This window comes from Trifolium pratense, linkage group LG2 (assembly GCF_020283565.1).
Source record: "Trifolium pratense cultivar HEN17-A07 linkage group LG2, ARS_RC_1.1, whole genome shotgun sequence".
NCBI lineage: Eukaryota > Viridiplantae > Streptophyta > Magnoliopsida > Fabales > Fabaceae > Trifolium > Trifolium pratense.
Genome location: NC_060060.1, coordinates 33,364,649 through 33,625,978, shown reverse-complemented (window position 1 = coordinate 33,625,978; position 261,330 = coordinate 33,364,649). Strand labels below are relative to the sequence as shown.

Sequence of the window (261,330 nt, the reverse complement as noted above, 5' to 3'; positions counted from 1 at the left end):
GTCCGACCTGCCGGATGCCATCGAAAAAGATGGAGGCCAAAGTGGCTGCACTTGAAGAGAAAATCACTACTTTGGAGGTTTCTTTACATGAAATGCAGAATCAAAATAAGGAGAACCAGGAGAAGATCATCTCTTTATTGAATTCGAATAAGGAGAAGAATGGGGAAGAATCATCGCACAATTATGAGTCAGTTGGTACCAAAAAGAAAAATCCTGAATTACACGATGAAGCCTGGGATGAATTTCGCCTATCTGTTAAAAAGGTTGAATTACCGATGTTTAATGGTGATGATCCCGCTGGTTGGATTGCAAGGGCGGAAGTTTATTTCAATGTGCAGAATACTAGACCAGAAATCAAAGTGAATTTAGCACAATTATGTATGGACGGACCTACAATTCATTTTTTTAAAGGACTGTTGGAGGAGAATGAAACATTGACATGGGAAAATTTGAAAGATGCACTTCTTGAAAGATATGGTGGTGTTAGTGATGGGAATGTATTCGAACAACTTTCTGCGCTTCAACAGGAAGGAACGATCGAAGAATACATTGAAGATTTTGAGAGGTTAGTAGCACAACTGCCCAAACTACCCAATGATCAATATTTGGGTTATTTTGTTCATGGTTTGAAGGACAAAATCCGAGGAAAGGTTCGCAGCATGATCGCTATGGGGCCCATGTCAAGAGCGAAGTTAATGAACGTGGCAAGAGCAGTAGAACGTGAATTGGAGGAGGGACGAAGAGATTGGACATCGCGAAGGTCACATGGTTCACTGTCCAGACACGTTTTTGGTAACAAGGTTGTCACACAGAATGAAGGTAGACATGGTGATTGGGGTATGGCTCGTAATAACAAAGATAATCGCGATCTTCCTGGAGGAAACGTTGGAGGAAAATCCATAGGTGGTCCGCGTGGAATGTTTAGTGTTGGACGAAATAAAACACACACTACCAACACTGGAAATTGGCGTGACAGAAATGTGAGGAATATGTCTTCACAGGAAATTGCCGATCGTCGTCAAAAAGGACTCTGTTTCAAATGCGGAGGTCCGTATCATCCTCGCCATCAATGTCCGGATAAAAATCTGCGTGTTATGGTACTTGAGAATGATTCCGAAGATGAAAATGAAGTAAGAGTGTTGAATGATGAGGATGTGGAAACAGGGGCAGAAGAATTGCAATTGAATGTGCTGACTTTTGAACATGTGTTGACTTTTGATAAACAAACTGAATATTATCAAGATATGCTTCAGTTCATCAGGTTGCAAGGGACAGTGGGGACAATACCGGTGCTGATGTTGGTTGACAGTGGAGCAAACAAAAATTTCATGTCAAGGCATCTAGCTTTGGCTTTGGGTTTGCGAATTACCGAAACTCCTGCGAGGGATATCAGATTGGGTGACGGACATGTGGCTCCGACTTTAGGAGAGTGCCACGGTGTTATTATTTTTGTTCAAGGGGTTAAGTGGGAGATAGATGTTGTGCTTTTTGATTTGGGCGGTTATGATCTAGTACTGGGGATGGCATGGCTGACACAAATTGGATGCACGTACATCGATTGGACCGAGAAAAAAATGCGTTTCGACTACCAGGGTGAATGGATTGAGATCATAGGGATTCGTACTAGGGGGTGCACTCCATTACAGAACTATGTTGATGAAAATCACTTTGATCAGTTGCATTGTGATGTTCAACAGGGTATGGTGACACCAAATCAACAGTCTGAAACGAAGTCAGTACTGGACAATTTTGATAATATTTTCAAAGAACCACAGGGATTGCCTCCTGGTCGACAGCAAGAGCATGCTATACACCTGCTGAACGGTCAGGGACCAGTTAATGTTCGACCATATCGTTACCCTCATCACCACAAAACAGAAATCGAAAAACAAGTGAAAGAAATGTTGCTGTCCGGTGTGATCAGACCTAGCCAGAGTGCGTTTTTAAGTCCGGTTATTCTTGTCAAGAAGAAGGATGACTCTTGGCGGATGTGTGTAGATTACCGTGCTTTGAATAAGGTAACTATTCCAGATAAATTCCCTATTCCAGTCATTGATGAGTTATTGGATGAGTTACATGGTGCGCAATATTTTTCCAAAATTGATCTAAAGTCTGGTTACCATCAAGTACGAATGCGAGAAGAAGATATTCATAAAACAGCTTTTCGTACTCACGAGGGACATTATGAATTTTTGGTGATGCCTTTTGGTTTAACGAATGCTCCATCCACCTTTCAAGCATTAATGAATAAAGTCTTCAAACCAATGTTGCGGAGGTATGTTTTAGTATTTTTTGGCGACATTTTGGTGTATAGTATGACTTGGCAAGACCATATTCTACATTTGAATTCAGTTTTAAGTGTGTTGGCTGAGCAACAGTTGGTGGCTAATAAAAAGAAATGTTCATTTGGCAAATTGTCGGTTGAGTATTTGGGTCACGTGATCTCTCATGAAGGGGTCTCAATGGATCCATCTAAAATCAGCAGTGTGTTAGAATGGCCTGTGCCAAAGAATGTCAAGGGTGTCCGCGGATTTTTGGGTTTGACTGGGTATTACAGAAAGTTCATTCGTGACTATGGTAAGATTGCAAGACCGTTGACCGATTTGACTAAGAAAGAAGGTTTTAAGTGGGGAGTCAAGGAACAAGCAGCTTTCGAGGACCTTAAGCACAAGGTCACTTCAGCCCCTGTATTAGCATTGCCTGACTTCACCAAAGAATTTTTCATTGAGAGTGATGCATCTGGTAATGGGCTGGGTGCGATCTTAATACAAGATAAGAAGCCTATTGCGTTTTTCAGCAAGGGACTCAGTGATCGTAATTTGAACAAATCAGCATATGAAAAAGAATTGATGGCTGTGGTTCTTGCAATCCAACATTGGCGTCCATATCTAATAGGAAACAAATTCACGGTGTGCACCGATCAAAAGAGTTTGAAGCAATTAATGCAGCAACGTGTAACCACAATTGATCAACAAAATTGGGTGGCTAAGCTTTTGGGATATCAATTTGATGTAGTCTATAAACCTGGTCTTGAGAACAAGGGTGCAGATGCACTGTCGCGTCAGTTTGATGTTTCCCCGAACAATTCCATGGTTGTCCTTACGGATTCAGATGACAAGTTAGCACTTAATTCTATGATTTTCCGCCCCGAATGGCTAGATTTTAAGACTGTACATGCAGAAGTGCAGCAGGATCCAACATTACAGGGAATCATTTCAGCCTTAAAAAAGGGGGAAATAACAAAATCTGGGTTTATACTTCAAAATGAGGTTCTTTTGTATCAAGACAGATTAGTTATGTCCGCTTCATCTATTTTCATTCCTACCATTCTCAAGGAATTTCACAGTACTCCTCAAGGTGGGCATTCCGGGTTTTATCGCACTTATCGTCGTTTGGCTGCTAATTTGTATTGGAAGGGTATGAAAAAGGATATCCAAACCTTTGTGCAAAATTGTACTGTCTGTCAATGCAACAAGTATGCAACTTCAACACCCGGTGGTCTGCTCCAGCCACTTCCAATCCCAAATCAGGTATGGGCAGATATTTCCATGGATTTCATTACTGGCCTTCCAAAATCCAAAGGGTTCGAAGCTATTTTCGTAGTGGTAGACAGACTGTCAAAATATGCCCATTTTATCCTTCTTAAGCGTCCCTATTCTGCAAGATCTTTGGCTGAAACTTTCACCAAAGAAGTTGTTCGACTTCATGGAATTCCGGAATCTATTGTGAGTGACAGAGATCCCATCTTTGTTAGTAATTTCTGGCAGGAACTCTTTAAACAGCAAGGTACATTCTTGAAGTTCAGCACTGCATACCATCCTCAGACTGATGGTCAGACAGAAGTAGTTAACCGTTGCTTAGAGACTTTTCTTCGTTGTTTTATTGTTGATCAGCCTAAGACTTGGGCCATGTGGCTTCCTTGGGCGGAATATTGGTACAATACTACTTTTCATGCTTCTACAGGTACAACTCCGTTTGAAGTTGTGTATGGTCGTTCCCCTCCGGTTATCACTAATTATTTACCGGGCGAAGTTAAAGTGGAAGCTGTTCAACGTGACTTGGCTGATCGTGATGAATGCTTGCGACAACTGAAGCATCATCTATCCCGTGCTAGTGACCGAATGAAGACACAGGCAGATAGACATCGTAAAGAACGTTCTTTTGAAGTGGGTGATTTGGTTTTCTTGAAGTTGAGACCTCATGTACAACAATCTGTTGCGGCTAGAATTTGTCCCAAGCTGTCTCCGAGGTATTTTGGTCCGTTTAAGGTGATTGAACGTGTTGGGGCTGTTGCTTACAGGTTGGAGTTACCTCCTACATCTCGAATCCATCTTGTTTTCCATGTGTCCTTGCTTAAGAAAGCTGTTGGTGATGCTGTAGTTCATTCAACTCTTCCTGCTAGTTTGGAGGCTAGTGAAGATTCTATATGGGAACCAGAGACAGCTTTAGAACAACGGACAGTGATCCGACATGGCATATCTATTTCTCAAGTTCTTATCCATTGGAAGAACAAGCCTATTGAGGAAGCTACCTGGGAAGATAAAGACTTCATCATTGGTCAATTTCCTTCCTTCAGCCTTGAGGACAAGGCTGTTTCTCTTGGCGGCGGCAATGATAGCGCACAGACTAAAGAGAAGGGTAAACCCGTCATTTGGAGGGTTTATCAAAGGAGAAACAAAAAATTAAAATAAATAAATAAATAACATAATATTAGTGTGTTAGTTTGAATTTTAAAAAGTTAGTTATTGGTTATGGATTGTATTTAAGTTTGATGTTTGTTATTTTTTATTTTATGTTGGAAGTTATTAGGAAGTTATTTGGCCAGAAGAAGTTATCTTCTGAGAGAGCAAACTGCTCTGATACATTTGCAGATTGTATTTTCCTTTGTAAATTAATGAAAATCGCAAGTTTACTTGCAAAAGCCTTTTCTCTATAATTCTGGTTGTTATCAATAGGGAACCCCAAGTCCCCAATTTGCAAGAGATAAAAAGCAGTCCCAAAATATTGTTAGAGAATTTGTTAAAATACTCCAACACTTCTGAGCACACTCAAATATGTTATATTTAGGTAAATCATATTTTATTGTGAAAATGAGTCCTACTAATATGTTGCAAACATTTTTCTTGTATAAAATTTAAGAATTCACACAATCTTTTCCAGAGATCAAAACTGAATTCTACAACAATTATAAAACTATAAAGTCCTAAGGAACGCATGATATTAAATAAATAAAATTACAAGTCCTGACAAAAAAAAAATGAAAGTTGAGAATAGTTCCTTAAACTGGCATTCCCCTTAACTACCAACACCTTAGAGGCTTAGACATTCACAAGAGTGCCCATACCAAATTGTTGAAGAGTGTTGTAATGAACTAATAGAGGCAGAAAAATATCTGGAAAAAATCATCTTCACGAGATGCCTCAATTCTTGATCTATCCAAAAATGATAGTTCCTGTCATGGCAAAACTGTATAAGCGTGTCAACTAATGCAACAATTTAAGATATTGAAAAAACAAAAGCAAAGTTCAAGAGCACAACCGTACATCATGTCTATTTTATAAGTGTGTGCACATCCCAATCATTCATCAACCTCAACACCAGACATAGGAACCTCGGTGTTAACTTGTTCATCATCACCATCACCATCGTTTTCTTCTTCACTCTTGCTTCCGTCATCCATTGTATCTTTTTTAAAGTAATCAACTTTGAAGTCATAATCACCATCCATGGGATCAGATGTGTCGGCTTTATTAGCCTTCTTCTTTTTCTTCTTCTCTGCTCGCCTGATCTTTGGATTAAGTATACCATCCGCTGTATATAACTTCTCATTTTGTTTACTAGATGCACTTTTACCCTTCTCCTTGCTAACTTCATCTTTATCACATTCCATAGATTCATCCTCATCGTTGTCCTCCATGTTCCCAGGTTCTTCATCTCGTTCTAACAACTTAACAGGTTGATCATCCTAGAAAAACATATTGAAGAAGGTAAGATGTTTTAATTAATAAATTTTACACATTACAAGTTTTAGGATAAGATGTTTCGATTAATAAAATTTACGCACGACAAGTTTTTTATGACTAAAGGGTGTCGTTTGGTTCAAAGGAGTAGAGATGAATAATGTCAAGAGTATACCTCTAACATTGTCTCATCAAAGTTGAGCGGGCAACTTGAAGGAACTTCAACAGGATCTAAGTCAACAGTAGATTTAAGGTTCCCAATAAATGAAGTTTCACTATTGTAGACCTCATCAATGTTAAACTCTTTAGAAAACTCTGAAACTATCTTGGCCTCTGAAGGTTCTGTCTGATCCCTAACTGGGGGCATAGTATAATATGGAATTTTACCTGAAACAGTACATTTATAAATTATTCTTACTTTTGGTAAGGCATCAAATTCTTTGTAATTTTCAACTTCAACAGAAACATGTTTGAGTTTATCTAGCATACTCCATTATGAATATTCATACCTTCATTCCAGTCATGAAGAACGATTCTTGCAGCAGCATCAATGTCAACTATTCCACCCTTCTTGAGCTTGCCCCTAACAGTAGCCACAATCTGTAGGAAGTCATCAACTGAATCAAAACTTGGAATCTTGTAAAGAGATACCAGCACCCTGGCGGGACAGAGCTTTAGAATTTCTTTCACTGCATCGTACACAAAAAAGGAAAAAATGATTAGACTTCCCAATGGAACCTGAAAGTCGGGATTTCAGAATTAAGATTATAAGGAGACTTCAAAGCATTTGCCAAATGATTTCATTTCAATAAACCAAACTTTGATTTACATCATCTAGATGAGCAGATTAATGGAGGGATATACAGAGGACATAAAGCTTTGCCCGTGGCATTACTCCAATATAAAGACCTAAATAAGCAGATTAATCAACGGGGGGAGGAAATGACTTCAAGTACCTGGGCTAATGGGATCATCTAACTTCTCAATTCTCTTGCAATTTTTTAACGCAACGGTGGCATTATTTTCTTGAGACTTCAGCATAACAACACCCGGGCAATCAAGCAACTTAACATTTTTGTCCAAATGAACCTCTTGCATTGACCTTGTTAACCCAGGAGTAGCACCGACATTGACAACATGGCATCTCTTTAAACTGTTAATAAGACTGCTCTTACCAACATTGGGCAGTCCAACCAGACCGACAGTGATTGACTTCTTGATCTGTGAAGACAGCCAAAATAATTAAGGAAGAATTGATAAGAACCATAAATTATAAGACTACATAGAAGCAAAGCTACAATAATTGGGGGGCAAATAAAATTATCAGGCAAATGTAGAATTACAATCTCCATTGAATAGATAACATCACATGAATGAAGAGGCACGTATAGCATAATCTTCTAACTTGCGATCTTTCAACATTATTAAGCTACATGATCAAGCCCAGTGTACCATTAAAAGTATCATGGAATATGTTACTTACATCCACAAAGCATCAAATTCATGCATACATAGATAAAGAAACAAGCAGAAGACATTGTAAATCAAAGACATGACTTCAAACAGATTGAATGGCATCGAAACTATAATTCAAGACAAATTTAATGAATATGCTGTGAGATTGATACTTCTCTTACACCGCAGAAATTGTAAAACTCACTTTAATTATACAAGCAGCTATATCACTTAATCACAATATGAAAATGTGAACTATAATTCAACCATATTATAAAAGCACTTGCAACATAATGGCTTCTTGAAAATTAAACATAAAAAGTGAAGACAAAGGGCAAGGGCATGAAAAGCTTTGAGCATTGAACATAAAAATGATTTTTTGTTACCTCATAGCTTCTTGAATAATTCTTCAATAGTTTGAGCAGTGTCTCAGCTCCAAGACAATCACTCAATTGCAAAGTATTACTTGGTTTGACTTTTTTAGAAGATTTCCACCCTAGGTTTGATCTTTGCTGTTGTGTACTGCACTTGAAAGCAACGGTAGGTAATTCTTCTCGAAGGTATTTCAGCCACTTCTCAACAGACTCTCGAGGAACAAGATCTGAATTAGAAGGACAAATGATTAGTCAATGAAAAAAAAGTATTCCTAAACAGAAAGATGCAAAAATAGTGACCATGGTAGTTACCAATTTTATTCAAAAGCAACACAAGACGTTTATCAGGTCCTGCTTTCATCACCATTTTTTCTATGTCAACACAACGAGTACCCAAAGGATCTCGGGCATCAAGGACCTCCAAGATAACATCAGAAGCTTCAATAACCTTTACCAAATCCTTGTAAAAGGCCCTGTCTGAACTATCTGTGGAAAAAGAAGACATGAAAACACAATGAACATCACACAAGCAATTAAGTAAGGCTATTCGACCTAAACAAAGTTTGCAGCAAATGGAAAATAAAAAATACCTCTAGTCGTCGGAACAGTGGGGGCACTATTAGTATTTTCTAGAGAAGCTGTTTCAACTGATTGGGAATTATCATCATCCACAGGCAAGCCCAACTTCCTTTTACGAGCCTGAAACAAGAGTTAAGCATGGTAAAGTTTCTAAATTCTAAGAAAAATGGAAATCATCCAATGCATACAAAAGAATAGTGTTATCATCCATACACTGGAAATTATAATAATGGATTTCTAAATTCTGAAAAGCCACTAGTGTCATGCATAACACATAATATAAATATTCCTACATCTCTGACTACACTGAAGCATCACAAAAGAATAGTTGTTTGTTTCTTGTGTGTACCTAATTATTTCAATTCTAATTATCGACGTTACTGTCTTCGAGGTAATTTGAACTTCGTCCCTGAAGATTACAAATGATTGGGACAACAGGTTTTGGAAAGAAAAACAAACGGAGCACGACACAAGCATACAGTCACACTAAGGCCTTGTTTGGATTGACCTATCTAAGCTTATCTACTGGTATGAGCTTTCGTAAGACTGTTTGGAGAGTTTATCATAACAACTTATAGACATGATAACTCATAAGTTGTTTTAAGCTTGGCTTCATGAGATATTTATGACAACTTATACGAAAGTAGTTTGACTTAATTTTATCTTTTGTTGTATGAATAGTTTATATACATAAGCACTTATATGCCTAAACAAACAGAGCAAGACACAAGCACTCTCACACTAAGGCTTTGTTTGGATTGACCTATCTAAGCTTATCTACTAGTATGAGCTTTTGTAAGACTGTTTGGGAGAGTTTATCATAACAACTTATAGACATGATAACTTATAAGTTGTTTTCAGCTTGGCTTCATAAGATATCCATGACAACTTATATGAAAGTAGTTTGACTTAATTTTATCTGTTGTACATACAAATACTTTATATGCATAAGCACTTATATGGTAAACATTTATGCTATAAGACAATTATTAAGCTATTTATCCAAACAGATCCTAATGCATAATGAAGTAATAAAATATAAAGTTGAATAAAAATACCCTTTCTTTTCGATCGGCTTTTTTTTGTTCCAATTCCTGAATAGCCTTTTCTCTACGAGCTTCAAGTAATTTCAATTCTTGTTCCTTAAAAGGCCAATCATTTGGAATACCAGGATCTTTCTCAACCTTCTTTTTACCACTTAGAAGAAGCTTTTTAGCTTCTTTTGTTTTCTTTTTGTTATGCTCTTTCACTTTCCTTATGATTTTGTATTTCTTCTTCAATGGAACTCTCTTACTCTTACTCTCTGCAAATTGAATTAAAACAAGCAACGATTCAGTTTAATCAAATAATAATAAGAACAATAACGATAATTGAAGTGATAAAAAGTGAATTACTTACTCTTGCTTTTCTTCACCATTTTTGGTTTGTTGTGTTGAGAAGAGAGAGATGAGAAAGAAGGGTTATGGTTGCAACTGAGCAACGAGATATTAGGGTTTAACAATGGCTTATAAATACGGCGTTTTTTCTTTCGATAAAAAAATGTCAACCAAACAATAGTACGGAGTTTTTTTTTTTTTTTGACAGAACCAAACAGTAGTATTATTATTTGATTAATTATAAATCACAAAAAGTATTCACCTCACCAAAAAAAAAACAACTTTTTTTTATGTATTTAATTGATATGCAGTATAAAATAATTTTATACTGTGAATCAATATCAATCATAGTTTTCGTCACGTCATCCCACTTCACCCCACTTTCTTGAGATGAAATTGCAATATGATGGTTATTTATTGGACGATCGTGTAAAACTATTTTTTTTATAAACAAATAATATTATAAGGAGTACAAGAGGTACTCAATTTCTTACAACACAAAGCCAAAAATCAAAAGCTTTGAAAACATCTCAGAGGGTTAAGACACCACTCTGAAAGAGAAAATGATAAATTTCGGCTAAACCGACTACTAAACCACAACCAAGAGCTTACTCTAATATCATCCATAATGGAAGATGAATTTGGAATCGTTCCTACAAAAATCACTTTGTTTTTAAGTTTCCAAATATTCCACGTAGTGGTCAACCAAATCAAATGTTTAACACACTCGTTTTTCTTTGCTTTTACCATGTCACCGAACAACTTAAAGTGATACCATCCATCTAATCATGCTGGAGTACTCTTTCCTACCCAATTAAACACCGCTTCCCATACACCTTTACTAAACGAGCAAAGAAAGAAGAGATGGATGCAATCCTCGTTATTATTAAAGCAAAACATGCAAGATAAATTTCGCGGGTTATGCAAAATACCTCTATGGTTGAACACTAATCTTGTTGGTAGCCTTTCTAATAACAACCGCCATCCGAACACATTTCCCTTGAACGGTACAACATTCCTCCAAAGTTTATTAATCGCAGCCAACATGATTTTTTTACTGTAAAAAAATTAAATAAATTGTTAAAATACATATAAATCAATTTTTATTTTTTAAACCTTTTAAAAAATCAAACTTTGTTCCCTTAAAAAAAATTGGTTTCAATTTTAGTCTCTATTTTTTTATAAAAATTTGCATCGCATGTTCTAACTAACTTTTTAATGATATGTTATAGGATCTTAAATATTTAATTTTTAATCATTATTAATTTACATATAACTTCAAATTTCAGATTAAATAATTAAATTTATATACTAATATTATTTTATTTTTTTTGACAAACTAATATTATTTTAATATTTTAATAAAAACATTTGATAAAAAAATCATTTGAAACATGTTACCTTGAACTTTTATAAAAAAATAAAAATTAAAATTGAAATTTTAGAAGACCAAAATTTAAAGAAAACTTTTACACATGGACTAATAATATGTTTAATTTTTTTAATTACAAACAAACTCGATTAATTACTTTCTCTATCGACTTTTTATGCGTTGTAATTCTCTTTGTATCTATTTTCGTCCATCTATGAAATCATTTTATTTCTCATTAAGTTTAACTTTGGTGGAGTGAGATAGGTAGATCAACTGGTTGAATTAATTTCCATAGTATATAACGGAGGTTCACCGAATTGTAAAGGTTGAGTACACTTTATGCTCTTTATAATTCAATTTTTGCTTATAAAAAAAAAAACTAGTTGAATTAATTGAATTAAATGTTAAGGAATTGAAGATACATTGATAGGGTTATATTCATTCCATTGAGTTCCATTTTCATTTTCATATTTAAACTTCATTCACAGTAAAATGTTTCATTCATTCTTGAACACTAGTCGGCCCTAGTATTAACACATAAAAATATTAGGCTAAATTGCACTTTTGGCTCCCTAAGTTTCAGAAACTTGTAATTTTGGCCCCTTATGTTTCAAAATAGCACTTTTGGCCCCTTAAATTTCAAAAAGTTGCGATTTTGACCCCTTATGTTTTAAAATAGCATTTTTGGCCCCCTAAGTTTCAGAAAGTTGCAATTTTGACCCCCTATCTTTACCCTTTTTGCAAAAAGTTAATTTTGACCAAGTCAAAATTGATGTGGCATAATAATATATAAACCTGTTAAGCATAAACTGCAGAGGCAAAATAACATAATTAAAATGACATAACAAGTCAAACTTATTACATATAAGAAATTACATTCAAAATAAAAGTTCAAGACACTTTTCTAAATCAAAATGACATAACAAATCAAGTCATTACATATAAGAAGTCATTACATAATCAAAATAACATAATCAAAATGACATAATAAAAAGCACGAAGGGTTTCCAATTTCCATTGTTTCCTATTTTTGGATTTGGGATTAGGTTATTTTTTTTACGTATAGTGAGAAATCCTTTTGAATAAACGTCACGAAGGATTAGGTTAATTCTTTAGGATTTGAGATTATATGCGTGTTAGTGAAAAAATAAATTTAAAGCACGTGACTTCTTCCTTTTATTTTTTTATTCTTTTAGTTTTTTTAATTATAAGATGACAAAAAAATGCTGACGTGGCAGCTGAGTCACTTAAGTGACTTGCCACATCAACTTTGACTCGATCAAAATTGACCTTTTGCAAAATGGGTAAAGATAAGGGGTCAAAAGTGCTATTTTGAAATATAGGGGGCCAAAATCGCAACTACTGAAACTTAGGGGGCCAAAATTGCTATTTTGAAACATAGGGGGACAAAATCGCAACTTTCTGAAACTTAAGGGGCTAGAAGTGCTATTTTGAAACATAAGGGGCCAAAATTGCAAGTTTCTGAAACTTAGGGGGCCAAAAGTACAATTTAACCAAAATATTATTACTTATGCAAACAAATTTTTGGATAGCAAAATCTAAAATAAATGATAAGTTTTTTTTGTTTTACAAAATAAGTTTTTCTTATTATTTAATCATTTCTTATTATTCATATACCAGAGCTTATTAATTATAGAACTAATCAAACTTTTTTTTATAATGAAACTGAGGATCGTACCTACGACCTCTAACGTACTATTCAAACATCTCGCTATTAAATCAAACTTGGTGACATTAGAACTAATCAAACTTTAAAGATTGAGTTGAAATAATATCAATGAATTGATTATGCTGATGAAGTCACTCATATGCACGCATAACATATAAAAGAACAAACATTAGATATAAAGCGGCTAGCTGGTCATCGAAGCCATCATCATGCACATCACATTTTTATCATGAAACAAACAGTTATGATCATAATGTCATATTTGATTATATTGATCATATCATAATGTCATATGTATGTATGCGCAAAAGTATACTATACTATACTATATATATCAATATATGTATATGTATATAATATGGTCACACAATTCACACCACACATTGTAATCCTATAGCTTGATCATCACTTTTCTCTTGCTTCTCTTCCACACCTAATTTTTGTACTTGAATTTGTTGATTAATAACATCTTCAATAATATCTTCATTTTCATCCAATGAAATTGGAAACACTTCACAAGTCCCTAATGGGTTCACAACAACAATATTCACCACTCCAGCTTCAATTTTCTCATCCTTAACACCACCATATTTTGAGTAATATCCATATAACAACATTTGTATTATCCCTAAGACAAATCCAACCACATTTGGAAGCTGCAAAAAAAATACATATAATTATTTAATTGATGAAAAGTTTCTTTCATAATGTTAATTTAATTTATTTAACCAAATTAATATATATACTTACATAAATACAAATGTCGTTTTTAAAGAAACCGTATGCAAACCATACCACACCACTCAATGTAAGGAAAAGTGACAAATTAAAGGGCATAAATTGTACACTCCTTGTCTTAACAACTCGAACCTGCACATAATAAATAAATAAATAAATAATAATTTAGTATATAAAAAATAATAATTGATAGAGATTAATTACCAATTACTAATTGAAATTATAATAATAATTAATTTCCTTACCACAATGCTTAAAGGCGCAGCAAAGACAGCAATTGAGATAAAGGTACAAACCCATCCAAGGAAACTGACACGATGATTTTCATTAATAGCAAATTGTATGATCAAGTAGATCATCACAAATGAAACCACATTCATTAAGACAAACAGTTTAATGGTTAATTTCTGCAATTAAAAAAAATTAAACAACTTAATAATATGTGACAATAATGTTTCACCAAAAATTATAAAATATGTGACAATAATTTGTAAGAAATTTACCCTTGCATCTCTTGGTGCATAGAGTATGTACATGATACAATAGATCACTTCTACGACACATCCAAATGAATTAATCGAAACAAGGAAAATAGCATTTGTCTTTATCAATGCGTAATATAGCCATAACATAGAACTGAATAGTGCCACCAGATATGGCAATGATTGGAAACTTTCTGTACTTTTATTTTTGAATATTCGGATAAAAGTTGGCCTGCAGTAATAATTTAGATTATTAAGTCAAAAAAAAAAAATTGAAATAAAATTGGCATGATTTATTTTATACTATATCCTGGTTAAAGAGAAATATTAGCTAAGTATTCATGATTAAAGAAAATTGAGAGTATATGTACTTACACTGGAGCCAAATAGACCATTAAGGAAATGACATTACCTACACATCAAAAGAAAAATATGTTAGTAGTAATTCGTTATTTTGTTACTACTTTTTTATTAAGAAATATAGGTGGTTATAATTAGCACTATAGATTATATTTTTATTTTTTTTTAATAAACTATAGATTATATTATGAGACACGGTCGCTTGTGTTTTTTAATTAAAACAGTATATTAAAATATTTTGTAAGAGTTATAATATTTTATTTCATAAAAAAAAAAAGAGAGAAAGAGAAAAAAAAAATTCAACAAACTATATGTAGTGGGAATTTATGATCTACCAATACGTCAACCATAATCTATAGTAGTACGTAGGATTATCACTTCATAACTGCACCCAAGATACAAAAAAAAATATTAAGAACTAGTTGGAAGAAATTATAATCAAAATTTGTTTATGAATATTTAGAATCATCTATGAAGGATTCCGAATTAAAGTTAGAGAAAATAATAAAACAAACCAAAATAAATAAATACTAGAGTAAAAAGAGAAGAGAAAGTGGTAGAAACCATGCACATTCGTTATAGCATTTTACTTATACGTTTGATAGAAAAATAATAAAGAAAAGAATCAAGAAAAGAATGAAAGAAAGAAAGAAAATGATGAGAAAGTTGTAAAAGATTATGATGAAGATGATAATGGTATTATGTGTTTACCTAGAATGCCAAAAACAATGGCTAAAGTATGGACTGTATGGTGATTCATTGGAATCATAGCCATGATTCTCTTCTTCTTCGTTTTCCTAGATCTTGAGATTTTGATGATGAAACAAAAGAAAAATGCTAGCACAAGGTTTTGGGGTAAGGATTTGGGAAGAAAAGAAAAACCTTAAGATTGGTTTTTCTTCCAAATCAACCCCTCAATCTCATGCAAGCTAGCACTGAATAATGAAGAAGTTTTGTTGAGCAACTCATGCTATATATACACAAATGGACACGGAGTGAGAAGGAAAAAAAAGAATAAAAAAGAATTAAAATGAGGAAAAAATTAAAGAAAAAGGAATAAAAAAGAAAAAGAAAAAATGGCGCAAAGTATGTATTAATTGTTATTATTAACGAAAGTGTTGTGTTTCATTCATGCGTAATTAAGTCATTCAGGGTTCATGAGGGTTTATTCTTTTTAGTAGGTAGCGTGCCACAAAATCATTTACCTCCCTAACTATCTAATTACGTGGCATATCAATCATGTTTACGTGACAAAAATATTTTGACTTATAAAAAAAATTAATATACTTTTCTTAGTATACCATAAAGTTTTAATGGATACAAGTTAAAATTAATTTAAAATTCATATTTATTTAAAAATAATTAAATACAAAAAATGATTTGGATGTGCTTAAAATTTGAGTTAGACGTAACTTAATTAAACTCTACAAAATTGATTTCTAAATTATTACCATTGCTATTTATAGACATTGTTCTTGTCATATATATCTCATATAATACGAGACTCTAATATCAATTTTGAATTAAAAATCATATATATCACATTGTGCTTGTCATATTTATAAAGTGATGCTTACTACTCCTTGATGGATAATTTTCGCAAGTGAACGAATTACCACGTAGTAATAAAAATATCGATCCACAGGGATTGTGTGATTAAACTAGTCTAATAGTGTTCATAAACATTATGCAAGAAATACACATAAATTGGGGGTATGTTGAGTGACGAATTGGTAGAAAACGTGCGTTGATATAATGGAAAAGCGAGGTAGAATCATCGGAATCACCTAGTCTATAGCTAAACCACATGCAATCTACTATATCATAGGAATCTACACAAGTGTTCACAACTGGATCAACAAATTAGTGAATCGCAATCTCTTGTCAAAATTCACTCTATTCGTTGTCGATACTCCCCCGATCTCTCGGGCGGAAGCTACCTACAACGAATGATATGAAAGCGCGTCGATCGTTCGCTACACTCTATGTCTCAATCTCTCGACCGGAAACACTCGAGTGCTCAATGCAATTCAGTTCAGAAATTAAATCAATACTCTCGCACGTGACTTAACTCGAAATCATTACAACACTAATGAAGGATTATAAAGCATTAAGAATAGGATTGCATTGAGTAAACACATGAACAGAGTACATTCTTACATATAGCAGATCACAATAGATTCATCTACATCCTAGACTATCCTAGATCCTACCTCCAAAAGGAGTTTAGCTCCTCATGTTGCTTCGTTCGCGTCCTCGCTTCAACTTCATGGCTTGAGAATCCATGCTATTGAGGTGCTCGGAGCTATCCTATGAAGTCCTTGATCTGGATCTTGATGCTTCCAAAATCAGAGAATAGATGAATATTGCAGAATTTTCCAACCCTTTAACAGAAAATGCAGAATCCTTATATAATAATCGCAACCACGCCGCGCGTCAGATCTATCACGCCACACGTGGTTGCAAATCCTTCAACTACGCCGCGCGTGTAACGGTATCACGCGGCGCGTGATCAAATCTGAGGTCTCTGATCTTCAGCTCTGCCATCTTCACGCCGCGCGTGATAGCTCCACGCCCCCGGCGTAGTTGTTCCTCTTCTCTTCACGCCGCGCGTGGTCAAGTGCTACGCCGCGCGTGATGGGCTACGCCCCCAGCGTAGTGAAAATCAGCAATTTCCTGCAATTTTTCCTGTTTTCTTGCAAAACAAGTAATCAAGCTTATGATTAGATTTCTCTTACATTTATTGCTTAAAACCTACTAAAATGAATTTAATATTGCTAAAATAGGCATGGATTAGAGAGTGTGACGATCCGTCATCACTCCTATTTACAACCTATTTTAGGTTAAATATTTAGGATTACATTGATTAGTTATAGCATTCTAAAATTTGAAAAGAATTTAAATTATTTGTTAGAAAATATTAAAATTATTAGATCGAATGTCGTGATCAAAATTTAAACTCTAATTTCTTTATGTGTATGTCGTGATCAACCAAAAAAAGTATGTGAACTATCATGACAGCGCAACACGTATACATTCAAAGATCAAAATGACTTTTACTCCTAAATCAGTCCCAAATTTCAATTGAACATGCCATGATGCATCTCATGTCATCACCTATACACACTTTCTTTGCCGTTGCATTTCTCATTTGTCTCATAGTGTGATCTAGCTGTTTCTAAATGCAAATTGAAGGTTTTTCGTGTACAATACATTCATTTTCTTGCAGTTATGCAAAAGGTAAGAATATGACAAACTACAATCATGATTTTTTTTCTTGTTGTACAAGTACTTCCATATCAAGATAAAATTTGTTTTCCAATCATGTAACTACCTTTATATAGGTCCAAAATCAGACATTAATTTTGCTACCATATTCAGTTGCTCTATCTCTATTCATTCAATTTGTTTGGATTGATCTCATTACTTGAGCTTGTGTATAATTTCTCAATTATTTAAGTGGTGAATCATGATGTCTGTCTAACAAAGTTTCTATTAATCTAGGCTTAATATTAAGGAAATATATAATTTTGGTTCGATAGTTTCAATTGCTTAAATCTAGTTTGGGTTTTCATACATTTTCAATCAAACAAGTTTATTCCTCGTAGTAATATTATAAAGGGTAAATGATCATTTACCCCCCTGCAAAATAAGCAAATTTTCGTTTACCCCCTGCACAGATTTTTTTTCTGTTTACCCCCTTGCAAAAAATAGATTCCCTCATTTCGCCCCCTGGGTGTACAGCAGGACAAGTGACTATGCAAACCTGTTGACGTGGCTTGTACATGTGGGAAAAATCATTTATATTTATTTTTTAAATTCCACGTCAGATAATATTTTTTAAAAAAATAAAAAATATTTTTTTCCTACAAAATAAAAAAAAAATTCTGTTTTGTTTCCCCAAAATTTTTTTAAAAAATTCTTACAAAAAAAATTAAATTTTTTTTCATACAAATGATTTTAAAAAAATTTCCAACAAAAAAAAAATTTCCTCCCAAAATAAAAAAAAAAAAAGAATTTTCTTATTTTGCTGCCAAAATAAAGATTTACTCCGAAATAAAGTTTATTTCCGAAATAAAAATTTTAAAGATTTATTTTCAAACTTTTTGAATTAAAAAAAAAACATAATCTTTATTTTTTAAAAACAAAACTTTATTTTTTGTTATTCTCTTTGAATTAAAAAAAATAGAAAAAGATTTTCAAAAAAAATATAAAATAGAAAAACAAGTTTTATTGGTGTTTTCTTCTTCTATCAAAACCATTTGCCCTAAAACTAGAAAAATATAAAGAAGCAGAAGACAATAATGAAGTAGAAGATGATTTCGGCGACTGAAGAAGACGATGACGAATACAATCATGACGGTGGAAGCAAACGATTACGGCGAAGATTCTGTTTTTTTTAATTCAAAAAGATTTGAAAATAAATCTTTATTTTTGGAGTAAAATAAGAAAATTCGTTTTTTATTTTATTTTAGGAAAAAAATACTCAATAATTTTGTATGAAAAAAAAAAGTTATTTCTAGGAAATGTTTTTTAAAATTTTGAAAAAAAAAAATTCGTTTTCTAAATTTTGTAGGAAAAATAATTTTAATTTTAATTTTTTTAAAAAAATATTATTTGACGTGGAATTTAAAAATAAATATAAATGATTTTTTTCCTTGTGTACAAGCCACGTCAGCAAATTTGCACAGTCACTTGTCCTGCTGTACACCCAGGGGGCGAAATGAGAGAATCTATTTTTTGCAGGGGGTAAACAGAAAAAAAATCTGTGCAGGGGGTAAACGAAAATTTCCTTATTTTGCAGGGGGCTAAATGATCATTTACCCTATTATAAATTATTAAAAAATTATCATATCAGCAATAGGTGGCAGAGTTAGAGTTATTTCTATGGGGTCCTCGTTTTTAATATACATATATATAAAGTTTTCTACGATAATATATCATGTTTTACCGGTAGTATAATACTTCATCCGTCCTAAAATATAAGAGTTAATTTGACAAAATGACAATATTCATTTATCTTACTTTGACCATATCTTTTTAATAATATATAAATATAAATAGGTTTAAATGCAGTTTTGCCCCTCCTGTTTTGATTAAATCGGAATTTTACCCCTCTGTTTTAAAACGCAGACTTTTACCCAATGTTTTATAATTTTTTGGATTTTGCCTCCCCTAAAATTCTGCTTTCGAGACACAACTTTAAAGCTTCGCACACAGCTCAATTTGGATCAATAATTCACCAAACGGATATTGAAATGACCGTAATCGAGTTATCTTTCCAAAGAATCAAACCCCACTAAATTTGGAGTTACAAAAAGAGATTAATTACCATTTTAGTGAAGGTATGTCCCCCAAAATTCTGCACAAAATCTGCTTTCGAGTCACAACTTCAAAGCTTCGCACAAACTCAATTTGGATCAATAATTCACCAAACGGATACCGAAATGACCATAATCGAGTTAGATTTTCACAGAATCAAACCCACTAAATTTGGAGTTACAAAGAGAGATTAATTACCGTTTTAGTGAAGGTCTGTCCAATTACTAATTTTGCAGAAATCTACTTATGACCTTCAAATTTAATATCGTCTACCAAACACATCGTAACTCCAAATTTGGCGAAATTTAAATGACAACAAGGGTAATTTCGTTAGCTTTCCGGACATGTAAATACTATTGAAAAATGAGCTACAGGGTGAGAGACATGACAAAAACATCAGTAGTAGTTCCATACAATAATTGATTTGGACAGACCTTCACTAAAATGATAATTAATCTCTCTATGTAACTCCAAATTTAGTGGAGTTTGATTCTGTGGAAAAGTAACTCAATTGCGGTCATTTCGATACTAGTTTGGTGAATTATGGATCCAAATGGAATTTTGTGCGAAGTTTTGAAGTTGTGACTCGAAAGCAGATTTTGTGCAGAATTTTGGGGGACATATCTTCGCTAAAACGGTAATTAATCTCTCTTTGTAACTCTAAATTTAGTGAGGTTTGATTATGTGGAAAGATAACTTGATTAAGGTCATTTCGGTATACGTTTGGTGAATTATTGATCCAAATTGAGTTGTGTGTGATGCTTTGAAGTTGTGACTTGAAACCAGAATTTTAGGGGGGCAAAATCCAAAAAATTATAAAACAGCGGGGTAAAAGTCTGCGTTTTAAAACAGGGGGTAAAATTCCAATTTAATCAAAACAGAAGGGTAAAACTACATTTAATCCATATAAATATTAACATATAAGATCTTGTTTGATTTGTTTTGATGAGTATTTTCAAAATATTAAGTTTTTATAATTTTTACTAACGAAGAATTAAAAATATTAGTGATCAAAATTGTGCGTTGACATACGTGTATTAGTCAAACTAGCTCTTATATTTTGGGACGGATGAAGTATCTATTTAAAAGTGAGTTACAAAGATACCAATTTAATGATTACTCGAGATTCCCTAAAAAGTATTCTTGCAACTTTTGAATTTCTTCTCAACTTGACCAGCGGAAAAACCAAATTCATTTTCTCAACTTTTGAATTTAATGATAGCATAAAAGAAATTACCTTAAAGATGGCTCAGGAAAAACCAAATTCATTTTCTCCTTATCGCGCTGTAGTTCTTTTTGGGTTAATTAAAAAAGTTTAGAGATAACAAGAATAAATTGATCTAAATGGTAAGGGTATTATATCGGCCCCTTAAGCAAATGATTTGATTTATGATTCTTGTGCATGAAAATAATTCAGCTGCGAAGGATCCGCCTAAAAAAGTTTGGGGCAACAATTTTTTTTTGGGTAAGTAGGCTAGTGGCTAAAAATTTCATCTTTAAAATGAATAAGTGGGATGACCGAAGTTCGTGGTATTAAGGAGTGTCTTTTTTTGTGTTTGTTGGTGAGAAAAAAAAAATCATTCTTTTCTTTACTGCTTAAGCCTAGATTATAACATCGCCAATTTGAGTTTGTTTTTTTTAACGCAATTTGAATACTTTTGTATAAATAACAATTTGAGCCCTATAATATTGTTTGTGGTCCTTCTCTAAGATATATATCACTTTTGACTTTGATTATTATACTCAAAAGAGTCATGTCAAAATTGAAATTTCTTTTTCATAGGTGACTAATAATTGTGTGACTATTCAGTATTCACACAAAAAAGACTAATAATTGTTTGACTTTATACTAGAATAATTGCCTTGTCATTCCTTTTTTTTTTCCTTAACAAAATTGACATTCCTAGTTGAATCACACGTTCCTAGAGGCAACCAAATGCAGGGGTTGATCAAAGAAAACAATTCCATTATCCATGTCATAGCCTAAATTCCTTTCATGCCATTAGTTCCTTAGAAGAACTGAGGACTAAAAGCACATTAATTTTCTTTCTATGGCTTAAAAATATACTAAAACTTTGTTAGAAATCAAAAGCAAATTTAGTAGCTGTTTTTTTGTTGTTATAAAGACCAAAAACATATTTAACATAATACTAGTAGATTGTTTCTCCTTTTGACAACCTGATAGTTTGTTGGTAAAAGGATAACATAGTATCGATACGCATGAATCTACCGAGAAAGAAACACAGCAACAATTTAAGTTAAAAATGCTTTAAACCCTATTACACCGGTTACAATTTAGTCATATAATATCTGAGCAATAACAATGGCCTAATCCCATAAACACTAGTAGTAAGAATAGGACAAAGAGATAAAAACAAAGAGAATTTTACCATCACAAAAGTTTGATTAGTTCACTTTAAAGACTAATATCTGCTTCATGATTAAACCTATTCACAAGCCAACTTGGTGTCGAAGCTGCTCAAGCATATCGCAAAAGCTTGGAATGCAGATAAAGGGTACCGATAATCCATGGTGAACATATCTTTCCCAACTTTGCCAAATTGCAGAATTATCTTATCATGTTCCGGTGGAGCTGGTTGAGATGGTGTCGGCGCGCCAGCAGGTGGTTGGGTGGACGCAATCAACTGAAAGTTCTTAACAGATGCAACAGTTACTCGTCCCCGGAAGTTGAGGCACCAGCACTGTAATTGTTCATGCCATCTTGGAGGCTTGTTTTTCAGAACCAAAGGTCTCATCTTGCCGTCATCTTCCTCATTATAGGATCCCCCGATATCAGAAAACCGCGAGCTGCTGAACTCAATGGAATGATCTAGAGACTTTGAAAACGAGATGCTCCTGAATGAGTCCTCCAGGGAACGGGGAATAAGTTCTGGCTGTCCGGGAACGGAGCCGCCCGCATCAAGTGCTGAATTTGGTATTGAATGCATAATGCAGTGCATCTTCCTTGGGCCTCGAGTACCGAGCACATTTAGTTCATATGTTACCTGAGCTATGTTGTAACTCCCGGATGGGACCTTAGGTGATACCTTTTTAGAAAATCTGCGGCTCGTCTTCCCAGTCCCCGGAGGGCATATATGAGCAGTAGTGTAGGGAGGCTGTGTATCATATATAATGAATTTTGTTCCAAGAAAGTTTGATCTGGTGTATCAAAATAATAATATAAATAAAACAAAAAAAACGGTAAATTGTCTTGAAAATATGAATAGCAAACAAAGATATATCTGCATCACATAAGTGGAAAATTAGTTATGAAATAAAAACCCTAGACTATTTATTACCTTTGATAATAACAATTACAGCATATTCTTAAATAATTATATATATGTGAATCTAAATATTATGAAGGTAAAAAAATTTACTTTACACCTTCGCACGATCATTGATTCACTTTTATACTTCTAGGAGTTAGAACTTAGAATGCATTTTGATAGTCCAAGTCTTAAACCATAGTAGTTTTGACAGTATTTTTATCGACAAAAAGACATTTTTAACGTAGTCAATGACAGAATAAACCGGGTGACAAACATTTGCAAGCAGTAAGTTACCTCAGCTTTCCGATGTAAGTATTACTTGATCTTGAGATGTTGTCAGCATCCATGGAAATAACATACTCAGTGTATGTTGTTCTCCGTGTCCTCTTAGCAGAAAGAAGGAATTTTCCATTTTCAACCAACAAAGCTGCAAAGTCAAATCAAATAAAACAGAAATGTGAACAAAAACTTAAGTTCAGCATGTACTAGAATATAATAGTGCAAAGACGATTCATTACATCAACATAAAAAACATAACACACATCACACGGTAGGAAAAAAAATTAGTATAAAATAACAAAACTTGTTAATTTTATCGGTCTGAAGAAAATCAAATCTTAGCTGACTACATAATAAGATACCTCCATAATATAAAACGACAAAATAAATCGTTAAGCCTCACCCTAACTTAATGGATATCAAACAAAGGATATCAGGGACTTGTAGTATCAATCATCACAAAGTGAGAAAAAAAAACAGGGTGATAACTGTTATGGAAATTGTGAACACAAACTAATAATGACCATTTCCAAAAGTACCGTCCAATACTATTAATTGCATCAGCGCAAATCAAATATCCATGCAAACATACACACACATGCAGCCGCAAAACATTCATATATCCGGTAACTTCAACAAAACAAAAAAGAACTAAGCTGTCTGAATTTCGATACATCACATCAGAACAAATCTACACAATTACATCAGAAGCATCGGAACGTAAAACCATATAAACTCAAGGATAATTACGTGTAAGAGAAGAGCGTTTACCAGGGCTCAAACAAAGGAATAGGTGATATGTTAAGTTAGATTTATCTCGTTTGATAAAGCATTGAATGATTCCATCTCGTGGCCCAGGCTGAAAAGTGAAACGAACGAAATGTTAGCATGTTAATACCATATCAACTATCATTGTTATCTCAACATAAATGTAATAAGTTGTTAATAAAAAAGTGAGATGAACTACAAAATAATGCAACCAACCTGCTTCAGGGACACAGGAAACGTAAGTTTGCCGCAGAACTCAGGGCTCTTAACAATGTCCTTGCACATATTCCTCCAAGATTGGCAAACAGAAGCACATGCAACTACATGCTTTCGTGAAGGCCATGTATTCTCACTCTCCTCTAGCCGTCGAATGACATCAAATAGTAACTCTGGGGGTAAGTTCGCCCAGCAACTATTTTGAATTACTAGAGGTTGGTCATGCAAATCCTGCACCGATCCATGTGATTTTCCTCTATGATGCTGGCCAGTAAGTTTGACATCAAAACTACGCCTAGATAAGCTCCCAAAACTATCACGAACGTCACGAACTATGCTGCGGAATGACATTCTGCAGGAGGATCCCAAGAATAACTATATTAATATCTCTTCTCTAAACAATATCCATCTAACCACTGCGAGCATAAGCCTGCCATCAAAGGAAAATTTCAGCTCAACAGTCAAATAACCTTTTATTTATCATTGATGGAATTCAACTATTATTGGGCATTATCAGACGGAAAAAACTCTCTGAAGCAACGAACCAAATCAGAAAGCATCCAATATTTCTATGTTTACATACAATACAATCCACTTGAAGCATCCACATAGCCATAGAGACATGAATCAAATGCAAGGGATGTTTAAACATTATAAGTTAGTGGAGATTACTAAAGTAAAAATGGCATTGTTTTGATTCTACCGAGATAAACCATAACTTCATTGCTCTATAAATCTTGATTAGACTTTATATGGTTATGGAACACCTTGTTAGGCAAACAAATCACAAATTATTACAACAAATATAGCAAAGTCATCAGAGATATTTAGCAGCTAAATTTCAGGAAAACGAAAGGGGAAAAATCACTTATAATTTTCATTTAACTTTAATTGTTAACACATGGAATTAAGGATCATAATGTAAAGGATGCAGAAAGAGAAATTACCTCTTATAACTTGAGAGTTAATCTCGGATGATCAAAACCCCTAAACTAGATCAAAATCCACCCTTTATCTGCAAATGTTAGAGAAAAAATCATCAAATAATCTACAAATTTCAAATCTTACAATCTATGCTTACCCTTTTCATTCTACAAACCTAAAAGAGAGATTTTTATAAGCTGGAAATAAAAATGAACTTTTTTCTAAGTAATTTCAACAGAAACCCAGTTGACCAAATACTTCAAAGATTTGAAGAAAAAGTTCATCAGATAATTTAAATGAAAAATAAAAATTAATAAATAAAGTTTGGATTTTGATGACAAACCTAAGCAAAATGGATAGATCTAGCTAAAGTAGAATCTATTGAGCTGAGCTGAGATACGAAATCTTTGCAACAAAACAGAAAGATTAAAGCTTTAGGTCAGACAATGTAACATCTCAGTTTCTTACACTTCCCTCATCTCTCTCTCTCTTTCTCTCTCTCTCTCTCTTACTCACACTCTTGTATCCGGACTCCAAAATTTCATTGAATCTAGTTCATGAAACTAGATGAAAAAGTATGAATAATGAATCAAGTTCAATTATTTTATTGTTATTTTACTACATGTTTAAAATAACTAATTAATCATTAATTTCTAAGACTTTTTGTATGAATTTCGTATATTTCAATATATTATAAAATAATATATGTATGTTTTGGTATATGGGAATTAGCTTATTTGGTAGGGATATCATATTATATACTATTTCTGATTACTATTATAAATAAAAATTTACTTTTTAAATTTATTAAAAAATTAATGTATATGACCATTAGACAAAACAAAAATTAATGTATCTGATCTATAATATAGACTAAATACATTAAATTTTCAATAATTTTTTTTATTAAATTTTTCAACAAATTTAAAAATTATTTTTTTTGTTTATAATAATGATCGGATAGAACATGTTGAAATTGAAGTTTGAATTATGGATGCCTATTTATTCATAAGAATTTTTAGTCACCAAACTATTTAATGGAAAAACATGTATATATCCAAAATAGTATCACCATTGGACGATCTTATACTACAATTAGGGTTGGGAATAGGCCAAGTCAGACTCAGGCCTACGATTTTTCTTCATGCCTAAGCATGGCCTACGGCCTATTAAATACAATTTTTTTTTGCCTGGTCTGAGCATTTTTAAAGTCTGATCTGACCTTGTAGTCTGTTTAAAAGCATGTGTTACATAAATATCTCTATATAGTCTTTTTTTTAATCACTCTATATAGTCTTTTTAAATAGGCTAAACAGGCCTTAAAGCCTATTTCACATTTACATTTTTATAATTTCTGCAACATTAAAAAAAACTAATAAAATGATTAGCACAAGAATTAAAAGCTAATAAAATAACAAATACGATTACGACAAAGTTAAGTATGTCATAATAAAATTATTATATAAAGAATAATATTACATAAATAATAATTATTAAATATAAACAGGCCGGCCTATCAGGCTTTGTAGGTTTTTTTTTTAAAAGTTTGAGTCTGGCCTATTGATGTAAATAAGTTTTTTTTCAAAGTCTGAGCCTAGTATTTTTAATAAACAAGTCACGTCAGACCAGACTTAAATAGGTCAGGCCAAAGATACTTGTAGGTCGTCTGACCTATTCTCGACCCTAACTACAATAATAACTATATTCTGACATATAGAATTTATGATTAAGAAAATAATGATGATCTTGACCAAAATAAATAAATAATGATGATGATAAATAAAAAGAGTTTTTTTTTTTTTTTTATGTACAATCATAATAAAGTATTTATGTAACGTATCCACCTGTTGTCCACCACCAAACCAAAATGGTGTCGAAAATGTTGCGGCGATCCAAAAGGAATGTAATGTCATGCACTTTCCTAGTATTATCTTATCTGCATCGTTAAATTATTATCTTAGGCCAAATATATTCCGGTATTTTTTAAGCTTAATATTTGTAATAAATTAATTATTTAAACTTTTTCAAGTATTAAATTTATATTTTTTTCAAATAATTTAATGGCTAATTTTTTTTTTTTTTTTAAGTGAGTGAGTGGAATTACTATGGATATGAGTATAATCAATGGAAGCCAAATTAGGTTAATTGATCCAAAAATATAGAAGCAGTACAGAGACAAGAAAGAGCAATAATCATGTGTGAGATCTCACGTAAAAAAATAAATTATTTAAATTTAATGTAAAATAAAATTTTACATACTGATTCTAACCCACATGTAAAAACATTTTTTTTAACAATAGCTTAACATACAATCTCATGTAACTTAACAAGGGGTATGTGAGTACTAGTCATTAAAAGATAACCATACAATACTGACCCATTTAAAACTTAAAAAAAAAAAAAACGACCTATCCATTACAAATATTAAAGTTAAAAGATATTTAAATAGAGTTGACTTTTGTTTTTCTATTTTCGACATAATTCCGAAACGTAGTTAATTGTTCTATCTTTCTACTTTTCAGAGTAAAAAAACTAGTACTACCAAATGAGTTTCCTTTTGTATATTTTCCTTTCAAAGTTTCCTATGATACTTTGCTACTTCAATGATCAATCTATGAAATCTAACGCCATTCAAAAAAAAAAAAAAAAACTATGAAATCTACTGTAACATTGAGGTCAGCTATATTTGTTGATGCTCGCTTATCATTATGGAAGCTTCACACCATTGCAAAAAAGTTCTGCATGATCACCTTCACCATTATTTAGAGATATTATTGGTTCATTAATATCAAGGTAGTTCGTCTATGACGTGACTATTTCGAGACTTTGTTTGAATATTAAAACAAGTCCATAATAAAAATGAGAAAAAATAACCTCTATTTAAAATTAAAATAAAATAAATGAAGCAAAAACATAAAAATATCATTGTAAATAAGATTAAAAAGATTAAATTGACTGTAAAAAATGATTTAATGATTTTAATTTGAAATAACTAAGAATAAAATTAAGCAAAAATATGGCAATATTGAGAATCGAACTCAATGCCTTGCATTCACAAAAATCATATTTTACCGATAATCCATTGATGCAAATTTGAAATTAAATTAGTGTTAACCATATATAATTATTATTTTATGATCTTAAAATTCAGAGGCCACAAAATTCCACCAAAATTTCCGGGTCTAATAATCACAAGCATTGGGCCGGGCCTGATTAATATATTTTTATTTTCAATGAGTGTGTTTAAATATTAGATGTTCCCCCCCCCCCCCAAAAAAAAAAAATTAGATGTTTATTTTTGCCACCCTATTACATTTTTCGTGCGCCCTACGAAATTATCAAAATATTTCCGTCCGCTACTTAGGTAGCGGACACCCAAAAAACACCTTAACTTTATAATGTTCATTACTTAAGTTGCGGAAGAGTAAAAAGGAAAAAACGTAGGGGTGTGTAAAGTAAAAGCCAAATAATTATGACAATTAAAACATTTTCTACTAACACATGCTGCTACTTAGTGGAAAAACATTGAATTATAAGAAATAAAATATTTCATTAGTCTATATAATTTATTTAAGAAATAAAATTGATTTTACTCTATAATTATTTTAAATTTTAGGTTTAATTAATAAAATGGTCCCTTAAAGACATTTTTGGTTTCAGATTGGTCCCTTAAAGAAAAAAATGTCCAAATAGGTCCCTTAAAGAAAAAAAAGTCTGAATAGGTCCCTTAAAGACATCTCCGTTAATCAGTTTGGTCCCTAAAAAGAGGTCTAAATAGGACCAAACTGATTAACAGATATGTCTTTAAGGGACCTATTTAGACCTTTTTTTCTTTAAGTGACCTATTTAGACCTTTTTTTCTTTAAGGGACCAATATGAAACCAAAAATGTCTTTAAGGGATCATTTTATTAATTAAGCCTAAATTTTATTATTAGTCTCTATACAACACTTATACACACCGCACACAAAGAGATTACAAAGAGATTTATAAAACAAGAGTGTTAACAACATACACATTCTATTTTATTAGGATAAAATTTATATATGTTGGTTTTGTATAACTTTGGTACAATTAATATGAATTTTAATTCATAAAAAAAAAGTGTATTATTAGCATTATTTAATCTTAACTTTTCTAATAAGAAAATAAACGGAACCTAAAAAATAGAAAGCATAGGTAGCAATTTTACAAGTGTGTTGCGATAGCAAAATTGCCTTAAACAATTTTTTTTAAAGTAAATTTTATAATCACTAGACTATATAACAAAAAAAAATTATGGATATCAATATTCATTCACATTACAAACTTTTTTTATGGACAGTCATCACAAAACATGTTTATCCTCATGGTACATGAACAAATTTGATCTTAAAAAACTTTGCACTAATAGTACAAGTTTATTTTAAAGATGCTACTACAACAACGAACAAATTTGAAAATTATTGATAAGGTAGTTAAGAATATTTATTTCAATGATAACTATAGTTGATAAGGTGTTGGTGAAGTGAGTTAATGCTTCTTTGATTAATATTCAATCCATGCCTTTCTCCACCATAGAATCTGCAAAATTAAATACAAAGAAAAAATACATAAAAATGTTTAGAAGTGTCTGAGCCCAGGTTCGAACTGGGGACCTCTAGTGTGTGAGACTAGCGTGATAACCGACTACACCACCCAGACCTTATTAATACTAAACCTTCCATAAACTGTATTAAACCATAATCTATCTTCAGCACTAGTTGACGAGAGTTGACCAATATATGAAAAAAAAATATATATATATATATATATATATATATATATATATATATATATATATATATATATATAGGGGAGAGATCAAATTACACTAGTGTAACATTTGAGTAATGTTACACCGCTCAATAACGCTTTAACGAATACAAATTTTACAAAATTCACCGTTGGATTGAAAACTTATATCGTATAGATCATCCATGTTAAATTTTACAAAAATCTAAAATTGTTTGATATGTTATTGAGACCGATGAAGATTAATGGGTAATGTTTGTTAGTTACCTGGACCGCATCTAATCTGGCACTTGCGCTCACACCTTGCTTGAAGCCTTGCTGCACATGTAACACATATATATCAAAACTATTATCCAAATACATGTTGGGTTATATTGAAGCTTTTATGCAAACAAACAATATGATTAATTTAAAATTTGAAGCAAAATAATCAACTAAGACTCAATAATAATTAGATGAATGATTAATTGAGATATATTAGTTTTGTAAAAGAAAAATTAAGCAAAAAAATAAAATAAAGGGATGAGAGTGAGTGGCATACAGTCTCTTTGAACACAGCCAGTTTGGCAACCATCTAAGCAATCAGAAGCATCAGGCACAACTGTATCCATTTGTGAAAATATAAGAAATAAAAGCATCACCACAACCACTGTTTTCTTCATCTTCTTCTTCACACCCTTTACTAATTTCTCTAGTTTTTCTATGGTTAGTTTTGGTAGGTAGAATAGAAAATATATATAGAGAGATTTATTGATTAGTATAGTTTCAAGAAATGACCATAATCATACGGAGAAACTACGATAATGCCAAGTCATAATAAATGCATAGCTATCCAAAAAAGAAGAACTCAACTCAAAACACTCAAGCTAGCACATGTACTATGCTGCCTAATTACATACACCTGTCTGCCATAATCAACATCCATCCTAAGCCGCCTATATTGAATACTCAATATGAAGTATGAACTCTTAATCTTACGGTGTATTTTTTTTTTTAAAATAGTTTGGTGATTAAAATTTCATATTTTAAAAATGAATATTTGGGAAAATTAGGTTCGAAGTATAAAGATAATTGATTATTATCCGAAATCATAGATCCATTATCATGATAATGATTTTTTTTTTGTCAAATAGTTTTGTGGCTAAAAATTTCATCTTTAAAGTGAATAAGTGGGATGATCAGGGTTCAAAGTTCGAATTCCGACACCCTAAATTATAATAATAATGTCTCTGCCAACTGAGCTAAGCTCATGAGACTTATGATAATGAATTCTATATGGTCAAATTTGATCAAACAGTTTATAAGAATATTTTCTATATGGATGTACAAAATCGTTTTAACCAATTTTTGGGTCTCAACTTGGTTTAGTATGACGAGAGCTTTTTACTTGCCACAACCTTTGCTATAGGCTCATGCCACATAAAAGTGGACAATGATACTTCATAGATAAATATTAGTAGTTAATTAATTATCATATAGTGGGAAGGATTTGTTAGAAAAAGAACTTAATACTCATTCAACGTCTCAGTCTATACCACTCAAGTAATCGTTTAAGAATAAAAATGATGCACATTATTATAACCTAATAGCACTAATGGGCCAAGCCCAATATGAAGTTAGCTATATTGGACTTTTGAAATAGGAAAAATATCGGTGCATGAAAATGGGGTCTATTTAGAAAAGAAGACACACTCACATTTTTAGATTCGTAGTGATTTGAGTGTTAGAGGCACATTTGCAATCATAGACAAACATTTTGTTTTTGAAAAATGGCATCAATTTTACTTTCAATCATTTATATCTTGTTTTCGCAATTGTTAGATGGCTATTGTTTATCTCACATATCTTTTTTACTTTAACTATATATCTATGATTTCTGTGGTGTGGAATGAATGATTTGTTGTTTGTTATGTGATGTGAGTCACTTCAAATGCTATCAGAATATATTGACCATTTTAATTTGACTCTAAGTAAGTTCATATAGATATTGTATAACTTCAAATGCTATTAGGCTTTGCCATTTTGGGAAAAAGTAAACTGAAGTTACCCGAATTTAGTTCAGATGATAAGAACATCACATTTTATATGTAGGAGTCGGAATTCAAACCACGAATACTCTACTTACTCATATTTAAAAAGAGAAATTCTAACCATTATACTATCTGAGAAAAAATAAAAACTGAAATCCGTAGTTCATTAATTGGTTAACTATAGACAAAAGTATTAGTGGACAAATTAATTTAAACTATAAAGGGACATGCTCTCTGCAACTTCATTATGTCCGGAGCATTACAATGGAAATATTTTTAGACACATTAATTAGTTGAACATTTCTGTATCTCTTGATCATCACTAATACTACTACTAATTTCTCTATTTTTTGATAAATAATCAACATGATCTTTATCAACTTCTGTGTGATTATTGTTGACATGTAATTTATCATGATCTACTACTTCTAGTGTGGGCATAACAACAACTTCTATATCTTCAGTTTCTTGGGCAATTTTTGATGTAGCCAATTGAGCAATCTTTTTCATTTCTTTACTCTTACCCCAAAGAACCATGTACAAACCACACACAATCAACACTGCTCCAATCAAGCTACACATTACCAAACCATAATCAATATATATATATATATATAATCAATTTTTCTTTTATAAACCAATGTAAATTGTTAGTATGTATTAGCTAGGTGAGTATATATACATACCTTCCTAAATATAAATTTTCATCCAACGTCATAGAAGCGACGATAGTCACAAACAAAAGCATCAGAGGGTTGAATACAGACGCAAATAGTGGCCCCCTCATCTTTATGCACCACGAAGTCACGATTACCACTAATCCAGATGCAACGATTCCCTGCAATATTAAAATTAAACATTACATAAAAAAATACTTAAATTCCTTTTATCAATTTGTACATGAAATTTTATACAATTAAAGGAGTGTAACTAATTGGAGATTTAAATTAAAAAGAGTATATATACCGAGTAAGCCACAGCTAATAATCTAATATTCCAACCCAACTTCCATTGGCTCCAATCTCTTTCAACACAAAGACCAAAAGCAGTGGCTTGTATTGCTCCCATTGTAGACATTAAAGCTGTACTTGAGTAATGACTTGGATATTCTTTGCTCATTTTAGCCTGTGTGCCGCAAGAGTCAAAACATGTCAATAATTAAACAACTCCTTCATATATATTTTTGATACACTAAAATGCAAGATAATTTCTAAAATTCCACCCTCCCCACATTTCTTTTTTCACATGAAAAACTTCGGGAAACGTTTACCGAATTTTTTTGTAGTGTAAATTCAACTAAAGTTTGAAAAAAATTTTAAAAAACGTTTTTCGAAATTTTCTGAGTGAGAAAAGAAATTTTGGAGGGGGAGAAGAATTTTTCAAAATGAAAATAAGCTAAATTAAGCATTTGGGTCGGCCCAAATTTGAGGCCTATTAAGTCTTAACTCTAAGTCCATCAAGAAGCATTTACAAAAGAGCTATATAAGCTTAGAAAAAGTCCCAAATTATAGTATTTTCTTTCGAGTAAACTGTCAAATACCCCTCTTAAATTTTAAAATTCGTCAAATATCCCCCATTTGGAAATAGACAAATACCCCCTGAAATTATAAAAAGTCAATCAAATTATCCCCTGACGCAGACTCTGACTGATAGTGTCAGGGGGCAATTTGACTGACTTTTTACAATTTCAGGGGGTATTTGCTTATTTCCGAATTTCAGGGAATATTTGACGAATTTTAAAATTCAAGGGGGTATTTGACAGTTTACTTCATTTACTTTCATTTAATGTAAAAAATATATATATTTTCAAAAGTAAGAAAATAAAATAAATAAAGCTGACCTGAATGATTAGCCACAAAGAAAAAGAGAAGCAGCTTGCTACTGCACACAGAACACCCAACCATTTACTACCAGAATTAACATTTAGTGATGCCACGTGGCTATTTTGGTGTTCCAAAAGGTTGATGTGGAAAGGCCAGATATTAATTTCTACACCTTTGAGAAAAATCAACATCATTGCCCCACCAATTCCAATTATAGTTCCTAAAACCTTTGCTTTTCCACTTGCTGCCCTCAAATTTAATTTTTCAAATCTGTATGTATGTACAAAATTTGAAATAAATTAATATTACACTAATGAAATACTAATAAAATAATTAATATACTACTAGTAAGTAATTAGTTAGTGTAATTGCATGAAAATGATGATTAATTACCCGCATGAAACGGCCATGATAAAAGTGATGGCTGGAATAAGGTTGTAGATAGCTGATGCAAAAGTTGCTGATGTTAAAGCCAAGGCCTCATAGAAAAGATTTTGAAATAAACTTCCCCTGCAACATAATTACATAATCAGTTTGATTAATTAATTATTTATTAACTAACCTTATAGTTTTCCTATTACATAGTTAATAATTAGGGTACCCTATATGCATATACATATTGTTTAGTTAACATACCCAAACAAGCCACAAAGAAATGCCATGAAAAGTACCCTCCAAGTCAACTTTGGCCTCTTCTTCCTTCATAGAACAAAACAAAACAAATCAAAGTTAATTAACTATTACCATATGTAATTAGGTATACTACTAAAAAATTGCTATTTAGTGACCAAATTATTTCAGTCTCTATAGCGAGCGTATTTTGTAATTGTTGATAAGTCAGTAAATGAGTCTGTGACCAAAATAGAGACTGATTTGCGAATTGTGGTTAAACCACTGATCGCTAATCTTAGCAATTGCTTAACATTTTTGGTCTCTAAATTTGTCGCAAATTGATAAAATGAATTAGATAAGAGAAGGAGGTGCAAGCAAACCTTTCAGAAATGAGAGCAAGAGGAACAGTGAAAGCAGAACCAAAAGCAAGACGATAAGCAGTAGCAACTTTAACAGTCATTCCATCATTGATGGCAAGCTTATAGAGAACATTAACTGCAGCATATGCAATTTGCACCAACACCATAAGCATCACTGGTTTCAAACCATGCATTCTATTCCACACCCCTTTCATAATTGATATATCTATATATCTATCTATGAATTATGAAATATATTGGAGACAAATCAAGAACTATGAAATTGGAAGTAATAGAGATGTGTGAAGATGTAGAATATATATCCACCACCAAATCAAAGGGGGTATTTATACTTCCTTGTGCACGAATATATTTTCATATTTGAAGATTCAGATTCTAAAAAGAATGATTGGATAATAGTTTTTTACATAAAGTAAAGGATTTGGATTGCCTGCCGTAAAAAAAGCACGTGGTTTTAGATTATTTTGAATTTCAACGGTTGATATATGATCGGATGTCTTAAATTAAATAAATAAAAAACAATCGTTAACTTTTGATCAGACGGTCCAAATAGATTTCGGCATCAGGCAGTAGCCACACCAAATCCGATTCCTTAAAGTATATATTACACCTTTTAAACTTATTGAAGAGCACTAAGATTATTAGTAGTACTTATATAATAGTCCAAAATATAAGTTAATCTTTACGTAATATAGGGAAAAAAAGAAGCATGCACAAGTTTTTAGACACGTGCAAATCACGTTGGTCAATTGGGACGTCTTGCCAATTAGGCCTTAATCTTTTGCCTTTAATTTGCTTTATTTATGCTGACAAAAACTGGACAGTGGAAGACAATAGTTGACAAATTAGACCTGTGGCAAGATTACATGAATATGGATTATGTACATAATTTGCTATTGAACATTATTGGCTGGCTTGCTTTGTGTGTGTGTGTGTGTAGGACCATGAATTGCTTCATGTATAATTAGCTTTAGAATGTTGTTGGTTTAATTTATTGTCTTTTTTCAATTTCCATCAACAACACTAGTCATAGAAATGTTTGTCGTTGTTAATTTTGTCACACCCTTAATTCTTTTAAAATTTTGCAAGCTAGATATTAATTGGTATATTTACTAACATCATGTGTGTGTAGATTAGAGAATATATACATATATATGGAAGAATTTTTGACTTGCAGAAATGCTATTCATTTTCATAATATATTGAATTCATTGGATAACAATTCAATCATCTCCTTGAGAAGAGTATACTCTAAAAGATTAATTAACGTATTCTTTTATGGAAGAATATATTCTTTAATTTATTACCTACTTATTATTTTAAGGTGGTAGGTCGTCCTCGATCTTTTCCCAGTATCCTCCTCTAGGCCAATGAGTAAGGTGTGATTCTGATAGTTTAGCCAAGACTCCCTGGACACAACGGATCATGGTGGAATATTTGTTTGAGATAATCATGCTATGGATTGTTTTGCATCTTTCCATATAACTGTTTTTCCATGTTGAATTTCACGGTGTCGTGTTAGTAATAGAGATTTCCTTCTCCAAAGGCCGGTTCAATCTTGGCTTGATAGTGATTTACTTATAGTGGCATAAGTGTTTGTGTGCCAAGGGACTTGGTCTCTTGAGAAGCTCCAAAATAGGCGGAGCAAATATCTCACTCTCACTCAACAAATGAATTTTCATGTCTCTTAACATTATTTTTAACAAAAGAAACACTTGTATCGATGAGTTTACTAATTTTAGCAGTAGTATTAATGTATTATAGATATTTAGTGGTGGGATTTAGCACATGATTTTATTTAGGAAGATTTTATTTAATCGGTTAATTCTTCTTTCATACAAATTCAAATAATGCTCCTTATTTTGAGAGTTTTGGTTTTGTTTGTCCCTCGTTTTTTTCGTTTGTTTGCTCTTAATACATCATTTTATTAAAAGAGATTTCTTTTATCATCGTTTAAGTCTTCTTTTATGCATATTCAAATAATACTCCTTAATCAATTGTTAGTTGATTCAATGGTTCAGAAAGAAGTTGAAACCACTTGTTGCTACCGAACCAGATTAAACAGTTCGATTACCGGAGACTGGTGGTAGAAAAAATAAAATAAAAATAATGCTCATTATTCTGAGAGTTATTAGTTTTACCTCCTTTTTGGTTTTTTAGATAAAGTTTGACTTACTACATTAATTGGTAACTAAAGGGCCCAACTAATTGAAATCGCAGATGTTATAGTGATGTCTGCATACCATCATTCATATTATTTTCAGAAAATACATTTCTTTTTGTTTTTCTTATATAATAAAATTTAGGTGTCTGTGCATTTTTTCAATATAAAAAAATAATTTAGGTGAATTATGTTGTGAATTCGTCGTAAAATCACACCAATGAATAACTTGATGTGTGGAGCAATAGAACGGCAACCAATAACAAGCGGAATAAGCAATAATAATAATAACCGATAAACAAGATAAAGGAGAAGAAAGAACACGATAATTTGTTTACCCAGTTCGGTCCAATAATGACCTAGTCTGGGGGAGAGAGCAGCCCCTCCGTTCCACTATATCAAACGAGTAACTTTACAAAGAGTTCCAATTGAGTTACAAGAATTAATCCTAATTCTACCCAAATCCCGAATCTCTTCCCGTGGCCAAGAGACTCAATTTGATAAGTGTTTTCCAAGGTGTACCGCAAAGATAGTTCACTCACCCTAGAGTTGTACCAAGAGAAAAAAACCTTTTTCCTCTCTAAAACCCTAGCCCTTGTGTGGTGGTAAACCCTAATCCTTGCCTCTACATCTCTACTTTCTTTCTCTCTCTCTCTCAATTTTTCTATGAATAAAGCACTCCCTATTTATAGAAAAATATATGCCAAAAATTAGTAACAAATCTGTTTTAAAATAAAACAAATCCAAGTCAGAATGTCTTCCAAAAAAATATATTTTTTTCCCAAAAAATCTTCAAAACATCAAAGATGCAAAAAGATTCAACAAAGATTTTTCTGACTTCTTGTAACTGAGATTTCAAGGCATATCCAACAATTCTCCACCTTGCCTTTAAATCGATGGTGATCCCATCAACCACCGTGCTGCTCTCTCCATCTTGAATCTTCTATTCAAGATCACCGGACTGTACCTCCCTCTTCATCCTCGGAATGCCTTCCGCTCTCATGAAGATCTTGCATCCCACTACCATAGGATTTTAGGTAGCCCCACAAGATTCACCGCACCCTCTTCAGACTCCGAACTGGTCAAGTCCGTACCTCCCTGAAGAAACGCTTGCTCCCAACTATCATCGGAATTTTAGATAGCTCAACAAGCTCTACCATCCCTCTTCAGCCCCCAGATTGTGCCTTTTCCGTCCTCCTGAAGAATCGCTTGCCTCCGACTATCCATGGGATTTTGCGATAGCCCTACAAGCCTTCACCACTCTTCGACCCCGGAATGCCTTCCGTACTCTCGAAGTTTTGCTTGGCTCCAAACCAACCTTGGAATTTTAGGTGGTTCCACAAGCTGCAACATCAAACTCTCCTTGTATCCAACTACCTCCAGCAGTCTCACAAGTTACCAAGTCTGATCACCTGTTGCTTTCAATTGCCTCCCTGAAGATCCTCTCAAGGTCTTGCACTTCTTCAGCCACAATTGAAACATAATCCACAAGGTCTCCATGGTAATCCCCTTTGGTTCAACAATACCACTCTCCTTCATATCTCCGATTAGATAGCCAAGAGATAATGTTGACTGTCTACCACTATTGGAAGACTCCACCTCAAACCGAGTTTCCACCAAAGTATACCCACCATGATCTCCACCTTGTAACACGCAAGACCTCTTCAACTCCTCTGAAACATACTTCAAGCTATTGTTAGTCTCCAACAATTCCAGTTCAGTTCAACACCTATTAAACCTTGTTCACTACTCCAACTAAACTCATGTCACTAACAGGTCCACCCGAAGTCCCACAACTCAACCACATTATGAGAATCACCACTAGTTATTGATGCATACCATATATCTTTGCATCTAAGTTCAGAAACATACCTCACATCGTGTAAAGAAACTCACGATTGTCAAACTTCGTAAGACAAGCTAAACTCATACCTTGAAACTTCAAGCTTTCCGTCTTCAAGATGAACGGCTCCACCTTCAACTAGCTCTAGAGTCTCAAAGTATTCATTCTTTGACCACATGTGATAGAAGCATCCAACGTCCATGACTCAACACTCCACCGAATCTCAACTTCCACTAGCACCTCCACATCCTCATAATAAAGTTGTTGTTTCAGAAGTAACCCGAGTATTCTTAGCACCGCCTCTCCAGGCTGACCTTCTTCGCTATCTCCATTAACCTTTTATCTTCGAGGCACCAGATAACAACACTCCATGTTTTATCCATCATCCCGAACATTAAAATTGCTTCCATCTTCACTTTCAACAATTCCAAATTGTTTTCGGAAAGTCCCTCGATATCCGACTTAAAACCCATGGTGCTCACTTCAAATTGTTCCAATTGCCCCACGGTGGGCGCCAATTGTTGTGAATTCGTCGTAAAATCACACCAATGAATAACTTGATGTGTGGAGCAATAGAACGGCAACCAATAACAAGCGGAATAAGCAATAATAATAATAACCGATAAACAAGATAAAGGAGAAGAAAGAACACGATAATTTGTTTACCCAGTTCGGTCCAATAATGACCTAGTCTGGGGGAGAGAGCAGCCCCTCCGTTCCACTATATCAAACGAGTAACTTTACAAAGAGTTCCAATTGAGTTACAAGAATTAATCCTAATTCTACCCAAATCCCGAATCTCTTCCCGTGGCCAAGAGACTCAATTTGATAAGTGTTTTCCAAGGTGTACCGCAAAGATAGTTCACTCACCCTAGAGTTGTACCAAGAGAAAAAAACCTTTTTCCTCTCTAAAACCCTAGCCCTTGTGTGGTGGTAAACCCTAATCCTTGCCTCTACATCTCTACTTTCTTTCTCTCTCTCTCTCAATTTTTCTATGAATAAAGCACTCCCTATTTATAGAAAAATATATGCCAAAAATTAGTAACAAATCTGTTTTAAAATAAAACAAATCCAAGTCAGAATGTCTTCCAAAAAAATATATTTTTTTCCCAAAAAATCTTCAAAACATCAAAGATGCAAAAAGATTCAACAAAGATTTTTCTGACTTCTTGTAACTGAGATTTCAAGGCATATCCAACAAATTAGATTTGGTAGTCATGTCAAAGGAGACAGACAATTAGTTTATATATTGTTGACTAGTTGTTAGCCGTAATTTATATTCCATAACTTTGTTAAATATTTTTTTGACAAAATATCTATGTTAAATATTTATTGTAACACTAATTGTACTTTTTTTTTTTGACAAAAACACTAATTGTACTTGAAGTTATTAATTTGGAAAAGTTAATATGTATACTTAGAAAAATATCAAGTCCCATTATCCCATAATTGAGTTATTAGAACACTTTTAGCTACATGATGAATTCATACGATTCCACGAATCAAACACCTTTACTAAAGTGTTAATGCCCAATCCTTTTTATTGAGTGCTAGCATGTGAACTTTATTTGGTTATGGTACACAATAACTAATTTTTTATAAATTTTCTCAACTCAATTATATATAATTGAACGTGTTAAACACTAAATATAAATATACATTTTAGTTCAAATTCAAATTTAATTTGTCATATTATATAAGTCTTGTTTTTTCTGCAGGGCAACAACCCATGCAAGAGCTTTAGACCCCAAGATTTGAGGAAAAAAAAAACCTCAAATTAATTCAATTTAGTTATAAATATATGTTAAGACAATTTTATTTTTTTTCGTATTTTTTAGTTGTGTTGGTAAAGTTGAAAGTCTCAAATTCAGGTCCAATCACTATCTTAGCAATATTTAGATTTTCTATTTATTTTTCATACTACTTTGCGTAATTTTCTTTTTACAAGGTCTCACAACAAAATCTGATTTAGGCCTCTAATTATATTAGGTCACCCTGTCTTTTCGGTAGAATCAACTCCTCTTGGCTAATGAATTCACTTTTAATGAAGAATAAAATATATGTTTTATCGTTAATCAAAAAAATATATATGTTTTATCGTTACCATGATGTCGTACAAAATTTTACCTACCGGAAAACTTGTGATTTGTGAGATAGACAAAATGAATTCTTCCCTCCCAATTAAATTTTTTCCACATGTAGAAATAAAAAATTGAAACATTAACTATCTATTTAAGCTGTTAAAAATCTTTATCACATGAACCATTCATTGTTGATAAATATAAAGTATAGTTTTTAATCTTATATTATATGATATGATACACCCAAATAGGGAACATACACTACATTTAAATCGGACACTACATGTGATGTGATACATTTAACTCCGCTCATTCAAAACGCATAGCCATCGCAGTGGAGCCACTTCAAAAAGATCCCCAATGCATCAAGTTGGCAAAATAAAAGGAAGAGAGCTGGAAAAAGGTAAAGAGCAAATCCCTTATCCTATGAACCAAATATCCAAGATTCTAGTATAAAACATCAATTCAATTACATGATTGATTTTGCATTAAAATTGTCTAGCATGATGATTTGGACATAAACTTGTTTGATACTATTGTATCAATCAAATTATGATTTGGTGTTTGGTGAGCATGATTATGATCAATGATTAATGAATTTGATTTTGTAAATTACTACTAGCTAGTGTGCATATTCATGGCATGCACAAAAAATATTAATAATTTAATCACTTTGAGGAAGGAGGTCAAGCCAATGTTGGTTAAAAAAAAACCTCCTGTCTTATATAATATATTGACAAAGATTTTTTTTAGATTCATTGGAAATTGATGTATATAGTCAATAATATAAATAAGATACATCAATTATTCAATAAATTTGAAAAAAAAATTCTTACTTATATATGAGACAAGAGAGGATAATAGAGTACTTGAATGTTTGACAATATTGAGTTTTCGAAACGTGATTTATGTTAATAGGAGTCACATAAAGTTTCACGTGTTATAAATATATAGATAGATTAATCATTACTCCCTCCGTCCTAAAATATATAAGTAAATATGAGTAAAATAAACTTGATGTATTAAAGATTTGGACTAAATACATTCACTTTTGCTGACCAACTTTTGCTTATATTTTAGTATGACGGAAGGAGTATTTTACAAGCCGATTTTATAAAGGCCGAGTCAGGTTCAATCTAAGTTTAATTAAGATGATATTATAATCTATTCAAGATTCATTCAACTATAACTACTATCTGATCACCATTGCCCGAATACTTGAGTCACACTCTATAAAGTTCCATTTAAGAGTTTGGAGGAGAGGACATTGGGGGGAGAAAAAAAGAGAAAAGATATAAATCTTTCATTATTTTCGAGGAAATGATTTTGTAAAGAACGATAAAAGAATGTTTATAATTAATAGTATATTTTAATATTGAGAATATTATATACTTCCTCCGGCCTTATATATAAGCAAAAGACAACAAAAAAATTTGGCTTTAAATACAAGGAAAAGTTACCAAAAGTAACTTCATTAAATGCTATCATTCCAAAAGTATCCCTAATTAATTGTTCAACTTTTTACTTGATTGTAGAGTCTCAATGTCAATTTAATACTATTAGAAGGTCATTTTAGGAATTGTAATAAAAATTTCACATAAAATAAAGACAAAAAAGTAACTCCTTAATAAGTGTGCAAAATGAAATTTTGGCTTACAAAAGAGGACGGAGGGAGTATCATGTAAAAGATTTGAAGAATTTATCTAAAATCCTCCCTCAATATATATTCCCCGATTTTTTTTAAAAAAATGAAGAAAAATGAACCACCAAATCCCTCTCACTAGGGTTGGGAATAGGCCAGGCGGCCTACAGGCGCCTTCGGCCTGGCCTGTTTAAGCCTGACCTGACCTGACCTGTTTATTAAAAATGCTAGGCTCAGACTTTGAAAAAAGCCTATTTACATAAATAGGTCAGGCTCAGACTTTTAAAAAAGCCTACAAAGCCTGATAGGTTGGCCTGTTTATATTTAATAATTATTATTTATGTAATATTATTATTTATATAATAATTTTATTATGGCATACTTAACTTTGTCGTAATCGTATTTGTTATTTTATTAGCTTTTAATTCTTGTGCTAATCATTTTATTAGTCTTTTCTTAATGTTGTAGAAATTATAAAAAAAATTAAATGTGAAATAGGCATTAAAGTCTGTTTAACCTATTTAAAAAGACTATATAGAGTGATTCAAAAAAAAAAGCACTATATAGAGACATTTATGTAGCACTTGCTTTTAAACAGGCTACAAGGCCATATCAGACTTTAAAAAGGCTCAGGCCAAGCAAAAAAAAATTGTATTTGATAGGCCGTAGACCATGCTTAGGCCTGAAGAAAAATCTTAGGCCAGACTCAGGCCTGTCAAAGCCTGCCTGACCTGGCCTATTCCCGACCCTACCTCTCACCCCCTCATAAACTTCCAAACAAACTCTAAGGGGGTTAGGGGACATTTGGGTAAAATGGAAGGATAAAGGGAAAATGGAAAGAAAAAGGTCGTCTCCAACATGAATGAGATATTTTATTTTTTTCTTCACAATATAAAATATATTTAAATTGAGAAACTCAAAAAAAAAATATTGGAGAAAGATTCTTGAGGGCACAAATAAAATTTTCAAATTCAATCTATATTGTTATAACTTATAATACTCTCAAAATTAAAAAATATATTAATCATAATTATTTATTTATCATTCTACAAAAATACTTTATAAATAAAACGTAATATTTTTCTGCATTTCTCTCTCGTACTCTAAGACTCTTTCTAGTTTCCTCCCCTCAACTCCAAACTTTTATACAGAGCATAATTGTTCAATCTTAAACATGAGTTGGGCCAACTCATTAATTTTTAATAGTGAAACCTAAAATAATTTTTACTATACCGAACCTTTTTTGGATGCATATTGTGTTTTTTTTTTTTTTTTTTTGTTGAAGGCTTGAAATTAGGATTTTAAACTAACTCAAAAGAAAAATAAAAAATTAGGGCTTTAATTGCCTTGTTCTTAGGCCAATTCTAAACAAGAGGCGTGATTGTGTTTAAAAATAGTGGATAATTTTTACATTATAAGTCGGTTTTATAAGAGTTGAACTATGATGAATACAAAATTTTAAGAATTTATGTCTAAATATTGTCATTATTTATTGTGTGAAATTAATTTGTGGGTTGCTTAAATTCATTCAAAGAACTTGAAAGATTTAGATTAAGTGTGTCAAATTCATTGTATAGAAGAAATGCTAAAAAATATCTACTTGAAGAGTTGATCGTAGCTGTTAGAAGCAGATCCTCATTCTTCAAATTCATATCCTCCAATTCAATGATATTTTTTTTTTGGTCAAATTGGAGACCTACTTTAAGACTCAATGGAGCATAAGCATTATTGTATCCAATATATACTTGAGTTTTCTTTTAATTTCTACACAATATATTGTTTCTTTTCATTTATGTTGGAACTTTAAATTCAATTCTCTATATATCTTTTTGTTAATAATGAAACATGAATTTTTAAATAAAATCCAATTGTTATTATCTTAATGATTTAAAGAGATATTGCGCACAATAATGAATCTTGCATGTGGTTTATATGATTGTGTGGAAACTCTGTATTTGTCTGGGTTAAGGCAAATCAAATGGTGGAATACTTATCTTCAATTTGGGGCCAAATATTCTAAGTTCATCAAATTCAAAATGGTATAGACTGTTGTAGCATGTGGCATCTTTGTTATAAAGCACCACAATGTATGTTCTATATTATGCCAAGTCATGTTACCATTTTATTTTAATACACTAAATAAATAGAGTGAAACACAAAAACAGACGTACCTCAAAAGTTAGGGATGTCATGACTCAGGACTTTTAGGAATTGCTCAAATAAGCATCGGTTTGTTTTATTAAAAATATATTATGGTTCGAACTCGGAACTTTGCATGTGTGTGAGTTTCAGTGACGTTTGTTATTATTATTTCCTATTAATAGTAAGATATTTTTAAAAAACTTTACTTAATATAAATATTTGATGATAAACCTCGAAATATTAAATTTAGTAGATTTGTTTGAGTTATCCGTTGACAAAAATATTTTGGTGGCAAAGTTGTATAAGAGGGAATGGGGGCTGCGGGAAGCGGGTTGGACATGACAGCAATGTCTCTTTGTGTGGGAGGTGGAGATACATATGACATGTTGTGTTGTTTTGGATCTTATTTTCTCGCAGGAAGCTACACCAGATCAGTGGAGGTGGTTGCCTGATCCTAATATAGGCTACTCGGTCAACAAAGCTTACCATTTGTTAGCTCACATCGTTCCATTAGCGGTGGCTGCCCATAGTGATGTTATATGGAACAAAATTGCTCTCTTGACAATGTCTCTTTTCGCTTGGTCGAGGAATGTCTCATTTGGACTCAATATTATGTGCAGGTGGTTGTAGAGTCGTTGAAATTGCCAACCATTTGTTTTTTGGTTGCAATTTTTCTCTTAAATAAAATTCTTCATTGGTTAGGTGTGTACGGTCCGTTATCAAATGTTGTTGTTGACCACGCTTCACAATTTTGTAATGCTTATGTTTTTCGTAAAGAAGTTTGGTCTGATTTACAAGCGGTTTGGTTGTCTTATCGTTGGATTCTCTGGAAGGAAAGAAACAATAGGATTTTTGCTCGTAAAGATTCTTATGTGGAGATGTTGTTTGACAAGATGAAAAAATTATATCATGGTGGTGGTTGAAGACTAGAAAGAAAAGTTTTCATTGTGTTTTGAATATGTGGCGGTTAAATCCATTGTCTTGTCTAGGATGCTGATTGGTTTTTTGGATGTTGATGTTTTTTCATTTTTTGTAGCCCTTGTCAACTCTTTCGTTAAGCACATCTTGTGCTCAATTTTATTTTAATATATAGAACATGAGACTCTCTATTAACCCTCTATTGAAGATACTCTAATAACATTTTAAACTTCTTCTATTAATCCTTTGAAAATTTAAACACTAGAACCCAAAACTTTAGAATTGTTCACGTATGTAAACAAAAGATTAATATAAAGGGTGAGTTGTCATAGAGAGTTTTAGAGCACTCAAGAAAATGACTATTACGATACACTGTTTATAATAGAATAATGTTCAATCTCCTTTCTCTTAAGTGTCTCCTTTTATAGTCCACTATTCTTTGACCTAATGGGTTTTTTTTTTCATAGTTGAGGATCAAGCCCAATAATATGGCTCAGATTTCATATGCAACTCATCCGTATAGGAGACATGTAGCTGAAACATGCGTAGCTCACATCATTGTTTCGTACAATATGTGTGGCATGCCAAGACAAAGTCCAAATGTCTTGCATAGTTGAACCAAAGATTGAGCTCAATAATGGCCATGATGAGCTTGTTGTGTTGAAGATGAAGCTCGTGGTTGAGTTGAGCTAAAGATGAAGCTCATAGTGAGTCAAGTTGGGCTGACAGTGGAGCTCGTGGACGAGTTGAACTGGGCTGAAGATGGAACTCACAGTGACTTGTATAGTTAAAGTGTAATAGTTAGGGTACATACGATATAATCATCCATACAAATCATAATCGTCGGTCCACACCAAGCGTCAAGCCTATTAAGACATAGACGTTTGTTTCTTCATTATGTCATTGTCAACCAATACTGAGTCCAAGAGTTAAAGGTCTATCTTTTTAGTTCATAAAAGTTGTCTTATATATATATATCAATTAAAAGCCGCAAACACATGAATTTTTTCCTCCTATATTCCACGATTGACCACTGTACACTACACAGGTTCATCGCATTTTACCCTATAGGTGACTTGGTATTTTTCTTTATTCTCTACCATGCATGTCAAATTAGAAAAATGTGCTGGTGCATGTTCAATTAATCACGCCAAAAACTCTATACTATATGTTATGCATTACGTACCCTTGTTAAAAAAAATTCTCTTTGTTAAGATATCATAGAATATAGATGAATAAATACCGAGATTTTCTTTTTATTAATTTTAGGTATTATCAAATCGAAAATAAGTGTCTATAACATAGTAAAAAAAAGAAGTTAAAATAACCTTGTTTATGGTACGGTGATTCAGGATTATGTACTTTTTTTATTTAAAACTAGAACTTTGACCCATGTGGTGCATGAGTATAATTAGGTATAATATGTAAAATAAAAAATAAAATACAAAAATTCTAAGAGCATTTTCAATAAGAGTAGTATAGGGAATTTCATGGACTAATTATTCTATATTTGTTTATGTGCTTATTTCATATTTTATATATTTTTTAAATAGTTTTGGAACCCCGTCGTTTTGTTTACTTATTAAAAAAAATTGGTGATAACTAAAGGTTAAAAAATTGATGATAATTAAAGGTTAAAAAAAAATTAAAGACATAATCAAGAACATAAACTTAAGTAGACATCCATAAATAAATAAAAAATTGTGATTAATTCCGCCGTTCAAATTTATTGAAACCAGGGTTAACATATTAGTATTCCTAAATTCTTTCATAATTGAAGCACATGTTTTAGCGGTTGAAAGATTTTATTGTAAGTAAGGGATGCAGGTTCGATGACAAATCTGTATTTTTTTTAATATAAAGCTGCAATAAAAAGAAAGAGAAAATGAGAGGGGAAAAAATTTGGTTTAGGGTTAGCTTATGTTAGCAAGCTTATAATATAAGAGATTATCGGTTTTTAATTGTTTAAATTGTGCAATGAAATTTGATGGTGCTTAATTGTCGTATGAAATCTTTCCTATGAAAGTTGATGGAGCTTAACACTTTGTGGACATAATTTAAATCACAATTGGTCTGCTAGTGCATATTGTATCAATTGATCATCAGTTAATATTAAATCTGCAATGTTAAAATCAAAATAATGAATGCGATTAGTGACATAACTATGGTTGTGTTTGGTTGTATTGCAAAAAAAATTGATTTAGCAGAATTGAGTTTGATAATAACTTTCTAAATTACACGTGATAATAACTTTCCAAATCTCATATGATAATTATTCTCTATATTTATGATCCGGTAGAAAAAAAATCATTGATCAGGAAAGACATAAAAATATTTCGTGATGAATAATATAGTCAACAATAATTTTGATATGATATACTTTTAAAATTGATGGTGCTTATCAATTATTGCACATAATTTTAATCACAATTGATATACTTGCCATAATGGTTGGAAATATTGCCTTGCACTGAAGGGTTGCGGGTTCGAATCATAGTCAAGACAAAATTGTATTATTTTTTAATAAAAATTGCAAGATAAAATGGAGGGAAAACAGGGAAAACAAATTAGGGTTTAGAGTTTGCTTGTGTATACAAGCTTATAATATAAAAGATTTCTTCATTAATAGTTAACAATACCTCTATGTAAATTACGGATTGGTATTTATGTAATTGTGACGAGGTCCTTTCGATGATGTTAAGAAGTAAATACTGATTCAAGTTCAATGATGATTGGCGACACTATCTTGTTTTGGTTGCAACCATAGGCGAATTGGTTAAAAATTAACTCTAATGGGGCAGTTTCAGATAATTGAGCAAAACATGCTTGCGATGGTTGCAATTCTAGATAAGACATCTTTCGATGAAATTGAAGGAGAATCTAAAGAACACCGAAGAAGAATAGTGGTTACCATGTATAAGTTGTAATTAGATTCTTACACAATGTGAGCCCAATATATTTAGAAGCCTAGAGCAGTTAGTTTGGGCCAAATCAAGCCCAAGTTTGAAAACGGTGCTAATTGATATGAGGTATGTGATGTGGAGGAATGAAGAAATGTCTTTTGATAAAAAGAAAATATTAATATTTTTTTATAGGAATTTATTTGAATTAATAAATTAATGAGTTCATATAATTTAAAATAAACTAAAAAGCGTTCAGACATGTCTCTATCTAGGATATTTTGAGGCTTAATGCACAATCTATATAAAAGATGTAATATTATTTGAGCCACAAAATCGTCTATTAACATTTTATAATAAAACAAGTATAACATTTCACTCAATAATATATGTCTAATTCATTCTATGTTATAAAAAAATTGAAAAAAATATAATGGCGAGCTCTTGTTGGCCTTGCACTAGACAAGATCTATGTTTGGATAAGAAGATACACATTTTTTTAATTTAACTAGAAATTCTATGTTTGAATGAATATAATAAAGTAATGATTAAAGTGTTGAATATTTCAACTGGTTTGAGCTATGAGTTAGTTGAGGACGGTGAATGAAGAAAAATACTAAGGGCCCGTTTGATGCACAGGATAAGAGACAAGATAGGATAACTGTATCATATCCTGTCGCAATCCAGTGTTTGGTGATACAACATGATATGATAAGTTAATCCTGAAGCTTATCCTATCCTGTCTCTCTAGTTATAATTCTTATCCTGAATTTGAGCTGGGTTAGCAGCAGGATAGGATAAGAAGAAAAAAAAATTACTGATTTATTTTATAAAATATATTTTAAAATACATAAAATAAAATTAATAAAATATAAATAATAAAATAATTAATTTTTAAATATATATGTGATTTTCTCACATGGGTAATTTTGTAATTTAAATATTCTAAAAAAACAAAATTTTACTAAAATTACAATATTTTAAAGTAAAATGATTATTAAAAAATTGACAAATAGGGATATTAATTTAAATTTTATAAAAAATTAAATATAATTTTTTTGCAATATTAGTTTTATTATTTACGTATGAGATATATCATATATTTATTTGGCTTATCTAACATGTATATATTATTGAGTTATTTATTTGATCATGATTCATATAAAAAATTAAACTTGATTATTTTCTCGTGATTTTTATTTTAAATTATATAAAGTTATTTGATTACTTATTTATATTTTTTATTTATAAAATTCAAAGTATTACAAAATAATTTTTAAAAAATAACAATTGTTTTACAAGAGTAATTTTGTCAATTAAATATGTTATATATCTTATCACATTATTATGAGCAAGTATGTATTAAAAACAAAATATAATAGTTATCATGTTTGTTATCCTGTGTGCACCAAACATAGGATATGATAAGTGAGTATAAATGTTATCCTGTTGTTATCATATCCTATCCTTATCCTGTTTTATATCCTATCCTGTCACTATGCTATCATGCGCACCAAACGGGCCATAATATTACTAATTTTAAGTGTTTCAAAAGAAAAAGATAAAAAGAGTCACCACACACCACATTAATTATTGTAACAAAAATGGATGAAATTAAATGTGTAAAAAGATTGAATGATTAAACAAAAGTTATAAAATTGACTTAAAAATTATTTAACACAAGGAAATTTTGATTTAGAATATTCTTATTTACACATTTTACGCCATCATCACTCAAGACTTCACATAAAGGCTTGAAACCAATTCTTGTTTACCATTACTTTCAATGTCTTGTCCTTCATGTTCACATTTTAATGAATCATTATCATGTTCATCATCCTTGCCAACATTGTTGCTCTTACTATTGGTATGATTGTTGTTGCTACAGTTGATGTTTTCCGGATCTACGGTGATAGGCGTGACAACAACCTTAATTTCGTCGATTTCTTCGGTATCTAAATGAGTCAATCTTATCATTTCTTTACTCTTACCCCATAACACCATGTATAATCCAGCCATTATCAGCACTGCTCCAATTACACTATAAACATGTTTCACAAATTAGATCATGATCAATATATATAAGTAACTTTGCATAAATCCCCGTGAACATACAGTTGGTAAGAATATTGCATGTAAAATGCAGGGATCGGGGTTCGAACGTCGGTACTCCCACTATTTCACTTTAAAAGTGAAATTCTAGCCACTATATAACCAAAAAAATAACTTGGCATAAATAAGAGCATGCTCAAATACAATTAATGTATATATACCTTCCTAAGTATAAGTTCTCATCCAACATCAAGGAACCAGCAATGGCCACAAGCACAAGCATAAGGGGATTGAAAACAGAGGCATACAGTGGACCTCTCATCCCTACACACCATGCAATGACAATAACCATTATACCTGAGGCCACAATTCCCTACGACAACACCAATTCAAACCACCATGTTATTAGTTATTAAAAAAATTATGCTAGTTATTAATTATGTAATAGGAGTAACTAATTAACATTTGACATACTGAATATGCTGAAGTTAGAAGCCTAATACTCCAACCCAACCTCCATTGGCTCCAATCTTTCTCAACACAAAGGGCAAAAATAGTGGCTTGAATTGCCCCCATCAAGGACATTAATGCTGTACTTGAATAATGTCCTTGATATTCTTTGCTCATCTTAGCCTGCAAAGACAAAGACCTCATTTATTAGATTAAAATGATAATTTGAGCTGTAACATCAATGTTTTTGATGTTTATGTGATTTATTATTACGGCTTAATTGCACTTTTGATCCCCTATTTTTTAAGATCTACGATTTAGCCCTCCTATTTTAAAATCAAACACTTTTGTCCTTTTTTTTTTGTTGGTGATAAACACTTTTGTCCTTCTATTTTTTATTTTTTTTTTACTTTTGGTCCCCCATCCCATTTTTTAACCAACTTGAAGGAAAAACGATGATGTGACAGTATCCACATGATAAAATGTAGATGTTGTTCTTTGTCACATGGAACCATGTTGGGGACCAAAACTGCAAAAAAACATCAAAATAAGGGAGCAAAAATGTTTGATTTTAAAATAGAGTGACCAAAAATGCGATTAAATCTATTATTATTATTAAACTTCGTTTTTGTTCAATATCTAAATATAACAAATTGTAAATCATAATATATTCTTTCAACCGACCTGAATGATGAGCCATAATGCAAAACAAAAGCAGCTTCCAAGACCAAAAAAAATACCCAACAATTTACTACCAGAATCATCATTAAGTGTTCCATTTTTTCCCTTATGCAAGAGGTTAATGTGGAAGGTCCAAATGTTAATTTCAACGCCTTTGAGAAATGTTAGCAGCATTGCCCCTCCAATTCCGGTTATTGTTCCTAACACCTTAGCTTTGCCGGCCGCCGTTTGGATATTCAACCTTTCGAAACTGAACAAATTGAAGCAAAATATATAGTGATTGTACGTTGTCTAAATATTTTTAACAAATCTGAAATTATCTTTAGTTGAGTTTTAGTACTTACCCAAAAGAAACGGCCAAGATAAAAGTGACGGCAGGAATGAGATTATAAACAGCGGAAGCAAATGTTGCTGATATCAATGCCAAGGATTCAAAATAAAGGTTTTGAAATAAGCTTCCTCTGTGATTTTATTGTATGATCATGAAAAGAAAAAAAAAATGTTAAATTAGAATATTAGCAAAAAAGGAAGTGGAAAATTTAAAGTGTGATGGTGTTTACGTAATCCTACCCAAATAGACCACAAAAGAATGACATAAAAACAACCCTCCAAGTCAACTTTGGTCTGTTTTTCCTGTAAATAAATAGTAAATGAAAAAAAAAGTTAACTAACAAAGTTAGAAATTAATTAACAAATATTGTACATAAGTTTTTTTTTTTTGTAATTGTACCACACAGCGTTTAATAATCTAGTATATGAATGCATGGAGAAATTAAATACCTTTCAAAAATTAGGGCAAGTGGAATAGTGGTAGCTGCTGCGAAAATAAGACGATAAGCTGTAAGCACTCTGACGCTCATTCCATTATTTATGGCAAGTTTGTAGAGAACATTTACAGAAGCAAATGCAATCTGAACCATCAACATCATTAGGGCTGGTTTCAATCCATGCACTACTTTCCTCACGTCTCTCATTTTTCTCTTCAAGTGTTATTGTAAACTAAACTCGTACTAGAATTTTTTCCCAACAAAATTAATTAGTTGTTGCAAAAGATTATGATTGAAGAAATTAAATGGTAAATAAAACGATGAGTTATAGAAGTTGAGGGCAAGTAGTTTATATATGTAATGCAAAATTGCAAATGCTAGTGGAGAACACAGATTTCTAAGTTCAATTTTTCATAAAGGCATGCTTTTTTTATTCAATTTGCTATAGTTATGCGTAAGTGGTTGTGCCTTCTGGTTGGACCCTTGATTAACAAGTAACAATTGAACACTGGGAGGAAGCAAAATCTAAATTTTGTTATAACTACTAAGACATGTTTTTTTTCAATTGCTATAGTTTTTTTTTTTTTTTTTTTGACAAAATTCAATTGCTATAGTTATGCGTCAGTGGTTGCGCCTTCTGGTTGGACCCTTAATTAACAAATAACAATTGAACACTGGGAGGAAGCAAAATCTAAATTTTGTTAACCTTTGTATTAGTGCATCATATCACACATGGATAGAATCAAGTGTACCAACTACGTACTAAAGACTTTTTTTTTACTAAAAAGTATACTTAGACAAGTTGAGTTCAAGAAGAAAAAAAAGTGCATTTAGACAGGGGCAGTCTAGAGCATATATAATTAGACGGCTCAAATTTTAAGATAATTTTTTATTTTTGTTTAATATAAAATTATGAGGTAAGATCTGAACTGTCCGATCAAAATCAAACGACCTAAAATTTACTAATAGCATATGACTATACTGTTTTGCGACATACATAATCCATATCCTTAAAAAAAAAAAAAAAGGTTTTGTATTAGTATAGTAGTAGTTATGTTCAGGGATGATTTGCTACTTGATAAATTTTTACTCCCTCAATATTGTTCCACTTGATTTTGGTTTCTAATGTTTTCATTTTTTGGAGTACAACCTAGGCCTTGTAATTATTTATTTTCTCTTTTTAATATAATATAGGATATAGATAGAGGATAGGGACAAATGGAGATGTCAAGATAGTTGAGATGTGCATATCTACCTTGATAAGTAGTAGTTTAAATATTAAAATCGACTTTGGAAATAAAAATTGCATTACATGCATCTTCAATATAAGAAAAAGAAATTGCAATATAGTTAGTTTTATAAAATTCAAAAGAAATTGGACCTTAAGAATATCTTCATGCTTATATTATTTAAAAAATTTCCTGTGGCATGAACTACACCAATAAACTTGAAAAAAATTCTCAATATATGTTACAAAAATTTCTATATATCGCTTTGATTGTTAATTTATAGTAGTAACAAGTTTGTAGAGCACATTAACTGAAGCAAATGCAATTTCACCATAATACTGGCTTCACAGTGAAAAATGCAAAGAAAAATGAATGGCAATAATATAAGTTTTTTTTATGCTTGGGGTGTCACAGTGAATTGTTGGAATCTATTACCATTTGCGCAAACGATGCAGGCACATAGAATTTTCGGCATTAGAAATTTTGCTTTTCCTTTTGCAGGCAAGTCTTGTTAGCACTTAGCACTTAGCACTCATACTTTATAAATTAAATATTTGTGAACAATGTTGTACCACATAATTTAGTTGGGTGTGTACTATCATCAATCATTTAATATAAATCTCTCACAAGATCAAATTTAGTAATTTTTATTGAAATTTAAAATGATCACACAGCAGAAAAATGGGAGTAGACCACTGGCTAGAATTAAATGTAAATAATGTCTTCCCCTAATTAACTCAAAGTGGAAATGACTTTTAAGGGCTCATATTTTTTTTTTTTTTTTTAAGACTTCAATTAAATTTGGTTTTGTTTTTTTTGTCATGTAGCTTAGTTTCTAGAAATTCTACTCTTAAGGTGAATAAATGAGATAACCGGAGTTTAAACCTCAACTTCTACATATATAATGCATTGTCCTCGTCAACTGAGCTAAGCTCACGAGATATTAAATTTGGTTTCTAGTTATCTCTAGAGTTGTCAAATGATATGTTCTACTCCAGACCAACGGATTGAACTATATAAATGGGCCAAATTAATTAAATTAATCCCCTCATTATTGAGCTAATGAGCTGCATATGATTAAGTAAATTTTAGGTTTGGCGTGATTTAAAAACAAACTTTGTCAAAAAAAATAAAATCCAAACATACCATATTTCAAAACAAACTTTGCAGTGATTGAAAAACACTCCAAATTTTGTAAAAAAAAATCCAAATAAATGAGACAAGAGAAAAAGAGTAAAAGGTAAAAAGAAGACTAATTTCGAAGGAATAAAGTTCCAATTGCATAGTTTTTATGCAGTTTGCGAACGCCTTACGGAGGGAGTCATGTGTTGAGAAATCAGCATTCGAGGATGCTCCAAGCTTTGCGAAAAAATTCAGGCATTGATTACCTTCTTTAAGAATGTGACGAAGGAAAACATTGTTTTGGAAAATAAACTTTTTTCTATTCTGGATCAAAACTGTTTGAACCAACTCAACAATAGTTCAAGATTCGATTCGGTAATTAACTCATTAAACATGGTTCATGAACCAAATGAGTCGAACCGAGTAGCAGACAAACTCGTACTACTTTGATAAACTGATGTCTCACAAACACAATTATTTATCTAGTTCTAGTGTAATTTTTTTTATTTTAATATAGAATATCGATCACATTCAAATTTTATTTCCTTCAACTACACAAATTAATAATATATAAAAAATTATTAATAATTTTAAAAGTTTTTATAATTTTTTTTTCTTTCAAAAATCACTTGAAGATTTTCATAGTGGGCTAACAACACAAAGCCCATTGAACTAGCTTAACCTGACCCAATTTTTACAGGGCTAATTGATATCGGTTACAAATAGGAAATTTCTTTTGACACCCCCTATATGTACTCGCGCTACCTGCAAATTTCTCAAAATATTTGCTCACCACTTAAGTTGTGAATTGAGTTCGCACCTTTGGTAGCAAACATACTTATTTTTATCTCAACTCCAATGTTTACACACGTCATACCTCCTATGGAAAATTGAAACCTCTTTCTTTTTTTTCTTTTTTCTTTTTTAATTTTTCAATCACTCACTCATGCAATGTTTCACTTAAAAATTAAAATATTTTCACGAGGGTGAAAGAACAGCTCTATTTTAACTTGTGAACGATGTTTCATTCAAAATATTTTTCATAGGGTTGAAGGAAGGATGAGGGGCAAAAAAAAAAAAGAATTTTTATAAAGTTCGCTAGTTAAAGTGTGAACTGAGTTCACACATTAAATAGCGAACCGTGTTTTTTCAAATTTTGTAATTTTATACACTCTCGACTTAACATGTGAAGGAGGTAAAATTGAAAAGACAAGGGCGAAAAAAAATTCTCTTAAGAATTTAATGTTCTTTTTGAGGCATAGCCCATGTTAATAGACAAGTTAATGGATCGCCCTGTTAAGAGTCGTTTGTTTTATCTTTAAAATTTTTTTTTTTTTTTTTGTATTTTTTAAAATAATTTTTATTATAATTTAAAAAAAAAAAAGACGTAAGTACTCTGGTAACAGTACTTCTGTGTTAGAAAAAAGTATTGTTCATTATTGTAACTTGATAATTTGTTTGAGTCTATATAATAATACTACTAATATTCAATGAACATTGTTACTGTTAAACCCACTATCAAAATATAAATTAATGGAGATTGGAGGCTAAGCTACCGGCGGCCTTTTCACCAACCATAACATGGTGGTATTATATTCCTTTACAACATAATGGCCAAAACAAAAATATTCGTTAACAACGTAGTACCAATTAATTTTTTAAATACTGAGTATCTTTTTCAAAGGGCTTTGTTTTTATATTATTTTTTTCCCAAAATAGAAGAAACTACTACTTTTTTTTTTTAAACCAAAAGGAGAGAAGACAATAGAAGGTTGGAAAGTTGAGAGACAATTAAAACTTTTTTTTTTCTTCAAGTAATCTATTAATCAGACTCACGCATTAAGTGTAAAAAAGTTTGGAACTCTGACTCGAAATTTGGTCTCTCTGTGACCATATATAATCAATTGAGCTGTATTTATGGAACAACAAAAACTGTATTTTATACAAGGAAAATGATTAGTGGCACGACAATATTTGTCGTAAAAAATGCACGACGCGTCCATGTTTTTCAATATAATTTTTCTCTCTTATTTTATGAGCCAGAATCATTGATTTAATTTGTATTGCATTTTTAATGTGAAATTAATATCACAAACATATTCCCTCGGTGCCAAAATACAAGCAAAAATGAGTCAAAGAAACTAGATGTATTTGATTAAAAATTTGGACCAAATATATTTATTTTTGTTGATCTACTTTTGCTTATATTTTGGTTCGGAGGAGTATATAACATTGAAAAAAAAAAACTCAAACATATATCTTCATATAGTAGTAATCCAGATCAATCATACCAATTGTTAGAAAATTGACATTTGGCTTTGAACATATATATACGTGTAACTTTTTAAGTTAAAGTGTATTATGGGTTATACTGTGTGCTTACTTCTTTGTTTAATTAGTTTGATTTATTCTTGAAACGAATAACTATAGATATGAAGTTGATTTATGAGAAAATTAATTGTCGTGTAAATTCGACGAGAAGAGCGTCGTGCCATATAGCACAGCTCTTTATACAATGATATAATAATCCCAAATAAAGATGAAATGTAATAAAAAAAAAATATATAAAATAATTGCTAAAAAAGAAAAGCTATTCTGGACGTAAAATAGAAAATAAGTAATTATTAAAAAAGTTCAAAAAAAAAAAAAGAATTATCAAACAATCATAAGAGCACTTATGTAACTACAGTAGCACACACAACCTAGTGGAGGTCTTGATTTCCATTATTAGTTATGAATAATAAATTAATTAAAGATGTATGCCTTGCAGCCTCGAGCTAATTCGTGCTTCCAACTGGAGTGATCAATATATATGTTTGATGTTGATTATAATATATATATATAAGCTTGCATATGCATGTTAATGTTAATTGGCAACCAAACACATTATTTTATGAATTAATAATTGGTTTTAAGTACAATGTTTAAGCTTTTTACAAATGCATTTGTATATAAAGGGCTGATATTGGAAAACACGTGGTTGGAAGGAACACATGAACTTTGTACCTTCATTTTTTATTTATAAAAAAATTATAAGCAACTTTATACCTTTCATTTGATAGTATGATGAATACATTGTCCTATTATTCATTGCTATTTATACCATTAAATTTGACTTTCTATATATGGATCAAGCTCAAACCAGAAGAAAGAAAATAGCATTAAAATTGGCCAATACGATATCCACTATGTATAAGCTAGCTAGCACTAATAAATAATAACTCGTGCTGAATTCAGGCTCATACCTTACCTATATAGTGGAGTGGAATTTATCAATTAAGCCACTATGCTTTATGCATTTATAGAATCACATACAGGGTCAGACTAAAATCAGTGAAAGTAACTTTGTTTTGTTTGTCTCTTTAAGTCCATAGACATAGTCCCTTTGTTAGGCTTTTACCCGCACCACTCTTCTTGCCCACTTTTTAATGTCTAGCTGAAGAACTATAGAAGTCAACCTTATTCAAAAAGCTGATATTTTCAGAGTCACTCAAGATTTAAAGATTTGAAGAAGATGTCGAAGGTTATAAGTTTGGATCATTTGAATTAAGGTGTGTGTTGAAGTATAATTCAAATGTCATACCAGATGGTTCAACATCTGTATATAATTCAAATGTCTTAAAAGATGGTTTAACATCTGTGTAGTTCAGATGTCCTACATTTGAATTAGGGAAGTTAGTTACGGTTATCGTGGTTGTGTATTGTTAGTTAGTTGTTGCTTAGTGTGCAAGTAACGGAATACAACTAACAATGTAACTTTCTCTTATCCTCTCTTAGTCTCTCAACCTTTCTCTTACCTTCCACTCTCAAACTCTAACAAACCTGTCGTGTTCTGGTGATTCAAAGTTCATAACTCAATTGTGAGAGTGTCTATCATATTCAATTAAAATTAGCTCTAGTGAAAGAAAGTTATGAAGAAAAAAATATTGATTTTTTTTTTTTATAAACAAAAGTAATTCATTATTATGGCTTTGTAAAGAGTGGTTCAAATGATGCATTGTGCATAAGTCATTATTATGGCTTTGTAAAGAGTGGTTGAAAATTTATATCATATTGATCATCCATAATTTTTTTAAAGAAAGTGAAGATCATTTGATATGTTATTAAAATCCATCAAAATTAACGCTTTATGAGTTTTTATTAAATACCGTTAATTTTACATATAACAACGACAACTAAAATGACGATATTAAAATCATTTTCTCGATTTATTAACCAAAATCATAAAACAATCAGTATTCTTTATTGAATCGAATATAAATCTATGTTCCTTCCAGTGTTTAACAAAATTATAACATCATTTTTTTTTTGGACAAATATAACATTCTGGTACAAACAACAAAGTTAACATTTTAGTACACATCTTATTTAGATATATATTGGTACATTGCTGAAGTGAATAATTTTGATAGGTCCAAAATTTAATAAATACTAATTGTAAATCTATTAGACTTATCTACCTAAACGGTATATCAATGCATATACAAATAAAATGTATAGTGAAGAATTAAAAAAAGAAGAAGAAGAAGAAGAAGATTATAACATCGTTAACAAGCAAGAGATATATAAATCTAAGCAGTTCAATTAAAATAATTCCAATTATATGTGTAAAACTCCACCCAATTAAACACTCTTATGCTCTCTTTCCAGTGTTTCACTAGTAGCAGAAGCATTTTGTGCCTATATATGTAGGAGTTTGGTACATAAAGTAATTTGATATAAATCTTAGTCATTACGAACAATTTTTTCTCATTTTCCTCGATCTTGTACATACATACATGTTCATCTTGCCCTTGATGTTCTTCTTCTTATTGTGAATCTTCATTAATCCTTAACCACTTGTAACTTATTTACTTTGAGATTGACCATTGCTAATATTATGGTTGTTTTTATCTTCTACAACTATATCAACTGTGCCAAATTTATTAGAGCTTTGTGATGGCACTAATTGGTTTTTTTTCTTCATCTCTTCACTTTTACCCCACAAAACCACATACAACCCACATACAATTAACATTGCTCCAATAATGCTGAAATTATTAACAAAAAGAAAAAAAGGATTTCAAGTTAGTATATTTCACCCAAAAAATTAAAACACATTGAGAACAATTAAACTTAAGCAACATGGAATTATTACATAAAATATTATTAGAATGATTAATAAATTCAAAATAGGATAAGAAAACTTACGTTCCAAGGTATAGCTTCTCATTCAACATGGTACAACTAGCCAAGGCCACAATAACAAGCATTAGAGGGTTAAAAATAGAGGCAAACAATGGACCTCTCATATGCACACACCATGAAGTTACAGCTATCATTACTCCTGAAACCACTATACCCTGTGCCACACAATTAACATGAAGTAACAATTAATAAAAGGTGTGAAAATTATAATAAGCTATTAAGCTTAGGGGGTATTAATTAGTCATATCATATCATATACTTGTAAATAATAAGCTTACATACATTTGTTGTTTCCCAATTTTGATCAAAATTAACTTTCAGTCCACTTATTTTTAAAATTGAGTTTTTGGTCGCATTTTTTAAAACATTTTGGTGGTTTTTTATCTCTCATTTCTTAGAATGTGTCTTCATCATTAATAACGGTACAATTGAGTTAGACATAACTAAGTTCAATTATGTCACATAATTAATGATGACGACGAATGCATGGTAAAAAAAAAAGGAGACCAAAGAAACTCAAAGATCTAAATTTTTTTTTTTGGGTTAGATAGCCTAGTGACTTGAAATTCCTTAATTCCACCTTTAATAATAGATAAGTGGAGTGTTCAGGATTCGAATCTCGACTGCTTCATATAAAATGTTGATGTCCCAACCAAATAAGATAAGCATAAGAAGTGATAGTTAAAATTGAAGCATGAGAAATGTATTACCGCATAAGCAACAGTTATTAGCCTAATATTCCAACCCAACTTCCATTCACTTAAATCCCTTTCAAAGCATAGAGCAAACACAATGGAAATTAGTGACGCCCAAAATGACATCAATGCTGTGCTTGAGTAATGAGTTGGGTACTTTTCACTAAATTTTGCCTGTTCACAAGTTTAATTAATTTAATTAACCACCCAAAAATTGTATAGTTGACAATTAAAATATTAATTGACAAAGTTAAAACTTACATGAATAATAAGCCATAATGCATAAGAGATGGTACTGGCCAAGGCACATATAGAGCCCAAAATGGCATTACCAGTGGATATAGTAGCTTGTGTGTTCGATCCAACGACGCCGTTTTTGTGATGCAAAAGGTTTAAGTGAAACGAACCTATCTTGATTTCAATGCCTTTAACAAATGTCAATATCATTGCCCCACCAATTCCAGTTATTGTACCTATTATCTTTGCCTTCCCTGCTTTCGTTCTCAAATTTAATTTTTCCATACTGAAAATATATTTTTCATTTGGATTAGCCAAAATAATTTTTTCATTGGATTATCCAAAATGATTTGTGTACTATAATTTGATATATATAATTTAGAAAAATGTTAAACAGTGTTCCGGAATAATGATTACAATAATAAAAATAATAATATAATCTTAAAAGTAGTATATTCAATTTTAAAAATTAATAATACTTACCCAAAGGAAAGGGCCATGATAAAGGTTACAGCAGGCACAAGGTTAGCCATTGCGGATGTAAATGTTACCGAAGTTAAAGCCATGGCTTCTAAGTGGAAGTTTTGAGCTAATGCTCCTCTACATATATAAAAACCAAATTAAAGCCTTAGTCCATTTATAAATAAACTAACAGTTTTCATTCAATGAATTATAGTAAAAGAAACAGTTTTAGAGAGAATAATATAAATAGATGGCTGAAACGATGACAATACGAACAATAGAAGAAGATAAGTAGTAGAGGATCCAAATCCTTCTAAGAACATCTCTACCGTATTACATGATCATTTGTCTCCACTATGAAAGTGCTTGAATATAACAACCCTATTATGAGTCACTTTCAAATTAAAGTATTATCATTTGTATGATAAGGATCTCAATTGACCAAACAAAGACAAATTAGTAATTAAATATATATTATTAATTAATTAAATTAGTAATCTAACCATTCTTATTACTTATCGTATCATCAAAATGTAACTAAAAACAACGCAACTGTGATGGAAAATTAGCTGAGATCATTTAATGTCAGAACTGACCATCATTCAGTGTATTAGATACTCACGGTGAAAAAACAATATAACCTATAAAAAATATAGACCATAAAAATAAAAATAAAATTATAATAAAGAGAAACACATGTGTCGTACCCTCGTACATTAGTTTTAAATAGTTTCTCCTCTTAATTTTTTTAACCAAATATTTATTTATTTATTTAAAATATCTTTTCCCTCCTTTCCACTAAAATTTATCTCCCGTCATTTCCTTTCAACTAAACAGACCCTTAAACAAATTCCGCATTTTAACCACTACTAAACACTTGTTCTGTTTCTCTTCAAAACAGAACCTAAAGAAAAGTTTCATTCAAACGAGAATTAAGGAGCAAACTAGCATATATATATATATATATATATATATATATATATATATATATATATATATATATAAAATAAAATAATACATGTAATTACTACATACCCAAACAAACCGCAAAGAAAAGACTGAAACAGTATCGTCCAAGTCATCTTTGTCCTCTTCTTCCTGCACCCAACAAAAATCATTATTTTGTTCTGTTTTCAATTAGTGAGGTAATTAGCTTAATTTTACTAGCTTCTCCACTTTCCTAAACAAGCATGTATGAAAAGACATGCTCTCGAATCTTCAAAAGAACGTTCTCAAACTCTTTTAGCCAAGAAAGTGCATATATTCTCTATTACCAGTTAACAATAATCTCTACCATCAATTATAATTAAAGAAGGAAGATAGATAGGTGTCAACCCACTCGGGTTGGTTTAGTAGTGTTAGCTTGGAAACTTGAGCGTGTTTATCTCAAAATCTCAAGTTCGATTCCCTCTGGTGCCACTTTTGATGGGCTAGTCTATACAGAACAAACAATTCTCCGCAAGTGAGCGGTGAGATTGATTCCTAGGATTACTCGTACTTAGACCGAATACCGAGTTTTTTAAATAAATAAAAAAAAAGAAGAGAGATAGATGAATTTAAGTGTGTGTGTGTGTGAATGAATGAATATTAAAGATGAATTATTGACCTTTCAAGAAAGAAAGCAAGAGGAGCAATGAAAGCAGTTGCAAATATAAAACGGTAAGCAACAACAATCCTTAAGTTCATGCCATCATTAACAGCAAGCTTGTAAAGAAGATTAACACCAGCAAATGCTATTTGCACCATTATCATTAACAAAGTTGGCTTTAAACCTTGCATTACATTGCACAAATTCTCCATCATCATCATCATCACCACACCAAACTACTAGTATATATGTGTTGAAAATTTCACTTAAATAATTAGAGCAGTGTAAATTAGTAACATATATATATATGCTTAATGAAATGAAGGGAAGAGAAGAGGGGGTGTATTTATAAATGGTAGTGACCTGTGAGTGCATGTCCCATCATTCCGATTACAAAGGTGGAAGGAATTGATTAATTAAAGCATCGTTGGTTTGCCACGTCATCATCTATACTCTAGAAAAAACTTGCACGATTTTGCTTCCTATTTGACGTGTGAATTTGGTTTAGGGTCTACTTTAATTTGTGCCCAAATGTGTATATTTGTTAGTTAAATAATTAGTGTGATTTTCATATATATATATATATATATATATATATATATACTCCCTCGGTTCCAAAATATAAGCAAAAATCAGTCAAAGAAACTTGATGTATTTGGTTCAAAATATGGACTAAATACATTCAATTTTTTTGTATATATATATATATATATATATATATATTCGGTCCTTTTTACAAGAAATAAAAGTAACAAAAAAAAAATTGGTTCTTTTTATAAGAAATTTTAACCAATTTTCAAATATTTTCAATGTTTAATTTCACTTATGTCTTTATTTTATTATGAGAGAGAATATTAAAAATAAGTAAGTTAGTTGAATTAAGAGTAATTAAATAAGAGTTTACATAGAATACACTTAAATATATAAGAGTATTAAATGAAAATAACCTTAGTCTGTGTAATTTTTTCAGAAAGTTCCTTATAATTTTTATGTTACCCCGTCTTTTTGAGGTATATATTAATTTGTTTTAAGATGAAAAATTATTTTTTATCTAGAGCATATCCAATTAATAATTTTGTTGTCATCAATGTTACTGGTCTAATGGCATAAATATTTTTGGCACTTAAATACAAACGTATTTGTAGACTTTAACGTGAATGTTGTGAATTTGTTTATTAATTTACCTTTTTTATTTTTAGCAATTTTAACTTTGTGTTGCATCAATGTGCTTTATGGATTTTTAGCAATGTTATATAAAGCCAAACAAACAGTTTCAAGTTACAGTAGCAGTTTCAGAGTATGGTTGCATGGAATTATATGGTACGTACGTGTAAGAAATTCTTGGACTTGGATTACCTGCAGCCATATGACTATGTTATTCATAATTTAGTAATATTTACTGTCAATCATATTTTTCAACTGTTATTTCTGACAACCATTGCTGTCATGGACGGATTATCTGTTCTTACATTAATAGTTTTGGCTCCGTGCTGGGGACTACACATACTCTTTTTATGCAGAAGAGTGAGGTAATATCGTTTCTTATTTTAAAACCTTCACTTCACACAAATTCTAACTTAAACGTATGAGTATCTGCAAGTACAACCTCATTCTCTTCACAAACTCATTCCTAATTCCTAAATGACATAGATTGAATGAAGTCTTTCTCTTTATAGTTGTTTTACATGAACCCCCCAATAACCAAACCGACAATCCAACAAAATTGCATTCCTTTTTTCGGATAAATCACCATTTTAACCCTCGTAAGTGTAACTCGCTGAAATTGCAAATAAAATCGCAAATGTCTTTTTTATTAGTCATTTTGGTTCTCGAATTTATTTTAAGATAGTCAATTTGCTTTTCAAATGTATTTTTTATTAGTCAATATAATCAATAAAATTACTAACAAATGAGATATATTAGGAATGTATTTACAATTACGATACATTTAAAGACTATACAAGTTACACTTCCAAGGATCAAAATGTTGATTTTTGAAACATACCAAAATGATGATTTGCCAAAAAATAAATTATATCTCGGTGAATGTTTCAAATTAAGGTGATACCGTTATTTTGTCAAAGGCTACAATGATTTTGTCAAACTCACTTTAATATTAAACAAACACTTAACACTAGTACAAATATGACATATTACTTAAGCATTTTACATCTGACGAGCATATGTCAGATGTAAAACGCTATATGGAGTAGTCTTTTCATCTGGTCTCAATATCCACAGATGTAAAAAATATATAGACAAGACGTTTTACATCTGCCTTCAATATACCAGAAGCATAACTAAACGCGGTGGCAATCTTGTAATTATGGTGACAATTATCTAAAATATATATATATCTGGCCATATTTAGCCACAGATGTAACAAGTCAAGTTGAATAAAAAAAATAAAAAATATTTTTTGGAACCAATCAGCTGATGGAGTTAATTATCTCTCTCACAAGACTAAAAAAAGAACAAAAAAGCGCTAAGACTAAAAAAACACAATCAGATCAATACCAAAAGAACCAAAACGCTAAGAACCCATCTCTCTCGCGATGCAACCCTAAGCGCCGTCGACCTCTACCTCTACCTCTACCGGCGACAAGATTGAACCACTGCCTTATCTCATTCGTCTTCTCTCTCTCTCACTCGCTCGCAGTCATCCTAAGCGCCGTCGTCCTCTCTCTCACTCGTCAAATCGAACCCTAACCCCAAATCGAACTCCAAATCGAAGCTTTCTCCGGCCTCTACTCTCACGAACGGAACCTTGTCTTTCCCTCTCACATCGATTCAGGTACTCTTCTTTCTTTTTTAATCGTTTTTAAATTTTTTCCTTTTCGTGATTCCTTTCCCTGATTTCTTTGTGTTCTACTTGATTTTAGCTCTTTGTGTTTCGTGATTTCCTTTTCTGCTTGTATTATTTTTTGTTACTGTTATTTTCACATTTTTTAAATTTCATTTAAAGTTTCAATGTTTTTTTGTCTGGTATATATGGTGGAAATCTGTTGTTGTTTATAATTTATCTGGTATTTTCTGCTTTTTTTCTACTAGTGTCTATTTTGATTAAACTAAAATTTCTGTTTAGTTGAAGTTTAGGTTAATTGGAAGAATTTTCACATATCAATTAACAGATATAACTATGAAGAATTTCTGTTTAGTTTAAGAATTTCTGTTTATATTTGTTAGGGTATGGTTTTGGTTTTAAAGTTTTTGTTTAGTTTAAGTTTAAGTTAATCTGTGAAAAATTTCTGTGCTATTTCACATTGGTTAATTGGAAAAAATTTCAACACAATTATGGTATGGATTCTTCATATTTATATTTTTTTTAAGGTGTTAAACTTGTCTGTAGTTGTTGGCTTATTGATAAAACAATTCTTCAATTATATTAGTGCACTAACGATTTTACTCTCTTTGTATCAATAACGTGAAAGTTCCACTTGCTTTAACTATATGTGCTTTAACTATAACGTGAAAGTTGTTTGGCCTATGGTACTGGTTTTTATGTGCTTTATTGCTCAGTTCTTGAGTGATTGGATTCTTAGTTTATGTTATTCTTGAAGGCCTGCTTTGGTTTGGGTTTCCTGGCATCTGTCTTTTGGGGTTTGGCCCTTAAGTTGTTTGGCCTATTGTACTGGTTAACTTCTTTTGTCTCTTTCTATGTGAGTGTTGTTGATTGGATAATTTGGATTGATTTTCTAGTTTAAGCATTGGTTGCTATTAGCTAACAGAACATGGACTTCATGTTTCAAGGTTGGTGATCCTATTCATTAGGTCACCGGAAGCTAATGAATGGCTTTGGTGATCCTGTTACCACTCTTTTTCATTAACTATTTCTTTGATTCTGTTGGATTCAGGCATATACAGAGACAGAGGAAGTGTATGCACAAATGACCATGTTTTCTTGAGTACCAATGGAGGCATATGATAAATAGCCTTTTACGGTTATGTGGCTGGTTATATTGTTTCAATTTCAATACCTAACATAACATGTGATTTGTGCTTCATTTGGCCATTCAAAAAAGTATTGTAGAAATTACTATTGTGACTTGTTTGTGTTTATGCTTATGTTTTTGTTCATATATTGAGCCAAGTTCCTTCAATGTGTGGCTATTGAAATGTTGTCTTCTAATTTATTGTGATGACCATATGATTCAGGTTTGAGAGAGTGGTTACATTTTATTTCTCAGAGTTAGTAATATCCATTACGATGCCAATGTGGATGGATGGAGGGATCTTGATTGGAGTAGCAAGGCCATACATATTGTTGCTAGAAACCAAACAGAGTGGTAAGTATATGACTTATCAAATGAATCTTCTAGTCACAAATGGTTTGAGTAATATTACACTACCTGACCCTGGCTCTGTTAGTAGACTTTTGAATGCATTTGTTTATATGATAGCATATGATATGACTGCCTTGTCTTGATTCAAGTTGAAGTTCTGTACATTTTTGCTATATGATATTTATGTTTCATGTAAAAGACTAAATTGTAACCTTTTCAGTTTTCAATCACTACCATGATTTCTTTGCAACTGATATTATCCTTATATTAATTTAGGTCACATTAGGTTGCTAAGTAGTCTTTGTTTACCCTTCAGAAATGGTAGAAAAGTAAGTATTGTACTTGTTATATTTATATTTATATTCTTTATCTTGTTTTTATATTCCCCTCAAAGAACAAATTAATTAATTAATTAATTAATTAGGCATCTGTTTTGCAGATAGGTTGAGATTGTAAGGGAAGAAGGATTGGAGATATCTCAACCAGCTCTTGATCCAAATTCGAGAGAGATACATCATAGAATTACAGTTAGAGCTAGGACCAAGAAAGTGCATAGGTAACCTTTGTTTTAGAGCACACAATTGTACTCACTAATCTTTGCTTGTCACTTGTCATGCCTTATCTTGATTTTCTTACATGCAGAGGAGTGTCTGACTTAGTAATTTGTTGTTCTTGAGCATCTACTATAAACTATACTAAATGGCTATGCTAGTTGTTGCTTGTGTGATTCACTAGCTAGAAAGGGGTCAAACAGTGTGCTATTCACAATTGCTTTTGCATTTAGCTGTTGTTTGGATAAATGATTCATTTACCATACATTAATTAACATATTGTAGTTATTTACATATGAATTAAGTTATTTACATATTGTAGGTGTTCAATGATCCCACGACATTAACAGAGGAGGAGCTGTATAATTTGCGAGAAAGATTATGATGATGCCGACGAGAAAGATTAGGAGCTAGCTAGGTTTGTGTGAAGTTACAATGGACTAGTTATGATTATGTTTTAATTTATATTTTGGATGGATTAGTATTAATTATTATGATGTTTTGTATTTGGATTTCAATGGTTGTACTTTAATGACATTATTACTATATATATGTTGAATTTGGCTACGGATGTTGAATTTTAGTATTATGTTCTTGATGCAAGTTATGTTATATTGTTGGCATTGTGGGTTAGATTTTTTTTAATAAAAAAAAAGGATTTAAAGTATTAAAAAAAAACGCAGGTTTTTGAAGAAAAAAAAAGTTACGATTTCACATCTGGTGGACTTGGTCAGATGTAAAAGGTCCAATTTAATTTTAAAAAAAATAATATTTGATTTTCGCCTTGGTCAGAGGTAAAAAGCGTTTTTTTACATCTGACTACGCCAGATGTAAAACGTGTATACTTACTAAGTCTCGTGCGCCTACATCTGACATGTTTCAGATGTAAAAAGTGTTTTTCGCCAGATGTAAAAATGCTTTTTTCTACTAGTGTAATCTTCTTGTTCCTGTGGATAAAAGTGTAGGTGATTTGAAGTTCAGCGGAAGATACATAAGTCTAGTATAAGCTTGTTTCAAATTCAAATATGTAATTCAAATTTAGTTTCTCTCAGATATATTTATAATTTGATACTGACAATTTCCGGTCCAAGTAATTTGGAGTTCAACGAAAGATAACTGTGTTGATTGTGTGGTGATAAAGATTAATTTTCAATAAATTATTTTTTGTTAAAAATATATTGAATGTATAATTATTTATTATTCTGGACTGGGCCAAGAGCTGGCCCAATTATCCTCTTGCCCGACATTTGGGGCACAGCCCAACAAGGGGAGGTCTTCCCGACACGTCAGCCAGTGACGTGTCCTCCATAACGTAACGGCTAAGCAGCATGTTTAGCACGTGCTCATCCATCCAGCCACACTTGAGTCACGGAGCTTATCCATTACCCGCTTAAAGTGGAACGGCTCCAACCAAGATAGGGCGAATAACCGCCTCCCCTACGATACAGGGACTATCTTGGCAGTTGAGTCTATTGGGCCAGTTATTCCAGCCCAATAGACCAACCTTTGGCCCAGCGCCGGGGGCAACTATATAAGCTCTCCTAGACAGGAGAGCCAGGTATTCTAATTCATTCTACTCTCTACTTTCTCTCTCTTCTATTATCTCTTGTACTATTTGCTGACTTAAGCATCGGAGCACCTGCAGGTACAAATCCCCCTCCGGTGGACGAACTGCTCAACGGACCAACCATCAACCTCTTTTGATCATCAGGTTAGATCATTTATCTTAGAGACATTCACATAGAAGTATATATATGGTGAACAATTTGATTTTGGTGCAAGTTATTCATTCTAAAGACAAAAGATTTTACTCAAGAATATCCAAAATATCTCTTAATTGTTAGAATTCATTCAAAAGTTTTTTTTTTTTTTTTTAAATATAAGGCATACATTTTTTTTCTAAGCAAAGATCATCTAGACATCACGGGGGACAAAATCAAGGTTGTCAGAATCTAGTTTTTACGTCAACTTATTTTGTCCAATATCATTATGACACGTGTTAAAATTTCCCAAGTCGGCAAATTTTTGGTCAAAATAGTCAAGAGGGACCAAAAAATGTAAAAGGGGGCAAACTTGGGGGACTAAAATTGCTAATTTGAAACTAAGGGACCAAAATCGCACAATTAAGAAACATGGAAGACTAAAACTGCAATTTAGCATACTATATAATCAAAGTACATCCTTAACAACCATGAAATATACTTTCCTCCGTAACATTGCAAATTTCACTATATATTCTAAGTACATCCAACATAATCAAGTACATCTTAGAGACTCCACCCAATTAAACACTATATTCTGAGTTCTATTCCTTTTTTGGTTTACTAAGTTATATTCTTTGAACTTTGAAGTGTTGCTCTGGTGTCTTTCAAAGTTGGAGAAATAAAATAGTCCCCACTGGTAGCATTTTGGGCCGGTCTGGATGGATAACAAAATTTCATTTTTGGGCCCATGTGTTGGAGTTTGATACATAATAATTTGACATATCTTAGTCATGATGGTCAATTTCGTCTCCTTTTTCTTGATCTTGTACATGTTCATGATTTTGCTCTTCATGTTTATGTTCATGTTCATGTACTTGTAAAGTATTATTACCTTGAGTTTCATCATTGCTATTATTATGGTTGCTTTTATCCTCTACTACATGCCTCACAACTACTTCAACTGTGTTAAATTCATTGGAGCTTTGTGATGGCACTAATTGATTATTTTTCTTCTTCTCTTTACTCTTACCCCATACAACCGTATACAAGCCACATACAATCAAAACTGCTCCAATAATGCTGAAATTATTAACAAAACAATAAATTTCAAGTTAGCCCAAATAAATAGGGCCCAATTAAACTAGGTATCACATAAATATTATGATTCCTTCTTTTCGCGCCCCCTGAGTCTCACACATGTCCCTCGACCTTCCAATCATACCACCTCGCAACGTAGGTTGTGAGTGTGTAAATTGCAAAACTGGGGAAAACTCGAACTGTTTTTTTTTCTAGATTTTGTACCCCCTGAGTTCGTTACTTAAATAGCAAGAGATGTATTTTTGAAATTCTAGGAGGCGGACGTGGACTTCCAGGGGTGCGAAAAGAATAACTCAAATATTATTATAATGATTAAAAAATATTAAAAATAGGAATAAAGAAAACATACGTTCCAAGATATAGCTTCTCATTCAACATGGTACAACTAGCAAAGGCCACAATGACAAGCATGAGAGGGTTAAAAACAGAGGCAAACAATGGACCTCTCAAGTGTACAACCCATGAAGTTACAACTATCATTGCTCCTGAAACCACTATACCCTGCATCACTCAATTCACATGTAGTAATAATCAATAACATTATTTATACTACACCATCTTTATCTATTTATATATATATATATATATATATATATATATACACGTAGGATAATTACACTTGAATGGAAGGCAAACGGGCAACAAGCTGCGCCGCTAACCCTTTTTGAATGGCAAAACCAATCCTTTTAAATACTACATCTAGAGACCTCGGAGACACCACATTGCTATGCATGACTCTTTGGGTTAGAAAGAGTATCGGCTAGAATTTCATTTTTTTTAACGCAAATAAATGGATGTACTAGAGTTTGAATCCGAGTCTCTACATATTACATGTAACATTTCTATCAACTGAGTTATGCTTACGGAGATAATATAAGAAAAAATTTATTGTTTAAATACATTGAATAACTAACCTATATAATATATATTATAAGTAAGATACATTAATTACTTAATATATCTAAAAAATAAATTATCTCTTATACTAAACACCAGATGGATGGAGTAATATTGAATAATCATAGTTAATAGTTGATGCAAGAGAAATGTATTACCGCATAAGCAACAGTTAGTAGCCTAATATTCCAACCTAACCTCCATGCACTAAAATCCCTTTCAAAGCATAGAGCAAACACAATGGAAATTAGTGATGACCAAAATGTCATCAATGCTGTGCTTGAGTAATGAGTTGGATACTTTTCACTCATCTTTGCCTGTTCACAAATTTAATTAATTAATTAATTAACCAAAATGTATAGTTGAAATTAAAATATTACTCATTAATTAATAAACTAATTAATTAAAACTTACATTAATAATAAGCCAGGATGAATAAGAGATGGAACTAGCCAAGGCACACAGAGAGCCCAAAAGTGTATTACCTTTGGATATAGTAGTAGCATGTGGGTGCAATCCGACACCGTTTTGGTGATGCAAAAGGTTTAAGTGAAATGAACCTATCTTGATTTCAATACCTTTAACAAATGTCAATACCATTGCCCCACAAATTCCACTCATTGTACCTATTATCTTTGCCTTCCCTGCTTTTGTTCTCAAATTTAATTTCTCCATCCTGAAAATTAAATTTTCATTGGATTAGCCAAAATATATACCATTGCCCCACTATAGTGATTCAAACTTTTGTTGAATTTAATTGTATTGTAAAAGATGTCTATAATTAAGAATTGGATCTATTGAGAAATTTTAGAAATGGATGTCCTTTTCTTAAAGTAGTTGATACTTGGATATGAATTATATGAGGTCAGAGGAGCACACAATTATGTAGTCAATAATTAGTGACCGTTTGATTGAGAAATGGATGGTCTAAATGTTAATCTCAAAATTTTATATTAAATAAATAAAAAATTGCATAAAGATCTAAATCACGCAATCTAAATAGTTGGCTGCACACTGACCACACATATCTTTAGACAACTGGCACACACAATTGTGATATCCTGAATTTGAATCTCAACAATATCGACCTTGTCATTTAAATTAAATCTTAAACAACATGTATGATATTATAACTTGATAAAAAATTTGACTTAATACTTACCTCAAGGAAACGGCCATGATAAAGGTTAATGCTGGTATAAGGTTGGCCATTGCGGTTGCAAATGTTGCTGAGGTTAAAGACAGGGCTTCTAAGTAGAAGTTTTGACATAATGATCCTCTGCATATATAAAAACCAAAGCCTTAGTCCCTTCGAATAAATTAACAATTTTATTAGCAAGAATATCTATCTTTCTTTTTATACTCTATATAGTAATATGCTTCTTGATGTAACTTTAGAAAAAAGCACGTAGATATAGCAACTATAAACACAATCCATGGTTGAGAAATAGTCACACATACTTTTTACGTGGACATCACAATTAAGCATTTTCACCACTTACCACACGATTATTAAGGAGCAAAGCTAGCATATATAAATTAAAATAGAACAAAAAAAATGTAATAATTGTTACATACCCAAACAAACCACAGAGAAAAGACTGGAACATTACCATCCAAGTCATCTTTGTCCTCTTCTTCCTGCACCCAAATAATCATGAACAAACAAAAATCATTTTTCTGTTCTGTTTTCAAGTGGTTTTACTTTCATTAATTATTGACATATTAATTACTAGCTTCTCCACTTTCATAAACTATACTATTATGATGTCATGATTATGAACCACACACACCACTAAGATATGTTTTGAGGTTGATGTTGACACTGATACGATACCGATATATATATAATTCTATTGAATTATTTTTTTTTAACGGCAATCATATCCTCTTATATATTAAAGGAAAATGCTAAATAATGCCCCCGGGGCACTGTTTAAGGAACCAAATATAGTAATATCATATTGAAGTTTGTGCGGTCAACGCCTCGAAAGTCTAAAAAGTGTTATTTTCAATTTTAAAATTTCCTTTTTTGGTTTCCTTAACCAATGCCCCGGGGGCACCGGTTAGCATAACCCTATATTAAATTATTATCGGTAATGATTTGTAAGTATCTCTATCATCCATCTCCATGTTTGCTTATCATAGCCGGACCGGTATGTATGAAAAGACATGCTCTCAAGTCTCATCAAATCTTCAAAAGAAGATTTCAAAATATTTTTAGAAAATGCATATATTCACACAAATCAATTAACAATCATTGATCATAATTAAGTACTCTTAAACATCTTTATGTGTTCAAATTAAGAAGAAATTAAGATATGAATGAAATTAAGTATAGATAAAAACCTTTCAAGAAAGAAAGCAAGTGGAGCAATGAAAGCAGTTGCAAATATAAAACGGTAAGCAACAACAATCCTTAAATTCATGCCATCATTAACAGCAAGTTTGTAGAGAATATTAACACCAGCAAATGCTATTTGCACCATAACCATTAACAACGTTGGCTTCAAACCTTGTACTACATTGCATAAATTCTCCTTCATCATGACACAAAAGTGTGAATAATTAATTATAAAGTTGAAACTACTAACTAGTATATTTGTGTAGATATTTTGATATTATATATTTCTCTTAATTAATTAAGTGAACTATTATGCTTAAAATGATATGAAAGGAAGAAGGGTAAGGGTATTTATGGTGATGAATGAAGATACCATTTCCAATATTCCAAAGGTGGAATTTATTAAAGCGGCGGTGTTTGTTTTTTTGGTTTACTACGTCATCAGTACTGCACAATAACTTGCACGATTTAGCTTCCAAACTGACACGTGCGAATTTGGTCTTCATGGTCTTAATAAAGTTTCAAAAGTCTTTGAATTGAGTCAAACTTAATTCTACAATATCTACTTGTAAGAGGGATTGACGCCATTGGGTTTGGGGTGCAGGTATAAATGGTGGATGGCTCGATCAGAAACTTGATAGCAAGCGGCTCAGTTGATCATGGGAGAGACTCTGATACTATCTTAGAATTGAGTTTGGCTAATTCAACCCTACAAAACCGGCTTGTAAGGTGAGAATTGTCTCTACTTTATAGGGCTTGGGATGTAGATATAAATAGTGGATAGCCTGATCAAAAACCTGATATATAACAGGCGGCTCAGCGAATCGTGGAGAGACTTTGATATCATCTTAGAATTGAGTTGAACATAATTCAACCCTACAAAATCAACTTATAAGGTGAGAATTATCTCTCCTTTATAAATACATATTCAAATTATCTAGCTACTACATATGGACTTCTTAATTAACAAAAAGTTTTAACCAAAACTGCCTCTATAAATACATATTCAAATTGTCTAGCTACTACATATGGACTTCTAGCTACACCATATGGTACACCAGTGCATGTTAGCCAAAGCCGATATGTTATCACTAAGTTTCATGCATAGCAGCATGCAGTAGCTAGAGGCAGATTTGGTTAAAACTTTTTGTTAATTAAGAAGGGCTTTGGCTAACATGCACTGGTGTACCATATGGTGTACGGTGCACAAATTATCGATTTTATTATAATGAATACGAATTTTACAAAATTTACTGTTAGATTGAAAGTTTATATCATATAGATCATCCATAATTTTTTTTGGAAAAATTGAAAATCATTTGATATGTTATTGAAACCGGTCAAAATTAACGGTTTATAAATTTCTATTAAATACCGTTAATCTTTATGAGTCTCAATAACATATAAAATGATTTTTAATTTTTTTTAAATTTTTTTATGGATGATCTATATGACATAAACTTTTAATCCAACGATGAATTTTGTAAAATTCGTATTCGTTATAATGAAATCGCTAACTTGTGCACCGTGCACCATATGGTGCACTTGTGCATGTTATAAGTTGCCTAACATATCAACTTAATTTGAATGGTCACCTCTTCAACCACTTTGCCAACTTTGAAGCTCTATGTGGAGTACTCAGTTCTCTGTTTTAGATCAAGATTTGCTATAGTAATTTAGCACACAGTTTTTACACAGTTATCAATTTGAACCATTAATTATTAATTGGACGGTACACATTGATTCTGTGATAAATCTTTTAAAATGATCATGATCGTACGTTACAGATCGGACAATTGTGATACATTACAGTGTGAAAACTGTGTTAAAATACACAGCAGGAAATCTGTTTCCCTCTATTTCATACTTCATTCATACCAAAATATAATCATTTTGACCGTATTATATAAATTAATAAATGGAATTAGTATTGTATGGAAAAATAAATTATGAGTTAGTTTATAAAATTGTTATTAATTAATGATATAGGAAAGATAAGTTGAAAAATTTTAAAAAAATTAATAAATAATTAAGGGTATAATTAGAAAAATAGCACTAAAAATTTCATTCGTATTATAAACCAACTTATAATTTAGTACAATATTTTCTCAAAGTAACTTATATTTTGATACGGAAGGAATGTCAATCGAGCAATACCGCCTTCTTTTTCTTTTTGACAATAATCAAGCAATACTGCCTAATACCTTCAACATTGTTCATAAAATACATAGCAATTTTTTCAAAAAAAAAAAAAAAAAAAGCCTATAGTAATTGTAAGAGATGTATTGGGGGTTTACCCTTGAGCCTATAGTAAAAAAAATCAGGTTAGGTTGTATGGTCCAGTCTCAAAATGGTCCAATTGACTTTATAGCCATTGATTTAATGTTTTTTTAACAGTTAATGTTTGGTGGCGGCAGGGGCGGACCCAGACACAAATAATTGGTGGGGCTAAAAATTTTAGGCACTACTAAAAAAAAAAAACATTGATAATTCAGTTGAATAACAAACGATATATGAGATTTACTAATACAACATGTATAGCCAAAAAAAGAACAACAAATCAACGAACTATAAAATTTCTTTTAAAAAAAAACAAACATAAAAAAAATCACAAAATTTCTATTCGAATAAGAAAAAGACTATAATTGTTAAATCATGCATATCACTATTGTTAGAGTCTTCACAAGATCCTACCTTGAACCAAAATATATAGAACACAAAATTATACTAGCATATAGTTTATTTTGATAAACTAATAAATTAATTCAATTAGTTTATAACTTATTAATTTTTATTTCAATTTTACTCGTATTATCTTACTTCAAAAAATTAAATATTAATTATGTCATTTCATATTTATATTCCAGTTGAATTGTTAATTTTACTCAATACTACAAACTCAATTAGTTATTCACATTTTTTTTGCCAAACAAAGTTAAAGTTAATTGTTATAAAATTAAACTATATATAGCTTAAAATAATACTTTACATATAATGAAAGACTTGAAATCTTCAATAATAGACTAGAAACTAATATTTGTACTAATACTTAAACTAATATATATACGAGGGACTTACGGTTATCAATAATATACTCTAAACTAATATTTACATTAATATTTGTACAAATATATATATACAAAATGACTCAAAATTATTTACAAAATATTTATTTATTTTTTTTAGAAAAATATTGGGATGAGCTGGTGTGGCTATAGCCACACCAAGCCTTGAAGAGATCCGCCCCGGGTGGCGGTATATCCTTTTGACTAAATCATTAATTGTTATGGTGGATAAATAATATAGTGCCACTTAATATATAGTTTGTGAAAATTAAAATTATTTCACATCTGTATTTGTGCGACAACAACTACAATAACAATAACTATAAATATAATTGCAACGATCACAACGGTATCTACGACCTTAACCGCAATATTGAGCATGGATTAATTGATGATGAGAAAAATTAAAAGAAAAGAAAAACAGCCACTAAGCAAGACAAAATAAAACGACGGGAAGGCACAACAATTGCCATGAATACGAAAATCATAACAAAAGTAGGAGAAAAAGCAGACATATTAAAGATGGAAAAAAAAATTAGGAATTAAAGATGGAAAACTAATGACCTATCAAATGATCTGAGATTGTTGTGGAATTCAGAAAAGTGCAAAGAGTAACAAAAGATAACAAGAAAGAATGATGTTACACTTCTATCCAAAAAAACTTAAAACACTAAGTATATGAGTCATTTCGATATAGACTTTTATATATGATTTAAAACTATATGTAATTATCGATCGTTAGTTAATCCGGTGGTGATTGATGCTAGGCTTAGTATGGTTTGATTTCCTGCAATTGTAATCGAGAGGGATTGAAATTACTTGACGGCAGAACTGACCCCGAACCAGATTAAACGGTTTAGTGGACCGGTGGTAGTGAAAACAAAAAAAATAAATTACATGTAATTTGATCTCTGCTTTTATATATACATATATAGGAAGCTTCGTCCAATATAAATGAAAACATTGTTTTCATATATATGTAGGAGCCGAGTTTAAATCTCGAACATTATACTTATTTATTTTTAAGGTGGAATTTCCAGTAGACTACTTGATGAAAACAATTTTTCTTTTGAAATTGACGTCCCTTTACATCTATGTTCAATAGCTGATAAAGTACGATATGAAAAAGCAATTCTTGTAGTTCCTAATTAACATCATGCCAATTTTTTCTATTTAATACTTTATTTGTAACATTGTATTCAGTCTTTGGAAATTGTTAGAGTTTGTCTCCAAAGTTCAACATATATCGACCGTATATTTTAAGAAGCAAATGTCATTTTGTATGTTAATACTACTAGCATAGAATTTATTATATGATTATCCAAAAAAGCATACAACACACCGAATGATCAACAAGGGAAAGTTGCAGAGAAGCACATGTAATAGGAGCTTAGTGGTTCTCATCAAAATCAATTAGTTATTTATTAAAAGTCAAAAGAACATCATGATGTTGGTGCCATCCTTTCCCGCAGCTTCCAACATGCTTCCAATTGGAATTTTGTTGAATATTGATGCTCATATATGCATTTGCATGCTTTAAAATGTCCACTAAAAAAAGAAACTACAATTAACATCACCATAAAATATAAGTAAAAATTAGATATATTCATTTTTATTGACCTATTTTTACTTATATTTTAGGACGAATAGAAAATATTAGATAATTCATGCGGGTTGATTGTTAGTGAGAATTTTATGTTTGAATCATCTCCGTGTAATTTTTGTGTATGTTAATTTTTAGAGTAGAATTTTGTCTGTATATGAAACCATACTAATGGTATCTTTGGATTAGTCGATTCTTAAGTCGAATTGGACGAAATTTCATAGTAGTGAACTATTCTTAAAAAAAGTATGTATAAAAAAGCTACTTAATTAATTCTTGATAGTATACTGTATACATATGATATAGGCTATAGTCTCATATTAGTGCGCATCAGTCTCCAATTTTGCATTTCCAACTAAGCTCTTAACATATTGATTCATCTCCTTTTGGGTTCCGTATAAAGTATAATTTGCATCCACCAAAAATTGGTCGAACTTGGACTAAGTTATTAGCAGCCTTTGATGTAATGTTATTTTATTTAGATGGATGATATGTGTATCACTGTATTGTGTACATGTTGTTCAAGTTGTTTGATTCCACACATTTATGTAACCTAAGTTTTTTTGGCACCCCGCTACCAATTTCTTGCACGCCTTTTTTAAGTAGCGAATATTATAAAAATGAAAAAATTGAGAAAAAAATACCTCTACATGAAATTCAAGATTTTAAACATCAGTTATTTTAGTAGCGAATTTGATTCGCTATTTAAGTAATGGACGTTATAAAATATTAAATTTGAGAGAAACAAAACACCAAACGTCAGCTACTTAAATATATAATTTTATAAATTCGTAGAATGCGAGAGAAAACAGAAGAGTGTCAAAAGAAATTTTCTTACGTAAAATATGGGAAGAATAAGTTAGTTGGGCTGGGTCAGTTGATGGACAAACAAGAGTATGGGCAAAATATGGGTCCATTTTTGTAATAGCTCCCATAATATTGCTTTCTTGCGGTTTAAAGAGTAATTTCAGGAGCATGTCACATATTGAGCAGTCTAAAGAACAATTTTTATTTTTTTTTTTCAAAAAAAGAAGAACATTTTTTTCTAATCTTAACTATAAATAAATATTTCCTTTTCAGATTAATTTATTTATCTATTTGGCATAAATCAGATATCGAACTCAAGATATTGGTTAAGTGATAAAAGATCCGCATCATCTCATCTAACCCATATAAGTGCTTGAGTCCTAAAAAAGAACATTTTTTTTCTAATCTTAACTATAATTTAAATAAATATTTTCTTTTCAGATTAAAAGTCATTAGGTTTGGTCTAGTGGTGAGCAATTTGAATAGTATGCATGATGTCCTAGGTTCGATCTTCATTGTCAACATTGTAAATCAAAAAAAGTGTTCGAGTTCTTTTTTAGATTATTTTTTTTTGGTATTAAATGAATTGATTTTTTTTTTTTTTTTTTTTTTTGATAAGCAAATGAATTGATGATTTAAGTGTAAATTTGGTTTACATTAAATTGCATTTAATAAAAATGAATTCCAGGAACAAAATTTAAATAAAAATCACTCAATTTCCATAATTATTAAATGTATTGTCTTGAAGCACAAAATGGAAAAAAATTACATGATTTAGGTTTAAACTAACGACGGTTGCACGTTCTTAGTTCTAAGCCTTAGCTTCGGTGACTTCATCCTTTGCCTCTTCCTTAGCTTTGGGTTTCTCTTCCTCTGCCTTCACCTCCTCATTGGCTTCTTCTTTCTTTTCTTCTACATTCTGTCAAACACACATATATATCATACATTATAATTAATCATAGTACATTATGTTACATGAATATAGATATAAATATAGATATCATCCTTCAAAATAAATAAGATTATTCAAATAAAATAAATAATGTCGCGCTTGAATTATTGATAAAATTATAGACAAATTTATCTGATTTGAATTTCACATTGTAAATTGTAATTAATTAATTTTTTTTTAAATAGTAGCGAAATATGAAACAATAAGCAAGCAATACATACCTCATTGAGCAAGGTGTTTAGAGACTTTTCATTGGAGACCTCGACGGTCTCCTCTGATTTGGTCTCCTCAGCTTGTTGTTCAACCTTAACCTCCTCAGTGACGGGCTCAGGGACGGGCACGTCACTTTTGTTGGTCTTGGAGCGGCCAGCACAGTTACCCATCTTAAATGATTTTATTAATTAAAGTGCTAAGTACAAATGAGGGAGAACAAACCTTGGTTTGTTCTTGATTGTTCTCCCTTTGAATATGAGCAAGAAGGCAAGGATGAAGTGATTGTTAATTTCTCATTGTGGGTTTTATATAGGGGTGCTTTGGTTGTTTTGGGTGGTGAAATTCATGTGGTGTGGAATGTTTTAAGGAAGGCTAACGGTTGTTATTAGTTTAATTTTAATGTCTTGTTTATATTAAGTAAATTTATATTAAGTAAATGCTAATGATTGTTCAATTTTTAATCAAAGTTGAGAGACTTTGGGATGTAATAGCTGTGTGATTCACAATTACAGCCTGGGCTCTAGTCAATCAAACTTCAAATCAAACCATATTCTGTTGGTTTCATTTCATAATGAGCTGTGCTATATGGCACGACGCTCTTCTCGTCGAATTTACATGACAATTAATTTTCTCATAAATCAACTTCATATCTATAGTTATTCGTTTCAAGAATAAATCAAACTAATTAAACAAAGAAGTAAGCACACAGTATAACCCATAATACACTTTAACTTAAAAAGTTACACGTATATATATGTTCAAAGCCAAATGTCAATTTTCTAACAATTGGTATGATTGATCTGGATTACTACTATATGAAGATATATGTTTGAGTTTTTTTTTTTTTCAATGTTATACTCCTCCGAACCAAAATATAAGCAAAAGTAGATCAACAAAAATAAATATATTTGGTCCAAATTTTTAATCAAATACATCTAGTTTCTTTGACTCATTTTTGCTTGTATTTTGGCACCGAGGGAATATGTTTGTGATATTAATTTCACATTAAAAATGCAATACAAATTAAATCAATGATTCTGGCTCATAAAATAAGAGAGAAAAATTATATTGAAAAACATGGACGCGTCGTGCATTTTTTACGACAAATATTGTCGTGCCACTAATCATTTTCCTGCTATAAATGAAAATATTTAACAGCTCAACAAATTTGACATCTTTCAATAGATGCTTTCTAATACGTGCGGTTAGGGATCAAATTACTCATAATTAAATGCTTAAAAAACTCAAATATATATATCACTTGTATAGCATGTTGTTGGTTGTCAGCAATTTTATAAATAGAAAAATTGTTTATATGGTTTGTGTCCATACTCTGCAAGCTATTATATGGGTCATATTAAGATTTTTTTTTTTACAATATGTTGAGATTATTTAATACAAAAATTCTGTATTTAATTATGCAAGATTTTTTTTTCAAGTAGTTTTTAAGGTGAATTCTTCGGTACACGTATTATGTGGACGTGTACCGGTACACCGCTGAGTTGGCAAGCATTTAATGCATATTTTATTCCTTTATTAAGTTTTTTATTTTTAACACTATTTTTCAATATTTGCAAATGTATCCTTCACATTAATATAATCATCAATCATGTTCCACAATAAATCAAAGCATATCAAATCTTTCAACTTAGTTTTTTTTTTTTTTTTTAACAAGATTTAAATATTTTAATTCATGAGTTATTAAAATGGCTTTCAATATTTTCACGGTATGATTAAATTCATGGTCATATAAAATTTGTATCCTATATCCTTTATGCATGGTATCCTTCAATTTTTTTCCGAATAATTGTTTTAATATTATTAGTTTAATATTTATTTATCTTTTTTTTGTTTACATATTTATTTACCGTTTAACCATACATTTACTTTTTTTACAAAAAAAAATATAATTTTTAATGTGTATATATTTTATTGTAATACTATTAATTTTTAGTGGTTCGTAATATTTTATAGGATTAAATAAGTTTTTAGCCTCTGCAAAATTATTAAATTTAATTTTTCATATTCATAAAAAAATATTATATTTTCATCCATACTAAATTTTTATGCATGCAATTATATTGATGTTGTTAAGTTGATGTGTATTTATGATTATTTTGCAAATATGTATAGAACATTATAAGAAGTTTGTCCAAAAATAAGGAGCTCAAAATTTGATTTTTAGGTCAAAATATTTGTTACCTTTATCTTGATATTTTGATATAGAAAATTCATATTTAATTCATACTCGTTTTGAAAAATATTAAAGTTTTGAAATGAACTTTTTATATTGTTCTATTCTAGACATGCTTGATTGTTAAAATTTAAATTCATAAGTTATTGTTAGTCCAATTAGGTGATATTGAACGACTTGATTGAAAAAATTTGAATTCTTTATTGAATGTAAGTATAATTAGCTAGTTTACATATGAAATATGTTTCAAGTTGAATGGTTTGACGAATAAATTTTGATTTCTTTAGTCAGAATCGACATTATTAGTTGAGGCTTAGAAGTCATTTCTTATCAATTGAATTTCTTAAGTCATAGTTAATCTAATTAGTTGAGGTTTAACTGTTTGATTGTCGATATTTGAATTTTTAAGTGTTTCCCGTTCTAATTTGGTCAAATTGCACAGTTAACTTGACAATATTTGATCTCTCTAGTTCCTTTCAGTCTAGTTGGCTGTGACTTAATTACTATTTCATAATAACTAGATTTTTTGAGTAATAGTTACTCCAACAATATGAGATTAAATCGTCAGATTGTTGAAATTCAACTTCTTAAGTGTTTATTATCCCAATTAGGTCAAGTTGAACATATTGACTAAGATGAAGTGATTCCCTTAGTCATATGCAAGAAAACAAACTTGACTAGTATGCCTAAACAAATGAATACTATTTTCATTGGTCGGAAGCGACCTCAAGAGGGTTAGGTCAAACTCACTGAGCTTTAGTGTGTGCCATCAAGTTCAGTCAACCTTTCAGGGTGTGGAGGTCTTCTCCGAGATAGTAGCAGGGTTTGTCTAGTTAGTTATGTCTGCAAGCTTGGAACTTGTAATACGCTCAATGCGGAAATGTGGGGAATGTATATCGGTATGGATTTGGCTATGAGACAAAGAATTACGCACCTTCAAGTTGATAGTGACGCAAAGGTGCTAGTCCACATGGTAACAGGAAATTGCACCATTAAAGGAAACATTTCTACCTTGGTTCGGCATATTCGTGATCTAAAAAATTATGAACTGGCAGGTTCATATAAACCGTACTTGGCGTGAATGAAACAGATTGGCGGATTGACTAACTAACTTTAGTCTATCTCTAAACTTTTTTAATTTGCATGTTTTGGAGACTCCCTTAGAAATCTTTAGAGACTTCTTTTTGATGACATATATAGCTCTTGCAAGCCTTAGAATGTTCATTTAACTTTCTAATTTTCCGTTTTTCTTTTAGCCCCCTTTGTACACAAAAAAAATTATTTAAAAAATAGCAAAAAAAAAAAAAATTGACACAAAAGAGAGATTTGAACCCTTGACCACTAGTTAAAAAAGCATACAACATACCAACAAGACAAACAATCACTTTAGTACTTCATACCATTTGTTATTATTTTATATTAATTAATATTTTGTTATATATTGTTTTTTTTTTAAAAAAAAAAAAAAAAAAAAAAAACCTTACAACTAAACCGCCTATTCTGCCGTCAAGCGCAGGATGAAGAAAACAGAACACACTAAACCGCATCTCTAACCCTATTCTGCCGTCAAGCAGGATGAAGAAAACACAACACAATCTTTCAACTTTGATTTTCTTCAAAAATACTACCTCTAAACAAAAATTGACAAAATCTTTCAACTTTGATTTTCTTCAAAAATACTACCCTAACCCTTCTATATATAATCATGGTATCACCCCTACAAATTCACGCAACAAACACAGTGTATTTTCTTTCATTGAAATCGCTGTCACTGAATGGAGGACGGAGAAGCTTCCTTTACGTCACCATTATCTCACAAAAAGATGGTTTCTGACGTAAAAAAAGAGGAGCGTTATAAGGGAATATCGTTCGTAGATTTACTAGACAGGTATATGTTTGTTCTTTTTAAATGTGATTTTTTTTCGGTATATTATTATATGTATACTAGTTTCAGCTTTTGTTGCCTGCGTTTTTGTGTTTTGCTGTCTTGCTGCTTGGTGCTGTTGTTTTGGTTCTTTTTGTGGCCAGTTTGTGTCTTGCATCTGTTTTGTACTGACTTTTTCTCATTAATTGATATTTTAGCCTTTTTCTAAATAAATAAATCGACATGTATATTGTTGTTGAATTTGTTTGTAAAATCTGTATGTAAGCATCTACTTAAAATAAATTATTAAAACAAATTATTGAATGAACTTGTAGCCCACCAAAGAAGTTTTTGAAAACAGAGAAGGTTCTTGAAGAAGAAAATTTTGATCATTGGGATCCTTGTGCTAAAACAAGCCCGCCGATAACAAAGGAGGTTTTTAAAGAAGAAGAAAATTTTGATCATTGGGAGGTAATTAATTTATAACTTAAGTAATATTTACATATTTCACAAAGTGTTTGTCCATAGTTTTAAAAATTTTGCCAATTTGAATAGGACCAAACACAAGTGTCTATGGTGATAAAGTCAATTGATGACTTTAAGGAAACTATACTGACCATGTTAAGACAACCTGTGGAAAAGCTGGTAACACCTTTGACAAAGGAAAGTATTCGACCTTTGAAGAAGGAAAAACTTAGTAAAATCTTTTCACCATATGCCAAAGATGGCAACAAATATGTGCAAGTAACCACCACTCCGACAGGGTGCTACATCAAATCCAGCAAAACATTAGTTGGTCCGTCTATCCCCGATGTAAGTAATTTACCTCTGTGTTACTCGTTTGATATAACCATCATTCTTGGCATCCATTATTAACTCATTTTATTTGTCATGACATTTGTGAATGCAGTGGTTGTCTTCACTCTTTAAACCAAAGGAGATAATGAATCTAACCTCCGACCAATGTGCTATGGCATCTTACATATTTGGTCGTTCAACAGACGAGTTAGTCATACATTTCACATTGTATTAAAAAAAAATTTACTTAAAAAAATTCAACACTATGAGTGACATTAATTGTACATTTATCTATTAATTTTGCAGCAAAGAGGTTTTGATACAACCACGTGTACCATTTATCTATTAATTGATACTCACACGTGTATAACGAGGGAAATCATGTGTTCTGCTTTGTCGAAGAAAATTGTTGTCTACTGGTGGAAACTGGGGGAAAATTGGTGAACTTTGATTTGGATGAAATTGGGGGAAAATTGGTGAACTTTGATTTGGATGAAATTGGGGGAAAATTGGTGCACTTTGATTTGGAACAAATTGGGGAAAAATTGATGCACTTTGATTTCGAACCCCATTACATGTGGTGAAATAATCGGCACCATACCCTACACCATAGTTCCACGTTGCTTTCTGACGTTCCATTTTACTAGTGGGATTACCAAATACAAAACCATGTCTCATAACATTCTGAAACAAATAAGGACATAAGATAAACATAATATTATATCTAAATGAACTTTTATTCTCCTAAATTCTCTATAACAGATTACTTACGCTGTCAATATTGAATGAGTGATTTGGATTGACAAAAGCACTAGCCCCTGGAATGTCTTGTTCATTTGTATCTGACATGTTCTCCTTAGGTTTGTTGGACTTCTCTTTTTCAGCCTAACATCATGTCGTAAAAGTGTCAACAACCAGTAAGGCACATAATTTATATGAGATTCAATTGAAAGATAAACAAATAAAAATGTCACTTCACTTGTTTTGAATTAGCAACAGTGGCGCGTTTTCTCTTTTGTTTACTACCACGGTTGTTATGAGCAGCCTGCACTAATAGAATATATTAAAATTGAATACATATAACATGAACATATATAAAGCTAGATAACAATGATGATTGTATGCATGCCTCATTTATGTCATCATTGAGATTCTGGCTTAAGGACACCTGAGCATAAACCAAATATAGTAAAATTTATATTAATTACAAGGAATAGAACATAGCTAACTTTTTTAAAGTAAAAAAATTAACTAAGATAAATCACAATAACAAACTTACATTGAAATCCATCGACTCGTCATTAGGTTGGCCAGCTGAACCCTCACCCTCGACTTGATGTAGATCACCAGGTGCATCTCGTAACGGACATGTTTGTTTGTTGTGATTAGGTCGTTTACAACGAGTACAATATCTATTGCCGCGTGATTTTTTGTTCCTACGAGGGGCACCCTTGCTCTTGACGTTTTCGGGATCACCAATAACCGACGGATTGGCATTATTTTTATTATTTCCATCTTGATGCCTCCTTATTTTCTCAAGCAAATTGTGAAGTCCTTCTATAGCCTCTTTATAAGAACCATCATGTTTACAAGAAACTTCGCACAAAGTATTGAAAGCAGCAGACATAGCCCCACGACGAAACATGAACAACTTTTCAGAATCACATTCTTCGAAAGACGTAGTTGATGATATGTAGTCATTCTTTGCTGATTTAGTCCACCTCTTACAAATTAAACTTTTTGGAAACACATTAATATGCTCGTGCCTCATGGCACAAATAATGTGAGAACATGGAATTCCTTCGCGTTCAAACAAACTACAGTCACATGAAAATATATTTTCCACCTTATCAAGACGAACTGAAATATTCAAATTTGGATTGCAAAATCGATTCATCTTCAACGTGACATTATTACCAAGCTCAGTCCGTTCAATGACATTCAATGCACCTGCCCCTTCTATCTGTTTTTTAACTTCCCTAAACTTATTTCTTGTAAAGACCTTGGAAGCATCGATCTCAATCCCTTCTAAAGCATTTGTCAACACAGGCTCATAATATAACGAGTTGAAATCAGACAATAATTCATTATGTCTGTATTCTTTCACTGCTCTTTCAAAATTATGAATGAATTCAACAAGACTGTTTTTCTTTTCCACATACCCCTTGATAAATGAATTGATACCTTCACAACGAGATGTAGTCCTTATACCACAAACAAATTTGTCTCGCATGTACGCACTTGCCCACATTGTCTTCGTCTCGTAAACTTTTTTAACCCACTTGTGGTTTGATACATCACAATCATCGGTGATCCTCTTCCACTCAGTTTCAAATTTCTCAGGGAAATAATCAGCATACATCAATGAGTTAAACTCTTCCACAAACTTTGGACTCTTGACATTTTGAATAGCGTTTTGATGTAAATGCCAAGAACAAAGGCGATGAAATGCATTTGGAAATTCAACTCTAATAGCTTCCCTCATTGCACCATCGCCATCAGTAACAACTACTCTGGGATGTTTTTTAAACATTGCATCTGACAAGGTATTTAAAAGCCATTTATATGTCTCAGTCGTTTCATCAGAAATTAAAGCACACCCAAAAATTGTAGTTTCACCATGATGATTCAACCCACTGAAAATAACAAACGGCTTGTTGTACCTGTTCCTTTTGTAGGTTGTGTCAAATGCAAGCACGTCACCAAAACATTCAAAGTCAAATCGGCTAGTTCCATCTGACCAAAATAAATTTTGTAGACGACCATTGTCTATTGTAAACTTCGAATAAAACATCGGTTCATTATCAGCTTTAGACTGGAAATAACACAAAGCAGCAATAGCATCCCCATTTTCCCTTCTAGCCTTAGCTCCATTACTAAAGTAGTTATAGAGGTCTTTCTTGATGAATCCCAAACCTTCGTGACCACCTTTCTGAGCCATCATAAAACCCAAAATATGACATGTTCTAACTCCACATGTATGCAAGCCATCAGCGAGCGCTTTATCAGCTTCACTCAATCGACGATACTTAGGAATACAATGAACGAAACGTCGTGGAATTAACTCATGATTATGAACGGACTCAAATGTAACAACTCTCCAACGCTTAGTCTCAACATTATACGCCACATGAATCCGAGCACGACAATCTGTTCGAGTTATTGGCCTTGGCTCCCTGCGCCGGTTCACCCGCAACAAATGGCTTTTATGTCTCTGACCTCGTCTATTACAAACTAATTGGCGCTTAACAATATTCCCTTCCATATCAGATTCCTTAAAATCTTTTCTTACAGCAAACCCATGATATTCAGCATACATTTCATAAAAATCAACAACGTTTTGCTCTGATTCAAATTCCATCTCTCTTATATCATCATCTGTGAATTTATCTATAGGTGTGTAACCATCCAAATCATCTTCTCCTTCCTCGTCATGCATATCATTACCACTGTTCATTTCAACATCATCAGCATCTCTACCATTATCCATGTTTGCTTCACAATTTGGTAATCCTGATGAGTTTGTTGTCTGCACTACAAAAAATTATTTATCACTAAATCAAAAATGTTTTTTTTTAGCAGCATAAATAATGATATTATTAAGCCCAAAGCTCTTCACAATTTTTATTACAAGATTGGAAAAGAAAAAATTGAAATTATGTGTTTTTTATATATCAGTGAGATAAATCCAGCTTTTTATACATAATTGTTTGAAGAGAACATGGCGCTGGATGAAAACTAAGCATTTGGCACCATTAAAGAACACTATACCCTAACTATGTCATAACATGCAATCTTCAATAAGACAGTTGAAACTTGAAATTAATTGGAGAGCAAGATATAAAGTGCACAAGAGTGGTCTTCGTGGTCTTTGCAAATGCTTTCTCTTATCTGTATATCTATGTAGACTATGTTATTGCATGAATGAGACAAAAACCAGAGGTTGCTGGTCTGAGTAAGAAGGTTTAATTACCTGCTTTATATATTAATATGTACTAATATAGAACTAACAGGTGGATGGAATGAAGGGCCAGGATCCAGCAGCAGGCACCGCAGCAGAGGTTGCCGCTGCTGAGGATCCAAATCGCCGCTATGTCTGCTGCATAAACCTTTACCGTTGGATTAATCCAGTTGCCTAGATTAAAGATGATAATGTGTACTAAACCGCTCCTAAAAGCAAAAGAGATGATCCGTCAATCGGTGCACACGAAGACGCCAATCAGTGCATGACGGCAAAGACGAAGACGCCAATCGGTGCACAGCGGCGAACACACGAAGACGCCAATCGGTGCACGACGGCGAACATAGTCAAGTCGTACTCTATAGAGAATCCACTTTGCAAGTGGCTGTGCTGAAGTTTTCAAAGGACTATTGATTGACAACAGTCAAGATGGAAACTGTGTTACAAACCTATGCAGATACTGTAATAGCAGATCACTCTGGTTATATGGAATTTAAATAGGATATTTTGTATGGAATTCAGTGTTATATTAACAAAAATGCTTTAGAAGGAGGATTTCTACTGTATTGAAACTACCAACTACTAGTTTATTCCTGTCACATGGATATTGTGAATCATGGATTTTGTGTTTAACTGTTTATGTACCATGTTAAGTTTACTCTGCTAGGAAGCATCTGGTGTTATGTAACCAGTTATCTATCTCTGTGTTTGTTTCCCCGTTAAAAAAAGCCAAACCAAACTTCGGCTATTAGTTATGAAAGAAATTTTAATCTAAAAAAAAAAAAAAATGCATAAAAACAAACCGCTGGGAACATAACAGCAAGCACAAAAATCCAGCCAAACAAAAAGCTTATAACAAAGGAGGAGAACGCAGGAAAAACACTAAGGGGGTAACGGCAAAGGAGGACTACAAGTCACACAACAGCAAGTAGAAATTAGCGCTGCATACACTCCAACGGACACCAATTCCATTCATACAGTACTAAATCAACAATGTGAATTAATAAGAGAGTATGCAAATAACAAGGATCAACTATCATAACTTTCGGCAAGTTTCAAAATTTACAGTTTCATTGATTCAACCATTATAAATTTGATAAGCTATCATAACCCACTTAAGATAAAACATAATTTTGATGATGTAACTACATATACTTCAATTTACTAAACTAGGCGCATATATTGTGATACTAGAAAGAGGTAAGGTGTCGAATACTCACTCAAAGGTCGGTGGCGGCGGGGAACTCAGGTTACAGCGGCGACACGATAGTGATTCGGCGTGAAAACTCGTGTGATTTCGGTGAGAGCATGTGATGCGGCGGATCTCCCCTTTACAAAGCAAGTGAAACTAAGAAGAGAGAAGAAGACCAATTTCCCAAACTTTCAACAATCCTAAAAATAGAAGATTCAATAACAGAGAATTAAGACAACAAAACCCTAAAAAGCGGCGGTGAAAGAAGAACTACGCAGTGGAGAGAGGCAGCGCCGCCGCCGGGATGAGGCCAAAATTGGACAGAGTTTGTGTTTCAGAGAAATGTTTCCACCGTAAAAAAACCTTTGACAGAGAAAGAAATGTTTCAGCCTGTAACATTTATTTTTTTTGATGACTACTGTAACATGTTTTAACATTTTAAAATTACAATAATTTCCATGGTGTCATTTTGAAATTTTTGTAAATTAAAAGAGTAATTTGGAAAACTTATATCTAAATAAGTATTAAAATGACATGTTAAATTATGATTATATGTGGACGAATTAAATTTATACACATCAGCAGTGTACCGGTACACGTCCACATAATACGTGTACCGGAGTGTTCACCAGTTTTTAAAGGCTACGAAATTCACTTTAAAGATGAATAAATTGAGTGTTCAAAGTTCGAACTTCGGTTCGTGCACTTTTTTTTTTTGTCGACTGAATTAAGCTCACGAAAACAATTATATAAGAAATTTAATGTTTGAAAAGTTAAAATTCACAAGTTTCAAAAAAATATTTTTATATTTACTTTTTTAACATGTTAACATTCTCCTTATTTGTTTGTATGCTCTATAGGGTTCTAGTAGTTAGGTGTTTCTCGTATTTACGCATTTATTCGTTGGTAGTCGTTTGATCAAGATCAAACAGTTTATATTTAAATTAGATATTTGGAATTATAAATTAAAAAACAATTTTTTTTTTTTAATATTGGATCAAAATCAGACAGTCGTCGATATCTCAATGCGTGGACACATGACATCATAGAATCCAATTTCGTAAACCATGATGTGCATATTCTATGTAATTTCTCGCTCTTGTTACATTTCTGTTCTTTCTGTAAAAAAAATTCAACCATATGATAGATAGATAGATAGATAGATAGATAGATAGATAGATAGATAGATAGATAGATAGACTTTGCTTCATTTACTTGCTCCATAAAATTCAACCATATGATAGATAGATAGATAGTAGATACACAACTGATTCGAGGTCATTTTACAGTCTCTCATGACAAGCTGTTTTTACTTGCTCATTCTTTAGCCTTAATTCATTTCAAGTCAAAGTTTTAATTCACATCTTCATTTCAAACAAAACATTAAACCCTTTGAAATAACTTTTTTTTTTCTTTTCGATTATGCAATCGTGAATCCTCGTCTATGAATCACAAACATATCTAAAATTAGACATTTCCTTGTGTTCAACTCATGTCGGTGTTCGACAACTTTAAGATTACACTTGTCCCCATTTTAGACACGCGTTGGTGTTTGATGCCCTTATGACACTCGAACGACACATTATCAAAAACTCAAGTAAGTGTGTCTCCAAAGTAACATTGCATTGCGCAATGCGGAGAAGTTAACACGATATCAACTTGGTTTTTGCAAAAAGTGCATAATATTGTGACTAAATTTTTTTTCTGATGTAGTAAGTAGCCCAAGCTTGTGCTTTAAAACAATAGAAATGATTAATAGTACAAATAAGATTTATACAAAAAGGCCAAGAAATGAACCTCAAACAATTAAAAGATACACAAACTGAGTTTATATTCATGCACCATTTGCTTTAGATTCAGCATAAAGCTCTTTCATTTTCTCAATTTCATCATAGCTTCCAAGGAATATCGGTGATCGATCATGTATTTTCTCTGGAACCAAGTCAAGTGCCTGCAAACCAAAATAACATGAGATCTAACATATGTAAATATTGATCAACCGGCCTATAAGCTCAAATATCAAATACTATGATTCTTGATAATATACAAAAGAATATATGATTCATGTTCATTTAAACTTTGAATTGTTGTAACTACATGGTTTATGTAAAAAGGTAATCTAATAGAGCAAAGGAAAATAGTAATACCCTTTGTTTTCCGGTGAAAGCTTGACCTCCGGCTTGCTCCATCAAATATGACATTGGAAAGACTTCATACAGAACCCTGATTTCATAGTCGAATTTCATAACCATAATTATTACATGTGTTATTGCTTTAAAAAGATATAAGAATTTGTCGAGTTCTCATATTTATTTATGTAAAATTGCATATGGGATTACGCCATACGACATCCCAACAATTTAGGTCATATGAAACTCCTATGAGACTAGTTCCTGAGTCGACAATGTAATGTCTTATTTTTCGCATAGGGTTATGATGTATTGTCAACAAGTACATTACGACTTAAGGAATAGAACTTTTCTACGGGAGAATCATGTTGCTAACTCTCCTGACACCAAATTCGAAATAAACATACCAAAGCTATGTTAGAGTCTTACCTTAGCTTTCCATTTGGGCTTTTCTTATCAGCAGGATACATGAAAATACCGCCATATAGCAATGTCCGATGTATATCAGCTACCATACTACATTGTGCATTCTTTGTTAGCAGATAAAATTAAGACATTTGAAGGAAACTTGCAAAGTTCAGAATCATAAACCTGCCAATGTATCTAAGAGATTTTGGTGATGAACCATCTTGTGGAAACTTGCAACTTTCAACATATCTAGGAAACAAAATTCCAAGGATTGAAATTTATCAGAGGACTCATTTGAAAATTAATTCAATTATTTCATAGTACTATGTAATGTAACATAATCTTCAAAACTTACTTGGTGGTTGGTTCATCCCAGTTTTTGGCATTTCCCTCATTCACTGAATAAATCTTTCCTTTCTTTGGTATCTATTCAAATAACACATTACAACAAATAAAATTCAGAATTGTCTAAGCCAAAATCTAATAAACTTATTTACCAATTTGAGATCAACATAATGCATGTACCTTAATGTTTGGATGAGTCAATATGAACTCTCCAAGTGAAGGATCAAGTGTAAAACCATTCACTCCATTTCCTGTGCTAAGCACAAACTACAATTTCACAGTTTATTCAATCAGGATCAAATATTTGTGACATGAAAAATGGATCAATTTCATAATAAAATGTTAGCAAATTTCGGTTTACCCCCTATAATATTCTTTTTCGATTATACTCATGTAATGTTAAGAATCTTGACATTAAAGTTAATCGGAAAAAGAATAAAAAATATTATAGGGAGGTAAATCGAAATTTGCAAACGTCGCAGGTAAACATATTTTACCCTAAAAACTAAAACAAAAAGATAGTAGCCTTTACACTGGCCTCCAATGCGCATCAAACATTTTGCAATTACTTTTAAATTACGGTTATGAAATGGGCTTATTTAAAAAATCATATATTCTTATTGAATGTCGGTGTAAAATAAATAACAAGTAGTTTCAAAAAAAACTTTTTGGTATAATTCAAAACTTTTTAGTATAATTCAATTTGCATGATTGGTGCTTGTTTTTACCGTGCAAGAGCTTCCATACATGCAGTAACCAGCTGCTACTAAACTGCTTCCAGGTTGCAATGCATCTTCAACAGAAACATTATTTGTATCCTTCACCATGTAAATACCAAATATCTATATGCAATAGGTAAATGCTAGTTATTAATATGATAATTTCTAATTTGATGATTTAAAATAGGTCAAATGTATCATATGGTTTTTTAAGTTTCACGTTTATAACAGTTAAGTCTTTAAGTTTTTTTAGATAATAAATAGGTCTATTAAGTTTGCACTGTTATCCTTCTGGTTATCCTTCGCTACAAAAACTTATGACACTGTTATTCTTCCAAATAATCTACTCCAACATATGTTTTTCTCATCAAAATACTCATCATGATGCAAGTTAACGTTAATCGTCACGATGCAACAAGGTAATGGAAGTTAACCAGAAAGGTAACCGTGCAACAATTTAAACTTAAAAGACCTATTTATTACTTAAAAAATTTAAACAGCTTAACCTTTACCTAAAAATTTAAAGGAGGTAACCGTTACAAATATGAAATTTAAAGGACTCCTTAGATGTATTTGACCTATAAAATACACAATTAAGTTTCGGATAAAATAAAATAAAAAAATCCTTACAGTTCCTATTGAAACACCGCAGTCAATGTTTGAGGAGCCATCCAAAGGATCAAACACAACAAGGTATCTTCAAAATAAAAAGGAATTTGTTAATTTTATAAGCACATATTCATATGATCAATATATATGTATGTAATTTGATTTGACAATGAAATTAAAATATGGAACTGACTTGCCACGCTGTGCTGGTGGCACAATGATAGCATCTTCATTCTCTTCAGAAACAAGAAGGCACTGCCAAATAAAATGCATGTGAATTAATCAAAACTCAAATTTATACCAAGAAAATGATAACAAAGTTTTTTATAAAAAAAATAAATTAATAATAAAATCTATGGAAATAGACCTTAAAAAAATGTTACTATTAAAGTATATTTGAGTTTGTAGATTTACCGTGCGTCCACTGCTGATTAAGGCCTTCACAAACACTTCATTAGAAATCACATCCAATTTCTTTTGCTCCTCACCCTTAAAAAGATAAAATTTTATGACCATAGTTAATAACAAATTAGAAATGTTAATTGATGACATAGTACTCTATATGTCATCAAACTATGTGGACCTCCATGAATTTGTGAGATGGATTTCTAAAATGTGAATTTGGAAGGTTGCCAAAAAAAATACATTTCATGATGTTGTGTATATACAATGGCTCTGTTTGATATTCAAAATATAAGTACATGAGTCATGACACAAGACAAAACAACACATGATAAAGTTTAAGGCGTTGAACAAATTTTGTTTTTGTATGATGTTTCGTGACAAAAGGTTATTTTGGTATTTTAGACAACTTATACAGAGGACAAAAAATTGTCTCATGATTTAGTGGGGGACAAGAATTTAGGTTTTTGTCCAATCCCTTAACCCCCAGTTTGTCTGTCCCAAGAACAGTTTTATTTTCAAACACAATACAACTAAAATTATCATGTCCAGTCCTTATTTTTTAGGGAATCAAACGCACCAATGTGTTACTTTCGTGAGCCAAAATTTTGCCGAAATTCTTGTATCTGGTGTACGGGAATAATTGAGCAAATTTTATTCTCTATATTTGAAGGGGATTCATAGTTATCTCTGTTGTATTTAGTCTTTATAAATCGGTGGGACTAATCGAATTTAAAATTTAGTACATCCACATGCACCTTACAATTATTTGTGCAATCATCATCACAACTTTTTTCAAGTTATTGCAACATTTCCAATTATCCAACATAAGTTGACTCCTAAATTTTAACGGATAAAAGAATGTGAGTTCAGAATACAATATTAAATAGATTTAAGAATTTAAGAATATGCATCTTCACTATTGTCAACGAAAAAAAAATGCATCTTCAATGTAAAATAAACATTCCATGAAGATGCATTATTTTGTCACAACACTCCACTTTTATATCATCAGTTAATAAGCTTTTTTTTTAATGTAAAAAAAAACACATTATTCTCCATTTATAAAATTAGATTAAAAAATTAGATTGTGTGACATACTGACATGTCACATATTAACATGAGAACATGAGCACGTAAAGAAGGAAAATAATAATTATTTTTCACTCAATATATATAGACGGAAAATATATTTGTTTTTGACACATATAGAAGGAAAATATATTTTTTTACTAAAGAAGGAAAATATTAAAAAACAAACAGAGAACTGACTTGAACATTGGTGTCTCCAGCAAGTCCTAGGATTTTTGCCAATCCTGCCTGTCATTAAAAATAAATTATAAAAATATTAAACCAATGCAAAAAAAAAAAATTAGAAATAAAAAGAAATTATAAATTTTCTCTTTCAAAAAAATATGAATGATTTCGATCCCCGTAACTACGATCGGAGGAGGCTAGAAGAACCACTAGACGTCATAACTTGACATTCAAACCAGATTAAACTGGTGGCAACAATCGAGAAAAAAATATATATGAATGATCGAATGAATCACACACACACGTACCTTGTTAACGGAAGAGCAAACAAATTTGCAGCCAAGAACAATGTGACTGATGAGGATGGTGAAATCACCACGTGATTCAGCATACTTTGATTGCTCATTAAGAACAAACCTTGTTATTGTCATCAAATCAGTTCTATTTGCATCCCCTTCATGATCCATTATGAATGAATTCACAATTTCTTGTTGTGAAAAGTGGTGAATTGGGTTGAGAATATGAACGAGGAGGATACAGAATATTTATTTATATGCTTGTGCGTATTTTAAGGCAGTGAAGAAAGACACAATTTGTTTAGATTTGGAATTTGGAATAATATATAAAAGGTATTGTCAACAACTGAGATAAGAACAACACATAGATCATGACCTGTTATTATGGATGAATTAATCTCATTGCGACTCTTTTACACTACTTATATTATATTTTTTACATCACATTATGGAAGTGATAAGTACATCACTTTATTATTATTATTATTATTATTATTATTATTATTATTATTATTATTATTATTATTATTATTATTATTATTATTATTTTCATTTTCACAACACTTATTGTTACAATTTATATGAATAATTTTTCAACATTATAACATAAAATACCACATAATACCTGTGCATCGCACGGGTGTGAGACTAGTCCCACACCCGTGCGATGCACAAGTGTTATGTAATATTTTATATTCTAATGTTGAAAAATTATTCGTATAAATTGTAACAATAAGTATTATAAAATGAAAATTATAATAATAATAATAATAATATAAAAGTGATGTACTTATCACTTCCTCCAACCAATATATATACCTATATTATAGAGAATGAGTACAGACCATCAAAATTGAATGAAATATGATAATGCTAATGGTTATTATATATTTCAATCTCATAACCTAACTTTTTGCATAACATTCACTCTTCTCTAAAATTATAATGTAATTAAGTCAATAATGTATACACTCTTCATATTTTTTTTTTTGTGACTAAATTATAAACTCTTTGTTGTTTCTATGAAAACGGTTGACATTTAAATGGGATAAATGTTGAAAGAGAATCCAACTATGTTCATCTTCATTGTCACTAAGAAATGTTATAATAATGTAGAAGAGTGTAACATCTTGTGACATCAATTTTTGGATAATTGGAGAGGTAGAATTCAATAATAATGTAGAAAATTGTAACATCTTGTGACATCAATTTTTGGATAATTGGAGAATCATAATTCTTTATTATTTATTATGAGATTGATATAATATAAAAAAAAAATAGAGATGAGAATGATATAATATAAGAAAGTGATGTGAAAAAAAAAAGAGATGAAAATGATATAATATAAGAAAGTGATGTGACGTTATTGTGTGATTTAATTTGATGTAAATGGGTGATGTGGATTAGGGTTAAGATGGATAGTAGGAGAACTATCTAGGAATTATATATATAGATTCCATATATAGTGGATGTAATTAAATAGATAATCAACGAGTGTGTATGACTCATAGCGCGCTCAACTTGTGGAATAGAATTAGTGTCCGACTCTAGTAGAACACATTTTTTAAAAGGAGTGAAAAAATTTAAGTTGCAACTTTAAACACCCGATCTAAAATGTAATTAGACTACCAATTTTCGTTATTAGGAAGAAAAAAAGACTAACTATTTTAGTTGGATTGTAAATTTTTAAATAACTTATAGGAGAAAAAAACAAACTTTTAATAAGTAAAATCAAGATTATAACATGAAAAAAAACAGTATAAGTTATTATTTATAATTACAATACTTTTTATACAAAGTTACTTCTAATCTTATGTATCAAAACCATATGATTCCTCTGGTAAAATAGAGCTTGTCTTGATAGTAGGGATGGCAAAAATATCCACACCCGCAAATATCCGCGGATAAAATTCGCCATGGATATAGGGCGGATAATTTAATGGATATACACGGATGAAATAAATGGATATTTTAATTACCTGATACTTAATGGATATGAATACGGATTTAATGGTATCCACGCCCGCGGATATCCGTACCCGCTAAGAAATAATAAAATTACTTAAATATCCTTAGTTATTAAATAGAAAAGAGGCTTTTATATTTCGCATAACTTTGTAATGAAATTTATTTTAGTTAGAAATGTATGTATATTATTCTTTTAAAGAAAAATATATGGATATTATATTAAGTTTTGGTAAAAAGAAGAAAAATGAATGTGGTGACATTGTTGTTAAATTGAAAGTGAAATGTATAAATATTATTATGTGTTTTTTTTACTTCTTTTAAGAAATTTTAGGTAATTAAAAAAAAAATTTAAAAAAACTTATCATCTATAGATATTTGTTAATATCCGCGGATACCTAAAAATCTGCGGATTACTCGCTTAGTGGATACCCGCACGGATAGGGAGTGGATACGGATATCATATTTATCTAATGGAGTGGACACGGATATCATACTATCCGCGCCCATGGATACTCATTGACATCCCTACTTGATAGACACAGCGAGGAAAGAGTACATGCAAAAATGTTAACCGAAATAATTTATTTTGATTTCTTAATCAATACTCGTAAGACAATAATTAGTATTTTTATTAAAATCAATACTTGTAAGACAATGATTAGCATTCTTATTAATAATTAGTATAATAAATTAATAATGTGGACACAATAATACTATATAAATAGTCGCATTGCATTGATACATAAATATTATTAGCCACCTAACTTCACTGCTCCAACCCTAAATATGTTTTCATTTTATTTATTTATTTATTTATTTTTGGTATATGTTTTCATTTTATTTTATTTGCACAATAACTAACTCAAAATTTCATTAATAAACAAAATTTCATTAATAAACAAAATTTCAATATAGCGGCTATGCTAGCTACTCTAGCAAGTGTATGAGTAGCTTTTACTTTTAACTTATAAAATATTTGTGTTAACCTTTTCAAATTAGGAAAAGTTTGTTTTTCAAATTCATTGTTATATCACTCATATCCGTAAGTAAAAAAACGAAAAATATATATTTTGAACAATTACTCGTGCCTATGCCCACCACATCTATATTTTACGGATATATTCTAGGTATGAGTCTAAATTGTCTAATTGTCATATTACGGATAATCCCAATACTAAGAATAAAGGGGTCAGTGAATAAGAGGGCTCACAGGAACTGCTATAGACACGTTTTTTGCCATGAAACAAATCTATTTTTTTTTTAAGGAAACTATACTAACAGAACATGTTACTTGCATTTTTAAATCAGATTACTTTTTGCCTCACTGAATTAGAAGAAAGGTAAAAACACGATCCCACAAAAATGCAATCAAACACACCTAAAAGAACATCACCTCATTCAGATAAAATTTACCCAACATAGTCTTAATCATACAAAAAAACTGAAATTGCACTGCAAACCTGAAAACCAACTAAGCATAAAATAAATATAAACAGAAATGACTCAAAAATCCCCTTATGGGAGAAAAATATGCTGAAACTTATCCTCCTCCTAACTTGAGGCACCTAAATTCATGGCCAGCATGAAAAACAAATAAAATGAAAATCAAACCAAACAGAACCTACAAAGTTCAAATACCATCCCGCCAATTGCATAAAAATAGTCTGGCTTTCAAGGACCTAAAGAAGAAACATATAACATATTTAACTTACAAATCCATTCATTAAACTAGATATATTTCTATTGAAAACCCAAAGCAAAGCATCATCAAATAAGTCAACCAAACTTGACTGAAACATGGCACAAGACTAGGTGTCTTTAGAATTTGATCAGCATCCATCGGAACTTGAACAACTTAGAAGCACTTTCGGTGAACGATAGCTGGACCAGATTCATCATATTCACCCTTGGAGATCCACATCTGCATAAAAAATAACACAGAAAACACCACATGAATGAGTTCCATAAAATGGTCAATTCGGCTGATTATGACATGAAAAAAAGTAAATAATAAAACAATTGAGAAAGCGTGGGTCCAAACCTGCTGAAAGGTGCTGAGTGATGCCAAGATAGAACCACCAATCCAGACACTGTACTTCCTCTCGGGAGGTGCAACCACCTTGATTTTCATGCTGCTTGGAGCAAGAGCACTAATTTCCTTGCTCATACGATCAGCGATTCCAGGGAACATAGTAGAACCTCCACTAAGCACAATATTTCCATATAGATCCTTCCTGATATCCACGTCACATTTCATGATAGAGTTGTATGTAGTTTCATGAATTCCAGTAGCTTCCATACCAATTAGTGAAGGCTGGAAGAGTACTTCAGGGCAACGGAATCTCTCAGAACCTATTGTAATGACTTGTCCATCAGGCAACTCATAGCTCTTCTCCACAGCAGAGCTACTCTTGGTAGTCTCCATTTCTTGTTCAAAATCAAGGGCCACATATGCTAATTTCTCTTTCACATCACGGACAATTTCCTTCTCAGCAGAGGTACTGAAGGAGTATCCTCTCTCGGTAAGAATTTTGACCAAGTACTCTGTTAAATCACGCCCAGCAAGGTCCAACCGAAGAATTGCATGCGGAAGAGCATACCCTTCGTATATTGGCACTGTGTGGCTCACACCATCACCAGAATCAAGCACAATACCTATATACAACAAACAATTCAAATCAGGAAGGAAATAACGTTATAAGCTAGTCCAAACAAATCAGTGTAAAATTCCACGTATTGACATTGTCATCCTTGTACATGTGGAATTATGCCATGAAATATGTTATATAAACAAAACCAAATCATATAGAATTTAAAGTTACAACCAGCTTCCAAAAGTTTCAAGACATGTACATCTAAAGTTGAAGACTGCAACATTTTAATCAGACACAAACTTAGCCAACTCACAGCATTGTTAAGAAATAAAATAAGTGAACTAGTCCAATTGAAAACACATGATTACAATTTAGCAGAACTAAAATCATCCAAAAAAACAAACCTGTTGTACGTCCACTGGCATACAGAGACAAGACAGCCTGAATTGCAACATACATTGCAGGCACATTAAAGGTCTCAAACATAATTTGGGTCATCTTTTCTCTGTTGGCCTTGGGATTGAGTGGTGCCTCAGTAAGAAGCACGGGGTGTTCTTCAGGAGCAACACGAAGCTCATTGTAAAATGTGTGATGCCAAATCTTTTCCATATCATCCCAGTTGCTAACTATACCATGCTCAATAGGATACTTCAATGTGAGAATACCCCTCTTTGACTGAGCTTCATCACCCACATAAGCATCCTTCTGACCCATCCCAACCATTACACCAGTATGACGAGGTCGCCCAATAATACTTGGGAACACGGCCCTAGGAGCATCATCTCCTGCAAAACCAGCCTGCAAACATATGACAAGATAAACAACATGAATGACATTGTCCTTAATATCATACAAACAAAGCATAAACTAAACAATCGTGTATTCCAGTACCATTGCAGATCAAATTCACATTCACTAACCTTAACCATTCCAGTACCATTGTCAACAACAAGGGGTTGAATGTCCTCAGCATCAGCCATTTTTCAAAACCTGTACAACAGAAAGAACCAAAAGAGATCAATTACTATGCATCAAAAAAGGATCAAGTAAAAACAATTAAACCAAAATTAAAGAATGTGTGATGATCAAAAATCATGCAAAACAGATCAATTAATATGAATCATGATTCCATTTTTCCTTCGAACAAAAACTGATACGTCCATCAATATTCCATCATTTCTATGCATATAAAATGAAAAACATCAACAAAATCAACAGATCGGAAACATGCATAGCAAAATCAATAAAGATAAACACAGATCAAAAATAATGAAAGCTAAACAAGTTTGATCAACTAAGAATCGCATGAAAAAATTATCAAAAATCAAATCCAGATGCATCAAAAAGCAGCTTAAAACAAAATTAAGCACAGATTAATCAAATTCGAATCTATACAAACAAGATCAGTACAGCTACATAGTAGATCCAGATCAGCAAGAGCAACTAGTAGTAAAATTCTCGATCTAGAAAACACATCAAAAGTTTACCGATCTAGAAACAGAGAAGACTAAGTAAACGGAAAACAAAAAATGATGAAAAAATGAGATAAAAACGCGAATCGAAGATTCGAAGTATTGATGATCGAAACGAACCTTGTTAGAACGGAAGACGCGGGATTTGCAGGGGAAATGATTCGGTGAGCGGTGGAGCAGCGGCAGAAGCAACGAGTGTGGGAAGTGTTGTTACGGGAAAGTGTGTCAGAGAAGAAGGGTTTTATATATGAAAGGAGGTAAATGAGAGTCAAATGAAACTCAAATGCAAATGAACTTTTTCAATTTGGACAAATGCGATTATCATGTGTTTGGGTTTATGATAAAACCTATGCCGAAAAGAAAGGGAAAGAAAGATGCGAGAGAATAGTGTGGAAAATATCGGGGAAGGAAAATGGACTATTTTATGAAACCAAACAGCAAATAAAAAAACGAGTACACCATTATTTTTATTTTTTAGGATATTGTTAACACATGTTCTAAGAATATCAAATAGAGTATCTTATGCATGTTTCCGGTTAGCCACTTGGTTGAGGAGTCACTTTGCAACCTAGAGTTATTTGGTTCGAAATTTCGCACTAGCAAAAAATAAAGTATCATATATTAATGATCCATACTTTTTTTTATGGGTCATGCTAAACAGTGCCCCCGGGGCACTTGTTAAGCTTACCTAAAAAGGAAATAAAAAATAAAATTTATATTGAAAAGACAACTTTTTATACTTTTGAGGCATTGAATGCACGCATTTCGAGACAAAATTCCTATTTTAACATGCTTAACTAGTGTCCCGGGACACTGTTTAGCATTTTCCTTTTTTTATTATGGGAGTTCAATGACATAAAGGTATTGAAATTGATGACACGGTACCTTATTTAATATATAGTATCATCGAGTTAATATCATCAATTTATAATTTTTGTATTGAAAATTATAACATTTTGATTTTTAAAAAGTTAAATACACAATTTTTTAAAATAATACTTCTATGTTAAATTCCTTATCGAATTTATGATATTTTTATTTCTTTTATGAAATGGAGGGCCTAAGCCCAAAAAAAAAAGATTACTACATAAATCAGGCTTGAAACACTAGTTCGATTAGCTATAACAAGATGACGAATTAGCGCCAAATGGGACTCATAAACAATCATAGTAGAACCCAAATTGCTCCCAACATGAGCAAGTCAATCGCGTAAGTTGGTCTCAGTGTAAGTATTACTAACTTAAATATCTCATTCAAACTCTAGCTTCCTCTATATTCTCTTGTATAGATCCAACTTTATGCCTGCATCACGGTCTCCCTGTTAATTGTTTTGACCACAAAATATGCATCCATATGCAGCTCTACGGGTTCGTTTGGTTGAGTGGAATGAAATAAAATTACGAAAAACTAATGAATGAACTTAGACTAGAGTTTGTTCAAAATCATCAATCGGTTTCCATAATTTTCCTTCATTCCGTTTTCTTTCCTTCAAACCAAACAAAGCCTACATGTTTGTAACCAAGCTCCCATGCCATATTCAAACCTTCACAACACAACCACCCCAAAGCTTGGCATCACCCCCACTACAAGTACCCAACTTTTTAACAAACCTTTAAGATAGTCTTATTTTTGTAATTTGCTCTCGAATTAATCTCTAACTCTTTTGATGTTTAAAATTATTCACTTTATTTGTAAAATGCTACTCAATCTAGCTTGTTATTAACATCCGCATTCAAATACTATTAAATATGTTGATGTAAATTGTGAAGTGTAGCGTGTACAATGACATCGTACAATTGATGTATCACGTGGTTAGTAGTCAATTTAAAGACAGTGGCTATTTGATTAAAAAAGTGAATATAAACATACGAACTCGACAAAAGCTGGGAATTTCAGATATTATCTAAAGTAAATAAAAATATGAATTTATAAATGGATGTTAACATAATTACCAACTTAAAAAACATTTAACAAAAATAATGACTATTTTTAGATATTGAAATAATCGACACTTATTTAAAAACAATATAGAGAGATGAAAAATAATCTAATCCATCTAGTTATTATTATAAGCAAAACAAAACAGTTTTTATATTCATTAAAAACTAATGTGTCTATATGTGTATGAGTTCGAGTTCGAACCCGGAACACTTTAAGGTGAATTTTTTAGCCATTAGACTACTCGACAAGAAAAAATTAATGTATTTAATCTATCTTATAAACTAGATAAATAAATTTTTCAATAAATTTAAAATGTAATTTTTTTTTAATAATAATTACCGAAGAGAATAATAGTATACTTACTCAATAGACAATAGACATGACCTTTTTTGTATGAGAATCCACCGAAATTCTCACTCTCAGCCGTCCATTTCTTGTGATGTGCTTTTTGAGGTTACTTTCCATCAATACCACGTCATCACGGGCGGCTACGATGTGCTTGTGGGGTCTACTAGGACCGACCAATTCTCAAAAGTTTTGCTGTAGCCTTGTTGGATCCACCTCTCTAACAATTGATCTACCAAACATTCAAATTCAATGCTCAATTGGAATTATTCAAACTTAAACTGAAATTAAAATATTGTGATTAGTAGGAAAAAATGGATTAAAATGTGTTGAGAATTTCAGCAAATGGGGGTGGAAAATGACTGCAAGAAAAGAAAAATAATTATGAAAGATTGAATGGAAAATACTGTGTTTCCAACGTTTCACTCAAAAGAGGAAAAAAAAATAGAGTTTAATTGTTACATGTAAGTGTAAATTTATTGTACATGCATTAATAATACACGTTGTCACATAATTTAATAAACGTAATACGTATGTGTTTTAAAATATATTATATGATGTGTCAATATATTATTAGATACATATGTCAAAAAAATTTACACCAACGATGTCACGTCATTTTAGAAGTTTGTGGGACACCTAATACGAAATTTTGTAAACTTATGTAAAACATATCCAGTATGTTTCAGCAAAAATGTTAATCTTGGCCAAAATATATCCTCAGCATAGGTAGGATCCTTAACCAAAAATATGAAGTAATAGGTAGGAAAAATACTTTGCATCCCTTCAATGGTTGGTTGTAACATGGGAGTATTTGAAAAATAATGAAAGAAAATATGGATTTTGAAGTCTAGATCCATTTTTCATGCTGAAAAAGAGATTTTTATTAAAGTGTTGGCTGAATCCATTTCTTCGTATTGCATAAGTATTTTTCTCTTCTCTTATTCTATAGGAGAGGATGGTAACACTTTCTACTGGAGTTCAAATATAAATGGAGGTCATAATATCAATTAGCTAAAGTAAAACAAGCTAACGCTCACTAAAGAGCAAAGTGGATTGAACATTTGTGATCCTAATGGCTTTAATTTGGCCATGTTGTGTAAGAAAGGGTAAAAATGGCTTTTAATAGTACAAGACTACAAGCTTTGTTTGGCGACGTATTTGGAGATTATTCATTTGCTTTCTATTTGGAGATGATTCATATTTGATGTATCCTTTGAGAGTATTTTCAAACTCCGATATTATTCATTTGCTTTCTATTTGGAGATGATTCATTTGCTTTCCCTCTCCATCTCAAGTCTTTCTTCCTCAAGACGTGTCCAATTACGCGAAAACTCCGATATTATGCAAACTTTTTTTTTTAAGTCATCTTGCAAATCATCAATTTTTTCCAAAGGCATAAACTTTTCCACAAGCTTTTCTTTCTCCTTCCTTTTGGCCGCCTTTTGACCCATTGGACGACGTAACGAAGTAGGTGATGGTGGATTATATTCGCTACTCGTTGGTGTCTGTGGGTTAGAAGATGATGAATATGCTCCTGAAGTTGAATTCTTCGTTCGTTTTGTAGAAGGTTCTGTTTCACCCCCAAGCCATTTGTCTTCATTCTTCAATAGTCTCCATGCATCTTCAAATATGATTTTTTTCATGTTCATCTTGGTAATATATTTGTTTTGCAGCTAAAATAATGTCACTCTCACAGCTCCCGCTTTTTTGTGTAGTCACAGCTTGTTTGTAGCACCCAACAAATTTTTGAATTGCATGATTTATTTTGTGTCATCGACCTTTTAGTGCCATTGATTTTCTTTCTATATACTTTTTGTCGCGACACTTGTTATAAGCTTCACCAATCCTCTTCCAAAAACTTTCTCCTTTTTGATCAATCCCAATAATTGCATTCTTTGAACTGTTGAGCCATGATTGAATGAGAACTTCATCTTCCTTTGGTTGGAATCTTGTTTTTGGCGTCTTAACAACCATTGATCCAACTTCTTCACCAAGGTTAATAGTTTCCAACCCACATTGAGTGCAAAACTGTGGTGTTTCAGGCACTTGATCATTTGATTGCATGCCACTACTACTCATTTGAATCCCATGAAGCATAGTGGGGTTAGTTAATTGATATGGATAATTTCCAAAGTGTGGGTTAATTTGTAGATTTGGAATAAAAGGAGAATTTTGAAAATTCGGGTTAAAAGTTGGATTTGGGTTAAAAGGTGCATTTCCAAAGCATGAGTTTTGTTGATTTGAGATATGAGAAGAATTGCCACTATTTTGTAGATTTGGAATATGAGAAGAATTGCCACTATTTTGTATATAATTTGACCAAGAATTATGGTAATTGGGGTTCATTGTCAAATTAAATGTGAAAAAAATAATTTAAAAGAGATAGAATAAATAGTTAAGACTAGATGTGAATGAAAAAAATAATGAAGTGAGATATCTATTTATACCAAACATGATTCAAATTTTTTTAAAATAAAATGGGATATAGCCGTTGCATTTGAGCCTTCAATATTTAATTAATTCATTTGCACTAGTCATGACCCATGTGTCAGTTTGTAACCGTTGGTAAACAAAGCATTGCCTTTTCACTTTAGCAACGATGGATTGCTTTCAATTATCCATATGCTCTGACAAAGAGCGTTTCTTTTCATGCTAAAAAGCACCGATGTGCTTGCTCTAATATAAACGTTTGTAGGATCCTTAAAAAAATTGTCCATCCATACATCATATTTGTCACTTGAAAGACATCATTGTCATATGAATGAATTGGATAATAAAAGAACGGGAGAGTGAGCAAGACTATGATATGCCATAGTCCCAAGCAGCTTTGCTATTGGAGAAATGAGAACTCTATCAAATTAAGCTCACCGCTATGATCAAGATCCACCAAGACAATAGACAATTGACATAAGGACTAACTTCTCGATAAATATGTTTGATCTCGCAATTTTAGTATATTCAGTTCTCGGTAGGTAGTCATAAAAAGATAAGGGAACAAATGGAGATTCGAGACATGATCATATTAACCACAACAAAAAAATTCATCTCAACAATAATCGAGGAGAAAATCAGTTTACTACTTATTTGTTGTATTGTATCATAGATTTTAAAATATAATTAAATGATTTAGTAAAATAATAGATTTTATTAGATATATAATAAAATATTATATAAATAATTGTTGGTTAAACTTTACTTATTTTAAATCAAATTCTATCAACAAACTTTGATACTCTTGATTACCGGAGCAACAAAACTTTTATATTGAAAATTATAGTGTTAATCAATCGTTAGTTGGTTTAGTGATGATTGACGTTGAACTTGGTAGGGATGACCACGATTCGATCCCCCACAACTGCGATCGAGAGGGGGCTAGAACCACTTGATGCCAGAAATGATCACCGAACCAGATTAAACTGGTGGTGAAAGCCAAAAAAAAAAAAAAAATTAGAGTGTTAACACTATTTTTGTCAAATAGCCCAATAGTTAATTAGATTCATACTACAAGTACGAAGAACCGAAAAAATTAAGTTTGAATTTCAACTCATCCAATAATATGTAGCTACCAACTGAACTATTGGGGAACATTTGTTTCAAGATGGTTAATTTTACTCACAGGAATAATATTTCGAGGAAATAATGTTTGGTTAATATTACATTATTTGGAATTATTATTGATAAAGATGGGAAAAAGATAAATTATTGACACAATTTTTATTTTTATTTTTATAAAAGAACACTTTTTTTTTTTACAATACTCAATTATTGAAAATAAAAAAAATTACAAGACTCACAATCCGCATGAAAAATCATCTCTCTAATTTTATTTATTTTTTTATTTTATTTTATGCAGTAACTTTTTTTCTTAATTTATTTTTTGATAATTTATTTTATTTTATTCCTCTCTCTTCCCACATCATTTTTCATTATAGTTGATCGAAAATAACGACTGCGCAATACCCAAACGAAAACGCAACACCGCCGACCACCTGATCTCTCTGCAACTTCTCTCCACACTCCGCCATGTATGTCTCAAAGCTTCTTTATTTCTTTCGTTCCCATTTCTCATATCTATTATTTACATATTTGATTCGAATGCAAACACGTTTTTCGTCTCCAATTTTCAAATCTAGGGTTTTGAAACCTTGCCGCGATTCAATGTTTTTTATTCAATTTTCTTAATGATTCAGTAATATTTTCATCCTTTTGAGTGTAAGCTTCCGAGAGATTGATTAGGTTAATCCAATTCTAGAAATGATTTAAGGGGTGATTGTTACGTTAGATTTATGCTTCTGATTGATGCAATTCATTGTTACTTAGTTAAAATTATTGATCATGTTATGAGTTTTGAGATATATTAATGTTAAAGTGATGATTTGAATCTTTCTGGTTATTATGTGTTTGTGGTTGATTTAGTGAATATTAATCTAGGAAGGAAAACATATGCTAAAATACTTAAAAAAAATAATTATAAATTTTGTTTAATCAATTCGATACTCATGTTTCTGGTGTATATGTTTTTTCAATCATATGTGTGACTTTAGATGCCTTTATGATTAATGATCGTACATGATCGGATTATGGTGTAAAAAATGATTACACTGACTGTATATTAATGATCGTGCATGATCGGATTATGGTGTAAAAAATGACTGTGTATATGAATTAAATTAAATCCTTGGATTTTATTGTGAATTCAGGGCTGACGAGGAACCTGTTGATCAGAAGAGACTTCTTGAAGAGTCTTGCAAACCAAAATGTGTGCGACCTTTACTTGAATATCAGGTGTGTGAATTTTATTCTTTTGAAGAGTAAGCTGAATCATCTAAAGATGAGTTTTGTTCTTGATTTATGCGAACAGTAGTCATCAATACATCTTTTTAAAATTTTATAGGTTTAAGAATTCAAAGTAGATAAGCACTATTATTTGATTTTACATTTTGTCGATCAATTATATTATCCCTTTTACATTCATACATTTTATTATGATATTGTTTACTGAAAAATGTGATCAGAGAATTCTATAGTCAGTATATATGATATGAATGTGGAAGGGAGTACCAGTAAGTCAGTAACATCAATAACCAAAAATAACAAAGAAATGCAATTTAGCGAAGGAAATGGAGGACTTTTGAAAGAGTTATCTGGCAGAGGCTATACACTCTTATTATCTGTTTATTTTAGAGTGTTTGAGTGGTTAGATAGTCATGAAACTAAATTATTATGCTGAGCTACAACATGACAATCTAACTTCTAAGTGCTTTTCCTTTATGCTGATGCATTTTTCTCTTCTTTCATCTCTCATTCTATAAAAAATATAACATTTCTGTAGTAGTCTTTTGTGGGGGATTTTAGGATTCTGTTGTTGCGAAACAATGGAACTTGATATAAGCCAAGGCCACAATATCATATTTTTGGGTAATGCAGGAATAGTAGATTTGTAAATAAATCACGGTTTCAGTTCTGTGTTGATAAAAAGGTTATTTTAGCGGGGGGTGCCTCTTATATCCCCTTCTTTCTCTTGAGTTGAGAGAACCAACATTGTATGACATTAGTGGGAAAACCTCAGGTTCTGAAGTGTTTATTTGAATAGTAGATACATTGAGTGATTCTTAATGGACAATAATGTGTAGCTCCATTGTGGGTTCGGTGAAGGGTAGACCTATTGTGGATCTATTGTAGGTTGTCTTATCTTGCATTATTATGATTCTGATGCCACTTCAATTCACATGATAGCAATTCCAATTGATGTATCAAGACAAATTTTAAAAAAAGAACAAGTATTTGCAAATTTTGCTTATTAAAAAAATGTCGCAAATTTTCGTTCAGCCTTATCTTTGTTTTTGAAAGAAGTTCTTGCAAAGAAAACTAATTCTCTAAATTGCTACAGGCATGCATTAAAAGGATACAAGGTGATGATTCTGGGCAAAAACACTGCACTGGACAATATTTTGATTATTGGTACTGTGTTGACAAATGTGTAAGTATTCACTGAATCATTAATGTTTAGTTTGTAAATAACCATTGAGCCATTTGATTTGCTGTTGTTTGCCTGATAAATTGTAATCTTGCAATGCAGGTTGCACCAAAGCTATTCACCAAACTGAAGTAATAGGGGAGAATATTTTGGTATTATAATATCGTTCTGTTTTATCTTCGTTCCCAAAAACTACTCCTAAACATATATGATTTTGTAACCAAAACTCATGCCCTGTATGGTTTTCATTTTGTTTATTATTGGGAATTTTTGATCCCATGGAGACATTGGGTGATAATTAATAATTATGTGTTTGGAAGTGTGTGGCCTTTTGGATTTCCCTTAACAGCTGTTTGTTGAATTCTGCTAGTTCTGTGAACGACTGAACTGAGTATCAAAGGTTCGTGATAATTTGGTCTTCAGGTTTCCTGCTAGGGTTGATTCAATTTTCCGTGGATAATTGATATCTAACGAACGAACTATAAACAGCAAGGTTGCACACCATGGGGGATACAGTTGGGTCTCCCATTGAAGCCTTAGCCAGAAATTAATACTAGTACCAACTAACTACCAACTAGAGTTTCTAGTGTTGTTATCGATTTGGACTTCTTAACATATGACTAAATAATCCATTTACTAAGCATTTTGTTGACACTTCCCAAGCACTTGCACAGTTACATTTAAAATAAATAAATAAATAAATAAATAAAATACAGTTGCATGTTCCTCATGAACAACAGAAAGACACAACTCTCCCCCACCCACGCACACAATAGCCTCTTACAATGCAAACAAATTTAGTTTACCAACTTTTTTGCGACACTAAATGTCTGTTTTTTTTTTCCAGAAATGTAAATGAAATTACCAAGACTAAAATTCAATTGCATGGTGTTTTCTATTTCCTCGACTAAGTTCATATTGCGTACTCCTAACTGTGATTACAAAGGAAAGTCGTAGCCAAGTATTGTAAGTGCAATTTTGATTCAAGAGCCTTCAGTTCATTTTGTTTTGCATAGTTCTAATATTGAAAAAATGGCTCATCATTTCATTTGTTTCACTTCGATCTTAAGATGATCAACCCTAACACCAACTCTGAATAGGGTATAAACCAAAGATGCCATGGATATGGATTGAATTCGGATTCGGATGAAGTTGTTTCACAAAAATTGCTTTTTATTTTTGGGTAAATTACATAGTTTAGATGCTGCCTGATTAGGAGTTCACCTTAGACATTACCATTCTCCACATTTGCAGTATAATTATTATTCTTTTCATCCAACCTCATTTTGAGAATCCAAAAATCAAATATGTTTACCTATTGTTAGCAAAACTGATTTTAAAAAGACTATCTAAAGATCAACACACTATTGTGAGGTATCAAGCTCGAATTCGGATGAAGTTGTTAAATCTAACAATATTATCATTGTCAGTTAAGTTATTACAGACAACTAAATCTTTTTTGTGGGTATTAGACAAAGTGATAAACATCACTAAAATTTACACATCTACAAAGTTTCGAATTCAACCTTGATGAAAGGGACCGACCTAACAATATCAATTGAACCAAGTAACATGTACAATTAAATCCATTTCAACAATTTAAAAACAAAAATTTTTGGTTTGAGTTTTGGTCTTCTTAAACATGTGGTTATTAGAAGTTCAATTTCTGACTCACGCGTATGAATAAAGTTCGAATGGAAGGAAAAATCACCTTGTGTGACCCATAGATTTTTCATAGAGGTTAGACATCACTAACAGTGGTGAAAACTTCGTACCAATATTGTGGTAACAAAGAAATACTTCATTTTTTTTGGGAGTAAAAGGTAAAAATACTTAATACTAGGTTATGGTGATTTGACCGAAATTGGATGGAACCCGAATGTAATAATAGAAGAAGAGAGTGTATGTATAGCTATAGCACTTGATCCCCAAATTACGATTCTGCGATACCAACACAAACAAACAAACAACACCTCCAGTCACCTGCAACCTCACTTCGCGCACCGCCATGTATATGTCTCAAAGCTTCTTTGTTTCTTTCATTTTCATTTTCATCTCTTTCATTTATTATTTGTATTTGATTTGAATTCAAACACATCCGATTTTTAAATCTAGGATTTTCAAACCTTCATGTTTTGATTTGGTTAATCCAATTCTAGAAATGACGATAGATTCATGTAATTGTTGTGTTAATGTGTGATGATTTGAATCTTTTGATTTTATTGTGAATTCAGGGCTGATGAGGAACCTGTTGATCAGAAGAGATTTCTTGAAGAGTCTTGCAAACCAAAATGTGTTAGACCGTTAATTGAATATCAGGTTTGTCATTTTTTTTTTTTACTATTTTCAAATTCATACAGTTTATTGTGATATGGTTTATTTACTGAAAAAGATGATTGGAGAATTCTATAATCATGAGTGTATACGAAGGAATGAGGAAGGGTTTACCACTAATTTTCAATGTAATGAAGGAAAGGTTAAATTAAATGAGTTGTTTATCTGTTTGTTTTAGAGCGGATGATTGGCTAGATAGTCATGATGAAACTATACAATCTTATTATGATTTATTTTGCTGTTCTCTCGTTCTATCGAAAATATAACACTTCAGTTGTGGGGAGTTTTAGGATTATGCTCCAAGTGAGGGAAATTAATATAAAGATCATTTCCATTTAAGTTGGACTAGGATCCTCTCAATTGGAGAAAAAACATGATGAAGTAATGCGAGAATCTAGACCATTAAAATATAAAGAGGGGATAATATTGAAATTTGAAAAAAAAATGTAGAAACATTAGTTAAGGGTTGAGATGTGAACATGAGAGGAAAAAAATGGAGGATCTATTTCCGTTCATGACAATGAGAATGAGTGTTTTCTATATTCTGTTGGAGATCTAACACAATGGAACATGATATAAACCAAGGCCTCAATATTACATTTTTTTGGGGTATGTGGGAATATGCAAAGGGTGTAAGTGAACTGGGTAAATCCAATGAACCTGAAAATCCAATCCAACCTGAAAATGACCCGTTGTTCATCAGTTCGGGTAAAATACCGAACCGTAAAGAACCAAGTATGATATGATTGGCTCAGGTGACGGGTTTCAGTTTTGAAAACCGAGTATGGTCACCCAGCCCGAGTACTGTGCTATTACTGTTTTTTTTAATAAATATGGGACTGTACTACTAGCCTACTACTACCTATTCTCGCGACCCAACTCATTACTCCCTTAAACCCTCATTTCATTTTAGCCAACAAACATAGAAACCCTAGCCTAATATTCTCATCACCGCTATCTTAATCTCTGACCCAGGCCCCTCCTTCCCTCCGACAAGGCCAGCATGGCGTCCCACGCAGCCACGCCTTTTCCGACTTCTGATGTTCTATTCTGTCTCAGTTTTATGTTCAGTAGTGAAGAGTCGAGTTTGTGGGTTTTAATGGGGATGGGGATGAACAGTGGAACTGCTGCTTGGGGAAGTTGCTAGGTTGTTTTGGTGAGTGGCTATGGAAGTCACAACTTGTGACTAGCAGAAAGTGAGGTTTTATTTTTGGGGCGGGGGTGGTTTGGCTTTTGAATGTTGGAGATCATGGTAGATTTTGTGGCCCCTCTATTTCTCTCTGGTTTGTGATAGATGCAACAAAGGTCGAGTTCTGGAAAAAAATTACTATGTTCTACTCCTTTTTTTTTATAGCTAAACCAATCACCCAAACCGAACCAACCCATATTTCATGGGGCTAGTTTGGTCCACGTCCATTCACAAAAATTGCATAAAATAAACCAAACCAACCTGTGCATATTTGATTGGTTTGTATTTTTTCCTATTGACAACCGAACTAAACTGACCCGTTACACCCCTAGGAATAGGGATAGAGAGATGAATATGATGGTTTCAGTTCTGTGTTGAATAACAGTTTATTTTAGCAGGGGTTGCCTCTTACATCCCCTTCCTTCTTTTGAGTTGAGAGAACCAACATTGTATGAAAATAGTCGGAAAACCCTAGGTTATGACTTGTTTGGTTGAATAGATACCCTGAGTGAGTATTAATGGACAATAAAGAACAGCTCCGTTGTGGGTCTGCAGAAGGGTAGGGCTCAATGTTGGCCAAAGGTTGTCTTATCAGCATAGTGGAATTAGCATTTTTTAGGCTGATTCCACTCCATCTCACACGATACCAAATTGATGTGCCAAGACAAATTTAAAATAAATAACAAGTGTTGACCCTATTTTTGTTTATGAAAGAAGCTCTTGCAAAGAAAATTAATCCTCTAAATTGCTACAGGCATGCATTAAAAGGATTCACGGTGATGATTCTGGTCAGAAACACTGCACAGGACAATATTTTGATTATTGGTATTGTGTTGACAAATGTGTAAGTATTCATTGAATCATTAATGTTTAGTTTGTAAATAACCATTTAACCACTTGATTTTCTTTTGTATTTGCTGATAAATTATAATTTTGCAATGCAGGTTGCACCAAAGCTATTCACCAAACTGAAGTAATAGGGGGAGAATATTTTGGTATTATAATACCGTTCTGTTTTATCTTCATTCCCAAATAACTGCCCCCAAACCTGTGATTTTGTAATCTTTGATTCAAGACACATATTTTGCTCATTGGGAAATTTTGACCCATGGAGACCTTGGATGATAATTAATAATAAAATTATGCCAATTCATTATTTTGAAAGTGTAATATTAGTTTGGGAACAAGAGCAACAATATCAACACAAGATACTTTTTTGTTTCTACACAGAAGATCATGTCAAATTCATCCCCAACTAGTAAAGAACGATAAGTTCAAATAATTGATAACTTATGTAACAAGGTAAGAAAAGCTCCATGTTACTATGACATGAAATTGGACACGGACTAGTGTCTCCAACTTCATAAGTTGCATTCATCCAAACATCAACCGATCTTTGCTTTGTGTGTTATTAAAATAGAAGTAGCCTTAAATTTAATATGATATTTTAATTTTATTCTCTTAATATTAAAGAGAAACTAAGGTCTCACTGAAAAACTAAATGTTTTAACAGAGGCATTAAAGAATAATAAAGGCATCATTTTGTTCTTGGATGATTGGTGTAATCAAGAGTTTGTTCTTTGATAAATGTAATTAAGATGTATTTTCTTTAAAAATAAGTGATCCATAGTTATTGAGTTGTTTATCCACTCTTATTTTTGAAATAGTGTATGTATGGATGAGTTTGGGAGTTTGTCGAAACTTTAAAATGAAACTTTAAAATGTAATTTTTTGTCATCAACATAATATGACACAAGTAGTAGATAACCGATGCCTATAGAAAAAACCTTAATAATTGATTTGGTTTGTAGTTTCCCATGGCAATGCTTAAAATCCTAAGTAAATCTTTTTGATTCATAAAGGAATTTTCGTTTAAACCCTTTCAAATATGTGTTATGCTCCATTTAATTAAAGCAGCAAACTTAAACCCTTGTTGTATCTAAAATACTTGCGTGATATGAAATCAGTTGGTTTATCGACTGATGGTTAGTCTTAGGGTGTATTAGTATCTTCCTGTCTTAGCATGCAGAGGTTTGTGTCTGAGTTAGGTTTAAATTGCAGTTTAGTCTTCTACCAATTAGTTGGGGTGGATCAGGCTGATTTTATTTATTTCCCATTTACAACTAAACTACCGTCTGGCCTTTTCTTTTATTAAGTGCCAATGTTGGAGTAATTTGAGTTATAATTGATAAAAAAAATCATAAGACTAAATCTCAAATAAAACAACATTTGATTTAATAAAAAGTTATTATATATTTTCGGCAAAACTTTTATTTTATTTTAATATAAACTGAGCATCGAGTCATTGACTATGTTACTACCGCATAACAGTGAACCATGAGTGTATCCTCTTCTATCTTAGTGTGCTATGTCATCTCTCCTATCTTAATCCAATGACGAGATTATAAAACAAAATAAATTTGCAGGACACTGCTCAAAGGTACCGCGGAATGTAAACATGGAGAAACTGCAACATGGTTATTTATTTCCTGAGGTGATCTTCAATAACCTTTCTATTTTTTGATTGTAACCTTCCAAATGTCTGTCTCTGATTCTGCTGATGATTCAGCAAGTTCGCTGAATGAGCTATCCGGCGATGACGACAACGACTGGGAGGAAACTAAATCATTTTGCATGTCAGCTTGTAATGTTGTGATTGTCATCTTTAGTAATCATCACATGGAATTTTCCAAGTAAACTAGCTAAAAGATAAGGAGATTCTGAATCAGCAAAATCGTGAATAGGAACATCTCCCGCAACAACTTTCCAAGTATCACCTTCCTCGTCATATACTTTAATCTTTGCCGAGCCGAGAGAGCTTGAAGGATCAAGTGCATACAAATCATTATTGACAGTAACACTCAATTTCGTTCCAGCTTGCCTTGCCGGCCAACCGTCGCCCATACCAACGAGCATTTCAAGCCAAGAATTTATATCTGGATCATAAACTTCTCCCCCAACGTCAACAAAAAATGGCCAGAAAAGCAGTTGGTAGTATCTAAGCTTTTGCAATAGGCATGTACCTTCTCCATAATTTTCTTAAAGGAGTCTTATATTTAGGGACGAAGATAATGTTATATAAATAGAACAAATCTGATTGAGTAAATATTAACCGTTAGTTGGTTCAGTAGTGATTGACGCTGAACTTGATAGAGAGGACCACAATTCGATCTCCCGCAACTACAATCGGGAGGGGCTGAAACCATTTGATGTTAGAACTGATTCCCCGAACCAGATTAAACTGGTGGTGAAAAAAAAATCCGATTTGGTATTGAGCAGTATTGCTGCCATTCACATTTAGCAATTGAAACTTGCTGTCGTGGGGTGGATACTTTTAAAAAGTTGTCTGACCATAGCTTGTTCGAATCTCAGCAAAATCACCTTTGTTCCTTTCAATTGAAACTTACTGTTTTAGTGGTAATATTTAATTTGTTGTATTTACCCCATATTGCACATCATGTACCTTATTAAGAAAATTATTACTGGTGCAATATATATTCCTTTCCCACGTTTTATATACTTATTTAAATTTATTGAAAAATTATCAAAAAAAATAAACTTTATTAAGAAAAATATTGAATCACGAGATATTCAATTTTAACTCAACAACAACGATGATATAAAGATTATTCTAACATATATCTTAAGGGTATATTTTAAAATATCTAAATATAATACAAAAATTTAAAGTTTAAAAAATAGAATACATGGACACAATTTTTTTTCCTAATGTTTGTTTCTTATGACACATTTCATCGAGTTATATCTTGATTTGTTTTCATTAATTCTCTAGTTTTCCGATAAAAGTAGCTCCAGTAATTCAGAGTTTGGCCGTTAGGTAGATAAAATCTGATAAAGAATTATTTTTATCAGGAGTCGAACTCGATTCTCTTAACAATCTTTCATAGGAGAAGCTCAATAAACCCTGATCCAATTTAAAAATTTGATACTTCTATAGTATTTGAAAAGAATGATTAGTCGGTATAAAGAGATAATTAGCATCCAAAGTATGAACGCATTATTAGATTCTAAATTAAAGTTTATGTTAGTTTTCACGCGTGGCACCCACTAATTCAATTCTATATATTATGGCGTGTGTCTTCCACACTTACTCCAAACTCATCATTTCAATATTTCACATAGTATTTCTAAGATCTATGGCTGAAATTCAACACCACCATGCAGCTACACTAGCTCGCAGTGAATCAAAAGTGTACAACATGGATGTTGAAAAAAATGAAGAAAAAGATTATACACAAAGAGCTCAATGGCTTAGAGCAGCTGTTTTAGGTGCTAATGATGGTTTACTCTCAACAGCATCCTTAATGATGGGTGTTGGAGCTGTTACAAAAGATGTTAAGACAATGATTCTAACCGGAATTGCTGGTCTTATAGCCGGTGCATGTAGCATGGCAATCGGTGAATTTGTGTCGGTATATTCGCAATATGATATTGAGTATGCACAAATGAAAAGACAAGGAAATACTTCTCAGAAAGATAAATTACCTAATCCTTATTATGCCGCTTTTGCCTCGGCCGTTGCTTTTGCGGTCGGGGCTTTTGTGCCGTTACTCGGCGCGGCTTTTGTGAAAGATTATAAGGTTAGATTGGGAGTTGTGGTTGGTGTTGTTAGTTTTGCCTTGTTTGTTTTTGGTGGGTTGAGTGGTTTTCTTGGGAAAGCACCTTTGGTTAAGTCATGTTTGAGGGTTTTGATTGGTGGATGGTTAGCTATGTCTCTTACTTTTGGTTTAACTAAGCTTGTAAACCATGTTGTAGTTTGATCAACTTTAATCTCTTTATTTCCAGCACTTTAATTTGTAATTTTAATTACTCCACATCTTTCTTTGTTATATAAGTTTAATAGGTTGATGATTTTATACATATTTTGTTTTTGTTAATTAGATCTATAAAGTTTTATATATCCTTTATGCATAGTCTCAAGATTTCATTTTGAATAGAGTTGTTTTTTTTTTTTTTTTTTTTTACTTTTCTTTTTCTTTCAATGGAGTTAATTTTCTGGTATAATTTCATGAATTAATAGTCGTCCAAATTTACTAATAAAAAATGCTCAAACTAACCGTCATGAGCCTATAACTTAACCCACCCACATTTAGATTCACCCCAAATCAATTTTTTTTTCTTTCTTTTTTCAATACATTAAACTAAGTGATTTTTAACATGTCATTTTTTTTTTGAACATGTCAACTTATAACTTATTTGCAAAGTTCAACTTGATCCAACTTTTTCTCACTTTTAAACAGAAGACAAGGAAGGGAGTAATTTTATTCACCATCATTGAATGCATATATTTATTTCAAGTATTAAACCATAAATGGAACTGACTCTATTCAACCTTATTTAGCAAGTCAAAACTAAATATTGTTAAACATAAAGTACACGGTTATATTCATGAACCTTATTTAGCAAGACAATATACTAAATACAACTCAAATAAAAATTTAAAATATTTCCTCACCATATTTTTTAAAAAAAAAATTCATGAAATATAATACGTATATATATTGTTTAGCTTAAATCACTACTAAGATCAATGTTTGCACATCGTATTTTTATTTACTTCTGGTTCAACCAAGAAAACGAGAAATAGATTTTAATGAAAGAGAGGGATGAAAAAAAAAGATATCTTTTAATATATCTGGTTAGATGAAGGGTGAGGAAAGATTTTAATGGAAAATTAAAATATAAGATTATGTTTTTCAAAATTATAAATATTTAAAATTATGTCTAAATAGGCCGAAAAGAAAGTCATTAGGTTTGGTCTAGTGATGAGGGGTTTGGCTAGCACGTACATTATATGTCCTGGGTTCGATTCACAGCTTATTGTAAACCAATAAAAAATTAAAAAAAATAGGCTGAATTAAAGAAATATTATCTCTCGTTTAAATCTTCCCATTTTGTAAGGGAGTTAAAATTAACTTTTGTAGCCACTAGATTTGATATAGTGGTGGAAGATTTGGATAATATGTATGAACATACGATGACAAATTAATTTTTTAATTATAATGAGTCAAAATTAACAAAAAGACTAATTTGTCATTGTAAGAAATAAATGAAACATTCTAAAGTCATGTATTAGAATGTAATATATTGTATATGACAGCAATAGCAAAAAAATCATAAGAATTGTATATTTTGTCATGATCAATTAGCCATGATCCTGTGTCAAAAAAAAATAAAAATAGCCATGATCCAGTTGTATGAATTTAGGACATGCAGCATATATAATGATAAAGATAATAAGGGAGTGAGGAAATTTATTTCTTAAAAATATTCTCTTACTATTTGATTTGATTTTTTTTTTTTGGTACCTTGATTTGATGTTTTTAAATCTTCTGCCTCTTATCTCTTGATAAAAAAGACTTAATATCATTGTATGTCTATCCTTTAAAGTTTGAGAAAGAACGACAGGAAGATCTAATCTTAATAATTTTTTTTATAAAAGATCTTATCCTAGTAACTGTATAAGGTTAAAATAATTAAAAGTTTTTGGTAATTTATTTATTGATATATCTAATAATTTAGATGAACAATATTTTTTATTTAAAAGAGTGACTTATATCGAGAGAGAGAGAGAGAGGAAATATATTCTTTTGTGGTGGACAAGGAACCTATATTCTTCTTTATTGTTCTTTAGTTATCTCACAATAAAGCAATTATTTTTTAGTGTTTTCTTTTTTAAAGCAACAATGCTACTCCCTTCGTCCCAAAATATAAGGGAAAATTGGTCAACCAAAGTTGATGTATTTAGTCCAAATTTTTAACCAAATACATCAACTTTCTTTGACCAATTTTCCTTTATATTTTGAGACAGAGTAGTAACTTTTAAGCTAGCTATATAGTAGTGCGTACTCAATAATATGTTTTATATTTCATCAATGTCGGCTAGCCAACAGGCTATGTTGTGTTGTTAAAATATGTTAATTTCAAACTTAGTTAAAGTGGGAAATTAGTGGAATTATTTCTTAACCATTAAAAAATAGAATAGTTAACAAATATGGATAAGCCTTCAACAGTTTTACTTTCTACTCCCCGTCCCATTTTAAATGACTTATTTGATCATTTCACACGCTTTAAGAAAAATACATAAATAAATTAGAGTGTGTTGTATAAATACTAAACTACCCTTACCTTTTTCATTACTAGTAATAATGATTAAATTAGTTGAGTATGTCACACATAAACAGGATCTACATAAAGGATAAAATTGGAAAAACTGGTTTGAAAGTTGTATATGTCATTACTCATTTATTTTGGGACAAATCAAAGTCAAAAAAGTATCATTTAAAATGGGACTGGTGAAGTATTATACATATCCGTGATGCATGATGTGGCAGATTTAATTAGAGGAGATATTTTGTTTTTTAATCAATTATTTATGATATGAAATATTGGATGTTGGGGAAATATAATCAACTAAATTAATTAGTAGATGGACTCAAGTCCACAGCTTTAGCTAAATTAAGTGGAACCAACCATTAAAGTACTGGTTTGTTCTGTCACTAATCCACTCGTTAATTATGGAGATTAAATAAGATTTCATTTAATTATGACCAAACCATTCGCATGTACTCCTCCTCCGTCCTATTTTATAAGGTTTCATTTGACTAAATTCACTATTCATATGTCTTGTTTTGACCGTATTTTTATAAAAATATATAAATCTAAATATTATTATATAAGATCTTGTTTGATTTGTTTCGACGAGTATTTTCAAAATTTTAAATTTTTATAATTTTTACTAATGAACAATTAAAGATATTTGTAATCAGAATTATGCATTGGTGTACTGCAGTGGTCAACTGATTCTTATATTTTGGGACGGAGAAGGTATAAAACAATCAAATGGGAAAGTGAGCATTTTAATTGATTCCGTTTGATATAGAATGAAACCATTTTAATTTATCTAGGTTCTGTGCGGTGGTAAAAAAGATTTGGTTGGCTACTACATACACTATTTGAAGTATATAGTTTTTGAATTATAAGTTTAGTATACTTTTTATTTTTGTTAAGTTATGCGGTGACTAAAATTTCATTTTTTTAAAGCTGAATAAGTATGAATATTGAATACAGTATTTAAACTCTGATCTCTACATATTATACGCAATGTCTCTGTTAATTGAGCTATGTGTTCACGTGTACCAGTTGGATGGGTATATTTTATGCTCCTTAATTATAATTAAATTTTTTGTTTGTAAAAAGAAATGGGGTATCATACAGGTAGAATCAAATTGTGTTTTCTAAACTTAGTTGAGGATTTTGAAAATTGAAAGTAACCCAAATTAGAAAGCAAATAAACAAAGGAAAGGAGTGTGTTTTCCACACGGAACAACTAAGCCATGCGTGTATTTTTTTTAATTATATTTTTAACTACTAGTTTGCAAATAAGATAGGAGCAAAGATAATTTTCAAGTCCCATAGTTTGGACTATTAACAATTTTGGTTCTTCGGTTATTTTCCGGTTAATCATCATCATTAATAGTAAAGTCCACTACTTTAAAAATGAAGCAAATATATTTTGAAAAGAAAAATATAATACACTCTATAACTTAGATCTATATTCACAACACCATAGTATAACGAAAAGTTTACTCTATAACTTATTAATTTCACACTTTTGTCTTTGTCTAAAAAAAAAAAATATTATTAACTTCACACTTTGTCCTTATACATAACGTTTTCCCCCTAAATGTGAATATTTTACAATCTGAATTGTATAAATTTTTAAAATTCAAAATATGAAGATAAATCCCCAATTTCTTATAAGAAAAATAGGTATAGTGTTGGCTTAATCTACTTTTTTTTTTTACTAAAGGCTTTTGTTTTTTTTTATTAGGTAGTCTAGTGACTAGACATTCCACTTTTAAGGTGGATAAATGGGGTGTCCGAAGTTCGACCTCAGGCCCTGCATATAATATGTGATGCCCCTTACTAACTGAGCTAAACTCATGGGAACAAGACTTTTGTTTTTATATGTGTGAAAGTTTATGTTCCACATTTTCCAAAACATGAAATAAAAAATTCGAAAAATAAAACCAACGCTTTAATTTTTTTTTCTTCAAATGTTAAGGTGCAGCATTGGAGACCCTTAATCTACACCGTGACAACTACTCCTAGTTACACCACGAGTTTGGCGCATGTAGTTATTGTGCAATTTGTTTGAATGTGTAAACTTTTGAATATTGATTTCAATTTCTATTCAAAAAACACTCTTAGTTGTGAATCTCTCTTCTCACATAATTTTTTTGACTTAGAAATCAATGAAAAAATGAAAATTATAAATCATGGTGTCTCTAAGGCTCCACACCAATGAATTCTTGTTACAACTAATTCCCATAAATCAATCAAAGCATTGAAAGACACAATATTCATACTTAAACCTACATTTGTATTTTAAAAATTTACGGGAGAAACAGAAGATGTATTACATAGAGGGATAAAAAACCAAATAAAATTCAACATAAAAATCAATTTGGAAGGCAACATGTATCATGAAATCTTCAGCAATTTCATGAACAAGAGTTTAGAAATGAAGCTTTCCGATCAAAAGCTCAACATTCTTCTGATATTTACTCCTTAACATTAAAATTATCAAAATAAGTATTGTGGGAAGTGAACCTTGCCTAACAGCATGTCAGCATTTTCTTATTTAGCTTTGTAAATCATAGATAGATAGATTGGGTCTGTTTGTGTGGATTCTTTTCGCAAGTGTCCTTTCAAGGAAAGGAAGCACAAGAGGTTGAAATTGCTTGGGTCTGTGGCAAGATGGAGGTTTTCGATTTTCATCTTATCAGAGACTTTAATCGATAGGGATCTGCCATGTTCCCACAAACCACCAGACCTATGCTGGTGAGCGATGGAGAAGTCAATCACTAAGAGGGAAGGAGATAAATTTATGGTGTTATGAGTAGATCAGATCCACTAAAACACCTTAATACAATGCTAGGGGGAGATTGTGCATGGTGCGCCACCTATACCACTTGTGCACATAAGAGATCGCCCTCTAATAAAGCTTTCTTCATGCGTCAATTTTATTTTAGCTACACTGGTAACTATGGCTTCCAACGGGGAAACTGAATATGTTTAATTGCAGGCCAAGTGAGTAGGAAAGCAAAGACGACTAAATGTTATTTAAGTGCATCAAAGTGCTTAAAATACACCACACACAAAACTCCAAAAAACAACTACAGCCATAAACTCTAGAATAGATTGTATTAGATGCTACAATTACTTATGCAGTGCACAGAGGCAACTGTTTTCGCCTACATCTGATGCTATACAATATGGTTGACACTTCTCATCTTTAAACCAGGTAGCACGCTTCTGCACAAGCTCGTTTAGAAAATCATCAAGCTTCTCAATAGTGACGTTTGGCATCACCACCACATGAGCGATGTTCCCCTTGCATGCTAGCTGCCACTTGCGTATAAATTCCTCATCATGTGGCCGCTCAAATACAACCGTGCTGCTAAGCTCATTAAGCATTGCACCAATCCCAGACTCAATAAGGCGGTCTTTAAAGTAGTGAGCATTTCGCAAGCATCTCTGTACTTCTTTCTGAAAGCCTCTGTATCCTTTACGGTTCAAGGTATACCAAAGGAATATGGGAGCATGGCCATTTCGACTACCCATGATTGTGGCATCCCTAGAAGCAAGGTATTCCACATTCCTGGAAAGAGCATTAATATGCTCCAATCTTGTTATCTGCACACCACAAGGCATGGGGCACCCCACAAATTTGTGGCCAGAAACACTGACACTGCCAATAGGTTTCTTAAAAGTAACTTTTGGAGCCTGACAAAGCACAATTTTATTTTGTTATTACACATATCAACCCTGTCAATGCATATGAAATGGCTAAAAAATATCAAAAGAATATGGCAACTGGCAAGGTTCACATAACATAACTACAAGAATAGTTCTCATTTTCTCAACCTAGCAACTAAACAATCATTTATGTCAAACATAGATGTGTTGACAAAGAACCAATAAACTTAATCTTGTTCATGTTTAAATTTGATCAGGTCAGAAATTAGATAAGAGACAATATTCCCAGACTGAAATTGAAATAACAGGTGGAGTTTCTTCTGCATGTAAATAGTCAATGGTAGTCATGCTTATATTAATATCAATTGGGTCAATTGATAATAGTAAAGCAAAGTCTCAACTACCATATATGAACAAAGTCCGATCATATAATAATTGGGATAAAGCCTACGAAATATGACCTTATTGCTAGAGTGAAAATGCAGAACAAATGAGACACCATAAGATAGACAGGGTATGCATGGAAAAGCATCAATGCAGCTCGTTAATATGATGTATGCAAACAACCATAACAAATGACACATTAACATTCTCTATCAGAACATATGGAGATAGCAAATGGAAGTTTCAACATTATATCTCACATGTTACATGATTTATTTATTCATGATAAAATTAGCACTTACTATTTTCACGAAAGGCATCATGAGACCAAACAAAGCCCCATCAACATGGATGTAGAACCTATCATGCGAAAATCCAGCTTCTTCAAGTTTCTTTATGACCAGATCAAGATCATCCACAGCTCCTTTCACAGTTGTACCTGCAATATTTCAGTTCTATGAGCCAGAACCAACATAACGAAGATGACCAGAGGCATGGGACTATGGGAGAGAGAGGGAGGGAAACTTACCTATGTTCACATTTATAATTGCTGGCTTGTCCTGGTGGAGAAGAAGTTTAGCCTTGAAATCATCACAATCAATCTCGCCAGACCAAAGAGTCTCAACCTTCACACATTCCATTCTGTACATACGGGCAGCTTTAAAAATTGAATAATGTGACTCCCGTGAGGCATACAAAATCCCATCTGGTAACACCTCTCTCCTGCAAAAGTCATTTAAACCATATTTCATGTTCTTTACAAATTTTCATAATGTTGAAGCAAATAAATTTAGCCGACACTAACCCAACTAGGATGCCATGGAGATTGCCTTCTGTGCCACAGTTTGTTATATAGCCCCAGTACTCATTTTTCTCCAATTCCCACAATCTGGCAAACCAATCCAAAACACCAACTTCAAACTGCCGGGAGTGGACACCATAATTGCTTTCAATAAATGGATCTCCAAGGTTGTTTATGGAAAAGTGCTGAAGTTGAGAGAGTGCACCATAATCGAAATCTAAATTATAGGGGTAGCCTGCAAAGTTTATTCATAGATTAAATGAAATGCTAGGCCTAATTAATTACAGAGATTTGTTGAAGAAGTGAGCTTCTAAAGTTGCAAAACTCCTAATAAAATTTACTTCGTAAATGGAATTAAAAATAATTTAAATGCACTGTTATAGATTCATCAAATGTTAAGTTCCAAAAATATATGCAAGGTTGCAAAAGAAATTTCCTCTAAAGAATGATCTTAGCATTCTTTAAGCATATGAAATGCTCTTAACAAATAGAAAGATTTCTTCATGGATCCAGTCAATTGAATGTTTTCTAGTTGTATTGTATGTACCCATCTACTTTCTCACATGCAGAACCTTCAAATGTGTATTTTAGGTAATATGCAGTGAAATTAGAATAGCACAGACGCAGCTGCATGTTCATTCTAAACCAATATCAGCCATGGCGGATTGGGTGGCAGAATTCAATAACTGCCATGACCGATTTGTGAAGGATGGTGGTATCATGGCGCTTTCTGGCGGCAATGTTGTACGGGACATAGTATTGGGTTGTAAAGAACCAACACAAAAATAAATTAAGCGTAGCAGAGATGATGAGGTTGCGTTGGATGTGTGGTAAGACTAGATGGGATAGGATTAGAAATGACAACATTAGAGAGAGAGTTGGGGTAGCACCTATAGTAGAAAAGATTGTGGAAATTAGGCTTAGGTGGTTTGGGCAATTTCCTGCAGACACAATCAAGTTTCCTTCCTACACTAGAAATTAAGATTTTTAAACCCAACATATGTAAATGAAATATCCCACCAAAATGGATGTGGGTCCATGAATTGAAGAAATAATCAGAACTCTTCATGTCAATATCTCCAACAATTAAAAAACCCAGGATTGTAAGTGTTGTTCATTCATTGGAACCTCCTTAAAGTGCATTGGTTTATCTTAAAGATTCTATTTCAATTTAAATTTGGATGATACAAAACCATGACCATCAGAGATTTCAAAATTTCATAGTAACCACAAGTAAGTCCAGATTATGGAAAAACACTAGCAGTTCAGTAGAGATGGTTCAGAGGGATGTCCATTTTAGCAGGCTGTAGCATGTTTTTTGTGACAGAAACCAAAACAGATACTATGTTCTTTGATAGTTTAAAAACAATATTGTTTTTAATTAGATTTGTAATGTATACCACAAAAATTTAGAACGTCTTCAAATTAAAACACAGGACCTTTAGAGAAAGTTCTTACTTTTGACCAAAAATAGCTAGTCAAGACAGGCTTAGCATCAGAAATATAATGGAAGTGAGCTAAAGCATAAGTTCAAGTTAGTGGCAATTGGTGGGTGCCGGGTCGACGTTGCGATGGAGTTAGTTGATTTTTCAGTATGTCCACAGTCAAGTCATAAACCATAGTGCCAAATCTTGAGTATACATAAACCTAAATCCTAGAAAGAAAACTAAAAGCAGCACAATGATTTGAATTACTTGGTTGATATCCTGTTGGCAAACTGGTTTTATGTTTAAAATGAATGGGGATGGATGCAGAGGATTATGACTCAAGGGTCAAGGCTGTTACCATTGGCCCATTGAGAGAAAAATAGAGAATATATTGGCAATTAAGGGAATAAATTGGAATCATCCAATATAGGCAGGTATTTCGTGAAAAGGATTTGATTAGAGGGAGAGTCCAAGTCTCTCGGATTGTTATTAATAAACACTATTTTCTTTTATATCCAGAACCGGCACAGACGACAACCCACATACAACAATAACATAAATGCAATCAGTAAAGTAAAAGGATGGAAAGAGCAAATATCGTCAAACCTAAATGATACTTTGTCCTTTCAGTTAAAGATCTTCTGTATCTGGCCAACACACTTGCCATATGAGCATCACGATCCCCAGTAATCTCATCATCTGCTTCTGGCTCCGTGACTTCTAGACAAGTGGTATGAATATTTCTCCCCAGTACTATTTCCCTTCTCTCTTTTCCCGCATTGATCTGAACCTCCACCTTGTCAGTGCCATTTTCTGCAACTACAGGAGGCAAAGGATCTTTGATAATGGCAGCCACATCAAAATCATCAGGCAATACTTCAACTGCTCCGTTAATGCTCAAATCATCGCCCAAAACATCAACACTTCCAACCATTTTGTTATCAACAACAGAAAAACACCTGACAAAAATTGGCTTACAAAATCAAGGGTATATCATAAAATGGAAATGTTTTTCAAACACAAACACCGTATAATAAAATACAGTTTCCCGTTAATAAATAATCCTCTTCTCTCTCCTCAGGCAAACATCAACACTTCCATGCAGGTTGTTTTATTTACAGTATCCAAATATGGTGTCGGTTTTTGTAGGTTTAAATTTAAATAACACATCTCATCATAAACATGGGAACTCAACTAAAATCAAAATATTTTAAAAGATACCAACGAATCCAAAACGCCAGCATTTCAATGATCCATTGAATGTAACAAGAACATGATATAAAAAATGCATAAATAAATTTTAGAAACTTTAATTAAAGACCGTGCATGCAAGCAAGAGTAGTGAAACCAATCAACCATCCAAAACAAAAGCAGCTAAACATGAAAACAATACATCACACAAGATCTAGTAAATTCCCTTCAAATCTATAATTATAATAACATTACGTATGATTAATTAATAAACAAAAATTGCAGTCTCCTGACCACGGTTCGATCCCTGCAACTGCAATCGCAAGGGGGCTAGAGACTGAAACCACTTTATGCCGGAACTGACCCCTGACCAGATTAAACTAGCGATGAAAAAATTGCAGTCTCCTATCCTAAAGTATATTATTTTTTGAATCAAACAAACAAACAAACAAACGGTAACAACATTAATTAGAGCATGGTTTAATAGTATATATTAATTAATAATTATGCGAAAATTAAATAGAATTGAACGACGGATATAAAGAAGATGAATAACGAAAATGCATTACGAGGAGTTAGAGCATGATTGAAATTGAAAAAACGGAAGATAGATCTGAAAGAAGAATAGAAAAGTTAGTTACTGATGAATGGAGAGAGTAGCGGAAGAGTCGAAGAGCAGTTACGCTGAAAATGAATGAAATGGAGCAACCACAGAGAGAGTTGCGGATTTTCTTTTCTCTCTTCCCATTTATAGAAAACAAGGGTGATTCAGATTCCCTCACGCGCTTCACGTTATTACTGTTTGCCACACATACACACGTGATTCATTAGCTAGCAAGTGGCCAACAATATTAAAGAATCTTCATCTTACTGTTTGCCGAATTCATTCTAGCACATTAATTAAATGTATTTTCTGTTTCTTAATAAAGGATAATAATAAATAACTTTAATATGTTTAAAATGTGTAACGGAAAAACTTCGAAGATTGATTAAAAAAAAAAAACTTTGAAGATATTATTTAATTTAATATTATTATATATTTATTCAATATTATATTGTGATGTCGTGTCAGAATAATGTGATTTTCCAAGATATTTTCACGTATATTTGCTAACTACCACACATTTCTTTACACTTGTGCTCTAGGTTGTTGTAATGACTGACAGTGCAAATATATTTATTTATCTTTTTTACAAATGATAGTGCAAATATAAAATGTGGAAGACTCAAACTTATACAGATTTTATTTGATTTAAATGTGAGTGATTGGTTTCGTGTTCATTATGAATTAACGAAATTTTGATTTCACAAAGTGAAAATTGTTACGAATCTTGTCAGGGTTAGTTCGAGGGTAAGATAACCAAAACAGTCGCAAAAGCCTCTAAAAATATAAAAAAAAAAAAAAGAAAAGTAAAAGATCTTATGATTTTATTATTAATAAAAAATGAAACGAATTAAATACATTAAATTCGCTATGAGTCTCCTCATGTATTGGATTAGTCCTCGATCATGTAGTGAGTAATGTTTTCATATGAGGGACGTTCATCCTTACCATTCAATTTTATGTTATCATCTACGAGCTCTCTAGAATTAAGCTTTCACTTAAAATTTACCATAAAAATAAAACTCACTTAAATTCTTTTATTTATTGTTAACCCTGGTTCTTAAAGGAAGGGATTTATTGGGCGGTAAAGGGAGAGTTACACTGGGTTTGATCGACACACTGAATATTGAGCAACCACATATATAAGTGACTTTAACACCACATTTTAACCCAAAACCTTTAAGACATTAGGTTTATGATTTCTCTCACTTATATGGTGTTCAACTTAAACTATTCCAACCAATGTGAGACTTAACTCACATTTGATAGATCTCAATATTTCCCCTCAAGTGTGAGTCTTTCCATGTCCATGATCAATCATCACTCACTTATTGTTCCCTGAACTGAGCTCTAATACCAATGTTGGGTTGTGTGGGGCAGCATCACTGGGTTGGATCGACACATTGGACATTGAACAAACACAAGTGACTTTGACACCATACTTTCACCCAAAACCTTACGACATTGAGTTTATGGGTCCTCTCACTTATATGTTGATCAATCTCAACTCTTCCAACCAATACGAGGCTTTTTACTCACACTTGATTGATCTCAATAGGCCTAGTAATATGAAGTTTGACCACGAGGTAAGTAAAGAATGACCAAGAAACAGAACTCGGATTCTCCGGAACGATTCGTCCTTTGGTGAAACTCATTAACCACTCAAGTTCAATGCATTAGTTAAACTCACTTATATTCTGATAAATAGTGAATTCTTTCATGTTCAATCACCAACTCAACTTAAGGCTTTATCACCCTTTATTATATGCAATCTATCATCAGATTATGTGTATCCTCAAGTCCAATGACGAATCCGAAATTTTTAAATTGTGGAGGCAATAGATTTAAATTAACACCAAATAAATAAGTCCATGCTTTACAATTACAATAGAATAGTTGAACAAAGGTGGGAAGATGTTTGCTCCCTTGCGGAGATGAAAGTGAAGGTGATGTTGTGAATGCATATATGTCATGTTGAAAGAGAGTGTTTACCCTGAAATTTGGTAAACAAGCGCTAATTTGAATTAATTGCTTGAAAATGTCAGTGCTCAAATTAATTCTTTATTAAATGCTTCCTGTCGAAAATTGGAGATAACAGAAAGATGAAATTAATGGAAGATATCCATATAAAAGATTAAAGAATTGATGCTTAAACTTTAATTTATAATGATTCAGAGTTATAAGGCTCCGTTTGGATTAATGGTACGAAATGGAATGGAGCGGAATGAAATATAATGGAATGGAGCGGAGCGGAATAGAACACAGTTTCCATTCCATTATTTGGGATTTTATAATTGAGCAGAATGGAGCGGAGCGGAATGAAATTTTTTGGTTCCAATTTTACCCCTATTTTTATAAAACGAAGTAAAATTCAACATGTTCTACTTTATTTTAATTAATACTCAACTATTTATAATAATTGGGTTTTATCAATTTGTTAGATTGTTTCAATCGCTGCAATTGTTGTGTGTGATTTTATGCAATTGTTATAATCTGCTATATGTTGTTGTTGTGTGTGTCTATGGGTAGGTACAACTTTTAACTTTAGAATATGAATAAAACTTTTGTCATAAAAAGAGAAGAAAGAAAAAACAAATAGAAAAAACATGGAATGAAAAATCACTTGCTGAAAATTAATTCGAACAGACATGAGACACCTGAGACATGAGACACCTGAGACTTGTAAATGAAGATGTTGCCGATAAGAGAATAAAAAGAAGGAATAAGATAGTATTTTAATCAATTAAAAATTAAGTAATACATCATTCTATCATATTTCTCCCAAATTGGAGGGGAACAAATTTGTGAGTAAGTGATGGAATGTGATGGAATCTATTCCATCCTATTCCATTCCATTCCATCATATTTTAAGTAACCCAAACAATGGAACATAGATTTATTCCATTGCATTCCATTCCATTCCATTGCATACCACCAATCCAAACATAGCCTAAGTTAAATATAGACACTACAAAAAAACTGACTTATACCCGGACCATATTATGCTTAAACTTTAAAATTGATAGTAAATGGTTCCAAATTCAAATGGTTTTGATTATAATATTTGATTATGTTTATTGAGCAAACTAATTTTAATGGTAATTTTATAAATTATTAGGATATATATAGCAGAATGAAAAATATGCCTAAAAGAACCGTGAAAATATTTAGTGACAGCCGAAATCGTAGCTAGAGGTGTTTTATGTTTAGAATGATTTTCTAAGATATCCTACGATTTTGTTCGTAAGTAAAAGTCAAACATATAGTGACAACCAATGACAGAAGGACAAAATTTCGTTAGGATACGGCGCACATAATACAAGGCTAAGGTGGCTGACAGTGAAAGTCAAAGTGGGATCTACCTACGGACTTTTGACTTTTAGTGACGGTTTTTGTGAGTAGATACAAGTTAAATTTCTTGTAGTGAGATGATAGTAATAATTTGAAAGAGTGCGCATGTTGTAGTTTTGTAGGGGTTATATGTTGGGTGTGAGTAGTCGTCACAATAAGTCACATTATATTGCTAGACAATTTTAGTGCAGGCACATGCACAAACAAATGCTTGCGCTCGTAAGTCCTCTCACTTGATTTTGGTTTAGGGGTCGTTTTGATCGTAAGTCTTTTTTTTTTTTTGAATGGTGTATAGATACTATTGTATGTTTTCAAAACATACTATAATTTACTTTATATTATAAGGAATTGAGTACTCCTTTATAATATATATTGTTTGCTTATAAAAAAAAATGCTTGCGGTAGATCCGTCGCTGATCAAGTCTCAACGAATATACTATTATATTAGGGTGCACTTTATGATGGAATGTTAATGGCTACATCAATTATGTTGCTGCAAATAGGTTCAGTTCACAGTAAAAATTGAACCTCAACTGTTTACATAGTTTAAAAAATCGAGTCTAACCAAATTGTTAATGGTGCATCCCCATTCAAACCAAAATGTACTGTTGAAAAAAATATCAAAATCAAGTTGAACATTAGAACTATTTTTAAAAACAAAACCGAACTAAATTGTTAAACAAACCCAACCCACAATGATAGCTCATTATTGAACTAAAATGCATAGTTCAAATATCATAAGTCGTAACTCAAAATATTGTTAGATCAGACGCTTTCATCCATAATCGAACTCAAGATCTTATTATCCGTTTGGTATGATGGAAAGAAAGTGAGAGAAAAAAAATTATACAAACTAATGAATGAATTTGAACTAAAGTTAGTTTAAGTTCATTTATTAATTTGCATAAAATTTTTTTTCCACACTTTTCTATCAAATCAAACCGACGTTAAAGATATGTTGGGGTTGAGTAGTTGTCACAACACTAATAACTCACATTATATTGCTAGACAATTTTAGTGTAGGCACATGCCCACACAATATTTGTGTAGATCCGTCGCTGCTTTTGGAAAAAGAGACTCCAAAAAAAACTTTTCTAAAAAGAGAAAAAAAAGAAGAAGTGTTATGAATAATATGTAATGAATGTCCATTATTGTGTAGGTTTTCTTGTCCCCTAATTGTGTCCTATAAATAGGACCCCTTTGTTACAATGTAATACACACCTTAAATAGAACAATACAAGAGTCTATTCTCTCTTCTCTTTCTCACCTTCATCTCTTCTTCTTTATTCTTGTTATTCTCTAGGAATAGTTCATAACACGTTATCAGCACGATAGTCTCTCCCCTTTCAAGAAAGGTATAGCAACAATGGGAAGTGACAATTTTATTTTATCTATGATTTTTTTTATTCTATTTTTTCAGATTTTTTTTCTTCTCGTTTTTTTATATTAATTCACAAACCTACGATCCAGAAGTATCGTGGTGATATGAATCTTGTAGATTCATAGTGTGATGAAACTTTAAAATATGAATCCCGAAGATTCATAGTATGATGAAATTTTAAAATATGAATCCTGAAGATTCATAAGCATACACTTATAAAAGTACCGTAAAATATATTTTAAAATATGAATCCCGAAGATTCATAGATATAAGTAAAATCAATATCTTGTTAATCTTTTAGAAGAATTCAAAAACAGCAATCCCTGAAGGATTGGATAAATAACTGATTTGATTTGTTATACAGTTCTTGAACAATTTAAGAATCAATTTTTATTCTCCATAATTCTTAAGAATTCATTACGGATACATTTATGAAGGATCGTACAATTAGATCTATTATATAGTTCTCAAAGAACTTAAAAATTCAAATTTTGTCCTCCATGAAATCTTGATGAATTCAATTGTGACACATCCCTGAAGGATGTAAAAAAATAATATATTGATAAGATCTATTATAGAGGTTTTGAAGAACTTATGAATGATTCAATATATATGCATCCCAAAGGATTGTACAAATGATTATTTGTACATTATAAATATGTTATGTAGTTCCTGAAGAACTTTAAAATTAAATCTATTTCTTTATATTCATTATTATTTTATTATTATTATTGTTGTTGTTGTTGTTAATTCATGTTCATGATCACAGTTTTTTTTATTTATATTGTTACATGTTGATGAGATTATGATAATCTTGTTGAATTCCAGAAGAATTTAACATTAAAGCATCCTCGAAGGATTGCTCAAATAATAGGATTTTTGTTGTTAGTAAATATCAATTTTGATATAGTTCCCGAAGAACTAAAGAAGAAAAAGCAGACCTTGATATTGAAGCATCCATGAAGGATTGCTCAAAAAATATGAAATTTTACATTATTGTTTTGAAGATTTGGGACATAGTTCTTGGAGAACTAAAGAGTTGTGCATCCCAAAAGTTTAGAGCATCTTAGAAAAATTTGATCTGAAGCATCTTGAAATGATTTTTCATAATCGTTATCTATAAATATTAAATGGTATATATAGTTCTCTATTATGCTCCTGAAGTAGCAAATTTGAGAAATAATTTTAAGAGTATGTTGAAAGATTAATCACATATTGCTTGCATATACTTTCGATGCATATTCTATATATATTTTTTCGATATATTATGCATTATTATACAATTGATTTTTTTTTTAAAAAAAAAAGAAATTATACAATTGATTTAAAATAATATGATTGTGAAAGGTGTATATTGCTTTTAAATTCCCTCAATTATTTTATAGCAACGGTTACTATTTTTTTTAATTGATATATTTAGAAGAAAAATGCAAATTGATTGCTTCACTTTATCTTATTCTGGTGTACGTTTCACTTTTATATCAGAATTTAATTTAATTTTTTTGTGCCTCAATTTATTGTATATTTTAATTTATTATTATAATATTGGATGATTAAGTTTTTGTAAAGACTAAAAACAATTTTGAGTGAGTTTATTTATATTAATTATTAATTAGTTCTATTTAATCATTAGTTTGTATGAATTGGCTTTGAGTAAGTTCGGTTACAAAATAAATTCCACATTGCCATAACTTTTTATAGCTACTATGAGTACCTATTAAAATTTCATAATTTTTATTTGTAATGTTAGTGTAATTAGTGTAAGATCGGTTACATAATTAGTGTAAGATTTATATGTTTCAGTTACAGTTTAACTTATACTCATAACATGACCTTTATTGATTTTAAATATTTTTAATTCTCCATAATTAAATAAAATGATAAGCCATTGGAACATAAGAAACCGTTTGTTGTCTATTATTTTTATTCAATCATTTAATTGATAGTCTTCTATTTTTATACCCATTAAATAAATTGAAGAAATTAATGTTGCACAATGCAAAAATATGGCTCCGGAAGAGCTAATATATTTTTACATATGAAGGAAAAACAAGAACGCGTTGAGAATACATTATATTTTTCAAGTCTCCAAGAAATTTATTAAAACGAAGGAGACCTCGTATCTCAATATTACGAGACATGTTTTTTTAAAGAAAGTATCAACCTTTTGTCTCTAGTTTGGGAAATACTTTTAATATTTGTGCAACTCAAGCACATGTTCAAGTAAACCAGAAGTTTACAATTTAAATCATATATATTAAGTTTGTAATTGGCAAGATCGGATGGGTCATCCCGAATCTATTATGATGCGAAATATAAAATAATTCTATATGTATTGAAGGGCCTGAAGTTTCTTCAATCTAATAATTTTTATGTGTTACTACTTCCCGAAAGAAGTTGATAAATTAAGTAAATGAGCATCTTTTATTTTTAGAATATACGAAAGGTGATATTTATAAATCAATACACCGATCATGATGTGAACCAATTAGAACTTTATAATTTTAATTTATGCAACAACGAAATGGTCACATGTGTGTTTGTTGTCAACTCACAACCAGAAGTTTGTGAGATTATTTTTACTAATTTGGTTAAGAGCTCATTTAATATTTAATTTTCTAGAAAGTATTTGATAAGTATCGAATGTCAATTAAAATAATATAGAACATCTTGTAGAATATGATAATACAAGAAGAAAAAAAATGGAATTGACGATCCATTCTCTAGGCGTCTAAAGTTAATTACATGATCGATACTTATGAGATCAATACTTCAAGTTCTATTTTATATTTTGGGAACATTTAAATATATATGTTGAGATATTGATTCGCTCAAGCCAATATGTTATTATACAAAAGTCTTCCCCTTAACTTGCAATTAAGTTTAGTTTTATAATCTAATATTTTTCATATAAGCATTTTTGGATGTGTTGGTATGTTCCGATTGCTCCAATATAATGCAATACGATGAATTATTAAAGAATATTGGGAAACTATATTTGATATGACTCTTCATCCCTTATAAATTATATTGAGCCAATAATTAGGGATTTGTTTATAGCCCAGAAGGATAATTTTCAAGCGATGGTGAATTAGTTTTCCCAATATTAGGGGGAGGGAATAAGCAGCTGAAAAATATGAACCAGAAGTTCAAATGAATCACTTGAAATAAATAATTATTATTATCTCATCTTGATCCTCATATAAAATAGATTGAACTAGATGTTCAAAAGATATATCATTTGCAAAGTCTATGAAATCAACTATCAGCTGCTAATGCTCCAATCAAAATGGATGTCCCTGTTGGACAATCTTATATTGCAAATGAATTTTAACCACCCTGTAGCGTGGTAGGTCAGTCGGTTCCAAAGATAAAAATCCTCAAATAAGAAAATGAGCTAAAAACAAAGATGACCCGAGTGAGGATATGAAAATTGTATTTGACATAATTAATTTTCCAGTTCCAGAAGAACTTATCAGGTACCTGTAATTTACGAAAATATAGAGATCTCGACAAACTATGTCATGAATGGAATACGATGGAACCGAGATGAAGTCAACGTTGACAATATTTTTGCACATAATAAAGCGCTATATATGTGATAAATGACAATGAGGATCATAAATCAAAGTCTATTAAGGATTATAGACAATGAAATGATTGACTAAGGGGGGTGTATTGGATTGGGATTTCATGAGACAAATTTGGCAAAAAAAGTCTTGATGATTTTATGAGATTTTGTTAGACTATATTGATTTTGTGAGATTTTAAAGACTTTTTTACAGAGACTTTTCTACAATCAAGATTTTTAACACATGATTTGAATGGATTTTGAGAGATTTTTTTCAAAAAACTTTTTACAATCAAGATTTCATAATACTTTATATATTAAGAAACTTTTGTATATTAGGCAAATTTTAAAAGAATCAATAAATTTTAATAAAAGAAATTATATTTTTTTGGGAATCCAAATTTTTAAACAAAAAAAAAGCCTTACATTTTTTTCACGTATATGTTTCTAATCACAAATTAAAACCATTATCACCATTGATGGGAAAAGAAGCAGATGAAGGTAACGAAAAAAAATTTGCCGTAAAAAGTTGTATTGAATCAAAAGTTTGTAAAAAAGATGTAGAATTTGTTAAAATATTTTTTTGCAAAAAAACATATTTGATAGAAGAAGAAGAAGAAGAAGAAGAAGAACTGATATAATGATGATGAAAGTAAAATTTTTTGGAGAGTTTGAAAAAGTCTCAAGTCTTTTGGTGAGATTCTTGAACAAGTGAACAAAGAAAAGAAGAAGGAGTGCAGTGATGATGAACTATGAAAAAATAAAGAAAAAAAAAATTTGATACAGTGATGATGAAAATAAAAAGTCTTGGAGATTTCAAAAAAGTCTCAAGGCTTTTGGTGAGATTGTTGAAAAAGTCTATCAAGTGTATTTTCAACTAAAAAGTCTCTCAAAATCCATTCCATAGAAGAATCCATCAAAATCGGTAGACTTTTGAATACCAGTAGACATTTTAAAAGTAGTACCAAATCTCAATTGAATACCAACGGATTTTATTGCCCTGAAAAAAAAATCATGTTTGTCTTAATTGAATACCACAAGATTTATTTAACTTTTGTAAATGTCTTGATTGAATACCTCAAGATTTTTTTGTCATAAAAAAGTCTTTTAAAATCCCATGAAATCTCAATCCAATACACCCTCCTAAATAAGATAGACGCAATTGATACAAAATTAAACTAGCTTTGCAAAGCGAAATGTTTTTGGACCAGTAGTCCATTTCATCTGCAGATGGAGATAAATCGATATGAATAAGTTTTCAAGAGAAAAATAATAAAAACAAAATGTTTAGAGTTTGAATTGTTTATCAAGTATATTGATAAATGTCAATCATTGATTTTCAAGAAGCATATTCACCTGAAGTGAATTCAAAAAATTAATTAAGTTGAGTAGTATCTGAAATACTCAATTCATGTGAAATATGTGTTTTAACGTATTTTACTGGCTCACTTGATAATGATGATCCTTGAAGGATTTAGTTATATTTGACAATGAATTATTTATATCTGAGGCTTATATTAATGATAAAATATCATCTAGACTCCCGAAGAGCTTATGAGATATTCTCATTTAAATTTATAATTTAAATAAGATTATATAGCAAAATTGTTAAAACAGTTTGACATTGACAAACCTAATTTGTTGTATACTAAAAATGGTTGCAATGTCATTTGATGTGTCATGCCTCAAGAAAATGATGAACAATTTGAATTGGTCCTGAAGTACCATATCTTAATTCAATTAAGCTCACTAATATATTTGCTATAATTTCGTAGTATTTTATTTTTGCCTATTCATCCAACCCAAATATTGAAGTAAAGCAAAACATACAATTATTTATACTTTAAAGAAACAACAATATCATCCAATCATGTGAAGATTTTAGCACTACATCAAGCAAGCTGAGAAGATGTTTTTGTTGAGGATTGTAATTCAACACATACAAGAAATTCGTTGTTTTATTACAAAATGATGGTTCCTGCAACAACTCAACATGAAGATAATATCAGACGCAATGCTAATTTAGAGAAGAGTATAATAAAGAAGATATGACAGAATTTTCTACAGAGTCAACTTTTAGTAAAACTTTGGAGCAGCTAGTACAGAAGATTATTTGATTTTTCATCCCATGTATAATAATTGTCTTTATGAGGGGGAGATATAAATATGTTCTGCACTCTTTTTCCCTTCACCGTGGTTTTGTCCCACTGGGTTTTCCTGGTAAGGTTTTTAATGAGGCAGTTCACACACAAATGATGATGTACTCTTTTTCCTTCACTAGAGTTTTTTTTAGAGAAAGAATATCCTTCATGGACATTCAAGGGGGAGTGTTATGAATAATATGTAATGAATGTCCATTATTGTGTAGGTTTTCTTGTCCCCTAATTGTGTCCTATAAATAGGACCCCTTTGTTACAATGTAATACACACCTTGAATAGAACAATACAAGAGTTTATTCTCTCTTCTCTTTCTCTCATTCATCTCTTCTTCTTTATTCTTGTTATTCTCTAGGAATAGTTCATAACAAGAAGGAAAATAAATATTGTAAATACTCACTTAAAAGTTCCACTCGCATTGATCGCGCGTAGTAGTTAGTACTTGAATATTCCTCCCTTATCCACGATTCACTGTCTCAAATCCCTAATTTCTGAAATCGCCAAAACCCTAAAAATTGAATCTACCAAATCCGAAGGTTCTACCTCACCGGAGATGACGATCCATGAACCAGAGAAACAAACCGAGACACAGTCACATCCACAAAATCCTGATTCGTCGGAAAATCGTTCAAATTCCGATCCGCACAAGAAAACTAGGGATTTGCCCAATTTGACCGAATGCCATGGTTGTGGATTCAAGATTGACGTTTGCACCGGTAGGAACAGACTTCGACCCCTTTATAGCGAATGGCGCGTAGTTCTTTTATGTAAGAAGTGTTTTTCTTCTGTTGAATCTTCCCAAATTTGTTCCTATTGCTTTTCTGGAACTTCTTCTGATTCTCTTTGTTGTACCAAATGTAAGCATTCTGTTCACAAAAGTTGTTTCCTTAAGTACAAAAATGTTCCTCCTTGGTCATATTCTTGTGTAGGCTCTGAATTTTCTGTATGTGTTGATTGTTGGGTTCCTAAACATATGGAAATTGCTAGGAGAAGAAGATTAAGAAAAATCAAGAGTGGGAGGATTGAGAAAAAGGGTAAGGTTGATGTTGTGAAAGAGAGTTCTAGGGTTTTGAGTGGTGGAAATTTGATTAGGTCTGTGGCGGATGTGGTTAAAGAGGCTACAAATGATGTGAAGAAGAAGCTTGAGGCGGCTGCTAGGGCTAGAGAGGTGGCAATAAAGAGAGCTGTGGCGGCTAGAAGGGCTGTTGAGTTGGCAAACAATGCCTTGAGTTTAGTGGCAAACAGGGAAAAGAGTACATTGAATCTGCCTTCCAAAATTGATCCTGTTAAAGTTGTTCGTAGTTCGTATTTGGCTTTTGACTTGCATTTAAATAGCCCGACAAAGATTTCAAAGACTCGCTGCTTGTTGAATACAAGTTCTCCAAAGAAGTGGACTGTTGGTATTGATTCATCGTGCAAGAGATCAAACTCAAGGAATGCCAGTGGTTCTGATAATAAGCTTTCATTAGGATCCTCGGACAGTGATTCTTCAACTGATCTGAGTTGTCCCGGCATGGGAAGGAGTGATATGATAACTTGCCCAAAAGATGGTGTATGCACTGCTAAGTATGGTGTTGAAGAGGATTGTGGGTTGGGACTTGATTGCGAGCAAGCAGATTCTGACTCGGATGAGGAAAATCATTATTTCTTGAAGTATAGTAGGAGGAGGCCAGATTGCTGTCAATTGAAATATAGTAGGAGGAGGCCAGATTGCTGTCAATTGAAATATAGTAGGAGGTCAGATCGTTATTCCTTGAAGTATAGTAGGAGGAAGTCAGATCGTTATTCCTTTAAGTATAGTAGGAGAACTTGTTTAAAACCAAAGCTCAATAGTTAACCTTGAGAGTCAGGATTTGACTGTGGATTCCATTCAATTGTTCCCTGCAATTGAGAACAATATCCAATGCTTCATGTCCGTCACGTAATGCTTCTTTACAATTATCAGCTTGTGAAAGTTGATATTTCAGAGACCTGTCTTAAAATTGGTATATATAGTTTTTTTCTTGTAATTGTTCGTAGTTAAAATTTGAAGCTGTTGTTATTCACATTGTTTTTATTCCTAACATCATATTTGCTCTTCTGCTTTTACTTTTAAACCTAATGGTTTCAGTAGTTCTTCGTAAGTTAGATTTCTATTTTAATGTCACATTTTCAACTTTAGATGTTTTCATACTAATAATGATGGAATGCTGCAATTATCTTTTATTGATCAATGGTAACATATGATATGATGGTTGTTACTTTTTACTGTAAAATGAATACAAATAACACAAGTTATGGGAGATGCTAACACAATTTTATGTCAGGTGCTGTGTTTTGAACCTATTTTATCTTGATTTGGTTCTTATATTAACATTGCTCTTGACTGTTTATCACAATTACTCAGCATTTGTCTGAAGTCTGAACAAAATTGTTGGTGGGTTTGCTTAACCTCTGAAAACATAAAGCTGAGATGTGAAGCTACTGAGATATTATAGAGACTTGTGTATCATGTAGTTTCTTGCTTTCAGAATTCAGACCACATATTTAGCAATTTCTATTTTCATTGGATTCACTTACCTTAGAAAGTGATAAATTTGGAGAAAAAGGCCTGAGACACAATTTTTCTCCTTTTTGCTGGGGAATGGAGGATAGCTTACTTCTTTACATTTTCAGAAGTGGTTTGATAATGCATTGTTGCTTGTAAATGTATCGAAATTCTCTTTTAAACTATGCTGGTTATAGTCATTTTTGGCTCAGCTTTCTCCCTGTTTTTCTTTTTGTTAAAAATAAAAATATGAAATCTTTTATTATCATTGGTGGTTAACTAATTTTGTTTTGTTTCTAAATAGCTGACCTCAAAACGGTCACAAGTTTTCTGAAGCAGATGTTTACTGCTAGAACATTAGCAAATTATCTTTTGATTATTTGCAGCAGAGTGTACTGCGTTGGGTTTCAGAAAACCTGATAGGTTGTTGATCATAGGAAAAGCTGATAGAGATAACTTCTGATGTTAGCAATGTTAAAGCGCGTCTAGTTATAGGTGAAAGTTGAAGGTTAAGCACAAGTCAAACAACTTAAAATATCGTAACTTCATTGTACAAAACAACGAAGAAATAGAATGAAAATAATTATATTCAAGTGTAGTGTAATGGATGAAATAGGGGAGCACCTCTTGGGTTTTATGTGATAAAAAGGAACAACTCAATTTTTTTTTTGACAGAAAAGGAACAACTCAATTTAAAGTGTAAGATTCTTGTATATGGATGACCTATTTTATGCTATATCAACTGTTATTCATGATAGGATGAAACCTACATGGATACAATTACCAGCCCGGAATTGCAGCTACTCTATTAATCAATGGATGAGTGCATAAAAAGTGTAATCAATCAAGTTTTCTATATTTCAGTTGAATGAATATAAACTTGTGACGATAGCTCATGATTAATAAAATGGACAATAAATCAACATTATGTTTGTTATCATATGAACTATAGATAGATGACCGCATCAAATGACTCAGATCTATATTTAAGCAGTTAACAAAATATACAAATGTAGTTTGAAAAGATTTTGGTTAAATGTGGATGCATAGCATCATGCATATAAAGAAAGGTGCTGGTTATGGTGGGAAAGACAATTAATTTTCCCATGATGGGAAATTTCAAATCTTACCGTTGAAGTATTATTTGCATAATGGATAGTTTAGATTGAGAACCCTTGCTTTTTCTTGACTACAAAGTTTTATACTTTAATACAGTTTAAGATTTTGTATTTATACAGGAGAATTGGTACAAACAAACTATAGGGAGTTTACTTTGTATTGTAGTATAAGATTTTATCATGAAGATTTAATGCTTAAGAAAAAAAAGTTATCTCCATAATACTCCCTCCTTCACAGACACAATCACAAAACAACTTAGAACACTGGGAAACTGTGAACCCAGCATCCAATAAGTAAGGAATTCTTTCATAGACACAATCACAAATCAAACTATTTAGGCACACACACATCAAAGAGTAAAATTTAATTGTGATATTAATTACTTAACTTAAAAAATTAATTTTGTGTATTTGTTTTTTTTTTTTTGAACAAGCAATTTTGTGTATTTGTTATGTCAATGGAGGAGATTGAATTGTCAAATAAATAAAACTGAGGAGGTTGGAGTAAACCAAAATTCAGAGGCTGAGTCATCTATCTCTATGGCTGAACCATATGAATATGTTGAAAGATTGAATTTCAGAATGCGTCCAAGGAAAAGCACCACTATAAGATCTCTCTCTAGCTTTGTATATTGCAATTGAATTTTTTCATATTTTTATTCATTAAAAAAGAAACTTTCTTCATAACTTTCATATCATTGAAAAAAAAAAATATTCATATTATTTTAAGCACTTAAGTATATATGTTTGGATTGCGCGATCAAGATTAAGGGAAGATCAGTTTTCTATATTGGAATTGATTCAAGAACAACATTATTTTCATATTTGTTCAAGGCTTGTATTTTGATCACCAATATAGAAAATTGATCTTCTCTTTCTCATGATCATCCAAACATATACAAAAATCTTTTCAATGATATGAAAGTTACGAAGAAAGCTTCTTTTTTTAATGAATAAAAATATAAAAAAATTCAATTGCAATATACAAAGCTAAAGAGAGATCTCACAGGGGTGCTTTTCCTTGGACGCTTTCTTAAATTCAATCTCTCAACATATTCATATGGTTCAGCCATAGAGATAGATGACTCAGCCTCTGAATTTTGGTTTACTCCAAGCTCCTCAGTTTTATTATTTGACAATTCAATCTGCTCAATTGACATCTAACAAATACACAATTTATATCACAAAATTAATTTTTTAAGTTAAGTAAACAATAAATTAATTTCACATTAAATTAATATCACAAAATTAAATTTTACTCTTTGATGTGTGTGTGCCTAAATAGTTTGATTTGTGATCGTGCCTATGAAAGAATTCCACACTTATTGGACAAAACAACTTAGAACACTGAGTAACTGTGAATACAGCATCCAATATGTATATTATATGTAACCCCTCATGCACGATTCACAAATCACATGATAACCAACAGTAAATAATAGCAATAGCATAGAGCAAAATATCATATTTGACGGTAACTCAAACATGCACAAGATTTCAACAGAGCTAACGATTGACAGTTATGAACATAAAAGAGTTTGATATATGTTCCGAGTATTGCACATCAAAACACTAGTATCATACATCCATAAAAAAAATTCCAGAATAATGTCATCAAAAGAAAAAGTTGAAGTTGAGGCAGTAACAGCAACCCACCAATTCAAAAACTGCAAAAATCACAATAATTTTTTCATCAGAACCATGAAAAACATGTACAAAAAAGTATATATAATTCAATGCATGTTTGGTACCTCAATCAAACTAAATGTATCAACGATAGCCTCCAGATCCACGACGCTCATATGGTGCAGCACGATCACGATCCCTGTCACGTCCACCACCATCCCTATCGCGACCACCATCCCTGTCGCGACCACCACCATCCCTGTCACGACCACCACCATCCCTGTCACGCCCACCAGAAGAGCGATCTGCATTCCTATCAGGACCATAGCCACCACTATATCTACTTTCCCTGCCACCATACCTTCCTCCTCTTTCTCCTCCTTCACTGGGACATTCCCTTGCAAAATGACCCGGTTTACCACACTTAAAGCATTCCCCACCATTAGACCCTCGACTACCTCCATAATCTCGGCCACGATTGCGATCACGTGAGTCACGACCACGTTCTCGGTCATCATCTCTACTTGACCCTTGAGGCTGAGCTTTATCAACAGTAATAGTTCGACCATCCAAGTCGATTCCATTCATAGCCTCAATAGCCTCTTCCATTGCTTCCTTGTCATCAAATGTGACAAACCCAAAACCACGTGAACGTCCAGAGAACTTGTCAACCACCACCTAAATCATAATTTTTAACGCCTTAAATACCAATGAATAATTGTTAGCAAGAAAATGTGTGTTGGGGTGGGGGATATGTGTCTAGCGTAAGTGCTATTTGTATGAGTGAGAGGAGTAAATCTCAACCATACAATTATACATAGAAGGTTGAGATTAAAGGTTTTTAATAGTCACATGACAAGTTTAAAAAGTAAATTCAATAGAAACTCAATTTTATCATGGGTCTGTCTTGAATTGACTTATTTGAGCTTATTTACTGCATAAGCACATGGAGGCGGTTTGTGAGAGCTTATAAAAACATCGTATGATATGTCCATAGACTATCTAGGACTAGGATAGCTTGTGAAATTAGTTTGCCTTTATTTTAGCTTATGTTATAGAAATTTTTTATACATACACTTATATGGGAAACATTAATGCCATAAGTGCTTAATTAAGCTATTTATCCCAACAGAGCCATCACCAATATCCTTATGTTTGGTTTGCCCAATTTTCCAAGAAATAAGTTCATTTACTACAATTTTGTGCAATGTTAACAAAGAATATAAGAAAAATCGCAGAACTTGGAAAAGTACAGTCGGATACACACATATTACGCAAAACAACTAACAAGCATGAAACGGTAACAAGATGATAACAACGAACAGTAAAAATGTGAAATTAATTACCTTTGCCTCAAGCAGCTTGCCATACTTTTCAAATGCATCCTTTAACTTTCTATCAGATGTTGACCATGCAAGGCCACCAATGAAGCAACGAAACTCATCCGCATCAGACATTTGAAACTGCATATTTGTAGGAAAACTAGCATTACCCCCAAATATTTAAATTAACTGTAGTGATCCAAATCACATCCCACATACACGAACAAGCAGAAGAAAGAAACACAATCATTCACACGTCGCCTGAATAAACCCAATCAAATTCACCTCAAATATACAATTAAACGTCTGTGTAAGATCCTGAGAGAACTAATTAAAAAAACGGCTTTGTCATAGTACTGTCATGTAGAACCACAATTGATGTAGAAGTACAACTATAAGAATATTCTTGCAAAACCCAAAACCCTCGATCCCCTAAAATGATCATAGAACCCAATGGCATTAGCTTTATTACATTTCTCAACATTAGGGCCAAAACCAAAGTAATGAACCCAACAATCACATGATTTCCATACATGAATAAAAACACAACCCACTCCCGTAGAGATTCAAATCCCAAATCTCATCCCACATACATACATAAACAAGTAGAAGAAATCATACACATTCCACATGAATAAACCCAGTCAAATCTCAAATACACAATTATATATCTTTGTGAATGAGTTTTTTTGTCATAGTATTAATGATAAAGTAGAACCACAAATGAAGTACAACTACAACTAGAAAAATATATTTTTGCAAAACCCAAAACCCTCAATCCCTAAAATGACAAAAGAACCTAAAAACAGTAACTTTATCACAATTCTCAACATTAGAACTAAAATTAAAGTAAACCCAAAACCCTGAATCCCTAAAACGATAAAAGAACCCAAAGACAGTACCTTTATCACAATTCACAACATTAGAGCTAAAATCAAAGTAAACCCAAGAACCCCACAATTTCCATACAAGAATCTAAACAAAACCCATCAATTTTTTAAGAAATAAAATTAGCAAATGGTAATAAAAACATAAACTTGAATCGAGAATATTCGAGTACTGAAGTGAAGAAGAATGAATGAACATCTTAGAACAATACCTAACGTTGAACGTGAACGAAGATTTGTTCGGAGAAAACGGTGAAACAGAGAGATACACAGCCGCGCAGTTTCAGATTCCGCCTCTCTTGTGTCTGTCTCCTGGTTAGATACTTTTACGTCTTTAGGTCTGCCACTAAATCGCACGTGCCACTAATATTATATATATCACTTGTACAGGTACTACTAGTAATATTTTTTAATATGATCTTTTCTTGACCAAAAATAAAAATAAAGATTTAACATGTTTTTAATCCTAATAAATATTTTAAATTTTATTTGGTTTTTATTAAAACTTTTAGTGAATTTTGGTCTTTAAATATTTTTCATCACAATTTTGTATTAAATGTATCCTACAATAAATAAATAAATAAAACAAGTATTAAATGTATTTGTAGAAAATATTTAAAATTTCGAATGATACATATGATAATGTAGAAAATGATAGTCGCTTGTTGTTTTATAGGCTTCATCATATTGAGTCGGAAGAGTTTAGGTAATACTTTCAAAGTAACTCTCGACGGGAGAATTCAGACTATTCAAGAAGAATCGAGCAATTCCCGCTCACCCAAATGTTTTGCCTTATTTGACAATTAGCTTGGGAGGCAAAACACAAACTTTGGCTCTAACAAAATTTTCATTATGATCTTTCAGACATATGTCTATACCTACTTTACCATCTATAAAAGTTGCATCAATGTTACACTTGATTTTACGATAAGGCGGTTTCACCCACTAACTATTGCAAGAGAGATCTTGTAGCACATGTAGTTGTATGCTTCAGTTTTCCCATTGCCATTGATTGATGAACATAACAACACGTTGATATATCGTTGTAAAAATAACCTCATCACATAACTTCAAATTCCAACTCTTCCTTACACTTCACATTGTTGTACACCACATGGAATGCTTTACCCGAGACAATTGATTTGTAACAATAAAGAAAAGATCAAACATATCATCAACGGTCATCGCATGGTTTCAAAGTTTCTATAACAACTGGGCAAGTAACAATGCCAAACATTTTTTGCCACGCATCACTACGCGTGCAATATTGAGAGCATTCTCCACATAAAAATTTTCACCATTGGCGGGACGTCCAAATTCCAAGCTAAAGACCAATCACCAGAACCATTCACACGTAAGTAAGAAGTATCGATTAAATGAGTAATAAATAGGTCCTTTATTTTAAATGACCTAACTGTAAACTTAACATAGGATAACTAAAAAAGTAACAATGCAACAAGTTAGTAACTGAAAAATCTGCTTATTACCCAAAACTTAAAAAACCTAACTATTACAAATGCAACTTAAAAAACCTCTAAACCTCTAAATACATTTTTCCGTCGAAATTTTATGTCCAAAATCTTAACATCACACAAGAGTTTCTAATTTGCAAAACCCAAAACCTTTCAATACTAAAATGACCAAAGAACCCAAAGGCAACCTTGTAACAAAGTGTAAGTTAACATCGGCTTATAATCATCAATGGATGTCTTCCTTGTATATATATCATTTTGTTGGCCAAACCTGCAATTGGTTTCTCTTGCTTATGCTGGGCTATTTGGACTCAAATTCAATAAATTTATTATACTTTTTTTTAGCATATCAAATATCTTCTGTACGTAATTACAGACACTTGTTAACAATAATATTTTAGAGACATTCGTTAACAAGAGAATTCCTTACAAAATATTCTAGAGACACTTAGAAGTTGAGCATTCTTAATAAATATTTTTTACACACATCAACTAAAGATCGAAACATAAACTAAATAATTAAAAAATTCAATATAATTTGTGTCACACTACACTAGGTTTTTGGTTAAATCAGGCACGTCTTGGGTTTTAGAAGGTTCTGTGCAAAATATAAAAGTGACCCCTTAATAAAAAATATTACATTTTTTTAAAAAAAATTGTCGATTTAAATTGCATATAATATATAAAAAAATCATCCTTATTCTTGTAAACATATAAATTATCAATATTAAACCAATTGCATTAAATTAAATGAAACAAGAAATACAAAATAATTATTTTTGTATATAACGTCAAAAAGAAACATCCTAATCTAAGATTAAATTTTATGCAAAGATTAAAGTGGACTAAAACTATATTTACTAGTATAGAGAACTAATCTATCGATACTCATATGATATTTTATGAACATTAACAATATATAACTATTATTTTATGGCCTAAAAATTAATTTATTAATATACATCTGATATTTTATAGATATAAATATTATAGGACCTCAAAATTTTGAGGCATGATGCCGTCACATATCCCGCATGTGTGCAAGACGGCTCTGGGTTAAATCAAGTCACAAGTGTACTTCAGAAAGGTCAACTGTAACAGGTGCTACTCCTTAACAATGATGTAAGACTAATTAAATATCAAAGATATCAAAAAAATGGACATGCAAATTATATGAATCGGTGACTCACACCACGCCAAACAAGAAGATATGCCTCCACCACAAAATCTCTCTAACCATAAATATTCATTCGGTGATGTATACAAATTCATGAGTTAATTAACAACTATTTTTATCATTATGTAAGGTATTGTTACTACAATCTTATAGTAATTGAAATGGAGGAAGTAACTTGTAGTGGAGATTTGGAAATAAACCAAGATTCCTTAGCATTAATTAGAGAGACAAAAGATGAACTACCACGTTGTAAATATTCACAGTTTCAAATTCAAAGACAATTAATTGACACGTCTTTGAAATTATGTAACTATGCTTTATCCCGAAATGAAGTTGAAGAAAAAACAGAAATTGTTATTGGTATACATAAGTTGAAGTGCGTGAAGCTAATTTTTGTAGAAGTCTTTGATAAAATAGAGAAATGACAGCAATGCAAAGATTGACTATTTGGCATTAGTAGTTGACACGTTTCAAACTTATTCTTCAAGGTGTCAACTTAAGGATGTCTATTTGGCATTTTTTTATTTTTATAATAAATAGTAAAATGATTTGAATATATTTATGTCCCAAAAAAAAAATTGAATATACGTTGTAAATTGTCTTCATAAGTTACAGGAGAAAATTTATGAAAACGACTTATGAATATGTATTTTCATAAATTTTCTCAAACAATCTCATAGTTCTATTAACTCCTGCAGTGCAAGAGTATAAATCCGTGAAAAATTTGATATTAAGATCGATTTATAGTTTATTGTGTCTAATTATTCAGTTAATTAACAAAAGCATTTAATAATTACTACATGTACAACATGTTGGATCATGAGAGGGCAGACAGCCAAAATCTATTGGCTTCGATACCACTATTTGGTTTATGAGAGGAGTTTATTGGTTCAAATACCACTGTTAGGTCATAAGAGGACAGTTGGAAAATCATTCACATTGGACTCACAATATTGTTAACAACAAAAGCGCTTAACAATTACTACATGTGCAACAAGTTAGATCATGAGGGGACAGTCAGAGTCCATCGGCTCTGACACTATCATTGGATCATGAGAGGACAGTCGAAAAATCATTTAAGTTGGACTTAAAGCAACTATACAAATGAGTTGAACACCGTGCTTTTATTAAAAACTTTAGGGTATTAAATTTATGAAATCTCTCATTTATAAAATGTTCAACTTTCACTTTTCCAAACAATATGAGACCTAACCCACCTCACATTTGCCATGAGATAAATTCATGAAAATAATTTATATTTGATAAAATTTACAATTTGTTGTGCTAAGTTATTGAAAATCAATATCGATAATGTTTAACAATAAATCACATTATCACATTAGATATCTTAATATTATGTGTCACCAGTTAAATACCACTTTGATATTTACCTTTCACCTTTTCTTTCTTTGTAGCATTATTTAATTTGTCCTTCTGACACACATATCTTATTATATATATATCTGTGTGCTGTGATAGCTGAATGCATATTAGCAGATATACCATATTGTATTCTATACTTAGTGATGGCTCCCTTTGTTTTTTTGTCTCTTTTATTCTTATGCTTAATTGGAGATTCTAAGGGTCAGCTTAGAGTTGGTTTCTACTCCAACACATGTCCTCAAGCAGAGGCCACTGTCCATGATGTTGTTAGACAAGCTGTTGTTTCTGACAACTCCATGGCTGCTGGTTTGCTCAGGCTTCATTTTCATGACTGCTTTGTTGAGGTACAATATTTCCATCCATGGCCAATGTTTCTGTGTATTACTATTTTTTGGTTCTAACAGTTTTTGATGTAATTTGGATGGTTTATTTTTCAGGGATGTGATGGTTCAATTCTAATAGAAAATGGTCCACAAAAAGAGAAATCAGCAAATGGACATCAAGGTGTTAAAGGTTTTGATGTTATAGAAAGAGCCAAGGCAAGATTGGAAGCATCTTGTCCAGGAGTGGTTTCTTGTGCAGACATAGTTGCATTGGCAGCTAGAGATGCAATAATCATGGTCTCTTATTGTTGAAGAATTGAATGTTCATATCTTTGTTCTTGTAGATAGTTACATCATGTTTTTCTATAAATTGGTTATTTCTGTGCGTAACTGTATAGACTAGTTTTTGAGTTAGATAATATCACATTGGTTATTTTATTTTCTTTTAAGAATTTTAACGCTGCTGCAGGCAAATGGACCTTCATACCAAGTTCCTACAGGGAGGAGAGACGGATTGGTTTCTGATGTTTCACTTGCAAAGGATATGCCGGATGTTAGTGATTCAATTCAGCAACTCAAGACCAAGTTTCTGAACAAGGGTCTTACAGAAAAAGACCTTGTCCTTCTCAGTGGTACTCTCTCTCTCTATCTCGACTATATTATATATATACGACACTGATACATCGACACTTTAATATTTTTAAAAAGTAAATGAATTGAACATAGTGTATGTGCCTATATCAAACATCGATGCCTGAATATGTCTTCTGAATACGTCTTCAATCAGAAATGTCGGTGCTACAAAGTTTTTACATAAAAGACATGCATATTTCATGCAGAGTAGATGAGATATGGTTGTTGAAGTGGTAAAGTAATATGAATTAGGACAGAGGAAAGATAGATAAATAATCACAAGAAGACATAGTAAGCCATACCAACCACATGATTTAGTTTACTCAATTTGGGAAATTGATTGTGAAGGATTACTGTAACTTAATTAAATATGATTATAACTTACAATATATTTCAACAAATCACCAAATCACATTATTTAAGATTTTGACAAATTTTCAAGATTCAAGAAATGTTGACATCAAATCTACTACTCTTTATTTAATGAGCCTGATAATGACCCAACAATAAAATAATACAAAAGGGAGCTTGAGTCTTTAGGACTATGTTCATTAACCATATCTATCATGTGAAATTCAGTTGTTGTTACTTGTTAGTAATTTACACTGAAAATTATGACTAATAAAAAAATTGTAATTATTAGTTTTTACCCCTTGATAATAACAATAGTATACCCTTGATTGAACCATATTAATATACCATGTATGATCTCTAGCTAGCTTTGATTAATTTTTTGGTTTGGTTTCACCTAATTTGCTTGATAATGACACACAAATGTCAAGCCAGATGGTATTACTTGGTTAAAAATGGTGCACAAGTAACCCTACAGTTGTAAACCATATTGATAAATATATCTATCTGTCTTTATTATTATTATTATTATCACATTCTGATTACTACATGAGAAAATATTTTTGGATTAACATGTGATTTTCCTTTTCAATCACAATCAAATACATCATCATGGTCTATGCTAATAAGATATGATAAGATAGTAAAATATTTGAATAGACTTTACCTTATAATTTTTAAACTCATAAAATAACTAAAATATGCTAGAAGTTGATGTGGCTGATAATCAGAGATTCAGACACGTTAAATAAGTGGTTAGAAATTCGAACCTGATTTCATGCATAGAAAAAATTTGATTGAGATGCGAAAAAATTAACTTGTATATTCAACAAATTTTTCGGCGAAAAAATCACTCATAAATGATAGAAGATATTTCTTACTTAAAAAGTTATAATATGAATAAAAAATGTTAAATAGTGGACTCTAATATGAACAAAAGGGGTGACACATTTTTTGTACTTTAGTGTTGTAATTGCATTTGCAACTTGTATACTTTAGTGTTAGAAATTATATATGCATATGTTTTTAGTTTCTAACCATATATTTGTACAAAAAAAAAATTTCAGCTGCACATACAATTGGAACCACAGCATGTTTCTTTATGACAAAAAGACTATACAACTTTTTTCCATTTGGTGGTGGATCAGACCCAGCTATTAGTCCATTTTTCCTTCCACAACTAAAAGCAAAGTGTCCTCAAAATGGAGATATTAACACACGTTTAGCCATTGATGAAGGGAGTGATAAGAGATTTGACAAAAACATATTGAAAAATATAAGGGATGGTTTTGCAGTGTTAGAATCTGATGCAAGGCTTAATGATGACATAGCAACAAGGAGTGTCATTGATTCATATTTTAGTCCCATGAATCCAATATTTGGACCTTCTTTTGAAAATGATTTTGTTCATTCAATTGTTAAAATGGGACAAATTGGTGTTAAGACAGGTTCTGCTGGAAACATTAGACATGTGTGCTCAGGATTCCATTGAGTTGAAGACAAAGTGATTACATAAATTGTTCATCAAAATTCTTATTACTGGATTGTATATCAGTAGCTACTATATGCCTATATATGTAATTGTTGTTCACAATATTAATTGTGATGTGATTTTTATTTATACAATTCTTGTTTATTTAGTTTTTACAATGCTTTTTTTGTTAGTATGTTAAAATAATCCTTGAATAGGTACATAATCCTTGTTTATATATTCTCCAATGTCTCTATTTTATTACAAAAAAGTTTTGTCGAGTTGGGTTCAAAATTCGGCTTGAGTGCGAATAAAGGTACTAACAGATCATCCAATAAAGAAGTTTTTACGTTGATAGCAGAAGTTAAAACCACGTTGTTTTGTAAGATATGAATTCAACTTAAGTGTAAAAAGAGGTACTTACAAATCATCCAATAAAGAAGTTTTCACGTTGATAGTAAAAGTTAAAACTACGTTGTTGCAAGATATGAGTCAACTTCTTATCAACTGAGTCAACTTTCACATACATTTAAAACGTTCGATATGATTTATAATGGGATTGTTAAAATGAAATAAAAACATGGTATATATTAGCATTGGTATTCATCCATAATTAGAAGACATGAGTTGGTGAAGCCACCTTTGAATAAGTCAAAGGTATCAGAAAGAAATAGAAGATGAATATTTTTCATACTAAATATAGCAAAGCCAAGAATGTTATAGTTAATTAGAGTCAAATACTATCTAAAGGGTATATGTATCACTAAATCTTGTTGGCTCCCATATTTTCATGCTACAAAAACGGACAATGCTTAACTCAGGTTGTAATGCCTTCCCAAAACCCAACAGAAGAAACCAAAGAGGGAACAAAAGACAGATAGAAAATATTATCTATCTTTCTTTTCATTCCTTCTTTCTATTTTCATTTCATTATAAACATATCTTATTTCTTTAAATTTTGAACATCTTTGATATTAGGTCATATTCATCCATATTGAAGGGCTATAAAAATCAAAACAGAAGCATAGGAGCAAAAAATAAAGTATGCCACCAAGTTCAATCAGAAGAGCCCTTGGGGCAGTAAAAGATCAAACAAGCATAGGACTAGCTAAGGTTGGAAGCAGCGCGTCACTTGCCGACCTTGATGTAGCTATTGTGAAAGCAACGAGGCACGATGAATATCCGTCTGAAGAGAAGTATATAAGGGAGATTCTGAGCTTAACATGTTACTCTCGGGCGTTCATTAGTGCATGTGTTAATACGCTCTCAAGGCGTCTCAGCAAGACTAAAAGCTGGACAGTGGCTTTGAAAACTCTTGTTTTAATTCAAAGGCTTCTAACAGATGGTGATCCTGCTTATGAGCAAGAGATATTCTTCGCAACTCGACGCGGGACTCGTCTTCTCAACATGTCTGATTTTCGTGACAGTTCAAAATCTGATTCTTGGGACTTCTCTGCATTTGTGAGGACATATTCGTTATATCTAGATGAAAGGCTCGAGTACAAGATGCAAAGCCGGCGTGGAAAGCGTAGCATGTTTGGTTTTGACGAAGAGGAGGAGGAAAGGGAAAGAGAAAAAGAAATGGAAATGGAAATGGAAATGGAAATGGGAAGGGAAAAGGACAAGGATAGAGAAGTAAGATCCCCACCAGCGCGTGAAATGACGTCAGAACAAATTTTTTCCAAAATGCAGCATTTGCAATTGCTGCTTGAGCGCTTTTTAGCATGTCGTCCCACAGGTTTGTGATCACAAGACCCTAAAAAATTTGCCTAACAAAATACCCTTTTTTCCACTCAAATGTATTCACATTCTTATGCATATCACTATCATGGACAACTATAATTTTTTCCCATTAATGAACACATACTAGCACACATTACATGTATAGAAAATATTCTCATGGCTATCTGTTTCAATGCAACAGGGGTAGCAAAGAACCATAGAATTGTGATAGTTGCTCTTTATCCAATTGTCAAGGAGAGTTTTCAAATATATTATGACATATCAGAAATACTAAGCACCTTAATTGACCGTTTCGCCGATATGGATGTCGCAGACTGTGTTAAGGTATATGACATTTTCTGTCGTGTCGGAAAACAGTTTGATGAACTAGACCTCTTCTATGGATGGTCCAAGAGTATTGGAATCGCGCGCTCTTCTGAGTACCCTGAGCTAGACAAGGTCACACCAAAGAAGTTAGAGGTTATGGAAGAGTTTATCAAAGATAAGAACGCCTTAGCACAAATCAAGAAAGTTGATGTACAAGAAGAGGAGAATGAAATAGAAGAAGCCAAGGAACCTGAATCCGAACCAGAAGAGGATTTGAATGCAGTCAAGGCCCTACCGCCACCAGAAGAACCAGTTGAAGAGGTGGTGGAGGAAGAGCCAAAAGAAGAAGAGCCTAAAGAAGAAAAAATTGTGCAAACCGAGGGTGATTTGTTGAATTTAGGAGATGATAGGACACCTGAAGAACATGGGGACAAACTAGCCTTGGCTTTATTTGACGGGGCTGCACCAGTAACGGGCGAAGGTGGAGTAAAAGCACTTCCATGGCATGCATTTGATGAGGGTGCAGACTGGGAAACCGCGCTGATACAATCCGCTAGCCACTTAGGGAACCAACAACCTGCATTAGGTGGAGGGTTTGATACCTTATTGTTGAATGGGATGTATAAACAAGCAGAAATGAATGCAGCCATGCAAGGAGTAGGATTTGGTGGTAGTGGAAGTGCTAGCAGTGTTGCACTTGGTTCAGCTGGAAGACCTGCAATGCTAGCATTGCCGGCACCACCAACATCAGGAACTGCAAGTGATTCTACTTCAGGATACATAGATCCATTTGCAGCTTCATTGGCTATTGCACCACCGTCTTATGTTCAAATGTCAGAGATGGAGAAGAAGCAAAGGTTATTAGTTCAAGAACAGAACCTTTGGCAACAATATGAAAACGATCGCAGACAAGGACATGCTGCACTCAAAAACCAACATGGTAACAATAACTCTTATGGGGGAGGGTATCCACAAAACTATGGCAATTATCATCGTTGAGTGGTTAACTTTGTAATTAGTCAGCACTATTTTTCCTCATCACACATTAGAAACACATTGGTTCTCGAATCTTGTTAGGACATTGAAGATTAATGTCTATATACACTCTCTTTAATGTCAATATCCACACTCCTACGAAAAATCGTTATTTTAATTTCTTTGCCTCCTTTAATTTCAGAAAGTAAGTAGTCAAAATCATTCATTAGTAATACTGTGTCCCTCAGCACAAACAAAAAACGATGTCAATCCTTCTTTAGGTAGATTTGATAAAAACAATAATCAATTATAAACTACGTAAAGTAATTTGATTTGATTCAGTTCAAAACTAAGCTTTGTCCTTATTAATTCAGTTTAAGGATTTATAAACTACATACTCAACTTGCAACAGTGCCAAACATATAATTTCATCAGTTTTGGTATTCTGATTGCATGCCTACAAACTTTTATTGTAGTAAAATTACTTTGGAATCGCTTGTATAATAAAATGATTGAAAGATTAAAAATTAAATTCTTTTCAACTTAATTCTCAGTGATAGTGATGGAAAATTGAGATTCATTTCTCTACAAACGTAGGCGCCTGACATATAGCTATACCTTAACCTAAACTCAAACAAACAACTCAACTAAAACAGAGAGCTACTAATAGAGGGAAAAGGGAGAGAAACCATTATCCTACAAGTAAAGATTTGTTCAACGTCATATAGCTTAAGCTATTATTGTTCATCCAAGCCAAGCCACACATTAACAAAGAAACCATTTCCCCACAAGTATGGATGTGTTCCATATAGGTTAGGCTATTATGTTCATCCAAGAAAATCAAATCATACTGATTTCCCAAACATTGACAAAGAAAATACTTAAGCTATTAAGTTCATCAAAGCCAATCACATTGATTTCCCACACATGAACATAGAAACCATTTCCCTACAAACATAGATCTGTTCCCTACCTTGATTTCCCACACATTAACACAAACACTATGGGCAACACAGAAAAAATCCACAATTTGTTTCAGCTGCTGAACTTAAAACCCAAATTCCTTAGTAGTTTCATTTTTACTTTAGAATGTGGCGATGATATAAACAGAACTAACACCAAAGCCAACACAAACTAGTAGAGATGATATAAAATCTACAATCTTATCATATCTACGGATTATATTATGCATGAGCAAATGATATAAAAATTTGTGGAATCATTCAAGGAATTGATGGAATGAAAACAAGTACTGGATTGATATTAGCAATAGCTTTCACTTGTCAATCACAAAAGATATTTCAAATAACAATATATCTATCATAAATCCATAGAGAAACAAAATCTTCCAACAACACCAGAAAATAAAACATTAAAACAACAAATCCTAATTCTCCACCTAGAAGAGAGATGTTCCCTTTCCCTTCTTGTCACCACCAATCTCAAAATGCTTGCACCTCTGCATAACAAAAACACATACATAATTAAGTACCAATTACTACAAACAACCATATCAAACCACAAAATAACATTTTTCTTTCCTTAAACTAAATAAACTAACCTTGATTGCATGTTGAGAAACATGTTTGCAACCCTGGCATTGCAACCTCAGAACAATTTTCTTGGTGGTTTTTGCCTATTCAATTCAAATCAAACACAACCCAAAATTACCAAACAATAACTCAAATTTACACTCAACTAAAAAAAATCAAATTTTCATTCAACTAAAAAAAATTTCAATTTTTACATTCAACTAAAACAAAATCAAATTTTGAATTCAACTAAAAAAATACCCAATTTACAATTCAACTAAAAAATTAAAATTTACAAAATTAAACAGCAAAGGGGTGAAGTGTTACCTTCTTGTGGAAGACGGGCTTAGTCTGACCACCATAACCGGACTGTTTGCGATCGTAACGACGCTTACCTTGAGCGGCGATGCTATCTTTACCCTTCTTGTATTGGGTAACCTTGTGAAGTGTATGCTTCTTGCATTCCTTGCTCTTGCAGTAGGTTTTCTTTGTCTTTGGAACGTTCACCTGAAAATTATTAACAACAAATACAATAAGATTAGTTATCAGTGTTAACGATTTGGGAGGAAGGAAGAGATAACGGTTGAGAAAATTACCATGATGGCGGCGCGTGGATTGGGATCTCGAAGATGTGTTGATTTTGTGCGCCGTGAAAATGAAAACTTGAAGGAATGGTTTGTATTAAGAATGGTTTTGGGAATTAGGGTTTCGTGGATGGGCTTTTCTCTTTGTATGTAAAATGGGTTTAAGCCCAAGCCCAATAATATGACCTGGACAGACTTTATCCAATTTGTTTTAAATGCACCCCCTTAGTTTCTAGTTTAACATTTTCATTTGGTAAAAAATAAAGTAAATCAAAATCATGAAGGGTAAAACCGACAAAATATATTAGTGATTTTACCGACAAAATATATTTGCAAGAAGTAAAATAAAAGTTGAAAAAAATAAGGGAGAAAGTTAGAATTGAATAAAAATTTAACTATTATCATTTCAGTGCAAGCTAAGCAATTTCATCTATCTTTTTTTTTTCCTTATATGTTTTTCATTTTCAGATTGAACAGGAGGGTGTTGGTAGGATTGTGAAGGTTTTTTGGTGGTGCATAGAGCCCTTTGGTCCTAAGATGGATATCAAGTTTTGTTCGATAATGCTTCCACTCATGGCTGGATGGATGTTAGGTTTTATTTCCTAGATTAAGATACCATTTCAAAACACCGTCAAATCAATCAATATCTTGGACATTAGCCATTTTATTGCTTGTAAGCATTTTCTTTTGGCTAATGATGTTTATAGGTTAATTTGTTGTGTAGATGGCTATACTCTTGCAATGGAAGGATGTAAATTTCGAAGTCATTTGTAATGAGGCCAAATACCACCAAAATTCTAGAGAATGATGACTCAGCAAAATCACAGAGGGGCCCACAGAATGTGCAGGAAGGAAATTCTGTTAGTGGCAGCAGGGGAATGATTGGACCACGTAGGAGCATGAGAATGCGCAAAACGCACAACAAGTGGAAGGAGTTTGTTAGCTATTGACAGCTATATAGAGGGAGTTGGTAGGATAGTATCATTATGTGTAATTTGAATGAATTGTTATCCTCTCTCCCTTAAAACTCTCCTTCTTATACACATTCTTGATTGTGTGATCATCATCTTCAACCACTACTTTTTGGTTAGAGATTTTGGATCTACAATCCTCAGTTTTCTTATTATCTTAGTTGTAATCGTGATTTTGTGATCGTTATCTTCTTCCTAGCATCGTATGTTGAAGATTCCGGATCTATCATCACTTGATTATTAATAAAACAGTGCTATTATCCTTCTTTATTTGAGCTCAAGTCTAGTTGTTATTGTTATTCAAGTTTATTCATTACATTGGTGCTTTCATCTGCATCATGGCTAGCAAAAATGATAACGAGATACAGATCTTTCAAGCTGAAATACTGGAACGTATGGAGAGATCGGAAGCTAGCTTTGCTGCAAGGATTGATAAACTCTATGAAGCTATGGACCTTCTCATAAGTCAATCATCTCCGAAACAACCATATGGTGCAGGAACTAGTAACAAACCCCCGTTTCAGGTGAGAAATGTTAAGCTTGAGTTTCCTCGTTTCGATGGCAAGAATGTTCATGAATGGATCTTCCGTGCTGAACAATTTTTTGAATATTATGATACACCAGATTTAGATCAATTGACTATTGCCTCTGTTCATCTGGACAAAGATGTGGTACCATGGTACCAGATGGTACAACGCACGCATCCTTTCCAATCTTGGATTGAATTTACGCGTGCTCTTGAGTTAGATTTTGGTCCATCTGTCTATGAATGTCCTCGAGCTACTCTTTTTAAGTTGAATCAGAGTGGTATTGTGGCTGAATATTACTTGAAATTCACTACATTAGCAAATCGTGTCTATGGCCTGAGTAGTGATGCCTTAATTGATTGTTTTATTAGTGGCTTGAACAATGATATTCGTCGTGATGTCATGATTCACACACCGCCATCATTGGTTAAAGCTTTTTCCCTAGCTAAAGTGTATGAAGAGAAGTATACTTCAAACACAAACCAGAAAAAGTTCAATACAACCAACTATGCCACCAACAAACCCTTCAATAAACCAGAAATTTTAACTAGAGATTCAGCTCCTATCCTCAACACACCCCCTACGAGGCCTATGAGTCAATTTCAAAAGAATCCCAACATTAGAAGAATATCTCCAGCTGAAAGACAGATGAGAAGTGAGAAAGGTCTATGTTACTGGTGTGATGAAAAATTTTCCTTCACACACAAGTGTCCAAATAGACAATTAATGTTGATTCAATGTGATGATAGTGATGCAGATCAGATGTTTGAACCAATGACTCAGCCAGAGGAATCAACCATAAATAGTTCCATCACAAATCAAACAGAACATCATCTTTCACTAAATGCTATGAAAGGGACTAGTAACATGGGTGTGCTCAGATTTACAGGTTCCATTGAACAAATTAAGGTACAAGTTCTAATTGATGGAGGAAGTTCTGACAATTTTTTGCAACCACGAATTGCAAAATTCTTGAAGTTGCCAATTGAATTAGGACCACAGTTCAATGTGTTAGTAGGAAATGGTGAAACAATGACTGCTGAAGGCATAATTCAAAAGTTACCATTAGAAATACAGGGTCATAAGCTAGATGTGCCTGTGTTTCTACTGCCAATAGCTGGAGCTGATGTGATATTGGGTGCATCTTGGTTAGCAACATTGGGTCCTCATGTTGCAGATTATGCATCACTGACCTTGAAATTCTTTTGGAAAGACAAATTTATAACACTTTCTGGTGAAGCTGTTCCTAGACCTATCCCTGCTCAATTCCATCATTTCAAAAGGTTAGCAACAACTGATTCCATATCTGAATGTTTCACAGTACAATGGCTTAAATCTGCTGATACAGAAGATATATTCAAAGACTTGCCAACCAATATAGACCCTGAAATTGCTATACTCCTGCATACATACAAAAACTTGTTCCAAACACCATCTGCACTACCACCAAACAGAACACATAATCACACCATTCCTTTGATTGATGGTTCAAATCCAGTTAAGGTTAAGCCTTATAGATATCCACACAGTCAAAAAGCACAGATTGAGCAAGCAGAACAAGCCTTTCAAAAACTCAAGGTAGCTATGACATCTGCACCAGTCCTTGCTTTACCAAATTTTAAACTTCCTTTTATTCTAGAAACAGATGCATCAGGAGTAGGCATTGGTGCTGTATTACAACAACAGGGACACCCTATTGCTTATTTCTCAAAGAAACTAGTCCCTAGAAATCAAAAGAAGTCTGCTTACTTTAGAGAAATGCTTGCAATTGCTGAATCAATAGCAAAATTCAGACATTATTTGATGGGGCATAAATTTATTATCAGAACTGATCAAAAAAGTTTGAGAAGCTTGATGGAACAATCCCTACAAACACCTGAACAACAAGAATGGCTTCACAGGTTTCTAGGATATGATTTCACAATTGAGTATAAACCAGGCAAAGAGAATATAGCAGCTGATGCTCTATCTAGAGTGATGACATTATCATGGTCAGAGCCAAAATATCATTTCATTGAACAGTTGAAAGTAGCATTGCAGAGTGATCATGACATGTCAAATATCATAAGGAAATGCAAGTCAGGCAAAGCTCCAATACAATACTCTATTAGAGATGGATTATTGTACTGGAAACAGAGGTTAATGATTCCTAAAGATAGTGACTTGTTGAACAAGATATTGTTTGAATTCCACACATCACCAATTGGAGGACATGCTGGTATAACAAGAACTATAGCAAGGATCAAATCTCAATTCTACTGGCAGGATATGAAGCAAGATATCACTGAGTATGTGCAGAAATGTGTTGTTTGTCAACAAGCCAAAACAACTAACACCTCTCCTGCTGGTTTGTTACAGCCACTGCCAATACCTGCACAAGTCTGGGAAGATATTGCAATGGATTTTATCACAGGCCTTCCTCCTTCTTCTGGATACACTACCATCATGGTGATAGTGGATAGATTGACTAAGTATGCACATTTCATTCCAATGAAATCTGACTACTCTAGTAAATCAGTAGCTGAGGCATTTATGCACAACATTGTGAAGTTACATGGCATGCCTAAATCCATTGTATCTGACAGAGACAAGGTCTTCACTAGTTCATTTTGGCAGCAATTATTCAAATTACAGGGCACTAGTTTGGCTATGTCATCTGCATACCATCCACAATCTGATGGACAAACAGAAGTACTTAACAAGGTTTTGGAATTATTTCTCAGATGTTTTACATTCAATAATCCTAAATCTTGGTCTAAAGTAATTTCATGGGCAGAATACTGGTATAACACAGCTTTTCAGACCAGTATAGGCATGACTCCATTCAAAGCACTATATGGAAGAGACCCACCATATCTGACTAAATATGAAGCTCAAGAGATAGATCCACCAACACTTCAAGAGGAGCTCAAGGAAAGAGATAAGTTGTTACAACAGTTGAAAAGTAATTTGAAAAAGGCTCAGCAATATATGAAACATCAAGCTGACAAACACAGAAAAGATGTCAAATTTCAAGTTGGTGAAATGGTATTGGTTAGATTGCAACCTTACAGACAACAATCTGTGGCTTTAAGGAAGAATCAAAAATTGGGAATGAGGTATTTTGGTCCCTTTGAAATTTTAGCTTGTGTTGGTAATGTAGCATACAAATTGAAATTGCCTGACAATGCCAAGATACATCCAGTGTTTCATGTGTCCCAACTCAAACCCTTTAAGGGTAATGTTACTGAACACTATTTACCATTACCTTTAACCATGAATGATACTGGCCCAATTATACAACCAGTTGCAGTCTTACAAGCTAGAACTATAAGGAAGGGGACACAAAAAGTCCATCAAATATTAGTTCAATGGGAGCAGAATTCAAAAGATGCAGCTACCTGGGAAGACTTACATGACTTGCAGTTCAAGTTTCCTACTCTCAACCTTGAGGACAAGGTTGTTTTTAATGGGGAGGGTATTGTAATGAGGCCAAATACCACCAAAATTCTAGAGAATGATGACTCAGCAAAATCACAGAGGGGCCCACAGAATGTGCAGGAAGGAAATTCTGTTAGTGGCAGCAGGGGAATGATTGGACCACGTAGGAGCATGAGAATGCGCAAAACGCACAACAAGTGGAAGGAGTTTGTTAGCTATTGACAGCTATATAGAGGGAGTTGGTAGGATAGTATCATTATGTGTAATTTGAATGAATTGTTATCTTCTCTCCCTTAAAACTCTCCTTCTTATACACATCCTTGATTGTGTGATCATCATCTTCAACCACTACTTTTTGGTTAGAGATTTTGGATCTACAATCCTCAGTTTTCTTATTATCTTAGTTGTAATCGTGATTTTGTGATCGTTATCTTCTTCCTAGCATCGTATGTTGAAGATTCCGGATCTATCATCACTTGATTATTAATAAAACAGTGCTATTATCCTTCTTTATTTGAGCTCAAGTCTAGTTGTTATTGTTATTCAAGTTTATTCATTACATCATTGTGCTTCTGGCTGTTACGTTTATTGCGGGATTTGGTTACCAGATCGATGCGTGCTTTTGGAGAGCAATGACATACAATGTGCATGGAGTGAACGATACAATACTATTTTGATTGCTTTTAGTGCGTTCATGGGTCAAAAGTTTGGTCTATGCGACAAAGTTATGGAGGCGTGAATTTATTTAAGGGGTATTAGATATCTCTTCAACCTAGTGGGAACTATTCCGTCAAATCGGCCTACTTAATGCTTCTGGGTGGTAGGGTAGTGAATGACTTAAATTCTCTCTTGGCAAGGGTGTGGAAGTCTTGTGCTCCTTCAAAAGTTCTTGTTTTTTCATGGCAATTAATTCAGGACAGGTTTCCAAATAGGGAAAACCTTCTAAAGCCTAATGTGATTAGTGATACGAGTGACACATCTTGTGTGTTTTGTGGGGCGATACTAGATTGGTTGATCATTTGTTCGTTATTTGTCACCTCACTTCTTCCGTTTGATTTTTTTTCTTTTAACGTAGTTGAATTTTGAATTTGTGCCCCTAGTATTATTAGTCTTTTTCATGGTTTTTAGGGCGATTGTTAATTTGGCATGTTACTTTTTGGTCTATCTAAAATTCTAGGAACGATGTAATCTTTGGAAGGGAAACCGTTTCTGTTGAATTTTTGGTTGCAAAGGAACTTTCATTTTGAAAATGGTATCTAGCTAAGAATCCTGGTAACCCACACTCCTCCTATGAGTGAGATGTGCAACCTATCTTGTGCTGGAGCCGGTAGCAACTAGTGAATTTTGGTGATGAATCTTATTGTCTCTGATTGGTGGGTGGCCTGTTCCAAATCCGTCTACTCCTCTAAGTATCTTTTCTCCACTTGTCTTGGTTCAAATTTAGTCAATTTGTGCTATCTTTCTAGTATGAGTTGTGTGGTTGCTACGTCAAGTAGTGACCTATATCATATTTTTTTTGGGTGTGTTTCTTTTTACGCGTTGGAATGGTCAAATGAAGAGGTTAACATTGATTTGACATTTTGTGTCACGAGCCCCTTGAAAATTGATAATCAATGAGTCCATTTTTCTCTCAAAACAAAGTCATTGTGTGGAAGGAATATATATATATATATATATATATATATATATATATATATATATATATATATATATATATATATATATATATATATATATATATATATATATATATATATATATATATATATATATAGAGGAGGGTTATATTGACTCCAAGAGTAAGTTATAAAAGCTACTCCAAATCATGACCTTTGTTTTTAATTTCAATTAATGGCTAAGATTGATTCATAATAATTAGTTGGATGAGACTTATATTTTTATCACACTGGAAAATGAACATTATCAAAATATTCTTCAAATTGAAGAGAATGAATTAATTATAATCATTAATTGTCAAAACAAGATCCTCCCTTGTTTTTTTTTTTCCACTTCTACTTGCATATTACATGAAATCTCTTCAAAAACATTGACATCCATTACTAAAAACCTGTTTGTTTCTTCAACAAAATCATTACAAATTAAATTATTAAATTAACCTATTGTTCAAATTTGTAAAAAAGAAAACAAAAAATATTGAACTAATAACAAGAAAAGAAAAGTACGAGCAAAGAGAATATTGTAACAAAAAAAGCATACAACACAAAAAAAATGGTACACTTGTAAAATTGAAAAGAAAAGAAGCATATCGTAAAAAATTGTATGAAAAGAAGCAGGATTGTCAAACGATTAGTGTTACACCATTTCAGAGTGTGTGGAATCCTTGTTTTCCCATGTGATCAAAAAATAAGTCTCAATTGATTATTATAATTGATTCATTTTCTTCTATTTAAGGTATGTTTTGATAATTTTCCAATACAATAAAAAAATAAGTTTCACTTTATGTTTTATGATCAATCAATCTTAGCCATTAATTGAAATTAAAATCAAAGGCCATGATTTGGAGTAGTTTTTATAACTTACTTTTGGAGTCAATATAACCCTCCTCATATATATATATATATATATATATATATATATATATATATATATATATATATATATATATATATATATATATATATATATATATATATATATATATATATATATATATATATATATATATATATATATATGAAAAAATAACATTTTTATTTTTATTAGTTTAGTAGTTTGTTCTTTCATGTTTGTTTTATAAGTTTTAATTAATTGATTTTAAGTTTAAGAATGATGTATGTTCCCATTAGATATGCAGAAGTCGGGATTCAAACTCTATTCACGTTAAAAAATTGAAATTCTAATCATTTTTAAAAAAAAAATGAGGTGTTGATTAGTTTTCATCCATAAATGTCTCTAAACAAGTTTTATAGTTTATTTAGTTACATATTCAGGGGCAAATTTTGTAAATCATTAAAAGTTAACATGAAATTTGTAACTTGTTTACAAAGTATACAAAGAAATAAAAGGCAAAATTTTATGTTTTAAAAATTTTGGACCTTGAAGTATAAGCCCCGTTCTGTTAGTCTCATAAAAAGACCATGTGAATAACCGTAAATATTAGGCCAAATTTCTTTGGTAAAGAATTAAAAGGCTCCACAAACGTGTCTCAGCCCATTCCTAAGAAAATTTCTCAACGCACCCACCCACTTTCTCCCCTACTCCCCAAAAAATTCGGAAAACGTTTTCCGAATTTTTTATAGTGTAAATTTTACACTAAAAAATAGTTCGGAACGTATGAGAAATAAATTATATAATTATTGTACCACCTCCCTATGATACCTCTCTATGAGGTGGTCACCTACCTCCCAAATCCTCCTGAATAACAACTCTCTTAACGTCGGTTTGCCTTCGTCGGTTTTACTAGAGTTTCTTCTGTTGTTTGTGTTGGTTCTTCTGTTGTTGGTGCTTCTGTGGCAGGAACTTCAGATTCTGGTTGTTTTGTTATAGGAACTTCAGACACCTCCCCTCTCTCTACCTATCCCCCAGCCACAACCATTGGCACTCTGTCTCCATCTGCTCCACCCTCACCCACCTCCCTTCCACCTCCTTCTTCTACCTCTACGAGGCGGCCACCTACCTCCACCAACTCAATGACGGGAGCGCCACCTACTGAATTCTCCCCGCCTCCTCCCAAATCCTCCCGGACAACAACTTTCTCAATGTCGGTTTCCCTCCCGGCCTGTGAATAGTAGTCGTACAGGAGAACCTAAATGGCCCCCAGCGTGAGTACGATCACACTGGAAGTTGGGGAAAAAATTAATCAATATATTAATTTGTCAAAAAAATTAATATATAATGCAATTAGTTTATTTTTTAATAGTCACGTCAATGTTAATATCATATTGTGGCGCTCACTATAAGACAAACGGTAAGTGCAAATGGCATGTATCGTACACTCCTTGTTCGAATGACTTGTACATACACACATGTTATTAATGAAGCATGCAACAAATTAACAATTAAAAATAATAATAGTAATAATAAAGTAGTATGTGTGTGCACTCGTGTGTGCATGCGTGCGTACGTGCGTGCGTCCGTGTGTGTTAAATAAATTATATAATTATTGTACCATCTCCCTATGCTACCTCTCTATGAGGTGGCCACCTACCTCCCAAATCCTCCTGAATAACAACTCTCTTAACGTCGGTTTGCCTACCGGCCCGTGAGTAGTAGCTGTATAAGATAACTCTACACTTCTTGTTCGAATGACTTGCACCTACACACATGTTATTGATAAAGAATGCAACAAATCAGCAGTTAAAAAAAAGTAGTAGTAGTAGTTGTAGTAAAGTAATTTAAATTATACATAATTAACTTACCATAACGCTCAGCGGTGCCTCAAAAACAACGATGGATAAAGAAGTACAAATCCATCCAAGTACCACGACATGATGCTTCTTAGCTATAGCAAATTGTATAACTAAGAAGATCGATAAAAATAAACCCACATTGATTGCCATAAGCAATTTGAGGGTTAATCGCTGTAATTAAAAACAAATTAAATACCTTAGTAACAATATGGTAAAAAACATCTTAATAATTTGTAACAAATTTAGAATATAAATCATTTTTGCCTAAGCATCTCTAGGCGCATATACGATGTATAGAATGACATAGGTGATCTCTACGACACATCCAAAAGCGTTGATAGAAATAATTATAACGCCGTCCATATGTAGGAAGACATAATACAACCAAAGCACACAAGAAAACAATGCTACCAAATACGGTGGCGAATGAAAGCTTTACGCGGTTCTTCTTTTATATATTGTAATAAAAGTGGTCTCCAATATATATTTATAGCAAAAAAAATTAATTATAATTTTCATATATTAAATTGATAAGTTCAAAATATATTGTAATATAATTTAACGTATATTATTATTCTTAAATTTACTTACACCGAAGACAAAAATATTGCTAAAGAAATAAAGTTCCATACAGAGTAATATGTTAGTAATAGTTAATATTAAAAGAAAAATGATGAAGGGTAAAGATACGGTGTTAAATTTATTAAATGATTCACATTCATTAATTAAAAATAAAAATGTTAACTTGTACATTTTTTTTACACACAATAGGGCACCAAAATTTTATGGGTGCCAATGTTTCCTTTATTTATTTAGAGTGTGTGTAAGTGTATGCACTCGTATGTGCATGCACTTGCATGTGCGTGCGTCCGTGTGTGTTAAATAAATTATATAATTTTTATAACTAAATTTAAAAATAGACTTGTGGGAGTGTATTGGATTGAGATTTTGAAATATTATTTTGACAAAAAATGTTTAGGAAAATTTTAAAAGATTTTATGAGATTTTACTGATTTTGTGGCATTAGATGCGCTAGGGAGTAGGGGAGAAATGTTGAGGTGCATTGAGAAATTTTCCATTCCTAAGTCAAAGATAAACCCGTTTCCAGGCCTGCATTTCTGCAGATTGGGCCCGGGGACTTTCCTGAGCCTAGCAAAAAGCAAGGCCCATTCACACCACTTCAAGGTCAAGTTTAAAAATTAGAGTCGCATTGGTATTTATATGCACCATCAATCTATCATTATATTGCTTTTTGTCGATGTGGGACTTTATTATAAGAATAATTCAGCACTAATACCATATGCAATCATTTATATACTAATTCTTCAAAGATCTCCCAACATAGATCAGATTGTAGCAGTGATAGCAGATTCTATTATATTTGGTGGTTTTAGTAGTTTTGAATTATGCTTTTCATCAATATTAATCTCGTTAACATCTGCAAAAAAACAAGTACATATATAGGCCAACAGAACCGCTCCGGGACAGCAAAATGTGCGAACTGTGTCTGTTAACAGTAGGGCTGGTGCGTGACAGCAGTGCTGATCGCAGAGTGAGAGGTGGAGCAGACCGGCTACATGAAGATATAAATGCAACGTTGATGTGTCCTTCTCGTCAAAACGTAATTGTGTTGGTCTTGGAATGTGTACTTGCGATGTTTAAGGCCGATTTGTACTTGCAAAACAATGTGGATATCCCTGATATGTAGTGTTGAATTAGGGGAAGCATCGAGTCTTTTCCATGCTCTTATCTGGGTGCGTGAATTGCAATTAGAAGAAGTGGATGATTTTCACAAAGGGAGGAACGATATTACTGAGCATGTGGCTGTTATAGATGATGAATGTAAACGTATTTTTTCTTTGTATTTCACAAACTCTCGTGCTGAGGCGACTCATGCTTTACCAAGGGTAGTCTTATCTTTAGCTAGTATTAATATACATAATTGAATTTTTCAAACAAAGTAATGATGATAGAATGAAAGTAGTTATGTTTTCTTATTGTTAAAACTACCAAATATTACTGTAAAAAAAAAAAAAACCAAATATTTGATATTTTTTATGGTTATGCTTATCTATATCTTCTTCATTACTCTATTCAATGATAGATTGTGACTTATATATATTGAGACTAGAAGGAGTAATTTGCATTGACATTCATATTTTGTAGTCTCAACTCAACTACTCTTTTGAATTTTGATATTCTCTTCCATTTCCCTTTTAGTTCCTTCTAGAGTTCTACTGTTATACAAGGAAGAATATGAAACAAGGAAGAGGTTGAAGGTGATGATGACATACCTGTTATACACATCAAGTATCCACATTTGTGCTACAAGGAAGAACTTCTTATTATGAATAGTTTTTCCTCATTATGCTAACTACATTAGTTGTTTTGGTAGATAATTCTCGACTTTCTTGTCTTTTAAATGCAGGATGACAGAACCTGCATCATCTGTGGAATCTTGCACTGGAAACTACGAGGAGGAAAGCTCGTCGCTGCCTCCTGATATAGCAATTGTAATTGACATTGGCACCACACCATGTGGTGTTTCTGTTTGGAATGGTTCCCAATTGGAGATTTAGACAGCGAAATGAATGAGATGATGAAGAAATGTTGCGAAACTTCCAAAGATCATGACTTTTCTATTGGAGCTAGTAGTAGCAGCAGCAGTAGTACTGAAGTCTCGCTCGAGAATGAGAACGTGAATCAGTTCTTTAACATAATTTTCGGTGTAGAAGATTTGCTTGGAAATATGATGTGTCATCTCTTACCCGATTCTTAAAAGATATTCAAGAGACATGTTCGCTGGAACTCAGATATTATATCGATGGCTTTTCTTCGAAGTAGAATCCACGATGTGATTACCAAGCTTTCGACTGAGACAAGTGTTGAGGTTGATTTAGAGTCGACTGAGACAAGTGTTGAGGTTGATTTAGAGTCGATAGATGGTTTGAAGATACAAAGCTAATCTACGAATGCTTGCAAGATGCAAAGATAGAAGCCGAGAATATAAATTATATCATGATTGTAGGCGGATGTTGTAATATACCAAGGGTGAAGAATCTTGTTACGGAAATATGCAATGGAAAGGAAATATATGAAGGTATAGATCCTTTGAATGCTGTACTTTATGGTGTAGCAGTGGCAGGAGCTCATAACATGGACTCTTCTACTTCTCAAGTCACACTCCATGTCATCGAAATTCGAGGTGATGGGAAGAAATTCGTACCTGTTATTCTGAAGAACACATCAGTATATGTCTTCTTAATTCATTTGTTGATTACTCTCAGTTTAATAACATGTATTTTAACGAGACATATGTTGTTCGGCTTATCAGTATTTGGACTAGCGTCTTTAGCAGCTATCACTTCTGCTTTAAAATCAACACGCAGACTTAATACAATGAAGGAAATAACCAAATGAACAAAAGTAACATAATTGTTAGCAGTCATTAGTTGCTGCAGCGAAGCCACATTTGTCTCCACAGAACGGAGAAGTCTCTGAACCGATGGGTCATTCACCTCATTGTCTGCATACTCGGCCTCCAAAATCTCATAGCTGTTTATTCTTGCACTGTCTAATTCGTGGTGTGATGGTTGCTACGAGTTGTTCTATATTATTATTATCACTGCTCAATACCGCAACAACAGAACTGATATTGGAAGTAGATATAGCCCTTTGCAACCAACTCTGCAAGACATAGAACTCAAACACATAATCCACCATAGATGCTGCGAGGCTATCAAGGCCGTGTTCATCCATCCTGCACAACTTAGTAGCATGAGGGAGAGCTATTCAGGGTCAATGGAAGTGAGACCTTTGGTCTTTGATAATCCTCATCACCCAGCTGCATATAACGATAGAATCTCTTCCAAGCGGTGTATAAAGGCGAATAAACCTAAGAATGACAGGGTGGTCACGGGCTCACGGTGATCCACCACGGAAAAACGCTTCTTCCACACATTCCCTTGAACTGTGCGTCAACTTGTTGGAAAGTCTGGACATACCTGGCAGTGGACTCGTAGTCTTCTATATCAAGTGCAGGGAGGACACCATCGAGACAGTTTCACACTCAAGCGCGCGACTTCTCAAATTCGTAATAATCTATATATAACCTGTCCAACCGATTCCTCATATTTCGTTGCTCAGCGCCCTTATAAATGTTGACACCAACTCTCTCATCCATAATAGCACAGATATGAAACAAAGTAATTTAGAGAGGAAATATTGGAAGTGTAATCTAGTGCAATGCAATGAAGGAAAGCAAATGATGAGCCTAGGGGTTCTAAAAAGAAGAGGAATCAGAACACTGTTACATGCACCAGATGTAAAACTTTGGGCCATCTTGCAAGGGAAAGACAGCTGCTGATAGGATGATTCCAAAGGGTGGAAACAAGGTAACAAATTAGAATTTTAGAGTAACTCTAAAATGAATCAATACACTAGCTTGTATTTTATTATAGTTGATCTAATGTCATAAATATTATGTGAATTTCAGAGTAACTGTAACACGAATCAACCTGGACCAAGTGCAACAACAAGTAAAGGGTCTGCAACAATAAGTAAAGGGACTGCAGCAACTGGTACTAAAGGGCCTGCAGCAACAGCAACACGTAAAGGGACTGCAACAACTGGTACTAAGAGGAAGAATGACAATACAACTCCTAATGTGATTACACCAAGTGCAACAACTAGACCAAGTGGACCAAGAAAGAGTGCTAAGATTGCTACTAATGCTGCTGATCAAATTGGGACTCAACAATCTGTCAACAAGCCTTAGATTGATATTTTAGTGACATTTTGATAATGGACATGTTATGTTATTTTGTGTTATGCAAGTGTCTTGAACCTCCATTTTGGATGTAATGAATTGACTTGTTATGTCATTTTGATTATTTTATATGTAATGACTTTACCTATTATGCTTAGTTTGGATTTTAAGTCAAATTTTGATGACCAAATTGTCTTGAACTGAACTTCCAGTTTGGATTTATAGCATTGATACACTTATTGACAGATTGGTATTGGAATTGTGTGGTATTGGAACTTCCAGTTTAGACTTATTTCCACTACACTTAAGTTATGATGAATTATATGCAAAATAGGCCTTTGTATGATGAGCAAAAGTTATGATGAATACATACTCCAAATTGTTATGATTTAGTTTTTCTTAATAAGTATGATTTTTATTTTTTCCCTTATAAGTTGAGACGGAGGGAGTATATAAAATAATATAGATATAGATTTTTGTCAAATAGAACCTAACTAAAATGTTGATGAATGATTAAACATGTTATATCTTGTTTGAAAGGATAACATGCACATACATTTGTTTCAATATTGTCCACAGCATATTCCTCTCAATTTACTTCAGCCATTCAAAAATTAATTGGAAATGTAAGTAACTCTTCAATGGCTATTTACTTTCTTGTCCCTATCTGTAAGCATCTTTTGATCAATCTACAAGAATTAAGAAAAATAGTTTGTACATGAAAAAAAAGTGTATTCACTTTCAAAATTATCATTCAATTGTCAAGGGAGATAAATGATTAGTTTTTTAATTTTCTCCATTAGAAGTATTTGGTGAAAAAATATTACTAATTTAAAAACGGTTTTATAAAAATGCACAACTTTTTTACAACGAGGTCTTACATATAGAGACGAAGATAGTATCTTCTTGACTCTCATCCTAAGCATATAAAAATGCATGGTTTTAATTTCATGCCTTCTGTTGCTTATTTACTACTTTGGTGTCTTGCAGTACTTATTGCAACTACACTATCTTTTCTTTATATGCTCAAATGCATCTTTCACTTTAAAGCAGTGAAGGAAGAGTTTTCACATCATATTGGAGTTAACTACATGTATACTCCTTGGATTTCATATCTTCTTATGCTTCAATCATCACCGCCTTTGATTGTTCCGAGAGCTCGTTACTGAGTTTCTTTGTTTGGCTTTTTCTTTTGTAATATTTCTGCTTGATGTAAAACTGTTTGGACAATGGTTCACAACTGAAAAGAGGTTTCTGTCAGTTGTAGTAAACCCAGTTAACCTGGTTTCTGTTATAGGAAACTTGGTGGCTGCTCAAATTGCGACAGAAATCGGTTGGAACGAGTTTGCAATTTCAATGTTTTCATTAGGAATGGTACATTATTTGATTCTATTTGTGACGCTGTATCAGCGTCTAACAAGTAGTAATCAGTTTCCTATAGTGTTAAGGCCAGCTTATTTCTTGTATTTTGCTGTACCAAGCATGGCAAGTCTAGCTTGGAAATCCATCTCAGGTGCTTTTCTTGTCTCATCAAAGATGCTGTTCTTTCTCTCTTTGTTCCTTTTCATTTCTCAGGTAGGTTCAATTCACCTATTATATATTTAGTTGGTTATTTTAATCATCACTTTCATCGTAATGATCAAGGGTTGTATAATGCAGGCTTGCAGGCCAGCGATGTTCAAGAAAACTATGAAAAGGTTAAATGTTACATGGTGGATCTACTCATTCCCTTTAACATTCCTCGGTCTAGCTTGTGCTGAATATGCTCATGAGGTGAAAAGTCTCATGGCCTCTGGTTTAATGCTGCTGATATGTATTGTGTCTGTGCTGGTTTTTGTTTTTCTGATGCTAACCACTGTACTCAAAATTGAGAGTCTGCTGAATAAAAAAGCTCCTAATAAATGAAATATAATGAACTGGATGCAGAGCCATCCCAATTCCTTTCTTTCCATTGGAAGGAAGCAAATGAAAGTAGATCAACTTGTCCGAATATACTATACCCTCTATTCTTTCCAAATCGTCTTCACAAAGCATGTATGGTTTGGATTATTCTTAGTCACCATATCCTCAGTTTTTGTAATCAATCAATGGACCATTTGATAAAAACCTAATTTAAAATGTAACTAATAATCCAATTGAGATCTACAAGAGCTAGAATCGCAACTTCAGAAAATCCAAATCCCATGTCTAGAAACACAGGCTCTATTCGCGCTTGGGACTTTCCTTTTTACTATACTAGGCGCGTCTAACCTTTATTCATCCTTGGCTCTGAGCCTCTAAGCTTCTTCACAGATCCATGATCTAAAACAATGTTCCACATTTTCGAATGGTTTCTAAATTTATTAGCATAGTGAACCAATTGCTAACTTAACAACAGGCCAACTTCTATAAGATTGAATACGACAAAACTTGAAATGAAAATACAGGTGCACACAGACAAAGTTATTCAAACACAGAAATGAAAATATATTATTCCCAAGAGATTAATCACAACTTTTCCATATGCCTATTCCTAACAAAATCAAAGGAAGATCCATGACAGCATCATTACTTTAACAAGCTAACAACATATGATATACCTAACAGTGAATCACCATATAGTTATCAAGACAAACAGCAGCTACAAAACATACACTGCAAGTCCATGTATATTTTTGTATCGATTTCCAATCAATGATAGATAACAAGCTAACAACATATACCTAACAGTGAAATTATATTCCTTTATGTGTGAAAACTTGTATCTAACAACTCGTATACATGATAATACGTATACATATAATGTCGAAAATTGACAAGCTGATATGCATATAAGAACAAGACTCATAAAACTCAAGTATGAAAACATCACGTATGCATAGGCTGAAAAATAAATTAAACATTTATTTCTCCAATCGAAGGAAGGGTTATCCTGTAATGTACCACCTGACACGCATAATCTGTTCCTTGAAGACCAATGTCCTCGATCAACCCAGTAGTTAAATCAAAACAAGCAAGTTGATCATCTTTTTTTCTAAAGAATATATTGCCCTTCATCCCTGCTCCGATTGGTTGCTCAATGCAAGACGCGAGTTGAACATCAAAGAGTCTAATCCAGGATTCTTTGACACCAAATTCACCCAAAATTGATATTTGGTAAGATGCAGTATTTTTCCGATTAGATATCAAAGCAAGAGAGCCATTTAAAACAGTGAGATGAACACCAAAACCATCAGGCGGCACATCTGGTAAGGGTGAAGGTGTAGTAAGGCACACCTCATTGCACAAGTTAAATGATACCAAACATGTTTCATTATTTGTTTCCCTCCACCAATGACACACCCCATTCAAGTAAACATCACTAGTCGCCCGGGCACGAATTGGCATATCATAATTGATTTTCCTCCAGGAATTACTTTCTAGACTATATATCTCCCAGAATGGGTCGAACACAACATGTGAAGGAGTGCGGCAACTTGCGTTATAACCCACATGTTCAATGATTTTATAGTCATCTCTAACATGGTCATAGCCAAATCCATGAAGTGAAATATCAGTGGAATCCTCATCTTGAAAATCAGGAACACTATATGGAACTTTCATATATCCTCTAGTTGCAGGGTTCCATAATACAACTTCTGTATGAGTATCATGGTCGTAGATACAAAGAATGCCATTAATACCCGAACCTAAAATACTAATAGCTTCAACATCATACGCTTCACGAATAAAATCAACGTAATCTGGCAAATCCAATTTTTGTTTATTCTGAAACTTGTCTTCACCATAAAGCAAATAAAATTTCCAATCATAAAGTTCAAAAAGCTGGTCTAGAATGAGATAAACATCGTTGTCATCAGCGTATAGAGTGAATAAGAGATTGTTGCGGAACATGTTGATGAAAATAGGGTTTTCAAATAGATTAATCCATGATTTGCAAACGGAAGAAAACCTCTTGAGAGATTTAACAGGAAGTTTGGAGAGAATGGAGAAAGCAATATCATCGTGTATATAACTAACCTTCTTCTCATTTGTTGGAGCCGCCATAACTAGATAGATAGATAGATAGAGAGAGTTCTTTGAGTTCTTGAATGAATGAATGAATGCTCTGTTCTGTTACTGTTCTGTTTCTGAGCAAAGGAAATGGAAACAGAAAGACGCGGGAACGAGTTTCTTTATTTTTGAAATCTCTATTTCTTTCATGTATTCAGTTTTTTTAAGAAAAGGAGCAACATCATATTCCCCAAATTTTGGTTTATCCCCTTGTAATATTTCTTTTCCGATCACCCCGTTGTAATTTGAAGATTTTGTCCTTTTAGCCCCTCATTGAATATGTTGGCTTAAGATTCTGCCCTTTTGCCCCTGTAATGTTAGCAAATTTTGGTTTACCACCCTCACTAAGCATGCCACATCATCATTTATGCGGAATCTTAATCCAGCATATTTAATGAGGACTAAAAGAACGAAATCTGGATAATCGGAAAAAGAATTATATTACAGTGATAAACCAAAATTTGATAACATTGCAGGTGGTAAACACTATTTTACCCCTAGTGTAAAATATCTTTACATTGTCGGTGCATATGAATTAAATCCTAAGAAATATACTACTCCCTCCGTCCCAAAATTTTAGTCTTTTTGGAGTTTTGCACGAAGATTAAGAAATGATAAGTAAAATCATTTTTATCCTTACTTTATTAAGAAAGAGAAAATATATTTATTTAATGCTTTAACTTTTGTAAGGGTTCAAATGGTAAAGTATCACTAAATGTGCATTGGTTTCTTAAAAGGACTAAAGTTTTGGGACAAAATTAAAAAGCTAAAAAGACTAAAGATTTGGGACGGAGGGAGTAGTTGGTAAGAAAAACAAAAGAATTGGCATATTGTTCATTTTACCTGGAGCCATATAACCAAATGATCCAATTAGGGGTGTGCATGGTTTAAAAACCACACCACACCAAACCATATTTATGGTTTTGGTTTAGAACCAAAACCATTTTAATGAAAAATTGGTTATTTTGCAAAACTAATTTGGATATGGTTTATAATCGGTTCGAAACCAATTTATAACCGGTTTATAATAAAAAATAGGTTACTTATTTATAACCGATTCATCTTAAATTTTATTTTATTTTTTATTTTTTTTAAAAATGCATTATTATAACTTTTAATTCCTATATATTTAAACTTTTTTTTTTACAATAATTAAGCCAATTTTTTTTTTGTTTAATTGATTAAAAGAACATATTTAATAATTATTGTTTATAAAAAAAAACATAATTTTTCTTTAATTTTATGAATTATTGGTTTATAATCAATTCATAAAAGTTTTTTTTCTAAGCCCAAACATATTTCAAACTAAGCCCAACAAAACAGATTTTTTTAAGCCCAAAATAATTAAAATATAGATTTTTTTAAAAAATAAAACCATCAAAAATCTGTTTTTTATAATTATTTTTAAAATAAATAAATTTTGTTAAATAAAAAAAAATTAAATATTAAAGGGTGGTTGATGGTGGCCGGCCGCTGGAGCGCCACCGCCAACCACCGCGCCGGTCGCCGGAAGTTCACCGGAAAATCACCGTCCACAGCCGTCCGTCGCCGGAGCTCCGCCGTACCGGCCGCCGGTGGTCCGGCGTTGACCGCCGCGTTGACCAATTCCTCCACCACCTTATTAATTATTTATTTATTAAATTATATAATTAATTGAATTTGGAAAATTTGTTTTTTTTTTTTAAAAAGAAACTATTGGGCTTTTTCCTTATTGGGCCTCAATTTAAAAATCAATTTTAAACCAATTATAAAAAATTGGATATGTTTTAGAATTGGTTTTTTTGTATTGGATTGGTGTGATTTTTTTTTAAAATGGATTTGGTTATTGTTGGGTTTTTGTATATTGGCTACATTTTGCAAAAACATATTTTAGCCAAGTGTTGAGACAAGTGTGCTGACCCCAAGTGTTGTGACAAATGTTGTGACACTTTGGAACAACACCTGACTCTGTTCTGCGCGCGCCAGCTGGATGTTTTTATTTTCTACTCAATCTTTTTGAAGATCTGTTTGAAGAATTATGTCAAGGTTTCTTACAGAAGAAGGCGCACGTGTTTAATGTGTTTCATGAGGCAGCTAAACCCTAGCTTTATTTTCCAAAGGAATTATATTTTTGGAAAATATATTTTTGCGGTTTCAAAAATATATCACTGCTGCCGCAATTCTAGAAGCCCTAATTTTGTCTTGAAGCCCAAGTCGTTCTACTACTATAAATACGAAGGCAAGCATATGGTTTCAAGCATCTAAAATCGTGTTTTACAAAGCGTGTGTTTTTAGGATTTTAGAGTGTTAATTGTGAGCCTTTCTTGTGTCTCATTGATGCAAGCTTAGGACCTGAGTGTTATTGAGTTGTAAGTGTGAACTTCTCCTAAGCTTTGAAGTACGGAGATTGTTCTATTGTGTTGTGTGGTTTACTCGCAAGCTTTTAAGCAAGAGTGAATCCTAGTTTTTAGGAGTGTGTCTCCAATCGTTGTAATCGTCTGAATTGAATAGCAGCGCTGTCTGTGTTGCTAAGGTGGGAATTGGGACGGGGTCTCATATCTAGGAGTTCCTAGGTAGAAGGGTCATTGGGTAGTGATTAAGTGAGAAGTTGTAAACGGGTGAGTTTAGCTTCGAAGTAATACTGCTGATAGTGGACTTCATTCCTGGATTGGTATCCCCCAGAGTAGGCTTTAGGCTGAACTGGGTTAACAACTCTTGTGTGTTATTTACTTTACTGTTTGTATTGTTTTATGTTATTTACTCTGTTTATAGACAAGTGTTGGCGCACTAGTAACAACATCTGTCTACAACAGACAAGTGTTGCTACACCTTGAGCAACACCTGTCCACTGTGTGCCAGGAATTTCAATTGGCATCAGAGCAGGCACCCTGTTCTGAATTTTAGGGTGAGCTCCAGGGAAATCGTTTCTGGCAAGGATGGACAAAGAAGGAGGTTTTGTTACCAGACCACCTCTTCTGGTTGGTGCTTCAAACTATGACTATTGGAAGTCCCGCATGATGGCCTTTCTAAAACAAATTGATAGCAAGACATGGAAGGCAGTGCTGAGAGGGTGGACTCCACCTGTGAAGATGGACAAAGATGGTAAACCAACTTTTGAGTTGAAATCTGCTGAAGAATGGTCCAAAGAAGAGGATGAGCTTGCTCTTGCAAACTCAAAAGCATTATATGCACTATATAATGGTGTTGACAAACACATATTCAGACTCATCAAAAAGTGTGTCTCTGCTAAGGAAGCTTGGACAATTCTTGAGACTGTTCATGAAGGTACCTCTAAAGTGAAGTTGTCAAAGCTACAACTCCTAACAACTAAGTTTGAGAATCTAAGAATGAATGATGATGAAACCATTCAGGATTTTCACATGACCATACTTGATTTTGACAATCAATTTGATGCCTTGGGTGAAAAGATACCTGAAGAAAAGCTGGTAAGAAAAATGCTTAGGTCTTTACCTAAGAAGTTTGACATGAAAGTCACAGCTATAGAAGAAGCAAAGGATATCACAGATATGAAGCTAGATGAACTAGTTGGTTCACTACAAACCTATGAGGTAGCTACAAATGAAAAGATGGATAAGAAAAACAAGAGCATTGCCTTTGTCTCGAATGCTGTGGAAGAAGATCAACAGAGTGACACGGAGTCTGAGAATAGCATCTCTGATGCAATGGTTCTTCTAAGAAAACAATTTAATAAGGTGCTAAAAATAATGGACAAACGTCCAAAGACAAGTGCAGCTGACATTGGTCGCAACACTTACAGGAATTTCAGAAAACCTGTAACAGATGAGAAATCAGCTTCAAATAAAGGTGTTCAATGCCATGAATGTGAAGGGTATGGACACATTAGAACTGAATGTGCAACCTTCTTGAAGAAACAGAAAAAAGGGTTAACTGTTTCATGGTCAGATGAGGATTCTGAAGGAGAAACTGATACTGCAAAGTCTATTCATGCACTGACAGGTGTATGCACATCTGACACTGAATCATGTGATGAAGAGCTGACCTTTGATGAACTTGCTGAATCATACAAGGAGCTGTGTCTAAGGAGTGAAGAAGTCTGCAGAATCTCAGAAAAACAAAAGGAGACAATCTCAAAGTTGCAAACTGAAAGAATTGTCAATCTAACAAAAATCTCTGAGATTGGTGTTAAGTGTGAAGAAGGGTTGAAAACAATTGAGGAGCAGAAGGCAATCATCGCCAATCTGGAAACAGATAAGCTTGAGCAACTAGCAGAAATATCTAAGCTGAATGAAGAGGTAACTGAATTGAACTCTCATCTTGAGAATCTAAAGAAGCATGTTGTTATGTTATTTAAAGGAACTGACCTAGATGAAATCCTAGAAAAACTACCTACCCCTAGTAGAGCCAAAACAGGCATTGGGTATGAGTATAAAAGCGTTAATAGAATTAAAGATTACAACAAAGATGGAAAATATATGCCTGAGATAAGTAACCAACCCTCTCCAACAATGTATGGAAAAATGTCACCACACTTGTCCACCGGACATCATACTACACACAGACAAGTGTTACCACATATGGCTCCACATCGTCAAAGAAGGCAGAATCCTAGATTTATACCAAGGCATAAAAGCAAATATCGTTCATGGAGATGTCATCACTGTGGAAGAAAGGGGCACATAAGACCTTACTGCTATAAGTTATATGGGTATCCAAATGAAACTATTCAAGAGAAACTTGATCCATCCATAACTAATGCAAAGAAGGAGTGGAAACAAAAGGTTGATGTAACCAACACCAAGGGTTGTGCAGCTGAAAGTTGTGAGAAAAGCTTGATTGCTCACACTTCTCTTAGAGCCTCATCAAAAGAAGATTGGTACTTTGATAGTGGTTGTTCTAAACATATGACCGGTGTTGAAAAATATTTGATGGATATAAAATCCTATGCAACAAGTTTTGTAACATTCGGAGATGGAGCTAAAAGAGAAATTAAAGGTATAGGAAGGCTGATTGACAATGGTCTACCTAAACTTGAAAATGTTCTTATTGTAAAAGGGCTAACTGCTAATCTAATTAGTATACGCCAACTATGTGATCAAGGCATGCAAGTCAACTTTACAAAAAATGAATGTCTTGTTACCAATGATGAAGGTGACATCCTGATGAAGGGTGTTAGATCGAAGGATAATTGTTACTTGTGGGTTCCTCTAGAAGAAGCTAATGTATCTACATGTCTCTTAACAAAAGAAGATGAGGTTAAGTTGTGGCACCAAAAACTAGGACATCTTAACCTGAAGAGTATGAAAAGAGCTATATCTGAGGAAGCTATCAGAGGCTTACCAAACTTACAAATACAGGAAGACAACATCTGTGGCGAATGTCAGATTGGCAAGCAAACCAAAGTGTCGCACCAAAAGTTGCAACACTTGTCCACTTCTAGAGTTCTTGAGCTACTACACATGGACTTGATGGATCCTATGCAAGTTGAAAGCCTTGGAGGTAAGAAATATGCTTTTGTTGTTGTTGATGATTTCTCTAGATACAATTGGGTTAACTTCATTAGGCAAAAATCTGAAACCTTTGATGAATTCAAAGATCTTTGCTTACAACTTCAAAAAGAAAACGACTGTGGTATTTTAAGAATTAGAAGTGACCATGGAAAGGAGTTTGAAAACTCTAAATTTGCTGAGTTTTGTGCTGCTGAAGGAATAGCTCATGAATTCTCTTCACCTATTACACCTCAACAAAATGGTGTGGTTGAAAGAAAGAACATAACTTTACAAGAATCTGTTAGGGTTATGTTACATGCCAAAAACCTTCCTTATAAATTTTGGGCTGAAGCTATGAATACGTCATGTTACATCCATAATAGAGTAACATTAAGAACAGGTACTGCAACAACACTGTGTGAACTATGGAAGAACAGAAAGCCTACTGTAAAATATTTCCATGTGTTCAGATCAAAATGTTACATCTTGGCCGATAGAGAACCTAGGAGGAAATTGGATCCCAAAAGTGATGAGGGAATATTTCTAGGTTATTCAACCAATAACAGAGCCTATAGAGTTTTCAATTCTAGAACGAAAACCATGATGGAATCAATCAATGTCGTAATTGATGATACTGATTTGACAAGTATAGATTCAGCTGAAGAGACAGATGTAGTCACACCTGTCCCAACACCAGATGATGATCAAGCTGAATATGATTCTATTCAAGACTTTGAGCCTAATACAGAGAATTTGAGACCAATCAAAGGTCCATCAATCAGAGTTCAGAAGAACCACTCAAAGGAAATCTCTATTAGAAATCCTGACCAAGGAGTTACCATAAGAATATCTACATGTGTAATTCTCAAGAATTTGAAAGAAGAAGCTCAATCTGGAAAGTTAAGGGGCAAGCTAAGTATTTGCCTATTTAAAGAATTGTAGCAGTTACTGCATGTAACGCGTGCAACCGCCTCTTTTCCCTCTCTCCATTGTATGGTGCACGCTAATCAAGGGAAATGTGATATGAATTCTTCCTCTAAAGTTAATGTTAATGTTGGTACTTCTGGTAAAGTCATGATTGACTATGTGATTGATTGGTTCAAGAAAATCGCTCTTGAGACTAATGTTGTGCAAGATGTTGACACATCTTTGGCCCGAGAGAATAAACAAGGTGAAACTGTTCCTGAAATCCCCGAACATGTGATTGTTCCTGGAAATGAAAATGGTCAGGTGATGACTGATAATAAAGAAGAAGTGTCTGACGAACACACTGATGTTAATTCCCCATCTAATGAGAAAAGTTGTTTGAACTTGAAGAAGTTCATATTGGTTGAATGGTCCCTAGAAGTGGAGGATGGACTATTCATGGCAGGGCGTGTAATAGACCTGTCCATTATTATTCAGGCGTGTAGCTTTGGTGATGATTTGTTGTATGGTTTGATTTATTTTCAAACCTATATTAACCTGTTGGACCTAGAATGTGGAGTGTGTGCAAAGGTCATTATGTTGTGCCTGAAGTTTGGTGATGAGTTTTCTAGTTCGAATTCCGCTGCATATATATCTGATGGAAAACTCATGGTGGTTTTGGGTGCTGAGTATGCAAAACTATGTTGTTCTTTGAAGCTGTATCCCTTGGTGAGGTGATACTCGATGAGAGATCCAACTAACTTGTTAGAGATGCCAAAGATACTTAAGGGTGATCTCAAGTCCACTCATAAAGGCACTCATATATGAAGTTTGTTAAAGAGAGATCTGAATGAACTTATGAGCAATTTATTTTTGCTTCTAATCCTAAAAGTCAACCTCCAGTGGCTTTGATAAAGGATCTCTTTGTGTATTCCTTGAGAAGGAGACTGATGTCCTCCCAAATGTTGGAACATCTGACCAGCAGATTATGCAGTTATTAAGGGGGAGTCCTTAATCTGAAGCTGGAAGACCTTGAAGACATGTCAGACTTAATGTCTTGACATCTTTATATTGAGAATTTATTTTTCTCAATATGAATGGTGGTATTTCTCTGAAACGGGATGAAGGTTGTTTACTCTAACTTGATATCATCAAGTCTATGAGAGCATGGAACTCTTGTTCTGCTGTAGTAAAAAGCACTTCAAGGGATTATGAACATTGGAGCTGTTTCAACTTATGTTCAATGGTTAATTGTTATCTGTACTTTGGAGCGTCATCCAAATCACCTAGGATGAGCATTTTAGTTGGGAGCAAATGATTATTGTTCTTTGTTATTGAAAGCTGATCAACTACTGATGGTTGATTCTCTTGTGTCCCCCTGCTATTGTTAATTATGAGTTACTAAAACCACAAGTGAGTTACTGCTGATTCACTCGTGGAACTCATCCCTAAGACGGATGTTGTGTCAGATGTTGATGCATCTATGACACTGGAGACAAATGTTGTACCATGTGTAGGTACATCTGCTCAGCCAATGGTTGGTACTCTCACTAGGAAGCAGATGAAAATTCTTATATTCTGAATGTGTTTCTGATATTGTGTGCTCATATATGTGATATTCAGAGGTGATTACTACTAGTATATGTGACTATTTCAGACCTGTTTCTGAAACTTCTGGTTTGAAGTTCTTATATGATTGTTGAAGATGGATTTGGTATATGCCTCTTGAAGTTGAAACTGGTTAATCTTCATCTGTGTGTGTGTAACTCTGCGCTAGATGTCCTGGAAATTATGTCACCTGACAGGAAGAAATATGACATGTAAGTGTTCCCTCTTAGATGATGTCTCTTTCATGATGTGCAAACAAGGGGGAAATGTTTGATGTGGTGGATATGATATGGTTCCTCCACTACTGATTTATATATGATGAACTATGTATCCCATGGTGTTATATTTGGTTGTAGTAGCTCTGTGCACTATGTGATTGATGTGATGAAGATAGTATAGGTTTATGGCTTGTTACTTATGATCTTCATGCTATACTGTTGGAGTTTGGTCATGGTATTGTGGATGAAAGCGCGCAGGTTCTCTTTCCACTACTTTTGTTCTCCGTATCTTTTGTGGGCTAGGCCCTGGATTTCTAGCACCTGTGTGTGCTCTATGGTCTGTAATAACTGCACACTGATATTCTCTATGCTCTGGTACACTATAATTTCCTATTCATAATGTTTGTCTAAATTGTGGCTAAAAAGGGGGAGTAGTGTGTGTGTGTGACAAGTGTGTGGTCAGATGTTCTCACATCTGGATCTGGTGACTGTGTTTGCATGAAATTGTTCGTATGCTCGTATTGAGGGGGAGTGTGAGTAATATGCATGTACTGAGGGGGAGTAGTGATTATTCTTTCTTTATCTGGTGTTTGTATGTGTGAGTGATATTATCTCTTGATCGCCTGAATACGTTTGATGACAAATGTTGTGCCAAGTGTTATGGCACCTGACTATTGAGTCCACTATCCACTATGACTGAGAATTTATTTTTCTCAGATGTTTATGGGAATTTATTTTTCCCTGTTGTTCTTATGATGAATGGATGCGCGTTAAACTATTAGGAGTTTATCTCTCCTACTTAGCATCTACTATGGGAGTTTATTTCTCCCTTGTGTTGTTCCATGAGGCTAGTTGTTTTATTCCGCTGTTGCATTGCCTCTGATACTACTTATTTCTTCTGGAAGTAGTTTTTATTATGTGTTACTTTCTTTCCTAGTTGTGTGATCATGTTGACTCGAAGGAAAGGTAATACTGTATCTCTCTATATACTGGTCTAATATTGTTTTAGCCAAAATTTGCCAAAGGGGGAGATTGTTGGGTTTTTGTATATTGGCTACATTTTGCAAAAACATATTTTAGCCAAGTGTTGAGACAAGTGTGCTGACCCCAAGTGTTGTGACAAATGTTGTGACACTTTGGAACAACACCTGACTCTGTTCTGCGCGCGCCAGCTGGATGTTTTTATTTTCTACTCAATCTTTTTGAAGATCTGTTTGAAGAATTATGTCAAGGTTTCTTACAGAAGAAGGCGCACGTGTTTAATGTGTTTCATGAGGCAGCTAAACCCTAGCTTTATTTTCCAAAGGAATTATATTTTTGGAAAATATATTTTTGCGGTTTCAAAAATATAACTATTGTTTTCAAAAATATATCACTGCTGCCGCAATTCTAGAAGCCCTAATTTTGTCTTGAAGCCCAAGTCGTTCTACTACTATAAATACGAAGGCAAGCATATGGTTTCAAGCATCTAAAATCGTGTTTTACAAAGCGTGTGTTTTTAGGATTTTAGAGTGTTAATTGTGAGCCTTTCTTGTGTCTCATTGATGCAAGCTTAGGACCTGAGTGTTATTGAGTTGTAAGTGTGAACTTCTCCTAAGCTTTGAAGTACGGAGATTGTTCTATTGTGTTGTGTGGTTTACTCGCAAGCTTTTAAGCAAGAGTGAATCCTAGTTTTTAGGAGTGTGTCTCCAATCGTTGTAATCGTCTGAATTGAATAGCAGCGCTGTCTGTGTTGCTAAGGTGGGAATTGGGACGGGGTCTCATATCTAGGAGTTCCTAGGTAGAAGGGTCATTGGGTAGTGATTAAGTGAGAAGTAATACTGCTGATAGTGGACTTCATTCCTGGATTGGTATCCCCCAGAGTAGGCTTTAGGCTGAACTGGGTTAACAACTCTTGTGTGTTATTTACTTTACTGTTTGTATTGTTTTATGTTATTTACTCTGTTTATAGACAAGTGTTGGCGCACTAGTAACAACATCTGTCTACAACAGACAAGTGTTGCTACACCTTGAGCAACACCTGTCCACTGTGTGCCAGGAATTTCAGTTATTAATTTTGGATATGGTTTGGTTAGTGATTTGGTTAAGGTTACTTGAATTTTTTGCACACCCCTAGATCCAATCACAGCTGACATGATGTTAGATTGTCCTGCCTTTATCAACAACCTAGCAAGACCAAAATCAGAAACTTTATCATGAGGAAACAAAGTAGAAGGATGAAAGTTGTATTCATTGATTGATAGACTAATTACACACATATTTATACACAATTGTATGCACACAGTAACTATAGTGGATAGCTGCACACTAGATTAGCTCTACTCTAACTAACTAACAGACTATGTAACTAACTTGTTCTGCAAGTTATTATCTATATCTTGTTCATTACTCTCTGCAATGATAGATTATGACTTATATATATTGAGACTAGAAGGAGTAATTTGCATTGACAATTATATTTTGTAGTCACAATTAGTCTTTTGCTATTCTCTTCCATTTCCCTTTTATTTCACTAACAGTTAAAACGTTCCTTCTAGAGTTCTATAGTGTTATACTCATCACAGAAACATTCAATCCACATTGTGCTACTGATCAGGTATATCAATCTTCTTCCTTGTTTAGTATATTCTTGTTTTTCTCTTCTGGTTTTCAAATCTTGGCATGCAAGAAATACAATCTCGAGTATGAAAATATTCAAGAACTTCTTATTATCAAATGATTGTGTGATTTTAGAACTATATAGGAATGCTTAAATTAGTGTTAATTTACATAAATGAATTTTTCAAACAAAGTAATGATAATTGAGTAGCAAGCAAGCTGTTATTTAATCATCTGCTATCAATCAACACTATAGAATCTATTTTTAACTATTGACTTATGCATTGATTTTTCCAAGAAAACATGTAGATTAATTTAGCATTTAGTCACACTGAGAAATTTTAATGCTCGGAAGTCAAAGGTTATTGATTGGTCCTTGAGAATTTCTGTTCTTATCATGCATTCTATCTATATGTTTGTTTGTTTCTGTTAGATTATTCATTGCATATAAGTTTTAATTTTTTGTAACATGAAAAAATATAAATTGATGCAAACTTGTTTGTTGATTTTTCTTATTGAATTAATCATTTCCTTTTGTACCTAAATTCATGCATTCTCACCTGATTACATTTTTTTTTTTCTCTGTTTAATTTCACAGAATTTCATTGCTGCTACACTCCATAACATGGCCTGCACTTGCATCTCCTCAGCCCTTTTAACTCCTCTTCAACTCCTCCACCGTCCACCATCCCCTCATTTCCCCGCCGCCACTTTTCACCCTTTTCCCTCCATTCAACTAACCCCTTCTCACCCTTTTCGCCTTTACGCCCTTCCCCTCTTCACCGGCAACAACAATGGTGGTGGTGGTTTCTGGGGTAATAACCCTTTTGACTGAGATGATGATTTCTCTTCATATTCTTCAGGTTACACCCTTTTCTTTACCTTACTATTCTCTTCCATTACATACATTTTGTTTCTAGAATCTCCTTCTAACCAAATTCGCTATTTGACAAACCTGCATCTACTGCGGCATCTTGTAGCGAAAACACCGAAGAGGAAAGCTCTGAAGTAATGATATCAACAAAGTAATGATAATAAGAAAGCTTTTATTTAATTATCTGCTATCAACACTAGAATCTAATTTTAACTATCGACTTATGGATTAATTTAGCATTTAGTCACACTGAGAAATTTTAATTCTCTCAACTCATGCATTCTACCTAAATGTTTTGCGTGCATTGTTAATTTGTTTCTGTTAGAATTTAAGTTAATCATTTTGTAACATGATAATTAGTGAAGCTATATATGTTCTTATATATTATGCAATGATTGTGTGATTTTAGGACGATATATGTAAGACTATATGTTCTACATGATGTTGTTTTGGTAGAAAATTCTCAACTTTCTTGTCTTTTAAATGCAGGATGACAGAACCAACATCTACTGCGGCATCTTGTAGTGAAAACACCGAGGAGGAAAGCTCGTCGCTGCCTCCTGAAATAACAATCGGAATTGACATTGGCACGTGGCCATGTTGTATTTCTGTGTGGAATGATTCCAAAGTGGAGCTTTGGAAAAAGAAAATAAATGAGATGATGAAGAGATCTTTCGAAACTTCCAAAGATCGTGACTCTTCTATTGGAGCTAGTAGTACTGAAGTCTCACTCCCTAGAAAATGAGATTAAAATTTTATACATGAAAGACTTTTGTAGCATAATTTTCGGTGAAAATGCAAATTTCCCATTTCTGTTGCATACCGTGGATATTAAGGTTCGCCCTTTTGTTGCTGCATTTGTGAACAAACTGTGGAAATCCGCTACTGTAGAAGAACTACTTGGAAAATTTATGATAGAATTAAGATCAATGGTTGAAACTCATCTGAACAGACCTATAAGAAATGTAGTGTTTACCGTTCCAATTTCATTCAGTCAATTGCAGCTAAACTGGATACATTGCACTTGTGGGATGGCCGGTCTTAAAGTTATCAGACTGATGCCTAAACCAACAGCAGTGGCTTTGTGGTATGTGGTTCATCAACTGACATCTTCTGCTTCTGACAACAAAAGCATGAAAATTGCTCTTATTTTCAATATGGATGCCGGTTATTGTGATGTTTCTGTTATTGAAGCAGAAAAAGGAAAATTCCGAATAAAAGCACGGACAGGAAGTTCTATTGGTGGAGAAGATTTGGTTGGAAATATGTTGTGTCATCTTTTACCTGATTTTGAAGAGATATGCAAGAGACAAGTATACTGGAACTCAGAAATTATATCAATGGCTTTTCTTCGAAGTAGAATCCATGACGTGATTACTAAGCTTTCGTCAGAGACAAGTGTTGAGGTTGATTTAGATTTGGGATATGGTTTGAAGATATGCAAGGTTGTAACGCGGAAGGAGTTTGAGGAAGTTAACAAAGAGGTGTTTGAGAAGTGTGAAAAGTTAATCATCCAATGCTTGAAAGATGCAAAGATATAAGTTGAGAATATAAATGATGTGATAATTGTTGGTGGATGTTGTAATATACCAAAGGTGAAGAATCTTGTTACTAAAATATGCAATGGAAAGGAAATTTATAAAGGTATGAATCCTTTGAATGCTGTACTTTGTGGTGCGGCGGTGGCAGGAGCTGTTGATGATGACATTGGTAACATGGACTTGTTTGCTTCTAGTAAATGGAAAGCAAATTTATAAAGTCATGAGAATATAACAGATTAATGCTACATACATGTAAAGATATACACGAGACCAAGTTCGTATTATCAGTTGAGAAATTTTATAGAAATTGTCAAATATAACAGATTAATGCTACACATACATGTAAAGATGTGTGATTATGTCGTTTCAACTTGGAATATTGATGTGTTCCATGCATAAACTAGGACTATTTTGGGTAGAAAATCTGATTACAGTTATGGAATTTTTGCTTTTGAAGTTAGTATAATGCAGATAGCATCATAAAAATGTGTTATTTTTTCAAACACTAAAACTAATATCAAGAAGAACCAAGATGTAAATAGCTACTTTTAGACCATGTAGACCAAACCCTAAACATGTAACCCCAATTTCCAAACTTCAAACCCAAAACTACAAACCCTTAACCTTTTATTTTCTAGTTAGGAAAATCTCTCTCTCTAAACCCTAAACACTATAAAATCAAGCCCAAAACTCATAAACCCTATACTTCACACACACAAACCACCACCACTACCACTTTCTTCTTCTCATCTCTCTCAGCTAAACAAATTTTCTTGTTATGTTAACAAAAATTAATATTACTAATATTAATTTTAATTAAAATAAACCAAACACAAAAGGGGTGTATTCACATTTTTCAGGTATTAAGGATTTGATTGAAGATATAGTCAGTGTGGCAATGGAATGGAGGGTGAATGCAATGAACCAAAAGAAAATATACTTGATCAGAATTCATAGCAAAATTGAAAATTTAAAGGCCTCTTAAAAAACATCAATGTACTGTAAAGCATAAGCTTTACAATTAAACTGCAAAATGGCAAGAGGGCAGGTAGCTTCCATCGATGGAAGTTGAAGAAGGTGGAAGAACAAAGACACTATCTAGTTATGTTTATGAACACTTTTTACAGTAAAACAAAAGACGTGGCTAGTTGGTAATTTGGTATGTGTTGGATGAATCTACTGGTAACTAAGTGTACATTTTCAGTGACGAAGAAAAAGTGGTGGAACAAACCAAGTGTTGTTCTAAAAATAGTTTTTAGGTATGACAAATGGAGATCGGTGTTCATTTTTATAAATGGTGTGTTGATATAATGGATTATATTATTAGGATGTAGTCTACTCTTTTGGGTATATTGTTTGGTTTTTTGGTTTCCAGTCCTGCCGGTTTTTTCATAACTCGTTTCAGAAAAAAACAAAAATTAAGAGATTTCAAAGTCCCAACTTTTCCGTACCGATAAAACCGATGACAAATGGAGGCAACTAAAAGTCAATGTGTATTTTGTCCAAGTTTCAACTAAACAAATTTTAACTTTTGTTTATATTTAACGTCGGAGAAAGTACATCAAATGTGATTAAAAAGTTTACAAATTGGGGGAAACATCTGAATTCAATAACCAACGGTGCCATGATTCACATTATACAACTACACAGTACAGAACACTATTAACATTTCTAAGTTAGTGAACCCAATCTTAGCTGTCAAGACAATTTCCTGGTGGAGACACCCAATCTCATCCCCACAGTAACCAAAGTCTCCAGTGATCTGGTGCTATTTGATAGCAGGTCTTCATCAATTGCAATTGAATCCTGCATAATACATACAATAAGAGGAAGGAAAGTATAAATCTAGGTCAGTACAATAAGAAATCAGAACCATATCAACTAAATTGATTTCAAACAAGAATTAATTAACCGAAAAGATAAAAGACAGGCTGTATAATCAAGTATAATACCAACCTTTTCAAAAACACAAATTACAGTGCTTCCACCAAAAGAGAAATATCCAAACTGTCAATTAAAGAAAACATATATGTTTATTAGAAACAAGAACAATGACGAAGATTGGAAAAATAGTAGTTTACTATAACTGGTCGGATTCCAAACCTCATCTCCCTTCTTGACATAGTCGCCCTTTTTCTTTGTGAAATTAATGCTACCAACCATTGTAGCTCCTATTGCAACAAATGCCACCTGAACACAAATCATAGGTAACTCTCTAAGATACATGTAACATATAGGTCTGCAGCGATAAGATGCAACTGTAGTGGAGCCAGGGAACTTATAGAGTGTTCTGTAAAAACTTTTCACAAATGTAACAAGCCATAAAAAATAATAGCAAGAATGCAAGAGAATAAGAACAAGACCAGGTAGAAGTTCAAAAATATGGGACTAGACTATAGGAGTACATTAAGTATAAAATGCAAAAGGGAAAGCCATTTATAAACTTAAACAAAGAAATAAAATAGTTGTATCTTGTGAGCAAAATTTCCCTTTTACAATCATGTCAATGGTGGTGACATAACAAATTTGAAGAAGAAAAGCATTAAATTCATAAATTAAGCAAATCGTAGCATTCTTAAAACTATAATATGATTTGCAATTGCCGAAAGGTTCAGTGAAGTTTTTGATAGGTGTTATCACGAAATTCATATATTCTAATAAATTCATACAGAAAAACTTCAGCAGGATAGCATTATAAATTCATGCATCACACACAAATTAGTTGCAATCACAAACCTTTCCAAAATCTACAGTTGAAATTATTGAAACAACTCGCTTATTCTCTGTGAAGACATTACAGTACTTGCTATTTACAGCAATGGGATTGACCTAAGAGAAATAGAACACATCAGAAAAAGTTGCAAATGATAATTAACACAACGACATAAAGTTTCATTTTCCCAAAGTTTTATTTCACATACAGTAAACAGGCATCCGGGGATATTAACAAATTGCTCAACAGTTCCGGATACTGGCAAATGGAAACGGTGATAATCCTGCAATAAATAAACGTTCAAATCAAAATTCGCAATCAAATGAACATAAAATTAAAGAGGCAATGAAAGAAAGCAACAAACACCTGTGGTGCCAGACGGAAAATCACAAGTGTTCCATCAGCAAAAGCACTGGAACACATTTCTTTCCCCAGAAGGCCTTGAACTGAAAACTTTCGACCCTGAAAGCAAGAAATAACAATCCCATTAGAATTTCATTTTGAACACATAAATGAATATAAAAGATTAATAATAAAGAGAAATAAATAGAAATATCCCAATATCTATGATAGTATGATTTTCCTTGTACTGATAAACAAGGTGACAAAACATTAAACAGTTGGGTCTTTTCATCATTAAAAATTGTTTAAGCAACTAAATAATTTCATTTAAGAAAAAACAGAACGGATTATAATCTCATATAAGCAAAAACCAATCCCTACTCAATACCTCTGTCCTAATTTACAGGCTAGACATGCAGGTCAACTGAACTGAAAACACTCATTTCCGACTTCTAGTTCTGACTGATAACTGTCCAAGTCTTAAGTGCATATTCTCAAACGACAAACATCTACCCAAATATTAAAAAGAAAATGCATTCTTGAGACAGGAAACCTCCCACGTGCAAGAGATGTAAAAGAAATACCTTAATCCAAAATCTTGAACTATCATCAACTGATTTAAATGCCATTAGACGACAATCAGCACCACATACAGCAATGTTGTCATGTTCAGCAGAAGCAATTGGTCTTGAACCAGGCTTTAACTCTCTAATGAAAAATTCATTGAATGTCTGCCCAGAACATTATTCAAGATAGGTGTCATATAACAAGATAGTTACTGCCATTATGAAGTCTAAATGATTTTCAGTTTGATAATTGGTCATATTTTGTTCAATTTCGTTCCAACTTCTTGTTCAGACAAAATGTATCTAGCAAGCTCAATGAAAAACAAATTATTTTAGTTCTTTGTATAGATCGGTGAAAAAAGTAGGAGAATTTGAAGGTCCCACAAAACCACATTGGCTAAAAGGCAAAATAAAAAACAACTGAAGTAGATCATACAAATGGTGCTATATTGAAATTTTAAAAAAGAAAAGAAACATAGCCAGAATGAAAGTCATTAATAAGAAGACTGTTTGTATATGGCCAGAATAAAGGTATCAGAATATTTTTCAAGCATAGACAGCGACTAAATGAAATATGTTGTTAGATCAGTAAGCAGTGCCTAGCTTATGAAAACACAGGAGGAAAGTTAATGTTGTTTAAAAATATTTCACACAAAATAGTAATTATTAAATTAAGTCATAAGACCATATGCATATGATGCACCATTATTTTAATTTTTACACATTATCAAATTGAACCGGCAACCCATCTTTAAATAACTAATAAGATAAAAAAAGTGTTCAGAAGCAATTGTGCATCAATAACACATAACTTCAAACTACAGTTTTAACCCACCTTAAAGTGTTCCAGTGGATACTTCACTTCTGCCAAATTGATTTGACCCTACAAGACAATATTCACTTTATAAGATGGATGTAACTATAGGCATACAAATACAGCACATAAAGAACCAGGTGAAAATGGAAATAAATGTGGCAGAAAAAAATAGCATTCTTCTATGCCTTAAAACTGTTTCAACACACACGCGGGCGCACATATATACACATATATAATGCCATTGTTAAGTAGTCTTAATATATAGTTGTATGCGCACATATCTTTTGCACCATATATGATTGTCATTTCCTATTGTATTACCAATTGTGGTGTACATAGCCATTAGATTCTCGTCCTTTAACTTTTCCAGTTTGCCAGTAATAAATGTCAGGCATGGACATTGTATTTTGGCCGGGACAATAATACTTGCTTATCTTAACTTGAGTATGCTGAATGTTGAATGAAAGCATTATCCTTCAGTTTTAAAATACAGTAACAATCATAAAAGAAAAGATAGCCAATTTGTGAAAGTGAAACAAAGTAGTTGTTCAGGATGTCCGTTTAGCACACATAGAACGTGCACTTTTTATTAAAAAGAAAAGAAAGATATATTATTAGGAGAGATAGATGGCTAAAATGCACAAGATGAAAAGCAATACTCCAAAAGAAACCAAACACTGAACAAAGGGCACCACATATAACATAACCAAGAATTGCATTGATCTGCGACTTGTCAAATCAAATTATGCTATCCAGAAAGAACTAAAAGAAACATTGCCATACCTTATAAGATTCAATGAATTTTGGTATATCAGCAGCCGATTCAAGTGAATCCATTTTTGCTCCCTGCTTTTCAGAAATGTTTTGCAGGAGCTCCTTCACCCCTGCGTACAGGAGGTTCACCAAAGCAAAGCAAATGACTAACTCAACGCCGATGGAAATTATTTTTCAAGTTCAATTTGTATCTCATATTGACATCAAATCCCGATATTTTTCTTTATCAATAGTAATCTACTAAAAAAGCACCAAATCGGGTTAAATAAATGTCAACAAGATGTAATATATGCACAGAATGTTTTAGCCCGTAAAAACTTTATAGCAACAATTCTGCTGACAACACGTCAGCAATCCTGTGTCACAAGGACATAACAAAGAGCAGTGACTTGTGAAGTTACATATACATTTAGCCTACAATTTCTTTCAACTAGTTAAAGAGAGAAGGAACTAAACAACACATACCTATGTCCATTAGACCAAGACCTATTTTTGACTGATAAATAGCTCTCATTGACAAAACAATCTTTTTGTCAATTTGTTCTTCGACGAGCCTTTGAGACTTCCGATCATATACCTGAAGCCAAAAGTATGATGAATTAAATATTGCAAATTATCTTAAAGATATTTCTAGTTCTCTACTTTTATGAAGTTGTTGAACCAATACATTCGAATTCTTGAGACTTCAAAAAAGGTATGCACAACAAATTTTGATACTTATAATCACATGAAAAGGCTACCGGCAGGAGTGATACATGTACTTGGTAGACATTTTCTAATTATAGTGAATGTGATTCACAAACTCAGTTATCAGCATTGGATAGAAAGAATTTCAGAGAGGTATTATCCTGATATAACTTGAAACATACATCCATGTATGATGTATGATATGAATGTCTTCAGATTTTTTAAATAAAAGAAAGAGGAAATTGGTATGGAAAGAAATATGACATACCAGAATATGGGAAGAACTTGATCCAGATCGAATACCAACATCATAGGATGAGACATGGGCCCATTCACTCAGTTTGAAGAACCAGCTATATAAACCGAAAAATAAACAAGTGATTTTTATTATCTCATGATATACGAACCATAAATACATAACAGTAATCCATATATATAAATCAACTACTTTGTATATATAATCTCTTAGGTAAAAATATCATGTTATATAATCCATATCCAGGTATAGAAGCACACTGATGATAAGTTAGCAAATTGCAAAGAATGTACCCATATCCACTCCAGGTATACAATCCTAAACCCTAAAATACTGTTATATAATCCGTTAGGTAAAAAGATCATGCTCTCCTGTCTCTTAAGGCTTAAATTAGTAGCAAATTGCAAAAACTGTACCCATATGAAGCCTGCTTATCTGTCAAGAATCCTCCAGCCATCACCTGGTTTCCGGTCCCTTCGTCAAAACAAAGAGTTAAGTGGATCATACTGTTCAACTGGTCAGAAATCTGAAGAACCTCACCACAAACCGGGCAGCAATTCAACAGTGGTTCCCTGCTACACCAAAAGCAAGCTAACCGTATAAGAATCAATCAAATGTAAACAAACATCACTTGGAAAATTTATAATAAGCGGTAAATATATCTCTACTGCTAGCAAAAGACAACAACACACATACAAAACCAAATATTTTAGTCTCGTGTATTCTAGATGGATCATTACTTTTCTTGTTGAAAAGCAAGCAGGGAAGCCAGTTCATCCATGCTCACAACACCATCTCCATTCTTGTCAGCTGCTTTGAACAGCTCCTCTTTCTATGGAAAAAGAATTGTATTGCTGAAACAGTATAATTCGTATATACAAAACTAAATATTATATTGTAAATTCATTTTAGGATTTGCAAGGCAAAGATTCATTATTTGAACCTTAAGCCCTGGACCTTCTGTAGTGAAGATTTGGACTTTGATATGACCAAAAAAGTTAATTTCCACTGTCCAAATTCAATATTCTGACATTCAAATTTTATTAGTTTATATAAGCCATAATATCTGAAATTAGAAGATAATAAAAAAAATATGAATCAAAGTCCAAATCCATATCCAGGTATAGAAGCACACTGATGATAAATGTCCAGGTATAGAAGCACACTGATGATAAGTTAGCAAGAAAATAATCCAAAACAAAAAAGTAACAGCATTGTATAATATGCAGAGTAGTTTGAACTTTGAACCTTGCTTGTTGCTAATTGATTGCCAAAAGCATCAATCAGATCAGAAAATTCAGAAAATGAAAGCATCCCATCTTCATTGTAGTCCTGCATAAAGCATAAATCATCCAGTTTGATAAATACTAGATGGTGCTGAATAAGATCAAGTATTTCAAATGTATTTCTATGTTGAGGGATGAATAAAGAAAGGAGACAGCATGAATAAACTCAGCAACACTCCATGGTGCAATTTTGGTTTAACACCAACATCCTAATGTAGAGGGATGGGACTATATATCATCACTTCCTGTGCTACCCTCATAAGTCTTCGATTTAATCTTGCAATAAGCATGAGTTATTATAAAGTAGAGGAAGATCAAACTTACCACGATGGATAAAATACGTCTAACAAAGCCCTTTTCTGTTTCAATTGGATCCTGTTAATTTCCACTTAGAATTGTTAGAAAACTTGATCATACACTAACAACAATAGAATTGTATTGTATTAGTCTACTGTATACCTCTACAGAGCATGAAATGGAAATGTTGCCAACCACTTTTCCAGGAACTGATGGATCTAAAAGGTTGAATGTTTCAATGTCAGAATCAGAATCCTGCACCATCATATCATTCATAGTGAAAGTGTGTAAAATGAATAATTCTGAAAGGGCACAGAAGAAGCTGATAAATTAACAAGTCTAACGTCTATGATTTCTTAAAAAGAACAACAAACAAAGTGTCCTTACCTGGGTCAGAAATTCAAGCAGATCAATCTCACAGTATCCAACAAGAGTATTGCTGGACAGTTTGTTGGTCTGCACGAGGAAAAAAAAGCAAACTTAGATGCAGCGTTTGGGGACAAGGGACCCAAAGTTATAACAACAACAGCAACAACCAAGCCTTATCCCACTGAGTGGGGTCAGCAAACCAAAGTTATAACAGTATTGGTTTGTATACTATATGCAGTTTTTTTCTTTCACATAAAACAATAAACAACAATTAAAGTTTTTTCATCAGGTGAAGTCGGTTATATATTATCAAACAATGCTATAAAGATGTCAAGATTCATATCTAAAGAGTAAAGATAGATCATTTAACTCAACCATTCTCATTCGATTTATTTATTGTTTTCCTTGATCTTCTCTATCTCTAACTAACAACCTGTCATCCACGTGATCTGTCCAAACACCACCTATGGCATTTTTCCATCTTTGCTATAATAGGAGCTTCCCACACTTTTTCCCTACTCTATTCCTGATTCTATCTTGTTTTGTATGAACCTTATCCAACATAGCATTCTCACCTCAGCAACACTTAATCTTATTTCACTGTTGACATTTTACTGCCCAGCATTCAGCTCCTTACACACTTGAGAGGTGCTTTTTTTTTTTATCACAAACTACACCTAAAACATTCCTCCATTTCATCTATCCTACATGGATCCTATGGCTAACACCACCTTCTATCCCTTTTAGGATATAGACCATAGGTTAATTAGTGTAGTTAAGAGTTAATTAGTAAAAGTTAGTAAGTTGATAAATTTGTAGATGGTTGTTAAAAGTGTTATTTTAGTTATTCTTAGAAAGACATTGGGCTCAAGTGGTTAATGAGCTCCCCCTAGGACGAATCGTTCGGGAAAATCCGAGTTCGATTCCTGGTGGAAACAATTCTTGGCTAGACTTTACTTTGAGGCCAAACTCTGTATTATTGGACCCCCCTTGCCTGGAAACCAGAGGGTTAATATACCAACAAAAAAAAAGTCTTTAAACAGCCCACAATTAGTAGAGTTGAATGATAGCTTTGAATAATAAAATTTTGTGACTAGAGAATTATCTAGTGTGAAAGGATAGTGCTTCTTTGGGGTAGCCTTGTGTGCAATATGAAATCCTTCATTTGCTTTCAATCTTTATTCATTTGAATCTGTTTTTACAATATTCTAGGAATTATTTCTTGCTCAAAGAAAGGATCCTAACAATCTCATTGCCATTTTGTATGATGGATCTGTATTACTTCATCCATGAGACTTATGCTAAGGCATGTTCCCCGATTTTCACCTCTATGTTAGTATTTCTGTGACAGAACTTTCACTCCTTTCATGTACTCCATTTTACTTCTACTTAAACAAAAATCATGGTACTAATTCAAGCTTGAAATGCATTAGAAACATACCAAGAAAAGGCAGCAGCCCAACTAAGGATTTCAAGCTTTATTTTATGTTATTAGAAGGGTAGCAATTCCTTTTAAGTGTCACAAAAATGATGTTGCACTACCCCCCACCCTGAAGAAAAACATATGCTTACTAGAGGGTAATGTATAACCAATGAAAAAGTAACGTTAATTTTTATTACACACCTCAAAGACAGAAACTCTTGCAATATGAGGCCCGTTCTGTTCCAAAAGAAGTTTCTTTTCCTACAGAAGAAAATATCAGTCACACAAAAGAAATATTGTCTTATTCAGCAGAACATCAGCTCATAAATGATAGAGTAAAGAAAATAAATAAGAGCTATCTCAGCTAACACAAAATAAAGCAAAGAGACAGACATTGAACACGAAACTGACACATAGGCACCAATAATAATTTGAGAAAATAGTGGACGGTGGGATTGGTGTATCTCGGATTAGTCAATCCTTGACTTGTGCCGGATACCGAGACTTATAAAAAAAAAAAACAAAAAACTGCAATCTATGTTCATGTACATCTGATAGGTGGATGGTATATGTTACAATTTGGTTGCACACTTGCACTTGATTAACAATCTTTTATTAAAGGAGTGAGAAGAAATTGACATATTTGACAACTACACCAACATTTTCAAGAACCAAACCAACAGACACTGGGCACGAAACTGACACATAGACACCAATAATAATTTGCGAAAATAGAAGTGGTCTAATATAACTATGTGTCAGTGTCATGTCAGTGCTACACGTATACATCTAGAATATACTACTAATAATAATTTAGATAAGAGTACTCACAGAATTCCAAACAGGTTTATCTGTTCTGCAGCAGCAGCAGCAATAATTAAACAAAATCAATACTACAAGAATGAATATGAAAAAATAGTACAGTAGTAAAATGAAAGAAGCATATACAGTAATAAAGTGAAGTGAAGTGAAGATAACTAACTGTTGAGAAGACTTGGTACGAAAAGTTTGTTCTCCAAGGGAAAGACACGCAATCCATTTATCCTTGAATTGCATCTCCGCCTACAATCAATTAACCAGTCGCCACTCTTTTTATTCATTGATTAATTTACAAAACAAAACAAAAAAGGCGAAGAGAAAGAGAGAGAGAGAATTACGCGGAGGAGGGCGAAGAGAGCGATACCGGTGAAATTACCGGCGGAGAGAAGTTTGTGAGTGGAAGGAGATGCGTTAGTAGTTTTACGGCGAAAGTGAAGACGGTTTTTGAAACGAGCAAGACGAGATCCTTTCCGTACTGATGATGAATCTTCCGGCGAAGAGGAGAATTTGGAGTGTTCGTGACCCATCCTCTCTATTTGGAACCGATGAATGCTTTCCCTTCTGATTGATTCAGTTACAAATAATTGCAATGTTGAATTGAATTGATTAGTAGTAGCTAATGCGGTCCACCTAATCAAAATCAATTCCTCCCTCTCTAATAATACAACTACTACAACACTGTTTGTTTTGTTGCTCTATTCATTCATTTTATTCTTTGTTCTTTACTTCGCCGCCGGAGAACGGTTCGTATAGTACTATATTACTCTAATACAAGTAGAATAAAATTTTCAAAAAATAATCAAATATTTGCAAATAGTGCAAGATATTTCTATTAAGTGTATTTTATTAGTAACGTACTAGTAATATTTTTTCACAGCAAACCACTTTGATACAATTTGACTCAACGTACCCTTTAATTTTTACACATAGAATACAAATAAGTATATGAATAAAAAAAAAAATAATAAGTATAATTTTTTTATGGAAAATGCTTTATATTGCGAAGCACATCACGAACAATTCACGATGAATAATAACATACACTCATTTTGGAAACCGCTCATGTATGGTAAGTGGGGAGTTTTTTTTTTTTGTTTGGCACATATAGGGCCTCTTTGTTTGAGATTTAAAAAAAAATGATTTTTTTAAAAAAAAAAATCATTTTGAAGAAAATCATTTTTTTTTAGAGATTTTGAAAAAAATCTAAAGCTATTTCCCGTTTGTTTACCATTATTAAAATCTATTTTTTTAAGATGGTGGGGATGACAAAAGTTATCATGCATGAATGTTTTTCTTACGGAGGGTGCATAAGGCAGGACGGTAATCCCCTACATGTGCGCTCATCATTACTTCCACGCTCCATTCCATTTTAGCCTTTGATTCTTGATCAAGCAGCCTTAGTGCTTCCACCCTCCTGATCAAGCATGAGTCGTCTGATTAATCAAACAGCCTAGATCATCCCACTATTTTTTTTGTTTGTTGCTGTGCTGGGCCCTCTTGTGGGTTGGGCCTGTATTATTTCATGCTACATGCACCTCTCTTGCTTACTTTATGCACCCTTGTGATATTATTTGTTTATTTATTTATTATCTAATTTATTTAATTTGTTTAATTTAAACCAAAAAATCAAAAAAATGATAAAAACCTACAAAACAAATTGTAATTAAATAATTTGGATTTAAAATGGGACCGGCGGGTTTACATCCGCTAAACCCTCGAATGACCGAACGTTGGTCGTGTGCTTTGCTTACCGGTTGTTTGTCTTTCGCAAATAAAATTAATAAAAAAATTGGATTAAAAAGGGGATCGACGGGTTTACATCCGCCCATCCCTCAAATAACCGAACGATAAAGCTAGACAAACTAATATTAATCCTATTTGGTATGTTAAATGGTTTTAAGATATTATATACTGAAATCATTAGTATTGTTAAATGGTTTTATATAAAGGAAAATGCTAAAGAGTGCCCCCGGGGCACTGTTTAAGGAAGCAAATATAGTAATATGACATTGAACTTTGTGCAGTCAACGCCTCGAAAGTCTAAAAAGTATTATTTTCAATTTAAAATTTTCCTTTTTTGGTTTCCTTAACCAGTGCCCCGGGGGCACCGGTTAGCATAACCCTTATATAAATACTAAGGTGAGAGAAATATATATATATATATATATATATATATATATATATATATATATATATATATATATATATATATTAATTATGCAATATTGTTCTGGAAACCATTTGTATTGTAAAATGGTTTTATGTGTTTACTGAAACCAATATTGTGTTTTTATGGTTTTAAAAATTCTGGAAACCATTATGCTGGTTAAATGGTTTCAGATAGTTATACACTGAAACCATTTGTATTGTAAAATTGTTTTACACTAAATGGTTTAATGATTTTAAATACTGATTATTACTGAAACCATAAGTATGATTTAATGGTTTTAATGGTTTTCTATGTGAAACCAAAATAATTGTCTAATGGTTTTGTAATAAAACAAAAAATCAATGGTTTCGTATAATAATTTATGTTAATTGTAATAAATTAAACCATAATTACGGTACATGTTTTAGTATGTAATTTTAAATTAAAATATGATTATATAATCATCCAACACAATTAATTGAAAATAGATTCTTATAATATGTACTTCAAAGAAACAAAAGTTATATTTAATTGGAAATGGGGGGGCGCTAGAAATTTGGGGATGAAAAAAAACTGGGGGGCTCGTAAGAAATCTAGGAGAAAAAGAAAACAAATTGGGGGGGTGCGTTAAGCAAATGGGGGCGTGCGAGTAATGAGGTAGTATATGGAGGGCGCACGGAGTTAATAGGGGTGCGCGAGTAATGGGGTAGCATATGGGGGTGCATGGAGTAAATGGGGGTGCGTTAAATAATTTTCATTACTTATGCATGGTGCATAAGTTTGGGTTATGCACCATAATCAGACCCGTGAAGGATGATGAATGATAAAAAAAAAAAAAAAATTTTTGATAAAAGCTATTGAAAATAGATTCTCATTTTGATGAAAAAAATGATTTTTGAAAAAATCTGAAACAAACACAAGTAAGATATTTTTTGGGAAAAATTTTGGTGAAAAATCTAAAACAAACATGCCCATATTACGTCTAATAAATATGATTGGAGAAGTAAAGAAGTTGGCTCCTTTAGAAGAGTGGTGTACCTTGTACATGTATTTGTAAATACTTTAAGGATCAAGTAAATTAGTAAATTAAAGTTGTTAGTGTATAATTTGATCATCTGACCTGCTCAGGTTGGGTGTAAGTGTGTAACTTTAGGACGCATATATGATATGGTCCACTCAGGGGCGTTGCCACGTTGTAGTGAGGGGGTTCAAGTGAACCCCCTCAACTTGGAAAAATTGTATACATGTTCTTATATATTTTGCACTTTGAATCCCCTGAAATTTTACCTTTGAACCCATTAGAAGAAGAAAACACAGTAGAAAGAATCCAGAGAAGAACACATATTGCTAAGAAGATGTTGGCAATAAAAGAAGAAGGAAGAATTCAAGGCAGAGAAAGAAGAAGAAGGAAGAACTAACATGCAGAAGAACTGAAAGGTGTGAGCGGCGGCTAGGAAATTGATATACTGACATTTAGGTTTTCTTATTTTTAGCACTAACGTTCTAAATTATTTTTGAAAAAATATAGACTATTAATTTTGGTAGAACATGCTTTTGGGTGAATTAACCCATAGGATCATTTTTTTTTAAAAAAAGCATTGCTATACATAGTGAAGGAATGTATCCCGAAAGCATCCCGAATGGAAATTGGCCAATGAAAAATAATCATAGTCCAAAATTCATGGGAATTAATTAAATAGATGGAAAAGTAAAAAAGAAGTAGCTGGACAGAATGCAGTTCGGAAGAAATTCGGGTGAATTTCTTTCGTGATAACTAGCATTCTCCTAAAAAAAATGTCCTAGTTTTTTAAACTAGTGTTAATTTTAAGTGGATTTCAATAAAATTTGCTCATTCAAAAAGAAAAATAAAATTTACTGACTATAATATATAATAGACATTTTGAAGCATTTTTTGACGAAGCGATTTTTTTTTTAAAAGCTAAATAGTCTGAATCCCCTGCTCCAGGTTCCTGGAGACCCCATTGGATCCAGTCACTCTAGATTAGTGACTTTGGAATGAATTGTTTTGTTGTTGGATTGAATTTGGCTCCATCCAGAATGTTGATACTTAATTAAAGGATGAAACACACATATATAATTGAGAGAATGAATTATGAAGAAAAAAAAAATAGTGAAAACCCTTGGGAAAAGAATGTGATGCACACACATATGCATGGTATGTCACTTATTTATATACTTCCCTATTTCACCATAGTCACGCCCTTTTGATAAGCACCATAGTCACGCCCTTACTATCATATACCAACTAGATCCAATACACCTCATACAATCTAGACTAACTATTCAACTAACAATAGTAGTTAGTAATTTACGCAACTATATATTAACCCTAAATTTGAAGTAACTAAACACGGGTGTCAAATTATGGCAAACAAATTATATTTGCTTTTACCTTTTTTTGACGTAAAGGCGCTTAAAACATTTCATTAATAATAAAGTTATGAATACAAATAAGTGTATCAGTGAAAACACGGAAACTAGCTAGGGATGGGGCTCCCCGTGCTAAAACATGAGCGACCACATTGGCTTGTCTCCTGATAAACTCGACCTTTGAGTTTTTGAAAAAAGTGTTGTACAAACGTTGACAGTCTTTGATGACTTCCTCGAATTCAGATACATCATCCTTTTTACTATGAAACTTAGTAGAGTAATCAGTCAATTTAGTCCCTAAACTATCACTCTCTCACCAACTTAGTCCCTAAACTATTAAAAACAACTAAAAGGTCCCTAAACTATATTCACATCCTTCAATTTAGTCCCTCATAAACATCATTTTATGATTCCTAACAAACTTGTTATAATATCCCAAGGCACTTCTTAACACACTAGCATGGATGAAAAAAGCTAGCTCCTACTAGTATTACCAATAACATAGATAATTCACCATACAAATGCTTGAAATTTAATAAGACTTTGTTAGCATACTACATATAATGGTACTTTTGTACCCTTTATGTCATCATTATACACACTAACACACCCCAAAATATTCCTTACAATAACAGAAGAAAAGGAATAGAAGGATAAAAAAACTCTCAGACCCGCAAGAAACAAGAGATCACGGCATAAACTTCAAAGGGATAAAACAAAATCACAAACTCTTACAAATTTACAAAAGTGAGAACAAAAAACAGACCTGATTTTAGCGTAGTCTCTAACAAGAAAAGTAAATTCTTGAGCTTGAGAAGCTTCTGGTCCGGTGGGACTATAAAACTCACTATGATAAGCAGTATTATTAAACCAGACAAAACAACAAGCTATAAAACCAAAAACGGTTGAATCATATCATTTTTTTTTTAATCTTACAGTCAAAAAGTTGAATAAAAAAAATATTTTGTGTTAAAAAAAAAAGAAACCAACAATTTCCACTTTTTTCATACTAAAGATCTCTTTCGTTCTAAATGATTATTCTGAAAGAATGAATTGAGTTCGGCGACTAGAGGTTATATTTGCGTTGCGAGCAAAACGGTTGTTGCCGGAGAGTGGAGTGGTTGGCGGTGAGCAGGGTGGTTGTTTTCGTCGAAGCACGTGGAAAAAGAAAGGGTGATAATATTTTAGGGTTTTATAGACAAGTTAACCGATGACTAAATTGACGGATGGAAAATAGATTAGGGACCTTTTAATTGTTTTTAATAGTTTAGGGACTAAGTTGGTGAGAGAGTGATAGTTTAGGGACTAAATTGACGGATGAAAAATAGATTATGGACCTTTTAGTTGTTTTTAATAGTTTAGGGACTAAGTTGGTGAGAGATTGATAGTTTAGAGACTAAATTGACGGATGAAAAATAGATTAGGGACTTTTTAGTTATTTTTAATAGTTTAGGGATTAAGTTGGTGAGAGAGTGATAGTTTAGGGACTAAATTGACCGATTACTCAACTTAGTAACAACAGTTTGCGCATCAAGTTCAAAATCAACATCTTCCAACTGTAAATCTCGAACCCATTTGAGAGCTTGCAGAAGCCCTTGGGCTTCACCCATCTCCACGTCACAAACAGGTGAAAACCACTCTGTTTTAGCAACGACAAATCTGCCTTGATACCTATTATAACTATTATATTTGCTTTTACCTATTATAACTAAATCAGTGTCTTTTTTGGGGTCAAATAGTTTACCGAGTAGAAATTTCACTTTAAGGTGAAAAAATGAGATGTTCGGAGTTCGAACTCTGAATACTGTATATATAATGTAATATCTCTAACAAGTAATAACTGAGTTAAGCTTATAGGGAGACAAGTAAGGAATATCATGTCCTTGGTCATTAATTAATTATCATATATGTTGTAATGGAGATTTATTCAAAACCTAATTCACAAGTAAGGAATATCATGGATCATGGTTTTTCACTTTTTTGTGACAACATATGAATACAATGCTATAGTATAGTATTTGTACTATTGGTGCATGAAAAGTATGTGCATGCTTGCATCACACATGACTTGATGCTTCCCTAAGCATGCAACCATATGTCCATATCACATGTGCAAAGAAAACAACAGATAGATTAATATTGTTCCTTAGCATTGTGACACAAGACAACTAGCTACAAAATACCATCAAAGTAGCCAAAAAGCCAAACCATAAAGCCTAATAATATGTTTATTAATGTTTAATGCTCAATTGCTCATAATTTGCAAGCTTCATTTACCTTACTTACCGTGCTCAATAGGCTACACAAAAAATCTCCTTCCCTTTCTCATGTTTTATTGCTACAAACCTTATTATTCCCTAACAAACAATATTACCTACACAGTAATTTGAAGATCCGAGTTTTAAATAAAATTATGTAACCGCGATAAAGACCGTGACATCATGTTTTAGATATCTCTTTGCGTTGTTGTGTTCGAGGTTGAGGCTACATACATCGACAATATTTTCCTAATATTCTCTATAATATCAAGCATCGCAACACAACCATGATGATTAATTACCGCCACATTTAAAAACGTTTGTGAAGATTAAACGAAGATGAAATGTATAGCGAATAGCATATCGATCTGTAAAAGCATAATGTCATATATAAATATATTAATTGTTATAAATTTCACTGATTGAAATGTATAGTTACATCCATTTCACTGATTACATTTTATACAATGGCAAGCTACGGTGCTAACTACTGGATTTTATCACTTATTTGCATCAGCTAATTAATAATTTGGTAAGCTTATTTCGTCAAGATCATCTAATGACAAGAAAACTTCATCTAAATAAGAGAGCTGATCCATTCCATCATCACCATCTTCATTTTGCTCATATACTCGACATATCACCCATTTACTATAATCCTAAATCAAACAAAAGAAAAAACAAAACCATCAATCAAATCAAAGTGTTATATATACAATAGTTATGTAATAGTGATGTATCTTTAAAATAATAAAATTATACATATTTTTATGCGTGCGCACATCTACCACCCAAGTATTTTTAGTAGTTACGAGGTTGGAATTTCATCTACTATATTAATCAGGTGAATTCTTTGCTACACATCTTATTTGAATATGTACTGGTACACCGTTGAGGTGGATGATTCTTATCCACCTCAGCAGTGTGCCGATACATATTCAAATAAGATGTGTACCAAGAGTGTTCACCTACAAACTATTATATATTAATTATATAGACTTACTTTGATTGGTTGTGATTTTCTTTTAGATGATTTGGCAGAGGAGGAAGCATAGTCTGATAGACAAAATTCTTGCATTATCCAATTGGTTTTGATACCTGAAGCAGGGGATTCTCCAACATGGAACACAAAATGTTTCTTCATGCCAACTTTCTTATTGTTTGTACTACAAATCACTGCCTCTTCCATTCCTGTTGCCTTCCAATAACCATTATCAGTGACTCTATTTTGTGTCCTTCTGCTGTAGTAGTACCATTTGTTTCCCTCCAACAAAGCTCTATCTATATACATATAATATGCACCAACACCAAAATTAATATAAAGTACTTGCAATTTAATTAATCTAGAACAAAATTTAACGGACAGTCTTTACTTATCTTCTGATCAAATTTCGGATTACTAAAACGGAGGATTTTGTGTTAATTATTAATAAATATAGAATAATTACATATGAATGAAAACAAAACGAGCAACAAGCTGCGCTGGACAAATCATATAATCATACGATTTCATTGACTAATAATGTTATTAAACGACGAATTAGAAATTTCTGAAATAGCTTTATTGCTATTTCACGGGGCAATCCACATTGATGTAATGAAAGTGATGGACCTACAACAATAGCAGAACGCCCCGAATAATCAACCGCTAAAAAAAAAAACAAATAATAAATGGTATATACTAATATACCATGAAGTTGCCATGGATCATATGAGTATAGGTGAAGATCAGGGATGACATGAGGATGGCAAGGTAAGAGTGTTGCTTTTCTTTGAAGGAAATGAACTACAAGCTCTTCATCTGTGGGATCAAAACGAAACCCAGGTGGAAGGTTGACATTGTAAATATCATTCTTATCTCCCATTAGTATAACTAAGAACAAACAATAGATAAATAAAGTTAGAGAAGAAATGATGAAGGTGGATTTGGAGACAAGGTATTTATAGTGCAAAGAAAGTATATAGCAATATATATACTAGATTATCATGAGGGTCTAACGTGAAACACAAGATGACCTTTAATCACGTACAAATTAAAAAATATATATCTCATCAAATCAAATATATATATATATATATATATATATATATATATATATATATGATAAATTATTGGTAGCTAGGTAGATGAATCAGCACTGAACACCACCAAGCAAGCAAGCAAGCACAAGGTTGTGGATAACGGAACGTGATACTTGGTCACCAAAAAGTGAAATTTGGAAGGAAAAAAATCATTTGTTTTTTCAAAATTTAAATGATTGACTTTGAACTTTACACTGTTTGATCTCAATAGATCATCCGATCTCAATCAAACTATCGAAGATTATATATTATATGAATGCAAAGAAACAAGAAACTCAAATTTAAAAAATGTGTAAGAGAGTGCGGAAGCTAATAACGTTTTTGCACATTTTTGTTTTTTATTTTTTTCTGTATATACATAAATTTTATAGGTCAGGTAGGCAAGCTGCAAGCACAAACTATTAATTTATTACTTTTTTATATGATATGATATTTCAAGTAGAATGTGAGTTTATAATATATACATTGGTTTCCTTATAAACTCACATGATATATTCATTATCAAACTATGTCTATGTGTCATTGGTTACTTTTCGCCTAACAAAGCCTTATAAAGACTTCAATTTTTTGGCCTCGAAAGATCTTTTGGGTGTTCCTTTGAAATGTGCAAAATGATACTTTCATCATATTCATTTTCAAAGTAGCTTCCATTGGTTACTTTTTGCCTAACAAAGTCTTAAAATTTTAAATTTTAGGCTTCGAAAAATCTCGAGTGTTCCTTTGAAATGACAAAATGGTACTTTTATATCCTAAAATAAAGACTAAAAAATATTTTTGGTAACTAAAATGGAGCACTGTTAGATTAGATCAATCGGCTAAAATACGTTGATGATTTTTTGATAAATTATGGTGATGATTTTTTAGTCACGTCATTAGTGTAAAATATTATCAATTTTATCAATGATTTGATTTATGTTGAAATACTTCCAATGTCAAGTTTCGAACCAGTTATCTATTGATTACAAAATGACTTCTCAACCAAGTGGCTACTTGGGAAACAGATATTTATGTTGAAATACGTTTTTTGACGCAATATGTTGAAATACTTAATTGGTCATTTTTAATGAAATTTTCTCTATCAACTAGCATTTTTTTTCTTCTACTCACAAAATTCTAAACTGAAATATTTTTTAAGGTAATCAAGTTAAGTTCCACTTTGAGCTACATAAATTACTATGTAATTTTGTAATCATGACACTACATGTTGGTATGATCTACCTCTATTGTTGTCCACGTGGAGTGTGTTAATATGGGTTTGGTCTTAAACCAATATTAGAATTAGAATGTAGTCACCCTCCATCTTGGAGTTTATCCACAACAAATACCAAAATATATGTTACATATAATTGTCACCCAATTATAGTACTTTTTACAATAACTTTTTTATTTGTTTCGCTCTCACCCACCCATATGCGCTCTACTTACCTAAATATAGTAGCTTTGTAACAATCAATGAATGATATGTAGTAGCACATACATCCCACACCACACTTATATAAAAACAAAACAATCATTTATTTATGGTGATTTTTATACTATCTCTTGATAATTTAATAATATTTATCTAACAACCATCAAGAACAAGTCAATCACATAAGTATATTTATCATGTTATATATACAAGTATTTTTTAACCAATTTTTATTTTACATACACATGACTTTTTTTTATTGATTGTTGGATAAATACGCTAGATATTATAGGAAAAAACCTCTATTTATTTTGGAAAGTGAGAGTTTAAGTGTAGCTAGCCAAGGAAAGGAAAACTTCCACATCATTTATATCTTGCAGAAGAAAGAAAAATATCATATAAAAAGAATGAACTACTTTGCTTATAACTTATCTAATCACCGTAAAATAAAAAAGTTATCTAATCAAAACAAATAAACGGGTTTCAAATTCTTTTACCATATATATATATATATATATATATATATATATATATATATATATATATATATATATATATATATATATATATATATATGATGGAAATGGATTCAGTGAAGTTGAATTTTTGGTGCAGTTATTTTATAACCGTTCGATCACGATCGGACGATTTAAACAAATACAGTCAATAAATACAGTTTTAGATTATGATTGTTCGATCTTGATTGAACGCCTACAAATAGCCCAACTGCATGAATGCACCGAAAAAACCAAGTCATGAAATGCAGGTCCTATATATGACAGAGCCGGCCTGCACACATGTGCGGGAAGTGCGACGGCATCGGGCCTCATAATTTTGAGGGCCTCAACTCAAAATTTTGAGGTTCTATAATATTACTTATATATTATTTATACTCATAAAATATCAGATGTATATTAATAGGTTAAATTTTAGGTCCTAAAATAATAGTTATATATTATTAATGTTCATAAAATATCATATGAGTATCAATAGATTAGATATCTATACTCGGAAATATAGTTCTAGTCCATTTTAATCTTTGCATAAAATTTAATCTTAGATTAAGATGTTCCTTTTTGACGTTATATACAAAGATAATTATTTTGTATTTCTTGTTCTATTTGATTTAATGCAATTGGTTTAATATTGATAATTTATATGATTACAAGAATAAAAATGATTTTTTTTTTATATTATATACAATTTAAATATAATTTTTTTTAAAAAAAATTATATTTTTTTTATTAAGAGGTCACTTTTAAATTTTGCACAGAGTCTCCTAAAACTCAGAGACGCCCCTGATATATGATACAGATAATTTAACTCTCTAGGCTTAAACAAAAATTAAGCCTAAACTCCTCGTGAGATAGTTGTGACTTGTGACTTGTGAGACGTTGTACGTAAAAGAAACAAAAATTGAAGGCAAATTCTTAACTACCCATTCCTTAAAAATGGGTCATCCAGCCCATCCTAGGTGTCTTAAATGTAGTGGTCTACAAAAATGTTATTTATAATATTATTAAAATATAATTAATTCTTAATTGTGACAACACAACTTTAAATAATTGTAAAGACACCCATGTTCCAATTCATGTTTTCTAATTGAATAATGCTAGCAACACACTCTTTAACAAACACACTCCAACACACTCTTTTTTATTGGTTAAAATTCACATGGGTCCCATAAAAAAATGTGGACCCATATAACTTTTATGGGACCCACATAAATTTTAACCAATAAAAAAGAGTGTGTTAGAGTGTGTTTGTTATTAGAGTGTGTTGCTAGCACTCCTCTTTATAATTTTTCCATCATTCTTTTCCAGCATTTTTTTTTTGTACTGATATTTCATCCATTCTCTTCCATCTTCTTCCTCTTTATATGCATCATTAGTATTCTCAAAAATCTCTTTTTACTTCTTTTCTCTAAATGCATCTCTTTCTTTTTACCCAAAATTCTCCTCTTGTATAATGGGTAACATAGTTTAGATATCAAATCTGAGTATTTTCTTCAACAAATCTGGGTATTTGTTCTTCATATTTTGATTTTAGTATTTGATTTAATACATTTTTAATTGAAATTAAAATCAAAAACATATTAGAAATTATTTGTATGATGTTTCTGAGTTATTAATTGTGATTTTTTATGTTAAAATTGGATGGCAACGCGCGAGATCTACATCTGCAGCGGATGAGAAACGGGTCAAATTCGGGTCACTTGCTGGAGGTTGAAGATGAACTTTTTTTTCTCTGTTGACGCGCGTAACGTATCTATACATTACGAAACAAAATTTAAACACAAAAACATTGCTAGCCTGGTGGTTACAAAGGTGCTCATATATCTAGTTCATAGGTTGAGGGTTCAATCCTTGTTGGTGGTGTCATATTTTTATGGGTATTTTTTCTTTTGAAACTATTTGTTGTGAGATTATTTATTTGACAAAAATTAAAAATAATAATAATTGGAGTAACAATTAATTATAAATTTGAATTTTAAATTAACGAGACTAATATGTTTGACTGTCGAAATTTAAAAGTTTAATCGATTGTTAGTCCGTTTAGGTAATATATTAAATGGTTTGAATCATCAATGAAAAAATTTGATTTTTTTTATCATAGTATAGTTATTTTAGTCTACGCATTGCTTCAAACAAAAAAGTTTATTCTACGCATAAAATTATAAAATAAAAAACAAAAACAAAAAAAAATTAAAAAGTGTAGACAATAAATAATTTTTTTTTACAATAATCAATAAATTTTAAAAATTTGGACCGCTTATGATATCTCGCAATTATCAAAATTTAATTTAATTAAGAGTGAAGATCCATTTTGATCCAGCACAAATTTCAGACGGATCAATTTAGTCCCTAACATTTTCATATTAGGGATAAATTAGTTTTTTGAGTCAGGATCCGTTGACACCAGGTGTCAAAGTTTAGTTTGACACCAAATTTCATCCGTTAATTTGTTTAATCCAAAGGTTTGTATTTATTCACTTAATAACCAATTTTGTTCCATAAAACACATAATTATTTCTTAAAATAAAAAAGATATGATTTTAATTAAAATGCAGATTTTATTTTCCTTTCTAAAACTCCTCACCATTATTTCTCTCTCTCTCTCTCTCTCTCTCTCTCTCTCTCTCTCTCTCTCTCTCTCTCTCTCTCTCTCTCTCTCTCTCTCTCTCTCTCTCTCTCTCTCTCTCTCTCTCTCTCTCTCCCCGATGTGGTATCTCTCTATGGTCACCATTAAAATGCAAATTTGTTTTTGTTTTTGTTTGATGATTTTTTCATTTATGTTGTTGTTAAAGAAGATAATAGAAAGCAAACCGACAGCAAAGCACATTTTTCTTATTTGGGTTCTATAGCAATAATGACTAGAGAATTACCAAATCAGGGATTAAAAATTGGAGTTAGATGATTAAATATAGTCTATTAGATTAAAGAAAATGAACGAATGAGATTTGGTGTCAAACTAAACTTTGACACCTGGTGTCAACGGATCCCGACTCTAGTTTTTTATTTGTTATAACCAAGAGACTAGTTTGTCCCCGATATAAAAATGTCAGAGACTAATTTAAGTTTTATTTTTATTTTTACTTTTTAAATATTTTTTAAAAAAACAATAACATTGTTTGTTAGATATTGAATTGCTCATAAAATTTTTGTGAGAGATCAAATTGAGTCACCACTCTTTAATTAATTAGGGTATATTTTTAAATTCAAATCAAGCAATTAATTTGTTTTGCAACTTTCTAAATCTGCCTATTAATTTTCTATTCAATTTCCAATTTCATAGGTGTAGATACCCACCCCGATCTATAGGCGGGTGTCAATGCAATTTTTTTTATTTTTTGTATTTCATCATTATATGCCAATGTCAATGCAATTTAACATAATTCCTTAATAGTTAATAGTGAAAATCATATACTCCCCCGGCTTTATTTATAAGCAAAAATTACTTTTTAGATTTATTGAAAAATCAATATATCTGATCTATATATTATAGACTAGATACATTAGTTTTTTCAAATAATCTAAAAAGTAAATTTTGCTTATAAATAAAGTCGAAGAGAGTATCAAGTAGTAGTAATTTAATTTGGTACAAATCAATAAAGTTACTATCCATATGTAAAAGTTACCGATCCACGTACCCACTACTCCCTGCAGCAAGCAGCATGCGATGATGCTTTTTCAAGCAATACAGTCTGAGATCAATGAATGATACATATATAGAAATATCAACATCTGACGAAACCAATCTCGTTGAACATCCAAAGCAACTCAGAACCATTCGAAAGCCAGATTGGGGGATGGTCGATCAACGGAACTGAGTGCACGAACACGAGAGTCGCCAAAATTACCATCGAACCCCTTAGTGTGACAAACGATACTACCGCCAACATGGCGTATCCACGCACCTAGCCCTTTCGAGCTTACCATCGAACCCCTTAGTGTGATGAATGATATTACCGCCAACACGGTATATTCACGTAGGGGTTCTGTATTTTTTGAAATATTTTTATGAAAATACTAAAGATTTTGTCATTTATCATTAAATATTTTTTTATTGAAAATAAGTTATACTATTTTTTAAGAAAAATAAAAAGATTGAATAATCTTTATAACAAATATGAAATTCATCGCACCATTTTAAAACCCATAAAAAGATTGAATAATTTTTAAAAAATATAAATAAGAATACTGAATAATTTTCATAAACAAATATGATGATTCTTCGTTTAGTCGTTTGATATTTAAAAAAGGGAAAAAAAAAATCATTTGGATAACACATTATCCAACCCGTAAATTAGTGGGTATACTTGTATACACAAAAAATAGGTGATTATTTTTTATAGTGAAAAAAAGTTACACTATTTTTCAAAAAAATACTACAATGAAATACAATGGTTGAGTTATTTTTATGAAAAAATATGATGATTCAACATTTATATTTTTAATATAAAAAAATAGAAAAATAATTCGGGTAACCCACTACCCAACAAAATCCAACCCCGAAATTATGGGGATTACCCAACCCGGCCCAATGTTATAACAGGTGGTTATTTTACTAGACCCAATCTAGAGTACCTTATGTGGTTCAGGTTTTAGTTTTGGCCAAATCCAACCCAATTCGGCCCACGTACACCCCTATATTCACGCACCTATACCTTTCGAGCATTGTTAGGCCAAGGCAGATCTTGAAGAATCAGGCCGTGAAGGTTTTCCAACAAAAACATAACATAGAGATAGAACCACCCAAACTGATTTAAAATTAATGGCTAGGGCATCCAACAAAGCTTCTGGTTGAACCAGAAAATCTGTGCCTGTTCTGATCCAAACAAACCTTTCTCGGTTGAACCCGAACATCTTTCTTATTCTCGTCGATCCAACTGCAACAACATGAATGAGGTCGCGTTATAGATTGTATTCCACTGACTGTCTCATCCATGTGTTGTGATCTGCAACCGAGACGACAAAAGCAACCACCATCGTTTGTGGTAGCGGCCTTGACAACCCCATAAAAGGGTGTGGTGGTGTCGCAACAGTGATAGGGTTGATCGCACCACCAACTGTCTTGGTGACATGACGACGACCAATGTGATTCGCAATTGTGAAGGTAAGGTTTTGGACGTAGTTGTGTGGCTTTGTGAGATGGAGGAGCTGTGCTAATTAGGAATTGTACATACGACGCTTGAGTTAGGTTTGTTGAAAAAATAAGCCTATCTAATTTTATTTTTATATCGACTAAACTTTCTATAATTTTTTTTTTGTATAATATATATATATATATATATATATATATATATATATATATATATATATATATATATATATATATATATATTTTCTATTTTTAAGCACAGATTTATATATAATCTTATTATTGTTTTTGTTTTTTCCTATAATCTTGTTATTGATGATAAATATATTACCTAAACGGACTAACAATCGATTAAACTTTTAAATTTCGACAGTCAAACATTTTAGTCTCGTTAATTTAAAATTCAAATTTATAATTAATTGTTACTCTAATTATTATTATTTTTAATTTTTGTCAAATAAATAATCACACAACAAATAGTTTCAAAAGAAAAAATATCCATAAAAATATGACACCAACAACGATTGAACCCACAACCTATGGACTAGATATATGAGCACCTTTGTAACCACTGGGCCAGCAATGTTTTTGTGTTTAAATTTCGTTTCGTAATGTATAGATACGTTACGCGCGTCAACAGAGAAAAAAAAGTTCATCTTCAACCTCCAGCAAGTGACCCGAATTTGACCCGTTTCTCATCCGCTGTAGATGTAGATCTCGCGCGTTGCCATCCAATTTTAACATAAAAAATCACAATTAATAACTCAGAAACATCATACAAATAATTTTTAATATGTTTTTTATTTTAATTTCAATTAAAAATGTATTAAATCAAATACTAAAATCAAAATATGAAGAACAAATACCCAGATTTGTTGAAGAAAATACTCAGATTTGATATCTAAACTATGTTACCCATTATGCCAGAGGAGAATTTTGGGTAAAAAGAAAGAGATGCATTTAGAGAAAAGAAGTAAAAAGAGATTTTTGAGAATACTAATGATGCATATCAAGAGGAAGAAGATGGAAGACAATGGATGAAATATCAGTTAAAAAAAAATGCTGGAAAAGAATGATGGAAAAATTAGAAAACATGAATTGAAATATGGGTGTGTTTACAATTATTTAAAGTTGTGTGGTCACAATTAAGAATTAACTATATTTTAATAATATTATAAATGTCATTTTTGTAGACCACTACATTTAAGACACCTAGGATGGGCTGGATGACCCATTTTTAAGGAATGGGTAGCCAAGTTGCGACCAAAATTGAAATGCAATCAGTGCTGATTAGGACAATGTGACATGCATGTCGATAAGATTTGGTAGAGATACTCCTCGTTCTTATACAAGATAACTATAATAATAAATTTGTAAAACAAATTACATATTTATCTTTTTAATTATTTATATTATAAAAGAAAAATACAATTTATATTATTAAATGATATTTGTAAAGAAATTATTAAGGCACAGAAAAAGTAAAAAAAAAAAAAAGTATAATTAGGTAGAAGAGAATCGCTACAAGAAATTTTACAGTCAGCAGCAGTTTTGGAAAAGTTTAGCGAATGTGTCAAACTTTATAATTATACTTTTCATTTAAAGGCTATAATATTTTTAATTTATCAAACTTATAAATATGTTTTTAACGTTCTATTTTTTTTTTGTACAAGTTTCTTTGTATTCTTTTGTTAATAATTTTATGAAGAAATATTTAAGGAATAAACTATCTAAAAATGTATTTGATGATCAAAATAACTAATAAAAAAATATATTTATGATAATATTTACTCCTTCCTTTTCTTCTTAAGTGCTGTTTTAAATTACGACACACATGTCAATGCACAACTTTAATTATTAATATTTTTAATTATATATTATAAAAAATTATGAAAATTTTATATTTCGAAAATATACTCATCGAAACAAATTGAACAATATCTTATATGCTAATTTTTTTTATATATCAATAAAAAAATATGGTCAAAGTATATTATACGAATAATATACACGATTCTTTCAAACGACACTTTAAAAAAAACGGAAGGAGTGCAATCTTATTATTTATACACTTTCCCAACCCAGCAATTCATACCATACATTCAAATCAAGCTGATTCATGCAAGATGAGTTTAGTAGCTGAAACCAAGAAGCCACATGCTCTTCTGATCCCATTTCCAACACAAGGTCACATAAATCCATTTCTCAAACTAGCAAAGATCCTTCACAACAAAGGCTTCTACATAACATTTGTCAACACTGAATTCAACCACAAACGTTTGCTTAAGTCCATAGGTCCTAATATTGTCAATGGTTTGTCAGATTTCAACTTTGAGACTATCCCAGATGGTCTCCCTCCCACAGACATGGATGCAACTCAAAACATTCCTGATCTTTGTGATTCTACAAGAAACCACTGTTTGGCACCTTTTTGTGATCTCATATCAAAACTCAATGATCCTCCAGTTACTTGCATAATCTCAGATGGTGTTATGTCTTTCACAATTAAAGCTTCTCAGCAATTTGGGTTGCCTAATATTCTCTTTTGGGCTCATAGTGCTTGTGTTTTCATGGTTTACAAAGAATGCAAGAATCTCATGGAAAGGGTCCTGGCACCACTTAAAGGTATATACTGTACACCTTTACAAGATTAACTCTAAATTGATTATTATTTTTTGGGTTATAATATTGCTCGAGCTCGAGTTCTCCAGAAAGATTCTTTAACTTAAGTTCTGTTTACATGAGATGGTCTAAACATGATTTATAGTAGAGATAATTCTCACTTTACAAGTCGGATTTGTAAGATTGAGTTAGCCTCAACTCCCATATTTCAAGATGGTATCAGAGCCTCCTTTGAGATCCATTGGGCCGCCTACTTTCAAGTTTCCACCATCAGGTTACCGTCTTGTAGTGTTGAGTTAGGCTCAACTCCCATATACTAAGTAGTTCATTAGCAGGTTGAATCCAATCAGTTGGTTTTGTACATATTCTAAGTAGTTCATTAGCAGGTTGAGTCTAATCAGTTGGTTTTGTAATTCGATTTGTATTCTCAAAATTTTGGTAGGCCAAGCTCAACCCTTAGAAAACTGAAACTTATCTCATCCAACGTGATACTTTTCAACACACCTCCTTACGTCCATTTCACATCTGGAGCGTGATCTGAGTGGTCTGATAGAGGGTGACCCAATGGATATTAGCTAGATAGACTCTTATATCATCTTAAAATTTGAGTTTGACTTAACTCAGTGTTACAAAACCAACTTGTAAGATGAGTACTACCGCTACTTATAAATATGTATTTAGGTCTTACATGATATAACGTGAAACTTCTAATTTCTAAACACATGTGATTATGTGAACACTAATGTTCATTTTTTTACTATTATTTTGAATTTATGATGTTAATTTTCAGATGCCAGTTATCTCACAAATGAACATTTAGACACCATCATAGACTGGATCCCTGGCATGAAGAACATTACTTTAAGAGACCTTCCAGGCATATTTCACACAACAGATCCAAATGATTTACTATTGAACTTTGTGGCAGAACAAGTTGAAGTAGCTTCAAAAGCTTCTGCTATTATTCTACCAACTTTTGATGCCTTGGAATCTGATGTGTTAAATGAACTCTCCACAATGTTTCCTAAACTCTACACAATAGGTCCACTTGAGTTGTTCCATGACCAAATTTCAGAAAATAATGGATTTGAATCTATAAAATGTAATTTATGGAAAGAAGAAAGTGAGTGTCTCAAATGGCTTGATTCACAGGAACCAAATTCTGTTCTCTATGTGAATTTTGGTAGTGTTATAAACATGAGGCATAATCAACTTGTTGAATTGGCTTGGGGATTAGCAAATAGCAAGAAAAAATTCTTGTGGGTGATTAGGCCTGATATAGTTAAGGATGGAAGTGAAACATTACTTGTGCCACAAGAAATTGTAGAAGAAACCAAAGATAGAGGACTAATGGTAGGTTGGTGTCCACAAGAGAAAGTTCTAAAGCACAAAGCAGTTGGAGGATTTTTGAGTCATTGTGGTTGGAATTCAACAATTGAAAGTATAAGCAATGGTGTGCCTTTGATTTGTTGTCCATTTTTCAATGACCAAATTCTCAATTGCAAGTATATTTGTAGTGAATGGAAATTTGGAATGGTGATGGATAGTGATAATGTAACAAGAGATGAAGTGGAGAAGCTTGTGGTAGAGTTGATAGAAGGTGAAAAGGGTAAGGGGATAAGGAGAAAAGCAATTGAGTGGAAGAAAATGGCAATAGAAGCAACCAATGTTGATGGTTCATCTTCTTTGAATTTGGAAAAATTGGTAACTGAATTGCTGCTATTCAAGAGTTAAGACTACAAGAAACATTACTGATTCAAGATATTGTTGTAATGAAAGTCTTCTGATGATGATTTGATGTATTTCTAAATTGTGTTAATGTGTGATTTAATAACATCTTTCTCATGATGGTCATTTGTTTGAATGCCTTATTGCATAATTTGTATGACTAATTTTTTTATGAAGCACGAATATAGATACCGAACACGAGAAGATAAATTTATCACGAATTTCAAGTGTGATTCAATCTATAGAACTATTTAACCAGAGGAAAAAAAATTGATCTAATGTCAAGGAATACAATAGATACGATGGTTAAGTTTTTAATCGGATGTAAAGTAACAGATACAATGGTTTGTTTTGTTGTTGCAGAAGTTTCCAAAGTGTGTCGTTGAACAACGTTAATGGACACAGTGCAACAAGATAACCGGAAAGGTAACAGTTCAACAAGTTTTTGCAACATAGGATAACTAGAATGATAACGGTACAACATGTTAGAAACTTAAAGACCTATTTATTATTAGCTAAAAAACGTAAGTGTTACAAATGCAAAACCTAGAGTACCCTAAATGCTTTTTTTTTTTTCTTCAAATAAACTTAAACTTACAATGACATTTTCCTCCTTGGATTTAGATTTATAAACCGTTTGTTTCCACATATAGACAAGAGGTTTTGGAAAGCCATCTCCTTCATTCTCAACGGCAGTATCATCCCCTTTTTCACTACATGTTTTATTAGTTCACAAATACCATTAGAAGTTTTCTAATTTTTATAAAGTATTAACAGTTATACCAAAACAATAAGATGATTAAACTAATTTAACAAATTCAAATCTATCTGAAACAGATAATCTTGACATACCTGACCTAAGAGGACGCCATCTCGAGAAACCCTTATTTAACTTAATGAAAGGTAGGCGGATAACAAACTACGCAGCTAAATCTTTTTGTGATATAACTTTCTATATATAGAATCATATAACTAATAATGAGAATGAATGAGAAAAATGAAATGCGTGTAAGTTATGGTTATGGAGAAAAATGAAATGCCATGCCGCCTATTTAAGTTGTCACATTTTTATTTTTTTTCAATTTCATTGCTTTGTTAGTCAATAATCTTAGGAGACGCTGAGGCATGGAGAAAAAGAAGACACTGTATGTTCCCTTATGACTTGATCATCCAAATTCTTTTGAACTTACCAGTGATGTCTCTTTTACGTTTCAAATGTGTTTGTAAGTTATGGTTTTGTCTTATCTCTGATCCTCATTTCGCAGATTTACATTTTCAAATTACCGCCGCAAGAGGCACTTCTAGAATTCTCTTCATATCAAATTCCTTACGGAAAATAGTATCTTTAGATTTTGAATCAAAACTTCACTTCACTGCTTCTAAAATACCTAGCCCTAATTTCTTGTATCCCCGATCTAATTTTCTTTATGAAATTATAAGTTCTTGTAGAGGTTTATATTTTTGCACCATTCTTCAAAATTCCACATTTGGAATCCATCCACCGGAGTTCACAAACAAATACCTTTGTCTCCTAATGAATTATATGAACATATAGTTTATGTTATCTATATGGTTTTGGGTATGATCGGTTAAGAGATGATTATTTGGTGGTTTCAATCTCCTTTGATCTAACCTTAGATCATAGTTATTCACGTTTGGAGTTTTTTCGTTGAAAGATAATATGTGGAGAGAAATCGAGGGTATTCACTCCCCTTATACCAATAATACATGGAGATGTTATTCGCCTAGAGTAGGATCGCTCTTTAATGGGAATATTCATTGGTTGGCTGCAAATGAAGAAAGCGGAGACAACGTTATTCTTGCATTCGACATAACAGAAAGAAAACTTTTAGAGATGCCTTATCCAGATGGTTTTGAGTGTGAACGAGATGAAGATTGTGAATTGTGGGTATTTTGGAGAATTTCTTAGTCTATTGGCTATGGATTATGATAATGATATTGTTGAAATATGGGTTATAAAAGAATACAAGTGCATTAATTCATCTTGGACTAAGACTCTTGTTCTGTCTATTGATGACATTTCTGCTCGATACTTTACCCCAATTTACTCTACAAAAAGTGGTAACATCGTTGGAACAAATCATACTGCTGAATTGGTGATGTATAACAATAAAGGACAACTTCTAGAGCATGAATCATACCATGTAGGTCCACTTGGACCCTTCCAAGTGACCGCCTATACAGAGTCTTTGCTTTCACTCCCTAATAACAATGTGCAAGTCTAAGAAGATGACACAAACGAAAAGAATGAGGTATTGAAATATTCTCTTGCACCATTTTCTTCTTGATATTTATATCTTGTATTATGATATGAACTATGGGGTGCAAAAATGAATAAGGTCTTGTTTTATAATTTAGAGTCTTTTGGAGTGTGTGTAGTATGATACATATTTAGTCGTTGAATTAATACCATTTCTTTATTTTATGAGTTTTACATATATTTTAGTGGCACACTTTAATTAAAGTCTTTTCAATTGCAGAGAATTGCACAATGCTATTGCAATTTGACATAGAAAAAGATTGAAGACCTTTAGACATATTGTGGTCTAACCAGTTACTAAAGCAAATCTCAGTAGCCCTTTATTGTGCTTTCTAGTCAAAAGCCTTAGAACTAGTTTTCATCCAATTTCAGTTTAATGTAGTTGATATATCCTGCAATTTTTAGGGGTCATTGTAGTTTTGTTTCTAAGTTGTATTCTTTCATTCGTTTTGAATGAAATGTCATAAGATTTGTTCTATATAAAAACTAAGTAAGTAAGGATGAAAAGTAGATTTTTACTTACATTTTGCAGATCAAACAGACCTTATACTAAACAATCCATTTTAGAGGAGGTATAGATCCTATTGAGAAGCTCAGTTTTTAAGTTCATTAATTAATAAGTTTGATTGGACAGCGAACATCGCCAAATCGACGCAATCAATTATCTAGTGAACCACATTACACTAATCACATTCACTGCTCATTGGTTAGTCACAAGCCGTGCTCTTTTGCAATCGATTAACATCATTAAACTGCAGTAACTTATAGATAAATAAAAGGGTCACATCAGTCAAACATAAAATAGGTGACCTAAAAGATCATAAAGGAACAAAAGTTTGTTACCATATCATTACGCTTTACAAAATTGATTTTTTTTTTTTTGTGGATAGACGAAATGACAAAGACATTGAAAACTCACATACACAAAGTGGAGTGGTCAGGGTTCGAACCCCGGTCATGAAGTCCGACACTAACAATTTCGACATTTCTGTCTGTTGAGCTAGAATTTATGTAGGGATATCATTTTACTTGCACACAAAACAAAGGCAGATCTAGAAGAGAATAAACTACTACCTGCGTGTTTCACATGCCACTACCATCCAACTCTTTCTTTCTTATCTTTTCTTTTTTGTGTATGACCAATCAATGAACCAATCTCTTTTCCATCTTCTTCGCTAATTTCTATATCTTCACTATAAGAATAACACACATATGCCACTAATTTCTTGCATTCCATCTTCACAAAAAACAACACTAATCCTCCATTATTCATGGACAACAACAAAAACAAACCTCTACATGTTGTAATGTTCCCATGGATAGCCATGGGACACATGTACCCATGTTTTCAAGTTTCCAAAATCCTTGCACAAAATGGTCACTTTGTTACACTCATATCAACTCCTTCAATCATAGATCGTCTTCCTAAACTCTCACAAACACTATCAACATTCATTAAACTCATCAAACTTCCATTATCATCTCACATAGACAAAAACCATCTTCCACAAAATTCAGATCCCACCATGGACATTCCTTCCAACAAACTCTATTACCTTAAATTAGCTTATGATTGTCTTCAACAATCTGTAGCTGAGATACTCAAAACTTCAAATCCTGATTGGGTTTTCTATGATTTTGCAGCTAGTTGGTTACCACAGTTAGTAAAAGGTTTGAATTTGAACATTTCATGTGCTTATTTTAGTCCTTGTCCTGCATGGAGCATATGTTTCTTTGACACACCAAGACAACAACTTGGTGATGATGTTGCAGCGATTCGAACAAATCTTGAAGATTACTATGGTCCTCCCAAATGGGTTTCTTTTCCTACAAAGATTGGTTTAAGACCTTATGAGGTAAGAAAATTACTTGAAGATATCAAAGTGAATGAAACAGGGGCTTCCCCTGTTTTTGATCTAAACAGAGCAAATTCAGATTGTGACTTGTTTATTATTAGAAGTTCAAGAGATCTTGAAGGAGAATGGTTAGATTTTCTTGGTGAATTTTACAACAAACCTGTGATTCCTGTTGGATTGCTTCCACCAATAAGAGATTCTTCTTCTGATGATGAAGTTGATGATAGTCCTGATTGGATTCAAATCAGAGAATGGTTAGACAAACAAAAAGTTTCATCTGTTGTTTACATTGCATTTGGGAGTGAAGTGAAATTGAGTCAAGAAAATCTCAATGAATTGGCTCTTGGAATTGAGATTTCTAAATTACCTTTCTTTTGGGTTTTGAGAGATTTGAAAAATGGTTTTGTTAAGTTACCAAATGGGTTTGAGGATAGGTCAAAACAACATGGGATAGTGTGGAAAAATTGGGCCCCACAACCTAGAATCTTAGGTCATGGTTCTATTGGTGGTTGTTTGACTCATTGTGGTTCTGGTTCAATGATAGAAAATCTTTATTTTGGACATGTTCTTGTTATGTTACCTTTTTTATTGGATCAAGCTTTGTATTCAAGAGTAATGCAAGAGAAGAAAGTGGGAATTGAGATAGTTAGGAATGAAGAAGATGGATCATTTACAAGCGATTGTGTAGCTAAGGCATTGAGATTTACTATGGTGGATGAAGAGGGAAGTGATTATAGAAAAAATGCTAAAGAGATAGGGAAGAAATTTAGTAGCATGGAGCTAAATAATCAATATGTTGAAAACTTCATTTCTTCACTTCAAAATTATAATTTATAGGAATGTTTAGAAATAATTAAGGCAGAATTACACCAGAGATCCTTTATCTTATTTATTTGTAACACTTTGGTCCTTTATTTTTTATTTGTAACATATAAGTCCTTTATCTTTTAAAATATGCACAATCATATCCTTATTTTCATTTTTTATTTAAAATGCTGAGATGGCACGGCCATGTAGGATTATATTATATTTTAAAATGTTTTTCTTTAATTAAAATTATTTAAATTATAAAAAAACCCAAAAAATTAATGTGTTCATCATCATTCATCATCTTCACTTAACCCAAAATTAATTTCTTCTTAAATATCCTAGAAATAGAATCAATATATATATGTTATGTTCTCCTCAATCTTGAATGAACAGTAACGTCATGGAAATCTCAGATGAAACATTGGCTCATCTTCTTCCTTGAATGAACACCATCGCTCCGCCGTCTGTTTCTGCCAACCCAGATGAAAATCACATCTCCTCCTCTCTTGATTTCGCGGTAGACTTAGTGTTGGGTTGCGGTTTTCTCTTCTCTCTGGTCGATGAACAGTAACGCGATTTCCTCTTTCTCGTTGAACAATAATGGGTTTTCACTTCGCCTTCATTTCGCTTGCTAGATCTGGTTTTCAATTTGCAGCAGATCTGGTTTTTGGGTCTTGCTTGATTTATGTTTTCTTAATGTTTGCTTGATTTTGGTGTGAAAAAAAAATGTTTGCCTGATTTTGCTATGTGATTTATGGGTTCAATTTCTTAGATCTGGTTTTTGAATTGTGGATATTAGTTTTTTTGGTTGAAGATGATGATGATAGAAGATGAATTTTCTTAAATTTTAATTTTTTTATTTTCTAAAATTAATTTTTTTATTTAAAATCTTTATGTAAAAAACAAATAATAAAAAAATAGTGACATTACTGCCAAGTCATCGACACATTTTAAAATAAAAAATAGAAAAAAGGACACAATTGTGCATGTTTTAAAATATAAAGGACCTATATGTTACAAATAAAATATAAAGGACTAAAGTGTTACAAATAAATAAGATAAAGGACCTCTGGTGTAATTCTGCCAATAATTAAGTAAACATTTATTTGATTTGAGTTAGTATATGTCTTCTTACTTTTCATCTCCTATTTCACACCAAATTAGATGATCCATCATGTGGACTTAATTTGTGTTTTTTTTGCCAATGTATTGAATTTTGAAAGCTAGTTAAAGTGGAAAAAAACAGAGAAAGAAGATTATGAAGATAGATAATAGTATCTTATATTTTTACATTATTATAGATTTTGATGTATAAAGATGCACAATTTTAAAATGTATGATGATCTAATTACTTATTTACATACTCACTACTAACTTCTCTATTTGTTTTGATATATAAAAATGGATCTAATAAATATAAGAAAGTTTATTCTTTTTGGAAAACTTTCAATTGTCCTTACTTAAAATGATGCCATGTGTCCAAAGTAAGGGCAACTAATGTCCAAAATTTAACAAACTGAACCAAGGTAGCAAGTAACCAAGCCATTTTTGGAGCCAACTAAGCCATTTTGGCTTAATGTGAGTGAAAAAGTCATATTTGCACCAAGACACATACTTCTCTTAACCGAACTGGTTGGGATCAAAGGAGAAACTTTTTGTACAAAGCCACGTGCACAAAGCCACATGCTCCAAGCCAAATGCTTCTCATATTTGCACCAAGTCACATGCATCATGTCATCTATCACATCATAACTTTTTTGTTTCTCTCAACCTAACTTTTCATTCAAATTCAAATTATTTTCTCACTCTTAAATTTCACTATATATACATTTGAAATTTCAATCACTTTCATTGATCTATTTTCTCTCTGGTTTTATTCTTACTTTCTTTCTAAATATTTAACTACATTTTCCTTAAATATATAATAATGTACTAAATAAATTAAACAATGGACAAAATATTCTACTAATAATTTATTTTTTTAAAAAAAAACTATCTTATACAAGATAAGTTCTGACTGATATAAATTTCAAAATATTATATGAAACAAATTTTAACCGATAAAAATTTTAAATTACTTATGATATGTGAGACAAGTTCTAAATTATAAAAATTTCAAAATCACTATTTTATACGGGATAAGTTTTAACTGATATATAAATTTTAACTATCGTATACAGGACAAATTATCACTAATAATTTTTTTTAAAAAAAAAACTATTTTACATGGGATAAATTCTAGCTGATATATAAATATGTTCTATATAATTGTTTCTTTCTATTTAAATATTTATAATTCAACCAATTTGGATTACCAAACTATAACTTAAAAAAAATATCGTCGTAACGTTACGACCCGTGCGATAGTTTCTATATATTATTCTCTCCTTAATTATAAGTAAAAATATACTTTTCAAATTTATTGAACAACTGCTATATCTAATTTTGTTTATATTATAGATCAAATATATAAATTATTTAATTTAATGTATTTAAAATGTAACTTTTACATTAAAGATTGAGGACTACTTCATTGAAAGAGTAGGAGCCACTGATCAAAAGTGTTATTATCATTTCACCATAAACAAGTCATTAATATTTTTCTCATATATTCAACACAAAATATAGGCCCTAAAGTATCATAAACCGTCAACAAAAAAATAATTCTCATTTGATGTGCATTGTAGTTTGATCTCACGTGTTCTTATATATTGTTTAATTAGATGATTGGATATTGGAAAATTTGAAATAAAGAGAAGAGAGATTGTAGGAAAAACCTTGGTTATCTCTTGTTTCGCAGCAAATTATATCACACATGCCACTTTACCTTCATCAGCTAGCCATAATATTAGAGTTTGTGCGAATTTTGGTTCCTCAAAACTTTGTTTTTTCAATTTTAGTTTATGTTTTTTTTACAAAAATTATGTAGCATGTTTCAATGATTATTATGATATCTTATCATTATTAAAATTTTAAATATTATTAGTTTAATAATTTAACTATTTTAGTTTATTAATTTAATATCTAATTCGAAGTTATGCATAAACTTAAGTGTTTAAGTTATCAATGATAGATAATTTACTCCTGAATTTTTTTCGTTTTATTTTGGTCTTTTATATTATAAAATATTAGACACTTTAGTCCTTTAATACATATTGATATTTTAGTCCTTTAATATAAAGACATATATACATATTAGACATATATACATGAAGAATCAATTAAAGTATCTAGTAATATTTATATTTTAAAAGACTAAAATGTGAAACATTTCTATCGCAAAAGACTAAAATATAACAATTTTTTTAAGAACAAAAATACAAATATCTAGCTTTCATAAGAGATCCAAAAATAAAATAAATAAGAGTCTCCAAAGAAGCTCATTTACAGTCACAAGTCACAGAGATACAAGTAAAATAGAAAAAGGGAAAAGAAGAAGAAGAATAGAGTGCAATGGCAATAACAGTCTATTATGCCTAAGAAAGAAGGAAAATGTTACGTAAACACATTTATTTGACAAAAATACAATAAATATATTTTTTTGATTTTTTTTAATATTTTTTGAATACTTCGTTTTGCGTGCTTGTGAGTGGAAAGAGAATTGTGTTAATTTTGTGTCTCAAAATTTGTGCTTAAATAACACACCTCAAGAAAGAATGATAGTGTATACTTTCTTCTACAAATATTGTATTATTTTGGCTTTGACAAGGTAATAAACAATGTTTTTAAAAAGAAGATTAAGTTCCAAATTCTATTATCAAAAGAAGATTAATCCATTTTTTTAGAAGATAGAAAAAATGACAATTGTTTTTAAAAATTCACACATATAAATAGAAGAGTCGGGATTAAAATTCTACAATTTTATTAGCTGAGTTAGAATTTATGACGGTTAAAGTCAATTTTAATTTCTAACATCTTCTAAACTATATGCTCTTCTGAATGCATTTTTTTCTTCTCCTTTTCTTCATAGTCGCCGCCCCCCACCTTAACCTAGTTTTTTTCCTTCTTGATCTATCAAGGAGGGGTGGTTTTAGGGTCAATTTTTGACCCAAAATCACCCCTCATAATTGTTTTTTCTTTTCTTCTTTATTTAAATAAGTGATCTTCACATTGATCAAGTTTTTCTTTTGTATTTTCTTTTTTGTGATTTCGCCGTCTAAGTGTGGCGTTGTGTTGTTCGTCGTCTTGTGCGACGTTTTTGTTGTCCCGTATTGTGCGGTGTTCATTTGATTTCTATTGAAAAGATCGGCTTCAGTCAATTACAGATTCAACCAATGATTTGGGCTTCAACGCTGCAGATCCGGAGGCATGGATACTTCAGTGACTTTAACTTTATCATATTATTTGTTGTAGGCATTTTGCCGTTGTATGCTATTAACTCGGATGCTGTGAGTTTTGTTCGCAGATTCATCCTTTACGTTTTTAGCGATGTTGATTATGTGGTTGTTTTTGATGTAATCTATCAATTTGAATGAATGAATATCATTTTGTTATTTTCAAAAAAAAAATTTCTAACATCTTCTAAAGCAAAAACTAAACATAAGCTTATTTTGCACATAATCTTACCATAATACTAACTTAAACTTGAGAGATTCTTGACAAACAGCCAAGCACCTATACCACCATTGCTGTCAAAGTACATTACCCGATCCCAAAACACAATCTATATATTTTTTATATTTTTTATTTTTACAATAAAAAAAAGTTGCTGCGAGGTTCTCGTGGAACACCAATTTGTTTATATTTAATTTTATAAATGACATGGGGCTTCCTCGTGTACAATAAAATAACATTGTATTAGATGTGTTATTCATAAACACAAGTATTCTAGCTGAATGCGTGACACACGTGGCATTATTGTTTATACAATGATGAGTGATTTTTTTAAAATTAGTAGTTAAGGTTAGTTAGTTCAGTGTTGAATGGTGATTGATGTTAAATTTAGTCGGAATGACCATAATACGATTTCCGCAACTACGATCGAAAGGATGGTGTAACCATTTGATATCATAATTGACCATCGAATCAAGTTAAGCTTAAAGTTTTACATTTAATCTCTGACTCTTGAAAAAATATTTGAGAGAATCGTCTTTGCAATTGTCACGGTTTAAAAAAAAAAAAGAATAAAAATAGTGTTATATTATGGCTAATGTCACGGTGGACCACCGTGAACAAGTGACCTACCGAATATGAATTTTACGAAATTCACAGTTGGATTGAAAGTTTATATCGTATAGATCATCTACAATTTTTTTTGAAATTTTTTGAAAATCATTTGATATGTTATTGAGACCCATCAAGATTTACGTTATTTAATAAACCGTTAATCTTGATGTGTCTCAATAACATATCAAATGATTTTCAATTTTTCTAAATTTTTTTATGAATGATCTATATGATATAAACTTTCAATCCAACGGTGAATTTTGTAAAATTCATATTCGTTATAATGTTATTCATGACTGGTCCACCATAGACCACCACTTGATGAAGGGGTCTAGAATTTACCGTTATATTATATCTTCAACTCTTGCATATTCTACTTCCTACTCATCATATCATCAACTCTTGCATAATCTTCACACTCATACCTTCCAAGTTCCAAACAAATCCAACTCTTGAGATGGGTTCAATTGATAATGAAAATGTCATCAACAACATTGATGAAAACAAACCTCTTCATATTGTAATGCTTCCATGGCTAGCTATGGGACACATATATCCTTACTTTGAAGTAGCCAAAATTCTAGCTTCAAAGGGTCATAAAGTTACCTTCATAAACTCACCTAAAAATATTGATCAAATTCCAAAACCCCCGAAAACCATTGAATCATTTATCAACTTAGTTAAGTTACCATTACCATACATAGAACAACTTCCACAAGGTGCAGAAAACACTATGGACATTCAACCAAACATGAACCGTTACCTTAAACTAGCTTATGAAGGTCTTGCAGATGATGTTACTGAGATTCTCAAAACATCAAAACCTGATTGGGTTTTCTATGATTTTGCTTCTGGTTGGTTAGCACCAATAGCAAAAAGTCTCAACATTGCTTCTGCTCATTACAATATAACACCAGCTTGGAACAAATGTTTCTTTGATCCACCTAAGGATCAAGTCAAACCAAATTTCAAACTTGAAGATATGTGTGGTCCACCAAAATGGGTTCCTTTTCAAACAACTATTCATCTTAAGCCTTATGAGATTATTAGAGCTTTTACAGCTCTTAGAGATGAATCAGGTGGAGTTGCTGGTTTTGATTTGAATAAGGCTTATTCAAGTTGTGATCTTTTTCTTCTTAGAACTTCAAGAGAGCTTGAAGGTGAATGGTTGGATTATATTTCTGAGCAGTATAAGGTTCCTGTTGTTCCTGTTGGGTTGCTTCCACCATCTATGCAGATAAGAGATGATGAAGAGGAAGAGAATAATCCTGATTGGGTGAAAATCAAAGGTTGGTTAGATTCAAGAGAATCATCTTCTGTTGTTTACATTGGATTTGGAAGTGAGTTGAAGTTGAGTCAGAAAGATTTAACTGAATTAGCTCATGGAATTGAGCTTTCTGGTTTGTCTTTCTTTTGGGCTTTGAAGAATCTGAAAGAGGGCACACTTGAGTTACCTGAAGGATTCGAGGATCGGACGAAGGAACGCGGAGTTGTTTGGAAAACATGGGCACCTCAGCTTAAGATTTTAGCTCATGGAGCTATTGGTGGATGTATGAGTCATTGTGGTTCAGGTTCTGTTATTGAAAAGATTCATTTTGGACATGTTCTTGTGACACTACCTTATTTGCTTGATCAATGTTTGTTTTCAAGAGCATTGGTTGAAAAAGAAGTGGCTATTGAGGTACCAAGAAGTGATGAAGATGGATCTTTTACTAGGGATTCTGTGGCTCATACATTGAGGTTAGCAATTGTGGATGAAGAAGGAAGTAACTTAAGGAACAATGCTAAAGAGATGGGAAAAGTTTTCAGTTCAAAAGATATCCATAATCATTACATTGATGATCTCATTGCTGCTCTTTACAAGTATAGGGTTCCTTCCAATTCCAACAACTAAGGAGACTAGTTTCATTTCATGTGTTTCTTTTTCTTTTTTTATGTGATCTTTGTTTTGCAATAAAAGGTTTAGTTTAGTTTCCTCCTTTTCAATTTTGTAACAAAAATGTGATATGGCACTTTTTTCACAAATTTAGTATAATTGTAACTTGTAAGGTACTTTTTGCCAGTAATATATCCTTATTTAGTGCATCTCAATACACTTATATGTGGTCAAATCATATATATAAAGTGTCTTATAGTAGAAACTATTGATTTTGATTTCAAATTTGTGATTTGAGTATAATGTTACAAATCATGGAATTTTGTTACAGTTGCCTCAAATTTATTTCTGGTTTCCTATAAAAATTCTTTTTAAGGAAACCAAGAAAAATGGAAATAAAAACTAACTCAATGTAGAGAATTTGAAGACTTGTTTCAAATCCTTACACTCAATGAATACTTCAAGTTTCCAACATGAAGCATGTGCTCTCCCAATGGAACTTTTCGGTTTCCAAGTTCATCAACCACACTCAAATCTTTGCAAACGTCTACCTTGAACCTAACCAATCCTTCCGATTTTCCAGCCAATTGCATTTTCTCAAAACCCAACAAGTGTTTCTGAGGTGCATTGTGCACATCAGGAGGTGTAAAAAATAACAACACTGTATGGCTACTACTCATTTTCGCCATGTTCTTGACACTTAGATGAATATCAAATGCCAAGTTTTGACAATGCTCATCGGCAACATCCAGTGACTTGCATTGTAAGGAACGACATTCGTGATCCTCGGCTAGAGGAACGGACACCAACTGAGGCGCTTTAACTATTTTGTGTTCGACCGTGCCGAAGCTCATTCCGTCTCCAAATGAGAAAACAGTTTCTCCTTTATAAAATCTGTAAGTCCTACCAGGGTAACCAGTATCAGGATCAGCTCTCATGTTCATGTTTGTCATCGGTACCTTTTCTACATATGATTGTGGATACCATGTCATCGGTAGCCTTCCACCTGCATCACAAAAATCATCCATTAGTGTCAATGTTGTATATCGTTTTCATTTTAAATAATGTCTGCGGCCACAATCTGTGTCGCGACATCAAGTTTTTATGTCTCCAGGATCACAATGTGACCACAATTGAGACTGTATCGGCAGTTTTTGACTGCAACTCTCCGTAATAATAGAGATTATGGCGTGACCTCAAACATTGTGGGAAAAAGCGAATGACTTACTTGGATTATAGAAGCCAAAAATAACATCAGCTATTGCAGCTCCACCCGCTTCTCCAGGGTAGCCAACCCACAAAATGCTTGTGATTTTATCATTACTTTTGGCAAAGGAAACATCCATGCCACCACCAGACATTATGACAAGAATCACAGGCCCTTTGGATGCATTTGCAACTTCACTCACTAGCTGTTGTTGCTGTCCTGGAAGTAGAATGTTAACTCTATCAAGACTTTCTGCTTCTATAGCTAGATTTGCACCTACAACAATAATGGTTGCATCTGCTGACTCTGCAATCTTCGTGGCATCGTCTATCTGAGCATTGGCACATTGCACATCAGGACAACCAGGAGCATAACTTGTAGGAACCAACGCAGTTAGGGCTTGCAAGGGTGATGTATATTTGCAAGGGATTCCTGCAAAATTTCAGGAACTTGTCAAATGTGATGTTAAGCAAAAGTTAAAGATAAGAAGTCCTCAACAATAATAACAAACCATTTGATAAGTTTTGTCTCAAGTTAGTATGTTTTGTACTTTTATGCATAATATGTAAGGCATGTTTGGATTGACTTATTTGAGCTTATCTACTAGCATAAGCACTTGTGTGGCTATTCGAGGAAGTTTATAGAAACAACTTATGACATGTACATAAGCATATTTCAACTTATGCAAATTGCAGAAGTAGGAAATTTTGATACCTTCATAGTTTCCAATCATGACCCTTGTAGCATTAGCATTAGGTCCTATAACTGCCAATGATTTAATGGCTTTGGAACTTAGAGGCAATGATCCTGGACTATTTTTAAGCAACACAATCCCTTGTCTTGCAGCTTCACGGGCTAGCTCTTGATTCTCTGGAGTGCACACATCTTTTGGACCAAGTTTTCCATAAGGTTGCTTGCTTGGATCACCATCAAAGAAACCAAGACGCATCAATGTTGCAAAATTGTTCGACACAGCATTGTTAATAGATGCTTCATCCACAAGCCCTTGCTTTACTGCACCTTCTGTATATTGGCCTAGATAACTTCCACAGTCCAAATCTAATCCTGTTAAATCAAAATTTACATACGGAAAAGATAAGTAAACTGTTAGAACAGCAATTCGGTTCAAAAGAAAAAACATACGAAAAACACAAACACACGATATTTGGTCACAAAATTTGGCCAAATGTGCCTATCTCTTCGGCTGCAGTACCTTACTACTAATCAAACTTAATGTTTATAGAGTACAACGTGTGTTTAAATACTACGATTCAGTTTACGCGATTACTCCTGAACAGTAAACTATCCAGCACTTTTCATTGGAATATGTAAGTACAATTTTTTTCTCATATTTTGTTACCTGACAGTATGGTTTTGGCTGCAGCTTCTTCAGGAGTCTTGGTATAATGTTGATCTTTAAAAAGCACTTCTACTGAATCACAGTCGGAAACTATATATCTATATTCATCGCATAATAAATTCATATTACTTAGTGTAAAGACAACAACATGAATAATGAAATCTAACTAAATGAGATTTAGGAGAATTCTAATTACCCATTTAATTTCCATTTGCCTCTGATAACTCCCTTAAGAAGGTCAGGGTCTGCACAAGTTGGCTTTCCATTGACTTTGTTGTAGGAACACATCACACTAGCAACATTCCCATCAATCACACAACTCTTAAATGGAGGTTGGAATGTGTCATCCAAATCTTGCTGATTCACCTAACAAAATCAACAAATAAAAGGGGTACCAGAAAATGAGTTTTTGCATTCATAACCTTACAAAAACTACTAAACACTGACACAGACACAAACATCGAACACAACATTGATACTAACATATGTAATAATTTGAGAAAATGGAAGCGATTGAATGTAATCACATGTGTCAAACTGTCAGCATGGTACACGACATTGTTGGACACTGACATATTTCAGAGACTCGAACATGCTTTCAACCTAAAATGTCAGTGTGCTACATAGTATAATCCTTTATAACACCGACATTTCTGATTGAAGGCGTGTCTGGTGTCCGACACGTGTCAATGTTCAACACCGACCCAAAACCGGCACATGTGATTACTTCAATTAATTCATTTTCTTAAATTATTACCGGTGTGCGTTGTTCTTCATAGGTACAATCACATTAACTTCTTAAGTTAGGTAACTTCTTAAGTTTTCAATGAAATGTAGACAGATTATTACCACAGCATTGAAGGTGTAACGCTGAACACCTTTCCAGTTATCAACATCATAAGCTGTATAATGTTTGCAACAAGCAGCAACCTTAAGCTTGTCGGAATCTCCGTCATCAGTTTGTTGCAGACCTTTCACATATCCTGCTGCATATTTGCTACTTAACAAAGGGTCTTCCCCTGGTGTTTCTTGTCCCCTTCCCCATCTCGGATCTCTAAATATGTTTATATTTGGTGACCAATATGTCAAACCAGCCAACCCTACATTGTACATTGCTCTTGCTTCAGTTGAAACAACCTGAAATTACCATAAATTAGTCCTTAACACCACCATTTAGTGTCTAAGCTTAACTTTAATTAACTAACTAATTGATAATTATCACAAAGTATATACTTTTGCAGCAAAATAAATGAACACTACTTTTTCATGATTAAAATTCAAACCAACTAATTACATTAACTTTTGATTCAATATGCAAGCTGGAAATAAAAAAGATAGTACAAATTTGGCATGATCACCCTGAGAACTCACCCATATTTGTGTTTCATTTATTATTCTATTTGATCAATTTAACATTTGTACCTAAAAGGCTTTTGCTTTTATGCCAAAAGCAATAAAGAAAGGATGATGAGAAAAATACACAGATTCAATTATTCAACCATGTAAGTTGTAACTACCACCTACTTTCTTTAATCACTAACTAATACTACATTTAACCTCGTTGCTAAACCACCTACTATTAATACTCAAACCTACAAAATTTAACAACTAATATCCTCTTAACCCCATTTTTATAAACCAAAGATGTATGTGGCTCGTGCGTGCAACTGAGGAAACTAATCCCGAGAGCTCAGAGATTGAACCCTGAACAAATGCTTAAGCGGCCTAAGTATTTGTAAATGTGGCACGCCATGATGGTTACTTTCTTTTAAATGGATAATGTACAATTTTAGATTGGAACCAAAAAAGGGTCATTTCTCATTCAAAAACTACACCAAAATCTGACATTTTCAAAAAAGATCCACCAACTCCAATGAATAAAATTACAGTAACAACTTTTTATGTCTCTATTCAATAAAAGGTTGAAAAACATCACACTTTCCCAGTTTTTGACAACCCTACTCCCAAGAAAGAAAGAACAAAAAAATAGAAGAAAACTTCTATGTACACCATTTCTCCCACAGTAATGGACTTATTTGCAAAAAAAATTGTTTCATAATAATCTACCCTTTCCATTTTCAATACAATATTTATCATTTTTTCCAATTATACCCTCTGATTAATACTAATTGTATCACTTTTTTTTTAATTAACCCTCTGGTTTCTAGGGAAAAGGGAGTCCCGGTAATCCAAGATTCGGCCGTGACACAAATAAAGTCCGGCCAAAAAAGTGTTCCCACCAAGAATTGAACTTGGACTCTACCGAACCGTTAACTTAATAATCACTTGAAGCTAATGTTTTGGTTATTGCATCACTCTTAAATAAGTAAAATAAAAAAGAGAGAGAAAGAGAAAACTCACACTTCCAATGGCTTGAAAGAGAGAAGTGTTGAAAGAAGCTGCAGTAAGAATAGGCATAGGAAAACTAGTAGCACCTGGAACCAAACTTGAAAAATGTGTACCAGGACCAATGTTAGAAACTCCATGAAGAGCTTCAGACCACCATTCATACTTTGGTATCCCAAGTCTGCTCACTTGAACAGCAGAGTTTCCAAGGTTCCCTATTTTCTCTTGCAGTGTTAATCTCTTCACCAAGTCTGAAACCCTATCTTCAACCGACAATGACTTGTCACAGAATCCATAACTTGATAAATTCGTATTCTTGGCAACATCGCAGGCAAATACAGTTGATGTTTGGCCATAAACATGGTTACAGTTCAATAAAACTGTTGCATAAAAAATTGTGAAACACAGGAAAACAGAGGAAACAGAGAAAACCTTCGGTTCTCTGTTTTCAGTGTATGCCATAACTGTAATGTAAACTCTAAAAAAATCTTAAAACAACAAAACAATCAAAAGGGTATGTTTTGTTTTGTTTATTATCTATGAATTAAACGAAAAATGTGTTCTTTTGTTTTTATGAACACATTGTTTTTTTTAGTGATGTGTGTTATTTGAGGGGAAAAAAATGGAACTTTGAAAGACCCTTTTGAATGCAGTTGTTGTTTTTTGGCAGAGAGCCAAAAGAACAACTGAAAGAATCAATGTATTGTAATGTATCTTACCAAGATTTAACTTGGTCTCTGTGTTTGATTTATATATACTGTATAGTGCGTGCAAGGTGGTTTTTTTATTATTAATTTTCTACTATTTTAGGTGAATTATTATTTGCTTGCTACGGTAAATCATTCACGTGAGGAGTACTTTTTTGGCATTTATTTGGTTTGTTTTGGGGATTCAGTAAAACAGATTGTAAACTGAAAAAATATTGCTACAAAAATAAAAGGTATCATATTGTACTCAAGAAAAATATATGATTCCTAACATAATAGTAATTGATAATTGCATGAAAAGGGTTCTGTGTAAGTGAGGTAATTTGTGAATCTTGTGAAGCTTAGTTGGGGGATACTATTTTAATTAAATTTTCAGTATATACCAACTTGGACCTAGGAAGCTTTTAGCCTGTATCAAATAAATGATTTTAGAGGGGGTCATTTTCATGGATAATAAAAGCCAATAGCACTTGTATTGGATGATAAATGAAACAAATTTTTTTTTTTGCCGGTTAAAATTTAACCTTTAAAGTAAATAAATGGAATATTTCAAATTTAATTTTTAATATTTAAATTATATTTCAAATATAATTAGTTCAGTTACATTGATTTTTGTTGTATAGAAACGGAGATATAGTATATGATATTGGTATAAGTATTTTGTGACTTTTGTTTGTGTTATCTGTTTGGTCATAAAAATACTATGTTTGATTGTTAATTTGTTTATGTATGTCCTCAAATTTTTGATAGTGTATAGTATTAGTAATATTTTTTAATGATAATTTAGTGATATAGACTACACTATAGACTCCGTCTAAAGTTAGAGTGTATGTTAGGACCAGTTTCTTTATTACTACATTCAAAAAATAATACTAGTAGCTTTATTCGGTTGGTGGTTCAATTCTTGCAAACAAAGAGAAAATGATGGAAGAATAATAATTAAAATGTATAGTTAAGAAAGAAAAGAAAGAGAGAAAATGATGGAAAAATAATAATTAAAATGTAGATAAGAAAATATCTCACATCACAGTAACTTATTGGACACATTGGAGACAGCAGGAATATATGGTGGTGAAGTGAAGACCATGAAGCCCGTGCTTGTACAGGGTTAAGCAACCTTAAAAAATCCAACTCAAACAAATTTTTTTTAAAAACTATATGTCAAGAATCATCAAAATAATAATTTTTTTATTGAATTAATTTTTTTTAATAATAAAATTATTATGAGTTTAATGGCATAAAAAAATTCTTTTCTGAAATTCTTAAACAACATTTTTAGAGAACTTAAGAGAATCTCACATCCGTCGATGTGAGATGGTCTGAATATGTATTTATAAGTGAGGGCAATCCTCACGTTATAAACTGATTTTATAAGGATGAGTTAGGTCCAACTTCATATTCTAATATGGTATCAGAGTTTCTCCACGATCCGCTAGACCGCGTGCTATTAGGTTTCTGAAAAATTAGGTCATCCATCATTTATATCTGCCTATCAAGCCCAATTGTACTGAATGCGAGGAAGGGTGTTAATAGTAGACCCAACATCCAATTATAATAGTCAAATAATTATTAGCATGAATTTTTTTTATAACATTTATTAGCATGACTTTATTAACACTTGTTAATACTGTATGACCTTGTAATAATGGTAAGTGCATTTCTCCTCTCTGCCTTATTCAAAACAGATAAAATACACTTTTGAATCATATATGTTGGTAAAAAACTATACTAAAAAAATTAATTTCCAATACAATATACTACACTATTGAGATATACTAATCCTCTAATAAAAATGAAGAATTGTGAGCTACACAGAAAACAAAAACAATTGTGTAGATAATGATGATTGAGATGCACACAGAAGTGAGAGCATGATTTGTCTAAGAATAAGATGATGAACCGTGAAGTCTAAGTTTAGATGAGAGGGGACCTACCCAGTGGACTGGCCTGTAGAAACAAACAGATTCATAAGTGAGTGAAGGGCCATCTCTTTGTAGGGTCCTAATTGATTCAGTAACCACTCCTATTGCTGAGTTATATCCTACCTGTAAAGCACCACCCATTCAATCATTATCCATTTGTCAAAATTAATAAATACACGTTTTGCTTTTCAATTAATTTTGGTCTTCACTTTATAAATTTTGGATAGACTAAATCATCATTTTAAATTCCAAAATAGTAGTAAGTGCATGATATAATTTGTTAAATTTTTATATGTAGATTTCCATCATTTCCCATCCATGCTAATTAGTTTTAGAATTTAAATGACAAAATTTTAATACACATAAAAACTTAAGTTTTTATTAGTATATATAAAACAAGTGTTTAGTTAACTCAGTTGACATGACATCACATTATATATACAGAAAGTCGGAGTTCGAATCTCGGTCATTCAACTAACCATTATATTATTTGAAGAAAAAAAAAACTAGTGTTTAAAATTTCATATGGCGTGATATCAATGCAAACAAGTCGTGATGACAATTAATTGATTCCTACACAATTAGTTAATAGAAGAGTATTTTGAATTGAGTTTTTTTTTTATAATTTTTTTGACACATTTTGAATGAGTTAATTAAACAATTTGGAAAGCAAGGTTTTGTATATTTGAGATCTCAAATTATAGACATTAACAATCTCATTGAATATGTACCAAAAAAAGAAAAAAACAATCTCATTGAATATAAAATCCGTGGTTCATTCATTTGGATATATTGCATGATTAATTCAGATTTGAGAATGAGAAGTATTTATAGGAAATTGAAGTCACAATCACAAAGAAAAAAAAACCACTATTTATAGGAAATTGAAAGGGATATATGAGTTGCAAGTTGCAAGTAGGCAGTGTCAGTCATCAGTACTGGTATACTACTCTTTCGTGGTAATAATAATGGGCCAATGTTATGTCTGGAATTCTTAACATTATTATGAATATTCCCTCCAATTATCTTCCAAACTCCTATTCCTCCTTAGATTTAAACTAGAACATCGACCCGTGCGGTGCACGGGTCTGATTAGCGGTAAGATATATAATGATTAAATAAGACATGATAATTCTAATAATGTATGGTATATGAAAAAAGTTGAGTAACATTAAACGATAGTTCAACAATAATTTTGAATAAATATTCATACAAAGAAAATTATGTTATATTACGAAAGACTTCCTTATAGACCACGTTCGAAGTCTTAGTCGTATCTTCACCGTTGTCATCGTTGATCAATATTTTTAATCCTTTTCTAGAAGTAACTCTTGAAATTGCAACATACAACTGACCATGTGAAAACACTGGCGACAGAAGATATATCCCAACATGCTTTAAAGATTGTCCCTGACTCTTATTAATAGTCATCGCAAAAGAAATCATTATAGGAAATTGTCTCCGTTGAAATTTAAAAGGAATTCTCACGTCATATGGTGTTAGAGAAAATCTAGGTTTGAAAACCTGATCACCAATATTACTTCCTGAAATAATTTTTCCTTCAAGAGCACGTTTTCCCAATCTCGTAATAATAAGTCTTGTTCCATTGCATAATCCTAATTTTTGATTCAAATTCCTTAATAGCATAACTGGAACTCCAACGTTAAGTCTCAACTTGTGATTTGGAAGTCCTGACGTAGAAATCGTGTTCAAAAATTCGGGAGTATGAACATCATCCACTGTTTGACCGTCTACATTTTGTGTGAATGGAGTATCATAACTCAAATATGTTTTTTCTTCACCAAGAATTAAATTCAACATATAATCATTTATTGTGTCGACTATTGAATTTTTAGGAGCTACTATAACTCTATTTTGGAAATACTTTATATCGTTCATGTTTTGTAAAAATTGGGGATATGTGCTTTCAATGATAGAAGCAAGAGGATCACCTGAACTTGGAATCAATAAATCTGATGGAATGTCAAGTTTTAAATCATCATCGTTGTCATCTCCAATTTCTCCATAACCAACACCCAAAACCCATTCAAAAAAGCACCACCGAAAAAAATATTTGAATCCTAAATACTCCCTCCGGTCCTTTTTATAAGGAACACTTAGGGCAAAAAATTTGGTCCTTTTTATAAGAAACTTTGACCAATTTTCAAATGTTTTAAATGTTCAACTTCACTTATGCCCTTATTTATTATGAGAGAGAATTTAAAAATAAGTAAGTTAGTTGAATAAAGAGTAATTAAATAAGGGTATACATGGAATAAATTTAAATTTATAAGAGTGTTAAATGAAAATAACTATGTTAAATGTGATTCATTGGTCTGTGTGATTTTTTCAAAGTGTTCCTTATAAAAAGGAACGGAGGGAGTACTTTGTAAACACGTAAAAAAAAAAACAATATTTAGATCTACAAAAGGACAACCAATATATATATATAGAATACATTTAATCACTAAACAATATTTGAATCCTAAATACTTTGCAAACACGTAAAAAAAAAAAAAAGGAATGTTAATAAATATAAAGGAAATTATTGATGGCGTTTATCAATTATTGCACATAATTTTAATCACAATTTGTATACTTGGTATAGTGGTTGAGAATATTGTCTTGCACTGAAGGGTTGCGGGTTCGAATTTTAGTCAAGACAAAATTGTATTATTTTTTATTAAAAATTGCAAGACAAAATGGAGGGAAACGGGAAAACCAAATTAGGGTTTAGAAATTGCTTGTGTATACAAGCTTATAATATAAAAGATTGTGCCTAGTTAAAACTACATGCAGTCTTGCAATTAGGATATATTTAAAACGTTTAATTTTAATTAAATAGTTATAGATATATTTTGATTGTAGAATTGCATGTAATTCGGATTCTCCTAACAAAGTATTATGAATCGGAGACCTTATTTTTTGTATGATCCTATAGAGAATTATACATATAGACCTATAGTAATCATGGTAAAGAAAAATGGACCTATGTAATAATTTAACATTAATTCATATTAATCATGGTAAAGAAAAATGTACGCAAGACCAATCTTACTACACTAACATAAGTCAATTGAACTAATAAAGAAATATGGACCTTGCTTTTTCGGTGATCCAGAAAGCAACTCAATCTTCTTCAGCCAACTAACATGCATGAACAATTTTTTTAATACATTTTGCCTTGTAATTGGCCAATAAAAATTAGTTAAGGAAAGAGTGGTTACAACATGGACAAGTACCCTTCAACAATTAGTCGTTCCTGTTAGGTGGTGGTATTTGGTGTAATATTATCTTATATTCTTTAATTATGAGTACCTATAATTTGGGAACATTTATTTTAAAAAAATATCCTATAATTTAAAGTTATAGCCTATAATAAGTATTCGGATCGACAGAAGTGTAATTTTTGTTTTGTGAATATGAAAAGAGAAACAAAAAATTACCTCTTTAAATAAAGAGGTGACGATAAGAAATAAGAAAATGATGAGCCTTTCCTGAGAGATTAATTTATTGTTTTTCTGTTCTTGTTGTTTCTCTTCTTTTTTCTTTTTTGATTAGCCTTGTAACAAAAAAAAAAGGCAGCATAGAGAGAGCAGGAAAAAAAAAAGGAAAGGACAATAGATAATCCATATTCATAATTCAACGTCTTTTTTTTACTATATCATGCGAAAAATGAAGATATACTCCAAAGCAATGATATATGGATATTCACGTTTTATATATATCAGATTATTCACGTTACAAAATATGATTAATTCAGTTGAATAAATAATTAATTTAATTTACGATTTAAAAATTGTTGTTAAAAGTGGATGTGCATGCATGAAACATTTTTTATTTATTAGATCTTTGCTAGCATTTTTAATTTAATTTATGAATAAGAATATACAATCCCATGTAAAGCATCTATTGTGTGTTTACATGATCATGCAAGCTTAACTAAACTAATATGAATTAATTATTATATGCTGGATCTTCAAATCTAGAAATGGACTGCACCCAATACATGCACTTTTAATTTCAATTATATCCATAATTTATTTGGAAGAATGGCAACGACCCGTGTTGTGTACCCAATGATAATGAGATGATACAACTAGCGATTGATTCTCTCCATAAAATGGTAGGCAAAACCACCACATTCTATAGTATTTTTTAGTTAGTTTGTCTCATGTTCCAAATTATATGGTCTAATCCGAATTAGTAGTTGTGTTTGTGATGTGTTTTTTTAATGAGACGGATCATATTTTCGGTCATTGGCCACTAATTAAAAGGTACATATATACATGAGTGTGTTTCAATTTCAGCTTTCGAGTATCCGATAAGGCCATCAACCATTTATATCAAGGCTTCAAGTCCAATAGCGTTGGACGTGAGGGTGTGTGTTAAGAAGTCTTACATTAGTTGCGAGATGGCCTAACTATGTGTTTATAGAGTAGATGCAATTCTCACTTTACAAGCCGATTTTGTAAGAATGAGTTATGCCAAAAACTTAATTTTAAAAATTGCTCATTTAAGCGTGACGGAAAGGATGATAGACCTATGGACAAGGGTTTAATAATGAGACAAATAAGATTGTATTTTTCAAATGCAGAGGCATCAATTCCTTATTATACTATGTTTGATGTACTAAAAGACAGAGCAAAAATTGAAAGGTATCACTTTTGCTAATTATAGGGTTGTGAGTGGATTGGTATAAAACTAGAGAATATGTGAGGATTCAATTTATTTATAAAATTAATTTACATTCATTATTGATGTATATTTTACACTCATATTTGTCTTCTACATGAGTAGCATTCTTCTTCTTCTTCTAGAGAGTACAGGAAGCGGGAAAACTTGACTCGAACCAAGAACTTCTAGCATACTACTCAAAACACTTATCACTAAATCAAATATAGACAATGTAATGATGATTTAATTGTTTATTATTGTTAATTGTTATTGATTATTATGTGTGTTGATAATTTTTATATGAGTTGGTGTCATTCTGTTATTGGACTCGACAATAATATCAATTGGGCCTCACATGGGCTTTACTTTCTTTCCATTCAAGCGAAATTGAGAAAATTTCACCCCCCTCGTAAAATTACACCTTTACCTTTACATTTTTAGTACACTAACCATTTCGGCCTTGTATAAACCAAAACCATTCATATTTTATTTTTTCACTCAAAATCATACAAAGAGTTCCGGTTGATTAGAGAGAAAAAAATAGAGTAAATTTTCGTGAATTCAAACCAGAACACTTTTATGAGTGTCCTGAGTTGCAGTAATGGTCTATGGAGACCATAGAGAGTGGAGCAGTGAACAGCATTGGGCCATGTATTCTATGTTTGTTACTCCAAATACCACTTTTTGCAGTTTTGGTGTACTAGCAGAAAGATAATATTATGATTCAGATTCTGCATATTTAATGTTTGTTTGGTTGATGATTGTTTCATTGGCATTGAAGCCATTTGGAGTTCCTTTACAGTCCCACTTGTTGTTTCTTCAACTACATTAATTCCATCATTATATTATTGCCACTCACTCAAAGTCTCTAGGACTACTCCCACCTATCCCATTAATAAGTAAAAATTTACTATTTAGTTTATATTATAGATCAAATAATAATATATTGTGTTAGAGAAGATGATTTAATAACGATAATTTAACAAAAAATCATCTCAAAAAACTTAAAAAATAAAAGTATAACAAAAATATAGTACTAATAACTTTTAGAAAATATTACTATTAAATTATTTTGACTCATATTTTTGTCTATGTGAGGAATGCAAGTGAAGAACAGCTACCTTTTGGAATTCACATTAACCTCATTATTTTTGGCCACTCAATTATGTGAAACATGGAATTTTGACTATTTGAGCACCTTTTTTAGTGCCGGTCTAGAAGAGGCCAAGAGGGTACACTACAAAATTTGATTGTACAATTCCACTTTTGAATATAAGTACAATTTTGACCCCAAAAAAGAACCAAAGTACAATAATAATTCTACATAATTCTTATTTTTTTTGTGGCTATATCTTACTCCACTTTCTCATACACAAATAACAGCACTAATTACTACAAGTCTTAACATTTAGGTAAATCCTTAGGAGGTGGTAGCATTTGTGTTTGAGAATTAGGGCCATCTTTTACTAGAAACACCATATTCATTCCCCAACTAGCATGCCTCTCTATGTGACAATGCAGCAACCACATACCTAATCATAATCAAACAATAAAAATGTTACAATTTTTTAATTTAAAAAACTTACTAGTAAAATAAAATTAAACGTGTCCCTATGAGCGTAGCTCAGTTGATAGGGATATAACATTTTATATACAGGAGTCGGGGTTCGAATCCCAGAAACTCCACTTATTCACCTTAATGATGAAATATTTAGCTACTAAACTACTTGACAAACAAAAAATTTCGATCGATAAAAAATCACCTGGATTATTAGCCTTGAATCTGATAGCAACCCAACCGTTCTTTGGTACGCCAACTGTTGTTTCCTCAGGTGGATCAATAAGATTATAATTTTTTGGATCTTTTTTAGGATCAAAATTACCAAAACCCCAACCAACAACATAGAAACTATATCCATGCAAATGAACAGGATGATTATCACTTGCTAACACATTAGTCCCTTGCAATATAAGCTCAACACTAGCATCATACTCCAAAACCAACACTTTAGTACTAAATGATGTACTCAAAAAATATTCCGGTAATTTTTCAGCTGTATAGTTAAATTCCCTTTTTGGGATTTTTGGAAAATCCATTTCAAACACATCAGGGATTTTATAGTAATAAGCACTTAAAAAATCGATATCCGGATGCACAAGACTAATGTTGTTCACACTAGCCGCAAACCTCATTCCAAACGGACCAGTACAGGGTTTATCGTGGGTACAATTGAGCAAATTAACCGAAAAAGTGAACAATAAATGTGTGTCCACTTTTTTAGGGACATTTATTGGATGAGTTTTTGTTGCAAGGCTTCTAAATTTCTTTGTGAAGCTAGTTGATGCTTGTGTGTTGTTGTAAGGAGGAAGATTAGGAAGAATTGGACTTTTTTTGTGATGTTTGTGAGAGTTTTTATATACAAGTAATGCTGTTGTAGTTGTGTTATCAAAACCAGCACCAAAAGCACTAGAATATGATCTTGCAGCCATGAAATAGTGACCATGATGTTGTTGATTTGCTTCCAATAGAATGTCCATAGATTGCCCAGGTGTGATCATTATGTAATCTGTTTTTATTGGTTTTAAGTATAATCCATCTTTACCAACTAATGTTAATTTATGATTTGCAATGGCAAAGAAAAGTTCTTCATCCATTACTGCATTGATTATTCTAAGAAGATATGTTTTTCCATAGTCCACAATCATCTTGAAAGTATCTATCAACATTACAAGAAAAAACTCATGTTTAGGTAACTTTTTTTTGATACAAAATATTTGTAGAGTTTAATATTCGAAATGGATTAGATGCAGTCAGCTGCAGTTATCATCTTTGAACCATCCGATTAAAATTAGACGGTTTAGATTTTAAATTGATAAAAGAGCATATAAAAATAGTGTTAGAAATGGATTAGATGCAGAGATTGATGCAGTCAGCTGCAGTCATCATTTCTGAACTGTTTGATTAAAATTAGACGATTTAGACTTTAAATTAGTAAAAGTGTATGTAAAAATAGTGTAAGAATGGAATGTACCTTTTTTGGAGCAAGGGTATAGATAACCAGGTTGACCATTTATTGTATATGCATTTGATAAAATTGGTTCTCCTCCTGTTTTGTTTGCTACACTTGGAATTTCCATAACTTGTTCCTTCCACCACTCTCCTTTAAAATGATGAAAATTTCAATGTAGGAATTGTGCTTAAGTCATAAGTCATAAAAATGACTAAAATTGTGTCATAAGTCATAAAATTTTAAAAAAATATGGAGTGAGTACCTAGTATAATTGGAACCTCAGCATGAGGTTTAGGAAAGGGATAAGTGTGTCCACGTTTAGGATAAATGATGACAGCTCCATGAATTGTGGCTCTTGCCCAACCATTATGTGCATGCCACCATATTGTTCCTTCCTCTGTTGTCAAATGTATAATTTGTTTGAACATATTTCCTGGTTTAATTGGGCATTGTGTTATGTATTCAGGTCCATCTGACCATGGATTCCTCACTTGTCTTGCTCCATGCCTGCGAAAAAACACTCCTCGAATGAATCATACCACAATGTTACATACATAGATGTGCACTATTTGTTATCAAGTGAAGGACAAATTAATTTGATCATAGCACAATGTATAGATACATACATACATAGACTATTGAAAGATAAAAACATTTCTAACTATGAAGCACGGACACCGGACACGATATGAACATTGATACGTCGACACTAATAGTAATTTGAAAAGGTGACTCAATTCAATGTAATTATAAATGTCAGTGTCTTACGCCGACGCGTGTCCTACACTAGAACACGTCTAATCTAAAGAGTGTTTGTGTTTTATTAAAAAAATCATGCCCTTCTTGTCCCATCACCTTGAAGAGATTATTAAAAGACCAATTTTAAGCCCAAACAAATAGATAAATCCGAATTTTTTTTTTCTCAATTGAATAGATAACTTTAGACAAGAGCGGTTTCTAAGAATCATATGGAAAAAGAAGCTCACCAAATTATGCCCAAAGCTTACGTAGATGCACCAACAAATATCAAATTCCAAGATGTACTCAATCTTTTGTTTTTGAAAAATAGTTTTGGTACATGTCAAATTACAAGATAATAAAAAAAACTATAGTTTATATATAAAAAAAAAAAAAACATGTACAAGTTATATGGTTTAGGAATGAACATACCAATGTAATGTTATGTTATAATTTGCCTGGTTATAAACCTTGACTACAAGTGTGTCTCCTCTATGAGCTTTCAATGTTGGACCAGGAAATTGTCCATTTACAGTCAAAATATTCTTGCTACTACATAGTCTTGTGAAAGGTGCTGATCTTATCTGCAGAAATACAAACCATTTAATTGCAAATATTATGCATTACCATCATCATTAACTAGTGTAAGAGAAATTAAAGAAGCACATATATATACCACAAACTTGTGATGGTGAACTTTTCCATTTGCAGCATGAATCAGAAGAAAATATAGTGCAGAGAGTAACAAAAATCTCAATGCAGAAGCTGGAGTCTTGAACTTGTTGGTGATCATCATTTGGCTAGGATCATATGCCATTGCTATAGCCTCAAATTATATTTTTATTTTGACTAAATTATGGCCTCTATATATAGTTGATACTTGAAATTATAATTATAATAATTATATATATGCTCTTTGACTGTCTAATATTAGATTTAGTGATTTACCTTCTATAAAAAATTTGATTTTTTTTTTCTTTAGAGATTATGCTGATTTTCTATTTTATTTTTTAACTTTTTTTAAAATTCATAGAATGGAACTGATTTTTTTAAAAGGAACAGAATCATTATCAAAAAGCTAATTAGCGTATATAAAAATCTTATTATGAAAATTCAATAGATACTTCATATGAAAAACTATAAAATAAAACTAGTTTTTGCACCTATAAACTAATTACCTTATACTCTTGTTAAAAATAAACCAATTACCTTAGATAAATACTTTATACGAAAATTCAATAAATACTTTATATTAAAAATATACATTAAAAGTAATTTCTACTGCTAATTGTTTGACAAGACAAAATTTAAAATTCAATAGATACTTCGTATTAAAAACTATAAGATAGTTTCTGCACCTATAAACTAATTACCTTATACTCTTGTTAAAAAAAATATAGCAATTACCTTATGTAAATATTTTATATTAAAAATATACATTAAAAGTAATTTCTACATCTATTTGTTTCACAAGACAAAATTTAAAATTTGCAGCAGACAACTTATAATCCTTTTTTATTTATTTGGAGAAAACAGTTGTATCTTAGACGTACGGCTAGAGCTGGGTATATTGGCCAAGGTCTGCGGACCGACCTATTTAACCTTATTTAACCTGCTATCTGCAGGGACTTAAGACCAATTTCTTTTGGTCCGTTTAAATTTTTTCCCTTGTGGATTGGACCGTTAAAATCGCGGGTTTGCGGGTTGGCCCATGACCTGTCTTTTTTTAATTTATATAATTAGTTATAAATTTTATCACCTATAAATTATAATTTGATCCATCTTCAAATCCAACTTAAAAAAGTCGCAAACTTTATATATTTTCATTTGTTACTTATTTATATATGTTATAACATAAAATTATTAATAATATAGTTTTTTTTATTTTTTATTATATCAATATTTTGCTAATTTAGTTTATTTTTTTAAAAAAGTAATTTTTAATATTTTTGTAATAGTACGTGGGTCGACCGTTTAATCGGGCTTACGTGGACCGGATTCGGACTTACATATCATAACTCGCTTATTATTCGGGCTTATGCGGGGCGGGTTAAACGGAGCAGGCTAGCCCGCATACTCAGCTCTACATATGGCCAAAATAAATCTCCTCGCAAGATAATTGGATTTTAAGAAATACTCTCTTGGATTTTTCGCGCCCCGCCGCCCCCTGTCTTTCTTTCTCAATCGCTCCCTCTGGATTTTCAAAACTACTCTCCTTGTAAGATAACTAGCGAGCATTAAACAAGAGCAAAATTTAGAAAAACACATTTTGTTGAACGAAACTCGCTCTAAAAGTAATAACGTGTTGAAACGAAACTCGCTCTACGCCTAAGCAGGGTGTGTGGGGTAGTGTAATTAGATGAAATCTTTTTCAAAGGAGCTTAATTAACTTAACTAATAAAAATTTATTTGAAAGTTAGATGAATTAATTTTGAAAATCATGTTGTTAATGTAACATAAAGAGGTAATATATTTTGACACACAAATTGATATCAATTCAAATGGGTATCACATTTTAAAAAAATGGGAGAGGTGAATTTTTTTTTCTTCTAATAGTCTAATATGTCATAGTAGATATTCATTAGTTATAGATGACTATCTATCTAAATTAGTCCTGCTACTACTCTAAATTTAGGTGGGGATTCAAAAAAAAAAAAATCCATCTCCTGTAATTGTGAATTGAATATTGAATGACTATAAAAAGAAAGAAAAACAAAGAACGAAGAATTAAAATAAAGGTTCAAAATCTAAGATAATCTAAGATAAGAACAAAAATTGTATGTATTCCACCCACACTACATGGGTAGAAACGAAAAAAAAGTAAATATCGAAGTAATCGGGATAATTCAATAAAAATTATTCAGTTTTGAATTTTGAATTTCACTTCGACTAGATAACCTTAAAGATAAATAACTAGAGTGTTCGGGGTTCGAATTTCGACTTCTACATAATATATGAGATATTCTTACCAACTGAGTTAAACTCATAGAAACAGCAGGAAATTTTATTAATTTGAATAATACTATAATAACTATTTTACGAGTGTAATACATTTCAAATATATAATTAATCGGTGGATGGTTAATAATAAAGTTAAGTAACATTTGTACATAACACGTTAATTATCAATTGAACACTATGGTTACTAATAAAATCTTTTCAAAATATATATCATTATCATGTGATGTCTTTTCACTCTATTTTTGCTAAAAAAAATGTCCAAATATATATGATATATTTATGGGTTAAATATGTTTTTTTTGTCTCTATAGTTCTCCAGAATTATTTATGCGTTAAATATAGTTTTAGTCTCTAAAGATTTTTTCACATTTTTTTGTCCCTTAATTTTTTTCCTTCAAGGTTTTTAGTCCTTACTTTTAATTAAACTATTGTATACTTTGATATTTTTTAATGATATTTTATATTCATGTTTATAATATTATAAGAATATATCTGATAAAAATTTTGATTTTTTTTTTAACATAAGATGAATTGTTTATGAATTTTTATGTGCAAAAAACTAAAAAATTCATATTTAATCCATCTCTTGTTAAAAAAATTTAAAATTTTGTAAGAGAGATTCATATAATATACTAAACATGACCACACAAAACAATTTAAAATTTAAAATGATATACACAAGTTGAATGAAAAGTAGAGACTAAGTTATAGCCTCTATAATTGATACTTAAATTATTATTATTTTTAAGCAAAAATGGAGAGCATGACATCATAGTAAGTCATCGACATTCCAACTATGTTGGCACCTCAATGCACTACCACTCCTCTACCATCTCACCAAAAATATTATTAAAATGAAAAACAAAAGAAAGGGTGGGGGGGGGGGGCATAAACCAAACCCACCAAAACAAGATTAGCGAAAGCGATAATTAGACAAACCAACTCTATCTCTAAAGAAACTCTCTCGAGAGCAACTTGATAATTGGTCCCACCAGACTAACCCATCAACAAAAAAACACGCATTAGCTAATCTGTCGGCACAAGTATTTCCTTCTCTATAAATATGAGAAAATCTAAAACGAAAATTTCTAACGATATGAAGACAATTTTTCCATTTAACCTTCAGCTTCCAAGGGACCACATTCACATTAGTAAAAACTTGAACTAAGAGGATAGAGTCACATTCAAGGCAAAGATCGGTCAATCCTTTAGCATAAGCAAATTCAATAGCATAAATTACAGCGCAAATTTCAGCATAAAGAGAGGTTGCAACACCAATATTAGCTGAAAATGCACTTAAAAAAGTACCAAGATGGTCTCTAAAGATGCCACCACAAGAAGTTATACCTGGAGAACCTCTAGAGGCTCCATCAGTATTGCACTTCACCCAAAAACTAGGAGGCATGATCCAATTGACTTGTTTAATAGATACTTAAAATTATAGTTATAATAATTAAGCTCTTTGATTGTCTAATATTAATTAACTTAAATCAATAGATTTAGTGATTTACCTTCTATAAAAAAAAATTTGATTTTTTTTCTTTAGAGATTATGCTGATTTTCTATTTTACTTTTTTTTTTTGGAATAAAAAGTTTGGATTATGGTGCAAAAATAAACATTCTAGATAATACAGAGAGAATGTTGTCTTGTCAGGTATGGGGAATTTTTTTTCTACCCCAATAATTGTCATTCTACCCCAACATTAATTTTAAATGGACGAATTTACCCTCATATAAAAACTAAAACCCTGAAGAAAAAAGTGTTCTGACATGTATTTTTTTTTGTTACCGGAATACTTTGGAAAAAAGTGTTCAAGTATATAAAATTTTTCTAATTTTTTTTTTTTACCTGAACACTTTGAAAAAAAGTGTGTAGGTATGTAAAATTTTTCCAAATATATTTTGTTACCAACACACTTTGAAAAAAAGTGTTCAGGTATGGACGAATTTTTCTAATTTTTTTTTTGTTACCTGAACACTTTGAAAAAAAGTGTGTAGGTATGTAAAATTTTTCCAAATTTATTTTGTTACCTAAAATAGAAAAATTTTACATACCTGAACACTTTTTTCCAAAGTGTGTAGGTAATAAATTTGGAAAAATTTTACATACCTACACACTTTTTTTCAAAGTCTTCAGGTAACAAAAAAATTAGAAAAATTTTACATGCCTGAACACTTTTTTCCAAAGTGTGTAGGTAACAAAATAAATTTGGAAAATTTTTACATACCTACACACTTTTTTTCAAAGTGTTCAGGTAACAAAAAAAAAAATAGAAAAAAATTATATACCTGAACACTTTTTTCCAAAGTGCAATGTTCAGGTATGTAAAATTTTTCTAATTTTTTTTTGTTACCTGAACATTTTGAAAAAAAGTGTGTAGGTATGTAAAATTTTTCCAAATTTATTACCTACACACTTTGGAAAAAAATGTTCAGGTATGTAAAATTTTTCTATTTTAGGTAACAAAATAAATTTGAAAAAATTTTACATACCTGAACACTTTTTTCCAAAGTGTGTAGGTAACAAAATAAATTTGGAAATATTTTACATACCTACACACTTTTTTTCAAAGTGTTCAGGTAAAAAAAAATTAGAAAAATTTTATATACCTGAACACTTTTTTCCAAAATGTTCCGGTAACAAAAAAAAATTTACATATCAGAACATTTTTTTCCAAAGTGTTCCGGTAACCAAATTTTTTTCTTCAGAGTTTTAGTTTATATATGAGAGCAAATTCGTCAATTCAAAATTAATGTTAGGGTAGATTGACAATTGTTGGGCTAGAAAAAAAAAATTTCCAGGGATGGAAGCTGACTTGGGTCAACTGACTGGCCCAATGAAAAAAGCCTGAAGCAGTATGGAAGCCTAAAAATATTAAAATGTTGATACGAAACTCGCTGTATGCCTAAGCAGGGTGTGTGGGGGTGGTGTAATTAGATTATATCTTTTCCAAACCAGCTTAACCTTTTATTTTTTTTATAAATTAAGAGAATAGCAGATATCAAAGAAATTTTAAGAATATCAATTAAGGCATACATAAAACCCCTTGTTGTCTACCATAGTCTCATATGTAATAATAAAAAAAGAAAAAAGGTACAAAAGAAAAATAAACTAGGGTACATGAAACCTGAACCAGCAAAGTGCTATTTGTTTGACTTGACACTAAATTTTAAATTTGTAGCAGACAATTTACTAGTACTGTTATTAAGGTAAAAGTTCACTTAATATACAATATATTATTGTGACGTAGATCAAATAACAATATTGTTATGGAGTTTTGAATATTTGAACACCTTTTTTATTGCTGGTCTAGAAGAGAGTATACTACAAAATATATATGATTGTATTATTTTGACCCCAAAAAATAAAAATAAAAATAAAAATCAAAGGACAGTACATAATTCTTATTTGTTGTGGCTATATAATCTTACTCCCCTCTCTTCTGATACATAAATAACAGCACTATTATTACAAGTCTTAACATTTAGGTAAATCCTTAGGAGGTGGAATCATTTGTGTTTGAGGAGTAGGACCATCTTTCACTAGAAACACCATATTCATCCCCCAACTAGCATGCCTCTCTATGTGACAATGCAGCAACCACATACCTGATCATAATCAAACAAAAAAGTCAGAGTTCGAACTCCAGATACTCCACTTATTCAATTAATGGTAAAATTTCTAATCACTACGCTAGTTGACAAAAAAATAAATTCTGATGGATGAATAATTACCTGGATTATTAGCCTTGAATCTGATAGCAACCCAACCATTCTTTGGTAATCCAACTGTTGTTTCTTGTGGTGGATCAATAAGATTATAATTTTTGGGATCTTCTTTTGGATCAAAATTCCCAAAACCTGAACCAACAACATAGAAAGTATATCCATGCAAATGAATTGGATGATTATCACTTGCTAACACATTAGTCCCTTGCAATATAAGCTCAACACTGGCATCATACTCCAAAACCAACACTTTAGTACCAGGTGATGTACCCAAAACATATTCCGGTAATTCATCAGCTGTATAGTTGAATTCCCTTTTTGGCTTTTTTGGAAAATCCATTTCAAACACACCAGGGACTTTATAGTAATAAGCACTTAAAAAATCGATATTGGCCGGATGCACAAGACTAACGTTGTTCACACTAGCCGAAAACCTCATTCCGAACGGACCATTACAGGGTTTATCGTGGGTACAGTTGAGCAAATTAACCGAAAAAGTGAACAATAAATGTGTGTCCACTTTTTTAGGGACATTTATTGGATGAGTTTTTGTTGCAAGGCTTCTAAATTTCTTTGTGAAGATAGTTGAAGCTTGTGTGTTGTTGTAAGGAGGAAGATTAGGAAGAATTGGACTTTTTTTGTGATGTTTGTGAGAGTTATTATATACAAGTAATGCTGTTGTAGTTGTGTTATCAAATCTAGCACCATCAACACTAAAATATGGTCTTGCAGCCATGAAATAGTGACCAAGAGATCGTTGATTTGCTTCCAATAAAATGTCCATAGATTGGCCAGGTGTGATCATTATGTAATCTGTTTTTATTGGTTTTAAGTATAATCCATCTTTACCAACTAATGTTAATTTGTGATTTGCAATTGCAAAGAAAATTTCTTCTTCCATTACTGCATTGATTATTCTAAGAAGATATGTTTTTCCATAGTCCACATTCATCTTGAAAGTATCTATAAATATCACAAGAAAAATTAGATGGATTAGATGCAATCAGCTGCAGTTATTATCTCCGAACCGTCCGTTTAAAATTAGACGGTATGGATTTTAAATTGATAAAGTGTATGTAAAAATAGTGTCAGAAAAGGATTAGATGCAGTGATTGCTGGAGTCATTTTTTCTGAACCGTCCGATTAAAATTAGACGGTTTAGATTTTAAATTGATAAAAATGTATGTAAAAATAGTGTAGGAATGGAATGCACCTTTTTTGGAGCATGGGTATAGATAACCAGGTTGACCATTTATTGTATATGCATCTGATGTATTTGGTTGTCGTCCGGTTATGTTTGCTACATTTGGAACTTCCATAACATCTTCCTTCCACCACTCTCCTTCGAAATGATGTGAAATTGTGTTTAAAAATAGGAGGACCAAAATTTGTAAATGAGCCAATATAAAAGGACTAAAATTGTGTTTAAGTCTTTTTTTATATTTAAGTTGATGCACGTAAGGAGTGAGTACCTAGTATAATTGGAACCTCGGCATGAGGTTTAGGAAAGGGATAAGTATGTCCACGTTTAGGATAAATGATGAAAGCTCCATGAACTGTGGCTCTTGCCCAACCTTGATGTGCATGCCACCATATTGTTCCTTCTTCTGTTGACAAATTTATAATTTGTTTGAACATATTTCCTGGTTTAATTGGGCACTGTGTTATGTATCCAGGTCCATCTGACCATGGATTCCTCACTTGATTTGATCCATGCCTGCAATCAAACACTCTTCCAATCAATCATACCACAATGTATAGATTCATACATAGATGTGCATTATTGAAAGGTAAAAAATCAGGGAATTTTTTCTTGCTTCCTTCTAATTTTCCTAAATACCCTGCTTGTTACCTAAGTAGCAAACAACAATTTTTTTTATCCCAACCCTATGTTTGCACCCGTCACACCCCCCATAAAATATTTTAAAATAATATAGTTCTCTACTTAAGTAGCGAATTGAGTTCACACTTTAAGTAGCAAACTGTATCTTTCTAGATTTTACATTTTTACACACTCGCTACTCGACCTACAAAAGGGGTAAAATTAAAAAAGCACAGGGACGCGAAAAGAAACCCTTCAAAAATTATGCATTTCTTATCCCATCATCTTAAAAAAGAAAAATGTACAAGTTATATGGTTTAGAAATCAACATACCAATGTATTGTTAAGTTATAATTTGCCTGGTTATAAACCTTGACTACAAGTGTGTCTCCTCTATGAGCTTTCAATGTTGGACCAGGAAATTGTCCATTTACAGTCAAAATATTCTTGCTACTACATAGTCTTGTGAAAGGTGCTGATCTTATCTGCAGAAATACAAACCATTTAATTGCAAATATTATGCATTACCATCATCATTAACTAGTGTAAGAGAAATTAAAGAAGCACATATATATACCACAAACTTGTGATGGTGAACTTTTCCATTTGCAGCATGAATCAGAAGAAAATATAGTGCAGAGAGTAACAAAAATCTCAATGCAGAAGCTGGAGTCTTGAACTTGTTGGTGATCATCATTTGGCTAGGATCATATGCCATTGCTATAGCCTCAAATTATATTTTTATTTTGACTAAATTATGGCCTCTATATATAGTTGATACTTGAAATTATAATTATAATAATTATATATATGCTCTTTGACTGTCTAATATTAGATTTAGTGATTTACCTTCTATAAAAAATTTGATTTTTTTTTTCTTTAGAGATTATGCTGATTTTCTATTTTATTTTTTAACTTTTTTTGGAATAAAAAAGTTTGGATTATGGGGAGATACACGAACCTCACAAAGAATTTACAATGAAATTTTATGTACAAGTTACCGATTAAGGTATATCGAAAAACTTGTTTCTTATGTGAACAAAATGTCTAACCATTTGTGTCAATTAGACTCTACAAATTTATTAATTTTCTTGATATATAAAAGAAATAATGACAAGGAAAAAGAAAAGGAGAGGGAGAGGGAGATAGTATACCTTGTTGGGGTTATTCTTTATGAAATTAAAATTCATAGAATGGAACTGATTTTTTTAAAAGGAACAGAATCATTATCAAAAAGCTAATTAGCGTATATAAAAATCTTATTATGAAAATTCAATAGATACTTCATATGAAAAACTATAAAATAAAACTAGTTTTTGCACCTATAAACTAATTACCTTATACTCTTGTTAAAAATAAACCAATTACCTTAGATAAATACTTTATACGAAAATTCAATAAATACTTTATATTAAAAATATACATTAAAAGTAATTTCTACTGCTAATTGTTTGACAAGACAAAATTTAAAATTCAATAGATACTTCGTATTAAAAACTATAAGATAGTTTCTGCACCTATAAACTAATTACCTTATACTCTTGTTAAAAAAAATATAGCAATTACCTTATGTAAATATTTTATATTAAAAATATACATTAAAAGTAATTTCTACATCTATTTGTTTCACAAGACAAAATTTAAAATTTGCAGCAGACAACTTATAATCCTTTTTTATTTATTTGGAGAAAACAGTTGTATCTTAGACGTACGGCTAGAGCTGGGTATATTGGCCAAGGTCTGCGGACCGACCTATTTAACCTTATTTAACCTGCTATCTGCAGGGACTTAAGACCAATTTCTTTTGGTCCGTTTAAATTTTTTCCCTTGTGGATTGGACCGTTAAAATCGCGGGTTTGCGGGTTGGCCCATGACCTGTCTTTTTTTAATTTATATAATTAGTTATAAATTTTATCACCTATAAATTATAATTTGATCCATCTTCAAATCCAACTTAAAAAAGTCGCAAACTTTATATATTTTCATTTGTTACTTATTTATATATGTTATAACATAAAATTATTAATAATATAGTTTTTTTTATTTTTTATTATATCAATATTTTGCTAATTTAGTTTATTTTTTTAAAAAAGTAATTTTTAATATTTTTGTAATAGTACGTGGGTCGACCGTTTAATCGGGCTTACGTGGACCGGATTCGGACTTACATATCATAACTCGCTTATTATTCGGGCTTATGCGGGGCGGGTTAAACGGAGCAGGCTAGCCCGCATACTCAGCTCTACATATGGCCAAAATAAATCTCCTCGCAAGATAATTGGATTTTAAGAAATACTCTCTTGGATTTTTCGCGCCCCGCCGCCCCCTGTCTTTCTTTCTCAATCGCTCCCTCTGGATTTTCAAAACTACTCTCCTTGTAAGATAACTAGCGAGCATTAAACAAGAGCAAAATTTAGAAAAACACATTTTGTTGAACGAAACTCGCTCTAAAAGTAATAACGTGTTGAAACGAAACTCGCTCTACGCCTAAGCAGGGTGTGTGGGGTAGTGTAATTAGATGAAATCTTTTTCAAAGGAGCTTAATTAACTTAACTAATAAAAATTTATTTGAAAGTTAGATGAATTAATTTTGAAAATCATGTTGTTAATGTAACATAAAGAGGTAATATATTTTGACACACAAATTGATATCAATTCAAATGGGTATCACATTTTAAAAAAATGGGAGAGGTGAATTTTTTTTTCTTCTAATAGTCTAATATGTCATAGTAGATATTCATTAGTTATAGATGACTATCTATCTAAATTAGTCCTGCTACTACTCTAAATTTAGGTGGGGATTCAAAAAAAAAAAAATCCATCTCCTGTAATTGTGAATTGAATATTGAATGACTATAAAAAGAAAGAAAAACAAAGAACGAAGAATTAAAATAAAGGTTCAAAATCTAAGATAATCTAAGATAAGAACAAAAATTGTATGTATTCCACCCACACTACATGGGTAGAAACGAAAAAAAAGTAAATATCGAAGTAATCGGGATAATTCAATAAAAATTATTCAGTTTTGAATTTTGAATTTCACTTCGACTAGATAACCTTAAAGATAAATAACTAGAGTGTTCGGGGTTCGAATTTCGACTTCTACATAATATATGAGATATTCTTACCAACTGAGTTAAACTCATAGAAACAGCAGGAAATTTTATTAATTTGAATAATACTATAATAACTATTTTACGAGTGTAATACATTTCAAATATATAATTAATCGGTGGATGGTTAATAATAAAGTTAAGTAACATTTGTACATAACACGTTAATTATCAATTGAACACTATGGTTACTAATAAAATCTTTTCAAAATATATATCATTATCATGTGATGTCTTTTCACTCTATTTTTGCTAAAAAAAATGTCCAAATATATATGATATATTTATGGGTTAAATATGTTTTTTTTGTCTCTATAGTTCTCCAGAATTATTTATGCGT

At 32.2% G+C, this 261,330-nt stretch overlaps 32 protein-coding genes, 1 non-coding gene and 5 pseudogenes across 47 annotated transcripts; 13 read left to right on the top strand and 25 right to left on the bottom strand.

Annotated features, from left to right (window-relative positions):
- Nucleotides 1-5,104: 5,104 nt before the first annotated feature.
- Nucleotides 5,105-9,953, bottom strand: LOC123910671 (guanine nucleotide-binding protein-like NSN1). Of its 4 annotated transcripts, none has more exons than XM_045961853.1 (10): nt 9,767-9,953; nt 9,427-9,671; nt 8,380-8,488; nt 8,102-8,275; nt 7,802-8,016; nt 6,917-7,181; nt 6,470-6,649; nt 6,136-6,347; nt 5,539-5,965; nt 5,105-5,466 (listed from the first exon to the last, which is right to left on the bottom strand). In XM_045961853.1, exons 1-9 carry the CDS (start codon nt 9,783-9,785, stop codon nt 5,579-5,581), a joined length of 1,806 nt encoding a protein of 601 aa, XP_045817809.1. In that variant the 5' UTR covers nt 9,786-9,953; the 3' UTR covers nt 5,105-5,466; nt 5,539-5,578. The 4 variants fall into 4 exon arrangements, with proteins under 4 accessions (XP_045817809.1, XP_045817806.1, XP_045817808.1 ...); XM_045961850.1 differs by having other exon boundaries at nt 5,544-5,965; nt 9,767-9,921; XM_045961852.1 differs by having other exon boundaries at nt 5,105-5,452; nt 9,767-9,917.
- A 3,001-nt stretch (nt 9,954-12,954) lies between these two features.
- On the bottom strand, nt 12,955-15,334 carry LOC123910670 (bidirectional sugar transporter N3-like). Its single transcript, XM_045961848.1, has 6 exons — nt 15,098-15,334; nt 14,402-14,438; nt 14,048-14,258; nt 13,790-13,951; nt 13,557-13,676; nt 12,955-13,462 (listed from the first exon to the last, which is right to left on the bottom strand). Exons 1-6 carry the CDS (start codon nt 15,159-15,161, stop codon nt 13,178-13,180), a joined length of 879 nt encoding a protein of 292 aa, XP_045817804.1. The 5' UTR covers nt 15,162-15,334; the 3' UTR covers nt 12,955-13,177.
- A 6,626-nt stretch (nt 15,335-21,960) lies between these two features.
- Nucleotides 21,961-25,836, bottom strand: LOC123910669 (tubby-like F-box protein 8). 2 transcript variants are annotated; one of them, XM_045961847.1, is made up of 6 exons: nt 25,511-25,836; nt 25,191-25,258; nt 24,244-24,673; nt 24,031-24,118; nt 23,275-23,407; nt 21,961-22,867 (listed from the first exon to the last, which is right to left on the bottom strand). In XM_045961847.1, the coding sequence occupies exons 3-6, from the start codon at nt 24,592-24,594 to the stop codon at nt 22,156-22,158; spliced, it is 1,284 nt and encodes a 427-aa protein (XP_045817803.1). In that variant the 5' UTR covers nt 24,595-24,673; nt 25,191-25,258; nt 25,511-25,836; the 3' UTR covers nt 21,961-22,155. The 2 variants fall into 2 exon arrangements, with proteins under 2 accessions (XP_045817803.1, XP_045817802.1); XM_045961846.1 differs by having other exon boundaries at nt 24,244-24,595; nt 25,511-25,763.
- A 3,595-nt stretch (nt 25,837-29,431) lies between these two features.
- LOC123904605 lies at nt 29,432-30,721 on the bottom strand (the record flags this gene model as incomplete). Its single annotated transcript, XM_045954244.1, has 3 exons — nt 29,432-29,729; nt 30,207-30,257; nt 30,481-30,721. Coding segments are annotated over 3 exons (321 nt in total), but the record flags the coding sequence as incomplete, so codon positions are not given.
- On the bottom strand, nt 29,776-29,849 carry TRNAV-CAC. The gene has a single exon. It is a non-coding gene; the product is annotated as a tRNA-Val (tRNA).
- A 1,393-nt stretch (nt 30,722-32,114) lies between the features above and the next one.
- On the bottom strand, nt 32,115-35,087 carry LOC123910667 (WAT1-related protein At1g68170-like). Its single transcript, XM_045961845.1, has 7 exons — nt 34,785-35,087; nt 34,429-34,491; nt 34,186-34,302; nt 33,810-34,062; nt 32,936-33,094; nt 32,656-32,807; nt 32,115-32,543 (listed from the first exon to the last, which is right to left on the bottom strand). The coding sequence occupies exons 1-7, from the start codon at nt 34,976-34,978 to the stop codon at nt 32,255-32,257; spliced, it is 1,227 nt and encodes a 408-aa protein (XP_045817801.1). The 5' UTR covers nt 34,979-35,087; the 3' UTR covers nt 32,115-32,254.
- A 15,023-nt stretch (nt 35,088-50,110) lies between these two features.
- LOC123910666 (WAT1-related protein At1g25270-like) lies at nt 50,111-52,643 on the bottom strand. Its single transcript, XM_045961844.1, has 7 exons — nt 52,435-52,643; nt 52,225-52,287; nt 51,999-52,115; nt 51,658-51,904; nt 50,998-51,156; nt 50,745-50,896; nt 50,111-50,512 (listed from the first exon to the last, which is right to left on the bottom strand). The coding sequence occupies exons 1-7, from the start codon at nt 52,626-52,628 to the stop codon at nt 50,206-50,208; spliced, it is 1,239 nt and encodes a 412-aa protein (XP_045817800.1). The 5' UTR covers nt 52,629-52,643; the 3' UTR covers nt 50,111-50,205.
- A 6,701-nt stretch (nt 52,644-59,344) lies between these two features.
- On the bottom strand, nt 59,345-63,329 carry LOC123910665 (WAT1-related protein At1g68170-like). Its single transcript, XM_045961843.1, has 7 exons — nt 62,960-63,329; nt 62,389-62,451; nt 61,375-61,491; nt 60,916-61,177; nt 60,670-60,828; nt 59,963-60,114; nt 59,345-59,802 (listed from the first exon to the last, which is right to left on the bottom strand). Exons 1-7 carry the CDS (start codon nt 63,163-63,165, stop codon nt 59,619-59,621), a joined length of 1,143 nt encoding a protein of 380 aa, XP_045817799.1. The 5' UTR covers nt 63,166-63,329; the 3' UTR covers nt 59,345-59,618.
- A 6,524-nt stretch (nt 63,330-69,853) lies between these two features.
- Nucleotides 69,854-74,138, bottom strand: LOC123910664 (WAT1-related protein At1g25270-like). Its single transcript, XM_045961842.1, has 7 exons — nt 73,823-74,138; nt 73,052-73,114; nt 72,636-72,752; nt 71,888-72,149; nt 71,632-71,790; nt 70,926-71,077; nt 69,854-70,558 (listed from the first exon to the last, which is right to left on the bottom strand). The coding sequence occupies exons 1-7, from the start codon at nt 74,020-74,022 to the stop codon at nt 70,264-70,266; spliced, it is 1,248 nt and encodes a 415-aa protein (XP_045817798.1). The 5' UTR covers nt 74,023-74,138; the 3' UTR covers nt 69,854-70,263.
- A 5,855-nt stretch (nt 74,139-79,993) lies between these two features.
- LOC123910663 (patellin-1-like) lies at nt 79,994-80,771 on the bottom strand. The gene is made up of 2 exons (XM_045961841.1): nt 80,466-80,771; nt 79,994-80,211 (listed from the first exon to the last, which is right to left on the bottom strand). The coding sequence occupies exons 1-2, from the start codon at nt 80,625-80,627 to the stop codon at nt 80,104-80,106; spliced, it is 270 nt and encodes an 89-aa protein (XP_045817797.1). The 5' UTR covers nt 80,628-80,771; the 3' UTR covers nt 79,994-80,103.
- Nucleotides 80,772-84,951: 4,180 nt separating this feature from the next.
- On the bottom strand, nt 84,952-90,871 carry LOC123910662 (protein FAR1-RELATED SEQUENCE 5-like). Of its 4 annotated transcripts, none has more exons than XM_045961836.1 (6): nt 90,495-90,871; nt 86,593-88,847; nt 86,443-86,481; nt 86,293-86,358; nt 86,085-86,198; nt 84,952-85,997 (listed from the first exon to the last, which is right to left on the bottom strand). In XM_045961836.1, coding segments are annotated over exons 1-6 (2,814 nt in total). In that variant the 5' UTR covers nt 90,496-90,871; the 3' UTR covers nt 84,952-85,658. The 4 variants fall into 4 exon arrangements, with proteins under 4 accessions (XP_045817792.1, XP_045817794.1, XP_045817796.1 ...); XM_045961838.1 differs by having other exon boundaries at nt 86,593-88,842; XM_045961840.1 differs by lacking the exon at nt 86,443-86,481 and having other exon boundaries at nt 85,356-85,997.
- A 1,296-nt stretch (nt 90,872-92,167) lies between these two features.
- LOC123910661 (fructose-1,6-bisphosphatase, cytosolic-like) lies at nt 92,168-96,917 on the bottom strand. The gene is made up of 12 exons (XM_045961835.1): nt 96,644-96,917; nt 96,351-96,398; nt 95,091-95,165; nt 94,870-94,931; nt 94,698-94,764; nt 94,077-94,190; nt 93,529-93,615; nt 93,359-93,429; nt 93,187-93,252; nt 93,025-93,111; nt 92,614-92,689; nt 92,168-92,417 (listed from the first exon to the last, which is right to left on the bottom strand). The coding sequence occupies exons 1-12, from the start codon at nt 96,800-96,802 to the stop codon at nt 92,301-92,303; spliced, it is 1,029 nt and encodes a 342-aa protein (XP_045817791.1). The 5' UTR covers nt 96,803-96,917; the 3' UTR covers nt 92,168-92,300.
- Nucleotides 96,918-99,978: 3,061 nt separating this feature from the next.
- Nucleotides 99,979-102,974, bottom strand: LOC123910660 (actin-101-like). 2 transcript variants are annotated; one of them, XM_045961834.1, is made up of 5 exons: nt 102,786-102,974; nt 102,114-102,183; nt 101,598-101,991; nt 100,641-101,254; nt 99,979-100,520 (listed from the first exon to the last, which is right to left on the bottom strand). In XM_045961834.1, exons 2-5 carry the CDS (start codon nt 102,171-102,173, stop codon nt 100,455-100,457), a joined length of 1,134 nt encoding a protein of 377 aa, XP_045817790.1. In that variant the 5' UTR covers nt 102,174-102,183; nt 102,786-102,974; the 3' UTR covers nt 99,979-100,454. The 2 variants fall into 2 exon arrangements, with proteins under 2 accessions (XP_045817790.1, XP_045817789.1); XM_045961833.1 differs by having other exon boundaries at nt 101,598-102,183; nt 102,786-102,895.
- Nucleotides 102,975-106,222: 3,248 nt separating this feature from the next.
- Nucleotides 106,223-107,200, bottom strand: LOC123904604 (annotated as a pseudogene).
- A 1,623-nt stretch (nt 107,201-108,823) lies between these two features.
- LOC123910658 (cytochrome b-c1 complex subunit 6-1, mitochondrial) lies at nt 108,824-111,250 on the top strand. The gene is made up of 4 exons (XM_045961832.1): nt 108,824-108,979; nt 109,655-109,739; nt 110,845-110,934; nt 111,034-111,250. Coding segments are annotated over exons 1-4 (210 nt in total). The 5' UTR covers nt 108,824-108,977; the 3' UTR covers nt 111,067-111,250.
- Nucleotides 111,251-112,780: 1,530 nt separating this feature from the next.
- Nucleotides 112,781-115,610, top strand: LOC123910657 (cytochrome b-c1 complex subunit 6-1, mitochondrial-like). The gene is made up of 4 exons (XM_045961831.1): nt 112,781-112,941; nt 113,166-113,250; nt 115,209-115,298; nt 115,399-115,610. Coding segments are annotated over exons 1-4 (210 nt in total). The 5' UTR covers nt 112,781-112,939; the 3' UTR covers nt 115,432-115,610.
- A 1,148-nt stretch (nt 115,611-116,758) lies between these two features.
- On the bottom strand, nt 116,759-117,901 carry LOC123904603 (annotated as a pseudogene).
- A 669-nt stretch (nt 117,902-118,570) lies between these two features.
- LOC123910656 (vacuolar iron transporter homolog 4-like) lies at nt 118,571-119,262 on the top strand. The gene has a single exon (XM_045961830.1). It carries the CDS (start codon nt 118,612-118,614, stop codon nt 119,233-119,235), a length of 624 nt encoding a protein of 207 aa, XP_045817786.1. The 5' UTR covers nt 118,571-118,611; the 3' UTR covers nt 119,236-119,262.
- Nucleotides 119,263-124,575: 5,313 nt separating this feature from the next.
- On the bottom strand, nt 124,576-129,936 carry LOC123910655 (serine decarboxylase 1-like). Of its 4 annotated transcripts, none has more exons than XM_045961827.1 (7): nt 129,685-129,803; nt 129,338-129,453; nt 128,459-128,811; nt 126,429-126,660; nt 126,153-126,346; nt 125,926-126,062; nt 124,576-125,266 (listed from the first exon to the last, which is right to left on the bottom strand). In XM_045961827.1, exons 3-7 carry the CDS (start codon nt 128,784-128,786, stop codon nt 124,700-124,702), a joined length of 1,458 nt encoding a protein of 485 aa, XP_045817783.1. In that variant the 5' UTR covers nt 128,787-128,811; nt 129,338-129,453; nt 129,685-129,803; the 3' UTR covers nt 124,576-124,699. The 4 variants fall into 4 exon arrangements, with proteins under 4 accessions (XP_045817783.1, XP_045817784.1, XP_045817782.1 ...); XM_045961828.1 differs by having other exon boundaries at nt 129,613-129,783; XM_045961826.1 differs by lacking the exon at nt 129,338-129,453 and having other exon boundaries at nt 129,685-129,936.
- Nucleotides 129,937-145,202: 15,266 nt separating this feature from the next.
- LOC123910653 (glycine-rich RNA-binding protein RZ1A-like) lies at nt 145,203-147,955 on the bottom strand. Of its 2 annotated transcripts, none has more exons than XM_045961822.1 (4): nt 147,800-147,955; nt 146,725-146,841; nt 145,504-146,056; nt 145,203-145,419 (listed from the first exon to the last, which is right to left on the bottom strand). In XM_045961822.1, the coding sequence occupies exons 2-3, from the start codon at nt 146,833-146,835 to the stop codon at nt 145,523-145,525; spliced, it is 645 nt and encodes a 214-aa protein (XP_045817778.1). In that variant the 5' UTR covers nt 146,836-146,841; nt 147,800-147,955; the 3' UTR covers nt 145,203-145,419; nt 145,504-145,522. The 2 variants fall into 2 exon arrangements, with proteins under 2 accessions (XP_045817778.1, XP_045817777.1); XM_045961821.1 differs by having other exon boundaries at nt 146,725-146,961; nt 147,800-147,945.
- Nucleotides 147,956-151,702: 3,747 nt separating this feature from the next.
- Nucleotides 151,703-154,552, top strand: LOC123910652 (peroxidase 43-like). The gene is made up of 4 exons (XM_045961820.1): nt 151,703-151,963; nt 152,057-152,239; nt 152,412-152,574; nt 153,994-154,552. Exons 1-4 carry the CDS (start codon nt 151,763-151,765, stop codon nt 154,416-154,418), a joined length of 972 nt encoding a protein of 323 aa, XP_045817776.1. The 5' UTR covers nt 151,703-151,762; the 3' UTR covers nt 154,419-154,552.
- An 889-nt stretch (nt 154,553-155,441) lies between these two features.
- On the top strand, nt 155,442-157,445 carry LOC123904602 (putative clathrin assembly protein At1g03050). Its single transcript, XM_045954242.1, has 2 exons — nt 155,442-156,135; nt 156,322-157,445. The coding sequence occupies exons 1-2, from the start codon at nt 155,442-155,444 to the stop codon at nt 157,443-157,445; spliced, it is 1,818 nt and encodes a 605-aa protein (XP_045810198.1).
- Nucleotides 157,446-158,652: 1,207 nt separating this feature from the next.
- LOC123910654 (60S ribosomal protein L44) lies at nt 158,653-159,691 on the bottom strand. The gene is made up of 4 exons (XM_045961825.1): nt 159,550-159,691; nt 159,281-159,460; nt 158,983-159,057; nt 158,653-158,880 (listed from the first exon to the last, which is right to left on the bottom strand). Exons 1-4 carry the CDS (start codon nt 159,550-159,552, stop codon nt 158,821-158,823), a joined length of 318 nt encoding a protein of 105 aa, XP_045817781.1. The 5' UTR covers nt 159,553-159,691; the 3' UTR covers nt 158,653-158,820.
- A 1,155-nt stretch (nt 159,692-160,846) lies between these two features.
- On the top strand, nt 160,847-164,677 carry LOC123904601. Its single transcript, XM_045954241.1, has one exon. It carries the CDS (start codon nt 160,847-160,849, stop codon nt 164,675-164,677), a length of 3,831 nt encoding a protein of 1,276 aa, XP_045810197.1.
- An 8,484-nt stretch (nt 164,678-173,161) lies between these two features.
- LOC123904599 lies at nt 173,162-173,602 on the top strand. The gene is made up of 2 exons (XM_045954240.1): nt 173,162-173,219; nt 173,321-173,602. Exons 1-2 carry the CDS (start codon nt 173,196-173,198, stop codon nt 173,600-173,602), a joined length of 306 nt encoding a protein of 101 aa, XP_045810196.1. The 5' UTR covers nt 173,162-173,195.
- Nucleotides 173,603-174,525: 923 nt separating this feature from the next.
- LOC123904598 lies at nt 174,526-175,498 on the top strand (annotated as a pseudogene).
- A 969-nt stretch (nt 175,499-176,467) lies between these two features.
- On the bottom strand, nt 176,468-177,619 carry LOC123904597 (F-box/kelch-repeat protein At3g23880-like). Its single transcript, XM_045954239.1, has one exon. It carries the CDS (start codon nt 177,617-177,619, stop codon nt 176,468-176,470), a length of 1,152 nt encoding a protein of 383 aa, XP_045810195.1.
- An 11,408-nt stretch (nt 177,620-189,027) lies between these two features.
- Nucleotides 189,028-191,033, top strand: LOC123904596 (annotated as a pseudogene).
- A 1,291-nt stretch (nt 191,034-192,324) lies between these two features.
- On the bottom strand, nt 192,325-201,981 carry LOC123910649 (phosphatidylserine decarboxylase proenzyme 2-like). 3 transcript variants are annotated; one of them, XM_045961818.1, is made up of 21 exons: nt 201,505-201,981; nt 201,330-201,409; nt 201,179-201,203; nt 200,549-200,608; nt 198,943-199,011; nt 198,718-198,810; nt 198,583-198,633; nt 198,221-198,304; nt 197,713-197,804; nt 197,389-197,544; nt 196,985-197,069; nt 196,495-196,606; nt 196,039-196,139; nt 195,274-195,321; nt 194,457-194,603; nt 193,897-193,992; nt 193,739-193,813; nt 193,554-193,646; nt 192,921-193,007; nt 192,774-192,824; nt 192,325-192,623 (listed from the first exon to the last, which is right to left on the bottom strand). In XM_045961818.1, exons 1-21 carry the CDS (start codon nt 201,691-201,693, stop codon nt 192,516-192,518), a joined length of 1,902 nt encoding a protein of 633 aa, XP_045817774.1. In that variant the 5' UTR covers nt 201,694-201,981; the 3' UTR covers nt 192,325-192,515. The 3 variants fall into 3 exon arrangements, with proteins under 3 accessions (XP_045817774.1, XP_045817773.1, XP_045817772.1); XM_045961817.1 differs by having other exon boundaries at nt 197,389-197,547; nt 201,505-201,963; XM_045961816.1 differs by having other exon boundaries at nt 201,179-201,409; nt 201,505-201,897.
- A 6,391-nt stretch (nt 201,982-208,372) lies between these two features.
- On the bottom strand, nt 208,373-209,882 carry LOC123910650 (NAC domain-containing protein 104-like). Its single transcript, XM_045961819.1, has 3 exons — nt 209,655-209,882; nt 208,968-209,245; nt 208,373-208,623 (listed from the first exon to the last, which is right to left on the bottom strand). The coding sequence occupies exons 1-3, from the start codon at nt 209,827-209,829 to the stop codon at nt 208,486-208,488; spliced, it is 591 nt and encodes a 196-aa protein (XP_045817775.1). The 5' UTR covers nt 209,830-209,882; the 3' UTR covers nt 208,373-208,485.
- A 9,181-nt stretch (nt 209,883-219,063) lies between these two features.
- Nucleotides 219,064-221,678, top strand: LOC123910648 (7-deoxyloganetin glucosyltransferase-like). The gene is made up of 2 exons (XM_045961815.1): nt 219,064-219,683; nt 220,471-221,678. Exons 1-2 carry the CDS (start codon nt 219,185-219,187, stop codon nt 221,412-221,414), a joined length of 1,443 nt encoding a protein of 480 aa, XP_045817771.1. The 5' UTR covers nt 219,064-219,184; the 3' UTR covers nt 221,415-221,678.
- Nucleotides 221,679-222,386: 708 nt separating this feature from the next.
- LOC123904595 lies at nt 222,387-223,654 on the top strand (annotated as a pseudogene).
- Nucleotides 223,655-224,274: 620 nt separating this feature from the next.
- LOC123910647 (soyasaponin III rhamnosyltransferase-like) lies at nt 224,275-227,496 on the top strand. The gene is made up of 2 exons (XM_045961814.1): nt 224,275-226,403; nt 227,451-227,496. The coding sequence occupies exon 1, from the start codon at nt 224,961-224,963 to the stop codon at nt 226,380-226,382; it is 1,422 nt and encodes a 473-aa protein (XP_045817770.1). The 5' UTR covers nt 224,275-224,960; the 3' UTR covers nt 226,383-226,403; nt 227,451-227,496.
- Nucleotides 227,497-231,886: 4,390 nt separating this feature from the next.
- LOC123910646 (soyasaponin III rhamnosyltransferase-like) lies at nt 231,887-233,573 on the top strand. Its single transcript, XM_045961813.1, has one exon. It carries the CDS (start codon nt 231,979-231,981, stop codon nt 233,413-233,415), a length of 1,437 nt encoding a protein of 478 aa, XP_045817769.1. The 5' UTR covers nt 231,887-231,978; the 3' UTR covers nt 233,416-233,573.
- Nucleotides 233,574-233,653: 80 nt separating this feature from the next.
- Nucleotides 233,654-239,366, bottom strand: LOC123910645 (beta-xylosidase/alpha-L-arabinofuranosidase 1). The gene is made up of 7 exons (XM_045961812.1): nt 238,326-239,366; nt 236,814-237,101; nt 236,161-236,330; nt 235,965-236,062; nt 235,319-235,669; nt 234,626-235,036; nt 233,654-234,403 (listed from the first exon to the last, which is right to left on the bottom strand). The coding sequence occupies exons 1-7, from the start codon at nt 238,770-238,772 to the stop codon at nt 233,832-233,834; spliced, it is 2,337 nt and encodes a 778-aa protein (XP_045817768.1). The 5' UTR covers nt 238,773-239,366; the 3' UTR covers nt 233,654-233,831.
- Nucleotides 239,367-242,160: 2,794 nt separating this feature from the next.
- On the bottom strand, nt 242,161-244,097 carry LOC123904592 (ATP-dependent DNA helicase PIF1-like). The gene is made up of 2 exons (XM_045954236.1): nt 244,040-244,097; nt 242,161-243,020 (listed from the first exon to the last, which is right to left on the bottom strand). Exons 1-2 carry the CDS (start codon nt 244,095-244,097, stop codon nt 242,161-242,163), a joined length of 918 nt encoding a protein of 305 aa, XP_045810192.1.
- A 2,920-nt stretch (nt 244,098-247,017) lies between these two features.
- On the bottom strand, nt 247,018-250,182 carry LOC123910644 (laccase-14-like). Its single transcript, XM_045961810.1, has 6 exons — nt 250,042-250,182; nt 249,798-249,949; nt 248,890-249,134; nt 248,661-248,777; nt 247,380-248,333; nt 247,018-247,148 (listed from the first exon to the last, which is right to left on the bottom strand). Exons 1-6 carry the CDS (start codon nt 250,180-250,182, stop codon nt 247,018-247,020), a joined length of 1,740 nt encoding a protein of 579 aa, XP_045817766.1.
- A 5,622-nt stretch (nt 250,183-255,804) lies between these two features.
- LOC123910643 (laccase-14-like) lies at nt 255,805-258,595 on the bottom strand. The gene is made up of 6 exons (XM_045961809.1): nt 258,455-258,595; nt 258,211-258,362; nt 257,528-257,772; nt 257,281-257,397; nt 256,062-257,018; nt 255,805-255,935 (listed from the first exon to the last, which is right to left on the bottom strand). The coding sequence occupies exons 1-6, from the start codon at nt 258,593-258,595 to the stop codon at nt 255,805-255,807; spliced, it is 1,743 nt and encodes a 580-aa protein (XP_045817765.1).
- Between the last annotated feature and the right edge of the window lie 2,735 nt (nt 258,596-261,330).

What these genes read in the sequence shown, in the direction of transcription:
- LOC123910665 (XM_045961843.1), bottom strand. Translation starts at nt 63,165, where the DNA reads ATGATGATGATGATGGAGAATTTGTGCAATGTAATGCAAGGTTTAAAG. An exon ending in TAATAACTGTTGCTTATGCG is followed by an intron (nt 60,115 to 60,669) that starts GTAATACATTTC and finishes TGTGTGGCACAG; the next exon opens with GGTATAGTGGTTTCAGGAGT. An exon ending in GAGAAGCTATACCTTGGAAC is followed by an intron (nt 59,803 to 59,962) that starts GTAAGTTTTCTT and finishes TAATAATTTCAG; the next exon opens with CATTATTGGAGCAATGTTAA.
- LOC123910661 (XM_045961835.1), bottom strand. Translation starts at nt 96,802, where the DNA reads ATGGATCATGAAGGGGATGCAAATAGAACTGATTTGATGACAATAACA. An exon ending in TGTATGGAAGCTCTTGCACG is followed by an intron (nt 93,616 to 94,076) that starts GTAAAAACAAGC and finishes GTGAAATTGTAG; the next exon opens with TTTGTGCTTAGCACAGGAAA. An exon ending in TGACTCATCCAAACATTAAG is followed by an intron (nt 93,430 to 93,528) that starts GTACATGCATTA and finishes TTATTTGAATAG; the next exon opens with ATACCAAAGAAAGGAAAGAT.
- LOC123910666 (XM_045961844.1), bottom strand. Translation starts at nt 52,628, where the DNA reads ATGAGAGACGTGAGGAAAGTAGTGCATGGATTGAAACCAGCCCTAATG. An exon ending in CTTGCCCTAATTTTTGAAAG is followed by an intron (nt 52,288 to 52,434) that starts GTATTTAATTTC and finishes ATTTATTTACAG; the next exon opens with GAAAAACAGACCAAAGTTGA. An exon ending in TTCTTTTGTGGTCTATTTGG is followed by an intron (nt 52,116 to 52,224) that starts GTAGGATTACGT and finishes ATAAAATCACAG; the next exon opens with AGGAAGCTTATTTCAAAACC.
- LOC123910654 (XM_045961825.1), bottom strand. An exon ending in AGCCCGTCTTCCACAAGAAG is followed by an intron (nt 159,058 to 159,280) that starts GTAACACTTCAC and finishes TGAATTGAATAG; the next exon opens with GCAAAAACCACCAAGAAAAT. An exon ending in TTTCTCAACATGCAATCAAG is followed by an intron (nt 158,881 to 158,982) that starts GTTAGTTTATTT and finishes TTTGTTATGCAG; the next exon opens with AGGTGCAAGCATTTTGAGAT.
- LOC123910671 (XM_045961853.1), bottom strand. An exon ending in CACTGTTCCGACGACTAGAG is followed by an intron (nt 8,276 to 8,379) that starts GTATTTTTTATT and finishes CTTTTTCCACAG; the next exon opens with ATAGTTCAGACAGGGCCTTT. An exon ending in GTTGCTTTTGAATAAAATTG is followed by an intron (nt 8,017 to 8,101) that starts GTAACTACCATG and finishes CTTCTAATTCAG; the next exon opens with ATCTTGTTCCTCGAGAGTCT.
- LOC123910646 (XM_045961813.1), top strand. Translation starts at nt 231,979, where the DNA reads ATGGGTTCAATTGATAATGAAAATGTCATCAACAACATTGATGAAAAC.
- LOC123910657 (XM_045961831.1), top strand. An exon ending in GACCGTTAATTGAATATCAG is followed by an intron (nt 113,251 to 115,208) that starts GTTTGTCATTTT and finishes AAATTGCTACAG; the next exon opens with GCATGCATTAAAAGGATTCA. An exon ending in GGTATTGTGTTGACAAATGT is followed by an intron (nt 115,299 to 115,398) that starts GTAAGTATTCAT and finishes TTTGCAATGCAG; the next exon opens with GTTGCACCAAAGCTATTCAC.
- LOC123910643 (XM_045961809.1), bottom strand. Translation starts at nt 258,595, where the DNA reads ATGGCATATGATCCTAGCCAAATGATGATCACCAACAAGTTCAAGACT. An exon ending in TATAACTTAACAATACATTG is followed by an intron (nt 257,773 to 258,210) that starts GTATGTTGATTT and finishes GTTTGATTGCAG; the next exon opens with GCATGGATCAAATCAAGTGA. An exon ending in CGAGGTTCCAATTATACTAG is followed by an intron (nt 257,398 to 257,527) that starts GTACTCACTCCT and finishes ATCATTTCGAAG; the next exon opens with GAGAGTGGTGGAAGGAAGAT.
- LOC123910664 (XM_045961842.1), bottom strand. Translation starts at nt 74,022, where the DNA reads ATGATGAAGGAGAATTTATGCAATGTAGTACAAGGTTTGAAGCCAACG. An exon ending in TTTCTCTGTGGTTTGTTTGG is followed by an intron (nt 72,753 to 73,051) that starts GTATGTAACAAT and finishes TTATATATGCAG; the next exon opens with AGGATCATTATGTCAAAACT. An exon ending in ATCATGGCCGTTTCCTTGAG is followed by an intron (nt 72,150 to 72,635) that starts GTAAGTATTAAG and finishes TTTAATTTTCAG; the next exon opens with GATGGAGAAATTAAATTTGA.
- LOC123910662 (XM_045961836.1), bottom strand. An exon ending in ACGAGTCGATGGATTTCAAT is followed by an intron (nt 86,482 to 86,592) that starts GTAAGTTTGTTA and finishes GTTTATGCTCAG; the next exon opens with GTGTCCTTAAGCCAGAATCT. An exon ending in TCAATGATGACATAAATGAG is followed by an intron (nt 86,359 to 86,442) that starts GCATGCATACAA and finishes CTATTAGTGCAG; the next exon opens with GCTGCTCATAACAACCGTGG.
- LOC123910655 (XM_045961826.1), bottom strand. Translation starts at nt 128,786, where the DNA reads ATGGTTGGAAGTGTTGATGTTTTGGGCGATGATTTGAGCATTAACGGA. An exon ending in AAGGACAAAGTATCATTTAG is followed by an intron (nt 126,661 to 128,458) that starts GTTTGACGATAT and finishes TAAACTTTGCAG; the next exon opens with GCTACCCCTATAATTTAGAT. An exon ending in CTCCATGGCATCCTAGTTGG is followed by an intron (nt 126,347 to 126,428) that starts GTTAGTGTCGGC and finishes TGACTTTTGCAG; the next exon opens with GAGAGAGGTGTTACCAGATG.
- LOC123910647 (XM_045961814.1), top strand. Translation starts at nt 224,961, where the DNA reads ATGGACAACAACAAAAACAAACCTCTACATGTTGTAATGTTCCCATGG.
- LOC123910670 (XM_045961848.1), bottom strand. Translation starts at nt 15,161, where the DNA reads ATGGCTATGATTCCAATGAATCACCATACAGTCCATACTTTAGCCATT. An exon ending in CATTGTTTTTGGCATTCTAG is followed by an intron (nt 14,439 to 15,097) that starts GTAAACACATAA and finishes TTTGATGTGTAG; the next exon opens with GTAATGTCATTTCCTTAATG. An exon ending in ATGCACCAAGAGATGCAAGG is followed by an intron (nt 13,952 to 14,047) that starts GTAAATTTCTTA and finishes TTTTAATTGCAG; the next exon opens with AAATTAACCATTAAACTGTT.
- LOC123910667 (XM_045961845.1), bottom strand. Translation starts at nt 34,978, where the DNA reads ATGAAAGGGGTGTGGAATAGAATGCATGGTTTGAAACCAGTGATGCTT. An exon ending in ATCATGGCCGTTTCATGCGG is followed by an intron (nt 34,063 to 34,185) that starts GTAATTAATCAT and finishes ACATACATACAG; the next exon opens with ATTTGAAAAATTAAATTTGA. An exon ending in TATTAGCTGTGGCTTACTCG is followed by an intron (nt 32,808 to 32,935) that starts GTATATATACTC and finishes TTAATATTGCAG; the next exon opens with GGAATCGTTGCATCTGGATT.
- LOC123910644 (XM_045961810.1), bottom strand. Translation starts at nt 250,182, where the DNA reads ATGGCATATGATCCTAGCCAAATGATGATCACCAACAAGTTCAAGACT. An exon ending in TTCACCATCACAAGTTTGTG is followed by an intron (nt 249,950 to 250,041) that starts GTATATATATGT and finishes GTATTTCTGCAG; the next exon opens with ATAAGATCAGCACCTTTCAC. An exon ending in TATAACATAACATTACATTG is followed by an intron (nt 249,135 to 249,797) that starts GTATGTTCATTC and finishes GTTTTTTCGCAG; the next exon opens with GCATGGAGCAAGACAAGTGA.
- LOC123910663 (XM_045961841.1), bottom strand. Translation starts at nt 80,627, where the DNA reads ATGGGTAACTGTGCTGGCCGCTCCAAGACCAACAAAAGTGACGTGCCC. An exon ending in TAAACACCTTGCTCAATGAG is followed by an intron (nt 80,212 to 80,465) that starts GTATGTATTGCT and finishes TGTGTTTGACAG; the next exon opens with AATGTAGAAGAAAAGAAAGA.
- LOC123910649 (XM_045961816.1), bottom strand. Translation starts at nt 201,693, where the DNA reads ATGGGTCACGAACACTCCAAATTCTCCTCTTCGCCGGAAGATTCATCA. An exon ending in AATTCATTGAATCTTATAAG is followed by an intron (nt 195,322 to 196,038) that starts GTATGGCAATGT and finishes ATTGTCTTGTAG; the next exon opens with GGTCAAATCAATTTGGCAGA. An exon ending in TTTTCCGTCTGGCACCACAG is followed by an intron (nt 193,814 to 193,896) that starts GTGTTTGTTGCT and finishes TATTTATTGCAG; the next exon opens with GATTATCACCGTTTCCATTT.
- LOC123910653 (XM_045961821.1), bottom strand. Translation starts at nt 146,847, where the DNA reads ATGCAGTTTCAAATGTCTGATGCGGATGAGTTTCGTTGCTTCATTGGT. An exon ending in GCAAGCTGCTTGAGGCAAAG is followed by an intron (nt 146,057 to 146,724) that starts GTAATTAATTTC and finishes ATTATGATTTAG; the next exon opens with GTGGTGGTTGACAAGTTCTC.
- LOC123910645 (XM_045961812.1), bottom strand. Translation starts at nt 238,772, where the DNA reads ATGGCATACACTGAAAACAGAGAACCGAAGGTTTTCTCTGTTTCCTCT. An exon ending in AGCCAAAACCATACTGTCAG is followed by an intron (nt 235,670 to 235,964) that starts GTAACAAAATAT and finishes TTGATTTAACAG; the next exon opens with GATTAGATTTGGACTGTGGA. An exon ending in CATGATTGGAAACTATGAAG is followed by an intron (nt 235,037 to 235,318) that starts GTATCAAAATTT and finishes GAAATTTTGCAG; the next exon opens with GAATCCCTTGCAAATATACA.
- LOC123910669 (XM_045961847.1), bottom strand. Translation starts at nt 24,594, where the DNA reads ATGTCATTCCGCAGCATAGTTCGTGACGTTCGTGATAGTTTTGGGAGC. An exon ending in TTCCTGTGTCCCTGAAGCAG is followed by an intron (nt 24,119 to 24,243) that starts GTTGGTTGCATT and finishes TTCACTTTTCAG; the next exon opens with CCTGGGCCACGAGATGGAAT. An exon ending in ACTTACATCGGAAAGCTGAG is followed by an intron (nt 22,868 to 23,274) that starts GTAACTTACTGC and finishes TTGATACACCAG; the next exon opens with ATCAAACTTTCTTGGAACAA.
- LOC123910650 (XM_045961819.1), bottom strand. Translation starts at nt 209,829, where the DNA reads ATGGGAGATAAGAATGATATTTACAATGTCAACCTTCCACCTGGGTTT. An exon ending in TGATCCATGGCAACTTCATG is followed by an intron (nt 209,246 to 209,654) that starts GTATATTAGTAT and finishes ATATGTATATAG; the next exon opens with ATAGAGCTTTGTTGGAGGGA. An exon ending in GAAAATCACAACCAATCAAA is followed by an intron (nt 208,624 to 208,967) that starts GTAAGTCTATAT and finishes TGTTTGATTTAG; the next exon opens with GATTATAGTAAATGGGTGAT.
- LOC123910656 (XM_045961830.1), top strand. Translation starts at nt 118,612, where the DNA reads ATGGCTGAAATTCAACACCACCATGCAGCTACACTAGCTCGCAGTGAA.
- LOC123904599 (XM_045954240.1), top strand. Translation starts at nt 173,196, where the DNA reads ATGATTCCAAAGGGTGGAAACAAG. An exon ending in TTCCAAAGGGTGGAAACAAG is followed by an intron (nt 173,220 to 173,320) that starts GTAACAAATTAG and finishes TGTGAATTTCAG; the next exon opens with AGTAACTGTAACACGAATCA.
- LOC123904601 (XM_045954241.1), top strand. Translation starts at nt 160,847, where the DNA reads ATGGCTAGCAAAAATGATAACGAGATACAGATCTTTCAAGCTGAAATA.
- LOC123910648 (XM_045961815.1), top strand. Translation starts at nt 219,185, where the DNA reads ATGAGTTTAGTAGCTGAAACCAAGAAGCCACATGCTCTTCTGATCCCA. An exon ending in GGTCCTGGCACCACTTAAAG is followed by an intron (nt 219,684 to 220,470) that starts GTATATACTGTA and finishes GTTAATTTTCAG; the next exon opens with ATGCCAGTTATCTCACAAAT.
- LOC123910658 (XM_045961832.1), top strand. An exon ending in GACCTTTACTTGAATATCAG is followed by an intron (nt 109,740 to 110,844) that starts GTGTGTGAATTT and finishes AAATTGCTACAG; the next exon opens with GCATGCATTAAAAGGATACA. An exon ending in GGTACTGTGTTGACAAATGT is followed by an intron (nt 110,935 to 111,033) that starts GTAAGTATTCAC and finishes CTTGCAATGCAG; the next exon opens with GTTGCACCAAAGCTATTCAC.
- LOC123910660 (XM_045961833.1), bottom strand. Translation starts at nt 102,057, where the DNA reads ATGCTTTGTTTGTATGATATTAAGGACAATGTCATTCATGTTGTTTAT. An exon ending in TGCCAGTGGACGTACAACAG is followed by an intron (nt 101,255 to 101,597) that starts GTTTGTTTTTTT and finishes TGTTGTATATAG; the next exon opens with GTATTGTGCTTGATTCTGGT. An exon ending in CACTCAGCACCTTTCAGCAG is followed by an intron (nt 100,521 to 100,640) that starts GTTTGGACCCAC and finishes TTTTTTATGCAG; the next exon opens with ATGTGGATCTCCAAGGGTGA.
- LOC123910652 (XM_045961820.1), top strand. Translation starts at nt 151,763, where the DNA reads ATGGCTCCCTTTGTTTTTTTGTCTCTTTTATTCTTATGCTTAATTGGA. An exon ending in CTAGAGATGCAATAATCATG is followed by an intron (nt 152,240 to 152,411) that starts GTCTCTTATTGT and finishes ACGCTGCTGCAG; the next exon opens with GCAAATGGACCTTCATACCA. An exon ending in AGACCTTGTCCTTCTCAGTG is followed by an intron (nt 152,575 to 153,993) that starts GTACTCTCTCTC and finishes AAAAAATTTCAG; the next exon opens with CTGCACATACAATTGGAACC.
- LOC123904592 (XM_045954236.1), bottom strand. Translation starts at nt 244,097, where the DNA reads ATGCATGTTAGTTGGCTGAAGAAGATTGAGTTGCTTTCTGGATCACCG. An exon ending in TGGATCACCGAAAAAGCAAG is followed by an intron (nt 243,021 to 244,039) that starts GTCCATATTTCT and finishes GGGAGTATTTAG; the next exon opens with GATTCAAATATTTTTTTCGG.
- LOC123904597 (XM_045954239.1), bottom strand. Translation starts at nt 177,619, where the DNA reads ATGGCGGCTCCAACAAATGAGAAGAAGGTTAGTTATATACACGATGAT.
- LOC123904602 (XM_045954242.1), top strand. Translation starts at nt 155,442, where the DNA reads ATGCCACCAAGTTCAATCAGAAGAGCCCTTGGGGCAGTAAAAGATCAA. An exon ending in TTTAGCATGTCGTCCCACAG is followed by an intron (nt 156,136 to 156,321) that starts GTTTGTGATCAC and finishes TCAATGCAACAG; the next exon opens with GGGTAGCAAAGAACCATAGA.